The sequence below is a fragment of the Mirounga leonina genome, unplaced genomic scaffold, assembly GCF_011800145.1.
Source record: "Mirounga leonina isolate KUSES-001 unplaced genomic scaffold, KU_Mleo_1.0 Mir_126, whole genome shotgun sequence".
Lineage (NCBI taxonomy): Eukaryota > Metazoa > Chordata > Mammalia > Carnivora > Phocidae > Mirounga > Mirounga leonina.
Window position 1 is genome coordinate 28,457,328 of NW_023270314.1, and position 264,598 is coordinate 28,721,925.

Here is a 264,598-nt window from a genome sequence, read left to right on the forward strand (position 1 = left end):
AAAGAAAGAAAGAAAGAAAGAAAGAAAGAAAGAAAGAAAGAAAGAAAAAAGAAAGAAAGCAAGAAAGCAAGAAAGAAAGGTTAAGAACCCCATTCTCCAGTCCAAACCCTTCACATTACATATAAGAAATGGGCCCAGAGAGGGAAGTGACTTACTCAAACGTCCTAACAGCTTGGTAAGGGCAGAGCAGGGTCCAAAACCCACACCTGCTGAACTTTGGCTCCATTCTCTCTTCAGGTTGCCACGCTGCCTTCTGACCTCACACACACACACACACACACTCACACACATTACTTTTCCCACCACAACTCATAACCATGTGACCTGCAAAATATCTTCAGACACATCTTGAGAATCAGCCATGATGGGGGCTGCTTTGTCTCACAGCTCAGGCTTTCTGCTGTCCTGCCCCGAGATACAGCCACCCAGGGAAGAATCGGTGTTAGCACCAGCTCCCAGAATGTCTATCTCAGAGGAGCTCAGGAATAGCAATCTTGTTAGAAGCCAAAGGAAGCTGTTTGCGTGGCAGGAACAGTTTTCACTTACATCGAATGTTTCTTTGGAGTGGCTGGTAGAGAGGGTGTGTGTGGGGGGAGGCTGGTAGAGAACATGGGGGAGAAAGAGGGCTGAAGCCATTGGGGTTTGGAGTCCAATGGGGGCTGCCATTGGAGGGAACCAAGTTAAGGGTTAGAGGATGTATGGGAACATCATAGAGGCCTCCAGAACTGAGTCCAGATGAGACTTAGGGTGAGGAAGAGGAGGAAAAGGTCAGGCTGAGGGAAAGGACTCCAGGTTGAAGCAGTCTGTGGTCTTACAGCTATTCCTGGAACTCTCCCAAACCTTACTTATGGGCAGTTCAGACCAGCTGTCAGCCTGCTGAAAAAGGACAAGAAGAGGACAAACTCTACAGACAAATATCGTCTGAGAGCTGAGAATGAGGCCTCAGGGATGAAGTGGGGAAAAAACTTCCAGAGAGCCTGGGAGTGGAGGCTATGGTAGCACCTGGATAACTCTTACTACTCTGGAGGTTCCCTTAGGAAGGGGCACCTCAGGAGATGAGTAGAGGACCATGCAACACTTAGTCCCAGAGCCCTCAACCAAGTAATTTGGACTGGATGCCACAGGACTTGATGAGAGGCACACAGACTAGGCTATATTGTCAAAATACCCTCCATTCTCCTGTCTATAGTGAGCACTGGAAAGCTCACTCTTAGAGCCTTTGGGTCTGGGAAAGGTTTTTAAACATCCTTTATTTATTCATTTATTTATTTTTAAAGATTTTATTTATACATTTGAGACAGAGAGAGAGAGAGAGGGCATGAGCAGGGGGGAGAGGCAGAGGGAGAGGGAGAAGCTGACTCCCCGCTGAGCTGGGAGCCCCGATGTGGGGCTCAATCCCTGGACCTGGAGATCATGACCTGAGCCGAAGGCAGATGCTTAACCATCTGAGCTACCCAGGCACCCCTATTTATTTTTTTATTTTAATTTTAATTTTTAAAGATTTTAAAAATGTATTCATTTGAGAGAGAGAGAGACAGAGAGAGCACAAGCAGGGGGAGAGGCAGAGGGAGAGGGAGAAGCTGACTCCCCACTGAGCTGGGAGCCTGATGTGGGGCTCGATCCCAGGACCTGGAGATCATGACCTAAGCCGAAGGCAGATGCTTAACCATCTGAGCCACCCAGATGCCCCTAAACATCCTTTACATCAGGGGAAATATCCCTGGGTGAGACAGCAATGAAGGTAAAGCTCAGACAGAACAAGACCCAGGGCATGCTCCAGAGGTGCTGAGCTTGACAAAGAGAAGGGACCTAAAGATAAACTCTGGGGTGCTCTCATTTTTGCCCAGGATCAGTTTTACTCCAATCCCTGATCCCCAGGAGGCCTTATTTAGACTGTCTTGGTTCCTGAATAATGAGTGGGCTATTCAAGCTGCGTATATCCCACGGTTCTGCCTAGTGGAGAGGCTCCTTAACATGCTCTGAGGGGCAGGGCTGGTAGGCAGTTACGTAGCTCCTCTCAACCTTGGGTTGCCCTCCAGCCTGCTAATCCCAGAGTCCCAGGCCCAGTCTTCCAGTCTGGACTTTAACCAGATGACACACAGAGTGTGTCGGCATTAGTAGGTATCAACCTGGAACTGGACCTGTGCCCGATTCATCCAGGAAGCTGACCCCGGGCGGCAGAACAAACACGCTTACGCAGCTCCTGCCAGGCATGGGGTGAGAAGTGATCTGGCCCAACAGGGACTTTGTTTGCTTTGTTCTCCTCTTTTCTCTCATCCCCAGTTGCCAGACACCCTCATTCTTTTCTCTCTGCCAATCTCTGGGTCAGGAGTTATGTGGGTTTTTTCCAGATGATGCAAAAAGACTTTATCTATCATCTACCTATCTTTCTATCTATCTATCTATCTATCTATCTATCTATCTATCTATCTATCTATCTATCTATCATCTGTCTGTTTAGGTGAAGGCGATTCCAGACGTGGACGTTGAAAGGGGTACAGGAGGAGCTGATAAAAGGGTAGAGCAGGAGTCTCTGGGAGAGGAAGCCAGAAGTGGTTTGGATGGGGATTAGATGGAACAAAGAGGTCAGAGATCTGTGGGGCCACCCTCCCACCCCCCAGCCCGGCTGCCACCTGTCTATAGTTGAGGCAGATCCTGCTTTTCTCTTGGGACAACGCCAGCTTGACCTCATTTTCTGCCTTCATGGCCAGTTTGCTTTTGACACTAATTGATGGACACTCAAGACCATTAATTTTGCTTCACGTCCCCTCCCCCCTTCCTAATACAAATGCAAACAGCGTGGGAATCCCCTTGCAGAGGAAGCAAAGATGCAGCTTTAAGAGAAAGGGAAGGGAGGAAGAGGGCACTGACTCAGATTCTCCTACCATTGGCTGCCGGAGGGGATCCCGCCTCAGGGATTGGCCTCGACAGAGTCCGCCTCCTCTTGTGATTGGCTTGGCCGGGGAGATATAAGGTGGCCGTGCCGGCCTCCTTCTCATTTGGAGGGAGGCGAGGAATCCGGCCGGGTTGTTGTGCTGAGACGCACCTGGCGCAACCCTCTCCTCTCTGCATCTGAGTCCAGGTCCCGCGGAGGCTACAGCCATGAAGGAGAGACGCGCCCCCCAGCCAGTCGTGGCCAGATGTAAGCTCGTTCTGGTGGGGGATGTGCAGTGCGGGAAGACGGCGATGTTACAGGTGTTAGCGAAGGACTGCTATCCCGAGGTGAGCGGCCCGCCCGCTGGCCAGCTTTTCTCCTTGCCTGCCCGCCTTCCCCGGGGCTAGATTCCCACCTGCCCGGGGGAGCCATCTCCCCCCAGCTCACCGCACGCCACCCTGCCCGATCTCAGGCGCCCGGCTGGAGGACCGCCCTGCCTTAGCTTCCCCAGAGACCTGTTCCACTTCTGCCGCCCCGCCGGCTCCTCCTCACCTCTTCACCCATAGGCCCCGATCCAGTGCCCTCCTACCGCCCTTTATCCCGGGGTCTGCTCTCGGGAGAGGGAACTGGAGGCATTTGAGAGTCTGGGGTTTCTTCTTGACGTAATACCTGCCCGTCTCCTCATCCCTCCTCAGAGGTTCCGCGAGCATGTCTCCAGGCGGGCTTCTGCTACCCTGCTGGTCCGAGGGGCTTGTGGGAGAAGATAAAGAGCTAAGCATTTGCTTGTGGCTCTAAAACTGGGAGACATACGAGTCTGGAGATGAGAGGAATCTGTATGTTTGCCTCCCTGGCCATCTAGGATGGGGGTGGGGGGTGGGCAGGAGGGGAGGGGGCTTGTCCCCTGCTGGAAGTCATTCAGATTTCGTTTTTTCCTGGAGCAAAGTGCCTGTGCCTCTACACTCCCCTCCTTCCTGTCCCATGTGGTCCCCCCTGCGCCAAGTATCCCCCTCCCCTCCCCTGCCCCTGATCCCCTGCCACTTTAGTGTCTCACTACGGTAAGTGGCTTCTTATGTAGCCAGAGGGTTATGAGAGTAGGGGCGCCCAGGGTGTGACGAACTCCTTCCTCTCTTTCCACAGACGTATGTGCCCACCGTGTTTGAGAATTACACGGCCTGCTTGGAGACCGAGGAACAAAGGGTGGAGCTCAGTCTCTGGGACACCTCAGGTAAGATTGCTGCCCCAGATGCCCCCTTCGCACCCCCACTGGTCTGCTACAGCTGCTGTGTTTAAGAAATTGTTCCCCTCTTTGATGGGGAGGAGTGTGTATGATGCTGGCCAGGAAACGGACAGAAGGGGACCTGAAGACTCCCTTGGTTGGCAGGTCCAGGGGTGCAGAGTGGATGAGCCCCAGAAGCCACTTCTCTGGGTCTAGCCCCTTCTCTCAGAGAGCTGGGATGGTGAGGTGAATGGACCCATGAATACACCTGGGAGGGGGTAGTCAGGCAGGGCTTCTCCATTAACACTCCCTGCCCTCCCTATGCCCCCACCCCCACCTTTACTGCCCCAGAGCCAAGCCAAATAAGAGGCAGGAGTCCGTGCTGCTGGAGGCAGTGGTGGTTGAGGCCGGAGACCAGCCTGCTTTGGGGAAGTACTGCTCCTGACTCAGTTTTGTCTCCTGCATTCCATCTTGGGCCACTGCTGCCCGCCTGCTGCAGCTCGGTTCCACTTGTCATACCGCTGTGGCTCAGGGATGAAGCGACGCATCATCGATGTTTTGGAGGGTGGGGGAGATGGCTTTAGTGTGGGGCACTCTCTCGTTGTAGACAGTGGCAGGGAGGGGGGTGGCTGTGACAGTCACCCCACCCCCACCGTACTGGGCTGAGGGAGAAGATGCCCGGTCTTTCTGGAATGTAGAAAGCAATATTTTTCCTCTCAACCCTAAACCCTCAGTGCTAGGCTGTCCTTTGCTTTGATTCTCATCCCTTACCATTATCTCTTGCCCCAGTTCTTTTTTAATAGACTGGGCTCAGAGTCATAATTAAGGACTAAAAGCCAGGAATAACAGAAAGAAAATAAAATCCTCCCTCCAAAAATGCACATTCAGGCTGAGTTTAAAGAGGAACTGTGTAAATCACTAGGGGGTTTCCTGTTACCTATAATAAATATGCCATCCTACTCCTCAAAGAGCTGTTGTTCCCATGATCTAATTTTTAAGGTCTGAAAAGATTGGGGGTAGGGGATGAATAAACAGAAAATGAAATTCCCCCCTTGCTTCCCCCCTCCCCCAAACAAAGCAAAACAAAAATTCTTCCACCTGGTATGCCTTCCTCCGTTGCAGTTCCAGGGGTTGGGAGGCAGGATTCTGGTTATCCTGGACTGTGCTATGCTGGCTGGATCCGACTGGAATGCAGCTTGGCTGCATGATGTATGGGATTTGGGTCGCCCTACCCTGCCCACCTCTTGTCTTCCCGGAATCTTACTGCAGCTCATCTCTTTTTACTACCACTGCCCCAAAGTGCCCCCACCCCGCCCCCATGTCAGGTTGCAGCCCTTGAATCCCAGTCCGGATAATGGGAAGTAAGCAAAGTGGTGTCTCTTCCCTGTGTCGCATCCCCACACCCCAATTTTGGAAAGGATGCAGGCTATCAGTCCTCCTCCAACTGCTTCTTGCAAATGAGGTGCCCACAAGGAAGGAAGAAGTGGGAGCGGCGTGCGGGATGGGGTTTCCCAACATCGGGGGCCAGGGGGCCAGGGTCGAACCTGATCCCATTATTCACTTGCTGGTCTGAGGGGAGGGGGATGGCCTGGAGCCAGAATGGAGGCCTCCTCCCCTCCCCTCCCCCTTCCCCAGTGCGGCAGCGCTCTGCCCTCTGCTCAGTGCTGCGGAGCTAAGACCCCACCTCAGACAGGGGGTGGGGGCAGGTTGCTGAAGGGGCAGACAGTTATTGCAACAACTCTATACTCTCTCTCTCTCTCTCTTTTTTTTTTACAACCAACCCCCCACCCCAGCTTGGATTCCCCCCAGTTTCCATGGCGATTGCGGTGTAGGGAGAGGGGCTGCTTGCTATTCTGAGCACGGATTGTCTGGGTTCCAAATCTGCTACTGTTCCTTCCCCAGGGTGGAGGGGGGGCAGGCTGAGCCCCTAGCATTCTCCCATACTGTGTATGACCACCTGGGTCTGCATCGCCTGCTGCTCTCCCTGTGAAGGACCCTTACTCGAGCCTCCAAATCCCTAGCTATGGGTGCTGCTCTCTCTGAAACTGCCTCCTTGAGCTCTTGGGGGACAGGGGCTGCAGCTTTTTGCAGGCAGAAGGAGTAAGGCACTGAATCCATGAGGTTCCTCCTCCCCTGCCAGCCTTCTAGAGTTCTGACCCCATGGCAAAGAAGCAGGGCGGCTAGTTATGTAACAGGCAGGTTTGTTTCTTCGTTGGAGAGACCCTGGAGCAGCAGCATGGAGCAGAGGTTGGGCAGCAGGCCGACGCTGGGAAAGACACCTGACGCAAGCCCTGGTCTCTCTGCAGGGCTGGGGGCATCCTCCTCTGGGACGCAGAAAACCGGCAGACCTGAAATTAAGGGCACTGTAGGAGCCCTAGACAGGGCCAAATTATAGTCTACCCCCCTTTTATTTTCCCGTTCCCTGTTTTCAGGACTAAGGAAGATGATGTTTTTGTACTGCTTTCTGGCAGGTGGTCAGGTCCCAAGCTTCTAGGCTGCAGCATGTTCCCCTGGGAGGTGGGTGGGGCCAATAACCTAAGGGCCAAGAATAGTATTCCCAGGGCCCCGGGCCCGTTGGGCTTAGGCCCGTTGGGAAGGGCAAATGCCACAGTTCACCATCAGCTCTTTCTCCCGCATACCAGGATCTCCCTACTACGACAATGTCCGTCCACTCTGCTACAGCGACTCAGATGCAGTATTACTATGCTTTGATATCAGCCGACCCGAGACAGTGGATAGTGCACTCAAGAAGGTGAGTCTGGATAACTGTGCAATCCCTAGCTCCGCTGGAGAACAAAAAGGAATCTTGGGGACCTTGTTGTCCAATCCCCTCTTCTGTAGCAGGAAGAAACTGAGGCCAGGGAAGGAAGAGATTTGCCTGAGACCGTACCATTAGCTACTGCTCTGGGACTAGCACCCAGATTCCCTCCCCCTTTGCCTCCTGCCCTTGCCGTATCCTGTACTCCTCTGCCAGAGGCCCAGCAAGGGAGGGTGGTGGTGAAGACGCAGGACATGAAGGATCGAGAGTCAGAACCTTTCAGTGATGGAGTTTGAGGGTTGGAGATGGGGTCTTTTGGAGACAGCTCCTGTAGCCCTTGATCCCAGGCCCACCAGGACTGGGCAAGCCAGGCAGGCCAGAGTGGAACACTGGCAGGAAACGCCTGGTCTGGGGGGCAAAGTCTGCCTATCCTGAAGAGTCTCAGGATACCTTGTGGAAGTAGTTTCCCAGAAGACTTTGGGATTATCTCCTTTCCTTGGGAAGAGACTGGTTGGCTTCCTCCCTATTCCTCATGGCTTTCTGGATCCGTGAAGCCCTTCCACTGAGTTGAGGGGGCAGATCCACGCCCCACATGCTTGGCAGAGAGTGGGGGGAGATTTTGTCCCTGTGCTTCCTTTGGTGAACTGGGCCGATGAGTGAGGGGACAGGCTCTCTGGTCAGCGCTCCTGTGGCCCCAAAGTCCTCCCCAGGAGGAAGATGATATAATTAGGGCATTGGTGACTCAGGGAGGGCTGGGCTGGTGAGAAGCTGGATGGCGTGTGTGATGTTGCCGGCTGGGCTTCTCCAGGTATCGTCAGCCACTGACTCTTCTTCCTCCCCCTCCCCTTTTACATGGCTCTTCAGTGGAGGACGGAAATCCTAGATTATTGTCCTAGCACCCGTGTTTTGCTTATTGGCTGTAAGACAGACCTGCGAACAGACCTGAGCACGCTGATGGAGCTGTCCCACCAGAAACAGGCACCTATCTCCTATGAGCAGGTGTGTGTGTGTGCACACGCATGTGTTGAGGGTGGGGTGGGGAAGGCTACAGGCAAAGGACTTGAAATGTGGCCCTTGCTCAAACTCTCACTTTGGCAAGGGAGAATTGGTGTTCTGGGGGGGCCCCCTTTAATCAGCAAACCAGTCATCTTGCTAGAGGCAGGAGGCAACCGTTTACCCCGATTTATGCTGTAGGCTGGCAGGCACGCGCCAGTGTTTCTCAGATTGCTTTTTGTTGCCCACCTGCATTAGAATCACTAGAGGTGCTTGTTAGAATTCCTGACTCTGTACCCATCGAGTCACTCTGGGAGAAAAATACAGAAGTTGCATTTCTCATGAAATTCCTGGGTAATTTCTTTCACACGTGGAGTGTAAGGATCACTTCTTTTAAACCAGTGGTTCACATTAGCATCATCTGGGGAAGCTCTTAAGAATATTAATGCCTAGGGCGCCTGGGTAGCTCAGTTGGTTAGGCGACTGCCTTCGGCTCAGGTCATGATCCTGGAGTCCCTGGATCGAGTCCCGCATCGGGCTTCCTGCTCGGCAGGGAGTCTGCTTCGTCCTCTGACCCTATCCCCTCTCAGGTGTTCTCTCTCTCTCATTCTCTCTCTCTCAAATAAATAAATAAAATCTTAAAAAAAAAAAAAAAGGATATTAATGCCTAGGCGCTACCCACAGAAATTCTGACTTACTCGGTCTGTCATTAGCGTTGTTTTAGAAGTGTTACAGGTGATCGTAAGGTGCACTTAGGCTTCCCCTTCAGAAAATTGTTAGCGGAGGGTGGTGGTGGGAGACTGGAACTTGGGTCCCATCGGGAGGAGCCCCGGGGAGTACCACTAAGCATAGAAGGCAGGGTCCCAGAGCCACGTGGGACAACTGCCTTGACCACCTCACCCCCTCCACAGGGCTGTGCGATAGCCAAGCAGCTGGGTGCGGAAATCTACCTGGAAGGCTCGGCTTTCACCTCAGAAAAGAGTATCCACAGCATCTTCCGGACGGCGTCTGTGGTGTGTCTGAACAAGCCCAGCCCGGTGCCCCCAAAGAGCCCTGTCCGCAGCCTCTCCAAGCGACTGCTTCACCTCCCCAGTCGTTCCGAACTCATCTCTTCTACCTTCAAGAAGGAAAAGGCCAAAAGCTGTTCCATTATGTGAAGTGGGGGTTGGAGAAGGGAGGCAACCTCCCACTTCCTCCCTTGGGTTGCAGAGGCACGGGGAGAGGGAGGATGGGACAATTTAGGACACTGGACGTGCGTTTTGCAGACGGCCACGGTGAGGGCTTGAAAGGAGACAGGAATGGGACGAGGAAAGAGCCAGGCCCGGCTTGAGGACCTGACACTGAGAAAGAACCATCACACCCCAAGCCAGGCACTCGGTTGTGGTGGGGGCGGCTGCCCCAGTGTCACCCCCACGCCCCCGCCCCCACTCCAGAGGAAGGAAAGGTGTGGGGGTGCGGGGGGCATGCTGGCCTCATGGGCTTGGGGGCCTTCAGCATCATGCCTCTTCCACACAGTGCTTCCATGTGGGCCAGGGGACGGGCGGGGTCCCCGAGCCCTTCCCTTCCCCTCTGAGGAAGCCGCACAGGAGTGGAGTGGGGAAGCCAAGAGGCGGCTCCCTTGGGAGCCGAGCCCAGGTGCTTCATGACGGGAATCAGAAGGCCAGGAGCTGGTCAGAGCCAATGAAAAGGAAACCTCATCTTTGCATAGACCCATGCCTCATGGAGAGCTGACATCATACATTCATATGCTTCTCACCTAAGTCCCCAGGGTCCAAGGGAGAAGCCCCAGACCCCCTTCTCTCGCAGTGTGGGGGTGGTGGTGCTGCCGGGGGCAGGGCTGGGTGGGGGTCACCAGACTTTTTCTGCCCTCAGGGCACGACAGCTGGCATTTGTTTTATAGACTCTTGTCTTTGGAACCGGGGGGAGGGGGGAGTGTTTCAATCTGTTCTATGTTCTGTGTTTAAAGAAGAAAAACCTATTTATTAATGAAAAATATAACACATATAAAGAAGTTGGCTCCGCTTTCTTCGTTTCTTTCTCCATTGTCCCGGTTTGGTCTTTGCTAATGAGGAAGAAGCTACCCTGGGGCCCTTACTGTGGGGTGCGGAGTGGCTGCCTCCACTGGTCCCTGGCATCTCCAACAAGGGTCTCCCTTTCCCCCTCCCTGCTACCTCACCCAAACCCTACCCAAGTCCAATAAGCCAATGAAGAGCTCCTTAGCCCCAGGCCAGGGTTTCTCAACCTTGGAATAATGACATTTTAGACTAGGTAATGCTTAGATGCTTGGGCCTGTCTTGTGCATCGGAGGATGTTTAGCAACATCCCTAGCCTCCACCTGCTAGATGTCAGCACCCCGCCTTCCCCCCATACCCTCCCCCGCCAAGTTCTCACAATCAAAATGTCTCCAGATATTGCTAAATGTCCTCTGTGGCAAAATCACTCCTGGTTGAGAACCACTGCCCTAGAGAGTCTAGAGGAGAGAGACCAGGTTTGGTGAAATTATTGGTAGAGGACCCAAACCACTGAGATTCCAACCCCTGCAGAACGTGGGACAGACTGAAGCCACGGTTGTGGGGAGGTTCCTGGGGTTCTGGTTTCCTCCAAGTTCAAGGAGAGGTGATGTCTTCCGCTTTCTTAACCTCCCAGTTCCATTGCCTGTTGATGGCAGCTCAGGGGCCTTAACATCCCTTCCTTTTAGTCACTTACTTGTCTTTTTTCTAAGTTTCATAGTGTGCTGGAAATAGAAAGTTACTGTGTATTGAGCACTTACTATGTGCTCAGCACTGTGCTGAGAGCTTTACCCACATTATCACATTTAACCTTATAAATGACAATAGCTAACATTTGTTAAATGTTTACTATGGGTCAGGGGCACTTATGAGTTCTTTCTATGTTACTTATTCCTGTGATAATCCTATGGGGTACTATCTACCTCCTTTTACAGACAAGGAAACTGAGGTTCAGAGAAGTTAGTTAATGTGCCCAAGGTCACATAGTTAGAAAGTGATAGAACCTGAATACAAATTTGGCAGCTGGACTCCAGAATATGCATTTTCCCTTTTTTTTTTTTTACTGCTATCCTATTCTGTGAGGCAAGAAATATTCCTATTTTATAAATGAGGAAATAGAAAAGTGAGAGATGCTATGTAACTTGCACAAGATCATACTGCTAGTAAGTAATGGAGTCAGGATTCCAGCTGGTCTCCATGTTAACTACACTCCCATGGGCTCCTTATTGTTAGCCATGTTGTACCTAAATAGGAGACTCTACCTATGGGCCTAACTCGAACGTAGTTCCTCTGTCTCCATCTCCAAAGGCACGTCTTTGTGAGAAAACCAGCAGGGTAGGACAAAGCACATGAGTATCCTTTAAGCACAATGTCTTACATGTGTCATGAGAAAGCTGTGCACGAACACTAGGGGAACTCTGCCGCTATAAACTTGAACAAACTTCATCACCTTTCTGGTTTCTCAGTTTACTTATCTGTAAAGAAGAGTAGTAGCCGTGCGGCACCTGGGTGGCTCAGATGGTTGGGTGTCCATCTTCGGCTCGGGTCATGATCCCAGGGTCCCAGGATCGAGCCCAGTATCGGGCTCCCTGCTCAGTGGGGAGTCTGTTTCTCCCTCTACCGCTCTCCCTGCTCATTCTCTCTTTCACTCTCTCTCTCTCAAATAAATAAAATCTTAAAAAAAAAAAGTGTAGTAGCCTGGAAAGAGGAGAAGAGCATGGATTCCGAAGTTAAATGAACCTGGAGTTGAATTCTGGCTTCATTCTTTTAACTATGTTGCCGTTGAAGGCATAATTAGACAGTAAAATGATGATAATACGCATCATACTGTTATCAGAAATAAGTAAAATAAGTAATTTAAGTGTCCAGCACAGAGTTGGCACTTTGAAGATTCTCAGTAAATACTATAGCTGCTGCTTAAGGTCTACACCTTTGGTCTGATTGTTAAAGTTCCATTCTGTGAGTGAAGAGCCCTCCAGTGTTCACTGCATGAGTTACATCTAGTAGATCTCAGACATCCTTTCCCTTCTGATCTTTCTCTAGGGTAAAAGTGGGCAAGTCGAAGGCTTCTATTCTAAGAGCAGAAGCCTATCTCTCCCAGGGTTACTTTGGGCCATTGTGTGTGGTGTTCAGGGTTTTAGGATTATTTGGGTCTATCCTGAGGCTCTGTTTGAAGAGAACTGAACATACATTCAGCCCTACAGCCCCATGGTATTGAAACCAAAAGCTGCTGATGGGAAAATGGGAAGGGAGAGGGCATTAGACACCTCCTGGTATCTATCTAAACTATCCTAGAAGTTTCAAGGTTTGGTCTTTTGGGGGGGTGGAGTGGGGTGGGGTGGGGCGGTGAATTATGAGCCATAAGACCAAAGAGAACCGAAGTAAACATACAATTTGGGGTAAAAGAAAGCTCAGTGGATGACTGAAGAGGGGGGACGAGGGGGAAGAAAGAAGCAAAACTAGGAAGGTCACCCAACAACTGGCCAGGTTCCAAAGGGCAAGAAAATGAGGAAGCCAGGATCCTATTTGGAATGTCGAGAAAACAGGTGTCACAGCCCAGGTGATACCATCCTTCCAGGACTCTATAATCCACTTATGGGTTCATCTGGAGTTGACACAATAACTGGGGTTGTTCCTGCCTCCCCAACGTTGCTAAAACGTCCTCCTAAATCTGGGACAGTCCCACACAATGAATTGTCCCACCCTCATTGTGAAACAGTAGGCTACTCCTGTAAACTAACCTTCAGTTTGTCTACCTGTAAAATGGGGCCAATCTACCTCACAGATTTTTTTTTTTTTTTTTTTTTTGGTAAAAACGCTTTTCCAACAAACGGTACAGTATTTGTTGTTACTGTAGTTGTTAGTGACGATTAAGCGCTGTTGATAGCTAAGGAAGCCCTTAAATTCCTTCGTAGTAAGCCACATGCCACGATAGTCTGGGAACACCAGCATATTCCGAGGAAGACCGCACTGGGAGAGAACCTTAGGCTGGATGCAAACCCATGGGTAACTCGTAACTCCCGCAGACTCAGATGTTTGGAGAACCACATTGCCCAGCAGACCCCTCGGCCCGGGGCCGGCGCTGGCGCGGTGCATTATGGTATTAGTAGTTCTCAGGTCCTCTATGTCAGCCCGCGCCGCCCTGCACCAGGAACTCGACTTCCCAGCTTGCAGCGCGGCTGGGGATGCATTTCGGCGACCAGGAAACGGGAAAGATGGCGACTGCTCGGCGACGTTGAGGCCGCGTTGGGCGGTTCAGACTCAGAGTGGTGAGTCCCGAGCGATGGAGGCTGTCCCCACGAGCTTGCAGAGAGGGCGAGAGTTGGGGCACGGCGGTGGCCCCTGCCTCCGGGACGAGGCGGGGAAGAACGCTTCAGGGTAGAGGCACGAGCCCGGAGAGCCCTGGCGGGCTGGAGCGAAGGGGCGCGGGCCCCAGCGCCGAGTGTTGGCTCCTGGGGACACAGGCCAGGTCCCTGGACGATGTTACGGGCCAGACCTTTGTCCATGAGCACACAGCACCTGTGATACCCTCCATCCGAGCTTATTCCTTCATGTTCGAGTAGCCCTTGCTCCAGCCAATCTGGAACTTGGGCTTTTCTCCCAGAATCAGTAGTGCTTTCCCGCCTCTGTGCTTCCTGTATTATTTCTTTTGCTGGGAATGACTTTTCCGCACCCTCAATTACACATCTTCAAATTCTACTTATACTTAAATGCTCAAGAGCCACTTCCTCCACAGATCTTTCCAAATCCCCTTTTGCAAATGAAAGGAAACTTCTTTGAATTCCTATAGTACTTCATCTGAGTCTTCATCTTGGTAAGTGCTTCATACCCTCTATTGCTCTGTAACCTTCCTTTGGACAGGATCTTCCTGATTTCCTTTTGTAACCCAACACAACATCTAGCACGCTGCCTTGCATATAATAGATGCTTGATAAATACTTAATTGGATGAGAAAAAGAATCTGCCACTACCCTAAAAGAACTGAGGAACTCAAAGACCTGGAGGTTTGCAAGGAAAACTGCTGGGAAGCGATGACCAGGGTAGGCCTGGTTATCAGGCCCATGTGATAAGTATAACCGATAATAAAAGTTGCCCATATTTACTGTTTCCTTATTCTGACTTCTCATTCTCTTCTAAACCCACTCCACTCAGTTTTCTGCTTTCTCCAGGCCATCAAAACAGCTCTTGTCAAGGTCACCAACCATCTCCATTTTTCCAATTGCAGGGGTCGCTCCTCTATCTCCTAGTCTTTATCCACTTGACCACTCCCTCCTTGAAACACTCTTTTGGCTTCTGTGAGGTCATACTTACTTTTTCCCCCCCTTTCTTAATGGCTGTTGCTTCTTTCCAGTCTTTTTCTCTTGCTCCTCCTTTGCCTGACCTCTAAATGTTATAGTGTTCCAGAGCTTAATCCTGGTTCTCTTCTATTTCCTTCTTTAACTATACTGCCTGCTTAGGTAAAATTATTTAGTGTCCCATGGCTTTAAAAGCATCTCTATGTTGATGACTCAAATTTTTGTCTCCAGGTTCTCCTGAGTTCTAGAATTGGATTTTCTAAATGCAACTTGTGATTTCCTCCTAAATCTGTTCCTTCCCCAGTCATTTCTGGTCACTAACGGCACCATGAACCATTAGTTTGGTCAAACCCTATATTTGGAGCTATCATTGTGTCTCCTCTTTCCCTTTCTCCCTTCATCCGTTAAGTCCAGTCAGCTCTGCCTCCAAGTATGTTCTGAAGCTCTCTACTTCTTTCCATCTCCATTTCCACTTTCCCAGAACAAGCTGCTGTCATCTCTTGCCTAGATTACTAAATGGCATTCTCAGTGGTTCTGTTTCTACTCTTGCCTCCCTATTCTGTATTTTCTTGCACGTCACCAAATTCTTTAAAAGTATAAAATTAGATCACATCACTTCCTGTTTAACACTCTTTAAGGTTTCTCTTGCTGTTAGGTTGAAATCCACGTTCTTTTCCCCTGGCCTAAAACACATTGACTGTCTCCCTGAACTCATTTTGAATTGGTCTTTGCCCTGGGTCACTGTCACTCAGCCACACAAGTCTGTTTTTGATTGGCAAGCATGCTGAGCTAGCTTTTGTCCTAGTGCCTTAGTACTTGCTGTGCCTTCTACCCAACAAGATCTTTCCCCTGATTTTTGCAATCTCTCTTTCCCATCGTTCAAGTCTCAGCTTACATGTCATCTAAAAAATTATTTCCTGAGCCATCTCTCATTCCTACCCCTCCCCGTGATATCCACCCTGTTTTATTTTGTTAATTAGTTCTCATTACTATTTGAAATTCTCTTATTCTCCTTGTTATCTGCTTCATTGGAATTTAAGCAATTTGAGATCAGAGACTTTGTTTACTGCCATATCTCCAATAGGTACAACAGTTTCTGGGACCTACCAGGTGCTCAGTGAATATTTGTTGAAAGACTGAGTGATGTTGAGGATGTTTTATAGAGAAGATACCTTTCTTCTGGATTGTTTTCTTAGGGTTCTAAGTAGAAGAAATATAAGTATACTTGCATGATGTACTAATATAGAACATTCAGTCATTTCTCAGACAGTTGTGAGACAAGACGGGTTGTCTTCACCTTTTGAAAGTGCTACATGTTCATTTTTCTTTTCTTTACACATTACCCTTTCTTAAAGATATATGGCAGGAAATTACACGAGGAAAGGAGATTGTAAGCAAAAGCTTAGGGAGCTGATATTCCAACCGAACCATTTGGGGATAAAATAAGTTCTGAGAAATGTATTCTGAGTCTTAGGGATGATGGTGATGGGGTAGAGGTAGATTCAGACTTAGTGTCATTTTAGCTCCTGGCTGAAACAGATTTTGTACTCTGAAGGACAGTTGACAGTGCAACATGGTGTTCAGTATCCCCCAGGCAGGAGGGGCACAGAACAAATTCCTGCTCAAACCTTTCATGGGATGGGGTAGTGGTCAAGGCTGTGAGAATCTAAATCTGAGTAAGGAGTGTAGGTCAGAATGCCTGTGACCTTTAGTTTTTGGTACCTTTCTTTTTTTCTTTCTATTCTGAAATAATTATAGATTCACAGTAAGTTGCAAAAAAAAAAAAATGCATAGAGGTTCTGTGTACCCTCCATGAAGTTTTTCCCATTATGTAATGAAAAGTACATTTCTTTTGATCTGGGTGAAAGTGAGTTTGTTTCTCCATTTAAGTTCAGGTTTTCTGGGACCTGGGTGGCTCAGTCAGTTAGGCGTCTGCCTTCAGCTCAGGTCATGATCCCAGGGTCCTGGGATTGAACCCCACATTGGGCTCCCTGCTCAGTGGGGAGCCTGCTTTTCCCTCTCCCTCAGGCCCTCCTCACCGCTTGTGATTTGTCTCTCTCTCAAATAAAGAAATAAATAAAATCTTTAAAAAAAAATTAAATGTAGGTTTTCTTGAGGTGCTGATTATAATCCCAAATCTCGAAGTTAAACTCTTTTTTTTCCTCTTTTGAACTTTTCTTTATGAGCTCAAGAGAACTTATCTACCTGAGCTTCCATTTCCTCATCTATAAAGTAGGCATTCCAGTATATCTACCTCATAGGGTTGTTTTGAGATTAAGTAGATTATATATAAACAGTTGAGAGCAGTACCTAGGACATAATAAGTATTCCTCTTATCCATGACAGATGGCAGGAGAGCTAGCTGACAAAAAGGACCGGGATGCATCCCCTTCCAAGGAGGAAAGGAAGAGATCTCGGACTCCCGACAGAGAGCGAGATAGAGACCGGGACCGGAAGTCTTCCCCATCTAAAGACAGGAAGCGGCATCGTTCAAGGGATAGGCGTCGGGGAGGCAGCCGTTCTCGCTCTCGTTCCCGTTCCAAGTCCGCAGAAAGGTAAAGTAACTTTGTATGTCTTATCTGGGAAGGGAGAGTACATTTCAGACTTCTTCATTCTTGGTTCCTCTGATGCCTCCAGTATTGGGACATTAGTCTTTCATATATTTCTCCACACCTAGTAACCCAGTAGCTCTTAAAAGTTAAGAGGGAATTTGTAAGATGAAGGTCCAGCTGATCGAGGAGAATTGTTCCTCTCTTCACATAGGCCATGGCCCGTCGTTGCCATTAACGCTTAGTAGTACAACTCTGATCTAGAAGACTTTCTTTTTTTTTTTAAGATTTTATTTACTTATTTGACAGACACAGCGAGAGAGGGAACACAAGCAGGGGGAGTGGGAGCGGGAGAAAGAGGCTTCTTGCTGAGCAGGGAGCCCAATACGGGGCTTGGCCCCAGGACCCTGGGATCATAACCTGAGCCGAAGGCAAGACGCCTAATGAATGAGCCACCCAGGCGCCCCTAGAAGACTTTCTTAGAATTCCCTCATAGCATTCCCTGGACACATATGCCCCGATTTGTAAAATATTACTTTGTGGAGAAAAGAGCATGAGAACCTCTTTAGGGCTGCAGTGAAGCCAGATACTCTGGATACTACATGATTTCTTACATTTGCTGTCTTTAGAGAGCGAAGGCATAAGGAACGAGAACGGGATAAGGAGCGTGACCGGAATAAGAAGGACCGAGACCGGGACAAGGATGGGCACAGACGGGACAAGGACCGTAAGCGATCCAGGTACCTGAGAGAACGGGAGTGGGCTTTAGGAGAATGCTCCCATCTCTTCCTCTCTGCCTCTAAGCTGGCTCAGCGTCATAGGAAAGTAAATTGTTCTTAGTGGCTTCTACTGCTAGTGATTGCAGAGCGTGTATCCGGTTACTGAAGTCACAACCATTTAGGGTCAACTTGTTCTTAAAGGTTAGAAATTCGTTTGAGAGGGTTACCAGTCTGTAAAACATTCCCTTAGCTCCATTGGACCATTCAGATTTCTACCCAAGATGGATAACATGCATTTGTTGGCATAGCTTAATGCCCCAGTATCTTGAGCTCTTTCACCTGGAAGCTTTGTATGCAAGTTTTTATTAGGCTCTGAGTGTGTAGATTAGAATTCAGGGCAAAGGGCATAATTCCATAACAAATACAGGGGGTTGTTTAAGATCACTTGTAGATTGGGCTTGTAGCAGTTGTGGGGAAAGGATCACTGGGACTGCTAGGAAGGGAGCATGGGGGTAGAGAGCAGATACAGAGCAGTGTCTGGGAAGGGTGGATGGGGAGGGACTCTGTAGACTAAATTCATTGTGTATTATAAAGTTAAGGAGGATTTTTTTTTTTTTCAATGTGCACCTGCTATTTGGAAGAGAGATTTTTGCCCTTTGTACTGAGGACCCACTGGTGAGAAGAGATTAATTAGTCTTGGAAAAGGAGATTCAGGTAGAGTGGGGCCAAGACAGGGCCATCATTAGGTTTGAGAGCAGACAGTGACCATGCCTGCAAAGGGAGCTCCAGGGTATGATGGATGGCTATGGGCCAGTCTTGTGGAGTCATGGAAAAACTTCCATCCTCTCCGGGGCTCAGCCTGACCCTCCTCCAGGGGTGGGGGTAAGACAGTGATAAGGACCTTTCTTGTTCCTTTTCCTTAAAGCTTATCTCCTGGCCGAGGAAAAGATTTTAAATCTCGGAAAGACAGAGACTCTAAGAAGGATGAAGAGGATGAACACGGTGATAAGAAGCCTAAGGTAAAGGAGAGGAAAGATTTTTCTCATCTTCCTTTTCAGTTCAAGTTCTCTGTTATTGATCTTCAAAGGGAGAGAGCCTTTATTGACTAAAGTCCTGTGTTTTATCTTCAGGCACAGCCATTATCCCTGGAGGAACTTCTGGCCAAGAAAAAGGCTGAGGAAGAAGCCGAGGCTAAGGTGAGAACGTGGGGATCTCTATTAGTTGGCAGGGCTGCTCTAACAGAACATTGCAGACTGAGGGACAGAAACAACAGAAATTAATTTTCTCACAGTTCTAGAGGCTAGAAGCTGAGATCGAGGTGTCCATAGGGTTGTTTCTTCTGAGGCTTCTCTCCTTGGCTTATAGGTGGATGTCTTCTCTGTTCTCACATGATCTTCCCTCTGTGTGGGCATGCTCCCAGTGTCTCTGTGTGTCCAGATTTTCTCTTACAAGGACACCCGTCAGATTGGTTTAGGGTCCACCCGAAGAGCCTCATTTTACCTTAGACACGTCTTTAAAGGTTCTGTCTCCAAAGACAGTCATATTCAGAGGTCCTGGGGGTTAGGGCTTTGACATACACATTTTGAGGGGGACATAGTTCAGGCCATTGTGGGGTCCTAGACCTATCGGTCTTTTCCTTAACAGGTGTAATGCCTGGGCAAATACTCATTCAAATACCTGCCATTCTCATCAGTGGTGCGATTATACCCTGCTCCTGTGTCCTTTGTTTACAGTTCCAATCTATTTTGTAGCCCAAGTTCCTCTCCAAAGCAGAACGAGAGGCTGAAGCCCTGAAGCGGCGGCAGCAGGAGGTGGAGGAGCGACAGAGAATGCTCGAAGAGGAGCGGAAGAAGAGGAAACAGTTCCAGGATATGGGCAGGAAAATGTTGGGTTCGTTTCCCTCCCCGGTGTAGCCCCTAGAATGGGGTAGGAGAGGGTGGGCTGGGATTGTCGTGTCACTCACTCACTCACGAGGGCCAGAAACCCGGTTTGCTCCGGAGTTTGGCAGAGGGAGGGGTGGGGGAGTTGATGAGAAAACTCTCTGTGTTAGGTCTCCATTTCCCTTGTGTCGTAGAGCTGCCCCTTCTCATTTGGTGTCCGTTGTCTGGACCCTCTCCACACTCTCTCTTTTCCTGCACTGAGCTCTTCTGCAGCTTTGCTTTCCTTGGTCTGCAGAAGACCCTCAGGAGCGGGAACGTCGGGAACGCAGGGAGAGGATGGAGCGGGAGACCAATGGAAACGAGGATGAGGAAGGGCGGCAGAAGATCCGGGAGGAGAAGGATAAGAGCAAGGAACTGCATGCCATTAAGGTGCCGGCCTTGGTTCTGTGTTCACTTCCCCTGCCACCCACACAGCACTGTGGTTTGGCTCTCTGGCCATTCTGACCTCCGCGTGTGAGATCTGGCTGGGCCTCGAGCTTTGCACTCTGTCCCTGGGCAGGAGCGATATCTGGGTGGCATCAAGAAGCGCCGCCGCACGAGGCATCTCAACGACCGCAAGTTTGTCTTTGAGTGGGATGCCTCCGAGGACACATCCATCGACTACAACCCCCTGTGAGTGGCTCTGGGCCTCAGGGCTCAGTCTTTTAAACTGGTCTTTTCAACTGTTCCTGGAGAGACCTGGCGACTACAGAAAGAAAAGTAAGATTCTGGGTCGGGGACATTGGCCGGCACGTATCAGCCAGCTCTTTGGGTGAGGAAAGGCCCTGGCTGGGGAGGCAGACGGATCGGGACATCAGGGTAGCCTGCCCTTCCCTCCTGCTGCTGTCACAGCTTCTGTTTTTCTTCCTCCGCCTCCATCTCAGATACAAGGAGCGGCACCAGGTGCAGTTGTTGGGGCGGGGCTTCATTGCAGGCATTGACCTGAAGCAGCAGAAGCGGGAGCAGTCGCGTTTCTATGGAGACCTAATGGAGAAGAGGCGGACACTGGAAGAAAAGGAGCAGGAGGAGTGAGTGGCGGGGCTGGGGGTGGTTGGCAGAGCCCAGCGCCTGCAAAAAGGAGCTGCAGGGTGCTGATCGCACTTGCTCCTCCCGTCCTGCTCCAGGGCCAGACTCCGCAAGCTCCGAAAGAAGGAGGCCAAGCAGCGCTGGGACGATCGGCACTGGTCCCAGAAGAAGTTAGATGAGATGACGGACAGGGACTGGCGGATCTTCAGAGAGGACTACAGCATCACCACCAAAGGTGGCAAGATCCCCAATCCCATCCGGTCCTGGAAGGACTCTTCTCTGCCCCCGCATATCTTGGAGGTCATCGATAAGTGTGGCTACAAGGTAAGGAGGGCCAGATTGGCCCAGAAGACCTGACATGTTCCTACATGCCAGGGGAAACACGCTTAATTTGGGAACAGAGAGCTTTGTTCCTTTGTTCCTCTGGTGCCTCCTCTCCCAGGGAGCACTCAGGTGACCCTGTCTGTCCCTTTCCAGAGGAAGTATTGGCCTTTGGTGACCATGTTTCCTCACTGTGTACTGGTGTCCCACTCTGTCAGCAGTAGCCCGGGGAGCAGAACTCCCTCTGTACCCATCCTCTCTCTGGGTCCCTGCAGGAACCGACACCTATCCAGCGTCAGGCAATCCCCATTGGGCTGCAGAATCGTGACATCATTGGTGTAGCTGAGACCGGCAGCGGCAAGACGGCAGCCTTCCTCATCCCTTTGCTGGTCTGGATCACCACTCTCCCCAAAATTGACAGGTGGGGTCAGCTGGCACCTATTGGCGTGGGTGGGTTTGGCTGAGTGGGAAAGGTCACGGTGGCAAAGGAGCAGTTGGTTTTCTCGCTTTCTTTTTTTTAATAAGGTTTACGTATGTATGTATTTATTTCTTTGAAGATTTATTTATTTGTGAGAGAGAGCGAGCGCGTGTGTGCACAAGTAGGGAGCAGCAGACAGAGGGAGAAGCGGGCTCCCCGCTAAGAAAGGACCCCGATGTGGGGCTCGATCCCAGGACCCTGGGATCAGGACCTGAGCCAAAGGCAGACGCTTAACCAACAGAGCCACCCAGGCATCCCTGTATTTATTTATTTTTTAAACAATGTTTATTTATTTTAAGTAGGCTCCATGCCTGGCGTGGAGACCAACATGGGGCTTGAACTCACAACCCTGAGATCAAGACCTGAGCTGAGATCAAGAATCAGATGCCTAACCAACCGAGCCACCCAGGCACCCCTATTTTTAAGTAATCTCTACACCCAATGTGGGGCTCAAACTCATGACCCCACAGTCAAGAGTTGCATGCTCTTTGAACTGAGCCAGCCTGGTGCCCCTGTTTGGTTTTCTTTTTAAGTCTGTAATCAGAAGCCCCCTTCTTTAGTCTGGGTCAGATATTAGGGAATAATTGGATCACAGTATCAAAGAAGTATATGATTTGGATGGCCAAGACCACTCCCTGAAGAACTTAGCTGTCCAGGATACTCTGATTTTTTTTTTTTTTTTGGGGTGGGTAGCAAAGCAAAGTTTATTGAGCAATAGTAAAGTGATAGTTCAAAGCTCCCGAAGAGGGAGGGGACCCGAGAGGGTTGCCCTGGAGTCTCTGATTTTTAAGTGAGATCTTTGCATCCTTTTCCCACCACCCTCCCCATCTCCATAGCTACCCTTAAGAGTGACTTTGTCTTGCTCCTGTTTGCTCCTGAGAACCAAAGCTCATGGAACTGTGGGATGCCCCATTTACCACAGGATCGAAGAGTCAGACCAGGGCCCTTACGCCATCATTCTGGCCCCCACTCGTGAGTTGGCCCAGCAGATTGAGGAAGAGACCATCAAGTTTGGGAAGCCACTGGGCATCCGCACTGTGGCCGTCATTGGCGGCATCTCCAGAGAAGACCAGGGCTTCAGGCTGCGCATGGGCTGTGAGGTTCGTTCACCTAGCCGGCAGCCAACCCGCTGTGGGAGGGCGCTCCGTTTGGGGGCTGTGTTTCTAGTTTCTGCCATGGATGTACAGTAAGCTGAAGAAAAGTTCTGGCTTGTATGTATGTGCTATGACTTACTGAGAACTTTTGCACCAGGTATTGTATTGGGCACCTCCTTAATCCTACCAACAACCGTGTGAGAATAGGTAGAGTACCTCCAATGTTCAGGTGAGGCTGGGGCTCAGGTCAGGAACTTCCCCAGAGTCACGGCTGGTGGTGAGCAGAGCTGAGGTTCACGTCCAAAGCCTGTGCTCTTTTTTTTTTTTTTTTAAAGATTTTATTTATTTATTTATTTGAGAGAGAGAGAATGAGAGAGAGCATATGAGAGGGGTTAGGGTCAGAGGGAGAAGCAGACTCTCCGCCAAGCAGGGAGCCCGATGCGGGACTCGATCCAGGGACTCCAGGATCATGACCTGAGCCGAAGGCAGTCGCTTAACCAACTGAGCCACCCAGGCGCCCCAAAGCCTGTGCTCTTAATTACTCTGTCGTAGACCGTGTCCTCTCAGGGTGGGGGAAGAGAGCTTTTTAGAAGAACTCTGATGCAGGAATTGAGTCTTTTGCAGACTTCTTGCCATAATTCCTTTATGTAACCCTCTCCATAGTTGCCCTTTGTCCCTCTTCTGTCTAAGAAAGTTCCTTCTGATTTTGCCTCTTCTGTGTAACTCTTGGACCTTATTCAGAGACCCTATTCATTCCTAAAAAAAAAAAAAAAAAATCCAAGGTGGCAACAAGTGATTTTGTGCCAGTTCTTAGGAACCTTTGCTGCCAGTCCTAACTGGAGGTTGGGGTCCGAGTTCCTTAGCATTGTTGCCCAAGCGGGTGGATAGTTCACAGGAGGGAGAAGAAAGAGGTACATGCTGGGGCTGTGTATGTTTCCACTGTGCCCTCCAGATTGTGATCGCTACCCCAGGACGTCTGATTGATGTGTTGGAGAACCGTTACCTCGTGCTGAGCCGCTGTACCTATGTGGTTCTGGATGAGGCAGATCGGATGATTGACATGGGCTTTGAGCCCGATGTCCAGAAGATCCTGGAGCACATGCCCGTCAGCAACCAGAAGCCGGACACAGATGAGGCTGAGGACCCTGAGAAGATGCTGGCCAACTTCGAGTCGGGAAAACATAAGTACCGTCAAGTAAGGCTGCTTCCCTGGGCTGGGAAATAAATGGGGGCAAGTTGCCAAACGTGCTCTGAGGCCTTTCCTGCCCTGGGTGGGCCCGGAGTACATTGACCAGCATGTCAGTCCTCTTAAAGTCCTCGCAGTGCAGCCGTGGGCTGTGCCCTAGAAAACGATTCCAAGGCCTCATGCTGCTGCCCACCGTGGGTGCCAGCAAATGGTCTCAGCCCTTCCTGTCATCGTAGGATGTAAAGGCTTGGTGAACGGGTACTGAGGAAAGAAGGGGGAAGGCAAAGGACACGATTTCCTACGGTGGTGGTTGTCAGAGCTTACTCCATGGCTCATTGTAGGTTCTTTAGCCCAGGCCCCGCTGCCTGTGGTGATGGGGGATACGTGGTGGTGTCTGCCTGGGCCCAGGGCTGAGCTTCCTGTTTCCGCAGACAGTCATGTTCACGGCCACCATGCCCCCGGCGGTGGAGCGTCTGGCCCGGAGCTATCTCCGGCGACCAGCTGTGGTGTACATCGGCTCTGCGGGCAAGCCCCACGAACGTGTGGAACAGAAGGTCTTCCTCATGTCAGAGTCAGAAAAGAGGTACGGGGGCAGCTGAATCAGGAAGCACATGATGGAGAAGGGGCTTTTTCAGTATGCGGGATGGAGGGTAAATGTTCTGCCGTGTTAAGAGGGCTGCTGTTTTCTTGTTTGGGATGCCATGTGCTTGAAGGTCGTGGAATTGGTGTTGGTAGATCAGGGTGAGCCTCTCACACGGAGGTATGCCTCTCATTTTTCTCCTCTTCCTCCTCTCCCCAGGAAAAAGCTGCTGGCAATCTTGGAACAAGGCTTTGATCCACCCATTATCATTTTTGTCAACCAGAAGAAGGGCTGTGATGTTTTGGCGAAATCCCTGGAGAAGATGGGGGTGTGTCTGGCTGGGGAGAACCAAGTCTGCTCTCTTTGGTGGGGCTTTCTCAAAATAGAGGGCCCCTCTAAGGCTCCTCCTCTCAGTGCTGTCCCATTCTTTAACCTCTTTAATAGTCAAGTCAGGGCCAGAGGGAAGAGGGCGGCTTGATGGGGATAAGGGACGGGTCTGTTGCTGTGATTCCCTGTCCAGACCAGCAGTGTCAGCCAGAGATGCCTTGGGTCTTCCTCCAAGGGGGCTGAGCCAGGGTCAAGTCCTGAGACACACATCCTGGCCAGATCTGAGGCTGTGGAATAGTGGATCAGAGTTCTTTGTGTTAATACGTGTAAGGGGGTGGTGTGGTCAGGAGGGAGATGGGGGTGATCGGCGTCCTTTAGTCCTGCTGCTGGTGTGTCCTCTCCACTCGAACTTCCTTAAGCGTCTTGGTCCCTGCTTACCACCCTCATCTCAGCCTCATTCTCTTTGATGACTTCGCATCTCTCTGGCTCCATATCCCCTGCCCCCCCAGCTGCTTTACCTTTGACCGGACTCTGTCTGCCCCTGCCACACCACACCCTGTTCTCTCCCTTCCCTTTCTCCAGCTTGCTTGTCCTCTTGCTTTCAGTCGCACCATCCTCTCCTTCCTTCGCCTTCTACCCTTCTGCTCTGCAGTTCTCCCTTGGTGTCTTCACCCCCTTAATTTCTGGGTCTCTCCATGACCCTGCTGCTCTTCCTCACCTCACCATTCTTCCAACAGTACAATGCTTGCACGTTGCATGGTGGGAAAGGCCAGGAGCAGCGAGAGTTTGCCCTGTCCAACCTCAAGGCTGGGGCCAAGGACATTTTGGTGGCTACAGATGTGGCAGGTCGTGGTATCGATATCCAAGATGTGTCTATGGTTGTCAACTATGATATGGCCAAAAACATTGAAGGTATGTGCAGGGGAAAGCAGCTTCCATCCAGGTAAAGGGAGGCTACTTGTCGGAGGCTCACTCCTCACAGCTCCGACGCTGGGCTTGCTTGTCCTGCTGAGACGAGCTCTGCTCTTTATCTCCCATGGGTTAGTTGTCGCTGGATGTGCGACAGCTGTGTCTTGGGCTGTGGGGAAGAGTGGCGCTGGGCTGCTCTCAGTCTGGGTGTGGTAGGATGAGCACCGTTGGTGCAGGGGAGAGCACTGTGGATGCCGCAGGGTCAGGCGGCGCGGGCGGTACCGACTGCCCTTGGGAGGTGCGGTGCGGTGGGGGAGACCCGTCGAAGTGAAGCCCGGGATCCTCAGTGGCGTTCCTCCCCCTCCCCAGATTACATCCACCGCATTGGCCGCACGGGACGAGCTGGCAAGAGTGGTGTGGCCATCACCTTCCTCACCAAAGAGGACTCCGCTGTGTTCTATGAGCTGAAGCAAGCCATCCTGGAGAGCCCGGTGTCCTCCTGCCCCCCGGAGCTAGCCAACCACCCAGATGCCCAGCACAAGCCAGGCACCATCCTCACCAAGAAGCGCCGGGAGGAGACGATATTTGCCTGACACAGCACACGTCCCGTCAGTTCAAGGGCATGTTCTGAAGCCTGTTCTTCAGGACCCTCACATCTCTCCAGGTCCTCACTTTTACGGGGCCTTAGGAAACAGACTCCTCGGCCCCTCCCTCAGGTCTGCGGGCCTGAGCGCGGGGCTGCAAAGGGAGAGGACACTGCTGTAGGCGGCAGGGAGAACAAAGTACCCCGGATTCTGGCTCGGCCTTGCCCCTCCGGAGGGCTCCGGGGCTGCACTGGGCCACCAGCTCTTGCCAGTCGTGGGGGTGGCCGGTTGGCATCGCCTCACGCACTGAGCGAAAACCTGGCTGCCTGGCCTCTTTGGCACGGACTTGACTGCGGAAGCGGCAGCTGGGTCGTCGCCCGAGGTGACCCCGGGGGGCCTGGCACGGTGAGGGTTAGGGACCTGGGACTCTGTCATTTTGACAGCCGTTTGCCCTTTTGGATTATAAAACAAGTCGAGAGCCTGGTTTAGAGCTGTGCGCGGCCCCTTTGCCAAGGGGTGCTGTGCACTCTAGGCACCCCTCACCCAGGGAATTTTTTTAGTAGATGTGGGGACAGGGTGAGCTGGCTGTGCCCATCTTGAGGTCACTGAGGGAAGTTTCTGTTTTTTATTCTCTGAGAAGATGAGTTTGTATGTTCTGAGAATAAATACATGAGGATGAAGGCTGTGTCACATTCTCGCTCCCCTCTGTCTCCCGGGTTCTCCCTGCTGCCACAGAAGATAGGAGGACGGCCCTGGGGGGGTTGACTTGGGAGATGAAAGAAAATTACATCCAGAGAAGAGCCGGGGGCCTCAGCTCATAGTCTGAATCGACGGGAGGCCACTCGAGGGGAGATGGAAAAGCCACGGGCAGCAGGGTCAGAAGGCATCTTCCTGCCGGCTCTGGCCTCACTGACTTGGAGCTTGGCCTGCCTGGGCACCCTCTGGGGAGCTTGGCACAAGGGTGGGAACGGAGAGCCGCCGTGAAACCGGCACGGGAGGCGCAGTTGTGGCCTGTCGTAGCGCCCCGGACACCCAGTCTTCAGTACCTTTGCTTGTGGTTCCCTAGTGGCCGAGTCCACTGCTCACGGGAGGTGCGGAGATGGGGACCAGGGGCCGGAGCTAGGGCCCACTGAACTAGGTGGTGGGGAGAGGGCTACAGAGCTGGGCAAGTACACGGAGTTCAAGTTACGACGACTCTTGGGCCTTTCGGACCTGAGGTAGGGACAGTGTAAGGCTGTGACGAAGCCTCTTCCCCACCTCCCAGAACAGGTCCCTTCTGTGCTGCCGAGTGTTTTCCTCCCGGCCCCTGGGTGTGAGGGGGGCCTGGGAGCACCGTGCCTCCTGCAGCTCTGTCCTTGTTCCCTTCCCACTCAGTGGCTCCTTTGCGAGAGCCACTCTCTCCGGACTCGGACTGCGCAGCGATGAACTTGGCCACCTGAGTCGGCAGACACACAACAGGAGCCCGCAAGACTGTGCATGGTGTTTATTAGTGATGACTGTGAGGTGGGGGTCTTGTGGAACATGCTCTGTAGGTCACACGCTAGAGCCATAAGGCAAGGGTAGTTGGGTAGACAGGGCCTCTGGGGGCTGTCCACTGTGTCCTCTCTCTCCCCATCTAACCCTAACTTAACAAGCAGCAGCTATGAATCAGCAAATAAAGTTGGGCCCATATTCCCCAGGAGGCATGAGGGCCAAGAACAGAAATGACAGGATGCAAGAGCAAAAGAATGAGGGAGGCAAGGAGGCCCCCGAAGCTGTTCCATACAGTCTCCGCTGTTCACGCCCTCCCTTCCCAAAGCCCCAATCTGGCTTGGCTCCTGTCTGCTACCCGTCTGGCTTGACCATGCTCCGGTCTCTGGTGCTGTCAGACGTTAGCCTTCCCAGCAGGTGAAGAGAGCCGCTGGGGAGCCTCTGGGCCCAGCCTCGCTGGCCGACTGCTCCAGCCTTGTGTGTGGGTGCCTCGCCCCAGCTGATGGACGGGAGCGTCACCCTGTTGGGCTCTGATTGTCTCATTTCTAACGTGTGGCAGTGAGGTGAGTGGAGGGCCTCGGACCCCAAAGCACAACCCCTGAGTCCCTTGACTGTTAGGACTCGTGCCTGCTCAGGGACCTTGTTTCTTCCTCATGCCATGCTGCCCACACACCCCCACCCTCTTGTCACTTTGAGGGGGCATCCCTTCCCTGAGTCTGGTGGGAAGGCCCTGGCGAAGGGGATCCTGGCCTGAGGGCACTGCCCGGGGGAGGGGGGGTGGCAGCTTCTTGTGCAGGAGAGGAAGGTGCCAGGGTGCAGCACAACGCAGCTAGTACCTGGGATGGGAGCCTAGGGGGGTCACGGTGCCCAGGAGGTAAGGGGGCTCCCTGCTTCTCCAGAACCTTGGGACCACAGGCAGCCCTGGAGCTGGGGCTGGGCAGGGGGTTGTGGGGGCTGAGCCTAGTGCCAGCCTAATGCCAGTCTACCTCCATCCTGCCTGGAGTGGGCACCCCAGCCGGCTGCACCTGCGCCTGCCAGGGGAGGGCAGCAGGAGGCGCTCAGTAGCTATCCTTGGGCCAGGGCCGGTTGCGCTGCCAGTTCCGGTCGTTGTGGTTATGCTCCGAGTCCTGGGCTAGGAGCCGGTCCTGGGGGTCGTGCCCGTTAGCACTAGGGAGCCCCGAGGTGTGTTGGCGGTGGGGCTGGTACAGGTCCTGGTAGGCGTCCGCATAGTCCTCCTCCAGGTGGCGGGAGCTACGCTGCGAGGACCCCGTCCAGGCTTGGCGGGAGCTCTCGCTGGCCTCGTCTGAGGGCATCAAGCTGTCCCGCTCCAGGGGTGAGTGCTCCTCGCCGCGCTCCCCCAGCAGCTGCTGGTTCTGGGGGCAACACAACAGCTCTAAGTAGGTGGGGCAGACCTCGCAGGGCCTCCCTCCCACCTCTAGTGGGGTGGGGGTGGGGGATTCTTCCCCCTCAACTCTCAGTTCCTGGATACAGGAAATGGTGCGAGGAGGGAGAAGCATCTTCCACTTGAGACATGGAAAACGGGAGCTTTGGACTCCTGCAGAATTCAGGCTCTGCCTTCAAGACAGACTAAGTGAAAGAGTGTGTTTCTTCTGAGCTCAGAAAAGTAACCTCAGATTACCCATCTCATTGCTTTCTTCCCTTTCGCATCAGGGAGTTCCTTTGCCCATCTGCCCTAGCTCTGTACAGCAGAGCTGAGTTCTCCAATCCTTTGGCCTTCGAGCTGGAGGCCAAGGACAATCCTCTGGGCCAGGAGGGGACAGTGCTTTGGCTGGCTTAGCCTGAGCATCTGTGCCCAATTGGAAATGGGTACCTGAAGTCCGGGGATGGCACTGGGAGGACCCAGAAGTCCAGGGCCAGGGGCTGGGTGGTGGGTGGCCCTCCAGTAAACCTCTAGGTACTCAGCCAGGTGCTCACAGGCATCCTCCAGCTGGTTCTCATCCAGAATCACATCAAATGACTCCTGGTGGGGAGAGGGAAAGCAGGGAGATGGGCTTCCTCTCAGTAGCGGCCCCCCACCCATCTCCAACACTCCCCCAGCCCTGGAAAAGCAAGAGTGGGCACAGCAGTCTACCTGTGTCGCTGACCCAGGCACTCACCGGTGGGCACTGAACCAGCTTATCATAAGCCATCATCTGTACTGTCAGGTGCTTCATCTGTGACTTGCCCCGGGAGCGGATGAGGCGCTGGAGGACCTGAGGGGGAAGGGCAGGGCTGGGCCTAGAAAGAACTGGGCCTGTCCCCCACTTGTGATACAGCACCAGGAGCAGGTACGGACGATCAGGAGGGGGCAGCAGGGAAAGGGAACCCAGGAGTCCCCAGGCAGGGACCGAGTAGCGTTGTGCCGCATGGTGGGAGGGCAGCCCCATGGACCGCCTCCATCGCCACTGTCGATGTACCTTTGGTGAGGACACTTTGACAAAGACGATGATGGGCGCCAGTGAGGTCTTGGCCAGCTGTGCCGGGTGGTTGATGGTGTCAGCATCCAGCACTACCAGCTGCAGGGATTTGGCCAGCTCGAATATGCGCTCGATCTCACTCTGTACTTCCGCTGTGGAGGGGGCAAGCGAGCCGTGATGCTCACCGTGGGGCTCCACCTGCTTCTTCCTCCAGCGGGGCTGCAGGCTCTCCCGGATGGTAGATGGGAAGGCACCAGAGGGAGAGGGTACTCATCAAGGCCCCCGGGGCAAGCAGAGAAACAGGGAACCGGGGTGACTGGGATGGTTCTCGCCAGTCCTGGGGCAGGTAGAGGAGCTGGGCAGGACTGCAAGGTGCCAGGGAAGAGGAAGGTAGGAGGAAGGGTCTCACTAACGCTCGAGCAGGCCGACAAGCAGGAGACCGGGACTTCTCACCAATGCTGGAGCGGGCGGAGGAGCGCTCAATGATGGTCCTCTTGCCCGGGTTGTTGAGCACAGATCGCTTTGCCAGCGAGAGGTCCGCTGTGACTCGGGTGATGGAGATCCTGGGGTCGGGGTGGAGAATCACAGCCCAGCTCTAAATTTCAAGCCTTAGGCCTCTCCTTACCCAGGTCCCACTAATTGTCTCTTTAGAGAAGACCTGGCTACAGGCACCTGGAAGGAGATAATGATCTTCTCCCAGGTTCTCATGCCACCTGAGGCCAGAGCAGCTTACCTGCCATCAAACCTATGTTTGAGGAAGTCGAAGAGAGCCTTCTGCATCATGTCTGTGACCTGGGTGGGAGGGGTGAGGGGAGAGGCATGCGACTGACTGGGGGGCCTCTCGGGGAGAGGCAGCATCCCTAGGCCTGGCCCTGGAGCCCGCCCCCTCCACATACAGAGCTGATGAGGGGAGAACACCCCCTCCCACCGTCCCTGCGGCCTTCCCATGGCAGGCTGGGTAGGGGCAACTCTTTGGGGTCAGGGACCTTCTCTCACCTCATAACCTTTCAGAGAGGGTCCCACCAACACCACAGGCCGCATGGAGGGCACCACATCATACGGGGGAACGTGTTCTGCCTGCAGGATTGACCTGAGGTCAAGCAGGACCGTGGCCCTGTCGCCTGTCCTATGCCTGACTGCTGCAGGGCAGATTCAGAAGTTCTGGGCTCCCTCCCTTCTCTGTTCTCTTGCCCTTCCAGCAACGACTGCCCAGAAAGCTGTCCCCACAGCTGTAAGCCATGAGCCCCCCCCAGCCCAGATCCCTTTCTTGACTCACCTGCTTTTGCTTCTGCTTGGCTTTTTGGAAAAGGAAATAAAAGATTAAAGTTGGTGAAGGGGGAAAGGCCCCGGGGGCATGGTATTCCCTTCCCCAGGGGAGACACTGGGTTTCTCTGAGCTCTTTTGGTCCCTCCACCAACCCCTTCCCACACAGCTCACCTGGGAACCAGCTCCCTTTTCCCCCTGTGTCTTAGTCACCCACCTACCCAAGACGGGCGGGTTGGGGGGAGGCTACCTAGAGATGGAGGAGGGGAGCGTCGGTTGCCAATGTCACTCAGGCTGGAGGGGTTCCCAGATCTCCTGAGAGCAGAAAGGGAGGTCAGTAAGCTTCTGTGTGCACACAGGTTCTACACATTATTTAATAGTCGCATACATGTCCTTACATCTTGGCTAGTGAGGGAGGGGTGCGTGTGACATCTGTGTATCTGCACGTGTGTCAGCTTCCGGGTACGAGGGGGGGTATGTTTATGGAGTCACAAACCCTGCTCTCACCTGGCCTTCTGCTCCTGCTTGAGCCGGATGCTCTCCAGGCGCTGGGGGCTGGGGATGAAGGCGATGTCCCCACCCTCTTTCACTAGCCTCCCGATCCACCAGTCATTGCTGTACTTCTGGGGGAAGGGGTGGTGAGAGGAGGCACCCAGGCCTCAGTCCTGGCTCTTCAACATGAAGGAGCCAGGGAGGCATTCAGAGTTGGTCTGAGGAAGGCAGCACGAAAGGAGGGGGGCGGGAGAAGGTGCCAGAGGGAAGGGCAACCAGGTTTGAGCCACCCAAGATTTCAGTGTGGCATCACTGATGTCACAGGGGACCCAGAAGGCAGCTCATCTAACTGCTCGCTTTACACATATGGAGACTGAGGCCCAAGCTAGGTCTCAGAAGGATGGAGGCCCTGGGCATTGGGGTTTAGATATGAGGGGCATATGGGTGTGTGTTCTGGGTAAGAGCTGAGGAGTCTGGGGACTTGTTTATAGACTAAGACTGAAGTAAGAGGCATGGGAGCTGGGGCAAGAGCAGGGGAATGAGGTGGCTTCTCTTTGGGGTTGGGGTTGGTCACCTCTTTAATGTGCAGAAAATCTTTGGCCTCAAAGTTGACTCCAGAGCCCTGGACTGGGCACTCCTCATCCAGGACGCCACAGTAGCTGACATTGGTCCTCACAGCAAATGCCACAGGTTTGTGCTAGGGAATTTGGCCATCAGGGCAAGTGAGGGGAGCTTCGCAGCACCCCTTCTAACTTCAGTGCCCCATTAGTAGAGGGCAGAGACCCCAAGAGAACGCCCATGACACACACACACTCACACTCATGAGCATCCCGCCCACTGAGCCCGGGGGACTTAGGACTGAGCACAAGTTTCCACACAGCCTGGCCTGGCCTGCCCACCCAAGTTGATACCTTGGCCCTTTCAAGCTGCTGCTGAGCCTGGCTCTCCACTTCCCGCCGGGCACTCTCCCGGTCCTCCTCCAGGGAGACGTCTGAGTCCAGAGATGGGCGGCTGGTATAGGAGTCGGCTGAACCCTGGCATGGGGGAGAGGCTGTTACCCCTGGGCTCAGGTGTGAGGGGCACCATAGGCATCCTCTAAGCCCCCCTACAGCAGGGCCTCCACTAACCCTAGCCCGCCCATGTCCACTCGGGTAGCTGGGCCCTAGCGGTCCCCCCGTCTCCCTGAGAAGGGCCCAGTGCCTCTGGGGCTGCAGGAAAGCCAGCCCAATCCATATGTGCTAAGATCTGGGCCCCTCCCCCCAAGCCTATTAATACTGCAGCCTTGAATAGAGCTTTCCCTTTCCTCCTTCCTCCCTTTCCTCCCCTCTACCCTGGCCTCTGAGGCAGAGTGAAGGGAGATGTGCTGAAGATGATATATTGGAGATGATCCTGAGTCCAAAAGACCCAGCCTTCTTGCTCACATCAGCCTGCAAAGCAGCCTGGACCTTATCCCTTTAAAATGCGTGGCAGGGGTACAGTCAGCCGGGAACAGTCAAGAGACTCTGGTTGGCATGGCACTGGTCCTGAGTGTCAGGACAGGGCCATCCACCCCCTTAGATCTCATCTCCCCCAGTGCCTAGCCTTCCAGGGAGGAGGACACAGAGCTGCCAACTCCTGGAAGTCACTTCCTCTCTACCCTCGCCGCCCCCACTTTCTTTCCTCTCACACCTGCTGGGGCAACTGGCCAGGTGTGGGCAGCAAACAAGACACGGACTGAGAAGGCAACACAAAGCTGTCTCCCTGGGCCCCAGTGAGGCTCTGCCACACCTACCATCTGGCCCACATCTCCCCAGCCCTTCCCCAAGGGGATATCAGCCCTAGAGGAAGGACCTGTCAGTGCCAGGCAACCCAGCCGAGGACCCTGGGGTGGTAGGGACGGGGTCTTTGGTAACCTGAGCCAGGAGAGTCTTCGAGTCCTGCCCACAGGAAGGGTCTTTGGGCAGGGGCTACATTTGGAGGGTTGCAGAGCTCACCATGAGGGAGGCCCTGAAGGAGACGCACAAATGAGCAAGGGAAGCTGGACCTCAGGACAGGAAGATAGAAGTCAGGATGTCTGGGTTTCCCCCTGAGTCTAGGGGAAAGGGAATCTTTTGTTTTCTGCCTCAGTTTCCCCTCTTTATGATCAGAAGCCTGACGTGCTACTTCCATCAGTTCTGAGGTGCAGGTGGCAGAGATAAGATAGGGGCCTCGATAAGGAGTCCATGTGGGAGTGTGTGTGTGTGTGTGTGTGTGTGTGTGTGTAGGGAAGGGGTTTTTAGAATGTACTCAGACTGAGAAACACTCCTTCAAGCTCACTGTGCGTGACCACTTAGAGAAGGCAGCGGAAGCCAGACTCTCAGTGGGGAAGACAAACTCACATACCGCCATGCCCTCTGCCCCAGCCCCACCATCGGCAAGAGGGCTGGTCCGCTGGCTATCGGTCCGGGGCCTTGAGCCACAGCTAAAGACAACGTCTGTGGTAGACGGAAGGCATGAAGATAGCACAAAGGGGAAAAAGCCTTTCATTTTACAGGAGTAGAGTCTGCCTGCTATTCCCCATCTCTCTTGAGAACAAAATAAGGCTGGCTTGTCAGCAGGATAAAGAGCAGCTGAGGCCGGGAAGAAGCTTCGCACTGTCAGTGGAGTGGGGGGACCTCCTCGTAGGGGTCTTACACATAGGAGATGGCTGTCTAAAGTGAACAGGGGCCAGCGGGAAGAGAGGCAAGAGACGAGGCGGGATGACCACTCACTTTGATGAGTATACATCACATGCCTCCTAGATGTCCAGGCCTGTGCTGGCAGAGGAGTCTGACCTTCACCCTCTGCTCCACAGGCTCTCGGCCTCATTTCGTCACCTTAATGTCCCTGCCTGGGGCATCTGGGTCACCTGGCCTCTCGCCTCAGGATGGGAATGACAGGATCTGCCCGTAAATGTTTAATGAGTTGTGCTCTGGATGGAACCCCCTCTCCATTATTCCCAAGTCCTCGGAGCTCACCCATCTCTCGTGCGCGGGTACCACCTGGGAGGCCGGGGCCACCCTGCCAAGCGTGCTCCGGGCTGTTGCCTCCCTCACCCCCCGTTGTGCCGAAACAGCCAGAGGCTCAGTACTTTTGGAACTGCCAGGAGTTGGCACAGTGCCCTGGTGGTGCCCCCCTTGCCTGGTGAGTGTGTGGGCAGGCTGCAGCTCCACTCTTGCCTGGCACAGGGGAAGGAGAGGAGGGAGATGAGCCTGTGGATTTATTTAGAGCCTGATCTCCCTCCTACTGCTTCAGAGGGGGCCTCAGGGAGAGCAAGGAGCCAGGCAAGAGAAAGGGAAGTGGGGGAGGGTGATCCAGGAACCAGCAAGGGGTGCGGAGCCAGCGAGGGGGCAAGAGACTGCCCCAACACCAGCCACATGTCAGTCTTTACCTTGCAACAGCCTTTGCCGTCTCACCAGGGCTGGGAAAGAACCTCCTAGGGCCCTCCAGCCCCTCAGAGAGGTTCCTTCTCAAGCTCACCTTGGCACCCTGGGCCATGTCAGCTGTCCCTTCAACGGTCAGAAAGAGGTGTCCACCAGAGCCTTGAAAATCATCTGCTCTAGCTGCAGTGTAATTAGCCCCAGAGGCCCAATGGGGAATTGGGCCCAGCAGGAGCCCAGTCCCAGAAAAGGACTGAGAGCTGTCTACTCTGAACCCGAGGACTCCTGTATCCTGGGCTTGGCACCAAAAGATGGAAGAAAACGCAAATACTCCCCTTTTGACTAGAGGGCTCTACCCTCCACACCTATCAGGGACCCCTCCCAAGCCATCTAGTGGTCCTCTCTGAAGGAGGCCTTCATGCAGGAGGTTTGAGGGAAGGAACGGAGAAGCTGCTCCCCATCCTTGCCCCATCTTTCCAGGCACTCTCCCTGTTCCCTGAGCTCCGGGAATCACTGCCTAATGAGCTGATTTGTCTCAGTGGGTCAGGAGATAAAAGCAAAGAGAAGAATTAAATATTTATCAGTTGCCTAGTTCTCTGAGCAAAGAGCTTCCTCTCCATCCCCAGGCCCTCAGCCCCTCTGGCCTCACCTCCAGGCCCTCCATGCTGAGCAGGAGCTCAGGAAGCCCACTGCTCTGAGGATGCCTCAGCAGGAGGCGTGGAACGGATGGGGCTCAGTCAGCTGGCCCACCCATGTGCTGGGTGCCTAGTTTCCAGCCCGGGAGAGAAGCTGGGCTACAGGCAGGGTGAGGAAACAAGGCAATGCTCAGGGATGGCAGCAGAAGGGAATAATGGAGGTCCTCGAGTTTATGATCCTTCTGAGGCTGGTACCTGACTCTCTGATGTTCTCCTAGGCTCTAAATTTGTCCTTTACTCGAAGCACAGGAGGTCTGAATGCTCCTCCTCCCAGAAAGCTCCAGCTTCTCCTGTAGCTGCTGTGTTCAGACCCCGTCAGTCCTCCTTTGGGAGCTCCAGATGCTGCGTGTGCCCTCTTTACAGCCTCCGTGCCCTCAGCCTCCAGCCCTTCCTCCCTCTATCCTTCAGTCCCGGGCTCTGGAGCCACCTGCTTGAGCCTTTCCCCCACACTACCCCCACCTTGCACACACCCTATACCCCTTGGTCTAGGACTGGGGTCCTGGGAAGCCCTGGGCATGAAAATCCATCTCCCCACTTTCCAGGAGCGCCCCCCTGCACGCCCTGCCGCTCCACTGAGGCGTTTTTCGAAGTCCTGCACAGGGGAAGGGTCCAAGGGAGAAGAGAAGTCACCCCAACTTCCCCACCCCCACCCTCACCGTGGGCACTCACCGCCTCCGAGTCCTCAAACCCGGGCACGTAGGAGTCGTCATACATGGGGGAGTCCGGGTGGGGGGGAGCAAGCGGCGCCGGGGGCGGGAGCAGCCGGAGGCAGGGGCGAGGACAGCGGGCCGCGCCCGAGAGATGCCACCGAGCCCCGCAGCCCTGCGGGCGGCGGCGGAGAGCGAGAGAGCGCGAAGGAGAGAGCGAGCCGCGAAGACCAGCTGCTCGGAGCTCAAATCACCGCTCCCCCCACCCCACCCCCGCCCCCCAAACCCTGCCGGTCCCACCCCGAGCGCGGCTGAGGAATCTGGCGCCGGCTCCTACAACAATAGTGCCCGCCCACCTGACCCCCTCCCCGGGAGCAGGCGAGGGCGGCGGCGGGGGGCGCCGGCCACCCGGGGGCCCGCGACCGGCCAGGGAGAGGGTGGCCGGCCGCAGCCGGGGGGAAGGTGGGTCCCCAAGCACCTATGGGGCACAGGGGCGGCGGGGAGGAAGGGGAGGAGAGACTGCGGGCGGGGCGGATCCAGGCTCGGAGGAGGCGGGGCGAGGAGGGATGCGGAGACAGAGACGCTCAGCAACCCAGGAAATACTCCGCCGGGAAACAAAGGGCTGGAGCGGGGGAGGGGAGGGGGCGCGGAGATGGTACCCAAGCCGAGAAAGCGGAGGGTGCAGGTTGCGGGGAGGCAGGAGACAGAGAAAGGAGGCGTTGAGGCAGAGGGAGAAAGGGGGGGAGACAGGAAATTAGGGAGACTGGGGGAGCTCGGAGAGGCGGGGCGGGGGCGGGGGACGGGCGGCCGATGGGGGAGGGGCCCCAGGTGAGAGGGCGGCGTGTCTGGGCCCTAGCGGCCCAGAGACTCGGAAAACAAACCCGCAATGGAGGGGGGGGAATGGGTTTGGCGACCCCAGGCCAATGTCGTGAAAGTAGCCCCTACCCCAACAGGTGCTCGGCCCCCTTAGGGCTGGGACCCTGCAAAGAGCCTTGTCGCTCAACCCGTGCAAAGGGGGAGGTTTTGGGTCCGGCCGCCCCACACCTGTTGCGCCAGCGGATTCCATCCTAGGCTGGCCAGGATGGGGGTTCCCTTCCTCACTTCCTTGCCAAGGACTGAGCTCGGCAGTGCCAAGGCATCCGTGGGAACTGGGGGAGGGAGGGGCTGTTTTAGGTGAGCCTAAAGGGAGGAGGAAAGAAACCGGAGGGTGGAGGTAGCGGGACTGTCGGGGCTGGGACAGAAGGTGGGATCCTGGCCACCCTGGGGTTGGAGCAGGGTGGGGGAGAGGGCAAGACGAGCGAATCACTAGTGTGAGGCCAGATTCCCTCCTGAGAAAAAGGATGGGGGTGGGGTGGCCGGTATCCGGGTTGGAGCCACGGGGCCGCTCTGCACCAGTCAGTCTCCTTCCCAGGGGCACTGAGATGTGAGGTTAGAGACCGAGAAGCAGCCCTCCTCCTGAATAAACTTCCCCAAAGATCCACCCATTTGAGCTCCCTCCTTTCTTCCATCTCCTGAGCAACACTGTTCCTTGGAATTTTGATTACTTACCTGCCGCCCTCCCCCACCACTCGGGGGGTGTGAGATAGAAAGAGGGTTACACTTGGAGGCCCCTGAGCTCAGTCCTTCTCCAGTCCCAGTTTCTCACACCCAGGAGGGTGAATCAGGAATCTGCTCATCGCTTTACCTTCCTGAGCTACAGGGGAGTCAGAAGACGGAAACCGACACGGTGTGATGAGGTCTAGGGGGGAAGCACTGCCCACGGGAGAGAAGACCACCCAACCCAACTGGCTTCCCCATTTATGTAACCTTGTTCATGTTCCATTGCCAAGAAAGAAGGAGAGAAGGGGCCTCATCTTAAGACTATCTTTAGTCTGCCTTTAATCTGTCTACCCCTGTGAGTGGTGCAGCCCAGCTCTGCTTAGCATCTTCCTCCCGCTGGATTTGGCAGACAACTTTGTTGGAGCCCGACGGCCTGGCAAGCACTGTTGCGGGGGGCGGTGGGGGGAGCCGGCTTTCACAGTTCCTTCTCCTGAGTCCAGCACCATTTGGGGGTTGGTTATACATTGGATTCTTTGGTAGTGCCGGCTCCCAGACACTGTTCTTTTCACTTTCGTGCCCTCTTCCAGTTTCTCAGAATTCCTCGGATCCTCCTCTTTTGTTCTCTGCCTCTTCAGTTCCTTCTGTTTTTCCAGAAGGGCAGAAAGGCACGAGGTGTGAAAGAATAGGACCTTCAAGATGCTCTCTCTCCTGGAAGATGATTCCAGTGAAGACAGCTGCTGAGGCACCTGCTTCTCTTCCCATCCCTGAATCTACTCTCCTGGTCTCTCCTTTTGGGACTCTTTCCACCACCAGGGGGTCCTGCGGCCCAGCGGATCTGCCATCAGCTTCACTCCTTCCTCACACATCTTGTTGTCTTCATCCCCATCTGGGACAGTGGTGTCCAAGTCTCCTTCTGAGGCAGGAGTTGCCATGCCAACCACCCCTGGGAGATGGGTTCAGTTTTTCACACCTGGGCCCATCCCTTGGGTCTCACAGGAGCTTCAGAGCTGCTCTCCTTTCCTTATCTGAGTTGCTACTCAATGCCCCCTTCCATTTCTCACCTCACCCACACCTGCCTGCTCCAGTTCTCATGCCAACTTCCTGTCTTGAAACAAGACATGCGCCTGTCAGTATCCGTGTGGCCCCGACCCCTTTTCTTTTCCGTGGCTGAGCATAAGGGGAGAGAGCGAGGGCACAAAAAGGATTCGAGGATTCCTGCTCTCCTTGTTCTAGGAGAGAGCTGTTAGACTGGCAGCTGGCTGGTAGCCAAGGCATGGACGCAGGACGTAGGGGCGACGGGGGGGTGGGGGCGGGGGGGGGGGAACCTGGATAACCAACCAGGTTTGGGAGTTGGAGTTCTTGGGAGTCTCCAGAAGACATTCTAGCTTCTCCTATAAGTGCACCAGGAGGCTGGACAGATCCTAATCCCTCTGCATTGAGTGGGGAAACTGAGCTAGTACCTCTGGGAAGTCCTTCTCCCCAGCAGTCTTTAAGATCTGGACCACGCCAAACCCCCCACATTCTAACTGATAGGCTGCCCTCGGGGAGCCTGGAGAGGGGCACCAGGGGAGCTTGGTGGATCCCTCTTATCTCCTTCTTTCATCTGGCCCCTTTTCTGGCTCCCCAGGCAGTCTTCCCCTCCCATCCCAATCCCAGTGCTTAGAAGCCGCCCGCTCTGGTTGCTCCTTCCTTTCTTGCCCGCCTCTTCCACCCTTAGCCTCACCTCCTCGATCTTCCTCCCTCCCCATCACTGCAGTCTCCCCCAAGTGCGGGCCCTCTTCCTAGCTTGGAGTGGGGGTCTCCTCCCACCCACTGGGGAGGGGGCCCCCGCGTTTACCTCATTCAGCAGGAAGGTTGCACTGGAGTCAGAAAAAGACATAGACCGGGCTAGCGGCCTTTCCCCCTCCCCCGGGCCAGGGGCTCCGAGGCGGGAGCAGGACCCGGCCGCCGCTCTGCACACTGGCTCCCGCCTGCACGCCTGGCCTCGCCCCACGCCCGCCCGGCTCGCCGCGGGCTCGCGTCCCTCTCTCCGGGTTCCCTCCCCCTTTCCTCCTCCTTCCCTCCCTCTCCCTTCCTCTCCCTCCCTTTCTCGCCGCCTCTGTCACTCTCTCTCTCCGACCTTTCAGTCCTGCTCTCTCCATTTCCGTCTCTTCTTCCTCCTCTCTACGGCGCGTGCTCTCTGTTTATCTGCGAGCCTCCCACTGTCCTTCTACCCCCACATCTCGCCTCCCTTCTCCGCCTCCCCCCTCCTCCTCCAGACGGCCCCCAGAAAAGGTAGGAGCTCTGGAGCTCCCACCGCCGCGGGCAGAAGGGCGGCAGTAGCTCCGGGGCCGCCCGGACCCCGGAGCTCTAGGCGGAAGGTTCTGGTCCCTCCCGACCCCCGCTCCGTGCGCCCGCGCTCCACCCCGACCTCAGCAGGGGAAAGGATCGAAGGGAGGAATGCCCGTGTGCGGCTCGCTGGCCCCCGCGGCAAGGCGCCCCCTCCGGGGTCCGGGGAAGCCACGTGCGGCCACCCGTCCCCGACCCAGACCCTGCGTCTCCAGCGCGTCGGGGAGTCTCTCGATCTCCCCTCTCTCCCGGGTCCCGGCGCCGCGGACTCAGCCCGCGAAGGCGCGGGGCGAGGCGAGGCGAGGCGGGGCGGCTCCTCCCCGACCGGCTGCAGCGCCCCCTAGGCTCACTCGCTCGGTGGCCGCACACGCCCTCCAGGTGGCGGCACCCGTCCGGGGGTCCAGTGTGTCGGCCGGCTGGGGGCCAGGCCTGCCAGCAGGAGGCGCTGCCCTGGCCGGAGCGGAGGGGGCGCTGCTCGCAGCCAGACCCCCACCGAAGCCAAGGCCGAACCCCTCTCCTTCTCTTTTCCAAGAACTGCGGTCCCACTGGTCGGACCCCCAGGATGGGACTCCAGGCTGCACTCTGTCTCCACCCCCTGCACCCGCCGTAGGATTCCTTTGAGACCCTTGGCTTCTCTGGGGCCTTCGACAGCTCCTACCTCCATGTTGGTCTCCAGGGGCGCCCCCGCTGAGCCCAGCAGCTTCCCGGCCCCGCCTGGGCAGCTGGGAGTACAGAGTCGCCGGACCGCTGCTCCGGTCAGTACCCCCTCCGCCCCCTTCGGCGGGCACGTCAAACAGGACAAGCCCAAGTTCTGGGGGGGAGCGGGGGGGGGTAGCCCCAGCCGGCTCTCTCCCTGCACCCTTCCAAGCGGATCAGCCTCTCATTGGTCCTTCCACACCCCCAACACCCCTAGGCCGGACTCTTCTGTGTACCCAAGACGGTGACTAAAAGGGAGGGGGCGGCCGAACCCCTCGCGGAGACAGACACGCCCTGATGCTGAGTGACAGGAGTCCCTAACTTCCCCTCACACCACCTAGAACTCTTCCCCTTAAGATCAAGGGCGCTCCATGGGTCCGCCTCAGCCCTTCTTTTATATGCCTTCCCCTGGGGGGGGGGGGTTCCTGGAACCCCCCTCCCCAATCCTCCCATCCCCTGGGGATCTTGCAAGACTTCTCCCCCTCTCTGTTGAGCTGACCCTCCACTTGCCCCCATTCCAGAGGGAGCGAAACTGGGGAGAAGCAGTTCTCTCTCCACCCCTTAACCTGGAAAGTGCTTTGCGAGGGCACCTCCTCCCCTCCCTCTGTGATCTAGTCCAGTGGGTCCAAGGATCTCCTACCACCCACCTACCCCCAAGTTACTCAGCTTCAACTATTCAGAGGAGATAAAGAGATTGTGTGTGTGTGTGTGTGTGTTATTAAAATGTGCATGGAGGTTTTCTAAAGGTTTTGTTTTTTGGCTTTAATAGATGGAGCAGAGCTTTGCTTTTCATTTGGCAATAAGACCTGGAGGGAGAGAGAGGCGCCCCCCCCCCCCCCCCCCCCGCACACACACACCCCTGCTGACCACAGCTAATGGACTGGCTCCTCTGCGCCTTGGGGCAGCTTAAGTTCCATATGGGAAAGGGGGGTGGGGGTGCTGGCCAAGGCAAGCAATTGTCCCTGGCTTCCCTGTTCCTCCCCTCCCTCCCTCCACTCTCCCAGAACCTATTGCCTAGAACACCATCTCTCTCTCCACCCCTTATTTTAAAATAGAAATATCAATGACTTCTCTCTGAGCCTATCAGAGGGCCTCTGAGGTGCTTCGGGACAGCTCAGCACTCTTCACTTTTTCTTATTTTCACTCCAGCTGCTGGACCACACCCTCTCCCTTCTGCCACAGAGAGAAGGTAGGAACCTCAGAACTAGAGCTGGGAGCCCAGCCTGCAGGCCCCCAGAACTGTCCTCTCCCACCCCCTCTGTGAGAGATGACTAGCAGGATTATCTCTCTCGGGCCCTGTGCAGGCCGCAGACCCTCTTGCTCCCCACTCTGCCTGCCTTGGGTCCAACATCTCTGGCTCTGACTTTGAAGTATCTGGCACCTTGCTAAAGGGGGACCCTAGACTGGATGCACTTCTGGGAGCATCCAACTTAGTTGGGCCCTTCAGGTCCTCAGCTCATGCATACAGGCCCTCAGGGCTTCACACACAGCCTTTAGTCCTTCTCTCTGGGGTTTAGTTCACCATATTCTGTGACCTCCCAGACTCCCAGGGCCTTAGGACCTAGGTATATTTGGCTGGGTTTCTGCTAACCTTTTTGGCTAGTTTTTGTGCAGATACATTCTGTGCCAGGGGGTTGCCCTACTAATCTAGAGTTGGATTTCAGTCACCACTTGCCTCCCCAGCAAGGCATAACCTTCACAACTCTACTTGGTGGCCCTGGCATTTGAAAATCTGTGCATATCATGGGGACAGAGAACAAATATCACCATGTCCATCCCTTTATATCTATTCTATTGAGACCAAAAGGGTCTCCTCACTCTTCTGAGAAAGCTCTGTGGAGGTAGCTGCCACAAGGAATCCCCATTTGCCAATTATCCTATTACTCTGGGGAAGTTCCTCCAACATCCAACCTCGATCCGTTCTGCTACAACCTCTCTTCTTTTTCTGGGCTCCACCTCTAGGCCCATGGTGATATTTGATACGTCTAGTCACTTCTAGTCTCCATCCCCTGATGCAGCATTTGCTATAAATATGTCTGAAGGGTTCCTTGCTGACAGTGCCCAGTAAGAGTGCACCTTCCTTGCCACACCAGGCCTCTCTGGGGGGACTGGGCTCTCAGCTTTGGCTTCAAGACCCAACTCTTGCCAGCTCTGGTGCAGGCTGTGTGGCTGCTCTGTGGATATGGGGGTTCCTGCTGGGACCCGGGAGGGAGGGGAGGTGAGAGCACTGAGAAACTTGGCTGTCATTCTCTTGCTGCCCAGAGTCTGGCTCAGCCTGGCACATAGTAGGTGCTTGATACATGTTTATTTTAGTCTTAAATCTCAGTTACCCCTCTGAATCCACTGCATGTGTTGGTGATTCCAGTTCCCCAGGATGAGCTGGAGTGAGGAAGCAGGCTGGGACAGGAGCAGAACTCTAGGGCTGCGGCAGGTGGAGGAAGGGGCATTAGCAGCAGGATCCCTAGGGTAGCCTGGGGAAGGGGGCCTGGCCTAGACTTCACTGGCCTTCTCCCTTCTCTTGCCAAACCCTAAATACTTCAGGACTCTGAATCACAGCACTGCCCAAGGGGCCAGTTCAAGTCCTTCCTTCACTCCCACATGTTTACAAGCTTTGTAAACATCAGAGGTTAGCCAGGGAAGCTGGGGTTGAGAAGAGATGGGTGGGGGTGGGAATCCCTGGGAGGCATTCTGAGATGTTTGACTCAGATTACTGGCTTAAGTGGTCAGAGCTCTTTGGGGGAAGAGTTCCCCAAGCAGGGGCAGCTGAAACATCCCGGGGCTTTCAAAAGTCTGGGACAAAGGGGACTTGGGCATCCTTTAGGAGGGGGGGCTGCTGACAAGAGGCTGAAGGTGGCCTTGAGAAGGCTCAGGAGGGACCCTTCTGCTTACTCTCACTAGCACTCTGCCCCATCCCAGACTCCCACCACTCTCAATTTATGGATCTGAGTGTGGCAGCCATCGCCAACTCAGAATGAGGGCATGGTGCCTGCAGCCTCCCTGGGAATGAATTATTGAAGAGAGCATAATGTTAGCTGCTCCCAGCTGCTGCCCCTTGGGCCCACCATTGCCTCTCTCCGCTTCTCACTGTTCCTTCACCAGCTCCAAGGGGTATGGGGACGGGGGTGTGAGGGAGAGGCAGGAACTGGGTAGAGATGAGGAAGTGTAGACTCAGGCCCTGGGGAGAAGCCTCCTGGGGAGGAGGAGAGATGGCTGGCAAAGAGTTGTGGCCCTTCCTCATGAATCAGGAGAGCAGAGGGAGCCGACAGCCACCCTGGAGCCAGGTTGGGAAGTGAGACTGGAAGACAGTTGACCCCAGTGACTGCCTATGCGCATCTGGGTAACACAGAGCCAGGAGTCTGGATCCTTCTTTGACCTGGAGTCAGCACCAGGAAGGGTATTAGGTCATTCAGGGATGCTCTGTGCAGAGCCCTCCTTCCCTCCCTGGGAAATGACATCCTGCTGAGAATGGAGAGTGCAGGGTTGCTGGGAGCATGTGCCGGGTGCTGGAAGGGCGCAGCTAGGCAGAGTCCTGGGTGGGCTGGCAAAGAACACAGGGCTTGGAGTCTGAAAACCAGAGGGCACGTCCTAATTCTGTCACTTACTAGTTGTTGGCAAGCCACTTATTATCTCAGAAACAGAGTTGGATTTTTTTTTTTTTTTTTACCTTTACAAAAGGGAAAGGACAATGCTTGCTTAGCAAGAGGTTCTGTGAGAATTCAAAGGGACAATTGTATTTCATAAAATGGAAATTGCTACGTAAATGTTAGTTGTTATTCTTGGGTAAGACTGTCATGCGCAGGGAAGCAGAAGCAGTGGACAGACCCATACACAGTCGTGGCCTGGGTTTTAGTCTGTATCCTGTAACCAACTCTTAGTCTTTCCACGTCTGAGGTCAAGTGACTTTCCAAAGGCCACAATCAGTCCAGGGTTGATGGAGATTCAGGCCCAGATCTTTCAGATTCTACCTCCTGGGTTCTTTCCATTACACTGTGTGGGCTGGATACTTAGCTCCACGCTGACCTTCCATGTGCTCGGCCCTGGAGACTTCCCCTGAAAAGTCCCCCACACCCGGATGCCACAGTGATTAGTACTTCATTCCTTTGTAATTTATGTGGCCACACCTCTCTCTCCTTTAGGAATAATGTAGCCAGTACATCTCTTTCCTTCCCCCCCCCCCACCGCCCCGCTGCCCTCCCAGACAGCGTGAATAATATTATCGTGTACTTGGAATGCAGTTTAAAAAATAGCCTTTTATTATTACAGAAGGAGTACTTACGCATTATAGAAAATAAAAAATACAGATAAACAACATGACAAAATAAATCCAAACAGCATTTCCACCACCCAGAAATTAACACCATTAATACTTTTTGTGTAATCCTTCTGGATTTTTTTCTTAAATTCTTTTTTATTTTATTTTATTTTATTTTATTTTATTTTATTTTATTTTATTTTTTTTAAAGATTTTATTTATTTAGTTGACAGAGACACAGCGAGAGAGGGAACACAAGCAGGGGGAGTGGGAGAGGGAGAAGCAGGCTTCCCGCAGAGCAGGGAGCCCGATGCGGGGCTTGATCCCAGGACCCCGGGATCATGACCTGAGCCGAAGGCAGACGCTTAACGACTGAGCCACGCAGGCGCCCTTAAATTCTTTTTTTAAATTGACATATAACAGTTGTGTAAAATGCACAAGTATTAAATGTATAACTCAGTTTTTTTTTTTGCATATGTATCTATATCTGTGTAACCATATTCAAGTCCAGGTTTATCCCCAGCCCAGCGGTTTTTCTCGGGCCCCATCAGCCTCCGGTGGCAATGGCCATTCAGCCCCTTATCACGATTTGCCTGTTCTTGAATTTCATATAAAAAGGATCATACAGGGGCGCCTGGGTGGCTCAGTTGGTTAAGCGACTGCCTTCAGCTCAGGTCATGATCCTGGAGTCCCGGGATCGAGTCCCGCATCGGGCTCCCTGCTTGTCAGGGAGTCTGCTTCTCCCTCTGACCCTCCTCCCTGTCATGCTCTCTGTCTCTCATTCTCTCTCTCTCAAATAAATAAATAAAATCTTAAAAAAAGAAAAAAAGGATCATACAGTGTGTACTCTTTTGTATCTGGCTTCTTTCCCACAACATTATATTCTTGAGATTGTTGCATTTATCAGCAGTTTGCTCTTTTTTCTTGCTGCATAGTATTCCATTGTTAGATTATATCATCATTTATTTATCCATTCTCCTGTTGATGAACATTTAGGATGACTCCAATTTTGTCTACAATGAATAAAATTGCTATGGATATTCTTAAACATGGGTCTTTTGGTTGATATATGAATTCATCACTTTGGACATATATACCTAGAGATGGAATTGCTGGGTGGTAGGGTAGGCTGTATCTTTTTTTATGCACCACACACACACATAAATGTTTGTGTGTGTGTGTATGTGTGTGTGTTTAGCAAAATGAGATCATAATGAACATGATATTTTGTACCTGTTTTTTTTCAGTCAACAGTCTCCACCTTTCCATTTCATTCATTTTCATTTTATCTAATTCCAGTCACTACTCACATCTCCCCAGTTGGCCCCCCAAATGTCTTTTGCGCTGATATTTCCTAATCAGTATCCAGTCAAGGATCATACATTGTATCTCGTTAGTGGCCTCCTGTAAGACCTCACCTTAGGTCCTCGCTGGATGTTAGCTGAATACATCAATTCCTTGTCCCGTGGACCTCTCCATAGGGCGACACACAGCATGGCAGCTTACTGCTGACGAGAGAGATCATTGTCTTTTTGTAACCTGATTTTGGAAGTGACTTTTCATCACTCCTGCTGCATTTTATTCCTTAGAAACAAGCCAGTAGATCCAGCCCACACTTAGGGGTGGGGATTACACGGGAGTTGAATCCCAGAAGACAGGGATCATTGGGAGCCGTTTCAGAGCTGCCTACCAATACATTATCATTATAGATGATGTTCTAGACCTTATCACATGGGAAGATATATAGTAATTTAAAAGGCACTTGCATATATATATATATATGTATATATATATGTTTAAAGCAAAATCCAGTGAGAAGTACAGAGATTTCTCATGTACCCCTGTCCCTACACATGCATAGCCTCTCCCACTGTTGCTACCTCCCACCTGGGGCCCCCGGCTGGCTCAGTCCATACCGCAAGTGACTCTTGATCTCGGGGTCCGTGACTTCAAGCCCCACACTGGGCGTAGAGCTTACTTAACAACAACAACAACAACAACAACAACAACAACAACAACAACAACAGCAGAGGTGCCTGGCTGACGCAGTCGGTGGAGCATGTGACTCTTGTTCTCAGGGTTCTGGGTTCAGGCCCCATGTTGGGTGTAGAAGTTACTTGAAAATAAAATGTTATTTATTTATTTATGAGAGAGAGACAGAGAGACAGAGCAAGGGGAGAAGCAGAGGGAGAGGGACAAGCAGAGTCCACACGGAGCATGGAGCCAGATGCAGGGCTCAATCTCAGGACCCAGAGATCATGACTGGAGCAGGAACCAAGTGTTGGATGCTTAACCAACTGAGCCACCCAGGCGCCCCTTGGGGGAAAAAAAATCCTCTGGGGCCCCGGGTGGCTCAATCAGTTGAGCATCCAACTCTTGATTTCGGCTCAGGTTTTGATCTCAGGGTGGTGGGATCGAGCCCCATGGGCTCCTCGCTCAGCACTTAGTCTGCTTGAGATTCTCTTTCTCCCTCGCCCTCTGCCTTTCCCCCACTCATGGGCTCTCTCTGTTTAGATAAATGAAATCTTAAAAAAAAAAATCCTCCACCAGAGTAGTACATTTATTAAAATTGATGGAGTCTGATCTAGATGCATCATTAGCACCCCAACTGTACAGTCTCCATTAGGGTTCACTCTTGGTGTTGCACATTCTACGGGTTTTGACAAATCTGTAATGACATCGATCCACCCTTATAATATCATACAGACTAGTTTCACTGTCCTAAAATTCTTCTGTGTTCTGCCTACTCATACTTCTCTCCCCCCAACCTTTGGCAACCACTGAGCTGTTTTATAGTCTCCATATTTCTACTTTTTCCAGAATGTCATAGTTAGATTCATATAATACACAGCTAGATTCTGCAATACACTTTTCATGATATAATTGTTTTATTCATTTGTTTTACTCTCTGCTTCCCTCAAGGAGAATGCAAGTGGCTTGAGGGCAGGAACCTTGTCTGTCTTCTTGACTTAACCACTGTCTCCCCAGTACCTATAATTGTGCCCGCTACCTAGTAGGCATTAATGAATATTTGTTGAAAGGAAGAATATGTCTTCAGATTTGTCCATGTCACATTCTAATTGATTGGAATCCACGTCTCCTTCACTTCACAGCCCCAACTGATGAGTTCATTCCACCACACTGGGAAGGAAAAAGGTGGTGGTGGGGTGAGACAGAGAAGAGAAAGGGCAGGAGGAGTGAAGGGAAGAGAGAAGGAGGGTAGGGGCAAATAAATTTTCGACAAAACACATTGGCCAAGGGGGCAGCTCAGGAAGGCTCTCTTTTTCCCCAGGGGGGCATACTCCCCTTGTCCTGGTTCTTCTCAACATGGTTGAGAGAGGCTCACATTTGTTTGAAGCAAACAAAAAACTTTACCTAATATTAAGGAAGAGCAAAAAGGGAATAAACAATGACAATACTTGAACTGTAGAACAGTCCAAAAATTTCCATTTGCATGCAGCTAGCTTTATGCCTGGACTCCCAGACCTGGGCTCTCTGCATATCTTGCTACCCAATTCCAAAGGGCTTTCTACAAATTTTCAGTCCCCTTGAATGCCTGTCTTCCTGGTTTCCCTGCCTTCCAGCTCCCACTCTGTTTGCCTTGGTGGGTGTGTGGGCACATTAAGATGCCCTAAGCAGGAAAAAGATTATGACGATCCTTGTGCAGTGAAAAACAATTCAACAAACCAGTCAACTGTAAAAAAATTTAAGTCTAACAAAATTCTGAAAATTTCCATGACAAATCTCATGTTTAGAGGAAAAGGACAAATATCAAATTCTTTCTTTCTTTCTTTTTTTTTTTTTTTTAAGATTTTATTTATTTGGGAGAGAGGGCACAAGCAGGGGGAGGGGCAGAGGAAGAGGGACAAGCAGACTCCGCTTAGTGGGGAGCTTGACATGGGGGCTCCATATCAGGACCCTGAGATCATGACCTGAGCTGAAGCCAAGAATTGGTGGCTTAACCAACTGAGCCACCCAGGTGCCCCTCAAATTATTTCTAAATAAATAACTTTTCAGTGCATCTGCTGGGCCGGCACCTAGCATTCAATGTGCCTATTGAGTAAATATTCGCTGTTGCACACCCCCTACCCCCACCTCTGTGGGAAACATGAAATTTAGAGGAACCACGGAACAGTGTCACTTTCCTCATTTGGAGTATTTTCCTGCTGGCATTAAAACTCTGAACTGGCATTTCCTCAAATTTTTCTTTTTTTTAAAGTTTATTTATTTACCAATGTAGGGCTCAAACTCACGACCCCAAGATCAAGAGTAGCATGCTCTTCTGACTGAGCCAGCCAGGCGCCCTTCCCCACATTGTTTTTTTTTTTTTTTTTTTTTAAAGATTTTATTTATTTATTTGACAGAGAGTTAGTGAGAGCAGGAACACAAGCAGGAGGAGTGGGAGAGGGAGAAGCAGGCTTCCTGTGGAGCAGGGAGCCCGATGCGGGGCTCGATCCCAGGACCCTGGGACCATGACCTGAGCCGAAGTCAGACGCTTAACGGCTGAGCTACCCAGGCGCCCCCCAACATTGTTATCTTGAAAAATTTTTAACCTTTCTGTAGGTTTAAAGTTGCAGGAGTAATCCAATTTCACCTGGATTCACTGGTTGTTAACAATTCCCCATATTTGTTAGGTGTTTTTGCTGAACCATTTGAGAGTTGACTGCAGACACCATCAACTTCATTCCTAAATACTTCATCATGTGCTTACCAAGAACAGACATTTGTACATAACCACAGAATCTTATCACACTCAGGAAATTGAACATTGTTACAATATTATCTAACGTATAGTCCATTTCAAATTTTCGCAATTGTTCCAACAATGTCCTGATGACTTAAAAAAAAAAAAATCTGGGATCCAGGTTAGTTATGTCTCTCTAGTTTCCTTAAAACTGTTAACAGTTTCCCAGCTAGGTTTTTTCTTCTATAATGCTGATATTTTTGAATCGAACAGGCCAACTGTTTTAGAAATATACCTCAATTTGTTTCCTTGTGGTCAGATTCAGTGTAAACATTTTTGGTAAGACTACTACATTAGGTGACATTATGTCTTTCCCAGTGCATCCCACTGGGGGCATACGATGTCAGTTTGTCCCAATTTTGATGGTGTTAAATTTGATCACTTGGTTAAAGTGATGTTCGCGGCATTTTTCTTAACCAGGGAGGATGTCACCTTAAAGAGGAGGAGAGAAATGAGGGGAACTGAAAGGAGGAAGAGGAGGAGACCAGAGAAGAGACCTAAAAGGGAAACCCCACGGTTGTTCATAATTTTCCCAGGGCCGAGGCTGCATGAAGTGACTAGGTTCTTCCTGCCCCCGCCGCAGAGGTTGTGAGCCATGGATCCAGCCCGAGCCATGCTGAGCATCCTCCTCCCCTCCCTTCTCTTCCCCTGAGGACACGTCCTGAGCTAAGGGCTGAGATCCACTGGGTCAAAACCAAATCAAAAGAGGATACTTGTCCCTAGGGTCTGCCTTCCACATCTGTGTAACGGCACTGACAATGAGAGCAGGGTGATAACTGATTTCTGCACGTTGGTTCTCCACCCTGGGTTTTCTCCAGGATCCTTTCTCTTCCTGATCTGAGAGATTAGGCACAATGCAGAAGGGGACGTTCCATAGGCTGAATACCGCTTTTTTTTTTTTTTTAAGATTTTATTTATTTATTTGAGACAGAGAGAATGAGAGAGACAGAGAGCACACGAGAGGGGGGAGGGTCAGAGGGAGAAGCAGACTCCCTGCCGAGCAGGGAGCCCGATGCGGGACTCGATCCCGGGACTCCAGGATCATGACCTGAGCCGAAGGCAGTCGCTTAACCAACTGAGCCACCCAGGCGCCCTGAATACCGCTTTTTTATTGACGACAATATCTATTAACAATATCAATGACAACCATCTCCACTCTACGTTCTTTTATTCAGGATTGAAAGGAAGAATTCTAGTGAGTTTGTATATATCTGTGAGTGTGTATTCGCAACCATAACATGGGAGCCCTCTGGGGCTTGTGAGATGAGGGAGTGTGATACTTGTTAAATAGCATTTCTTTAAAAGACTGTATTATTAAATATATTCTCACCTCTTACACACATATATAAAGCTGGCTTCCTGGACCATTTCTGGCACAAGCCAAAGCAACTTTTTCCATGGTAACTGCTTAGTCAGGGAGATTGGGAAACAGAGGGAGAATGACCTTCTGACTCTCTCCTTACTACTCTAAATTTTTTTTTTTTAAAGATTTTTTATTTATTTGACACAGAGAGACAAAGTGAAAGGGGGAACACAAGCAGAAGGAGTGGGAGAGGGAGAAGCAGGCTTCCTGTGGAGCAGGGAGCCCGATGCGGGGCTCGATCCCAGGACTCTGGGATCATGACCTGAGCCGAAGGCAGACGCTTAATGACTGAGCCACTCAGGCGCCCCTACTCTAAAATTTTTTAAGGAAAACTGTGGGCATTATGATATTCTATCTCCAAATACTTCAGTAGTCTTTCTCAAAAAGAACATTTTCTTGCAATACCAAATAACATTATCCCTCCTAACACAATTAAAGATAATCCCATCAAATACCTGGTACACCTTCAAGTTTCTCTGTTTGTAAGAGGGGAATTGGAATTAAATTTTGATGGGTTTGAAAAGCCCTTGAGAAGGAAGTGGGATTTTGAACAAGGCCCTGAATGATGACTAACAGCTACCTCATTGTGGCAGGAAAACTCCAAGACGGCCCCCAAATGATCCCCATATTCTGGTATTCATGCCCTTGGGTAATCCCCCCTCTTGTGTATGGGCTGGCCTAGTGATTTGCTCCTAGCTTGTAGAACACAGCAAAAGTGTTGGGATGGCACTTTTGTGATTAGGCTATCAGAGATTATGACTTCCATCTTGCTAGCAGACTCTCTCCTTTGCTGGCTTTGATGAGGCAAGCTGTCACGTCGGAGTGGCCCATGCAGCCCATCCAACAACCTGAAGGAACGGAGTCCTATCGGCCACCACCTGAACTGGAGTTAGATTCTTTCTCATTTGAGCCTCAGATGAGTCTGTGGCCCCAGCTGACACTTTGCATCTTTGTGAGATCCTGAAGTCTAGAGCATACAGCTAAGACATGTCCTGACTCCTGATCTATGGAAACTATGAGATAATAAATGTGTGTGGTTTTAAGATGCCAGATGTGTGATAATTTGCTACGTAGCAATATGTAACTAATACACACACTTAATAAAACAGCCCTGCATATGGAAGTCATTGTTATCATCCCTTTTTACTGAGGAGGAAACCAAGGCTCAGAGAGGATTGTCCAATGTACCAGTCATCTCCTTGGTTGCAAAACCAGAAACAGACTCCAAGTAATGTGAGCAGAAAAGACATTTATTAGAAGGGTAGGGAATAACTTGCTCACAGAATTGATGGAAAGGCCAGAGTCCTAGCCAGGCTTTAAAAACAGGCAGGAACAGAGGGAAATTAGGCAGCAGGAACCATGGAAGGGTCTGGTTTTGGAGGCTCTTGCCACCGTCACTGGATGCACCGCTGCCGAGAGCAGAATAAATTCTCAGCTGCTCTGGCTTCTTCACATCACCAGCTCCAGACTCAGAGTCCTTAGTGGGAGTGCCTGATCTTGGGTCAGCTTTGTACATGTTGGTACTTGGGATCAGCTCACAGTCAGTGCTCAAAAATACTTCATTCAGTTTATAAACAAAAGACAAATCTGGCCCTAGGTGGAAGGCTGGTCCATGCCTCTTCTTAAGTGGTTTCTCCTATAAGGCTCAGAAACTGCTATGACCCTTTGCTTTAATGCAATGACATTCCCAGCCCTTCCCAGGATTTCTGAATTTCCCATACTGCCTCCCAGGGAGCAGGTAGCCAGAGTAGACTGTAGATGGAGTAGTGAAAAGTAACTATGGGTTGCAGTGTCAAAAATCTACCACCAGAGGGCACATGAGACTCAGAAATCTACTAAGGGAGCATGAGGTTATTGGGGCCCCAGAATTGTATGGAATGGTGGAGAAGGCTGAGCAAGTCCGCCTTGACTGGGTCTCTCTGCAGGCTGGGCCCTGGGGTCCCAGAGAAGAAGGAGCAGTGGTGTGGGTGCCAACAGGTTTCTCTTGTCCTTGTGGCCCTGGCTGCACCCTCTCCCTACTGTTGGGGCTTTGGGCTCCCCTGGTCTTTGCTCTGAGATCTTGGGAGAACTTTGGACTCATTTTTATGGCATCAATTCTCCAACCGTAAACACTCCCCCCACCCCATCAACCCCAGCTCAACACTGGAAGAGAGTGCAGGGGTGGGGTGAGAGGTGTGCCTCTGGCCCTGAAAATGGGGCTGGGTTGGGATGGGCAGTAACTTTCTCAGCCTAGAGCTTTCTATGGCAATAGGGCAGGAGGAGGTAGTTTGTCTTCTCCTCTGGACTGTGACTTCCAGTTCCTAGCACCGTGCCTCACATAGAGTAGGTGCTCAATAAATATTTGTTGGTTGTTGATAATTATTTGGCATGAATAAACGTGCAGAGGGAACCAAGGCAGGCTCTGAGGGTACTCTTAACTCCACAAGTTTTCCCAAGTCCTTTCACTTCTCAACAGCCCGCTGTTGCCATCCTTGTCCAAGCCACTGCTCTTTCTCCCTGTACCACTGTGATTGCTTCTTAAGTGGTTTCCCTTGCATCTCTTGATCCCTTGATTTATTCTGTACCCACCAGCCAATGATCTTTTATTTATTTTTATTTTTTTTAAAGATTTTATTTATTTGAGAGAGAGAGAATGAGAGACAGAGAGCATGAGAGGGAGGAGAGTCAGAGGGAGAAGCAGACTCCCTGCTGAGCAGGGAGCCCGATGCGGGACTCGATCCCGGGACTCCAGGATCATGACCTGAGCCGAAGGCAGTCGCTTAACCAACTGAGCCACCCAGGCGCCCCTCACCAGCCAATGATCTTTTAAAACCGTAAATCAGATCATGCCGTTTCTCAGCTTAACATCTTCCAAAGGCTTCTCATTACACTTTGAATGAAATCCAAACTCCTTACCCCGGCCTATGAGCTTCTATACTAGCTAGGGCATGCCTCCCTCTCTGACCTCATCTTGTACTCTCTTTCTCCAACACACTGGCCTTCAGCCTCACTGACTTTCTGCTTCTTGGACACAGAGAGTTTGCTATTGCCTTAGGACTTTTGCTGCCTGGAATGCTCTTCACCCAGATTCTTTGCATGGCTGATTCCTTGTCATTCCGGTCTCTGTGTGAACATCACTTCCTCAGAGAGGCCACGGACGATCCAGCCTAGGTTTCTCCTTCGGTCACTTCATACCCATCCCCATTTAATTGTCATCATGGCACCGATCACCGTCAACTACCTTTTCATCTGTCCCTTGGTTTCTTGACTTCTCCCACTAGAAGGCAACTCCCTGAGGATTGAGAGCCAGTCTGCTTCCTGTATCCCCAGCGTCTACTAATAGAACGGGACCTGGCCATAGTAGGCACTCAGTAAATATTTGTGCAAGGAACATTTGAATGAATGAATGGTGGGGAGCTAAGGAATGGGCAAGCGAAGTCTGTATCCCTCTGGAGTCTACAGGCAATCATTGCGTTTCTGTGGGTGGTTGTGGCTGTGGGACTGGTGGTGGCCAAGGCCTCCTCCAACCCTGAGACCCAGAGGAAGCCAGAGTCTTTGGGGTGCTGGTGGTAGGTGCGGTCAGGCTAGGGGGTGGTGAAGCAGGCAGGGTCTATTTGCTGACTTGAATGAATGTGGGTTTTCTTTACACATCTTTCTTACTTTTGGAAAATGCAATGTGCAGAAATCTGATCTTTAAGCAGAGAAGTCAGGGAACGGTTATTTGCACTATAAAAGGAATCCATGCTTTGTAAAAGGGAGTAGGCAGAGGCTCACTTAGCTCTTTCCCAAATAGCCAGGGGAAGGCTCAGGGGACTCCAGCCTGTCCACTAGTTTTGTTATAGGGTATTTTCAACACTGGGTATTTATAGAGTGTTGTCCAGATACACTTATGGCTATATGAAACTTGCATTTACATGTAATACACTCTGTATTGCAGGAATTTCTTCTTCCTGAAAATGAGAGGTTGCAGCGACATCACAGTGACTGTGGTCTGTATTAGAAAAACCAAGGTCACTGAGACCAAGCTAGACTTGGAGAAATAGACCCAGTCCATGCCTGCTGCCTGCCGCTCATCCCAGGGAAGTCCTTTCTGAATATTTTACTTACTATCTTGGTTCTCAAACTAGGCTCAGCAGGGCTGGTGTTCCGCAAGTTGGGTCAGGGTGTTCTGTCATGATAATTCAGTAATAGCCATCTTGTCCTATTTCGAAGAAAAAAAAATTGGTAGCATTTTCTAACTGTTAAGGTTTTTCCAATTTTTTTCCCCCTCAATCTTTGGTGCCTGTGATTCTAGACTCTGTCAGATCTGGCAGAGCACAAACTGTGTACTTATTTAATATGTTATTATTTTATCATGTGCTGCTAAGGGTATCCTTTCTTCCAGGGGCTGAGAGTAAGTCTGAGAACCACTGTCTTAGAGACTCCATTATTGGACCTCTCTGTGCCTCGGTTTCCCCCATGTCTGAGGTGAGCATGATCATCATAGCATCAAGAAGTTTTATGAGGATTGATGAGTTATTTTACGGTAAGGGCTTTGAAGAAAACCTGGCACATAGTAAAGGCTGTCTAAGTGTTTACTGTTAAAATTACAAAAAGGATAGTAGCTGATTAGATCATCTTTATGACCCCTTCCTGCTCTGATGTCTTATAAGTTTAAAAATTCAAGAATTGGGGCGCCTGGGTGGCTCAGTTGGTTGGGCGACTGCCTTCGGCTCAGGTCATGATCCTGGAGTCCCGGGATCGAGTCCCGCATCGGGCTCCCTGCTCAGCGGGGAGTCTGCTTCTCCCTCTGACCCTCCCCCCTCTCATGCTCTCTCTCTATCTCATTCTCTCTCTCAAATAAATAAATAAAAAATCTTTAAAAAAAAATTCAAGAATTGAGTATTTCCCATGTGCCTAGCACTAGCTCATGTTTCCTACCTATGGAATAAGAGCCTGGAATCATTTTTAAGGACCAGACAGTCTACCTAGCTAGAAGAGATCCTATGTGTAAGGTGCTGATGCTGAGGAGCAGGAAAAAAAAGGCGAGGGGGGGTGGGGTGGCGGCTGATGGTGGCCCTGCCCTCCAGCAATGGGCAGTGGCATTCTGGAGGCTGGAGTAACGCACCAGCCAAACACAAGGGTGGAGGAGGCCTGTGGGACTGAATGTACCCGGAGATGGACCCTTAGCACATTTCTCCAGCTTACTTGGTTGGTGTCCAGGTTTGTTTTCATTCCAAAATAAAACGAGGGACAAAGCCTTCCATTCCAAAATATAGAAATTTATAATGCACATAGATGCATACAAATTTCAAATTTTCTTTTTTAAAAAAGATTTTATTTATTTATTTGAGAGAGAGAGAGAGATTGAGAGAACGAGTGTGAGGAGGGGCAGAGGGAGAAGCAGACTCCCCACGGAGCAGGACTGGATCCCAGGACCCTGGGATCATGACCTGAGTGGAAGGCAGATGCTTAACCGACTGAGCCACTCAGGTGCCCCCCCCCGCCCCGCTTTTTTAAATACAAATTTCAAAATTTCTTTAATTTCTTTTTCTCAATTATTTTTTGTATTTTCACTATATGACCCATGAACATACTATTCTAAGAGGTAAATTGCAGATACTAGCTTCAGGTTGGAGAGGAAATTTTTGTTTTTAAGATTTTATTTACGGGTACCTGGGTGGCTCAGTTGGTTAAGCGACTGCCTTCGGCTCAGGTCATGATCCCGGAGTCCCGGGATCGAGTCCCACATCAGGCTCCCTGCTCAGCAGGGAGTCTGCTTCTCCCTCTGACCCTCCTCCCTCTCATGCTCTCTGTCTCTCATTCTCTCTCTCTCAAATAAATAAAATCTTAAAAAAAAAAGATTTTATTTACTTGAGAGACAGAGAGAGAACTAGAGAGCACGAGCGGGGGGAGAAGGAGAAGCAGGCTCCCCACAGAGCAGGGAGCCCCACGCGGCTCGATCTCAGGGTCCTGGGATCATGACCAGAGCCGAAGGCAGCCAGTTAACCGACTGAGCCACCCAGGCGCCCCAGGAGAGGAAATTTTGATAGTGGTGAGAACATTGGCTACTTAAAGGGAGAAGTCGGGTGAAGAGGCCCCAAAGGTCAAATAATAAGCCAGGCCAGTATAACCGAGAATCATACATGGCAGAATAATCTGTCCCTTTCTCATTTCCCATTTTTGAACATTGTTCTCTCTGAGCCTTAAAATCCTGTAAGAAAGACAAGGCAGATAATTTTATTACTTTTTTATTTTATTTTTTATATTTTCTTTTAATTTTGTTTTAGTAGAGTCTTTTAAAATTCCCATTTTAGGGGCACCTGGCTGGCTCGTGGGTAGGGAGTGCCACTCTTGATCTCAGGGTTGTGGATTCAAGCCCCACTCTGGGTGCAGAGATTACTTAAAAATAAAATCTTTTATTTATTTATTTATTTATTTATTTATGTGACAGAGAGAGAGACAGCAAGAGAGGGAACACAAGCAGGGGGAGTGGGAGAGGGAGAAGCAGGCTTCCCACTGAACAGGAAGCCTGATGCGGGGCTCGATCCCAGGACCCTGGGACCCTGGGACCATGACCTGAGCCGAAGGCAGACGCTTAACAACTGAGCCACCCAGGCTCCCCTTAAAAATAAAATCTTAAAGGGGTGCTACCTAGGTAGTTCAGTGGTTGAGCTGCTGACTTGATTTCAGCTCAGGTCATGATCTCAGGGTCTTGGGATAGAGCCCTGCATGGGCTCCCCACTCAGTGGGGAGTTGGCTTGAGGGTTCTCTCTCCCTCTGCACCCCCCTATTTGGCCTGCCCAGGTGCCCGCGCTCTCTCTCTCAAATAAACAAATATTTTTTAAAAATGGTTTTGTTTTTTATTTTATTTTTTATAAAAGATTTTATTTATTTATTTGACTGAGAGAGACAGACAGTGAGAGAGGGAACACAAGCAGGGGGAGTGGGAGGGAGAAGCAGGCTTCCTGCGGAGCAGGGAGCCCGATGCGGGGCTCGATGCGGGGCTCGATCCCAGGACCCTGGGACCATGACCTGAGCAGAAGGCAGACGCTTAACGACTGAGCCACCCAGATGCCCCAAAAGTTTGTTTTTTACATTTTAATTATTTATTTGAGAGCGTGAGAGAGAAAGAGAGCGCCCACAAGTGGGGGTAGGGGTGGGGGTAGTAGGGGAGGAGCAGAGGGAGAGGGAGAAGCAGATTCCCTGCTGAGCAGGGTGCAGAGGCCGGCTAGATCCAGGGACTCTAAGATCATGACCTGAGCCAAAGGCAGACCCTTAAGGGACTGAGCTGCCCAGGTGCCCCTTAAAAAAAAAAAAAATCTTAAAAAAAAAATTCCCATTTTATAGATGAGGCTCCAAGAGAGTAATGATTTACCCAAGTACATAATTTGTGATTATATATGGCTGATAAGTGATGGAAACCAATTTTCCTAATTCCTCCCCTCTCTTCCTTGCCTCAAGCTCTGTCCTGGCTTTAGGAATCCAAGTGGGGATTTGGTAGGGACAAGAGTTGGGCTTTGAAGGACTAGAATGTAGCAGGCGCTGAGGAGTGAGCTGAAGTGGGACCTCAGGGTGCGGAAGAGGCTGCCAAAGGAAGAAGGAGCTACAGGTGCGGTTGAGGGAACCTCTGGCCAGGCCTCCAAGGGAAGCCAGGCAGGCTGCCCTCTTCCCAGCTCTGGGGCAATGGCACTCATTACAAAGTCAGACTCGCCTACATTCTGGGAATTAACCCTCTTCCCCTTTCTGGCTATCCCACGTTTCAGACCCTTTAAGGGTTAAAGCGGCTTCCACGTGATTTTCCCATCACCCAGGTAACTTGGGTTGCTGCTTTGTGCGAGAAAACATGGGAAATAAATAAAAGTCCCAAACAATTTTTCAGTATGTGCACCTAGCCATGCACCCCCCCTTCACCCCCACCGTCTACAGGGAAGCACAACCCGTTGGGTAAAAGGTGCCCGGGGGAGGGGCTCTGCTCGTTGGCAGGTGCGGGGGAGGGGCTGCCCAGAGAGGGAAGGGGGGGAGAAAGAGAGAGAGAGGGAAGGAGAGGACCCAGGGGGCGGGGGGCGCCCCTTCCTTTAGTTCCCCTCTTGGGCTCTGGGTGCAGCAGGTTCGCGTCTGGCAGGTGCCCCAGAGGGTTGGGGGAGGAGGAAACAAGTGGCGTGTGGGGAAGCAGGCCGCGCACACCTGGCGCCCGGTGGAATGAAATCTTAATTAATTATTAAACTGAGTTCCCGCGGGAGGGAGCGGGGCCGTGGCGGCTGGGCGGGAATGGCAGGGTGGGGGCCGGGGGAGGGAGGAAGGGCGGAGGAGTGAGGAGTGGGCGCAGGTTCAGCCCCGGGCGACCCCGGCGGGAAGGAAGCCGGCCTCCGTGCCCCGGAGAGGGGCTAGTCGCCGAGAGACAGAGTGCGTTTGCCGGCGCGCCCGGGGACCCCGGGGTGAGGGTGGGCGGAGAACGCCGCAGGAGGCAGCAGGGGGGTGGAGGGAAGGGGCGGCGGGCGGGACGGCCCCTCCCTCGGGGTCTTGATCCCAGAACAGAAGCCGCTTGTTTTCCCAGGACTGGGGGAGGGAGCGGCGGGAGAGAGGAGGGGGCGCGCGGAGGGAGGGGCGCTGCTCGGGCTCCCCCACCCCTACCCGCTCCTCGGAAGGGGAGTGGGCCCCTGCGCGGGGCCCGGGAGGGGGAGGGGGAGGGGGCGCCCAGACAATGGGAGCTTGTGCCTTTAAGGCGGGGAGTCCGGGAGCCGGCGGGGAGGGGACTTCTGGATCCGGGGTAGAGGGCGGCTGCGCTGGCCAGCAAGGAGGGGGCGCGGGCCGGGCGGACTGCGGGCGGCGGGAGGGACGGCCGGGACGCGCGGGCACGGAGCAGGAGCGCGGGACGGCCGGCCGGCCGGCCGGAGCCCGCGGGGGCGGCGGGGCGGGGGCGCGGGGGAGGCGCGGAGCCCGGCCGGCAGGTGAGCCCGCGCGGAGAACGGTAGGGGGAGCGGCGGCGCCGGGGCGCTCGGGTCTCGGGGGGCGTGAAGACTCCCGCGCCGCTCCCGAGAGTTTTTGTTATTGTTGGTGCGGGCACGGAATCGCGCGATGGGGAGGCTCGATAGTGTTTGGAGGGGAGCCTGAGGCCGTTGGGGCTGGAGAGAGAAATCAGGGAGGAGACGGGGGGCTCAAGGCTCCCACCCTTCACTCCCTTCCTCCCCCCGAAGCGAGTGCCCAGCTTGCTGGGACCCGGGGGAAAGGCTTGTACTGGGGGAGGGGCTGGCTGAGGTTTTTGCAGCGGGGCTGTGGGGTGAGCCTCCCGAGTTTGGGGTGGAGTGTGATTGTGTTTAGGGGAGGGGGGCAGCCTGGGAGGAGGGATGCCCTCTGCCTGCAAGAGTTCCTCCACTCCCCTAGCCCCAGACCTTGGCAACGAAAAGGGTGGTGTCAGGGCCCGCTGCAGGGGGGAGCAGACTTGATTCTCAGCTGGGCCTGACTGGAAACCTAGACGTGGAAGCAGGCGGTGGGGACTCTCTTCCCATACCCTCCCCTATACCAGAACACCCCTGTGAGGTGGAAAAACCTGGGTGTGTGTGGGGGGGTGTTGTGTGGTTGGGCGTGGAAGTGGGAGCCTTCTGCAGGCTTCAGGGAGACCAAGGATCGGGAAGGGAGGAGAAGGCAGTCCTGGACCTCCAGATACAGGCCCTGGGGGAGGCTTCTCTACATCTGGAAAGGCCTGGAATTGAGGCCCACTTCCCAGCATGGTGGGCGGTGCTGGCACTGAAGGGCCCTGCCTGGGCAGCGCCTTCTACCATGAACTTTCTGAAGTCGTTTTAAATCCCCTGGAGCCTCCTTCTGCCAAGGAGGGCAGGGGCAGGGACAGACCGAGGTGGCCAGGAAGAGGGTTTGGGAGAAGCAGTGGGCAGAGCTATCCTTGGGGCTGGGCCTTGGCCTGCCTCAGACTCTGGGTCTCAGGCTGGAGAATCAGGGTTGGGAGGGACTTGAGATCTGGGAGGCACTGGGCCTCCAACTGCCAAGCTGAATGGATATGGCTCTGGCTGTGGGAGCCAGCGGTGCCTGGAGCAGCAGATCTGTGAGAGAGAGCAAGGGACCGGGACCCAGGGGAGGAGGAGGTCAGAGGCACAGGCTCAGGAGCCTGTCCCTAGGGAAGAGGGAGGTGGTCTGTGGTTTATAGCGATGCGTTGTTTCTGGACAGTGAGGTTTGGGGGACCATATAGGGAAGTTCTGTGGCTTTGAACAGTGCCCTCCCCTGTTCCTTGTCATACCGACCTAGCGTGGGGTGCCAGGAGTGCTGGGAGCCTGGTGAGTTCTCCAAGGTGGGCAATGCCTGGAGTGGAGCTCCAGATGGGATGGTTGCAGTTAGTTGGACAATTACACAGCTCTGAAGCTATCCCCTCTGGGGGGGTCAGAGTGTTCTGGGGACAGTCATGCATTCTCCTGGACAGTGTCTACCCCTTCCTCTGTGGGTATGAGCCAGATACTAGGATGTGCTTCCAGGAGGCTGGGAACACAGCCAGAAACAGGTCCTTTGGGAACAGAGGTCTGGCCCATTTGGGGGGTGCGTGTGGTAAATACAGGGCAGGGGACTGGCGAGTAGGAGGAGGCTGAATGAAGTAAAATGTCATGGTGGGGGTGGTGGGAAACCTGCTCACTCTGGGCTCTGTCTCCAGCAGCTCTGGGGACTGACAGCCGAGGACACAGGGACTGACAGAACCAGGTGTCTGACTGGCTGGGGAGATGTGTGTTCTTGCTTATGACTTGTCTTTCCATTTCTTGGATAGTGGCAGAGTTTTGGGTCCAAAACGGTGTAGGGTGGGGGAGAAGTACTCATTTATCGAGTGTGTACTATGTGACAGATACTGTTGGATCCTTTCCTCACAGCTACTACTACTCCCATTTTACAGATGAAGAAACTGATGCAGGGAGGTAGTAACGTGTTCAGGGCTGTGGGCTAGCACATAATTACTCTCAGGTTTGAAGCCTGGTCTTGCTCCAAAGATCATGCTTCTAATGAAGTATTTTGAGGAGCCAGGCTTCCTTTGGTGCCTTTTTCCAAATGCCGACCTGACCCAAAGTCTTGGATTTCTGATCTGTCCCTCCAGAGGGTGCTGTTGGTGGTGTGAAGGGGTTGAAGGGCATGCTGCTCTGTGGGGTATGGGAGAAGGGATGCTGAGAGAAGTGGGCTGAGGGTGAACTAGGGATGGGGGTTTCCAGCATGCAGAGAGGTCCCCAGTCTGCCTTCTCTTTTGTGGGCCTCTGGGTGTCTGCTTGAAGCTCCACATGTCTGCCACCACCCCCCCCCCCCGCCGTGTCCCCTAGTGAGTACAAATGTCAAGGCTGCTAGCTCTGAAGGTTTAAGTACAAGGAGCCCCAGGGTGCCCTGTGGGCATGGAGGAGGATGACAGTGCTCTCATTGCTAGGAGGCATGCACATGCGGCTCCCTGAGGGTGTTGTCCTAGAGTCCTCCCCATCCTGGCTCAAGGTGCTACCCTCCAGGAGAACTGAGATTTGGGTTTGATTCAGTGGCCTGGGGTCTCTGTAACTTGGACCAGCCACATAAAGCTGCTATGCACCTTGTTTTCCTTTCTTTTTTTTTTCCCCTGTCAAATCTGTGCTCCAGGTGGCCACAGAAGCAGCTACACAGGGTTTTGGTGAAGATCAGATGGAATTAGGCATGTGAGAGGACCTCAAAAAGTTTAAAGCACAGAGAAAGCATTGTCTACCGAGCCCTTCTAGGAACAGTTACTTAGACTCTACTAGGTGTGGCAGATAGGGCGGTGAGCAAAACGGGCCCAAATCCCTGCCTTCATGGAGCTGACATTCCAGTGAGGAGACACAATGAGCAAATAAGGAAAATATATAGAATGGCAGTTGCTGATAAGAGCTATGGAGAAAATTAAAGCATAAAGCTGGGAAGAGAGATAGGGAGCTCCAGGAAAGGGGGTTGCTATTTTAATAGAACGGTCAGAGAAAGACTCACTGATAAGGGGACATTTGAGCTGTGACCTGGAGGAGCTCTTGTAGCGGCAGGGGACACGGCCCCGTGAGCACCACAGGCCCAGGCCGGCCTATGGACGGTGTGTTGGGGAACAGCAAGGAGGCTCATAGGACTGGAGTGCAGGGAGGGAGATGAAGAGTCACAGGATTATCGCTATTTGTTTTTATTTCACATTAGCTGCTCAATGCAAATGCCTTTGAGCTTGCTTTTTTTTTTTTTTGATTTTATTTATTTATTTATTTGAGAGCGAGAGTGCTGGGAGGGGGGAGAGGGGAGGGACAGAGTGGGAGGGAGAGGGAAAGGGAGAGAATCCCAAGCAGACTGTGCACTGAGGGTACAGCTGACGTGGGGCTCGATCTCACCACCCTGAGATCATGACCTGAGCCGAAACCCAGAGTCAGACACTTAACCGACTGAGCCACCCAGACATCCCATCTTGAGCTTTCTGTCTTTTCAACGTATTTCTTTTTTTAAGATTTTATTTATTTATTTGACAGAGAGAGAGATAGCGAGAGCAGTAACACAAGCAGGGGGAGTGGGAGAGGGAGAAGCAGGCTTCCCGCAGAGCGGGGAGCCCGATGCGGGGCTCCATCGCAGAACCCTGAGACCGTGACCTGAGCCGAAGGCAGATGCTCAACGACCGAGCCACCCAGGCGCCCCTCATTATATTTCTTGAGTCCTTACCATGAGCTGGGCTGAGTACTTGGTGCTAGGGATACAGTGCTGAGCAAAATAGTGATAATCCCTACCCTCACAAAGTTTATAGTCAGAGGGGTGGGGACACACATTGAACAAGGGGCAGTTTAGTTATAATTGTGGTAAGTACTATAGAGGAAACACACAGACGGTAAACGGGTCGGAACGTAGTCTGGGTTGGAGAGCCGGGACATCTTCCCTGAGGAAGTTCCTTCTAAGCCGTGACCCAAGGAAGAAGTTGCATTTGGCCTGGTGAAGTGTGCGTGGCGTGAGTGTGATGGGGAATGATGTGGAAAGAGATTCCCTTTTGTATGGAGGTCACCGATTGGCAGCTCACAGGCTGAATTCATTCCATAGACGTGATTTACTTGGCTTGCAGTGTTGAAAAATGTGAATTACTTGCCAACATTTAAAAATCAGGAGCTGTCACATTACAACGTACATTTTTTTCAGCTTCTGTTGAAAATGAGAAGATCAGGCTCTGCCGGGATGCCAGGGGCAGCTAGCTACTAGTGTGGGGTGCTGCGCGCCCCTGCCGTGCTGGGGGGCGGGCACTCCGTAGTTCCTCCCACATCTGAGCCGGGGGAGCCTTTGCTCATTGACACAGGCACTTGAGTTTGTCACCGCCCACGAATCTGCTTTTTAGGGAAGAGGTGAACGTATACGCGTACTGGCAGATCTGGGTTCGAATCTCGGTTCTCACAGCTCTGTGGCTCCTTGGTCTAGGGCCAGTTACCTCTCTCCCTCTGTCTCCTGTTTCCTGGCCTGTTGAAGGGGGACACCATCGTCCTCCTCCGGGATTTTATTTGAGTGAGATGTTGTCTGAAGGGCTTAGCTTGGCCGGGAACGTACTCAGTTTATGCTAGCTACTGGCGGCGGTAGGGAGTGATGGTGGTGTTAACACCGACTCGTTCCTTTCTCCCAGCAGCATGTCGTGGTTTAGTGGCCTCCTGGTCCCCAAAGTGGATGAGCGGAAAACAGCCTGGGGTGAGCGCAATGGGCAGAAGCGTCCCCGCCGTGGGACCCGGACCGGTGGCTTCTGCACGCCCCGCTATATGAGCTGCCTCCGGGACGCACAGCCCCCCAGCCCCACCCCTGCAGCTCCCCCTCGGTGCCCCTGGCAGGACGAGGCCTTCGTCCGGAGGGGTGGCCCAGGCAAGGGCCCGGAGCTGGGGCTGCGCGCGGTGGCCCTGGGCTTTGAGGACACGGAGGCGACGGCCGACGTGGCCCCTGACGTGACAGCCGGGCGTCGGCGGTCCTGCTGGCGGCGCCTGGCCCAGGTGTTCCAGTCCAAGCAGTTCCGCTCGGCCAAGCTGGAGCGCCTGTACCAGAGGTACTTCTTCCAGATGAACCAGAGCAGCCTGACGCTGCTCATGGCCGTGCTGGTGCTGCTGGCCGCCGTGCTGCTCGCCTTCCACGCGGCGCCCGCCCGCCCTCAGCCCGCCTACGTGGCCCTGCTGGCCGGCGCCGCCACCCTCTTCGTGGCGCTCATGGTGGTGTGCAACCGGCACAGCTTCCGCCAGGACTCCATGTGGGTGGTGAGCTACGTGGTGCTGGGCATCCTGGCTGCTGTGCAGGTGGGGGGTGCCCTGGCGGCCACCCCCCGCAGCCCCTCCGTGGGCCTCTGGTGCCCTGTGTTTTTTGTCTACATCACCTACACGCTCCTCCCCATCCGCATGCGCGCAGCGGTCTTCAGTGGCCTGGGCCTCTCCACGCTGCATTTGATCTTGGCCTGGCAGCTCAACCGCGGCGACGCCTTCCTCTGGAAGCAGGTGGGTGGTCGGGGAGGTGGGCCTTGGGGCACCAGGCCAGGAATGAGAAGGGGTCTGGTGACCGGGGGTGGCAGGGGTGTGGGTCGTGGGGGTGGATACTGGGGCCGGGGCTGTGTCCAAGGGGAGGGGCAGGTGACGGGAGGCCAAGTTTCAGGGGTCGGCTGCATCTGGGACCTGGAGCTGAGGGCACTGCTGAGGGGAGGGAGGGCCCCCGGACCCAAGCCTGTGCTCTGCAGGCCCCAGTCTGCAGCTCTTTAGCCTGAGGCCCTTGAAGAAGCGTAGCCCATAGACGTGAGGGAGCACTGGAGCTGTGAAGGTGATGTTCAGCCCCGGGGCCTGGGCAGGGCCGAGAGGGCACTGTTGGCTACGGCAGGCCTTGGCAGTTCTGGCCCCAAGTTGATACCTGAGACTCAGGCCCGGTGCCATCCCTGAAAAGCAGCGCCAGGTGGTGATCTGGAGGGATCACGCAGGGTTTGGAGGGAGTGAGCAAGGGAGGAGTTGCTTCTCTCCTGGACCAAGGCCGTCTCTGAGAGGACAGGGAGGGTGACGAGTGGGATCAGTTTTCTCCGGGGCTGGGCGTGGTTTGAGTGGAGTTGGACTGTAGAAAAGAGGGGCGTCAGGGTCGGATCTCTTCCCCGCCGTCCTCCCACTGAGCACCAGGGCTCCGGCAGCCCTGCCTTGAGGTTCTCTGTCCATGCCAGCTACTGTATCCGGGTTCTGAGTGGTGTGTGGGGTGGGGCTTGACAGCATGATGTTGAGGGAGAAATCACCACGGCTTGGCTGTGGGCAGACCTGCTGGTCCAATGGGCTGAGTTCTTTGTGAGATCTTAGACAACAAACCTCACTTCTCCCAGCCTTAATTTCCCAGTCTGTAAAACTGGGATAAAAATAGTATCTACCTCATGATGTTGCTGTTAGGGCCCCACCCTCTCCCAGAGTGGAGTAGAACCTGGGGGCAGGGAGGTGTGGGAGTGCTGTAGGGGATGGTACCCAGGGAAGGGCCTTCCTGGAAGTCGCTTTCAGAGAGACCAGAGCCTGTGGAGTCTGCCATCTTGGGTCATCCCCCTGACCAGGGAGCAGAGACCAGGACATCTTGCCTAGCTGATCCTTCAGGGCATAGCCCCTAACCAACGTAGCCCATGATCCCTCTCTTGGCACCCTGATTTTGAGGGTGCTGTCCTCTGTCTTGCTCAAGTTTTGAGGGAGTCCCACCTCTGCCTTGCCTAGGGCTTGTGGCCTGTAGCCCACCCTAGCCCCACCCACAAAGAGGAAGTTGCCTGGGGCTCCCAGGGTGAGAAGCTGGGTGCTCTGGCATGATGCCCTTCTCCGCCCAGCTTGTGCTCTGGAACAGAATGTACCTTTTTAAAAGTAACTTTATAGCCCATTTGTTTGTGGAGCATGCACCCACAGGGCAGCCAGACCTCTTAAAGAGCCAGGGTCTTTCTGTCTCTGCTGGCCCCCAACTTCTCACCAGGGTAGCTGTCGCACTGGGCTTTGGAGTTGGACTACCCTCCTGGGGAAGGAGGAGCTTGGGGGTGGTGCCTCTCCAGCCCCCCCCCCGCCCCCGCCTTCTCTCTGGCTGGCCAGGGGTGGGTGGGTGTCTCTTCTCTGCTCTTAGCTGGCATGGTGCCCAGAACCAGGCCCAGGGCCTGACTGGGGAGGCGCAGCCCCATGGAGGCCAGGACTGTGCCAGCCTCCTGCCTCCCCAGGGGCACCCAGCTGCAGCCTGACCCAGTAGGTCTCAGCAGGCACGTTCTTAGGGTGAGCGGGGAAAGTCACCCCTGCCCCTGTGCCCGTCTGCGGAGCCAGGGTCGCCATAACCCTTCTCTGAACTGAGAAGGATTGAGTCCCTGTGTCCAGTTGGCCTATATGAGTCTGGATGGCTTGGGGCCGTGACCTCCTTTCTAGGCTCCTTGCACAGCCCTTTTCCAGATCCAGCCCTGCTCACGCTCACGGGAAGGAGCCTTCCTTCTCCTCTGACCCACTCATTTAGACGCACTGAGCAGTTTCACCCAGCGGCCCCTCCTGGAGTCTCCTAGAGTGCCCTGGCATCCCTTTTTTCTCACAGTCGGATAGGGGTCTCCGTACAGATCTATTTCAGTCTCTCGTCCCCCTTCCCCTTCCCTCCCCCATGACTCACTTTTTCCTCTTGGGCTCCTGGGGCCAGGAAGGGAAGTTGCCTGGTTAAACCCCCCCTCTCCTTCTCCCCTACTGGGGGCTATTCTTAGAAACCCCTAAGGGAGATAGTGTGCCCCCCCTCTTCAGCCCTGCTGCTGGGAGGGGGGCCTTGTGAGCTGGACTGGGAAGGGAAGCTAGGAGGCCGTTCCTAGAGGGTCAGAGCGAGAAATGGCTTGGGGGTTTGCTGAACCTACCCCTCCATTTCACCTAAGAAACATGAAACTGAGGCCCCAGAGATTAAGTGACCTGCCCAAGTTTGCAGGACTCGTTCTGGCTCTGGGCAAAGCCCAGAATTCCTGGCTTCCAGTTAGTGCTCTTTCCCTCCCTTCTCCCCAAACCAGAACCCTGCCCCAGCCAACTCTGGGGTGGAGCCACAGGTGCCAGGTTAACCCCTGAATTTCCAGAAACACTGAGGCCAGTTTTCCCTAGACTTCCTCTCCGGTGAGTGCTACTGATGCGGAGGAGGGCTGACCGTCCTCAGATCGGGGTCCTAGGGCATGCGGCCTGGCTATGCCAAGAATTGGGAGTGCCGGGGCATGGTGGCAACCCTTCCCAGGTGGAAGGGAAGGTCCAACGTTAGTAGAATTGAGGACTCCCAAGCCTGGTCTCTGAGGCTGGGCCTCAAGAGCTTGGGTGAGTGGGGTGTGTAGGCATCTTGGAAGTCTGGAATGTACCGTGCAGTAGGGTTTGGACACAGGCTTTGGAGTCTGACTGTCCTGGATTCAAGTCCCACACCAGCCACTATTAGCTGTGTGATTTGGGACACGTTACTTAGCGTCTCTGTGCTGGAACGTCTTACCTTTAAAATGAGATGCTGTTATCTATTTCATAGAGTTAGGAGAAATCCGTTACTGTATATGAGGTAGCTATAGAAGTCAGGAATATGAAGTAGGCAGCCAACAAATTAGCCAACTAATAATAATAATAATAGTAGTAGTAACTATTATATCAAGTTATGTCAGAGCAGGGAGGGACCTTAGAAATCTTGTTGTTGTCCCTCTCCAGGTTCTAGATGAGCTTACAGAGGCCCAGAGGGATGAGGTGACTTGTCCTGGGCATTCATAGGAGGATATAGAGCTCAAGTCTCCTGGGTGTTGTCCTGTGAGGAGATCCACATGCAGAAGGAGCAGCATTTGTTTTTTGTTTGGGCTGGCTGTGGGGCAGGAAATCGTAGTGTGCTGGGCACAGGCCCCATGACCCACCTTGCCCTGGTTGGCGCTTCTGCTCCCAGGAGTCGTGAAGAGGTCCCATTTCCAGCTGTGGAGTGATCCGGGCAGGGGGCCGGAGTCCTGTGGGAGAAGGGGGAGATATGTTACAGGGGTTGGGACAGCTCGGGGACAGACGGGGCACGGGATCCTGGCTTCCTCCGAGGGAATGCATGCACAGAGAGCCTAGCAAGTTGCACCTGCGCGGGGTGGGGGTGGGGGTGGTCACGCGTCTGCGCTGCCGCCCTCTTGCAGCTGGGTGCCAGCATGTTGCTGTTCGTCTGCACCAATGTCATCGGCATCTGCACGCACTACCCGGCTGAGGTGTCTCAGCGCCAGGCCTTTCAGGAGACCCGTGGTTACATCCAGGCCCGGCTGCACCTGCAGCATGAGAATCGGCAGCAGGTGGGGCTGCTCTCCCTGTCCAAGGCCTTTCCCGTCCTCACCCCCAAAGAACCCGTGGACTGGGTCCGCTGCCTTGTACCACTCCATGGAATCAGTGTGGACGGCGGTCCCCCCGATCGTGCATCACACAGGCTGTGTGACGCTGGGGGTCCTGTCTTGTCCGAGGGTGGGAGAGGGCAGCAGGGAGCACAAGCAAGGGGTTGCACGGGGGTGCTCAGAGCAGGCTGGGGCGTGGATCTGCTGTAGGCTCTCATGGGGGAGGTCCAGAAGGGAAGCTCAGGTCTCCAGAGGGCTCTGGGAGGGCCCTGGGGTGGTGGAGGCATCAGGAGGGATCGCAGCGTGAGGCCGAGAAGGTAGTGGTGCCCCGTTGAAACCGCTGGTCTAGGAACGGCTGCTGCTGTCCGTGTTGCCCCAGCATGTTGCCATGGAGATGAAAGAAGATATCAACACAAAGAAAGAAGACATGATGTTCCACAAGATCTACATCCAGAAGCATGACAATGTCAGGTAGGGGGGAAGGGGGAGGAGCCCGGGAGGGATGGGGAACCCGGGAGTCTTTGAGCGCCACGTGGTCCTTCCATTTTCTGCCATTGTCCACAGCATCCTGTTTGCAGACATTGAAGGCTTTACCAGCCTGGCATCCCAGTGCACTGCGCAGGAGCTGGTCATGACCCTGAACGAGCTCTTTGCCCGGTTTGACAAGCTGGCTGCGGTGAGGGGGCTGGGGCTGGGGGTGGCGAGAGCATAGCCTTACTGGGGCGGCCTGGCACGGTGGGGACAGGTGGTGACTCAGTGAGGGTGCTGGGAGGGCAAGAGAGTGAGAGCGACTCTCCCCAACTCTCCTCTTTAGGAAAATCACTGCCTGAGGATCAAGATCTTAGGGGACTGTTACTACTGTGTGTCGGGGCTGCCGGAGGCCCGGGCAGATCATGCCCACTGCTGTGTGGAGATGGGCGTGGACATGATTGAGGCCATCTCGTAAGCGGTGCCCCTCCCAGGCCTTCTGGAACCAAGGGTGCCCCCACCGACTCCTACCCTTTGACGTGTCCTCAGGACTTTTTCTCAGTTGTGGCTATTTCTCTGTCTTGGAGGCCCATCACCGGGGAGGGGAATGCATATTTCTTGAGCCTGTGCGGCCGAGACCCCAGCCAGCCGGGCAGGGTAGGGGAGCCAGCGTGAGGGCGTTTGGGCTGGTGCGAGTGCTAGCTGAGCTGGCCTGAGGGGAGAACAGGGGCTCCCCCCTTTCTGGCTCAGTTCCACAGGATGCTGCAGGGCCACAGCCGGTGAAAACAGCCCTCAAACATTTGTCCCTGAGACCCTGGCAGCCTTTTGCCCACGTCCAGCCAAGGGCTGTGCTCCCGTGCCCCGCGTCTGGGTCTGTCCCTGTCTGTTTGGCTCCGAGGGGAGTGAAGGGCCTGAGCTCTGGGCTGGGAGTGGGGAGGACCGTGCCAGGAGCTGAACCGGAGCCGCCTCCTCCCAGGCTGGTGCGTGAGGTGACCGGCGTGAACGTGAACATGCGCGTGGGCATCCACAGCGGGCGTGTGCACTGTGGCGTCCTTGGCCTGCGGAAGTGGCAGTTCGACGTGTGGTCCAATGACGTGACGCTGGCCAACCACATGGAGGCGGGGGGCCGGGCCGGGTGAGTGTGGGGTCCAGGTGGTGAGGGACGGGAATGAGGCGGGCAAGCCCAGGCCTCACCCTCCTGGTCCCTCCCAGCCGGATCCATATCACCCGGGCCACGCTGCAGTACCTGAACGGGGACTACGAGGTGGAGCCAGGCCGCGGCGGTGAGCGTAATGCCTACCTCAAGGAGCAGCACATCGAGACCTTCCTCATCCTGGGAGCCAGCCAGAAACGGGTCAGGCCGGGGTGGGGGGTTGTGGCGGGGGAGGCAGGCAGGGAGGAGGGCAAATGTGGGGAGCAGACAGACTTCTTCTCTGGGCCCCTTTTCTGATCCTGCACCCGGCTGCCTGCACAGAAAGAGGAGAAGGCCATGCTGGCCAAGCTGCAGCGGACGCGGGCCAACTCCATGGAAGGGCTGATGCCACGCTGGGTGCCCGACCGTGCCTTCTCCCGGACCAAGGACTCCAAGGCTTTCCGCCAGATGGTGAGGGGCCCGCAGCACTAGTACCTGAGGCCTCATTTTCCTGACACTCTGTGCCCCGCTTCTTTCCTCTTCCTTCCTTGTTGTGGCTCTTGCGTCTCCACGTATGACTTCTGGTATTGGGAGCAGGAGGGATGACTTCATACCAGGGGTCCCGAGCCCCGCAAAGTACATGGGGGGGACCCCTCAGCACGCTGTTGGGGAGGGGGAAGGGATGATGGAGGTGAGGGTGGTCTGCCCTTCACCTCACCGGCACGCTTTGTCCCTTTCTCCAGGGCATTGATGACTCCAGCAAAGACAAGTAAGTCAGGTGATTGAGGAGGGAGGAAGAGGAGGGGAGAAGGCACTTGCACCCTGGGACAGGGCTGCGGGGAGCCGAGGCCCCCTCTTTCCTGGAGCTTAGGTGTGTCATGGGGGAGCAGGGGCCATACCCCCGCTCACTCTATTCTGGGGTGCTGCCCATGCCCTTCCCTTCTCATTGCCTCTCATGTGGCACTGCTCATGCCCCTGGTGAAGCCATGTCCCCTGCCCTCAGCCGGGGTGCCCAAGATGCCCTGAACCCCGAGGACGAGGTAGATGAGTTCCTGGGCCGTGCCATCGATGCCCGCAGCATCGATCAGCTACGGAAGGACCACGTGCGCCGCTTCCTGCTCACCTTCCAGAGAGAGGACCTTGAAAAGAAGGTTTGGGGGATTTGAGGGCAGAGGGACGAGGGCCAGGCGAGGAGGGGAGGTCCAGGCAGGGAAGGCTGAGCACAACTGAGGGAACAGGAGAGGTTATTTTGGGAATGGGGGGAGAGGGGCGACCACAGGGCACAGGGGGGATTCCTATCAACTGGGCCACTGCTTCCCCTCCTTGAGGCCCCTGGGAGTGCCCTGCCTCCCCCAGGGCAGAGCCCAGCACCCAGCTCAGCCTCCTCTCCCTCAGTACTCACGGAAGGTGGACCCCCGCTTCGGAGCCTACGTGGCCTGTGCGCTGTTGGTCTTCTGCTTCATCTGCTTTATCCAGCTCCTCGTCTTCCCACAGTGAGAGCCCTGTCCCTCCTCACTCTGCTTCTCTTCCCTCCACCACTTCCCAGAACCTTCCTAAACACCCATGCAAGCTTACGGTCCCTGGAGCCCGCACCCTGCCCATCTGGAGAGTGGGACAAGGAAGCCCAGCTATTCCAGAGTAACATTTTTCCTGGCCCTCTTCTGCCCCAGTTCAACACTGATGCTTGGGATCTATGCCAGTATTTTCCTGCTGTTGCTGATCACCGTGCTGACCTGTGCCGTGCCCTCCTGCGGCTCTGTACGTCGGGGGTTCTTCCAGGGCTGGTCGGGGAGGGCGGGCTGGGCTGGGCTGGTGAGGCACGTGGGGACAGGGAGGAGAAGGCCAGGCCTCCCCGGCCCCTGCCCCGCCCCCAGGCCCCGGCCCTCGTGGGCCTTACCCCTTGGCTGATGTGGTCTCTAACTCCCGGTCTCTGGCCCGTCCGCAGCTCTTCCCCAAGGCCCTGCGACGTCTTTCCCGCAGCATCGTCCGCTCTCGGGCACACAGCACTGGGGTTGGCATCTTTTCAGTCTTGCTTGTGTTCACCTCTGCCATCGCCAACATGGTAAAGGTCCAGTGGGGATTCTTCTTCCCTTCATCTGTGCCAAGCACTGCTCTGGGCCCTGGGGGTAGGCAGAGGAAGGAGACCCATTTCCTGCCCTCCGAGAGCTCGTTATCCCAAAGGAGGGGATGAGGTTAACTCGAGTCCCCCTTTCTCCTTGCTCTCTGTACCTCCTGTCACCCTCAGTGAGAACTTTGACCTCCAGAGTAGAAGGCACGGGGGCATGGCCCTTGTAAGCGCTCCCCTCCGCGATACCCTGATAGTCTCCCCCAACTTTTGCAGTTCACCTGTAACCACACCCCCATACGGACCTGTGCAGCCCGGATGCTGAATGTAACACCTGCTGACATCACTGCCTGCCACCTGCAGCAGCTCAATTACTCTCTGGGCCTGGATGCTCCCCTCTGTGAGGGCACCGCACCCACTTGCAGCTTCCCTGAGGTGTCCAAGCCGTGCTCAGGCGGGATTGGGGGGGGGGGCGGTCCCGATCAGTACTCGTTGTTGACTCCTCTGCGTCACGCCTGGCGATGGGCACCGGGGTCCAGGTCTCACCAGCGTCCCTGCTGCAGAAGCAGCCAGGGGCCCCAGTGTGCTGGGGGGCGGGGTGCGGAGGCTGAAGGAGCTTTGGGTTTGAGGTTGTGGAGGGGAGTGCTCTTCCTGCATGGGGTCGGGGGTGCCGCGGCTTCATCCAACACCACCTCTGCCATCGCCCCCCAGTACTTCGTTGGGAACATGCTGCTGAGTCTCTTGGCCAGCTCTGTCTTCCTGCACATCAGTAGCATCGGGAAGTTGGCCATGATCTTTGTCCTGGGGCTCATCTATTTGGTGCTGCTTCTGCTGGGCCCCCCAGCCACCATCTTTGACAACTATGACCTGCTGCTTGGTGTCCATGGCTTGTGAGTTTATCCTCAGCCCCTTTCATCCCCTAGGAGCTTCCTGACCCTGCTGGTCACTGTGAGTCTCTCTGGTGCCCAGGCCTCTTGTGCCCTTGGAATGCTACCACTCACCCCTCACCTGTGGCAGAAAAGGAGGCAGGGGAGGAGCTCCCAGCATATGACTTCACAGTCACCCCAAGGAAACCCCAGTCCTGGGAAGTGCCTGTATCTTCAGGCCAGACATTTTAAAAAATTCCCTCTCTCATTTGCATGGTTCCTTCGTACACATTCTCTTAACCACCTGTAGGTCACACAGCTGCTTTGTGGCAGAGCCCTGGCTGGGAACCAAGACGTCTGACTCCTGCTTAGGGGCTTTGGCAGGGTTACCACACTGGCTTTTCCTCTGCAAACCCCACCCCTTGTGATATGGGGCCATAGCTTGGTGTGGTGGTAGGAAAAGCCTCTTGGGTTTTGAAGGACTCCCTCTTGGGGGCCCACTTGGGTTTGAATCCCGCTCTGCTGCTCATTAGCTGTGTGACCTTGGGCGGGTGAGTTCACGTCTCTGAGCCTCAGTTTCCTCATCTGTAAAATGGCGGTGGCACCTGTGTCATAGGTGATTGTAAAGACTCTGGTAACTGACATTTGTCGAAGCCTTCCTGCCCACCGGGCGCCGCGCTAGGCCTCTTGTGCGTGTTACTTAGATCTCGTCCCTCTTTTACTGATGAGGAAACAGGCCTAGACTTAAGCAACTTGTACCGGGTCCCAGGACAGGTAAGTCGAGGAGCCACGAGTGGAAGCTTCTCTTAACCTCTGCTCTTAACGAGTTCGTGTAAGCAAAGGCCCTGGCCCTGTGCCTGATTTTGTGCTCTGTGCTCAGGAAATGCAGTTTCTGCCTCCCCTTCCCTGTGCCCCCACCCAGCAACCCAAGAAGAGCCGATGACTTTGTTTCTTGTATCTTCTTGCCAGGGCTTCTTCCAATGAGACTTTCGATGGGCTGGACTGGTGAGTGAGGGCTCTGGGGCGGGGCAGGGTAGGGCTGCCCGGTGCCTCTTCCAGACACTGAGCTTGCCTCTGCTTCCCCTCAGCCCAGCTGCGGGGCGGGTGGCGCTCAAGTACATGACCCCAGTGATTCTGCTGGTGTTCGCCCTGGCGCTGTATCTGCATGCCCAGCAGGTGGAATCGACGGCGCGTCTGGACTTCCTCTGGAAGCTGCAGGTGACCGAGCACGGGCCTCTGGGGCAGGGGGAGGGCCCTGGGGACGGAACCTGGGCCAAGCCAGAAGTGCATCTTGTTACAAGCTGGCCGAGGCTCGGGCCGCCCAAGCCCACTCGGGCTCCAGGCCTTCTCTGCGCCCACCCCCTAACCCCTGCTTCATCCTGTCCGTGCCCTTCACCCCTTTGCTTGTTCTTTAGGTCTCACCCGGCCATGCCTTTCTCCTTCCCTGTGATTCCCTCTGATGCCTGTCTCCAGGCATCGGCCGCTCTACCCACCCCTTGTGACTGTTGGGCAATGGGTGATGGCTGTGGTGTCCACAGGCAACAGGGGAGAAGGAGGAGATGGAGGAGCTGCAGGCCTACAACCGAAGGCTGCTGCACAACATCCTGCCCAAGGACGTGGCCGCCCACTTCCTGGCCCGCGAGCGCCGCAACGACGAGCTCTACTACCAGTCGTGCGAGTGCGTGGCTGTCATGTTCGCGTCCATCGCCAACTTCTCCGAGTTCTACGTGGAGCTGGAGGCCAACAATGAGGGTGTTGAGTGCCTGCGGCTGCTCAACGAGATCATCGCCGACTTCGATGAGGTGCTTGTCTGGCCGCTGTTGCTGGCCGAGCAGCTGGCGGGGCTAGGGGAGCGGGGAGAACTTCGGATGGGATGGCCGGGGTTGGAGGGGTAGCTGGATTGGGGCGGGGAGGGAGGGTTGATGGGACCCAGAGACGTCGGGGTAGGAGTAAGGGTAGGTACAGCAGAGGCAAGGACAAGGACCCACCAGGGTGTCCAAGGCAGCAAGGAGCTCGGCCTCAGTGGGGCAGGGTTGTCACTGCTGGGGAGCAAAGGACATGAGGCTCTGTGGAGGGGACAGGATAGGTACCAGGTGGATGTTACTGAATAAGAAAGCAGTGGTCTGTGGACAGAACCCCATGTGAGCCCAAGGAAGCAAGATGGGCCCCTGAATAGAGAAAATGGAAACAAGCATGAGGAAGTATCCTGAACGTCCAGGTCGGGAATGGGCCATTTACTGTTTTGGAGCCAAGGCACTTCTTCGCTCTGGCACTCAGTTTCCCGAAAAGTGACAGTTAGGATAACTGGTGGCTAATATCCCTTCTGTGGTTCCGGATTCTGCGAGGGAGCTTTTGAAGCGGAGCTGAAGCTGTACGCGTTAAGTCCTGGCCTGGGGTTCTGCTGACTGCCTGGCGAAGGAGGCCTGTGTTCTGGCTCCTCGGTCCCGCCTTGAGAACAGCAGCTGGAAGCGGGGGCACGCTCACTCGAGGGAGGGGAGCTGTTGAAACAGGGAAGGGGGAAGAGGCCGAGGCAGGGCAGGAGTGAGCATCGGGCAGGGTGCGTGCGTTTGGCCTCTCTGCCTTGACGGTCAGGTCTCCCCGTGCTGGCCAGATCATCAGCGAGGAGCGCTTCCGGCAGCTGGAGAAGATCAAGACGATTGGTAGCACCTACATGGCGGCCTCAGGCCTGAACGCCAGCACCTATGATCAGGCGGGCCGCTCCCACATCACCGCCCTGGCCGACTATGCCATGCGGCTCATGGAGCAGATGAAACACATCAATGAGCACTCCTTCAACAATTTCCAGATGAAGATTGGTGAGACGGCCTGGTTGCCTGGGAGCTTTTCCCAGGGCTGTTCCTGGGTGAGGCCAAGGAAGCAGGCTAGGGACGGCGTCACAGATGCCCCATCAGGAATCCTTTGGGATGTCCTTTTCTCCCACCTCCTGTCTTGTCTCACATTTAGAACAGAGATCATTTATTGGGGGCCTACTGTGTGCCAGGCCCTGTCCTAGGCATTTTAGTCTTCACGTTGTCATCCCCTTTTACAGATAGAGACTGACTCTCAGATTAAAATAACTTGGCCATGGCCAAACAGCTAGTAGATGGCTGCACTGGGGTTCAAAACCAGGTTTATTTACACTCCAGTCCCCGTGTCCAGTCTAAGAGGCACCTCTGAGATGAGCTGGGAGCTGGTGGGCGGGAGGAGCGGTTAACAGCGTGGGTTCTGGAGTCACTCTGGTTTGAACTCTGGCTGTGCCACTTACTGGCTTATTTAGCACGTTGCCCAACTCCCCTCAGCTCCCCAAGGCTATCTGTAAAATGGGCATGATACCTACCGTTGCAGGCTGTTGGGGGATGAAGTAATGGAATGCAAAATGCTTCCCGGAGGGCTTGGCGCGGAGCGAGCTTTCGGTGGATTTAGCTACTGTTATGGCAGTGGCTGTCTTAACTCAGGGGAGCGCCTCAGGACATGCCCAGATCCGCCATTTTTTACAACCAGGACACTTGTCCCTTTGTCACTCTCTTCTCTGGGTCCTTCTAAAGGTTCCGGGAGGCGGGATGACTCCCTGGGCTGACCCTGGAATGTCCATTAGTCTCAGTTTTTTGCTGCTGTTCCCACCTCAGGGCTGAACATGGGCCCAGTCGTGGCAGGCGTCATTGGGGCTCGGAAGCCGCAGTATGACATCTGGGGGAACACAGTGAATGTCTCTAGCCGTATGGACAGCACGGGGGTCCCTGACCGAATCCAGGTGAGGGGGACGTGGGCAGAGGCTGGGAAGGGTATGGGTCCAGAGGGCTTCTGCAGGTCCCTCTCTGAGGTCAGCTAGGACAGGGGTAGGGTGGCAGCGTTCTGTGGTTGGGGGTGGGTGCGGTTTGGGGTGGGGTTAGCATGATTAGAGAACCCCTGGACCCCTACAAATGCAGCAGGAAGGATCCCAGGCTAAATGGGTTCCCTTCCCATCCCCCAGGTGACCACGGACTTGTACCAGGTTCTAGCTGCCAAAGGCTACCAGCTGGAGTGTCGAGGGGTGGTCAAGGTGAAGGGCAAGGGGGAGATGACCACCTACTTCCTCAACGGGGGCCCCCCCAGTTAACAGGGCCCAGCTACAAATTCAGCTGTCAGGACCAAGGTGGGCATCTGAGTGGACTCTGAGCTCGCTCAGTGGAGCCGTGGCAGGGGGCACGAAGCCTCCAGACCCTGCTGATCACAGAAGGGAGCACACCAGCAGGCTGTGCTTGGACCATGCTCGTCTGCTCTCAGGCTGGTGAACAAGGGATACCAAGAGGATTATGCAAGTGACTTCTACTTTTCTAACTGGGATAGGGCTGTTGCCTCTTTGTTCCAGCTTTTGGGAGCTGGGGGGGCCGGCGGGGGGAGGGGGGCATCAGCAGAGGCGGAAGGAGCCCTCCTGTCTGAGGGATTAAAATGGCAGCTTGCCATGCCTACCCTTTCCCTGTCTGTCTGGGCAACGGACTCAGGGCTGGGCCCTTCCTTTCCCTCTTTTTTCCTGGGAATATTTTGTACAAAGACTGGGGCAGGCCTGAGGAGTGCCTATTCCGTGCTTGCCTCTGCAGTGCCTGCGTCCCCAGCACTGGCCTTGGGTATACCCCACCCCGGTCAGGTCTCCCTCCTAGGCACAGGGCAGAGGAGGGGGATGCCCTGGGGACCCAGCTCTGTCCATGTTTCAGGGGAATGTTTCCATTTGCCAAATCCTAGTCCCATGATCTGTCCCCAAAGGGGAACAAAGGGACTTTTGACAGCTCAGATTTAGCCCCAGTTCCTGCACAGCTCCAGGGAAAGGGGCATCTGGCCTCATTGGTACTGTGAAAATGCCCAGCCAGAGAGCAAGCGTGTGTGTGCGGATGTCAGACCAGGAGTTGAAAGTCCACGGGCAGGTGCCAAAGAGAGCAGGCCAGCCAGGGAGCGGGGTGGTACCAGACTCGATCTGAGGGCCCCACTGGGGTCATGATCAGGTAACTCTGCCCCCCCCCCCCCCCCCCCCCCCCGTGCTCTGTCTGTCTGTCTGCTGGCAAGGGGACACAGAGCATCTCTACCCATTCTGTTGCCAAATAGAAAAGGGTCAGGGCATGGAGGAGGATGACCCTGATCTCAAACCTGTCCTCCCAAGTCTTTGGCCCTGGGGAGGGCCTGTGTGTCTGTGTAATGTGTGTGCATGTCGGCCTTTGTGTGTGTAGCTGTTTCCCAGGTCTGTGTGTGTCCTTGTGCTCCTCCTCAGCTCTCTACCCGGGGTTGCCTCTCTCCTGTGGGCCTCTGTCTTCTGGGAATAAGGAAGTGTTTCTGATTTCAAGGGGTGGAGAGAGATGCCTAGGTTGCACAGGAGTGGCATGGGGTGTGGTAGCAAGAAGAAGGTGGCCCTGGGGAGAGGAGTCCTTTTTGTGCCAAATCCCTAAGTGCCATTTGGGGGCCACGTGTGCACCATGACTGTCTCCCTGCCAGGGGCAGGGACCCAAGCACCTGCTTGAGCCTCAGTGCTCCATGCACTTGACCTGTCTGGGGTTTGGTGGGCAGAGGCTCAGGGATTTCCTGGGTTCCCCAGCTGGTGGTATACTTTGGGACCGAGGTAGCATGGGATCTCTCTGAGGACCCAGATTCTGGTACTAGGGAATGAGGCAAGGGAACCTGAAACTTGGTGTTCCGCAGCCTTCAGTCTCAGTCTAGCCCATGAAGCCTGCAAGGGCTAGAAAGGAGGGTTGGAAGGTTGGACTCTAGATTCCCTTCCTATCTCTGCCTTCCTTTTACTCCTTTCCTTGCAACCTCCTTGCCTCAGGCCTGAATTAGTTGGTGCCTTGGTTTCTCTGTCTGTACCTATTTAAGCCAGAGGCATTAGCCTGAATTTTGCTTGAACATCATTTTGTCTTGGAGGTGATGAGAGAGACAGAGGAGGGTCCCAGAGTTGCTGGGTTTGGGGAATGGAAGGGATAGGTGGTACTCTTGCCCTTCCTCGTGCCCTTTCTGACTCAAGCTCCTTGCAGAGGCCTGGTTTTTGGCTCATATTGCCTCCCCTGGGGGATCTTCATGCATCAACCAAATGGGCCATCGGGCACTTCATTAGCCATGGCAGGAGGAGGGGAAAAGACTAGTTGGTCCAGACAGAAAATCAACTTCCTTTCCCCAGCCATATCCCTGGATAGGAAGGGACTGCTTGGAGCCCTGGGTTGGGGGTGAGGGTGTAAGGAGACCAGAGTGGGAAGACCTCAGTCTTCGGTGACTTGACTTTGCTTCTTGCCAAGTGGGAGGGGCCTGTCCACACCAACTCCCCATACCACAGTGCCAGCCATGCCCTTCTCCTGGGCTACCATCGCCCCCTTTCTCACCAGGTGATGGGGGAGTCAGCGGATGGGAGGCCCATGGACTTTGGTTTTATAATGTAACCACTGTGGGGGGGGGGGAGGGTTGTGTATCATGTATTTCAGTGAAATATTTAATATATTTAAATATCAATAAAATCAAATTGTTTGTAAAATTCCTAGCTCTCTGAAGATGTTCTGGGCCCTGGGTTGGGTCAGAAGTGGCAGAGCTGGGTATAGGAGGCAGCCTCCTGCTGGAGGGCTCTGAGCCTCTTTCCTCTGTGGTTAGAGGGCTTCTTCTGGTTTTCTCGCTGCCAAGGTGAAGCTGCAGTCTTCAGAGAGCATGACTACTCTAGACCCTTCAGCATCATGAGAACCAGTGTGTGTCTTCCCAGACTTGTTACTCTGACACCTGCCATTCATGAGGTCAAGACCCCCTTGGTGGTCTTTTCTGTACCCTGGCCCCTTCCCAAACCAAACACCAAATTCTGGCCCCCATACATCTGGTTTCACAGGAATTTGGGCTTTGGAATAATTTCCCTCTGCTTCACTTCCAGCACACACAAGTGACTTCTAGTCCAATCTGTTTACTCTGCTTTTGCGATCCCCTCCTCTTATTAGTCAGTTAGTGGAACCAGGACACCTTCTCCCACTTTCTCTTTCTTTGCCCTGTTTCCATGGTCCATCTTGCTCTTCTGCAAACACATCCTGCTCAATACAGACTGAAGTTTCTGTCACTGAGAACAGAGTGATCCATGAACCTGGAAAAGAGAGAGAGGGTCTCAGATTCGGCCAGGCCAGGCCAGGCTGGTGTATATGTGGTGGTGTCCTTAAACATCTCCCAAGACTGCCTCAGGGCAGAGAGGGCAGGGGCAGTAATGAGGAAGTATGGCTACTGCCAGTGAATAGTGGTTGGAGGGTGGGCGGCAGCAATGAAGGGAGCAGAAACATCCCTGGACTCCCCTAGGAAAGCTATAGACACTTGTCTTGTGCTTGCCCCAGAAGTCATAGCCACAAGGCGAAACACAAAATAGAAACAAAGCTTTAACTCCTTGGAATGCCAGATTCTGGGGCCAGCTATCCCTGGTAAGACCCCAACTTTGTCTTCTATTCCCTAACTCAGAAGAGATGAAACAGTCTCTAAGGATTTAAGTGGAGGGAGTTCTTCCCTTATTCTCCTCACCCTCACCCATCCCAGCCTAACCTGGTCATTGGGCTTCTGATGAGGCAGTGGCGGGGGCTTCGGATCCATGGCATGGTTTCCTCTGGGCGCACTCCTGGATCATGGGACCGCCAGAAGCTGAAGTTCTGAGCATCAGTCAAGGGGACTCTGAAGACCTGATTGGGGACTTGAATGGTTGGGGAGGGCAGGTTATCCAGTATCTTCAAGTTCTTTCTCCCTTTTGTGCCTCACGGCAGCACAAACCCAACCTAGCAACTGGGCCCGACTGTGTACTGAGAAGTCCTGGGAATCTGGCCACCACACCCAGCTTTACTTCCGGATTCCAGCATCTCACACCCTTCATGGTCAGTTGAATCAGTCATGGTTCTTCCTGCTGCTACTAAGCCCATTTCCAAGAGAGCTTTCCCCAAGTGCTAAGATGGTGGAAAAACAGGTGGTCAACCCACTCGGGAAATGTGCAAGCCCCCATCCCCCAGGCTTAATCATTCTCTTTCCCTTCTCCCTTCTCTGAAAAAATTCCTTCTTTTTCTCATTTCAGGTAATTCTCTGAAACTAAGCAATGATACCACCTCATATTTAGATACTGCTAATAGATTCATTTATCAAGTGCCTATCACGTTCTAAATGTATTAGGTGTTCTTAAGATTTTGAAATAGTATCAGACTTACCTAGTTTTTTTGGTGTTTTTATTCTTGATGTGGATAAATCTAATTAAACCATTGTATAAAATTTGTATATTCTTTAAACTTAGATTTATAGCCTAATATTCTGGCTATATAGTCTTTATAATCATTATTTTTAAAAATCTGTAATATACCATTGAGTAGATGGTACATTTTTGACTTAGCTGTTTCCCTATTGATTGATTACAAGCTCTTAAAAAGAATTTGCTATTAGGAATAACTCTTAGATACTCTATCCATGTCTTTTTAAATTTCTGAAAGTACCTTAGTTTTTTTTTTTTTCTTTTTAAAGATTTTATTTAGGGGCGCCTGGGTGGCTCAGTCATTGGGCGTCTGCCTTCAGCTCAGGTCATGATCCCGGGGTCCTGGGATCGAGCCCCACATTGGGTTCCCTGCTCGCCGGGAGGCCTGCTTCTCCCTCTCCCACTCCCCCTGCCTGTATTCCCTCTCTCGCTGTGTCTCTCTCTGTCAAATAAATAAAATCTTTAAAAAAAAAAAAGATTTTATTTATTTGAGAGAGAGAATGAGAGAGAGAGAGAGCATGAGAGGGGGGAGGGTCAGAGGGAGAAGCAGACTCCCTGCCGAGCAGGGAGCCCCATGTGGGACTCGATCCCAGGACTCCAGGATCATGACCTGAGCTGAAGGCAGTCGCTTAACCAACTGAGCCACCCAGGCGCCCTACCTTAGTTTTTTAAATTAAACTTTAATTTTGAGATAATTATGGATTCACACATAGTTGTAAGAAATGATTCACATAGATCCTGTGTACGCTTTACCCAATTTCCCCCAATAGGGAAAGGGAGCTGCCCCCCCATTTTTAGAAGATTTTATTTATTTATTTGACAGAGCACAGGTAAGGGGAGCGGCAGGCAGGGGGAGAGGGAGAAGCAAGGCTTCCCACTGATTGGGGAGCCCGATGCGGGACTCCATCCCAGGACTCCGGGATAGGGACCTGAGCAGAAAGCAGACGCTTAACGCACTGAGCCCCCCAGGCGCCCCAGGAGTTGCCCTTTTATAGCCATGCCCTCCTAGCCCCTCATGGTGTTCATTTCTATAATTTTGTCATTTAAGAATGTTATATAAATGGCATCATACAGTATGTGATCTTTTGGGGACTGGCTTTCTTTGCATAGCATAACTCCCTGAAGATTCCTAGAAGTTCTCGCATGTATCAGTAGTGATGCTTTTTTAAATGTACATTTTCTCTAACTTTCACAACAATGTTAGAGTATGATTCCCATTTTCAGGTGGTTCAGAGAGGTTGAGTGGTTAAAGGAACTTGCCCAAGGTCACACAATTTGTTTGGAGTTTAAACTCAGTTCAAATTCCAAAGCCAGTGTTTGGTCTACCACTCCTCACAGGCATAGCACCTAATATACAAAGTACTGTCCTAAATTGTCTCATTTTGTTGTGATCCTCACAATTCTGTAAGGTTGGTAGAGCAGGCATTTTCTTTTCTTTTTCTTAATGAGAAAGCAGATTAATAGAAGATATGTGGCTACCCAAAGTAAGACACTTAAAAGAGGCAGAACTAGGACTCCAATACGGAGCTTCTGCTTCCAAGTCTGATTCAATTTGTTTTATCTTGCTCACTCCACCATTCAAGTCTACTTTCACCCTCCTTTTCTCAGTTTCCCTTCTTGGCTGTTTTTTTCCCCCTGCCCTATAACCATGCCCCATCACAGCCCAACCATTCTTTACAAACTCAGGCATATCTATTCTGTCTCTAGCATGGTGCCCACCCCAGGATACTTTCATGTCTTTTTTTTTTTTTTTTTAAAGATTTTATTTATTTGAGAGAGACTGAGAGAGAGAGCACAAGCAGGGGGAATAGCAGAGGGAGAGGGAGAAGCAGGCTTCCCACTGAGCTGGGAGCCAGACCGGGGCTTGATCCCAGGAGCCCCAGATCATGACCTGAGCCAAAGGCAGAAGCTTAACTGACTGAGCCACCCAGACTCAATACTTACATGTCTTTAACAACACCTTCTTTACAGCTTCGTGGTACCTTTTGTGGCTATTCTGGTGCACAGAATAATTCCCATCTTCTGGGATAATAGGGGGAAGCCTAGTGGGCACCAGTTCCTTCTGGTCTGAAACAAGAGCAGACTTGTTATGAGTACTTAGCAAATAGGGCTATTTGACTTTCTGAGTCTCTAGTCTCCATGCCAACCAGGCACACGGCAGGGATCTCTCCTTGCCACTCAAATCTGATCTTAGGATCTCAGATGTCAAATTACAATGCCTGTGTCAGGAGGGAGGGAGGGAGAACCCAGTGATCATGAGACCTCCCTCACCATTCTCTTGCTCCTCTCTGACTCCTGGGATTTGAGTGGCCTCCTACTGGAATCAGGATATTGACAGATACTTAGGGTTAGTGCAGGTGAAAAAGGTCCTTTATCTGGATGGACACTCATTTCCTGGAATTGGCATATTTGCAGAACTTTAATTGGTCTAATAGGGAAGTTAAGTTTGAGCTAAGTCTTGGAGGATGAGGAGGAGTCCATGGGACATAGTGGTATCAGGAAGAGCATTTCAGGCAGCAGGATAGCAAGTGTGTAGAAGATAGCAGCAGTAGAGAGGTTTCAGCTTGCTATTGATTTGGAGCCTGATTAGTGCAAAGTAAAGTAGAGAGGGGCAGGGAAGCGGCTGGAAAAGTAGTGTAGAGTAAGGTAAGGTTAGGTAGGGTAGAGTAGGTCTGTTTAGACCTAGCATTCTTTTTTCTTTTTTTTAAGATTTTATTTATTTGAGAGAGAGAGAATGGTTGGGGCAAGGGGCAGAGGGAAAGGAAGAAGCAGACTCTCCACCCAGTAGGGAGCCCAGTGTGGGGCTCGATCCCAGGACCGAGGGATCATGACCTGAGCTGAAGGCAGATGCTTAACTGACTGAGTCACCCAGGTGCCCATAGACCTAGCATTCTTATGGGGGTTTGGGAATCCTCTCCAAAGCAAAACTGGAATCTCACTATGGAGGCTCAAAAGACCAGAGCTTCCTTACCCAGGTCTGAATGTTTGTGTTCCCTCTAAATTCGTATGTTGAAAACCCAGTTCCCAAGGTGATAGTATTTGGAGGTGGGGCCTTTAGGGGGTGATTAGGTCATAAGGGTAGAGCCCTTATGAATGGAATTCGTGTCCTAAGAGGCCTCAGAGAGCTCCCTCGCCCCTTCCACCACATGAGGGCACAATGAGAAGTCTGCAACCTTCGGGCCCTCACCGGACCACGCTGACTCACTGATGTCAGACTTCCAGCCTCCAGAACTGTGAGAAGTAAATTTCTGTTGTTTATAAGCCCCCCAGTCTATGGCATTCTGTGACAGCCGTCCAAATGGACCAAGATGCCAGGCTCTCTTGCAGCTAGGGCATGGGCAAAGAGTTTTGGCTAGGCCAGACACCTGCTTCAGATTCTGAACCAAAGAGGAAGGTTGCAGAGAAGCAGGGGCTATGTAGTCTTCTTCTAATGGGAAGTGGCAGCAGCGAAGCTGCATCTTATTTCTAGCAGCACATTCGGAGCCTGGGGTCCTTGGTGGCAACAGCACCTGCCACAGTACTGAACACAGCGTCTGTGCCCAACCAGGCCTGCAGCGTGATTCGGTTACTGTCCACCAAACTTGCTTCTCTGTTCCTTTTACAGCTTTTATGTACTTCCCAATATTTTTTTTTTTTAAAGACGACTTTATTGTAAAATTGGCATACAAGTAGTTGTACGTATTTAATATGTACGACTTAATGAGTTTGGAGGTAAGTATACACCTGTGAAACCATCACCACAATCTAGGTCATAAACATCCATCCCCTCCAAAAATTTCCTCCCAGCCTCTTTATTGTTACTATTTATTTTGTGGTAAGAACATTTAACAGAAGATCTATGCTCTTAGGAAAATTTTAAGTATATAATACAGTATTAACTATAGGTTCTATAATGTACAGTAGATCTCTAGGATTTGTTCATCTTATATAACTGTGACTTTGTACTCTTTGACTACTGCCCCTCCATTTCTTCCCATGCCCCGCCCCCCGCCCCCGAGCCTCTGGCGACCACCAGTCTACTGCTTCTACAAGTTTGATTACTTTAGATTCTTCATATAAATGGTGATACAGTATTTGTCTTTCTTTGTCTGGCTTATTTCACCTAGCATGTCTTCCAGGTTCACCATGTTGTTGCAAATGGCAGGACTTCCTTCTTGATTTTAAGGCTGAATAATATTCCATTGTGTGTGTGTATATATACGACACTTCTTTATCCATTTATGCATTGATGGACATTTATGTTGCTTCCATGTCTTGGCTACCGTGAATTATGCTGTAGTGAACATGGAAGTGCAGATATCTCTTTGAGATCATAATTTCAATTCCTTTGGATACATACCCAGAAATAGGATTTACTTTTACTTTTTTTTTTTCGAAGATTTTATTTATTTATTTGACAGAGAGAGACACAGTGAGAGCAGGATCACAAGCAGGGGGAGAGGGAGAGGGAGAAACAGGCTTCCCGCGGAACAGGGAGCCTGATGCGGGGCTTGATTCCGGGACCCTGGGATCATGACCTGAGCCAAAGGCAGCCGCTTAACGACTGAGCCACCCAGGCGCCCCTCTTTTTACTTTTTTGAGGAACTGCCATACTGTTTTCCATAATGGCTGCACCAGTGTGTGTTCCTATCAATGGTACACAAAGGTTCCCCCTTTTCACCACATTCTTACCAACATGTTGTCTTTTCTTTTCTTTTTTTTTTTTGATAGCAGCCATTTTTTGCAGGTGTGAGGTGGTATCTCATTGTGGTTTTAATTTCCCTGAAGATTAGTGATGTTGAACATCTTTTAATATACCTGTTGGCCATACGTGTGTCTTCTTTGGAGAAATGTCTACTCAGACCTTACGCCAATTTTTAATCATTTTTTTTTCTTTTGAATTATAGGAGTTTCTCATGTATTTTGGATATTAGTCCTTTATCAAATATATGGTTTGCAACTATTTTCTACATTCTGTAGACTGCCTTTTCATTTTGTTGATTGTTTCCTTTGCTGTGCAGAGTTATTTAGTTTGATGTTAACCCACCAATATTCTTTTTATAAATTCATGTTCTGCTTAAATAGGCTAGATTTGGGGCGCCTGGGTGGCTCAGATGGTTAAGCGTCTGCCTTTGGCTCAGGTCATGATCCCAGAGTCCTGGGATCGAGTCCCTCATTGGGCTCTCTGCTCCTTGGGAGCCTGCTTCTCCCTCTGCCTCTCTCTGTCTCTCATGAATAAATAAGTAAAATCTTAAAAAAAAAAAAATAGGCTAGATTTGACTTGCATCTCAGAATCCTGAGCTTGTCAGGAACTGGATCAAAGTCTGCCATTCTCCGGAAATTGTTGCGATCACAGACTCACCTCTAGTGGAGAACGGGGATGCCACTTCTCTTTTGGAGTATTTCCCCAGCTCCTGCTTTTCCCCTTCATTCTGGCTTGACCCCACTCATTCATTTCTGTCCCTCCTTCCCCACTTTTGCACTCCAGTGGAACTCCTTTCACATTCTTTGAGAATGATCCTGCCAGAGAGGAGCACTGTTTGAAACCCTTCCTTTGATAGTTGAAGATTTGGACAGGTGACAGAATATAGAGTTCTGGAAACCTGAACTGAATCAGGGGGCTGATTTGTACTTCATCACAGGTTATAGCAATGAGGGGCCAGTTCCTGGAAGCAGTGTCATTTGACTTTGGGCAAGGTGGGGGTGCCAGAATATCTGTGGCCAAGTAGATACGTTCTGGGGAGAAAGAGTAAGAGCATATTCCTAAGTGGGCAATGGGACCTTGACTGCAAGTAATTACTGGTCTGGGTGCAGGTAATTGCACGAGCTTTTTGTCTGGTTCTGAGGCCTCAGACTGATTGTCTGTAAGGGTACATCCAGGTGATGTTCTCTGTTATCTCAGTTTCTAAGTAGTAGGCTCCCAGCTTCCCATATAAATGGTTACTGTGTACTTGGAGATGTGCTGGACAGTATCATTTGGATGCCTTCCTCCTGAATCAAGCACCAGTTGGCATACTCTTTGGATTGATTTTTGGCAAGCTAGAAGATACTTTTGGTAACCCATAATTTCCCCCAGCTGCCAAGTTTTAGAAGCCACTTGGAGTGAAGAGTGGTGAGCTGTAGGTAAAAATCATGCCACGGCTACTGTGAATGGGCATGTCCCGCGTAGAGGGAGGCAATGAGCTCTTTATAAGCAAACTACACTGTGGCGAGGTAGATAAACTCACCATTTTGTGGGTAGATAGTGTAACAGAGGTTCTTCATCCACCCAGTTAATACTATGCTCCATATAGTTTTTGGTAGTAAATAGATACAAAGGGCCCTGACCATTTCTTCTAGAACTGGGCCATAAATTGGGAGTTGCCATAAGACTACATCTAATACTTTGCATATTCTATGAAGGACATTGGAGTGGTGCAAAAGTACTTGGGTGGATCTTCCACTTACTCAAATTAATGTTGCAGATTTTTCAATACTACCGGCTTCCTAGGACCATTGGAGTAGTCCACAGTCTTCCTTATCCACTACTGTGCCTATTGCCTCTGGTTAGTTGTAAGTGGGACTGACAGGCCACAATGTTTTCAGGTTGAAGAATTTTTAGAATGGGTCTACCTCAATGGCTCCCAGAGTTCTGACTTCTAGGTTAGGATACTTGCCTGACTGTTCCAAATGCTTAGTACACAATGGTGATAATATCTAACACACATTACTTGCAAGTTGGTGTTGCTGCAAGCAGAGTAATACCACCCTGACTAGAAATTCACACAAGATCAGTTTGAGAGAAAATGTGGTATTGTACATAAAAAATGACTCCTATCTAGGATTTCCTATTAGATGCTGGGCATTAATCCCTTGAAGTTGGCTGGAGCAATAACATAGAGTGAAATTAGCTGAAGTGTGTTTGGAAGGCTATCTTGCATTTATTGTCTTCTCTGGCACAAGGAAATTGTCAGTGCATTGGGAAGAAGTGGACAGGAGCATGAGCCCAGGGAACTAGGGCACATTTTACATATGGGGGCAGTTCCTTTGCCTCTGTGTCCAAAAATATCTTCCTCAAAGTGGTGCACTTGTTCAGTATTCTGAACACATGGGAAGTAGATGGGATATGGGATAACAGAGAACTTAGTGTTGACTGCAGACTGCTGATGTAAAAGGGGCTACATGGATCTTCTAGAGATGGTAACGATAAACCAAGCTAATACTTAGTGAATGCACTCAGCACAACTATAAAAGGTAGGCACTATTATTATCGTGTTTTACAAATAGGGAAACAGAGTCCTGGAGAAGTTTATAATTTGCCCAAGTTCACTAAACTAGCATATGACAGAGGCATGAATTTAACTCAGGCAGTTTGGCTCCAGAGCCCATGGTCTTAACTACCACACTAACCTGTTCTTGAAATCATCTAATCATGGCTTCCAGGCAAGACAAAGGACTATGGGAAAACATAAACTGATAGAACTAGCCTCTTGCTGGAATCCCTTGTGTGCAGCTCAATGGGAGTCCTGTCAAAGGTGTCTGCTCACCCTGGAAGCAGCCTGGAGTTTGGTGGGGCATATGATATCCATTACCTTGTTCCAAGGCAGATCCCTGCCTCCTTGAACTCCACTGAAATGTGGAGTATCATTTCCTATGTCCAGCACTGGGGCAACAGAAAGGACTGAACCTGGTGGGCCACTCTGCTGTAGATTGGACCACTCCCAGTGGGGAAAACTAGTGGGGAGAGGCTGAGACTCCATAGAAAAAGTGGCCTATTTGCTGCTCTACAGACGTAGGCACTCATCTTGCAGGTGCCTACTCCTTAGACTTTGGCAGACTGAAGCTACAAGTAGCTTGAGTATCTTTTCTCCTCTAATTTCAGGTGGATAGGGGATGATGGTCTATAGCAGCTAAAGATATACGGGTTGTTTCCAAGATACATTTCCTTTCCTTTTTTTTTTTTTTTTTTTTTTTTTTAAGATTTTATGTATTTATTTGACAGAGAGAGAGCACAAGCAGGGGGAGCAGGAGAGGGAGAAGCAGGGAGCCTGGTGCGGGGCTCCATCCCAGGACCCCGGGATCATGACCTGAGCCAAAGGCAGACGCTTAACCGACTGAGGTACCCAGGTGCCTCAAGATACATTTCTATAACTTCAGTAGGTTTATCCATTTGGAAAGGCGGAGGGGCTTAAAGGCTTTGGCCAGTTCATTCTTGGCTGAATTGGGCCATTCATGCTCCTGTTTGAAAAGCCAGAACTATAGTGCCCTCTGCTGGAGCCTAAGAATGGCATCCCCAGCTGTTTCCTAACAGGTGGGTCACCAAACAGGCAGTTCAGAGAGATCAGAAGATCTAGAAGATTGAGCAAAGAACATTCCAGCAGGGTGGGGAAAACCATCTATTATATCTTCTGACAGGATCCAGAAAATGAGAACGCAGGTGAGACATGCTCAACTTTTACCACACTACCATACACTTGAGATTTAGTCTTTCTTTGAAGAGATTCATTTAGAACTGGAAGAACAACTCTGAGGACTCTGTAACTTTCTCTTGGGAAGAGGAATGATAAAAGCAGCAGTGGAGGAAGATGTGTGGAGCTTGGACGTCATTGTGTCTGTGGCTAGAGGGCAGTTGCTAAAGAGTCTGGCAGGGAAACGTCATTTGTCTCAAGACAAAAACAAGCATAATCTTTTCCTACCACCACCCCCATCAACTTGCCTCTGAGACTCTTATCAGTGGGAAATGTCCTGAGTGTATATTTGTGTTATGACGAGGTTTAGCCTCACCTAGGGTTTTCATATAACAGGGCAAGGGAATTGTCTCGGCAAAGGGCCAAATAAGAGTTAATTTGTCGGAAATCAAGACCACGACAATCTGGACTAAGAGGACTGTCTAGGTACGAAGCTTAGACAGGAAAGCAGAGTTCAAAGCAGGTGGTGAGATAGAGTCTGCAAAGGAAAGGACAGATATAGGGCCAAGTTCCCCAGGAGAGGACAGAGAAGAGAAAGCTTAGACATTCAAGAGACCAGGGCATAAGGTGAAAAAACTCTGGAAACTGGACTGAACCTGCAGGGGCCATCAGTATTACAAACAGGAAAGGTGAGTCTGGGAGGGCAGGACTCTATGATTGGTGGACATGCAAGTTCTGGTCACTGGTGAGGGGTGCTCTTCTGTGGATAGCTGTAACTGGATGAAAAATCCTTTGAAGTCAGCCAGTATTTTCTGCTTCTCAAGGAAACTTAATAGTTAAAAATATTGCTTTCCAGGTATCCTATCCTGGCAAGTATGTCTTGAGAAGTGAGTAACGATATTTCAGTCGTAGGAAAGGTATATATTCCACATGTATATAGTAACTTATATATTATGATTTATAACTTTTCCTGCAATTATCTATTGTACAATTTTATGTGCTAGGTCTTAGGTGCATTACATACGTAATTTCATTTAATCTCCACAACAAATCTATAAAGCATTATCATCTCTATTTACAGGCAAGGAAACTGAGGCACTCTGAATTTGCTTATTGTGAATTAGCCCCCTGAATTCTGAACAACTTTGGGTACCTGAGAAGACTGAGTTTATGAAGTCAAGGACAGACCAAAGTATGCTCTCCACACCCTGTTTTCCTCTTTGGTTTTTCTATTTTGGTTCTTTATCAGAAGGAAAAGAAAGGAAGGAGGCAGAGACTTGCAGAATATTTGGCTACATGTGTTGACTCACCTCTATGACTTTTCATTATGATGATAAGGAAAGCTTGAGTGGGCCCCTTTGAGTAGAATGTTAATATACTCACACCTACTAGGAGGGAAAAAACCCTATCTTTCTTCAAAGAAAAATTGTGAATGATTTGAAAATATCATTATAGTAAGAGTGTTAAGAATGAAAAAGTGTTAGTATTAATAGGTTCATTTTTATGGTTGCTGTTAAAGCCCTTGCTGAAGGGCAAGGTTAAGATTGTGGCTAATTTGAGCAGGGAAAACAGGCTGAAGTGCCTTGAAGCCACTTGAGTGAATGTGTTGAAAGGTGAAATCAGCCAGAGAATCATTCTAAAGACAAGTGTGGATTCCAGGTCGGAGTCCTGCAAGATCCTTTGGATTGTGCAGCTAAGGGTGAGCAGAGTCATGAACTGTGGGTTCCTTGAATTAGTGGATGTAGCAACTGGGATTAGGAAGACAAGCAAAGTGGATGTGGGCTTGCTAGGAGCCAAACAGAATGCTGTATTTTACTCATACTCTTCCTGGCCCCTCCTTGTTAATTTCCCAAACCAGTTCTACACTTGATCTTAGCCAAAAGGCCAACAAGCGATTCCCAAACCAGTTCTAAAATAGAAATGTATGAGGCAAGTTCCCCATTATGGTGGTTCACAAGCCCAAACCTCTCCTAGCTAATCACACATTGCAAGCAACCTCAGCAGTAGCAGGAGTCAGAACAATCTGAGCTCTGTTGTACTTTTCTGTTGATCTGCTGAAAAGATGAGAACTAAGAGCTTAGCGACATGGTAAGTGGATATGAGCATTGGTGACTAGATATAAGTAGTTTCAGTGGAGTGATTGGGGCAAGAGCCTGACTGGCATGAGTTCTGGCAAGAGACTGGGAGGAGAAGAAATGGAGACAACAACCTTGTCTTTTGAAGAATTTTTCTGTATAGGGGGCAGGGAAATAGGAAATGTAGGGCTTTAAGATGAAAGAAATTGTAGCATGCATGTATGCAAATAGGAATGGTCAGAGATGGAAAAATTGATGCAGTAGAGTATAAATAATATTGTAGTGTCCTTGAATAGGCAAAAAGATAGGAGCTGATGCACAGGTGTATGTGTTGGTCTTAATAGGTTGTGGACCATTCATTCATTTAATAAGACACGTGGGCACTGATACAGATAGATGGATAGACGTGGTTTGTGAGAGGTTATAGAAATAATCTTCTAAATACTTTTGTTTTCACAATGAAAACTATGAAGTAGAAAGCAAGTTGGGGCGCCTGGGTGGCTCAGTTAGTTAAGTGTCTGCTTTGGGCTCAGGTCATGATCCCAGAGTCCGGGGATGGAGCCCTGTGTGGCCTGGGGCCCCCTGCTCAGCGAAGAGTGTGCTTCTCCCACTCCCTTTGCCCCTCCCGGTGGTGCTCTCTCTCTGGCTCACTCTCTCAAATAAATAAAATCTTAAAAAAAAAAAACCCCAAAAAAGCAAGTCATTACCTGGAAGTGAGGATTGAGGACGTTGGAGGTCTAAGGAAAGAGAAGGTATGATGAGGCCTCCAGGAGAGTGAAAGAGTGCATGGAACAAGGAAATGTCTGACTTCTGGGCAGCCATAAGGCCCACCTGAGTTTAATGATCATTAGTGAGGCCTATCAGCATGGTTGTTTTTCTCTACTTGATGAGCGCAAACTCCTCCTTCTAGAAGTTGTGGTATAATTGGGGTGGGAAGGGGGGGGGAATGGAGAAAGAAATGGGAACAATAGTTTGAAGGTCAAGGGGGTGGGCCTTCCTTCCTTCCTTTTTCCCCCCAGATAGAAAAGGTTGCAGCACATTTGTATAGTGATGGAAGTGATTTAGGAGGAGGAAAAACTGAGGGAGAAGGGTATAATTTCAGGGGCAGAATCCTTGAGTAGGTGGGAAGGGGGCAGCTCCAGTGCACAAACGGTCATTTGACTCACTGTGCCAGAGGGAAGTTCTACATGCAGTGGAATGTTAGATGTGATGATGGGAAGCCTCTTCTGATTGCTTCTATTTTCTTAGTGAAATAAGGAGCAAGGAAGTTATTAGCTCAGAGTGAGGACGGGAGAGAGGTTTTAGAGAATCAAGGAGAGATGTGAAATAATTGTCGTGAGGAGTAGGAGAGTGACATAATAGGCTTGTCAGGCAGTCCTGAGTGCCCACCTGAGATTTGTGGTGATGGTACTAATTATTCTCAGAAGACTAAATGTCCTAGGTGGAGAGCCAAATATATGCATCTTTGTCTTGATAGGTTTCTCTGGAGCTCAACACTCCCAACTTCCTGCTCCTAGAGTCAGTCTATGTGCCCCAGACCTTGGCCATGTGGGCCTAGACTTCAGCTCTGGGGCAGCTCAAAAGGCTTCAAGGAAATACTAGAAATAGAATATAATTACTATTGAATGGACTTTGAGGTAGAAGTCTGAATGACATGGTTGAAGCAAACTTGGCAGAGGGCAACCACATTGTCCAAATGTCTTTGTGGAAAGGGTAGTAGTACCAGAAATATTGTTCTAAGTTTCCTTTTGTTATGAGGTCATGAACAATGAGCAGAGTGCATAGATACTTCAGGGTGTACATGATTAAAATGGCTTTTCAGAAGTGGAAGATGGCTTGCAGGCTTCTGGCTGGGATGGAGTGAAAGCAGTCTCTGATCAAAGTGGGGGTTGCAGGTGCTTTGCTAGTTTTGGCCTTGAATTGCATCTCGATTTTAAAATTTGCTATGAAGATAAAGCTCTAGCCTCAGCTCTATGCATGGCTGGGTCATTCTCATTCTTTAGGGTGTAGCTCAAACATTACCTCCTGGATTACTCTGTTTTAAGTGGGCCTTTCCTAGTTACTCTCTATTTTGGGATCTGCAAACTCAGTTGCCTGTAAGAGCCAGGCAGATAATGTTTATGAGTAAAGCAAACAGTAAGAAACCTGTCCCATCTAAAGGGGCAGCTGCTATTTTGCTGTTTGTGATTATGTGGGAATTTAGGGCCAGTGTAACCAGTTCTAACTTTTTTAAGAGGTCAGGCATGTGGGTTTTACATAAAATCTCCTAATTTTTAAATATTGGTCCAAATTTTTAAGAAAAGAACACTGCAGGCTGAGTCTGGCCCTTTGGTCAACAGTTTACAACTTCTGATCTATTGCATTACCCTCCCCTTATTTCCTTCCCAGCACTTGTTATAATCTGTGAATCTTATTTACTTATTTATTGTCCGTTAGTCACTGTTGTATTTCCAGTGCTTAACACAGTACTTGGCATAGTCAGTTCCTTTTTTTTTTTTTTTTTAAGATTTTATTATTTATTTGACAGAGAGAGAGATAGCGAGAGCAGGAACACAAGCAGGGGGAGTGGGAGAGGGAGAAGCAGGCTTCCCGCTGATCAGGGAGCCCGATGCGGGGCTCGATCCCAGGACCCTGGGACCATGACCTGAGCTGAAGGCAGACACTTAACGACTGAGCCACCCAGGCGCCGCTACCTTTCTAGTTTCTAGTGAGATAGTTATATATTATCTTTTAATTTGACGTAGGTATTACGTATTAATCCCTTCCAATATTAAGTCATTGTATTCCTAGAATAAGTCCTACTTGATGGTAGATGATTATCTTTAATATATTCTTGGATTTGTCTGATAGTGGGATTTGTCCATTTATACTTACATTGGTCTATGGGTTCCTCTTTTGTACTGTATTCTATAGTATGTTTTATGTTATTTTATCAGTTTTGTGTTAGTATTACAGAATTATTTTCACTGTTTTTTGTGCTTTTAAAAATGGAATTATGTCTTAACATTATGTCTCAAAATTTTGAAAAAACTCCCTATGAAAATTGCACACACTGGGCAGCTGGGTGGCTGCTCAGTTGGTTGAGCGACTGCCTTCAGCTCAGGTCACGATCCTGGAGTCCTGGGATTGAGTCCCGCATCGGGCTCTCTGCTCGGCAGGAGGCCTGCTTCTCCCTCTCCCATTCCCCCTGCTTGTATTCCCTCTTTCCCTCTCTCTGTCAAATAAATAAATAAAATCTTAAAAAAAAAAAAAAAAGGAAACTGCACACACAGCCTTTTTTCCAAGCAACTATTTAGTTTTTCTCTTGTGATCAGTGATTTAACATGGGCTTATACTTTATTTTTTTTAAAGATTTATTTTAGAGAGTGGGAGAGAAGGAAGGAGAGAGAGAGAATCTCAAACAGACTCCCTGCTGAGTGCAGAGCCCAATGTGGGGCTTGAGGTGGGGCTTGATCTCATGACTCTGAGATCATGATCTGAGACAAAATTAATAGTCAGGAGCTTAACTGACTGAGCCACCTAGGCGCCCCATACTTATTTATTTTAAATGTCTTGTAATCCAAACATTTACCAAAAAAAAAAAAAACCCAAAACAAAACCCCACAAACTTTTCACTTTCTTGACAGTGTCCTTTGAAGCACAAAGTTTGTAATTTTGATGAAATCCAATTTATCTTTCTGTCACTTAGGCTTTTGGTGTCGTATCTTAGAAACCACTGCCTAATCTAAGGTCATGAAGATTTTTCTTGTAACAGTTTTAAAGTTTTAGCTCTTACATTTATGTCTATGATCCATTTCAAGTTAACTTTTATACATGGTGTGACGTGGGGTCCAATTTCATTCTTTTGCATGTGAATTTCCAGTTTTTGTAGCACCATTTGTTGAAAAAACAATTCTTTTTCTATTAAATTGTCTTGGCATTCTTTTTCTTTTTAAATTTATTTATTTGTCGGAGAGAGAGCACAAGCAGGGGGAATGGCAGGAAGAGGGAGAGGGAGAAGCAGGCTCCCCACTGAGCAGGGAGCACAATGCAGGACTCGATCCCAGGACCCTGGGATCATGATCTGAGCCGAAGGCAGATGCTTAACTGACTGAGCCCCCTCCCGGTGTTCCTGTCTTGGCATTCTTGTTGAAAGTCTATTGACCATAAGTGTAAGGGTTTATTTCTAGACTCTCAATTCTATTCCATTGATCTATCTATATATGTCAATTCTTATGCTAGTACCACACTGTCTTGATTACTGTAGCTTTGTAGAAGATTTGAAATTGGGAAGTGTGTCCTCCAACACTGTTATTTTTCAAGATTGCTTTGATTATTCCAGGTCCTGTGCATTTCCTGAAATTCAGGAAATCTTGTCAATTTTTGCCAGGAACCATTACCTTTGGATGATATGTCAGCACAAAGAATTCTAAGAATCTAAATTGCATCCGGAAAGGGATCTCAAATTTATCCCTTTCCTACATCCTAACTCACATATTGAATTTGGCAAACATTTAGGCATCTCTAACTTGGTCCAGGACAAGGTTATCTAAGTTTCTATTAGTAAGTAATTCTTTAAGATGCTTTAATTTCTTGATGTATTTTAGAACATTAAATGTGAATAGCTCACTATTATAAATAGTAGAAGCTCCACTGAATAGGCTTGCTAGGTTAGTTAATGTTCTTCATTTCCTCTGAAAAACATTAAAAGATGCCTGCAACATTCCAGTTGCAGCTGAGAGCTACTCTTCAGCATATCTGCATACTTCTGCTCTCACAAATTAAACTCATGGTTACCAAGAGTTGGTAGTGTCGTGTTTTTTTCCCCAAACGATTTATGCTAGGTTACTTTGTGATTACAATTTTGCAATTTAAATATTAAACTATTAGATTATGTGTTAAAAGAGCAGTGATGTGTATAAAAACTAAAGTTGAATGTTTTAGAAAAACTCAAAATGTAACAAATTACAGTAAACCTTGAGTTAAAATAGATTTGAGTTAGAAAATTACCATTTTGCAGCTATCACAGAAATAATATTACTCAGAACCATCAACAGATACTAAAACTAGTGGGTAAAAATTTGATGAAGAATAGGGTATTTACATTTTTTCAAGTAACTTCCTGGAAGTGATTACAAATTACAAAACAAAAATAATAACTTGACAAATTACAACACAAAAATAGTAACTTGACAGTGGAGAAAACTCGCAAACCTACCACCTTAATCAAAAGGCCAATGTCAACATCACCAGTAATGGGACAAGATGACATTATGAGCCTCCTGATGTGACCTACTGAAGATATACTGCTGCTTATTCCTGCCAAAAATATTTATACCCAAACTAATTATGAGAAACATCAGACAAACCCATATTAAAGAAAATTCTATAAAATGTCTTGTATGTACTATTAAAAAAAAGTCCATGTCATAAAACACAAAGGAACAGTGTTATTTTTCCAGATTAAAGGAGACTAAAGAGGCATGACAACTAAATGCAATGCTCATCCTTAATCAGATCCTGGAAGGAAAAGTTTTGCTCTAAAGGACATTAATGGGACAACTGGCAAAATTGTAATGTAGACTATAGATAATTAGATAATAGTATTATTTCACTATTAAAATTTGCTGAGTTTAATACCTATATTGTGGGTTGTTTTCTAAGAAAATGTTCTTATTCTAAAGAAATACAAATTTAAATATTTGGGGGTATAGAGATATAATATGAGCAATTTATTGTCAACTAGCTGAGAAATATATCTATATCTTGATATTTTATATATATATATATATATATATATATATATATATAAAAATAATATATTTGGAGAGAGAATGAAAGGGAGAGGGAAAGAAAATGTGGCCAAATACAATTGGCTAATTTAGGTAAAACAGTGTAGGGAGTTTCTTTGTACTAATCTTACAACTTTTCTATAACTTTGAAATTATATCACCAAATAAAGTTTTTTTTTTTAAAGATTTATTATTTATTTGACAGAGAGAGACACAGTGAGAGAGGGAACACAAGCAGGGGGAGTGGGAGAGGGAGAAGTAGGCTTCCTGCGGAGCAGAGAGCCCGACGTGGGGCTCGATCCCAGGACCCTGGGATCATAACCTGAGCTGAAGGCAGACGCTTAATGACTGAGCCACCCAGGCGCCCCACCAAATAAAGTTTTTAAAAAATAATTGACCATATAAATTTCCTTCCTCTCCCAAATTTGCCAAATGCCAAAATAACAACAATGGCATTAACCTTCAAGGGCAAAGAGAGACAGAGAAAGGATACAAGAGCAGATGATGCATTTCAGGAGAAATATCTTTTAGAAAATAGAAAGTGGACAGACGGGTAGTAACTAACCTTTCAGAATGCAAAAAGTTCTAACTTAAGTTTCTGCAGTAGAGGATAGAACTAGAATTGGGCTAATTCATCTGAGAGGTAAAAACCTTAGAATGTAACAGGTACCATAGAAGGCAGGAGTAAAGAATATGTCTGAGAACAGGAAGGTGTATACTGAAACTCTGTCTACAGAACATGTAGCACAAGCAGACAAACCATTGCCCCAACAAAGATATAAAAGATTTCTCTGTCTAGCAATCCTGCTTCTGGGTATATATCCAAAGGAAATGAAAACAGGATCTTGAAGAGTTATCTTCACTCTCATTTCCACTCCAGCATTATTCACAATAGCCAAGATGTAGAAACTTAAGTGTCTGTCAATGGATTAATGAATAAAGAAGATGTGGTATATACACAGTGAAATATTAGCCACAAGAAAGAAGGAAATCCTGCCATTTGCAACAACACAGATGGATCCTGAAGGTATTACGCTGTCAGGTAAGTTGGACAAAGAAAGACAAATACTGTATGATCTCATATGTGGAATCTAAAAAAGCTGAACTCCTAGGAACAGAGAGTAGAATGGTGGTTACCAAGGACTGTGGGGTGAGGGAAATGAAGAAATGTTGGTCAAAAAGTACCAATTTCCAGTTTAAGATGAATCAGTTCTGGGGATCTAATGTACAGCATAGTGATTATAGTTAATAATACTGTTTTATATATTTGAAAGGTGTTAAGAGAGTAGATCTTAAATGTTCTTACCACAAAAAAGAAAAGGTAATTATGTGATGAGTTGGAGGTGTTAACTAGCACTATGGTGATGATCATTTTGCAATACATAAGTATATCAAATCAACATGTTGTACACCTTAAATTTACATGTTATATGTCAATTACATCTCAATAAAACTGGAAAAAAGTATTTCTTTGGAGAAACTGAAACTAACAGGCACTGCACTCCTAGCAAGGATTCACTGTGAGGGATGGCATATGGTGCAGGACTAAAAATCTGATGATTAAGTGAAAATCGAGATCCTCAAAAGTGTGACTCTCAATACCTCCTTCTCCTGTCCTGGTCCTACTATGCTAGCAGACAAGCATCTAACCAATCCCCAGGGAAACAATTACAGGATCCTTCCCTGGAAAAATTGTAGATATCCAGAGGAAAGCTCCCACTGAAGCCCACAATGGACTCCTGCACATAGGCTTTTAGTTCCTCACTCTTATAGTGGAGAGCCAAGGATCACCAGTTGTTTGACAACAGTCATCGTGAGAAAGAGACCAAAATAAACTCATAGGAAAAAGAGCACAGAGGAGACAGAACTAATGCAAGGAACAGAACTTCAAATAAAGTATAATATCCATGAAGAAAAGAGAGAAGATATGGACAAGAAAAGCCAGAGGACCAAAAATAGCCCTTGGAACTTAAAGTAACCAAAATAAAATGTTCTGATACAAAGGTGTGGTGTTTTTCATATATATCTACAACTTCTTAGATATTTCTTGAAGAAGTAGAGCTTACTTCCCCCTCCCCTTGAATGTAGGCTGCATTTAGTGACTCTCTTAACATACAGATAAGGTGGAAGTGACAGTCACTTCTGAGACTAGGTCATAAAAAGGCATTGCGGCTTCCTTCTCTCTTGGACCATCTGCTCTTAAGTTAGCTGACATGTGAGAACACTGAAGCAGCTTATGGAGAGGCCCATGTGATGTGAAACTGAGGTGTCTTGTCAACAGCCAGAGAGGCCTCCAGCCATCAGATGACTGAAGTGCTGCTAACATCCGGTTTTCAACCACATGAGAAACCCTGAGCCAGAACTACCTAGCTAAGTTGTTCCTTGGATTCCTGATTCACAGAAACTGTGAGGTAATAAATGTTTGTTAAGCCTTTGTGTTAAGATACTTTGTTACACAGCAATAGATAATTAACACAGAAAATATGAAGATAAAGTTGGGCAACCTCCCAAAGAATGCATTTTTAAAAACCCAAAGAAAATAAAGAGAAATATTAGTAAGTTAGAGGATCATCTCAGGTTTTATAGCTGACAAAACAGAAGTTTTTGGGTTTTTTAAAAAAGACTTTATTATTTGCCAGAGAGAGATAGCAACAGAGAGCTCACAAGCAGGGGGAGCGGCAGGCAAAGGGAGAAGCAGGCTACCTGCTGAGGAAGGAGCCTGATGTGGGACTTGATCCCAGGACCCTGGGATCGTGACCTGAGCAGAAGGCAGAGGCTTAACTGACTGAGCCACCCAGGTATCCCTAAAACAGAAGCTCCAAAAAGAGAGGAGAGAAAATAGAGAATAAATTAATACATATTAAAGGAAATTTCTCAGAAATGAAGGGCACAAATTTCCAGATTGAAAAAGTTCATGCAGTATCTACTGCAATGAATGAAAAAAGACCTACAGCAAATTCCATCATTATGAAATTTCAGAACACCAAGGAACAATAACAAAAAATTAGAAGCTTCCAGAGAGAAATAAGTCACATACAAAAGAATCCAACTGGAAGCTAGAGGACAATAAAGACATACCTTCAAAATTCTCAGAAAATGAGAATTTTCAACCTAGAATTTCACATCTGGAAAAACTGACAATCAAGTGTGAGCGTAGAATAAAACCATTTTGGCTTCAAAAATATACCTCCTACACATTCTTAGAAAGCTATTCAAGGATATATTCCAGGAAAGGGAGGGAGTAAACCAAGAAAGAAACATGGGATCCAGGAAATAGGGAATAAAACCTTGGAAAGAGGCAAAAGCAAATTCTATAGACAAGAGCTATGCACCAGGCTTAGACAGTGAACAGTCCAGACGGAGTAGGAGAGAGGCAGTTACGAAAAAAATAGAATGGATTTATTGTTTTGGGTGATTGAAAAAAAATATATTGGGCATTTGACAGAGCTGTTGAAATATTTGGGGAGGGCGCCTGGGTGGCTCAGTTGGTTAAGCGACTGCCTTCGGCTCAGGTCATGATCCTGGAGTCCCGGGATCGAGTCCCGCATCGGGCTCCCTGCTCGGCGGGGAGCCTGCTTCTGCCTCTGACCCTCCCCCCTCTCATGTGCTCTCTCTCTCTCATTCTCTCTGTCTCAAATAAATAAATAAAATCTTAAAAAAAAAAAAAAGATGTGAGTTTAAAAAAAAAAAAGAAAGAAATATTTGGGGAAAAAAGTAATAATAGTTAGCAATTCTTAACTCTAGGGGTAAGGAAAGGTTGAACAAAAGTTATCATTGTGACATTATTTGGTCTAGCAGTGAAGAATTTTTTTGAAGATTTTATTTATTTTAGAGAGAGAGGCAGAGAATCTCAAGCAGACTCCACACTGAACGTGGAACCTGATGCAGGGCTTGATCTCATGACCCTGAGATCATGACCTGAGCTGAAACCAAGAGTCAGAAACTTTCCTGACTGAGCTACCCAGGTGCCCCATCAGGTAACAATTTTTACATATTTTTAAGACTACAACACTTGACTTAAACTTTTATGTTTTATTGCTGCATCACAAACTTAGTGGCTTAAAACATCATTCTTTTATTACCTCACAGTTCTGTAAGTCAGAATTCTGGGCAGGCTTGACTGGGTCCTCTGCTTAATCTCATATGGCTGAAACTAAGGTGTTGTCTGGGTTGGGGTCTTATGTGGAGGCTCTAAAGAAGAATCCATTTTCAGGCTTATTCAGGTTGTTGGCAGAATTCAGTTTCCTGCAGTCATAGGGCTGAGCCCTTGCTGGCTGTCAGCCAGGCCACTCTCAGCTCCTAAATGCCACCCACATTCTTTGGCATGTGGCCCCCTCCATCTTCAAAGCCAGCAATGATGTGTCAAATTCCGCTCTTGCTTCCAATCTCTGAATTCCTCTTTTGCTGCTGGCTGGAGAAAATACTCTGCTTTTAAAGGGCTTGTGTGATTAGATTAGGCCCACTCAGATAATCTCCCTTTCTCCATATAAAGTAACAATCAAGGAGTGTTATCCATAATATTCAGAGGTTCCACCCACACTCAATAGGGAGGGGATTATACAGGGGCAAAGTTCATTGTGGGTCATTCTTAGAATTTTGCCTACCACAAACCTAAAACTGTGATATAACTATACTGGAAAAATCAGGGTGGGAGAGGAGCAGCACAGGGTGTGGCATAAGAACGCTAAATTCTCAACTGTCAAAAGAGGAAGGCAATATATAATAGCCAAAAATGGATAAATCAATACATATCATATGAGCATTTTCTTTAGAAGTAGGAGGTGAGAGGATTGGGGTAGGGGACTCGTTTTTCATTTTAAGCTTTTTAGCACTATTACATTTAATATTATTTTGAAAAAGAATTGCAAAGATTACTCTTTATTAAAGATTTTATTTGTTTATTTTAGAGAGAGAGAAAAAGCATGTGCACATGTCCGGGGAAGAGGCAGAGGGGGAGCGAAAGGGACAAGCAGATTCTGGGCTGAGCGCAAAGCCCAATGTGGGGCTTGATCCCATGACCCTGAGATGACCACCTCAGCCAAAACCAAGAGTCAGACACTTAACCAACTGACCCACCCAGGTGCCCCAAGAATTATAAATAACTTTTAAATACTTCTGATTAGACATGAAGAAGATAACTGAAAGTTTTGAAAAATACAAAAATCATAAAAAAATAAGTTTGCTTTGCAAATGCTTGACTCCACTTTAAATAGACAAACGGAAATGATACATGATGCACTGTGGGGGCAAAGAGGCCATGGTACTCATTAACAGACACATTTTCAAAGAAATGGAATTGGCACCATATAAAAAAAAACTGGTGAATCTACAGTTACACATATTAAGTGAAACTAAAATGTATAAGGTATGTATCTTTCTTGATTTCCCAATTTACAATGTAATCTTTGACCAACTATCTAAGAGTCTACTGTACAACAGTCTACTGTACAACAGAGAGATAGAGAGAGAGAGGGAGAAGCAGGCTCCCTGCTGAGTAAGGAGCCCAATGCGGGACTCAATCCCAGGACCCTGGGATCATGACCTGAGCTGAAGGCAGACACTTAACTGACTGAGCCCCCCAGACGTTCCTACATGGAGTTTTTTGATAAATACACTACAACAAAAGAAAATTAAATATTGTAAATGTAATTTCTCTTATGATTTTTTAAAAAAGATTTTATTTGAGAGAGAGAGAGAGAGAGATTGAATGGGGGGAGGGGCAGAGGGAGAAGGAGAAGCAGGCTCCCTGCTGAGTAAGGAGCCCAATGCGGGACTCGATCCCAGGACCCTGAGATCATGACCTGAGCTGAAGTCAGATGCTTAACTGACTGAGCCACCCAGGTGCCCCCTCTTAATGATTTTCTTAGTAACATGTTCTTTTCTCTACCTTTACTGTAAGAACATATAAAAAATATACAAAATACGTGTTAACTGGACAATTTATGTTCTCGGTAAAACTTCTGGTCAACAGTAGGTTACTAGTAGTTAAGTTCTGGGGAGTCAAAAGTTATATGCAGATTTTTGACTAGGTGGGGGGTCAGTGCCCCTAACCCCTGTGTTGTTCAAGTGTCAACTGTAATTATATTCAATTTGCATGATATAGTACTTATTAACTGATCTGAACTTGCTAGCTTGATATTAGCAGGTTTATACCAGGGATCCATAGTTGGTGGTCAGCAGTTTATGGGTGTTGATTACGTTAGCCACACTCCAGGGACAGATGCCTCCTGGAAAGATGGAATCAGTGAAGTAATTGCCTTGTCAAATGGTGGTTTCACTAAATTCTTGTCCCAGAAGTGAAACTTCCTAATTTTCTATGGAGCAGTAAGATGTGGATAAACTTCTAGCACTGGGTTTCACCAGTAACTCCAGCAAAGTTTGAGTTTTAAGCACAGAAAACGTCAAACTATTGTTTTGATATCTGCATATAATAGACCACATAATGACGACTCTGTGATGTGTGTGCATGAGAGAGACAAAAAGAGAGGAGGAACCCACCCAGTTACTTTTTCCCATGCTTGCAGGACACCACTCTGAGGCTGGAGAATTTTAACTTTGTTGGGAAGTTGTCCAGGGGCTATGAGAGAAGGTTACAAGACACTGACTCCATGGAAGAGTTCCCAAGTCAACAATTCTCCCCATTATCTAAGCAAAAAGTTACCATTCAGTTTCAGTGAATGGTGGGCTCTTGGGAATCTTGAGAACCACCTGTTAGGGAATAGTGAACCCACCTGACATTCAAATTCAGGGTTTAGGAGTTAACAGATTTTCCTAGAAAGGCTGATCATCAATCACTTGTATAGTGGCCTGCTCACAGCAAAAGACCTGTGTCATTTGTCCCCATTACTGTTTTTTTTTTTTTTTTTTAAGATTTTATTTATTTGACAGAGAGAGAGATAGCGAGAGCAGGAATACAAGCAGGGGGAGTGGGAGAAGGAGAAGCGGGCTTCCCGCCGAGCAGGGAGCCGATGTGGGGCTAGATCCCAGAACCCTGGGATCATGACCTGAGCTGAAGACAGACGCTTAACAACTGAGCCACCCAGGCGCCCCCCATTACTGTTTAAATGTGAGCACAGGCAGTAATGTGGAGTCAAATTCTGGCTCTATCACTGACCTTGTGTTAACCTGTTTGAGCCTTTTATTGGTAAAAAGGGACTAGTAATACCTACCTCACAGGCATGTTGAGAGGATTAAATGGAATCATGCATGTGGAATGCTCAGCACAATGCCTGGCATATAGTACATACTAAATAGATAGCTTCATATTATTAAGTGCTTAAACCAACAAAATTAGGGATTTTAAATAGAAGTCAGCAAGTAGACCTCCTCTGTCCAAATCTTGAAGTAAGCAGAGGGTATAATTGAGGGGGTAGGGGGAACAGTTTGTAGGGGTGACAAATTTGATGTCCAGTCTTCCTTCTAACCTTACATTTTAGGCCAACAGTTTGGCCAAACCTCCAGCCTCTGATAGTCTGCCACTGGAATGAAAAAAACTGGGCAAGCAGATGATATCAGGATACTTCCCTATTACCCCCATAGTTTTATTATTTTTTATTAAAGATTTTATTTATTTTGAAGAGAGAGAACAGAGAGAGAGCATGCGCAAGTGAGGGTAAGGGGCAGAGGGAGAGGCAGAGAATCTCAAGCAGACTCTTTGCTGAGCACAGAGCCCGATATGAGGCTTGATCTCACGACCCTGAGATCATGACCTGAGCCGAAATCAAGAGTTGGGCACTCAACTTACTAAGCCACCCAAGTGCCCCTACCCCATACTTTAATAAAGTGAAGTCTTTCTTTCTGCCTAGCCTACAATGAAATTAATTAGAAATGAGACTCAGACCTCTTTGGATTGGTACCAAGTCTTGTTTACTACAGTTTAAGTAGCTAACTGGGTACGAAAACCCCAGGCTTGGTGCTCAGTTCTCTCATAGTGAGAAGTTCCATCTAGTTGGGGGCAGGCAGGGCCAGAGCAGCCAGGAGAGGCCTATTCTTGAAACAAGGAAAATTTATGGAGTAGGTCAAGTGTGTTTCTCTGAGAGAGGGTGAAGAGCTTCTTATTTGGAGACAATAGCAGCCCCATGGCATAATGCTGGGACAGGTGGGGGCCAACGGGGGAGGTCTGGTGTGGGGCTATTAAGGGATTTCTAGGGTCCACCAGTGGGACCCTTTATACAAACCTTACCTGAAAGCTGGGTATGTAAAACAGAGCTTCTTTGTTGTCATTAGAAAAAGGATAGAAAGTGCCTAATAGAGTCCTATACAATATTACTCTCTCTCAATCTTAACTTTGTGTTTTATACTTACCAGTTACCCCCTACCTTCACCCCAATAAAACTTTGCTTTAGTACCTGCCTACACTTTATTTCCTTCACATATGTTCTCCATTCTGTCTGAAATACCCTTTCTCCTCTATTTCTGTGCTTTCAAACAATTTATCTTTTAAAACCTTAACCAACTGTCACATCTCCTCCAAAGCCTCCTCTAACTTCCTGTTTTAGTCATTCAAATATCATTTATTAATTTTTTACCTACAAGTATTTATTAAATCTCTATGTATTAGAGCATTAGAGCATTATGTATTAGGCACTGCTAGGCATTGTGGGTATAATACAATCAGATATTTACTCACTGCCTATTAAAAATCCTTCAGTGGCTCCCTATAAAATTAAAATGCTTAGCATGCCTAACAGCATCCTCAATTTTCTGGCCCCTGCCAAGTTTACAAAGCTTACTTCCCAGCACCTGTCTTCTTTACACTTTATCTGTACCCAAGGACTTAGAGTTCAATGAATATGGCCCTCTCTCAACTCTCTGTTCCTTAGTCTGTGCAATATTCCCTTTTTGTCTACTTGGTGAACTCCCATCATCCTGGCAGCATTGTGTGAAGTCTTTTCTAAAGGATTCTCCTGTGGGCGCCTGGGTGGCTCAGATGGTTAAGTGTCTGCCTTCGGCTCAGGTCATGATCCCAGGGTCCTGGGATCGAGTCCCGCATCGGGCTCCCTGCTCGGCAGGGAGCCTGCTTCTCCCTCTGCCTCTCTCTCTCTCTCTCTCATGAATAAATAAATAAAATCTTAAAAAAATAAAAATAAAAAAAAAATAAAGGATTCTTCTGTGCTCATTCAAATCCAATAGTATCAGGTACTTCCTCTTTTGTGGTCCCACAGTATTCCATATTTAACTTATTCATAGACTATATTGCAAATTTTTTGTTTGCGTATTTATCTTTATCCAATAGCCACTTTATGGCAGAGATCTTATCCCATCCATCCCCAGTCACCAAGAGAAAGCCTGGCACAAAACTGTACTTAGTAAATGTTAACTAAATGAGCAAATGAGTAATAATGAACATTTATTCAGTTGAACAGATTGAATGTCTTAATAAGGATATTAAATGACAGAAGAGGGAAACCTAATGGATAATCTCCCTACTCCATAATTTTTACTGGTGACCAGTGTAATTGTTAATTATGGGCGATAAAGCTCTAACTCAAGGTAGAAAAGGAAATGGCCAAGAAGCTCTTCTAATCCTCTACCCTATATTCCCCTTACTTGTTTCTTCAGTTGTGTCCCTTTTCTTGTTCCGAAAGGAATTTTGATATCCCAACAGGTATAAGTTGAAGAAGGCCATCTCAGCTCCTCCCTGTCCTCTTCTGGAACATTCAGGCTGGAGCACTGGACTCTGTGTTTGGTAACCATGGTAATGCCCTGAAGAATTACTATGACTAACACTCCCTTTGTCTAAGGAGACACAGGATTTATGGGTTCACAGTAGAGCTAAAGTGGGAGTGGGCTAAATAACTTCAGAAAAATGGAGGCATCAAGTGCCAGTTACCCTTTTTCTTGCCCCAGTCTAAACTATAAGTTTCAGAAGGCAGTGAATAGAAAGAGCACTGACCTGGGCTCAAATATTAGTTTTGCCATATTCTCAGTATCTGAGTTTGAATAGGTTAAGCCTGTTTATTTTAAAAAATGGCAATGGTATCTATTTCAGAGTTATAAGAATTAAATGAGATAATGTACGCAAATTTCCTTAGCATAGTGTTCAGCATATAATGGAAACATAAACAGTATTTAAATGTGAATATGGTACTTCCAATGGGTTTTTATTTCAAGCAGTGGTGTGCTGAATCAGTTCATACTGATTTTTTAGCTGCCTCTTAAATTTTCAGGAATTTTGCAAGCTGGTTGTTAAGCCATTATTTAAAATGATCTAAACTTACAATTGAATAAATATGAAAAGTAAAAGTAGTAAATACTAAAAACTCATCTCTTCCTAATTATTTTACTACATTTTACTATTATCTATGCTCATGAAGTTATATCTATTGTATGTGTATATTCTGCTGTTTTTATTCTTTTTTCTCTTTGCTTTTCAGTTTGGGAAGTTTCTATTGATGTATCTTCAAACTCACTGATTCTTTCCTTGGTTGTGTCCAGTGTGTTGATAAGCCCATCAAAGGCATTCATTTCCTTCAAAGTGGGTTTTGTTGTTTTTTTTTTTAAAGTAAGCTCTAGGCCCAACCTGAGGCTTGAACTCACGACTCCAAGATCGAGTCGCATGTTCTACTGACTGAGGCAGCCAGGCACCCGTTACAGGTTTTTTATTTCTAACATTTCCTTTTGATTCTTAGTTTTCATCTCCCTGCTTCGTTACTCATCTATTCTTGCATGTTGCCCACTTTTCCCATTAGAGTCCTTAGCATATTAATCAGTTAAATTCCCAGTTTGACAATTCAAAAATTTCTGCCATATTATGACTCTGGTTCTGATACTTGCTTTGTCTCTTGAGACTCTATTTTTTGCCTTTTAGCATGCCTTATAATTTTTTTTTGCAGGAAGCTAGACATGATATATTGGGTAAAAGGAATGGATGTTTTACGTTTATCTGTTTGGGAGTTTGGTTGCTATTTCCTGTTTGCTATGGCTGTAGGTATCAGAGGCTAAAATCTCCTCTGACGTCTTTGTCTCCCCTGTTGTCTTTGGGTTTCCTTACACACTCCTTCTTAAATGGGTCTGAGTTTGTAGTTCTTTCTGTTGTAATCCCCTGTTATTATATAGGAGATCTACTGATGTGTTGGTAAGGGGGGCAGGTGAGGAAAGTGCTTTATAATCATATCAGGTCTGTTTTTTAGTGAGCTTGTGTCCCCTCCAGACTGTGGCCCTCACAAATGCTGGAGTTGGTTATTTTCCTTTTCCTACATTGGTTAGGCTCTGTTAAGTAGCTTCCATTGAGGACAGGCTTTTGTTAAGGACAACTGAATGCTCTGGGTCTAAGTAGCTCTTTTTTCCCTTTCCCTCCCAGAAGGACAAGGGGATTTTTCTCCAATCTTTATAGTTAAGACCTATGGGGCTCCTGGAAGTAAAACTCATGAAAGTGTGGGGGCCCTCAAAAGGTTTGTTTGTTTTTAGTCTCTCAATCTAGGCCAAGTTCAGTCTCCAGCAATTAGTCAATTGCCCTTTATGTATTCCTATTAGTTGCTGGTTTCAATAGTAGTTTTTGCTCTCAGTAAGCCACGGGTCTCTGTTCTGCCTCTTCTGATTCTGCCTGTCTCTCCAGTTTTTGTGGTAGAGGTTTGCCCTGTCCCCTTAATTCTCTGCTCGATCTAACAAGGGTTGATGATTTTCAGTTTATTCAGGGTTTTTTTTTTTTTTTTTTTTTTGTTATAAGAACAGGAGCAATGACTTCCAAGCTCTTTACATATCAGACTGGAAACCAGAAGCCCCTGTCTATTGTATCTATATGGAGGAAATACTACGTGATGGTGTGTTCATCTCTTCCCAAGTCCATGCTAGGTGATGTCACGTTGGTAGCTTGAAACTGGCCATAATGGGAGAATTTAGACTACAGAAATGGTAAATGCTGCAAACAAAAGCTTGATTTATTTATTTTGTTGACTAGACTTAAGAAAGTGGTAGTATGTAAATAATGTAGATTAAGTTTAAAAGTATGCCATGTCTATGCCCATTACATTGTCAAGAGCACAAAAAATTGAAAGGTTCTTTCGGTTTTCAAAAACTATTATCCCATCCCAGCAAAGATGTTGCTCAAGTCACTGACAAATAAGTGAAGTTCCAACATAAGTCTCATTGTTTCACTTTTTTTTGGAGGGGGGAGGGGCAGAGGGAGAGGGAGAGACAGAATCTTAAGCAGGCTCCATGCTTGGCCCCTTATTGTTTCACTTTTATCTTACTGATTAATGCAAATGAAAATGTCAACCAACAGTCAAAACTATTCTCATTTGCTGGGGTGCCTGGGTAGCTCAGTCTGTTAAGCATCTGACTCTTGATTTCGGCTCAGGTCATGTATGATCTCAGGGTCTTGAGATCGAGCTCTGCATGGGGCTCCGTGCTCAGTAGGGAGTCTGCTTGGGATTCTCTCCCTCTTTCTCTCCCTCTGCTCCTCCTTTGTATGCTCCTCCTTTGTACGTTCTCCCTCTCTCAAATAAATAAATAAATCTTTGAAAAAAAAAAAACTATTCTCATTTGTCAAATGCAATCACAGGTTGGTTATTGAATCAAGAAGTTGGCAAAACTGAGCAAAAGCATTCTATGAGAATCAAGTGGCTATAAGAAATTTATAATAAAGATTGTATATTTTTTATAAATATGTGCTACACATCCTTTATATCAATAAGTTCATGTTTGAAATTATGTATGTATAAATACACATACAATGATTTTCTGGATAGCTAGTTGTTAATAATTTACCAGTACACCCACACCATGGCCAATTTCAAGCTATTAGTATGACATCAACTGAATGTGGAATTGGGAATAGTTACAAATGGCACACCATCTTTTCATGCTTTAATTTGGAGACTATATAAATATTGGAAAGAAATTATTTTTACAGTAGTAGATGGTAATGTTCGACATGGCTGAAATATGACATTCATGCACAATGCAAAATAAGATCAAATCATGAAATATGGTATAATCCTGTATCCAGAACAAGATTAGTCCCGTGAATAGGAAAAGTAGCCTGATAGGTTTCTTTTATAGGAAAGAGAGTCCTATTTAAATTAAAAAAAGAAGAGAAAAAAAGGAAAATTCCTCTAGTTTAAGGTTTTGTCAATTGTTCTTTAAGGGCAATTTATCTGAAGGTTAACATTATTTTGACAATAAACATGTACTGAACACCTACTGTGTGCCAGATGGTTTCCCATCAGGATCCAGAGATGACATTTAAGATCACACAGCTAAGGGCAGCTGGGTGGCTCAGTCAGTTAAGCGTCTGCCTTCAGCTTGGGTCGTGATCTTGGGGTCCTAAAATCGAGCCCCACGTCTGGCTTCCTGCTCAGCGGAGAGTCTGCTTCTGCCGTTCCCTCTCTACCCGAAGGTGCTCTCTCTCTCTCAAATAAATAAATAAATAAATAAAATATTTAAAAAAAAATCACACAGCTAGTTAAAAGAAGAGCTGGGAATTTTAAGGACATTATACTAAGTGAAATAAGGCAGTCACAAACACTGTATGATTCTACTTACATAAGATATCTAAAGCAGTCAAACTCATAGCAACACAAAGTAGATTGGGAGGTGTCAGGGCTGGGAGAGGGGGAAATGAAGCATATGGACATAAAGTTTCAGATCTGCAAAATGAAAAAGTTGTGGAGACCTGTTACATAACAATGTGAATATAGCTGACACTATGGAACTGTACACATAAGGATCGTTGAGGGTTTAAAAAAATAAAAAAGAAGAGCTGGGATGAGTCCAGGCCTGATCCAAAACTCTTGTTTAGCAATTGTTATTACTGCCTCCTACTTTCAAATATTTATCCTCTCAGTCAAAGAATATTTCCTTTCTCTGAGTTACACAGGTCCCGGTCTTCTGTATGGCAGGACAGCAAGCCATTGATTACCACCTGCATTGCCTAGAGCTGAACAGATACCAGAATTTTTTCTTGGAAAATTGGTATACTCAGCCAGGAGAGCAAATTCAAAATGGAGCCATCAATCCAAGAGTTTAAGTGGAGGACCAAGGGCGTCTGGGTGGCTTAGTTGGTTAGGCGTCTGTCTTTGGCTCAGGTCATGATCCCAGGGTCCTGGGATTGAGCCCCCAGGTCAGGCTTCCCGCTCAGCAGGGAGTCTGCTTCTTCCCCTCCCCCCAGCTCGTTCTCTCTTTCAAACAAATAAATAAATCTTTTTAAAAAATATAATGACTACATAATTGGAAAAAAAAATGCTTATTCTATTAAAAGAAACAAGTCTGTGATGTTAGAAGTTTGAAATCATAAATTTTTTACCTGAAATAAGTCATTTAAATCTTCCTGAACCTCAATTTTTCTGGAGTAAAATGTAGCTAATGCTAATTATAGGTAGCATATGGCAAAGGAGGGCCTGAAATGGAAGGAAATACTTCTGAGAATTAGAATCAAACTGAGTGGGAGCAGCCACGTCTAAAATGAAAAAACTCAAAATATTATAAAAGACAAAGGATTCTAATACTACCCCAAAGACAAAGGATTCTAATACTACCCCAATTAGTCAAGGTAAATTGTTTCAGGAAAGCAGGAATACAGTTTGCTAGAATGGAAAGAACAATGGAATTAGACTTGATTTAAAAATCAACACTTAACAGTGTAGTGTAGGGCAAACTACTTAACTTCCCCAAGCCCTGGTTTCTTTATTGTAGGGTGTTGTGAGCATTTATTTGACATTTATCGACTACTAGGGCCAGGACTGTATTAGGTAGGTGCTATGCATACAACTCAAATTTTAATATAACAGAATAAATACTATGATAACATCTACTGAATGTTTTCTATGTTCCTATGTGCTAGGTACTATTATAAAGGCTTTTAATTAATTATATCTTATTTAATCCTCACAACCTAAAACGTAGGTACTGTTGTTATCATTTACATTTATACAAGAGGCACAGAGAGGTTAGGTATCTTGCCCAGGCTCAAACAGGCATCAGGCGTCCAGCTGGGGTACTTCTTGGTGGAGGACAGCAACTTACAAATTCTTATGTGTGCAAGGTGGAGGTGGAAGCTTTCCACAACGAAGGAGCGGTTTTAGTTCGCTCGTCCACAGAACGGGAATTGAAACGTTATTACCTCTTGGGGTTCTGCCTTTTAAATGAAATAGTGTATTTGAGTCAACAATGTGCCTGGAACGTGGTAATCACTAAATTAACACTATTAATTAAACTTCATTCCCTTACGTTGAATCACTGTGGCGAAGCGTAAGAATTCTTTCAAGGCTTTAGATAAACGCTGTAAAGCGGCTTTGCAAAAGGGTAGTTTACACCGCTACCAACAACGTAAGAGCTTTCTAGTTGCTTTATATTACGATATACGATAGGGCCACTCTCTTTGATTACTTTTTTCAGTTTCTGACAGTCTCACCTGTTCTGTCAAGTTCGCTATCTCCCCCATTTTATATCGCCACCTCCGCCACAAACGAAGTTCTCCGAGAAACCGCCGAGGGGCGCGTGGGCGGGCGCCCTACCCCGCCACAACAGTTGCCTCGCCACCTCGTCCACCACGCGAAAGCTAAACCCAGCTCTCGCGGGAGGACGCGTGGTTTCGAACGAGAACTTCTACCCCCCCCTCCCAAGGGTCACATGACTGGCGCCTGCGTCCTAGACTCAAGGTCTTTCCTGGTCGCCTACTGGCTGTTAACTCGGCTACAGGTTGTTGCGAGGTCCATTCCGGAAGTAGACTCTAACTATCCCTTCTTTGCGGAAGCCTGTCACAATCTAGCCCTCCACCTTTTAGCGGAAGTTCGTCACGTCGCAGTTGCCCCCGCATAGCGGATGTGTGTCGCCGTTTAGGTGACGCTGGGAAGTGCTTGCAGCCTCCGCCGCTGCCTTCTGGTTGAAGCACTATGGAGGGAGAGAGGAAGAACAACAACAAACGGTGGTATTTTACTCGAGAACAGCTGGAAAATAGCCCATCCCGTCGTTTTGGCCTGGACCCAGATAAAGAACTTTCTCATCGCCAGCAGGCGGCCAATCTGCTCCAGGACATGGGACAACGTCTTAACGTGTATCCTTTCGGCCTAGGCCTCCGGCCTTGGAGTCAGACCCGCCATGCTCGGGCTTCCAGGCCTCAGGCTCTGTCGGGGACGGAAGAGGGAAGCGGGTGGGCAGGGGCTGAATGTCTAGGTGGGAGAGACTCCGATGGGGCGGGCTGAAATTCAGTGTTTGCGCCGCGGAAGCGAGGCGGAGTTAATTTCCCGCTCGCCTGCCAGTGCCACCAGCTTTGCTGGGAATTCGTATCCTTCGCAGCTTGTGTTTTAACCAGCCCTTCCTAGTCCCCTTTCGTTGTGTTCTGGTCTCCAGATCCGGTGACTTAGAAATTCTACTTTTCCGCTATTCCCTGGGGGTTTGGTGGAGGTTTCACTGTTGATGGCTGTCTCTTGAACTTAGCGTGTAAAGAGTTTTGAGAAATTCAAGACCTGTAGGTCTTACTTATGAAGAGAGGGTGGCCTAGAATTAATGCCCCAGCTATGGTTCAAAATCCGTTCCTTCAACTTACTAGCTATTTAAGAAATCTGTCAAATTCTTGGTTTTCTAGTCTGTAAAATGGAGTGATAAGCCATGCACGTAACTTCTATGCCTAAGAAAATGCCTGGCACTCATGTTCAAATGGTAGCTACTGTTAAAACTTTATAGAATTTCAGAGGAAGGAAGCATGTCAGTTTCTGTTGGTAAGGATATAGACCCAGGGATCTAAAGTTTTAAAAAACCATTTACAAACTGTGGATTTTTAAATTTACTCAGAGTTCTAATGTGTATTTGTTTTCTTTACATTTCAAAGATCAGATAATTTAGTGATTTTTTTTTCCCCTTCAAGTATTTTTGTCAGAAAATATACTCATGTTGCAGCAGAGAAAGCTTATATAGTTTTAAAGTTCTTTCCACTCTGGCAGTGAAAAATTATTTCTGGGTGCAGCTCCTATTTAAGTGTGTGGCTGGCTGTAATGTTTGTTGTATCTTAAAGTTGTGCTCACCTCAAAAGAGGTGTCCTCTTTATTGCGGATATCCAATTTGTTTCCTAAGCATTGGGTCAGTACTAAATTAAGCTTTTTGTTTGAAATTCTGTTTTAGTACATGTAGCCCTTTTTAATGTGTGTATTGTTATTAAGGTTGTTGACATCTTGGGACCCAACCTCTTCCCTGAATAACCCACATTGTCTTCTGAGGGCTTTAGAAGTAAAGCATTTAAAATTTTGTCAGTGAGTGACTGTCACATCATTCCACAATGTTTCTGCTCCCAGGGATCACCATATGAGAAGGCTTAGTTGCCACAGACGAGTGGGACTGAAAAGTTAATTTCTGGAGCTTAGAAAGTGAGGAGATAGTAGAGTCATACCTGGGGGCCAGATCAGGAAGGGTGTTGTAAGTCGTGTGAAGAGATATCCTGAGCTACTGGATCTCCACTGCAGGATTTTCAGGAGGCAAGTGACAGGTTTAGGTTCCTCGATCCACACGTGCTAAGAAGCTTGTTTATCAGTTCAGCAAATTTACACATAGAATAGCAGTTGTGTGTAAGGCATTATGTTACGTGTCAATTGGTGGTTAATAATTTGGTGAAAGAAAACAGATTTGCTCTTTCTTTAATTTGGAAAATTAAGTATGATTTTCATTTAGAAGCATGTACTGTGCTTGGCTGCATGGTCCTTTTGGGAGGATATACAGGTTGTATTTTTTTTTTTTAAGATTTTATTTATTTATTTGAGAGAGAATGAGAGAGCGAGCATGAGAGGGGGGAGGGTCAGAGGGAGAAGCAGACTCCCTGCTCAGCAGGGAGCCCAGTGTGGGACTCGATCCCGGGACTCCAGGATCATGACCTGAGCCGAAGGCAGTCGCTTAACCAACTGAGCCACCCAGGCACCCTACAGGTTGTATTTTTGGGAATTGTTCTGCCTGCCTGTTTTGGGGCCTTAACTTTAACATTTTAGTTCACAATTGACTATCAACACTGCGATAGTATACATGCATCGATTCTACATGATTCAGTCCTTTACACAGTTCCATCGAAGCGTAAGTATATATATATCTATCTATCTATCTTTGGTATGGTATATTCATTTGGTGATCAGTTCCAACAGCTTCCTCTGTGTGTGTGGGGTGAGGAGGTTGATCTTTGTTGCTGAACTGGGATTTGAAGTTTAGAAAATAGGATTGATCACTTTCATTATGTGTCACACTGAATCCAGTCTTCCAGTTTTCTGGTAAACTGGGTAGTTATTTGGTAGGTTTAGTGCATCCTTAGAATAGGTGGATTCTCTAATAAAGAAATAGATTATTGAACACTTAAATTTTTGGGTTGGGAGAGGAGCATTAAAGGGGAGATGATGCTTAATTTAAGTGTAATTTTTGAAGCGGTAATAATGTAGCCACAGGAGAACAAGTGAATGTAAGTGATGTAGATTTTCTAAAAGGCTTTGATATAATTGCAATCACTGACTGGTTGGAGAGGGAAGGCACGTTATGTGATGATGGGGGTGACTTTTAAGACAGGAAAAATAAAATAATAGTAATAAAGGGATTTTTTTTTTCTGGACAGAATTGTAAATAGTGCTATTTTCAGTTTTGATACCTGAAATGGTCCTATTTAACATTATTATAAATGACTTGGAAGCGAGTGCGTAGTGATATCCCAGTTGCAGGTAAGACTGTATTTGTTTAATAAAATCACAAAAATAATAGGGCTAAACCTGATGAATACTTCGTATGGGTTTGTGAGTCAAATATTTCTTCTTCTTTGTCTTCTTTGTCTTCTTTTTTTTTTTTTTAAGAAAGGTTATGTTTTGAAGAAAAGTGTTTAAGACTTACCCTTAGGATGATAAACTCTGAGCTCTTTTTTTTTAATGCCATGGAATGAGAAGCTAGGGAGCTAGACACTGCTCTTGTAATGTAAGATATTGGCATACTCAGTATTGGCAGTAACTACACTGGAAACCCTTTGGATCTGTGGATTTTTTTTTTTTTAAGATTTTATTTATTTGAGAGAGCGAGAATGAGAGCGAGAGAGCACATGAGAGGGGGGAGGGTCAGAGGGAGAAGCAGACTCCTTGCTGAGCAAGGAGCCCGATGCTGGACTCGATCCCGGGACTCCAGGATCATGACCTGAGCTGAAGGCAGTCGCTTAACCAACTGAGCCACCCAGGTGCCCGGGATCTGTGGATTCAGTATTCCCAATTTTTACTGATTATCCAGTCAGCTTGGCTTTCTCCTACCAGTAGACCTCTTACCTCCAGCCATGCCCTACCTTTGATTGCAAGAAGCAATTAAGACAGAGAAAAAGCATTTAATGAGGATATCTGTCTGATAGCTCTAGAATAGAAGGTAGTGGATAAAGAATGAAATTTGAAGAGGAAGTCCATAGCTGTCTTGCCAATTCTGAACGTTTTCTTCATGTCTTCCCTTTTATTATGGTAAAGATTTGAAATCCAGGATAAAATACATCTCAAATCAATTTGTCCACTTTAGGCACATATATATTATATACTTCTCCTACTTATATCTTTTAAATTATATTTTTTCTTATTTGCTATGTATTAAGCTTAGCAAGGACAGAGACTCACTTTTCTGTGTATCCTCCAAAGCACCTTCGGTAAACTTGAATGGATGAATTATCTGGTACTTATCCAATAAATATAGAGAGATTCCAGTGGATGATATGACCTTTTCCAAAATCCAGTGACTTTTAAAATTTGGGATTGTTGATCCTCTCTACAGAATTGATTTTAGGCACATTCTGGAATTAACAGATCAAAAATACCACCCTTTAATATCTTAGTTTTAAGACTTGTGATAAATCCAAGTTCAAATTTGAGAGGACTTAATACATTGTTGTGGCATTGATATTGGTCCTGTCAAGCTCTGCATTTTTCATGTTATTTTTTTCTCATAAAGGTAACGCATGTTTACGGTAAAAATTAATACGGAAACGTGTAATGTAGAAAGCTTCACTCCTCTGTAATCCCACCCTCCAGAGGTAACCATTGATAATGTTTTGTCATATAGTGTCTTGGACATTTTTGTGTACACATACCTAGTAAATATGTATTTCTATTAAAAAATAACTTCTTACTATACTACTCTTATGTGAGTTGCCTCTATCAGTTAACAGTATATATTGGATATCTTTTCATAGTGGTTTTTCATTACAGTTGACCTTTGAACAGTGTGGGGGTTAGGGGTACCTACCTCTACACAGTTGAAAATCTACATATAACTCTTGACTCCCCAGAAGGTGAACTACCAGAAGCCTTACCAATAATATAATTAACACATATTTTGTATGTTATATGTATCATATACTGTATCCTTTCAAAAAAGTATGCTGGAGAAAAGAAAATGTTAAGAAAATCATAAGAGAAAATGCAGTTACAGTACTGTACTGTTTTTATAGAAAAAAAATCTGCATATAGGTGGACCAACACAGTTCAAACCAGTGTTGTTCAAGGGTCAGCTGTATTTTAAATGGCCACATAGTATTTCTTCGTGTAGTTCCATAATTTATTTCACCTCCCTATTGGTGGATATTTGGGTTGTTTCTAGTTTAGTAATTATAAATAATGTTATATAAAATTGGTACATATAGTATATGACTCACATGACTGTTCTGATATAAATTCCTATAGGTAAAATTACTGTGTCCACAGGGCTGCATTTAAAAAATTTTTGTTGTGTCAGTTTGCCCTACTCAAAGATTATATCAGTATACATTGTTTTGTTGTGTCAGTTTGCCCTACTGAAATATTTTATCAGTATACGTTGTGTCAATTTGCCTTACTGAAAGATTATATCAGTATACATTGTTTCCAGCACTGTAAGAGAAGGTCCTTTTCTCTGCATCCTCACAAATATTTATTACATCAGGAAATACTAAGGTTTTTTTTTTTTAGGTTTTATTTATTTATTTGACAGAGACAGAGATAGCAAGAGCAGGAACACAAGCAGGGGGAGTGGGAGAGGGAGAAGCAGGCTCCCAGCTGAGCAGGAGCCCGATGAGGGGGCTTGATCCCAGGACCCTGGGATCATGACCCAAGCTGAAGGCAGACGCTTAACAACTGACCCACCCAGGCACCCCAGGAAATACTAAGTTTTAACTACTTGTTGAGCACTTGGGATACAATGGTGAACAAGATAGAGGGCATCCTAAATTATTTTCTTAATTTACATTTTTTTCAGTTAATGAAGTTGAGCTTCTTATATCTACCTATTAGGTCATTGTTCTCATGAAATTGAAGAATTGACTTAAAAATTGACTCTTGATTCTCTTTGCTCCTCTTTTATTCTGATTTTCTTATTTATACGAGCTCTCATGTATTAGAGCTGTATTTCATGTATTGTGAATACTTTTCTCATTTTGTTCTATTTCTTTGTTCATAGTGTTTTGGAGCTAGAACGCTTGCCTTTAAAAAAAATTTTTTTTTTAATTTTTATTGAGGTTTAACAGTAAAGCACAAAAATCTGAAGTGTGCAACTTGATTACTTTTTGCATTATTATTATTATTGTATGTATATGTAACCACCACTCAGATCAAGATAAAGTATATTTCCAACACCCTGGAAGATAGAGAACTTGTCTTTCAATGGAAATTTTATTTCTTTAGTGGACATGATTAAATGATTAATTTTCATTTAATTTTTGGCATTGTATTACTCTTTTTGAGAAGAAATTTAACCTAATGAATTGCATTTCTAAATATTCTGTCTTAAATATTTTCAAATGAGGAAGTGTAAAATTAATGGTGAGCAATTTGGTGTGTTTATGTAATATTTCATATATTACAAAATTGGGTGTTATATTGTAGTCCTAACAGATTTGTTTTGGGTGTATTCTGGTTAGCTTATCCTTAAGGGGTCAAGCTTAGTGGTTAAGAGAATGGGCTTTGGAGTCAGATATGTTTAGGTTTGGATTTTTTGCACTTACTAGTTATATAGCTTGGGGTAAGTTACCATAGGCGTCAGTTTTCTCATCTCTTTGGAGTCAGTAATAGTGCCTATCTCCTAGAATAGTTAATAAGATTTATTTATTTATTTATTTATTTATTAGAGTATGAGCAGGGGAGGGGCAGAGGGAGAGGGAGAGAGAATCTCAAGCAGATTCCCCATTGAGTGCGGAGCCCAGGAGCCCAGCTCGGGGCTTGATCCCATGATCCTGAGATGACCTGAGCTGAAATCAAGAGTTGGACACTTAATCAGCTGAGCCACCCAGGCGCCCCAGTAGTTAATATTTAAATTAATTAATTTACAAAGTGCCTGTACATAACAAATAAATACCGGTGGCATTTTTATTCATTCATTCATTCATTCATTCATTTATTTATTTTTAAGGATTTATTTATTTATTTATTTGACAGAGAGACAGAGAGAGTGGGAGCAGGAACACAAGCAGGGGGAGTGGGAGAGGGAGAAACAGGCTTCCTGCCGAGCAGGGAGCCCGATGCGGGGCTCGATCCCAGGATCCCAGGATCATGACCCGAGCTGAAGGCAGATGCCTAACGACTGAGCCACCCAGGCGCCCCATTTTTATTCTTTTAAAATGGAGAAAATCTTATATTCTTATCTGGTGTAAGAATTCCTCTTAGAAATTGCCTTTGATAGGAAAATGCTTTGGTAAACTGGCTTGGTAAGTGATTCCATGAAGAGCAATGAGTATTTACATGGTTGACTGTGCAAAAATGAGACTGAAATTTATCTCTTCCAGTCTTTCACTTAATGAGTTATTATCTTGCCTTCTTAGCCATTGTTTGTATACCATATTTTAGTTTGTGCCTTTTTTTTTTTTTTTTAAAGATTTTGTTTACCTATTAGAGAGAGACAGATAGTGACCGAGCTAGCGCGCGAGAGAAGCCGGGAGGAGAGGGAGAAGCAGGTTCCCGCCGAGCAGGGAGCCTGACACAGGGCCCGACCCCAGGACCCCGGGACCACCACCCGAGCTGAAGGCAGATGCCCAACCGACTGAGCCACCCAGGCGTCCCTTAGTTTGTGCCTTTTGAATATATTTTTAGCTCCTTGAAGGCAAAGTTGTAGGCTAAAAATCTTAGTTGTGTCTTTAAGTAGTTCTTTTCCTTCCTGCTTTTTCCAATCAGTTATGAAGTCCTGTTAATTTTTAGTGTTAACTGTTTTTTCTGTATGTAGTCATCATAAAATTAAAAGAAGACAGAGAGGGGCGCCTGGATGGCCTCAGTTGGTTAAGCATCTGCCTTTGGCTCAGGTCATGATCTCAGGGTGCTGGGATCGAGCCCCGTGTCGGGCTCCCTGCTTAGTGGGAAGCCTGCTTCTCCCTCTCCCACTCGCCCTGCTTGTGTCCCTGCTCTTGCTATCTCTTTCTCTGTCAAATAAATAAAATCTTTTTTTTAAATAAACAGAATAAAGGAGGAAATGATGATATTCGTGTAGCTAACTGCTCAGCGATAATCCTGTTGACATTTTAGAATTGTTTTTTCTCTGTACGCAAATACATACACATAGATTTAGTGAAGCCCTATTAATTTTCTAAAATCATGCCTGTGGTTTTTCCCCATTTTTCTACTGCTAATGCCTACTCTTATCTTTATTTCTTAATGCCTGGATTGCGAATTTTTTTTCTTTTTTAAAGTTAACTTCTAATGCATTTCATTCTTTCCTCCTTTTAGTCCTTCCTAGGACCAGATATATCTTGTCTGTCCTTCCTTCCTTCCTTCCAGATTTTATTTGAGAGAGAGAGCAAGCGAGTGTGTGTGCGAGAGCAGAGTGGGGGGAGGGGCAGAGGGAATAGCAGACTCCCCGCCAAGAGGAGAGTCCCGTGGGGCTTGATGGGGACTCCAGGACAATGCTCAACCGACTGAGCCACCCAGGCGCCCCCGGATATGTCTTTCTAAATGTTTCTTAAATTACGTACTTTTCTCTAAAATCTTTAGTGTCAATCTCTTGCTAAAGATCTTTTGTGTTCCATATCCCATTCTCTATGTCACCTACTCAATTTAGTGTGCTTCTTACTCTGATTCCTCACATTTTGTTCATACCCATCTTCCTCTGGTTCTGCTTTGCTTATCCTAAGGTCTAGGCATATATATGGAGTTTGCTGCATACAGCTGCAACAAATACGAAGGAAGAGAATTGTTACTATGAATTGGATTTGTGGATAAAAATCTCTTCCAGCAAAATAGCATATAGCAGCAGGGATATGAATAAGTATTAGAATGCTTGTTTGTTCTACTCAGTAAAGTGAAATAGGTATTTCAATTATATAAAATTATTTATTATATTTCTTTGACTTCTGGTTCTTGCCATTGCCATGTTTGATTCATTGAAATATTCTTAAGATTCAATAGAAGTTCTTCCTGGGATTTCCCAGATCATTACCAGGCTACATTTATGTCATATTGCTCTAATCTCTTATATTGTTTAGTGACTGAATTTGTTGTGTACTTGTGTGTTGGCTTGAGTTTTTTTTCCCCTGGGTGCCTTTGTATAACGTCTTGAATATAATACTATTTTTTGAATTCCCTTTTCTAAGATTTGTGCTCCCCCCATATATAAGTATATTTGAGATAATTCACATACAATAAAATTTATCCTTTTAAAGTGTGCAGTACACTGGGTTTTTGTTGTTTTTAGAGATTTTATTTATTTTAGAGAGAGAGAGTGCACTTGAGCAGGGGGAGGAGCAGAGGGGGAGAGAGAGGCAGGGGGAAAGAATATCAAGCCAACTCCTTGCTGAGCATGGAGGCGGACATGGGGCTCGATCCCATGACCCTGAGATCATGACCTGAGCCAAAACCAAGAGTCGGACTCTTAACTGACTGAGCCATCTAGGTGCCCCAATTCACTGGTTTTTAATATATTCATAAAGTTCTGCAACCATCACCATGATCTGATTCCACAAAATTTATATTGCCCTAGAAAGAAACTTCTAATACATTAGTGGTCACTCCCATTTTCCTCTTCTAGCCCCTGGCAACCACTAATCTACTTTCAATTTGCTCCTTTAAAAAAAAGTATATAGAGGGGCACCTGGGTGGCTCAGTCGTTAAGTGTCTGCCTTCAGCTCAGGTCATGATCCCAGCGTCTTAGGATTTAAAAAAAAAAAAGTATACAGAGGGTTATGATATAAACTTAAGAAAGAACCTCATTTTATTTTTTTATTTTAAAGATTTTATTTATTTGACAGAGATGCAGTGAGAGAGGGAACACAAGCAGGGGGAGTGGGAGAGGGAGAAGCAGTTCCCGCTGAGCAGAGAGCCCGTTGCAGGACTCCATCCTAGGATGCTGGGATCATGACCTGAGCCGAAGGCAGACGCTTAACGACTGAGCCACCCAGGGGCTCCAAGAACCTCATTTTAAATAGAAAGCCAACTATTTACATCTAGTAGTTTCTCACACAGATAGCTTTTAATGAGAGTTTTTAAGGGATTGGTTTTTGGGAGCGGATGTAGATTAACGGATAGGAGAGGGGAAGACATTTTAAGGAGAAGAAAAGGCATTAACGAGAAGTGATGAAGTTGAGGCAAGCAGGGAATTTGGTTTGAGACTTAGTTCTTTTTTAGATCTACCTTGATCTAGGAATAAATAATAAATGTGATTTATTTTCTCTCCATCCAGTCTGTGGCTCCAGCGGCATTATTTCTAGCGGCTAAAGTAGAGGAGCAACCAAAAAAATTGGAACATGTCATCAAGGTAGCACACGCTTGTCTCCATCCGCAGGAATCACTTCCTGATACTAGGAGTGAGGTAGGGGATTAATTACATATATCTGTTTTTATTTATTTTGATGATAGCTTAGTTTTGTAATTTTGATTTACTGAAGTCTGAATGGGGGCTGTTAAATTTTTAGTTTTTGTTTTTCCTTTACAAAAACATTAGAAACTTTATGGCAAAACTTAACTGTATTCATTATAGTAAAATTGGAAAATACAGAAAAACTAAGAAGAAAATGTATTACCTAGATATAATTTGGACCACGGGTATGTAAGTGAATCATTATTTCTAGCTTCTTTTCTATGAATAGCTACACATGTATGTATTTTGTATGACTTTTCTACTTATTATATTGCAAATACATTCCCGTTTTATTCTCCATTTTCTTTTCTTTTTTTTAAGATTTTATTTATTTGAAAAAGAGAGCCCACAAGCTGGGGTGGGGCAGAGGAACAAGCAGACTCACCTCGATCCCAGGACCCTGAGATCATGACCTGAGCTGAAGTTAGATGCTTAACTGACTGAGCCACTCAGGCGCTCCATGAATAATATTCTTACCAATAAAGTTTTGTTACGGACTCTTTAAAAAAAAAATGAGTCCTGTCGTTTTTTTTTTTAACTTTTTTTTTTTTTTTTTTTTAAGATTTTATTTATTTATTTGAGAGAGAGAGCATGAGAGGGGGGAGGGTCAGAGGGAGAAGCAGACTCCCTGCAGAGCAGGGAGCCCGATGCGGGACTCGATCCTGGGACTCCAGGATCATGACCTGAGCCGAAGGCAGTCGCTTAACCAACTGAGCCACCCAGGTGCCCCTTTTTTTTTAACTTTTAAAGAAATTACAAAAGTTATATATGCTTGCTATAGAAGAACCCAAACATTTAAGAATCATTTGAAGTAAAAGTTAAAGCTCATCTCCCCTTCCTTCTAGCAGGATACTGCTGATTATAATTTCAGTATATATTCTGTCAGACCTCTATCTTATGCATGTACATACAGCTTTTTTTCCTTCCATCCTTCCTTGACTTTCTTAAAGAAGGGAAGCTCTGTCCTGGCTTTAGAAGTCGGTTGTTGGGGAGTGATGAGTTGTGAGAAATTTTGAAGTCTGACATTTTTAAGTGTTTAAACTCTGGATTTCTGTTACTAGATTATTTAAGTCTCTTACGATGGATGCATGAGTCATCCTTTATCAGATAGGTAAATAAATTTGCATGTTTTCATTATATTGGAGAAAGTGTTTCTTTTAGGGGGTTGTTTTTATTTTATTTGTTTGCTTGTTTGTTTATAGATTCATTTATTTGAGAAGAGAGAGGGTGCAGGGAGGGGCAGGAGAGAAACTCAAGCAGACTCCCTGTGAAATGTGGATTCCCACAACCCTGAGATCATGACCTGAGCTAATATCACAAGTCAGACACTTAACTGACTGAGCCACGCAGGCACCCCTTTATTTTGATAATAGTTCTAATTATGTGAGTTGTTTTACATAATAGTGTCTTGACTTCCCTTTGTTTTCTCTTACAGCAGTAGCTCTTGTTGAAAGAGTTATTATTGCCCTGGATTTTTATTTAGGTTTTAGACTAGTAAATGTCATTGGTCTGTAGAACTGACCAAATGAAACAAAATTTTGTTTTAACAAAGTAAAACAAAAAATAATTCTCACTTTTTTTCTCTAAAGTATATTTATATAATTTCTTACCCGAGTTTCTATCCCTCATGAGATGGGGAATCTTAGAGGAAAATATTTTATTCACTATATGGAAAGGAGTACTAGCACAGTTTAAGTCCTTATTGGACTTAGTTCAAGATCGTAAAGTTAGGTGGAAAGTTCACTACAATATAGATCTAACTCCTGTCCCAAGTCTCATTCTCCTAAAGTTCTAGACCAGTGCTGTCCAATAGAAATATAGAGGGAGTCATGTATAAATAAAACACTTTAACTTTTCATTGAACTTCATTTAAAATCTTCATTAGAAATAAAATCTTCATTTAAAAGAAGGTGAAATTGGGGCCCCTGGGTGGCTCAGTCCATTAAGTGTCTGCCTTCAGCTCAGGTTGTGATCCTGGGGTCCTGGTCCTGGAATGGAGCCCCACATCGGGCTCCCTGCTCAGTGGGGAGCCTGCTTCTCCCTCTCTCTTTGCCCCTCCCCCCGCTCGTGCTCACTCTCTTGTGCTCTCTGTCTCTCTCAAATAAATAAATAAAATCTTTAAAAAAACAAAAAAAAAGGTGAAATTAATTGTAATATTTTATATTATTGTTAATATCTTTTATTTAATCCCAAATATTGTCATTTCAATGTAAAATCAATATTAAAACATTATTAATGAGGTCATTTACATTATTATTTTTAAATTAAGTCTTCAAAATTTGGCATATATTCTTTTTTTTTTTTTTTTTTAAGATTTTATTTATGGGGCGCCTGGGTGGCTCAGTCATTAAGCATCTGTCTTCGGCTCAGGTCATGGTCGCGGGGTCCTGGGATCGAGCCCCATGTCGGGTTCCCTGCTCTATGGGAGGCCTGCTTTTCCCTCTCCACTCCCCCTGCTTGTGTTCCCTCTCTCACTATGTCTCTGTCAGATAAATAAATAAAATCTTTAAAAAAAAAAAGATTTTATTAGAGTGCGTGTGCGCGTGTGAGTACGAGTGGGGGAAGGGCAAAGGGAGAGGGAGAAGCAGACTCCACTGATAAGGGGCTTGATCCTAGGACTCTGGGATCACGGCCTGAGCCAAAGGCAGACGCTTAACCAACTGAGCCACCCAGGCCCCCCAATTTGGCGTATATTCTATTGCACATCTCAGTTTAGTCTAGCTACATTTCAGGTGCTCAGTAGCCATGTAGGGGTAGTGGCTACAGTATTGGCTGGTACAAATCTGAGAGAAATTTTTGTTGTTTATTCCCTTTTCCTTTGAACTCTTCTAATTCTTAGACATCTAGCATTACCTCAGATGGGACGGTTGTCAGGAGTCAGATGTTTGAGATTGCCTGCAGTACTGTAGGGTCTACAAATGTATTTTGATGATGTTGAAAAAAGATGTATGTATTTTTAATTATTTTGTGTCTACATCACATTTTAGAACCTAAAATGTTAGTCTTGAAAATGAACCAAATCCCTGGTGCCTTTTTGGTAGCTAATTATGAATAAAGTATGATTTCTCAATATGTCACTTTTTTCTTCTTTTAAGAGGAAAATTTATGCTTAATAGAGAAGGATTATATTTCAGTTCCTAGGCTACCTCTTAACTTCATCCCTGCCTTTTGTTGCTTTGGTTTTCTTGGAAGGAGTTAGAATTGTTTACACTTTATATATTGTGCCTTTTTTGGGGAATAATTTATCTGTCTTCTCACCTGTAGGCTTACCTGCAACAAGTTCAAGATCTGGTGATATTAGAAAGCATAATTCTGCAGACTTTAGGTAAATTTATTTTTCTTTAAAATATTAAGAAATGTATGCAATATAAAATTTTAAAATTTGCAAAATAGGAAGGCAGAAGAAAATCTCTAGTGAAGGTTTTTGCTAATTATAGAAGTTGTGGAATGCGGTTTAACCCTGACCTACACCATAGAGAGAAGTCAGGTATAGCCGTCCTTTGGAATAGTAGTTAGCAGGGTTTTTTTAATTCTACATTCATGATTTGCTTTGGAAGTTTGTCATTTATTAACTTCATGATAAATAATGGCAGAAACTAAAGAACTTTTTTCCTTTCATGGATTTTTATGATCTGTTTGTCATTATATTTATATAACAGGATCAATTTTTAACAATTTAACAATTTGGTAATAGTTTATTTTTTTTTAAAGAAGTCATGTAGTTTTTTTTTTAGATTTATTTAAAAGATTTTGTTTGAGAAAGAGAGCGAAAAAGCACGAGCAGGGTGAGAGGCAGAGGTAGGAGCAGACTCCCCGCTGAGCAGGCAGCCAGATGTGGGACTCCAGGATCCATAACCTGAGCTGAATAGCATACGCCTAATGGACTGAGCCACTCAGGCGCCCCTAGATTTATTTATTTGAGAGAGAGAACAAGCGCGCACATGTGTGCAGCTGTGTGGAGGGAGGCGCAGAGGGAGCGAATCTTCAAACACACTCCCTACCCCGGGGCTCCGTTGGGCTCTATCTCACAACCTGTGAGATCATGACCTGAACCGAAACCAAGAGCTGGATGCTCAATGGACTGAGCACCCAGGCACACCTCTAATCAGTGTTTAGAACAGCAGAGTTTTGGTGGAGAAATTTCAGCCCTAGCGGTTGATGGGCAACCCTGATGATGATGATTATTTTTATCAGAGATACTACCTTTTAAAAGCTTAGCAAATTTGGAAAATAAAGATTTTTTTCTTGGGCTGTTTTTCTCTTCTCTGGGTATGAGTTGTGTTGGTACACCTGTATTTTATTTCATGTCTGTACACACAATTCTTCAAGGCTTATCTTTTTTTTTTTTTTAGCATATATGCTGCCAAAGTGAGCACTCAAAGCTTATCTCTGAAGTTAATTTCTGTTAATTAGCTTTTTACTTTAAATTATCTTCAGAGTAACTGTATTTTAGGGGAAAATGATATCTTTCTGGTGGAATAAATTTTAATATTTTAATGTGGAAGCCAATAAGATCTAATTTGCATGAGTCATTTGTCCATTGAGAATAATTTTCTGTTTAGAGATTATTGGTTCCTCAGGGGTCTTGAGACTGCATTAGCTTTATCATTTAGTGCAAAATATGATTGTCTTTGAAGATAATACGTCTTAGAGAAGAGTGTGCTATATGTGTTGTGTGACCCTCTTAGCCTCTGAACAGTAATTTTGGGAGAGGAAAATGAGGGAGGCCTTTAATGATGACTCAGATAAAAGAAGGATAAAATGACTCCAGTATCTTTAGCTTTTTAACTAAAGTACTTTTTTTTTTTAGGCTTTGAACTAACAATTGATCACCCACATACACATGTGGTAAAGTGCACTCAACTGGTTCGAGGTAAGGAATCCCAACTTGAAATGGCTGTCTTAAATTGTTTTACCATTTAATGGCTATGCTTTATTTATGGTGGACAAATATATAACATAGCTGCTTTGGCTAGAAGTTAAATTGAAAGGATTATACCTGGCTTAAATCAAAATGAGTGTTTCTAACTTGGGATTTTTCTGCTGGGTTCTTAAAGTTTTTAGGTGATCTTCAGTTAGAATTAGCCTCTTGACAATGTTTGTCAGAGCCTGGAGCAGATTTCATAAAGTCAAGTGACAGGTATCTAATAGCAGTTTAAGGATATAGTTAGAAAGCATTAGAAGGTTTACATTGAGCAAGGATAAGGTTAAACAAAGGTGGATATATGCTGGTATTGAAAAGACTGAGTTTTAAGGAAAATTAAAATTTACTTTATTACCCAGAGCAGTTTTTTGGGGAAGGGGAGATTTTTTTTTTTCCTTCATTGTGGTATATCAAGTAATTTATGTTATTTGATGATTTGGGGTCTGAATCACAGGCTACTCCATTAAAAAAAATTTTTTTAAGCACAGATCACTTTTCCCAAATATACAAAGGTATTCTGGGTTCTGATCTTGCCTCCAAATTAGTTCATCTTCTAGTTCAGTATTTTTCAGTGAACCCTTGCATCAGAATTTCTAGGTTACCTGTTAAAAATGCATGTGTCCTTCTCCAAACATACTGAGTCACACTCTAGGAAGGTTGTCCAGGAATTGCATTTTAAACAAGTATTTCAAATACTTGGTGTGCAATGTAAAGCTTGAGTTCCTTGGTCTGGAAGCAGCATAATTATTATAATTAAAAGTTGCTGATTTGTCTTCTTTTGTAGAATGTTAAACATCAGGTGGTCAGGGACCAAGTCTGCCTTATTTGTTATTATGTTCTCTACTTGGAAATATTAAATGCTCACTAAATAATGGAGAATGAATGGAACTAATAACTTTTTTCCCTCTCCCTCCCCTCCCTTTTCTTTTTTAGCAAGCAAGGACTTAGCACAGACTTCTTACTTCATGGCAACTAACAGGTTTATATTTTAATATTTTTCTCTTCTATTTTTGGGATAGGGCTTTACTTGGGTTGGAATTGTCACTTTTTGGGGGGTATATGGAAAGATATCAGGTCTAGCACTTAGTAAACTAGAACCCAAAGACCCAGGTTGGATTGTTGATACAGTGTATTATAGACAATTCTCTGGAACTGTTGATTTTTCTGTACAGTTTTCATATTTTACCTTAAGTTTCCATGGTGCTTTTTAATTTGCTAAGATGATGTAATTATGTACTACTGATGGTTTGAAAGCATACTTGATTCTGCATGTCTTCCTTGGCTTTAAAATATCCAAGAGCAGGGGTGCCTGGCTGCTCAGTTGGGAGAGATTGTAACTCTTGATCTCAGGGTGCTGAGTTCAAGCCCCACGTTGGGTGTAGAGATTACTTAAAGATAAAATCTAAAAAAAATAATTAAAAAAATAATCCAAGAGCATAGTTCTGTAAGTTTAGGTAAACTTCAGGTTGATATTAGAGAGAGAGTGTGCATGTGTGTGACTGAGCGCGCATGAGCCGGGGGAGGGGCGGAGGGAGAGGGACAAACAGATTCCCTGCTGAGTGGGGAAGCCTGACACCGGGCTCCATCCTGGGACTCTGAGATCATGACCTGAGCCGAAGTCAGATATGCTTAATCAACCAAGCCACCCAGGTGTCCCAATAATTATGGTATTTAAAAGACTTATTTTTCTTCCCCCATTGTCAGATAAATGTGCATGTATATGTGTAAAGAGTTATAATGTTTTTGTCTTTCTTCTTCTCTTTTTAAAATAAAAATTAATACATAATTTGTATTACCAAATTACTTGATCAGTCTCATCTCCAGTTGATTGTTCATGGAAATCAAAGATACTCCTATTGACTGTCGTTTCATTTTTATAGCCTGATAGGAGAAATTTTTGAAGTAAACCATCAGTTAAGCATATTCACAATTGAGAGAGTGATTGTCTATTCATTATTTTAGTTTAGTATATTTTTATTTTTTTAATTTAAATTTAACTTAGTTAACATATATTATAATATTAGTTTCAGGGGTAGAGTTTGGTGCTTATCAGTTGCATACAACACACAGTGCTCATTACATCAAGTGCCCTCCTAAATGTCCATCACCCAATCACCCCTCTATTCATTATTTTAAATAGACCAGACCTGTGATTGGCAAGAGATAAGATAATTTTAAGAGGGTTTTAAGTATTTGATTTAGGGATTACACATAACTAAAAATCTTATAATTTTCCTTGAGTTCTAAGCTGCTCTCAGGATAATAGATCCTTATTTTAAAAAACTGAGTACCCTATCTCTTTGGTTTTGGTCCTGGTCTTTTGTCAGTGTGTGGGATTGAATGATGTATAGCCAAAAAATTCAAAAATGTTACCTGAGCAGGTGGGTTAATGGAAAATCATGTTGAGTGCTGGATCAGAGCACTGGATATTTCTTACCCTTCTTACTCTCCAGTGTTTTTAAATTTTTTTTTCTTTTTAAATAATGGAGAGTTTTAACTTTGGGTTCAGAATTGAGAGCTCATGACACTCTCTTGTTTCCTTCCCTCTGATGTCAGCTTGCATTTGACCACATTTAGTCTGCAGTACACACCTCCTGTGGTGGCCTGTGTCTGCATTCATCTGGCTTGCAAGTGGTCCAACTGGGAGATCCCAGTCTCAACTGATGGGAAGCACTGGTGGGAGTATGTTGACGCCACTGTGACCTTGGAACTTTTAGATGGTAAGTTTTAGAGTAAGGGACCTTGAAAAGCACTTGCTCTTGATCTGTCACATATCTGGCCCAAAGTGACTTGATTCAGATGAAAATAGTTAGTTGAGGTTATTCTTGTTTTTTTACTTCTGCTTCTCTGAGTTTTTCTTAAATGTTCTATTTCATTTGTAGAACTGACACATGAATTTCTACAGATTCTGGAGAAAACCCCTAACAGGCTCAAACGAATTCGGAATTGGAGGGTAAGAATTATTGCTGTCAGCTTGTGGTACAAAACCAGTTTTTTTTCTTTTGACTGCACAGTGAATATACCAGAATTGGTTATGTACCCCAGGTTTGGAATTACCCTTTTCTTAGTTACGTAATAATCATGACTTCAACTTCATAACTTAGATACTGGCCCAGAAGTCAGTCGTGATAGGTGATAGCAGGATTTGTTTTGTGTTGTGCAACTCTTGTGATATAGTCAGTCGGCAACATTGATTGAGTGTTTTCTGTGTGGAGACTGTTAGGGAAAAAATGTGGCTACTCTGAGTCATAAAGTGTTGGGTTCTGGTAGAGGAAAGATAGAGTTACAAGGTTAGAGCTGGTATTATTCTGCGTTGACATTATTTGCTTTTTAAATGGATTTTAAATTTTGTTTTTATGTAGATTGCAGGCTAAAGTTTTATTTCTTTTTTTTTTTAGATTTTAGTTATTTGACAGAGAGACTCAGCGAGAGAAGGAACACAAGCAGGGGGAGTAGGAGGGGGAGAAGCAGGCTTCCCGTGGAGCAGGGAGCCCAATGCAGGGCTCGATCCCAGGAGCCTGGGATCATGACCTGAGCCGAAGGCAGATGCTTAACGACTAAGCCACCCAGGCGCCCCCTAAAGATGTATTTCAGATATTTTTCAAAGTCTTATTTATATAATGGAATCATTCTTTTTTCCCTTGGCATTAGATAGAAAGTTCATTTAAACACGTTCCTTGCAGGGGTGCCTGGGTGGCTCAGTCGGTTAAGCATCTGCCTTTGGCTCAGGTCATGATCCCAGGGTCCTGGTATCGAGCTCCCTGCTCAGCGGGGAGCCTACTTCTCCCTCTTCCTTGTGCTCTCTCTCACTATCTCTCTTTCTCTCAAATAAATTTTTTTTTTTTTTAAGATTTTTATTTATTTGACAGAGAGAGACACGGCGAGAGAGGGAACACAAGCAGGGGGAGTGGGAGAGGGAGAAGCAGTCTTTCCTGCCGAACAGGGAGACCGATGAGGGACTCGATCCCAGGACCCTGAGATCATGACCTGAGCTGAAGGCAGACGCTTAAGGACTGAGCCACCCAGGTGCCCCTAAATAAATAAAATCTTAAAAAAAATAAAAATGTTCCCTGCATTCTCAGAAATCCAGATTGATAAAATTAATTTCATTCTCCTGAGTTTAGTGAATTGTAGAAAATGAGTTTGCCTAGGATTCACAGGAGGCTTGAGAGCACATAGGTGATCACTGTGATCATATGACACCTCACCAAAATTTCTGGAATTTGCTTTTGGAGTAACTGCTGTCATAAGCAGTCATAAGGCATAGACGTTAATGAATGAATTTTAGATATGCACAAATTAATTTTTTTAATTGGCTTGTAGCATTGGTATAGATTGCTGTAACTTTTTGGGGGATGTGATAGAACACTTAATGTAAGATTACCCTTTTAGCAAATTTTTGAGTATACAGTTACTTACAGGTATTATGTTGTACAGTAGGTTTCTAGGACTTGTCTTATATAACTGACTTTGTACCTTTTGACTAATACATTCTTGTTTCCCCCTACCCCCAGGCCACTATTTTACTCTGTCTATATGAGTTTAAATCTTAGATTCCTCACATAAGTGAGATCATATTTTGTCTTTCTGTGTCTGGCTTATTTCACAGCAAAAGGCCTTCCAGGTTCATTCATGTGGCAAATGGCAGGATTTCCTTTTTTTTTTTTTTTTTTTTAATTGTGGTAAAATGCGTATAGCATAAAAGTTACCATCTTAACCATTTTTAAATGTACGGTTCAGGAGTATTAAGTATATTCAGATTGTTGTGCAACCATCATTACCATTCGTCTCCATAATTCATTTCATTTTTTGAAACTGAAACTTTATACTCATTAAATAATTCCCCATTCTCCCTTCCCCCCAGCCCCTGGCAGTCACAATTATGCTTTCTGTCTTTGTGATGTGGCCACTCTTAAGTACTTTATATAAATGGAATAATACAGTATTTGTCTTTTTGTGGTTTATTTCACTTAGCATAATGTTCTCAAGCTTCATCCATGTTGTAGCATATTGTAGAATTTTTTAAAGGCTGAGTGATATTCCCTTGTATGTATCCACCACAGTTTGCTTATCCATTCATCTGTTGATGGATGCTTAAGTTGCTTCCATATTTTAGCTACTGTGAATAATGCTGCCATGAACATGGGTGTACAAGTATGTCTTCAAGATCTTGATTTTTATTCTTTTGGTTATATACCCAGAATTGGAATTGCTGGATTATATGGTAATTCTGTTTTTAATTTTAATTTTTTTGAAGTTGTTTTTAAATTTTTTAATTAGAAAAATAAAAAAATTTTGAAGTCTAAATGTTCCTTTTTTTTTTTTGTTACCTGTGCCATTGATGTCATATCCAGGAAATTGCCAAATCCACTGTTGTGAAGCCTTTGTCCTGTTTTCTTCTAAGAGTTTTATTGCTTTGAGTCCTTTATCCAATTTTGAGCTAATTTTGTATGTGGTATTAGGTAAGGGTCCAACTTCATTCTTTTGAATGTGGATATCCAGTTTTCCCAGCACCATTTAATTTTTATTTTTTTATTTTTTAAGATTTTATTTATTTATTTGACAGAGAGAGAGACAGCGAGAGAGGGAACACAAGCAGGGGGAGTGGGAGAGGGAGAAGCAGGCTTCCCTTGGAACAGGGAGCCCGATGCGGGGCTCGATCCCAGGACTCTGGGATCATGACCTGAGCCGAAGGCAGATGTTTAACTGACTGAGCCACCCATGCGCCCCTCCCAGCACCATTTATTAAAAAGACTATCCTTTCCCCGTCTTGGTCTTGGCATCTTTGGCAAAAATCATTTGACCATATATGCAAGGGTTTATTTTTGGGCTTTCTCTTCTGTTTCATTCATCTGTATGTCTCTTGATGCCAGTATCACACTATATTACTGTACAGTGATTACTGTAGCTTTATAGTAAGTTTTGAAATCAGGAGGTGTGAATTCTCCAGTTTTGTTCTTCATTTCCAGATTATTTTAGCTATTTGGGGGTCACTTGAGATCTCATATAAGTTTTAGGGTGGCCTTTTCTATTTCTGCAAAAAATACTGGGATTTTGATAGGGATTGCATTGAATTTTCAGGTTGCTTAGGGTCATAATGTTCACATTTTAACAATATGAAGCCTTTGAATCCAGAACATGGAATGAGTTTTCCATTTAGTCTTAATTTCTTTTTTTTTTTTTTAAAGATTTTATTTATTTGTGAGAGAGAGAATGAGAGAGAGCACATGAGAGGGGGGAGGGTCAGAGGGAGAAGCAGACTCCCTGCCGAGCAGAGAGCCCGATGCGGGACTCGATCCAGGGACTCCGGGATCATGACCTGAGCCGAAGGCAGTCGCTTAACCAACTGAGCCACCCAGGCGCCCCCCATTTAGTCTTAATTTCTTTTAGCAGTGTTTTCCAGTTTTAATCGTACAAGTCTTTCACCTCCCTGGTTAAGTTAATTCATAAGGTTTTTGTTTTGTTTTGTTTTGATACTATTGTAAATAGGATTGTTTTCATAATTTCCTTTACAGATTGTTCATGTATAGAAATGCAACTGAAATTTATGTGTTGACTTTGTATCCTGCTACTTTGCTGAATTTATTAATAATAATTTTTATGTATGTGGAGTTTTCTATGTAAGATTATATCATCTGCCTTAGGGTTAAACGTCTGCCTTCGGCTCAGGTGTCATGATCCCAGGGTCCTGGGATCGAGTCCCTCATCGGTCTCCCTGCTCGGTAGGGAGTCTGCTTCTCCCTCTGCCTGACCCTCCCCCTGCTCGTGCTATCTCTCTCTCTGTCAAATCAATAAAGTCTTTTTTAAAAAAATTATATCCTCTGCAAACAGATAATTTTACTTTTTTGCCAATTTGAATGTTCTTTCTTTTTTTTTTTTGAGAGAGAGAACGTCAGTGGGGAGGGGCAGAGGGAGAGAGCGAATCTTAGGCAGACTCCATGCTCAGCACTGAGCCTGACATGGGGCTCCATTTCACAACCCTGAGATCATAACCTGAGCCAAAATCAAGAGTCAGACGCTTAACTGACTGAGCCACCCAGGTGTCTCTGAATGCTTTCTTTTGCCTACTTGTTCTGATGAGAACTTCTAATACTTTGTTGAATAAAATTGAAAGGGGCATCCTTGCCTTGTTCTAGATCATAGCAGAGCACTTTCAGTTTTTCACTGTTGAATGTGATGTTTGCTTTGAGTGTTTCATATATGGCTTTTATTATGTTGAGGTAGTTTCCTTCTATTAGTTTGTTGGGTGTTTTTATCAAGAGAGGGTGTTGAATTTTGTCAAATGCTTTTTCTGTATCTGGAAGATGATGTGTTTTTTTTCCTTTATTGTGTTTACGTGGCATGTCACATGGATGACTTTTGTATGTTGAACCATTCTTGCGTTCTAGGAGTAAGTCTTACTTGGTCATAGTGTGTAATTCTTTTAATATGCTGCTAAATTCAGTTTGTTAGTATCTTTTTTTTTAAGATTTTATTTATTTATTTGTCAGAGAGAGAGCGAGCACAGGGAGGGGGAGAGGTAGGCAGAGGGAGAAGCAAACTCAAGTCCGTCCCCCGCTCCCCCGCCCTGATGTGGGACTCTATCCCAGGACCCTGGGATCATGACCTGAGCCAAAGCAGACAGATGCTTAACCGACTGAGCTACCCAGGCGTCCCAGTTTGTTTAGTATTTTGTTGAGAATTTTTACATGAGTGTCTTTGTCTGGCTTTGATATCAGGGTAATGCTGGCCTCATAGAATGAGTTGAGAGGTGTTGCCTCCTCTTCAAATTTCTGGAAAAGTTTTAAAAAGATTCACCAGTGAAGCCATCAGGTCCAGGGCTGTTCTTTGTTGGGAAATTATTTTATTACTGATTCAGTCTCCTTCCTAGTTACTGTTCAGATTTTCTATTTCTTTATGGTTTATTCTCGGTAGGTTTTGTGTTTCTAGGAATTAGTCCATTTCATCTAGATTATCTAATTTATTGGCATACAGTTGTTCAGAGTACTCTTTTTTAAAATTTTTTTTAAGTCAGGTTTATTAAGGTACAATTTACATAGAGTAAAATTCACTTTTTCCCCCCTCTTTAATGTCCATCACCCAGTTCCTCCATCCCTCCAACCCTTTCCCCTCCAGCAACCCTGAGTTTTTTTCCTATGATTAAGAGTCTCTTACAGTTTGTCTCCCTCTCTGATTTTGTCTTGTTTTATTTTTCCTCTCTTCCCCTATGATCCTCTGTTTTATTTTTTAAATTGCACGTAAGAGTGAGATCATATGGTAATTGTCTTTCTCTGATTGACTTATTTCACTTAGCATAATACCCTCTAGTTCCATCCATGTCATTGCAAATGGCAAGACTTCAGATTTTTTGATGGCTGAGCAGTATTCCATTGTGTGTGCATGTGTGTGTTTGTGTGTGTGTATTATATATATATAATATGTCATCACATCTTCTTTATTCATCTGTCAATGGACATCTGGGCTCTTTCCATAATAGGGCTATTGTGGACATTGCTGCTATAAACATTGGGGTACAGGTGCCCCTTCGGATCACTATGTTTCTATCTTTGGAGTAAATACCTAGTAGTATAATTGCTGGGTCGTACAGTAGCTCTATTTTCAGCTTTCTGAGGAACCTCCAGCTGTTTTCCAGAGTGGCTGCACCAGCTTGCATTCCCACCAACAGTGTAAGAGGGTTCCCCTTTCTCTGCATCCTCATCAACATCTGTCGTTTCCTGACTTGTTAATTTTAGCCATTCTGACCAGTGTGAGGTCATATCTCTTTATGGCTTTGATTTGTATTTCCCTGATGCCGAGTGATGTGGAGAATTTTTTCATGTGTCTGTTGGCCATTTGGATGTCTTCTTTGGAGGAATGTCTGTTCATGTCTTCTGCCCATTTCTTGATTGGATTATTTGCTTTTTGGGGGTGTTGAGTTTGATAAGTTCTTTATAGATTTTGGATACTAGCCCTTTATCTGATAAGACATTTGCAAATACCTTCTCCCACTCTGTCGGTTGTCTTTTGGTTTTATCGACTGTTTTCTTTGCTGTGCAAAAGCTTTTTATCTTGTTGAAGCCCCAGTAGTTCATTTTTGCCTTTGTTTCCCTTGCCCTTGAAGATGTGTCTAGCAAGAAGTTGCTGCAACCAAGGTTGTAGAGTTTTCTGCCTGTGTTTTCCTTAGAGTTTTGATGGACTCCTGTCTCACATTTAGGTCTTTCATCCATTTTGAGTCTATTTTTGTGTGTGGTGTAAGGAAATGGTCCAATTTCATTCTTCTGTATGTGGCTATCCAATTTTCCTAACACCACTTGTTGAAGAGACTGTCTTTTTTCCATTGGATATTCTTTCCTGCTTTGTCGAATATTAGTTGACAATACAGTTGAGGGTCTATTTCTGGGTTCTGTGTTCTGCTGTGTGTCTGTTTTTGTGCCAGTACCGTACTCTCTTGATGATTATATTGTAATAGAGCTTGAAGTCTGGGATTCTGATGGCACCAGCTTTGGTTTTCTTTTTCAACCTTCCTCTGGCTGTTCAGGGTCTGGTTCCAAAGAAATTTTAGGATTGTTTGTTCCAGCTCGGTGAGAAAAGTTGGTTTTTTTAATAGGGATTGCATTGAATCTGTAGATTGCTCTAGGTAGCATAGACATTGTAACATATTTGTTCTTCCAATCCATGAGTATGAAAGGTTTTTCCATTTCTTTGTGTCTTCCTCAGTTTCTTTCATGAGTGTTCTATAATTTTCTGAGTATGGATCCTTTGTCGTTTGTTTAGGTTTATTCCTAGGTATCTTGTGGTTTTGGGGTGCAGTTGTAAATGGGATTGACTCCTTAATTTTTCTTTCTTCTGTCTCATTGTTAGTGTATAGAAACACAACTGATTTCTGTGCATTGATTTTATATCCTGCCACTTTGCTGAATTCTTGTATAAGTTCTAGCAATTTTGGGGTAGAGTCTTTTGGGTTCTCCACATAGAGTATCATGTCATCTGCAAAGAGTGAGAGTTTGACTTCTTTTTTGGTTATTTGAATGCCTTTTATTTCTTTTTGTTGTCTGCTGAGGCTAGGACTGCTAGTACCATGTTGAACAATAGTGATGATAGTGGACATCCCTGCCATGTTCCTGACCTAAAAAGCTCTCAGTTTTTCCCCATTGAAGAATGATATTTTCTGTGGGCTTTTCATGTATGGCTTTTATGATATTGAAGTATGTTCCCTCTATCCCTACACTCTGAAGAGTTTTAATCAAGAAAGGATGCTGTACTTTGTCAAATGCTTTTTCTACATCTATTGAGAGGATCATATGGTTTTTGTCCTTTCTTTTATTAATGTAGTGTATTGATTGATTTGTGGATGTTGAACCACCCTTGCAGCCCAGGAATAAATCCCATTTGGTTGTGGTGAATAATTCTTTTAATATACTGTTGGATCCTGTTGGCTAGTATCTTGGTGAGAATTTTGGCATCCATGTTCATCAGGGATATTGGTCTGTAATTCTTTTTAGTGGGGTGTTTGGTTTTAGGATCAAAGTAATACTGGCCTCATAGAGTTTGGAAAATTTCCTTCCATTTCTATTTTTTGAAACAGCTTCAGAAGAATAGGTATTAGTTCTTCTTTAAATGTTTGGTAGAATTCCCCTGGGAAGCCATCCGGCTCTGGACTCTTGTTTGTTGGGAGATTTTTGATTACTGCTTCAATTTCCTTGCTGGTTATGGGTCTGTTCAGGTTTTCTGTTTCTTCTTGTTTTAGTTTTGGTAGTTTATTCGTCTCTAGGAATGCATCCATTTCTTCCAGATTGCCTTAAGGTCAGAGTACCCTTAAAATCCTTTTTATTTCTGTAGAATTGATAGCAATGTCTCCTCTTTCATTTCAGATTTTAGTGGTTTGAATCTTTTGTTTTTTTCCTAGACCATCTAGTTAAAGGTTTAATTTTTTTGATCTTCTCAAAGAACCACCTGCTAGTTTTATTAATTTTTCTCTATTCTGTTTTCTATTTTGTTTATCTGTGCTGTAATCTTTGTTATATTCCTTCCATTTGCTTTGGCTTTAGTTTGTTCTTCTTCTAGTTCCTCACATTATAACTTTAGTTTGTTAAGTTGAGCTCTTTATTTTTAATGTGAGTGTTCATAGCTATAAATTTTTCCCTTAGTGCTGCTTTTGCTGCATCCCATAAGTTTTGATATGTTGTCTTTTTGTTTTCATTCATCCTTATGTATTTTCCAGTTTCCCTTTTGATTTCTTCTTTGATCCATTAGTTGTTTAAAAGTGTTAGTTTCCACGATTTTGTGAATTTAAGTTCTCTGTTTCCTTATCTTTTGTGGTGGTTCTGTCCCTTTTGCGTGGATATTAAAGTCTCCAAGTGAAGTCTTCTGTCAGTTTTGATTGTCTTTTATTAGGAGTGCAAATGTTTATAATTGTTAAGGCTAAATTGAGCCTTTTATTAATATATAATGTCCTTTCGTGTCTCTTGAAGCCTTTTCTGTTTTAAAATGTATGTTGTCTCATATTAGTGTAGCCACCCTTGCTCTCTCTTGGTTACTGTTTGCATGATACATGTTTTTCCCTCCTTCCATTTTCAACCTTCTTGGGTCTTAGGATCTTAGTTGCCTGTAGACAGCATATAGCTGGATCATGTATTTTTATGCATTTTGACAATGTCTGTCTTTATTGGAGAGTTTAATCTGTTTTCATGTAAAGTAATTATAGATAATGTCACTATGCTTACGCTGTTTGTTTTCTACCTGCCTTGTAGTTTTTTGTCCCTTGTTTCCTGCATTACTGTCTTTTAGTTGACTTTTCCATAGTGAAAATTTTAACTTCCTTTCTCATTTCCTTTGTGTATATTCTATGTCTGTTTTCTTTGTGGTTACCATGAGGATTATGTTTAACATCATAAAGTTACAATAATTTGAATTTATACTGATTTAACTTCAGTAACATAAAACTTCTCTTCTTTATAGCTGGGTCCCCATATCTTTTAGTTGTTGATGTCACAAAGTTGTCTCTTTATACATTGCATGCCCCAGAACTTAAACTAATAATCCTTTTTTTTTTTTTAATTTTTTAAAAGATTGTATTTGTCAGAGAGAGAGAGAGACAGAGCACGTGAGCACAAGCAGGAGGAGTGTCAGGCAGAGGGAGAAGTAGGCTCCCCACTGCGCAAGGAGCCAGATGTGGGACTCAACCCTAGGACCACAGGATCATGACCCGAGCCGAAGGCAGACACTCAACCAACTAAGCTACCTAGGCATCCCTAATAATCCTTTTAAATGTGTTAGGGTCCTAAATTAAATAGAAAATAAGACTTGAGTTACAAACCAAAGTTACAGTAATACTGGCTTTTACACAAATAATTGTTTTTTTTTCCTTAAAATGTATTAGTCTCTTAAATCATGTAGAAAACAGGAAGCACAGTTATAGACCATTGTTAAAGCAATAGTCGCTTTTGGGGTATGTGGCTGGCTCAGTTGGTAGAGCATGGGACTCTTGTTCTCAGAGTTGTGGATTCTAGCCTCATGTTTGGGGGTAGAGATTACTTAAAAAAAAAAAAAGTAGCTTTTGTAATTGTCCATGTATTTACTGAAGATCTTTATTTCTCCATATGGCTTTGATTTACTGTATAGTCTCCTTTCATTTCACCTTGCAGGACTTCTTTGAGCACTTCTTGGACGACTGACTGGTCTAGTAGTCATGAACTTCGTCAGCTTTTACCTATTTGGAAATGTCTTAAATTTCTTGCTCACTTTTGAAGGACATTTTTGCTGGATGTGGGTTTCTTGGTTGACAGGTTTTTTTCTTTTAGCACTTGGAATGTATTGGTTCACTGTCTTCTGGCCTCCAATGTTTTGGATGAGATAACCTGCTCGTGATCTTATCGAGGATCCCTTGTACCTGTTGACTCACTTCTCTTGTTGCTTTCAAGATTCTCTGTCTTTGGCTTTTGAAATTTGATATGTCTCATGTGAGTCTCATTGAGTTCATCTTACTTGGAATTTGTTGAGCTTTTGTTTCTATTCTTGTCTTTATCAAAGTTGGGAAGTTTGCAGCCATTATTTTTTCATATATTCTCTCTGCCCCTTTCTTTTCTTCTTCTGGCATTTTCATGTTGCATGTGTTGGTCCAGTTGTTGGTGTCCGATAGGTCTCTGTTCACTTGCTTCAATCTTTTTTCATTATGTTCCTTAGACTCAATGATTTTCATTGTCCTATCTTAAAGTTTGCTGATTGATTCTTCTACTTGTTCAAATCTGTGTTTGAATCCCTTTGGTGGATTTTTCTTTGCAGTTATTGTACTACTCAGCTCCAGAATTTCTTTTTGGTTTCCTTTTAGATTTTTTATCTCTTTATTGATATTTATTGGTATTTCCATTTTGTTCATATATTGTTTTCTTTTTTTTTTTTAAGATTTTATTTATTTATTTGACAGAGACATAGCGAGAGAGGGAACACAAGCAGGGGGAGTGGGAGAGGGAGAAGCAGGCTTCCTGTGGAGCAGGGAGCCCGATGCGGGGCTCAGTCCCAGGACCCCGGGATCATGACCTGAGCCAAAGGCAGACACTTAACGACTGAGCCACCCAGGCGCCCCCATATATTGTTTTCTTAACCTTCTCCATAACTTCCTTTAAGTTATTTGAGTATCTTTAAGGGAGTTATTTTAAAATCTTCATGTGGGGGCGCCTGGGTGGCTCAGATGGTTAAGCGTCTGCCTTCGGCTCAGGTCATGATCCCGGGGTCCTGGGATCGAGTCCCGCATCGGGCTCCTGGCTGAGCCAGGAGCCTGCTTCTCCCTCTGCCTCTGCCTCTCCCCCTGCCCATGCTATCTCTGTGTCTTAACTGAATAAATAAAATCTTTAAAAATAATAATAATAATAATAAAATCTTCGTGTGGTAGTTCTGCCATCAGGTCCTTTTCAGGGGAAGCTTCTGTTGATTTATTTTTTTCCTTTGAATGGGCCATACTTTCCTGTTTCTTAAAATGCTTTGTGATTTTTGGTTGAACACTGGACCTTTGAATCTAAATCAGATTCCCAGGCTTTTCTGGGTTTTGTTACTATTTTTGGATGGGGGGGCTGGATTTGATTTTGGATGGTGTCTCTGCTGAGGATCAGCCTGATGTATAAACCCAAGGTGTTCTCACTTCTTTTCTGATTCTTTCCCTGGGAATGTGTGGTCAAAATATTCTAATTTTCTCTATTTGCAGTTTTTGTTTGTTTGTTTTGTTTTGTTTTAAATATCCTGCTCTTTAATGTCTGGCTCCCAAAAGGGGCAAAAAGCAAAAAATGAAGGGGAGAAAGGATGCCGGTCCTTTAAGTCCCTGGAAGTCACGTTAGCCAGAGGGTGGAGGAGCTTGCAACAGTAGAGGGAGGCGCAGTAACAATGGCTGCCTGCCTCTTAGTCTGTACCTCTTTGGTCAGAAACTATAATCAGGGATCAGAGCACAGAGCCTGATATTTGCAGGAGAGAGTCCTTTTCGCTGGTACTGGCTCCCCCAGAGTGTGTAAGCTACTCCAGCAACAGGTGCACAGCCACCTCCATTGTGTCTCGGGTAGGAGATGGGTAGTTGCTAATGTGCTGAAAGGTGAAATTGATGTAAATTAACCCCAATTTACTGTCCAGGGTTTACCCCAAAAGTTAATAAGCCTTTAACAGACTCCAGAGTTCCAAAACAGTTACATCAGACAAATTCTGCCAGCTCAGTTGTCTGAGGGGGAGAGATTCCTGGTGCTTCCTACTTTGACATTTTCCCAGAATCCTCCTCTTCCTTTTTTAAGGCTAAGTGTAATTTCATTGTACTTATATACCACATTTTGCATATCCATTATCCATTAATGGACATTTGAGTTTCTTCCACATCTTGGCCATTGTGAATAATGCTGCAGTGAATGTGGGAGTGCAGAGATCTCCTTGAGATCTTGTTTGTATGACTTTTGACTGAAGGTTTTTAAAATCTTAACTTTTAGTGGTTATAATTAATGATCTTAGAGTAGCCTGCCGATGGGCTATCCAGAACTTCCAGTGTTGCAGTGTCCCCTCATTCCAGTTTTTTTTTTTCCTTTTTATATAAATTACCTGAAGTGATGTCATTTGTTTCATTCTAGGCATGCCAGGCTGCCAAGAAAACAAAAGCAGATGATCGAGGAACAGATGAAAACACTTCGGAGCAGACAATTCTCAATATGATTTCCCAGAGCTCTTCAGACACAACTATTGCAGGTTTAATGAGCATGTCAACTTCTTCTGCAAGTGCAGTGCCTTCCCTTCCAGCCACTGAAGAGTCATCCAGCAACGTAAGCAATGTGGAGATGTTGCAGGGCGAGCGTTGGCTGTCCTCCCAACCTCCTTTTAAACTGGAACCTGCTCAGGGTCATCGGACTAGTGAGAATTTAGCACTTATGGGAGTTGATCATCCTTTGCAACAGGATGGTTCGAATGCATTTATTTCCCAGAAGCAGAATAGTAAGAGTGTGCCATCAGCTAAAGTGTCACTGAAGGAATACCGTGCAAAACATGCAGAAGAGTTGGCTGCCCAGAAGAGGCAATTGGAGAACATGGAGGCCAATGTGAAGTCACAATATGCATATGCGGCCCAGAATCTCCTGTCTCACCATGATAGCCATTCTTCGGTCATTCTGAAAATGCCCATAGAGGGCTCAGAAAACCCTGAGCGGCCTTTTCTGGAAAAGGCTGACAAAGCAGCTCTCAAAATGAGGATCCCAGTGGCCAGTGGAGATAAAGCTGCCTCTTCAAAACCAGAGGAGATAAAAATGCGCATTAAAGTCCATGCTGCAGCTGACAAGCACAATTCTGTAGAGGACAGTGTCACAAAGAGCCGAGAGCACAAAGAAAAGCACAAGACTCACCCATCTAATCATCATCATCATCATAATCACCACTCACACAAGCACTCTCACTCTCAGCTTCCAGCTGGTATTGGGAACAAACGTCCAGGTGATCCAAAACATAGTAGCCAGGCAAGCACCTTAGCACACAAAACCTATAGCTTGTCTAGTTCTTTCTCCTCTTCCAGTTCTACTCGTAAAAGGGGTCCCCCTGAAGAGACTGGAGGGGCAGTGTTTGATCATCCAGCCAAGATTGCCAAGAGTACTAAATCCTCTTCCATAAATTTCTCCTTCCCTCCTCTTCCTTCAATGGCCCAGTTGCCTGGGCATAGCTCAGACACAAGTGGCCTGCCTTTTTCACAGCCCAGCTGTAAAACTCGAGTTCCTCATATGAAACTGGATAAAGGGCCCACTGGGGCCAATGGTCACAATGCAACTCAGACAATAGACTATCAGGATACTGTGAATATGCTTCACTCCCTTCTCAGTGCCCAGGGTGTTCAGCCCACTCAGCCCCCTGCATTTGATTTTGTTCATTCTTATGGTGAATATCTGAATCCACGGGCTGGTGGAATGTCCTCCAGATCTGGCAATACAGACAAACCCCGGCTACCACCTCTACCATCAGAACCTCCTCCACCACTTCCACCCCTTCCTAAGTAAAAAAGAAAAAGAAGAGGAGAAAAAAAAACTTCCTTAAAAACAACTTTTTTTTTTTTAACTACTGATTGTGGACTAAGAGAATACTTCCCTTATGAACTATGTCACCCTTCTTGGACTAGGGAATAATTAATATTGACATGCAGGTGGGAGGGTGGTAGAGGGGCTTGGTTATTATATCTACTGCCTCAGAAATTTAACTATTTTATTATAGTTTTTACTGGTATTAGAGAGGTGAGAATGTGTTGAAGCTGTGAAGGATTAAGAATACTTTCTCTGTTCTTGGCCTCTCCACCTCCTAATTAGGTTGATTAGAGTTGATGTCTTCCCTCTTCTTGCCAGGACTGAAATATGGAGGGTTTGTTTTATCAAACAATTGTGGATCCTTTTGGTGTTTAATATATCAGAAGAGAGGAAGTATTTAAACGTCAAAATCTTTTAAGAGACTTTTAAAAAATAATTTAAAGAAAGTAAGTTATCTGTTTAGTTTTTTTTATATCATCGGGGAGGGGATGGGGATTTTGCTGTGTGTATGAGATACATAGCAATGACTCCTGGGGGGTGGGATTGGAGGGTGGGAGGGTGTGTAGCGGGGATGGGAGGGTAGGCTTTTGGCCTTGAGTTCTGTCTGATAGGCTCTGGCCACTTGAAGTGTTGAGACCTTTAAGTGTGTACGTAAGTGTGGGTATGTGTGGTTTTAAGTGTGTGTTTAAAAATCATGTTTTATCTTTCCCTCCCTGTCCCTCACCATTTTCACTTCCCAACAGTCTACTAGAGAGAACACAGTGTGGCCTTTAGAACATAAAGGAAGGAAGAGGCATGTGTTAGCATGGTATTTTCCTATTTCTTTATGTTGTAATTGAGTGGTAGCCTTCTAAATTCTAGTTGGGGCAAGTGCAGCCAATGGCCTGATTCTGGATTCCATTATAAAAACTTCCGTTTTACCCCCTTTTCCCTTTTGATGCAGAACAAAGGTGGGGTTGAGGAAGAAGGATTGGAGAGCAAGGCTGGCTTCTGCCCTACAGAATTGGGTGTGTCTTTTTTTCAAGTTGGGCTTTGGGAAAGTGTTCAAGTGAGAGCAATCTCAGGGTCTCTGAGGGGAAGGGGGATGTGTGCTGTATATCCTGCCTCTGAAAGCCCAGACCATATATGAGAATAGTTCTGGGAGAAGCCATGGACCTAGAGGATACTGAAAACAATGAAATTGTGATTGGGTATTTTTAGGATATTGTATTTTAAATTGCATTATGAATGTAAGACTTGCTTTTTATCTGTATATCTGAAGGGAAACAGCTGCATCCTTAATTTTTGCAACCTATGTGACTTCAGAGATTGGAGCTTGTGAATTTAACAGTACTGGTGTCATGAGGGTGAGCAACCCTAGCCCACAGATGCAGATTGTCCATCTTTGGTGGCTTTAATTTCTAGGCCGAGGTTTTTCAGAAGATTTCTAAGAGTTCCTTAAAAAAAAAAAAAAAAAGATCAGGAGTCCTATTACGGGTTTTTGATTATCCCAGATTTCAGGATAATTGGTGTTCAAGATCCTGACACTCAAAACTCAACACTTTAGTTGAGGAAAGAAACCTGTCAAGGGACTAGAAAGAATCCTAAGCCAGGTTGTCTAACTGAAAATGCCACTAAGCCACAGATCATTTGATGTGATATTCTTTGGTCTTCATGGTATTTTTTGCTATGGAAAAGATGATGCAATTTGAATGTCTTGTTGTTTTTAATGCAGCTTCCTTTACACCAAATCTTCTGTATAGAAAAGTTGAATATTTTTCATTGGAAGTCATAGGGAGACAGGAGTTGTACATGTGCTGCTGCTTGCCAGGAACAGGTTGGGGAGAAAACTGAGGCAGTTGGAATTGTTGATGCACTGGCCTAATATAGGAAGGAATTTGTACAGTAAACCTTAAGGTGAATTAATGTCCTGCATCTCTGCATATTTGAACTGTCTAGAGTGCCTGCCATTGCTGTGTAAAATGAGCTCTCTGCCGACCTATAAACCTGTAATACATAGAATGTTACTTCATTTTCACTGATGGCATTTTCCTCTAGCTCCCTGATATTTTCTCTGTTATGCTAGGTAATTGGTAGATGTGTGATGTGTTTACTAAATCTAGGCTTTCTATTTGTTTAGATTTTGTTTGGTGGCGTCTGCTTTCCTTCCTGACCTTCCCGAAAGTTTATTTAGTTTGGATCTGTATCTTTGTGGAATTGATCACTGATTTGATTATGAAAATGTCTTTTCCAGCGTTCAGTTTTTCTCATGAAATGTCACATATTTTCTAATCATATGCACTCCTTCACCACAGAGGCAGACATACCCACTTGGCCTCAGAGCTGTTCCCCATGGCATCTGTACTTAGTTGCTTGGACCTTTTGTCAGGAGTGAACTAGAAAAAGTGCTTACTAGAGCCTAAGAGCTGCTTTATGCTGTGCAGTGTGGCCTTTGTACCGGTTTCATTGCTGATGTAGGTCAATTTAAAGACTTCTATATTAATGCCTCCTGATGCTGTTTTAAGGTATCTACAGTGTCCACAGCTTTTGGATCTGTGTATATGTCATGAATGTCCTGTGTGCTCTGCATGAAGCTGCTGCATTTGGGTTCGCAGATACGCCTGTTGACTAGCATGCCTATTGTGCAAATTACATAAACTTAGGCTTCAAAGGGTTTTGTGGTGTCTGAACTCTGTGTTTTCTCTATGCTCACACCTTCACAGGGTGAGAAATGGGATTTATCCATCCAGAGTTAGTCTAGTTAAACTTGGCTTTTTTTCTTTTAACCTAGACTATTGAGGATAAGTGGTGGTAAGCAGGCGTGGAGCCTCAAGTTCTTATAAATTCATTCCTAAAACCTTGCGTGACTCTTCTGTTGGCAAAAACAAACACCTGTGGAATGTCCTTACGGCTTTTAATCAGATACCTGTGTTGCTGTTGGCTGAACTCTAGTGAAGCATTAATTTAAAGCTAAATTGGTCTTTTGCAATATCAGTTATGCTTTTTGGGTTTAGAAAATATGTAGGAATTAGTCTAAGCTGCTCACTCGTGAATCAGTGTGTTTCCATATCTGAGACTCTCAGCTTCCTCTTTTTCTTTTTTTTTTTTTTTTTTTATGATTTTGTGTTTTGATTCAGTGTATCGTTTTTCATAGTTCTATATTATTGGCTTCACCAGTGTTGATAGAAAAAAAAATTAAATCTCCAGTTGGAAACAGCAATGGATTAGGATATAGAAATAAAATCATGGTAACATCAGTGCTGGATTTACTTAAGCTTCTACTACCTAATTCCCCATGTTAAAAATGCATACCCCTCATACTTTGCTTCTGGACAAAGGCAATTAGAGGGGTCTTAGCCCAGTATGGTAGGATTTTAAAGATCTTTGTTTCCCCACAGAAACACAGGAATTGTGGGAACTTGGGAACAGGTTGGTTTTTTAAAAGGATTATTCTTTTGTAAAGGAGTTATTTTGATACTAATGCTAGGAAGAGGATATTCTAGAACATCTTGAAGTTGGAATACAAATATTCTCTTGGGTTTGGGAGAATTTAAGCAGTCTATGCAACCCTTCACATGGCAAGAAATAAGCCCTTAGCAGTCCCAACTAAGCTTTCAGTGACTTTAGTACCTCCCCAGATTTCCCATGTTGCTGCTTGTTAACACCCAGCTTTTAACTGAGTGTTTGCTCCTGATGGTTTAAGAAGTGTTCGTGTTGTATCACACTATCAAGTTTTATTTTGTCTTTTTATCCCTCTGAGGGTGTGAGTTTGAAACAAGCATGGTACTGTAATCCTACCTGATAGAGTGGTCTGGAATGAGAATTATTTTCTAAGTGGGAGACCCTTCCATTTTAATGTTCCTAAAGTTTTTAATATGAACTTGGCATTGGTAAAGGGAGGGAAAGAAAATGTTTACTAAAAAGCAGTGTCTGCTCTTCCCCTTTTTGAGTGCATATTTATGGTTGAGTGAAAAGAAGAGAAAGACTCTTGGGTTTTCCGTTGCCATATTAAGCATGGAGAGGGATGCTTGACAGCATGCTAATTGAAGCCAGAGCAAGTATGTCTCCATCAGGTTATCAGGAACTCTTCAGTTGAACGCTGAGGACCTAACTGGTTAGTGGTAGATCACATTGAAATTGGTTACAAGATGGAAGTGCTGTCTGGGTTAAGCACCCAAAGAAAAGAATGCAGCAGCCTGACTTAGTGTTAACCTAGGTTTCTGGATTTGAAACCGACCTTTCCCTCACCCTACTCCACACTCCTGAAACTGTCCGTTTTCTTATCAGACCAAAGAGCAAAGAAGAAAAAAAAAGTAAAATACTTTACCAATCTATGTCACTCAGGTACAATTTTGTGGTAATATTTTTGTCTGTTTTCTTGTATTGCTCTTAAGAGTCCTTTCTCAGCATACTGTTCTGCTGTTGCCTCTGTCCTACTTGGGGCACCTCAGTTCTGGATGCTACCCCTGGGATCTCTACTGCTGTTAATGTGATTGATAGGATGTAAGTGACCATTACAGTAAAGGGCTCTTTGTAAAAAATTCAAAAACATTTTTAAAAAATTTAAAAAAGGATGTTGTATACATTTTATAGTCTGGCTATCAGTTTGATATCTTGCTGTCAAGTATGTTTCTCAATCTGTATTTATCCATCCCATCAATAAATGTTAATGATAAAACACTCATCTGATTGTTGTTTATGTGTCCTAAGTCTTCAAATTAGTCTTTAACTGTCATTTTACTGTTACGATTACAGTTTTTAGTTTTGGTAGTAGTATGTACTTTCTGACTACACAAGATCCTGTGGGAATTGAGTCCATTGGAAAGACCTAAGATTTGGTTGTCATAGTGAACCTGGTAGTATAAAGTATGATGTAGTCAGAGGGGAGAAGAAACCCCTCACTCAATATAGCATTCTTGGTGGTGCCTGGAAAAATTGATAGTGAATACTCAACTCTTTTCCTGGAACATACAAAACCACACACAGCAGGTAAATCAAGGGAAAGAATTCTTATGCTAAAATACTCCAAACTTAGGGCGCCTGGGTGGCTCAGATGGTTGAGCGTCTGCCTTCGGCTCAGGTCATGATCCCAGGGTTCTGGGATCGAGTCCCGCATCAGGCTCTCTGCTCCTTGGGAGCCTGCTTCTCCCTCTGCCTCTCTCTCTGTGTCTCTCATGAATAAATAAATAAAAAAATAAAATAAAATAAAATACTCCAAACTTACAAAGTTAGCAGAAGCTATAGTTTAAAAGGAAAAAAAGATCAGTTTGACAGAATGATGAATGATGTACACTTCTGAAAAAAAAAAAAGCACTTGAGTTTTGGTCATCCTTCCATTTTCTAAAATAAGACAACTTAAGATTTTTGATTGCTGTACTTCTGAAACTTTTGTGGAAGTTGCTAACATTTTAGGAATTCTGGTCTGGTTTGAATGGAAGAGAAGTAAATGAAGAATGGAGGAATGGATGATATTACAAAATCCTAAGTTCAATGTTTTGCCTTTGTTAAGAGAGTTACTATCAACTGTGTCATCCTTGGCAATAGATGAGGTATAAATCAATATAAAGGTGGTGTGCAACTGGATTCCCATTAATAGGGCTTGTTAAACTAACTGATACAGAGTTAGGTTTCATCTTATGGTCAATGCTTACATGATCCTGGTCTCTGGCACTTGATAGTGGATTAAGATAGGCTTGATCTCTATCATTCAGTGATCTGAGGAAAGTTTGAAGCCCTTTCTATGTCTTCTGTTGATTGTATTTACTGTATAAGAGGCATGTGTTTACTGTAATCTGTAGCTCTGGGGCCTGTTTCTGAACTGATTTGGTTTATGTCACATGTCTTACTTGTGCTGCCTTTTTTTGTACTGTGGTATATCAGCTTCTTCATTTCACATAACAAACAGGTAACCGAAAAACCACAGTGATAAAAACAAGTTACAATTGAATACTAGGTAAGACCTTTTCTGAAGAGTTGTTTCAGGTACTTTTCCTGCCTTAAATCTATTCATTCATTAGAAAATAGTACCTATCAAGTGCTATGTACTGTTTACGGATGGGAATATACGGATGGGAATATGGCAGTAAACATGTCAAACATAGAACATGCCCTCATAGAATTTACACATTCTAGTTGTAGGGAAGACAAGTAAGTAAAACTTAGTATGTTAGATAATAAGTACTTTGGAGAATGTAAAGCGGAGAAGGGGGGGTAGAGATGTTTTGTGTGTGTGTGTAGCTAAGTAGGGCTCTTGAAATTGGAAATAAGATGGCTAGGAAGGAAGGCCTCATGAAATTACAGTTCAGCAAAAATCTGAAAGAGGTGAGAGAGCAAGCCATGAGAATAGCTGGGGTAAGAACATTACGGGCTCATTCCAGGAAACAAGCGCAAGGTTCTGAGGTGAAAACATGCTGGTATGTTTGAGAAATTGCAAGGACGGCAGTGTAGCTAATATGGACACGACGAGAGAATAATAGGGTATGTGGTTAGAGAGGCAATGGAAGGCTAGATACTGTGGGGCCTTGTAAGCCACTATGAAGATAGTGAAATGCACCATTGAAAAGCTTTGAGCAGAAAAGTGACGTGATCTGGCTTAGGTTTTAAAGTGTTCATTTGGCCTGCTGTGTTTGTTTATTTTCTTTTAAAGATTGATTTGAGAGAGAGTGAGCAAGCAAGAGAACACAAGGGGGGGGTGGGGGGGTGGGGGTATGGAGGGAGAGGAAGAAGCAGGCTCCCCATCGAGCAGGGAGCCCGATGGGGAGCTGGATCCCAGGACTCCAGGATCATGACCTGAGCTGAAGGCTTCTTATCAGACCAAAGCCAGGCGCCCTGGCTTGCTGTTTAAGATGGTTTTCATGGTAATTAAGGTAAGAGATGAAAGTGGCTTGGACCAGGTAATGAGAAGTTACATATCTTGAAGTTGGAGCCAGTAGGATATGCTGTAAGGTTGGAAGAGAAGGCACGGATGATTTCCAGTGTTTGGCCTAACCAACTGGAAAGATGGAGTTTTCATACTGAGATGAGGATGACTTACAGAAAGCAGGAGTTTGGCCTTCATTCATATTCATTCTCTCTTTCTGTCATGTGTGCAGACACACAAACCCCTTTCTCTAGGCTTGGCCCCCAAAACCCCAAATTCTCAAAATTCTCCTTCCTTCAAGAATTCATCTTTGTCAAATTCTATTTACAAACAGCCTCAGGTACACTTTAACCCATTCAGTAGCTAACAGAGTGTTCAGGGGATTAAAAACAACCATCTACTTTTGTTAAACAGCACAAAGAATTTGCCAACATCTTAACCCTTTAATAATATTTTCCCCACTTAGAAAGAAGTGGTTCTAAACAGCAATTTTTTGCCCAAGACAGTGGGCACTTACAGTAGACACTCTAATTAAACAATGAAAGTCTGTTGCATCCCTATCTAGTTCCTAATGCCTCTTCATTGTTCACTATAGTAGTTTTAGTATTCCTTTTTGATAGTACCACATTTGGTTGCAGATTCCTTTTTTAAAAGATTTTATTTATTTTTTATTTTTGAAAGATTTTATTTGACAGAGACAGACAGCAGGAGAGGGAACACAAGCAAGGGGAATGGGAGAGGGAGAAGCAGGCTTCCTGCCAAGCAGGGAGCCCAATGCGGGGCTTGATCCCAGGACCCGGGGATCATGACCTGTGCTGAAGGCAGACGCTTAATGACTGAGCGCCCCTTCTAAGATTTTATTTTTAAGTAATCTCTACACTCATCATGGGGCTCGAATTTAGGACGCCAAGATCAAGAGTTGTATGCTCTAGCAACTGAGCCAGCCAGGTGCCCCTGGTTGCAAATTCTGATTCCCATATTTTCTGTAATGTGATTGCCTCCAGCTAGTTTTGAGTTGTAGAGAGTTTATAACAAATGTCTTCTTTGTACCCCTTCTGAGGGTTGGAGTCTTTGCTTATGAGTATAAATCACAGTTGCTATTGATACTATGTTTGTATTGCATCCACAATCCCAAACTGCTCTAGAATGTTTACTCCAAAAGAGCAGGGTTATCTTTCTTGTTCTCTCTGTATCCGCAGTGCCTGGCACTTAGGTGCTCAATAAATATTTGTTAAATGAATGAATTTCAGGAAAGGGCCTTCTAGGGATGCCCTAATCTGGAAGTGGCGTCCCTTCCAACTGACCCCCCCCCCCCATTTTTGTTTTAATCACTTCTTGTGTCTGAACTGCTGTTGTTGAGCATTGTAGATTTCTGTGTTCACCTGCAGTGTGAATCATACCTGCTCACTGGTGCTGGAGAAACCTAAACTGACACCAGATAAAGAAGCGTTGGAAGGATGGGATGCAGAAAAGATCCAGAAGGGTTAGAGGGAGAAATTGTTGGTTCCTTTCTATAAGAGGTGTAGTGGAGATGAAAAAAGATGCTTTTAACTAAAAATCGTTAAAGTATGATAAAATTGGGATTGTGTCTGCCATTTCTATATACCCGCATTATTTATAATGGAATTGTAGAGGATTTTAGAGAAACCGGGCCTAAACCAGAACTCATATTTCCCTATTCTCAGTCTAATGGCCTATACTATATGAGAGGCAATAAGGGATAAAGAATGAGGGCTGGGTTCAAATTCACCTCTTTCTCCCATTTACTAGATATAGGCCCATTCTGTTCCTCGGTTATCTTATCTGTAAAAATGGAGATAACAGCCTCTATTATTTCAGGGTTACTCTGAAAAATCAAGTGTTTATATATGTAATTCCCCAGGCTCTGTAAATACTCAATGTTTCAAGAATGAACTGCTCACAAAAGAAAACTACAGCCTTTTCCTGCATAAACAGTAAGAGTCTACAGTGATCTTCTGGCCTCTGTATGTCTGGTTTTTTCCCCGCTGTGTCGGGTTGGTGAGGTAGTCGCAGCCAGGACTACACAGCGGCCAAGAGCAGCCCGAAAACCAGCCATGCAGTGAACTGGAAAAACAGCCCTGCCGCGTGAGCGAGTCCGGGAGCCAGCGTACGGTCAACCTCCCTCTTCCCGGGGCGTAGTTGCTGACTGACGGACACGTTGTCTTAGCCACCCAAGCCGCCCTTTTTCTCAGCGCCCCGCCCCCCAGGTATGATAGGTAGCTGGCCTCAGCCAATGGTGACACAGAGCCGTGGGCACAGTAGCCAATCATGGGTCGGTGAGCCTGGAAAGGAGCGGGGCCGAGTTAGAAGCGGGTGGCGCGGCCAGAGAGCTAGCGGCGCGGCGCGGCGCGGCGCGGCGGCAGAGGTAAGATGGCGCCGGTGGTTAACCTCGCTTCCGCAGTTGGGCTGCTGCCTCGCTCCTCCTGCCCTCTCCGAGCTGCTGCTTTGTTTCGGTCAGCGTCGAGGTTGCTCTCCTCCTGTAGGCTTCCAGAAGCCGGATTCTCCGGTGCCCGGAGCCGGAGGACAAAATGGCGCTTGTACGGGCGGCCGAGGACAGGCAGGGCCCAGCCGTAGGCTCTGAGGCGGGCCGGGACAAAGGCGGCGTGCAGGGAGGCGGAGGCTGGGCGCGGCGCTGCGGCCTTGCTGCCGCCGCGTGGGCCGTGCGCTCCCTCTTCGTGCGTGGCCGTGCGAGCCCGAGATTCTTACGACGCGCTGGTGGTCCGGGTGGGGGCGGGCATGGGGGACAAGTTGAAGTGAGACGAATCGACTAATGGCCTGGGGAGACGTGGGCGGAGGGGAGTTACGGAGCGTGACTCGTGCCGGTCTTTCACCCGCGGTCGGCCCGGATGGGGAGCAGGAATTTTCGGGAAGGGTAAGGGCTTTTTGATCTTTTGTGTGAGCCTGCAGGTTTTGGTATGAACAGGATTCGGATCCACGTCTTGCCGACCAGTCGGGGGAGGATCACCCCAGTGCCCAGGTCCCAGGAACCCCTGTCCTGTGCATTCACTCATCGCCCATGCTCGCAACCTCGTCTGGAGGGGCAGGAGTTTTGCATTAAGCATATCCTTGAAGACAAGAATGCACCCTTCAAGCAGTGTAGTTATATATCGACGAAGAATGGAAAAAGATGTCCCAGTGCTGCTCCAAAGCCTGAGAAGAAAGATGGGTATATATGTATAGATAATCTGTATCGTTTGTACTTTTAGTTTTAAAACGAGAGGGGCATGTGGTATATGTGGGCTTGTGAATAGCTGGAGTTTTTGTTAAAATTGGGGTGATGGGTATATCCTTGAGAAAAAAATAAAAACCGTTGAAAACTGCAAAGAGGCAGGCCGCTTCCAGTTGGGCCACTCACTTAATTTCTTTAGATCTTCTCCCTTGTCTATAAAATAAGGAGATATTCTAGGTTATTCTTAACCCTGGGGTTCCTGGCCCTTTGGGTCATCCCTGAACTTTGTTAAGTTGTGTATATGTGTATTCTTCTGGGAAAGGCTTCATAGCTTTCGTCATATAAGCAAAAGTATTCATGCAGAAACATAACTTGGCTAGTTAATTCTGCATGTATATTTTGGTTTTAAAACTGTGCCCAACATCTTATTACCTACAGTGGATTGATACTGAAGTAAAATGTAAAGTTGCCAGAACCAGTTTTGAGAGATGAAAGTGGATCTCTTTGATTTGTTCTAAGATGATGTCAGCATTTTTATAATTGGGATGTTTTGTTTGATGAATGAAGCACCAGATTATGCTACCTTCATTTCCCCTTAGTAATACCAAATGAGTTGACCTTGGGCCAGTTAAATTACTCTGTCTCACTGGCCTTTTTTATTTATAAATGAGGGTAATAGTTATTTTAATTTCCTAAAAATGATCTAAAGACTAGTGACTATGAAAATGGTTGAACTCTTTCAAGAAGGGACCTGAGTATAAAATGTTAATATTTTGTCTCCTTAGGGTATCTTTCTGTGCTGAACATGCCCGTAGGAATGCCCTGGCACTTCATGCTCAAATGAAGAAGACCAATCCAGGGCCTATGGGTGAAACACTCTTGTGCCAGCTGAGCTCTTACGCTAAGACAGAGCTGGGGTCGCAGACTCCAGAAAGTAGCCGCAGTGAAGCCAGCCGAATTCTGGGTAAGGATCTTCTCTCCTAGAATGAAAAAGGAAAAAGTAAGAACTTATTTTGGTTTAGCACAGTGCCTTGGACATACATGGCACGTGATAATACAGTAATATTGTAATTCATTGACAATTTGGTGAGAATTCCAGGATTGCTATGTTCACCAGTTCTTTTCGGTTTAAAGTAGTGTGTGCTTGGGTTTACTTTCTTGAGTTTATGACTGTTTCCATCATTGCTGTTTTTATGCTTGTCTTTGTTAGGCAGGGTAATTTCAGGAAGCAAGAATAATTTTGAGTTGACCTTTCTCTCCTTTTGAGGGCACGGTTATCTTATTTATGTTTTAAGTAACCTTACTTGGGTTGTATTTTTTCAAGCCGATTTTATTTGCCAGTGCCTTTGTACTAAGTTGTTGGGGTTTTTTGTTTGTTTTGTTTTCTTAAATGTTATGGTTTCGGTTGATGTGTTAAGTAATCTAGTTTTGTGTGGTGGAGTTACAGAGGTGGGAAGTCTTAATGGCTGCTCTCCCTTCCTTGCCTCAGATGAAGACAGCTGGAGTGATGGGGAGCAGGAACCCATTACTGTGGATCAGACATGGAGAGGTGACCCTGACAGTGAAGCTGATAGCATAGACAGTGATCAAGAAGATCCCCTAAAGTAAGTTGTAACTCCACATAAGGCTTTAAAATTTTTTTTGTAGTTAGAATGTGGACTATAGTAATGCATGCTATTAATAGATAAATAACCTAGGTGGGGTGAAGAGACTTTAGCTATTTGTGAGCAGTAATAGCTTCTGTATTTTAAAGTGTCCTGGTTCATCACTATCTTGCTACAGGGCAAGATTTTATTCTTTTTTGGAAGCTGTGTAATTTGGAAAAATTCTGGATATCAAATTCTACACATGAAAAAGTATAGGGGAGGAAAATAGGAAATTTCTTGGACATAATGGGAGGTTGGTTGAGAAATGCTTAGATAGAGAAGTGGAAATTGATGTAAATGGATTCCTGGTTTAAACCTCAGGAACAATAATGTGATTGTATTTGAATAACTACCTTTTTTTTTTTGCAAAGTTACATTTTATGAGTTTTTTTTTTTTTTTTCCTAGTGGAAAAATAAAATGATGTTCAAGAGTTTCCTTTGGTTTCATGCCTAAGAAAGAGAAACTGATTTAGAAACCTAGAAGTGAGTAATCAGTCTAGTTATATCTTAAGTAAGGTTCTGCTCTTCACTTAGCCCATGATCACCTTAGGAGTTGTAGAAACAAAAACATTGCCACTCACAGTCTCATATTTCTGTCTCATGGTTTGGGTTTAGTTTAATCTTTTTTTGTTCTCTTCATCTTTTCTGACTATTGTCTCTTAACACTTCCATTTTGCATAGAAGTATTGTAAATAGTATGAGGGATAATGAATTTCTACTCCAAAAGTCATTTAGGTTTACATTTTCTGAGTACAATAATTTCATCTATTTTTCTTGAGTAATGTCAGTATAGTCAGCTCTTCAGGAAGTACTTGTTTGGAAGGTCTCATCTAAGTAGTTTGAAAAGGAATGTTCATTATCTGGCAGGATTCTCTTATAGTAGTAACTTTGTACCATACATTCTTTTTTTTTTTTTTCCCATTGTGCTTCTGGAAATGCCAGACTTGATGCTTTGAAGAGGTATATTCTCTGTAGGGTCACAAAGTGACTGTCCTTTGGCGCGGTAAATACTCAGCTTTGAAGGTCCAGAAACTTGATTTTGTCAGTAGTAATCTAGAGTGGATCAGTCTCTAGGGGACATGTTTATGCTAGTGTAACTTAAAATATGAGATGTATAAATGTTAAAAGGACCAGGTACTTGATGTCAGTTCTCCTAAAAGGAACATTCAAAGGGGAAAATGAAGTAGGCAATTAAATATAAGGCTTCCCTTAATTCCCCTATGAGATTATCCAAAAAAAATTTTGGCCTCCTAAAATATTTCCATTTTTGGGGATGTCAGTAGAGTTGTTAAATGTCTTATACTAAGTTTGTTAATATGGTTACATATTGCTGTCCTAAATTTAACAGGTCTTTTTATTTAATGAAATTATTTTAGTTTCATCTCTGGTGTCAGTGTTTTGTTGTCACTAGGACCATTTTTTGATCATTAACAACTTAACAGCAAATATCTTCTTCACTTTCTCAGAACGGTACTTTTTGTATTGCTTATGATGATGTCATTAGAGATTTTATCCTACATAGAATTAATATTGGTATAGTTTCTTTCCCCTCTTGTAGGTATTTCTATGTGATTGTCCTCAAAGTAACCATTTACTTAATTGCTTTGTAAAAAGGATCTGAAGAGTTCATTTACAACAACATCCTGCACTGGTGAAGTTTTAGCTTAAGATTAATTGTTAAATCTTTCCTTTTTAAAAAGTAATTTTTACCATATGACGTCTGCTGGCATTCAGAACTAGTGTAAAGGTTATTTCAGGTTATTGAGTCTTCATCATTGTTATTAAAATAAATTTGGGGGAATACTCTTTCGTAAGAGACATTGTTTAATGGAATATAAGGTGGCTCCCTCTTTTTTGAAGATGAATTCAGATAATAAAACCCTGACTTAAATTTGTGAATATCAGAGTAAGGGAAGTTGGTACATGATTTTAGTTAAACTAGCTGTGAATGTCTGGAACATCCATCTTTAAATAAATGACTCACTCCTCCACTCCCCCCAATGATTTGTAGTAAATTCTAATTGTAGTGGCTTTCCATTTATACATTCTAGTCCCTATGCTATTGGTTAAATTCTCTTCTGACGGGGTACAATGAAATTAATTTCATTTTAACAAAATTGATATTAGGTTAAGGCCTCAGTATCTTAAGTTTGCAGACATACTAATGCAGCAAACCCATTTTCCTAAAGATGCACACTAGTCATCTTATTTAGACTTCAGATATTTTTAAAACCTTTTCACAATTTTTTGATAGTCTTAGATTTTATTCATCATGATTTGGTTCTTAATTTGTTATTTTTACTTCAGAGTACTTTGTAATTGTACTTATGCACAGGTAGTATTGACTTCCATTTGTATTCGAGAAAAATTTTGGGCAGAGATTACTTTCAGCCCTGAAGTTAATAATTGTATTTATTCTGTGTGTTTTAATGGCTTAACAGCTAATTTTTTTTTTTTTTTTTATTCATTTGAGACACAGAGAGAGAGAGAGCATGAGCAGGGAGAGAGGCAGAGGGAGAGGGAGAAGCAGGCTCCCCACTGAGCAGGAAGCCCGATGCGGGGCTCGATCCCAGGACGCTGGGATCATGACCTGAGCCGAAGGCAGACGCTTAACCATCTGAGCCACCCAGGCGCCCCTTAACAGCTAATTTTTTAAAAAGGTGTAATTTTTGGATTTAAAATTAGTTTGAGTATGTAATTTGTATGTATTGTTTTTTTAAATGAAATAATTTTGACTCGTCAAAATATGAAAATAGGAAGTCAGGTATATATCTGATTTCCTCTTCCTGGTTGGTTATATAATGATCATACAAGGCTAATGGAACCAAAAACTTTTAAATTTGCAGCTAATCTTTTCATTTAGACTTAAGTCAGAATAAGGAAAGTCTCCAATTAAATTGCTATTTAACTCAGTTGCTTATGTGACCTCATCATAATCACTAGAATAACTTTTTAAAAAATTCTATTAATTTATAATTGGTGGCAAAGCTTAGTAAAGTTGATGTGGATCTAGATCTTTGGCAATTAAGGGCTAACCCAGGGAACTGTATTTTGAGAAATTTGTCAAGAAAATGAGCTGGGGACCGTGAATAACCACTGTGGACCAGTGTTTTGAGGCCTCATGTAAGTTCCAATATAGGAATGTATTTTAAATTAGAAATTGAAATTATTATTTTTTATACTTCAATTAAAGTTTTTAAGATATTAATGCTACTAAATTGAATACTTTTAAGCTGTCCTGACTGGTAAGTGACTAAATTAGGAAATGGAATAAGATTGTAGATTAATAAAAATTGTGAATGTTCCATATCTTCACTTCTTAACTGCAGATAACTGGGAAAAATAATGAAACCTCTTCCCTTCCTCATATTGCGAAATCATACATTAGTATCCATGCTTGGGGATTTTCTTTATTATTTCTTTTTTAATAACTTGAATGCTGTCTGTGAAAACATTCATATTTAATAAGGTGATGGTCTCAGTGCTGACTTCCTGTTAAGTAACGAACTTAAGTCTCCTCTCTACCCTTTTCTCCTTTTAAGCTTGGATTTAATATTGTGTTTTCTTATTCTTTGCTGAATTCTCTTTTATTCCAGACATGCTGGTGTGTACACAGCAGAAGAAGTTGCCCTGATAATGCGTGAGAAGCTAATTCGTTTGCAGTCTTTGTACATTGATCAGTTTAAACGACTTCAGCATCTGCTCAAAGAGAAGAAGCGACGTTATTTACATAATCGCAAAGTGGAACATGAAGCTCTAGGCAAGTTTTATGCTAGTCCTAACCAGCTGTTTGTGGGTTCAAAATGTGAATTTGGTAGTAGTTAGATTTATTTCTGTCTTGGTACCTGGAGTGAGGAGAATTTGCTTTTCATAGTGGCTGTCTTATGGCCAGAGTTTACCCTGCTTATTTCTTGTTAATGTGGAGCAGCCATCCTTTATTGCTTGCTTAGCACATAAGGTCTTGACTTTTGTGACTTACCAGGTAGTAGTCTCTTGACTGGCCCGGAGGGACTTTTGGCCAAAGAACGAGAGAACTTAAAGCGTCTAAAATGTCTTCGGCGGTATCGTCAGCGCTATGGCGTGGAAGCCTTATTACATAGGCAGCTGAAGGAACGCAGAATGCTGGCCACAGATGGTGCTGCCCAACAGGTAATTCGTGTTTATACCTCTAAAGGGGGGGTATGTGTTTGCTTTGTTTACAAAGTTAGGGTAATAGTCAAAACATTGTACAGTCTTGGCTCTGAAATCTAACTTAATTGGATGTGGGGTAAATTGAAAAGAGCACTTTGAGTCCAGAGACTCTTGATCTTGAAGTTGTCAAATGTTGAGTTTTTTAGCCTTTAAGGATGTACCTTTCTTAAATGTTATAAGTAAGTATTCTCATAGATAATTGGTTGTATTTTTCTTGCCCTTTTTTTTGTAGTATTTATTTTATTTTATTTTATTTTTTAAATTTTATTTATTTATTTGACAGAGAGAGACACACAGCAAGAGCAGGAACACAAGCAGGGGGAGTGGGAGAGGGAGAAGCAGGCCTCCCGCTGAGCCGGGAGCCCGATGCGGGACTCGATCCCAGGACCCTGGGATCATGACCTGAGCTGAAGGCAGTCGCTTAACCAACTGAGCCACCCAGGCGCCCTTGTAGTATTTATTTTAGACAGAGTGCTTGTGAATGGGGTGGGGGCAGAGGGAGAAGAATCTTTTTTTTTTAAAAGATTTTATTTATTTGTCAGAGACAGCGAGGGAACACAAGTAGAGGGAGTGGGAGAGGGAGAAGCAGGCCTCCCGCTGAGCAGGGAGCCCGATGCGGGGCTCAATCCGAGGACCCTGGGACCGTGATCTGAGCCAAAGGCACGCTTAACGACTGAGCCACCTAGGCGCCCCAGGAGAAGAATCTTTAAGCAGACTGCCCTCTGAGCAGGGAGCCCAACACGGGCTTGATCTTTCAACCCATGAAATCATGACCAGAGCTGAAACAAAGAGTCGGATGCTTAACCAACTGAGCCACCCAGATGCCCCAGTTGGTTGTATTTTCTTTTGATGGTTTGTTTGTGTGATTTATCTATTTTCTCCATTTTAGGCTCATACGACTCGGTCCAGTCAGAGGTGCTTGGCCTTTGTGGATGATGTTCGTTGTTCCAATCAGTCTCTTCCAATGACCAGACACTGCCTTACCCGTATCTTTTTTATTTGGTTCAGTTTGCTAGCTAGACTAAAGGCTGGTGGGAATCTCTGATAGTTTGCTTGATTAAAAGTCTTTGTTTTCCTTTGGCCCTGAATCAAGACCAGCAGTTTGCTGAAACTGTTGGTTTCAAGCAGGAGCCTAAAGAAATGTCTTTCTATGGTCTGTTGGCCATTTCAGAACTTTGGAAATGTAATGGTCAATTCATTAGAAAGAAATACCTAAGTCATTGGAGATAGGGATGGGCTAATATTTATTTGTAATAGATTAATACTGGGATTCCAAAATACAGAGATCCCTGATAGAACTTTTTCATTGGAAATATAGTGTTAAATCCAGTTATCACACACACAAAAAATTACTATGGGTTTTCCACCAAAAAACAGTGGGTTCTGAACTATGACCTTTCTTTGAGAATTATCCTTTTGTATGGTCAGGGCCCTAATTTGTATATTTTAGATTTCATTCAAATTGGAAACTTGCTATTTCCAAAAATAGAATGATTCCACTCCCCACCTTCCCAGTTAGTTTTCCTTTGGACCGTCATAACATCTCTTGATTTGCTATGAAACCATATTTACTATCAGGTTGTAAGACTTTTTGAGTTTATTGGATTGTGAAAGTGCATCTTTATTATGGGTATCAAGAAAGTTACTTTCACAGTAAAAGCACTTGTTAGTATGATGATCTTTATTATCTGAAAGGCTTAAATCTTGCTGGATTTCATTTGCCTGGCAAGAGATATAAAGTATTTGGAAATGAAGTGTATCTTCTTTAATAGGAAAAGAAGGAGAACCTTCTCTTGGTCTTCTGAGAGGAAAAATTTTTTCTGTTTATTGAGTATTTTACCAGTTTTTTAATGATAATAAATATCTGATAAAGGATTGCTGTCCTTAATATACAAAATACTTGTGCAAGGGAATTAAAAACTAAAGATATATGCTCAAAACATAATTGGGCAAAGGTGGACAGATTTAAAAGTAGAAGTGGCTCAATGTTGAAAAGTGTTTATCTTTCACATAAGTGAAGTAGGTAATAAGGAAATTTTTATCTATGAATTTGATACTTATATATATATATTTAATGAATTAGTGAATTTCAAGTTGGTGGTGAATGAATTCTAAATACTGCCAGTGGGAAGATCAAGTGGTACAAGCTTTTTAGAAAGCAGCTTGGCAATATTCATATTTGATACGATAATGTTACCTTGGAATTTATTTTAAGGAGATAATCAAATACAGACTGATATTTTTACATAAAATTCCTTCAACTGGAGACGGCCTTAAAATTTTCAGAAATGGGGTATAGAGAAGAAAATATGATACAACATATGGAATATGTTTAGGCAATAAACGTTAGATTTAACAAAATTTATGAATGACAGGAAAATGTGACAAAAATAGGATATGGAATTACATATAATCAAATACTGGGAGGGGAATTAACAGAAATTGACTTTTCGATGGTGGGGTTGTAAATGCCCATTATTCCTCTGCCTTGTACTTCTCAGGTTTTCTTCACTGAGCTTCAATTACTTTATAAGTCAGAAAAACTCAATTTATAGATATTAAGGAATATTTTAGAATTACAGTATTATACTCAAATAGTTTGTTAGGATATTAATATTTTAAAAAGCAAAGTTGAAAATGAAATGTATTTGAAAAGAGAAGGGAAGTATGATTTCTTTTGTTTTATGTTTTTTTCCTTTCCGCTCCATAGTTGCTTAAGTCGCTTACCCTTCCTTAAGTCCTTATCCCAGAGAAAGATGCGACTGCCATTGGTGACCTGTTAACTCTTTACTCTGGTCTAATGGAGACAGCACTGGACTGAAAGTGAAGGACCCAGACTCTAGTTGTAGGTCAACCATTCCCTTCTTTCTCTCTCTTGTCCCCATTGGAAAGGAAAGGGGGTGGAGGAGGATGGGGGGAGGGTTTTTCCAGGATATTGTATTAAATAAGAGACTTGTGAAAGTTCTTTGAATTCCATGAAAAAAGTTCTGATTAAAACATTTTTAATGGATTGATTTTAAGTATTAATTTAGTAAGATTGGACTTTTTAAGCACATCATAGACTTTAGATTTTCTTAAGCACATAGAGAATGCAAATCTGGTTCCTGTTAGAGTCATGTGTTTGTTTGTTCATTTGATTGTTCATATAAATACTGTTTACTTTGTACTATTTACTGTTCCTTTAGAGTGGTAGTTCTCAACTGGGGACCATTTTATCCCCATTTGGCAATGTGTGGAGACAGTTTTGCTTGTTATAATTTAGGGATGAGAGTGCTACTGACTTCTAGTGGGTGGAGGCCAGGAATGCTGCTAAGCATCCTACAATGCACAGGATTGGCAGGGTTTTACAGTTGTGAAACCCTGCCTTAAGAGTTTAGCAGTTTCCAAGAATTGATTGAAACAAATGGCTTTATTCAAGAAGTTTTATTTGGTTTAAAAATAAAATGTATGCTATACTTTTTAATTTGTAGAAATACCTTAAAATTTGGAGGAAAGTTTACCCGTAATTCTGTAATCCCGGGTACAATTAGTTTATAGAAGGTTGTACTTTCTGGTTTAAAAATAAGCCCACATTTGAAATAAGAGTTGTCTGTTAATCTAGGGGAAAAACCATGTAGTTAAGATTTCAAGAAATGGTTATCACTTGAATAAAACATTTCAGAGTTAACTTGAACTAAATTTTGTTGTTTTATCTAATCAATTTAATTTTAATTCATCCTACAGAGCTGTTTTGCCAACTTGGAAACTGGCCCTTTTCTGTTTTACCCTTAATAGAAGTTATTAGTGCTCCTGGAGTGTTCCTGGAGTACTTCCTTTCCATGGGACCTCATAAGCAAAATTAACTTCTTTCTTTTCTCTTTGGGACCATGACAGAACTCCCCTGCACTGGCACCCCCATCCCCCAAAACAAGGGGGCATGGAAATTTATTTTTATTTTTTGTCTATTCCTAGAGCTTCTATTTTCCTCCGTTCTCTGCTGCTTTAAACATACCATGTAAACATTTTGGAAACAAGATTCAAAAAGTTTTTGCAATTTTTTTGCCAGTGTGCTTAACAGAGCGGAAACACTGTATCTCTTGACTCTAGGGAGGGCTTGGTAGTGCTTCTGCAAACTGCCTTTGCCATAGCATGTTTCTTCTGAATAGGTACAGATTCCTAGGATTGTTATTGCTGTTTGCTTAGCAGTGTTTTCAGATGTTTTGTGTTTGACTCTCCTAAGTGAGAACAAGATTAGTGTCTCTAGTTTAAATGACTGGGATCCTGATATGTAGGTTGGGGACTAGATTTAAATTACTGGTAGAGCTAGAACTAGATGTTAGTGAATGACACTTATTTTGAGAACTTTAAAAATTGCTAACTGTGTTTGGTTCTGTTTCAAATGTAACCATTTGTCTTCTGTAGTGCAGACCTTGAATTTTACATGGCAGACAACACTTGTATTTTGTGCCTCCAATAGATCCATTTTATTTCCCTTGACCATTTTTCTACAGATATTTGTCAGGACACGAATCAGGTTCTCTTCAAATGCTGCCAGGGGTCTGAAGAGGTACCCTGCAACAAACCAGTTCCTGTAAGCCTCTCTGAGGATCCCTGCTGCCCACTGCATTTCCAGTTGCCTCCTCAGATGTATAAGCCCGAGCAGGTACTGTCTGTGCCAGACGATCTGGAAGCCGGCCCCATGGATCTGTACTTGAGTGCTGCCGAGCTTCAGCCCACTGAGAGTTTACCTCTGGAGTTCAGTGATGTAAGTTAGAGAAGCTCTGCTCTGGTTGGTCCTTGAGGCAAGGCCTTATTTATTAATGGTGAGACTAGGTTAGTCTTTTGTGGCCAGGAGACTTGATCAAGTTTTTGAAATGATACATGTATGGTTGTATTTGTATGTTAGTATATTGATTTAGAGACAGTTAAATTGGCAGGAGTTTTTCTGAGGGAATAAGGGAATTGTAAACTATGGGAAGTTGGAAAGTCAAGATTATGGTTGGATTTGGTATAGCCAGGAAACTTGGTACCCATCACAGGTGAGTGATTCACTAGAATCTTAATAATGCAAATGAATTCTCATATCTACTCTTGACAGTTGTAAGCTTGTGTTTTTGCTCTCTAGTCGTAAAGGTTTCATTTTCAGGTTAATTTGCGCCCCCAAGAAATGACTCTAAACTTAGCTCTGGCTGCTGGCTTTTATTTTTGTTATGTTATTGTAGATTCCGTTGTGAATGGACTAGAACAACAGTGATACCTTTTTAAGTATTTGCAGCCTTCGAAGTATGTACACTACTTTTTTAATTGGTCCCAGCCCATAAACGCATCTCTGATTTTATTTGTTCCCTAGTTAGCACTACCCTACTGTCTGACTCAGGGATCAGTTGTCATACCATCTCTGTCTTAGCACTTTACCTAATATTTAGCGTTCTGGATAAAGGTCTTCATTATTTATTCTGAAGATGAATTTGAGTTTCGTAATAAAGGTGTGTTGTATATAACCATGACATGTTTAATGTAACAGATCTAAAGGGAAAACTGAATGTAGGTTACGGGGTTATTTGCTAAGGGTAGAAGCAAAGTTTGGGTGGCTTCAGGGGTCTTGCTTGCTAAAAAGGATATACCAGGGTAGGGTAATATCTGAAAGAGAAAAGTGGTATTAAGAATAAACGGATTCTAATTTTTTTTCATACCCCCCCTTGGTTACATATGATCTACAGGCTTATTTAACTTTGTCGTTATTCCATTTATAATAAAATTATAATTTTTATTATAATCCTGATTATAATTACTTTTTAAAAAATCTCTTTCACACAGATTTCATAGAATATGAAAACTAGAAAGGGACCTTATTGTATACTTCAATGCTTCCCAAGTTTTTCCAATGAGATTATGTTGAAGGAGGGTAAATGAACAGATAGCCCTTTGTTGATAAGGACAGAGTTTTGTCTGCTTCCCTTCATTTCAAATGTGAAGAAAATGCAGAGAGGTGCTATCTTCTTTTTTTTTTTTTTTTTTAACTTAGTAAAATGAGCAACTCTGTAAGGTCTGAAAATTAACCTAATAAGCACTATCATCACCACATTCCTTTCAGATAATAATGTACATATGTAGAAACTAGCACATGTATTTTATGTAGATGTATTAGGTTAGTAACTTTTATTTCACCTGATAATTTCTCAGAGCCATTTCTGTTTGACCTTTTTGCTTTTCCCCTTTCACCTGTTTTTGCCATATTAGTATTGCTCTTTGGAGAATTTTTACACAAAATATTAGAGATTATAAGATTCGTGATTATATGTGAAACTGACATTTAAGGAATCTCAATTTTAAAAATACTTAGGGGCGCCTGGTGGCTCACTCAGTTAAGGGTACGACTCTTAATTTCGGCTCAGGTCATGATCTCAGGGTCTTGGGATCCAGCCCGGCATCAGGGGAATCTGTGCTCAGCGGGGAGTCTCTTTGGCCCTCCTCTCTCTGCCTCTCCTGCTTGTGCGCTCTCTCTCAAATAAATAAATAAAATTTTTAAAAATACTTAAAAACATACTGTCAAATCTGTTAATTTTTATTGCTTGGGTTTTTTTTTTTCTTCTCTTCAAAAAAATGTGTGAGAAGTAACCTTATTTTTGGGATTCCAGTGGGTTTTTAAGATGGACCTTTGATGTTAGAGTTTTAAAAATGATAAACAATCATTTGTGCTTGATCATCTCTTATGTTCATAATAATATGCTTTTGATAAATCATATTGGGGGCATCTGGGTGGCTCAGTCGTTAAGCGTCTGCCTTCGGCTCAGGTCATGATCCCGGGGTCCTGGGATCGAGCCCCGCATCGGGCTCCCTGCTCAGCGGGAAGCCTGCTTCTCCCTCTCCCACTCCCCCTGCTTGTGTTCCCTCTCTCGCTGTCTCTCTCTCTGTCAAATAAATAAAATCTTTAAAAAAAAAAAAAAAAGATAAATCATACTGGTCATTGTAAGTATAGTTTTAATCTTTGGAGGTAAAAATTCTTCAGAAGATGTTGAAACAAAATCCAGTTTTAGGAAAGAAATTTTGTCCTATAAATTCTGGATATATTTATTAGTGTACAGTTTTGCTGGGGAAAAAATGATTTCTTAATTGTGTGAATTTCACCAAGCAAGCTTAGCTTGTAACCTACATTCTGCCTTAGATATCATTTCTATAACTTGTTAATAACATCTGGTAATTTTACCCATGGGAGGACCAGGTGTTAGATATTAATCTCGGTTAAAATTCAGTGTTTCGGGCGCCTGGGTGGCTCAGTTGGTTAAGCGACTGCCTTCGGCTCAGGTCATGATCCTGGAGTCCCGGGATCGAGTCCCACATCGGGTTCCCTGCTCGGCGGGGGGTCTGCTTCTCCCTCTGACCCTCTCCCCTCTCGTGCTCTCTGTGTCTCATTCTCTCTCTCAAATAAATAAATAAAATCTAAAATAAATAAATAAATAAAATTCAGTGTTTCATTCTGGATATTACACTTGCCTGTTTTCTCTGCTTTGATCCAAGGATGTTTGGCAAGTAACAACCTAATACCATAATCCTATTACTTTTTTGAGATCAGAACAAAATGTCGATTCTGTCTTTATGTCCTGATGGACTTATGTTTCTAAATATTCCTGTTGTGATAGGCATTTCTGCTGATCCTCTCTTCTTGTTTTAGGTTCCTTTCCCCAATTTTAATTCTTGTAACAGACAACACAAATACGTGAGAAAAGCCTTTTTATTATCTATTTTTTTAGAAAATATTTCCGTACCATTGTCATCTTGAGACTTGAAAATTTTATGCCTCACTTAAATGGGTTCTTTTATTTTCATTTATTTATTTTAAAGGTTTTACTGTTTATTTGTCAGAGAGAGCGAGAGCGCATGCACAAGCAGGGGGAGCGGCAGGCAGAGAGAGAAGCAGGCTCCCTGCTGAGCAAGGAGTCTGATGCAGGACTGGATCCCAGGACCCTGGGATCATGACCTGAGCTGAAGGCAGATGCTTAACCGACTGAGCCACCCAGGTGTCCCTAAATGGGTTCTTTTAAATTCCAAGTTAATTATTTGTACAATAATTGTGCATAGTAAAAGAATTGGAGAAAACCGTTCACAGGCTTAACCACGTAGGAATACTGGTTTCTGTGGATAATACAGAAGTTTCTAGGGGCACCTGGGTGGCTCAGTCAGTTTAGTGTGGGACTTTGGGTTTTGGCTCAGGTCATGATCTCATGGGTTGTGAGGTCCAACCCTATGTCCAGCTATGTGCTCAGTGGGGAGTCTGCTTGAAGATTCTCTCCCCCCACTCGCACACTCTCTAAAATAAATAAATTAATTAATTGTTTCTAACACATGTGAAATCGATGTTAGGTAGCTGACCATATCCTTTTCTGAATTTCTGCTTAAATTGAGCAGGTATAATGTCGTACATTTCTTTAATTAATATTCTTTAATTATTGTGAAGTGTGATACTTAATTAGATGATTAGCACACCAGAGAAGTGGAACGGGTTTCAAACTCTTAGACTTAATTTAAAAGCATAGAACTAAGTCTGTTGTAAAGCTAGATTACTGGAAACAGAGCCTCTATAAAGTAGACTGGGCATAGGGGAATAGAAGCCCTTTGTAGTTTTCACTCTTGGGAAGGGAGTTTTGCAGTAGACTCTTGGTACCCTGAAAGTCAGTTTGACACATTGTCTGTGGCTTTGCAATGCTTTTGGCCCTGAAATCAAGACCAGTGGTTTGCTGTAGCTGTTGGTTTCAAACAGGAGCCAAGAGTAATTTTTTTTTTTTTTTTAAGATTTTATTTATTTATTTGACAGAAACACAGCAAGAGAGGGAACACAAGCAAGAGGGAGTGAGAGAGAGAGAGAGAAGCAGGCTCCCTGCTGAGCAGGGAGCCCAATGTGGGGCTAGATCCCAGGACCCTGGGATCATGACCTGAGCTGAAGGCAGACACTTAACGACTGAGCCACCCAGGCTCCCTGAGTAATGTGTTTCTGTGGTCTGTTAGCCATTCAGCATCCCAGTGGGAATGGCTCGTTCAGTTGGAAGAACATAGTTTTTTTGAAATATGACTTTCTTTTTTTTTGAAAGGTTTTATTTACTTATTTTATATAGAGAGAGGCAACACAAGCAGGGAGAGTGGGAGAGGGAGAAGCAGGCTTCCTGCTGAGCAGGGAACCCAACGCGGGGCTCAATCCCAGGACACTGGGATCATGACCTGAGCCAAAGGCAGACGTTTAACGACTGAGCCAACTAGGTGCCCCTCTTTCTTTTTTTTAAATTTTCTTTTAATTTTTTAAAAAGGTTTTATTTGAGAGAGTGGGAGGGAGAGGGGAGAGCAGGAGTGCGGGGGGAGGGGCAGAGGCAGAGGGAGAAGCAGACTGCCCACTGAAAAGAGAGCCCGACATGGGGCTCCATCCCAGGACCCTGAGATCATGACCTGAGCCAAAGGCAGACGGTTAACCCAACTGAGCCACCCAGGTGCCCCCCCCCCCCTGCCTTTTTAAAGAGCAATTGAAGTATGTTTTGTTTAAGAATTAGGGATTTCTGGGTGGGGATAGGGACTTAATCATAGTATTTCCTAGCTCACTGTGACTGTTAAGACATTAATCAAGCAATCTCATATTGTCCAGTCTTTTTTTTTTAGTAAGCTCTTTGCTCATCATGGGGCTTGAACTTACAACCCTGAGATCCAAGAGTCGCATGCTCTACTGACTGAGCCAGCCAGGCACCTTGCATATTGTCCAGTCTTTTAAAGTAATATTTTATTTTAGTTTGTGATTATCCTGATTGTCCATATTAGATTCACCACTGGTGAACTTAGATGGTGACTACCGTTAGTCTTAGAAGGAATACACTTTTTTTAAATAAAATTTTTTGGTAAAATATTCGTAAAACGTGAAATTTACTATTTTAACCATTTTTACGTGTACAATTCAGTGGTATTAAGTACAATCACAGTATCGCACAGCTGTCACCGTTGTCCATCTCTAGAACTTTCTGTCAGTCCTGAAACTGTGTGTGCCCATTGAACTATAATTCCTGCTTCCTCTCTCCCTCCAGCCCCTGGTAGCTACTATTCTACTTTTTGTCTCTGAATTTTTCTCTTTGAAAATACTTTTTTTTTTAATTAAAGCTAGTATAGTGGTCTGTGCTTTATACTCAGCAGCGAGCAAAAGTTCTTAGTGCTTTTGGATCTTATCCCATTTGTTGGACATTCTGGGAAAATCTTTTTTTGATTAAAGGTAGGAAGGGGGTGAGGGAAATATGGGAAAATTGCTTTGAGGTTTGTTGAAAAATATGCCAGCTTCAGTTTATTGGTTCCCTTGATTTTGCTGATGGGATTTTCTCTTTCTTTTCCTAGGACTTGGATGTTGTGGGTGATGGTATGCAGTGCCCTCCTTCACCCTTACTTTTTGATCCTTCACTAACCCTTGAAGATCATTCAGTCAAAGAAATTGCTGAAGGCCCAGTGGATATTCTGGCAAGTGAAGGACAACCCCATCCAGGCACAGGTCTCCCTGCTGGCTATGGCTAGCATGTACTCCCAGTGAGTGGGGTTGTCATCATGAGTAGACTGTAGGGGTGCTCCAGATGGCAGTTCTCCAGTTGGGCCCTTAGAGAGAACACCACTAGGCTCAGAATCTCAGAGAGCAGGACACATGTTTCTTTAGTTAACTAGAAGAGGTTAAGACAAGGAATCTACATAAATGGTTCATTTTAAAGGGAGAGTTCAGCATGGGAATTGTTTTCATCATAGAGTAAGGACAGGTAATGTGATTTGGCTTCTTTGAGCCCTGGGTGGGGTACTGGTGGCCCTGACTGAAGACTAGCAGTTGTACTGTAGCTGCTGGTTTCAAGCAGAGGCCCAAAGGACTGTCTTCCTGTGATCTGGCTGTTCTTGGAACCTCAGCAGAGAATGGCTGTTTCATCGGAAGAAACAACCCACAGTTCTCCCTCTTGTTGGGAGGGCCTTAGGAATGCTACATGTCATGACTGCTGACTCCAAGGGTCAGGGATAGTTAAGTATGGGGAAGAGTAACGTCTCAGAGTTAACTGTATGTCTCCTGTCTTGATCTTGGTAAGTCAGATTCCTGTTTCAGACCATAATGAATGGATTTGTAACCAAAGTGACTTCTCTTTTAACAGGGCCAGATGCAGATGGCTGGAGATGGGTACAGATCACAGGGGTCTCGAAATTCTGAGAAAGCCTCTGCACCACTGCCTCAGAGCGGAGTGGCTACTGCAAATGGGAAGCCAGAATCCTCTTCTATCAGTTGATAATTTGTTTGGGGAACCATTTGACTTTGGCGGATTTGAATTTTCCATTCTTTAAACAAGTATTTATGACTGTCTCTCACTGAAGGACAACTCAGACTACGACGTTTTTCCTCTGGGTTGAGTGCTCTAGTCAAACATAAACCAAATTTGTGGGGGAGGGACCAATAGTGTCTTCCCACACTGCGCAAGGAAGAGAGAGAGGTGATTCCTGTCAGAGCTGCTGGGATTGAGAGAGTATTTGGGGTGGGCCTAAGGGGAGAGAGATCTTTGTAATGGGAATTCCCAAGTCCAGGCACAAATAAACATATGTGTTTAGGTAGGAGATGTGTTCCCTTGGGATATTAATGGAACCCAGTTTCCGATTATCTCTTTCTAATGGCCTGTGTTTTAGCCTTTCTTCACCTCTCACCTGATTGGTAATCTGAACCCCTTCTTCCACTAAACTCCGACCTATAACCTCTGAGAATAGCCCACAGGACTGGGCCCTCCTTACCCATCCATCTTGCTTCTAACCTATGTAAATTTCTGTAGTGGCTATCTTATGTAAGATACAATAAAAAATTGTATATAGTTTCTATTAAATGTTAAAATGTTACGAAAATGTAAAACAATCACTTGAATGCATGTTTTCTTTATATTTGAATGTGTATATATATTTTTTGGGTTCCTGGGAGTTGTCTCTGATGGGGAAGGGGAAAACAGGAGAGGTAAATTTCCATCCCAAATATTAAATACATTTTCAGTAACTTGGTTTGGTTTGGAGGATAAGATAAAAACCTGTAAGAAGTAAGTGGAAAGGGGTGGAACTTCCTTATTAAAGCCTACCAGTTCCAAAAATCTTCCTTCTATTCATCCTGCTCTCTGTGCCCTCGTACTCCCACTTGGATTTCTTTCTCCCAGTTGATGTCTGATTATCATCTCAAAATTCTCTAGAGCTAGGAATGTATGTATGTAAAACTTCCATTGAAGTTGAGCCTGATGCTAGATCACAGAGATAGGCATAAACTGTCAAGATAATTTTGATGATGAATCTAAAGATAGGATTAAAATAGAAGTTCACTTAGGATTGCGTTACCTATGCTAGAAGTTGTCTGTTATAGGCATACCTTGGAGATATTGTAGGTTAGGTTCCAGACCACTGTAGTAAAAACAAATACCTTGATAAGGCAAGTCAGGTGAATTTTCTGGTTTCCCATTGCATATAAAAGTTATGTTTATACTGTAATCTATTAAGTGTGTAATAACATGTCTTTAAAAAGTGCATAACTTAGTTAAAAAATACTTTATTACCCAAAAAATGCTAACCATCATCTAAGCTTTCAGCAAGTCATAATCACTGATCATAGATTACCATAACATATATAATAATGAAATCTTGGAAGATGTACAAATGTGATACAGACACAAAGTGAGCAAATGCTTTTGGGAAAATGGTGCCAATACATTTGCTCGATGCAGGGTTGCCACAAACCTTCAATTTGTAAAAAAAATGCAATATCTGCGAGGTGCAATAAAGTGAAGCACAGTAAAATGAGGTATGCCTGTAATTGTCCCTTGACCTTTGTTACAAGTGCTGCCCACCTGACTTACATTATTTAGTAGCCCTATGATCTTCGTGGCTATTACCATGTTCAGTCCTGGCCTGCAGAGAGGCACTGGCATATTCTCCCTGTACCTTTTGATTCCTTTGCCAGGGCAACTCCAGCATTTTCACTTTGCTGAGTGTTTGCCATTTTTTCCCCCTGGTTTCTGAAAGGCACTCGTGCAGCTAGTTTACCCACATTCCCTAGGCTCCTGGCCAAGGTGTTAAATCCTGAGTACTGAGAACATGCTTCTAAGTCAATGACTTCTGAACCCAATTTTATGTTCTGGTCCCCTTGATTAAGCACTCTCAAGATCCAATTCCAGGGATATTCCCCTGCCTTCTACCAACATCTGCTAGCTAGTTCTTAGAGTTCTTTGAGGTACAATTTCTTTACTCCCTTATTAGGCCCAGTGCATTTCCAGCTGGGTTATGCTGGGATTGAACCCTAGTTACTGGCCTGGCAGAAAAAAAATGAGGTGGAGGCATCTCTGTACCAGGAAGAGGACATGTTTTGTGAGGATGGCCCTCTTTAAGAGAGTCTTCTGCATGGGGGAAGTGCTAGCTCTTGATAGGGAGTGATGGGCCACCTCTGTAAACAGGGTTCATGGACGTCTGCAGGGCCAGTATCCTTGGGAGCTTCCACCCAGATGTCTTAATACCATACTTTAGGGTTCCAAGTTTTTCTAATCAGGCTCCTGACCTTAGCATAACAGTACCACTTTGAGCATTTAAGCTTCTCTGGAATTCAACTCATTAAATCCTCAGCCTGCTACTCAGCTGTGAGTGCTTCTGTGCTGCAGGTGAAGGAGGCCTCCTTTTAAGAAACCCCTTTGGCTCTCTTACTTCCCATTTAGGTTGTTAACTTTTTTTTCAGCCTGTAATTACTTTTCCAGAATGTATTCATCATGTAACTGGAAGTTTTTACCTTTGACCGCCATCACCCATTTCCCCTACCCCCACCCCCTGTCTATGGCAGTCACCAATCTGCTCTCTCTTTCTTTGGTTTTTTTAGATTCCATGTGTAGGTGGATTATACAGTATTTGTCTTTGGCTTATTTTACTTACCATAATGTCTTCAAGGTACATGTATATTGTCCCAAATGGCAGAATTTCCTTTCTCCAGGAAGTCTTGTGACCAGTATGTGGTTGGGATAAAGATAGGTTAATGCCTTCAGATTCCAGCAACCATGGATGGTGTGTAATGGGTAAGAGGTCATAGTCTCAATCTTTGAAATCTAGCTTCCTCTAAGTGGAGAGGGTATTTTCTGGATTCCCTGTTACTTCATTTTCCTAACACTTTGAGGTCCCCAACTGGCTCAGCTGCCCAGATCTCACAGCCTGCAATGATTGGTCACTTTGGTTGTAACCCTAGGTCACCAGGACTGTTCCCATCCTGGCATCATCAGATAATACCACCGACCTCACTGTTAGCCCCCCGTGGATGGTTCCATTTGATGGGTATATCTACCCAACTTTTCTCAGACTTAGTCTGCTTAGTTTCAGATGTCACTTTGATTTTTCCTGTTTTCATCACTTGCCCAGGTATCACTGATGCAGCTGAGCTGAAGATGTAGCAGTGGGAGTGTTGGTGGGTAAATAACCCAGGCAAACAGCTTGAAAATGACTTCTGTCTTTCCAGTCTTAACATTCCTTCTGCTGATTAACTATAGCTATCTACCTGTGTTTCATGGTTTAGTGAATGGCATACCACCCACCCAGTGACCAAACTGGAAATCTGGAAGTCATCCATTGTTACCTGTCTCTTCTGCCCACACCCAACTGATCACTATCACAATTCTTCCCTTCATAATATCCTTTGAGTTTTTTTTTTTTTTTTTAAGATTTTATTTATTTATTTGACAGACACAGCGAGAGAGGGAACACAAGCAGGGGGAGAGGGAGAAGCAGGCTTCCCCGCTGAGCAGGGAGCCCAATGCGGGCCTCAATCCCAGGACCCTGGGATCATGACCTGAGCCGAAGGCAGACGCTTAACGACTGAGCCACCCAGGCACCCCTTTGAGTTTGTTTTCTTTCTTCATCTCTACTGACATTACCTTATTTTGAGCCACAGGTTGCAAGCTGATGACTTTTATACCAGATTTGGCCCATATTTGGTTTGTGTGTGTGTGTGGTTTTTTTTTTGTTTTTGCACAATTTTGAAGATGAGAAAGTTCCATTAAAATTTTCTTGACTGTTTGGAAGGTCTAGCAATACTGGGCAATATTCTTGCATGAAAACAATTGACTGGAGCTGAATAGTGGTTTTTTTTTAGTGACATGCTTTTCATTTTCTACAGTTCTCACCTCTCCCTGTTGTCTTGGAACTGGCCCACTTCATTCATGTTATGTCTGGCTCCTACAGGCACTGGAACTTGCGACCCCTTGTTCTCTCTCTTGAAAACTTATCTCCCAGCTTGAAGTCTTACCCTTTTTAAATCTATACTGCAGCCAGAATGATTCTCTGAAAGAAGCTTTATTTGATCATTCTACTGTTTATGTTAACCTCTTACCTTCAGTGGCATCTCACTGTTTTCAGGAAAACAACCAACCTCTTTAGCATGGCATTTAAGACCCTTCTTGATCTGACCTTAATTATCTAATGACTTGTCTCAAAGAATGTTCTTTCTCTCATGTGCTACTGTCCAGCCATAGTCAACTTCTTGGGTTTATTTGAAAATGAAGCATTAAAACGTGGCCAAATAAATGGGGTTTGTTTGGATTCAGAAGGAACTGGATTTTAAAAATTTGGGGCACCTGGCTGGCTCAGTTGGTAGAGTGTGCAACTCTCCATCTTGGGGTTGTAAATTCCAGCCCCATGGTGGGTGTAGAGATTACTTAAAAAATAATCTTAAAAAAAAAAAAAAAAATTTGTGGAACATTTATTTTGTAGCTAGTACCAGATTAATGAATTTCCTTTCTATGTCTGGTTTGCTAAGTGAAAAAAAAAAAAAATCACATTGATACTGAGTTTTATTAGAAAAATTCTACCATCTATTGAGATGATTATGACTTTTCTTTAATCTCTAATATGTTGAAACACATAGATTTATTTCTAATTTTAAACACATTGTATTCCTTGTATAAACCTAAATGGTCATAATTTATTACTCTTTTCTAGATTCCTAGATTTAATTTTCATATGTATTGGGATTTTTGCATCTGGGTTTATAAGTGAAATTGGCCAGTAATTTTCGTTTCTTATTTTACTGTCATGGTTTTATTGCCATCATAAAATGAGTTGGGCTTCTATTACCTCTTTCCATTCTTTGGAATAATTTGTGTAAGTTTAGAATTATTTCTTTCTTGAATATTTAGCAGATCTTGGCTATGGAGACATGGGGCTACAGGGATTTTTTTCATTGTTGTTGCTGTTGCTTTTTGTGGAAGATACTTATTTTCTGATTCAATTTATTTAATGGTAAATGTTAAATTTACTGTTTTTTCTTGTGTCAGTTTTGGTAAGTTACACTTTTTTTTAAGTATTTGCCCATTTCATAAAATCTTCAAATTTATTGCAAAGTTGTTTGTAATATAATCTTAGATATTTGAAGACAATCATATTTAGTGATTCTCTTTTTCCTGTTCCTGTTATTTATCAGTGCATTCTTCATTTTTGTCTTAGTCTCCCCCAGATGTTTATCAATTTCCTTTGTCTTTCTTAAGAACCAACTTTGGGTTAAGTTGTTATTATTATTTTTTTTTGATTTTTTTTCTATTTTATTAATTGTGATTTTATGTTGATTATTTCTTCCTACTTTCTTTCTGCCTCAAAAATCTATTATTTTTATGTCTAATAATGCTTTGCCTTAAAGTATATTTTACCTGAATATTAATATATATATGGTGACTTCTTTCAATTAATGTTTGCATGTATCTTTTTGTCATTTTATTTTTAATTGCAGTATAACTGACATACAATATCCTATTAATTTCAGATGTACATCATAGTGACTTGATATTTTTATATATTATGAAATGATCCCCATGATAAGCTTAGGGTCCATACCATCATTTTATTTTATTTTTTTATTTTTTTTAATTTTTATTTATTTATTTTTTTAAGATTTTATTTATTTGCGAGAGAGAGAATGAGAGACAGAGAGCATGAGAGGGGGGAGGGTCAGAGGGAGAAGCAGACTCCCTGCTGAGCAGGGAGCCCGATGCGGGACTCGATCCCGGGACTCCAGGATCATGACCTGAGCCGAAGGCAGTCGCTTAACCAACTGAGCCACCCAGGCGCCCCCATACCATCATTTTAGATCAAACTTTTCTGTATTTTCATTTTCAGTGTTAGTATTATAAACAGCATATAGTTGGGTTTTATTTTTTTAACTATTAATAATTATCTTTTTCTTAAATAGTTGTCTTTTTTTTTTTTAAGATTTTATTTATTTATTTGACAGAGAGAGAGACAGCGAGAGAGGGAACACAAGTAGGGGGAGTGGGAGAGGGAGAAGCAGGCTTCCCGGCAAACAGGGAGCCTGATGCGGGGCTTGATCCCAGGACCCTGGGATCATGACCCGAGGTGAAGGCAGACGCTTAACGACTGAGCCACCCAGGTGCCCCTTAAATAGTTGTCTTTTAACTGAAACATTTAGACCATTTCCATCTTGGGGTGAATTTTTCTTTATTTTGACTTTATTCTTGAAGGAAATTTTGTATAGGATTCTAGTCTTGCTAATTGTTTTGTTTCCAGACTATCTTCTGGCTTCTATTGCTGTTATTCCTTCAGAGGTTATCAGTTTATCTCCACCTTCCCCACTGGGGCTGCTTATAAGGTTTAAGATGTCTGTCCTCTGAGATTCTCTGGGCTCTTGTGTGTGTGTGTGTGTGTGTGTGTGTGTTTATAGGGTGATTATTTAAATCGGAATCCATATAAAGTGTATGTGTTATGATTAGTTGATATGTCTTATAAACTTCTTTTACTCCATAGGTTACTCCTTTTTTTCTTCTCCCAATTTTATTGTTGTTGTGAAAGAAAATAGGTTTTCTCTCTTGTAGAGATTTCACAGTCTGGATTTAGTTGATTGCATCTCCATAGTGCAGTTTAACATGTTATTCTGTCATCTGTATTTCCTGCAAATTGGCAGTTGAGTCCAGAGGCTTAATCAGATTTCAGTTCATTATTTTGGGAAGTCTGCTTCAGAGACTGTGTTGAGTTCTTCCACCAGGAGGCACATAATGTCTGGGTGTCTCTCTTTTTTGTGATTATAGTAGCTATTTTATGCTCAATGCTTAGATCTATTGATTCATTAGGAGTTATAAAATGACGATATTCTACCTTTGTTTCTCCTTCATATATTATCTGGGAAACTTCTACAAAGAGAAATTTCTCCTTATCTACTATTTGTTTAGCCAGTGGTACAGTTTGCATAGGAAAGGCAGGATAAATGTTTACTTCTTTTTCTCCATTTACTGTTTTTAAAAATAATGAGTTTGTTCATTAGCAGCCTCTAAAAGAAATCAAGTAGGGTTTTTAAAAATTTTTTAAAGATTTTATTTATTTATTTGACAGAGAGAGAGCAGGAGAGCACAAGTAGGGGGAGTGGCAGAGGGAGAGGGAGAAGCAGGCTCCCCGCTGAGCAGGGAGAGCCCCATGTGGGGCTCAATCCCAGGACCCTCGGATCATAACCTGAGCTGAAGACAGTTGCTTAACCAACTGAACCACCCAGGTGCCCCTCAAGTGGGGTTTTAAAAATTATTGTTACAAACTTAAGGATTTAAGCATCTTCGATATGTTTTAGTCCATTACAGTTAAAATCCTTATTAATAATACTGATGTTGTCTTTGCCCAGAAGGATGTTCTTTAAATTGACTTTTGAGTCCTTTTGATGTGACCTCAGTAGTCTTTGATAGTTTCTTTGCTGTTTACATGCCAAGATGTTTTAGGCGTATCTCATTTATTTCCATCTCCAAACCTAGAATCACCCATTTCTGCCGGGAGCCTGGTTCTTTTTTTAACAGGACATGGTGTTTCACAATCTGAGCGCCAGGGATGCCCATTGATACTAGACTGGTCATTGTTTCTAGACAGAATTAGGAAATAACTCTTTTCCTCTGTTTTCAAAAAGTTACAATGCTCATGGTTTCATAATGACACTTCTAATTCAAATTCAGGATTAAACAGTTTTAACTTAACCTCTTCTATCTTACATTTGTACATTGTTTTCCCTAATATTGCCCATCTCTGTTCTCAAGGGCACCAAGGATGATAGAGTTAGAATATGACCTAACTGCACATTTGCTTTATTATACCTTGTAAACATAAAAATTTCAGAATAACAATATCAACACTATCACTAGAATATGATCAGTGAAAATAGTGAAGACATTTTTGCAGATCTTTTGCTCTTAGGGTAGGTCCTGCTAGGGATATTCAGTAAAATTACAGTATTTTAAAGTCACTTTGGAATAGTTCCTTCTTGGATGATTATTTTGCCAGGTGGATAAACACTTCAGTGCCTTTATATTTTTAGGGCTTGTTTAAAAATTAGTTATTTTATAATTATATAAAATGTTATATGATTCCATAGTCAAAATTATAAAACAGCATATATATTTTTAAAGATTTTATTTATTTATTTGTCAGAGAGAGAGAGAGAGCACAAGCAGGGGGAGCGGCAGAGAGCCCGATGTGAGACTCAATCCCAGGACACAGAGATCATGACCTGAGCCGAAGGCAGACGCAAAACATATTTTTTAAAAAGCATATACCTTGGGGCGCCTGGGTGGCTCAGTCGTTAAGCGTCTGCCTTCCGCTCAGGTCGTGATCCCAGGGTCCTGGGATCGAGCCCCGCATCGGGCTCCCTGCTCGGCGGGAAGCCTGCTTCTCCCTCTCCCACTCCCCCTGCTTGTGCTCTCTCTCTCGCTGTGTCTCTCTCTGTCAAATAAATAAATAAAATCTTTAAAAAAAAAAAAAAGCAAAAAAGCATATACCTTGCCTTTCTTGTCTATCTCCTCTTCACCTTATACGTAATCACTTATATAAATTTTATAGTTTATTATTCCATTTAAAAAATGTAAGTGTATATATTTGCATTATCTCTTTTTTTTTTTTTTAAGATTTATTTATTTAAGAGTGAGAGAATGAGAGAGAGAGCATGAGAGGGGGGAGGGCCAGAGGGAGAAGCAGACTCCCCACCGAGCAGGGAGCCCGATGCGGGACTCGATCCCGTGACTCCAGGATCACGACCTGAGCCGAAGGCAGTCGCTTAACCAACTGAGCCACCCAGGCGCCCTATTTGCATTATCTCTTAAAGATTGGACCCAGTGACAGCCTGTATTTCTTTGTTTTAGAACACTCACCCCTTCACCTTTCCCTCATTCATGGCTCAGCTTTATGGTATTCTTTTGTTGATGATGGGCCTGGAGGGAATTTTGACACCAAGACGTGGAGCAGAAGGTCTTCAGATGCCCAGAGATTGTAAGAAATAGGGAAGAACTTTGCCAAGAGACTCTGAATGAGGTGTGAAGGTTGCAGTGTCAGGCTTTGTCCCATGAATGTCATGGTGACAGGACAAGGGTTGGAATGATGTAATGAGAATGGGATTTTATGCAACTAATGTGTGTTGAAAATGGGCACTTAAATTTTTTTAAGATTTTATTTATTTATTTGAGAGAGAGAATGAGATAGAGAGAGCATGAGAGGAGGGAGGGTCAGAGGGAGAAGCAGACTCCCCGCCGAGCAGGGAGCCCGATGCGGGACTCGATCCCGGGACCCCAGGATCATGACCTGAGCCGAAGGCAGTCGCTTAACCAACTGAGCCACCCAGGCACCCGAAAATGGGCACTTTAGACCATGTACTATTTTCCATGGTGTCCAGCAGCAATATAATATCCTAATATTTTGCATGCTATATGGTCTCTTATCTGCATTACCCCTGGACTCCAAAGGTCATGCTAAGGCTGTCAAAAACAAACAAAATGTTAAGATCTTCAATAAATGTTTGTCAACCTTGCCTGGGCCATTCTGTATTTTTATGGTACCTTTACATGTGTCTTCTGTGGTCCATTATGGATCCGTTATTTATTTATTTATTTTTGGTTAAATTCTTTAGGGTCAGTCATACCCCCACGTACAGGTCTTGGTGGGAGTACCTCATTTTGCTTCCAGTACTACCTAAAGCCTCTATATGTCCTATTCATGACTTTATTTTCTTCCCTTCACACTTTTACCCTACCACCTGCTTCTCACTTGCTTTGTATCTGAGCATTAATTGATAAGTAAATGGACCTAGAACCTAGGACCTTTACTGAGCACCTACTAATGGTGCGGGTATTGTGCTAGGCTCTCAGCTAGCTAGATCGTTCCTGCGCTTTCTGTGCTCGTCCTGTAGTATGAGAGGGAATTGGTTCCCATCTCATCTCACACCCTCATTCCAGAGCACTGAGTCTTAAAACTCCAAGCAATCCTTTTTTCCATCGGTTCCCCTTGATGGCAGCTTCTCCTCACCTGAGATCTGCTACTCGGTGTCAGGGATCCCCTTGAAGGCAAGTGCTAAAATCGCCAGCACAAACTCTGTAGTTTAGTGCTCTCAGCTACGCCTTTCTCCTCCCTGCCACACCATGTTCACACCAAGTCAGGATTCGCACAGCTTGCTCCTGCCAGTGGCTGAGCGTGGCAGAGGCACAGAGGCAGGCCTATCTCTGTGAGGTGAGGATGGAGATACAACCGCGCCGGGCACATAGAGGCGCTAAGGAGTTAGGCCGGGGGAAGCGGGACCAATGGCAGCAGTAGTAATTCTGACCGTAGTGTATAACCAATCCCAATGAACACTGACAAAGGAGGGATATCCTGTAATTTAGGGGCAAGGACAGAGTAAGGAGTGGAACAAGCAGAAAGATGTCCTAAATAGCTGTGGCAAAGGGTCAGATGCAGGCAGAAGGGCATTCTTAAAGCAATAGGTTCTCTCACCTCCCCCGCTAATGCAGGGGCAGAAATTTATTCTCTCAGTTCTGGAAGCCAGAAGTCTGAAATCAAGGTGTTGGCAGGACCACGCTCCCTCTGAAACCTGTCAGGGAAAACTTTCCTTGCCTCTTCCTAGCTTCCGGTGGTTTGCCAGCGATTTTTGACATTCTTTGGCTTGCAGCTTCATAACTCCAATCTGTCTTCATCACAAGTCATTTCCCCTCTATTTCTCTGTCTTCACATGGCTGTCATCTTATAAGGACACCAGTCATATTGGGTTAGGGACCTGCCCTACTCTAGTATGACTGGGTCTTAACTAATTACAACTGCAATGACCCTGTTTCCAATAAGTTCACATTCCAAGGTACTGGCAATTAGGACTTTTATGTATCTTTCTTGGGGGCCACAATTCAACCCATAACATCAAGTAATTAGTGTCAGAGTTGGTGTAAGAATCTAGAGACACTCATGAGTAAGATCGCTTCACAGGGTGCCCTATACAAGTCTGTATTCTTGTAATGAATTATCCCAGTTGTGTAGGATATTAACTCTGAAGTTTTAGTTCAACCTCTTTCCTTTTAGGTAGAGTGCAGTTTTGAGATTTATATCTTATTGTCTTGCCTCTGGTTGACCCTTTCCAGTTTTATTTTTTTAAACAGCTTTATTTTATTCTTTTTTAAAGATTTTATTTATTTATTTGAGAGAGAGAGAGCACAAGCAGGGGGAGGGGGAGAGGGAGAAGCAGACTACCCGCTAAGCAGGGAGCCTGACGTGGGGATCGATCCCAGGACCCTGAGATCATGATGTGAGCCAAAGGCAGACACTTAACTGACTGAACTACCCAGGTGCCCCTAAACAGCTTAATTGAGGCATAATTGATATAGAATAAACTGCACATATTCAAAGTATACAGTTTGCTAGATTTTGACATATGTATGAAACTATCACAATAAAGATAGAAAACATATCCATTCCTCTGAAAACTTTTCTGTCTTTGTGTAGTGTCTCCCTCCAATTCCTTCTATCCCTGTTCCAAAGCAACCACTGATCTGCTTTCTGTCGCTATAGATTGGTTTTTGCATTTTCTAGAGTTTTATATAAATGGAATTATATACTCTTTTTTGGTCTGGCTTCTTTCATTTAGCATAATTATTTTGAGCTTCAATTATATTGTGTGTATCAAGTTTCTTTTTATTGCTGGGTAGCATCCCCTTACATGGATATATTACAATTTGTTTATCCACTTATATGTTGATGGACATTTGGCTTATTTCCAGGTTTTGCTTCTGCAAATCAAACTTTTGTGAACACTTGTGTACATGCATTTGTATGCACACATATATCCTTTATTCTTGGATGAACGCATAAGTGGAATGTCTGGATCAAACTAGAATGTTGTTTGCCAAAATGGTTTTACCGCTTCACATTCTCACTAGCAGTGTATGAGAGTTCATTTTTCCACATCCTTGTCAACACTGTCAACACTTCAGATGGTCAGTCTTTTTAATTTTAGCAGTTCTAATGGGGATGTAGTGGTATCTTACTGTCATTTTAATCAGGTTTTCCCTAGTGATTAATGATGTGGGTCATCTTTTCATCAGAGGCTTATTTGCCGTCAGTATATCTTCTTTGGTAAAGCGTCTGTTCAAAAGTTCCTCTACTCTTGGCCATACTTGTCAGAGAGGGGTTTGTAACCCTGATGTCCGGAATTTCTTTCCCTCCCTTTGAGCTGAAGGTCAATATTGGTCAAACAAGGATTTCTAAAAATGCGAACAACAAACCCAGTCTCCTTTTTCTAGAGAAAAGGAAGCTTATTGGTTTTGAATAAAATAATACCGTACAAGATCAAAGCATTAATTGTGTGTGGCATGAGTTTTTCCCATCCAGAGAAGAACTCTGCTGGCTGTTCTCTACCCTGGGGTCTCCTCTGCTGCGGGGCGAAATGATTGCTTGCCTTTCTTTGTAGTGCGGCTTCCTTTGGTGTAGCAAAGAAAAAAAAAAAGACGGGTTTTTAGGACAGATGTTTTGTTTGATTCTGCCGCTCTGAGGCAAACTACTTCAAAGTCCCGTTTATATCTGGATTTTGGGATGATGAAAAAAGTCTACTATTACCTCTTCTGTTGCTTTCTGTTACACGTTTATTTATTAAATGAGCGGAAAAGTTCACAGCTGGTTAGAATCATAGATGTGCATCTGTTCCTGTTCTTCTAATGCTACAGAGAGCTCTGAGATGAGTGAAAGATAACAAGACCAGCAGTGGATTGAGCACCATTTATTAGAAATGTTATCCTTTCGGGCGCCTGGGTGGCTCAGTTGGTTAAGCGACTGCCTTCGGCTCAGGTCATGATCCCGGAGTCCCGGGACTGAGTCCCGCATCGGGCTCCCTGCTCAGTGGGGGGTCTGCTTCTCCCTCTGACCCTCCCCCTTCTCATGCTCTATCTCATTCTCTCTCTCAAATAAATAAATAAAATCTTTAAAAAAAAAAAAGAAATGTTATCCTTTCTCCACTGCAATATGGTGCTACCTTTGTCTTATCAGTTGTCCAGGTTTGTGAGAGTCACCCTTCTGCTCCACCCTATTTGCCTATCTTTGCCCCAATACCAAGCTATCATAATTACTATAGTTTTGTAATAGTTCTTGATATATCTGGTAGTGTGAGTCTTCTGGTTTTGTTTTTCCTTTTTTTTTTTTTTTAAGATTTTATTTATTTATTTGAGGGAGAGCACAAGCAGGGGGAGCAGCAGAGGGAGAGGGACAAGCAGACTCTGAGCAGGGAGCCCAACACCGGGCTCGATCCCAGGACCCTGAGATCATGACCTGATGCTTAACTGACTGAGCCACCCAGGTGCCTCTCTGGTTTTGTTTTTCTTTACATTGCCTCAACTGTTCTTTAGTTGATTGTTATAGAATTAAAAAGAATAATGTTGCATTTTCAGGGGTGAATAAAAATATCCTGCACCCAAAGCTCTAAGAAGTGCTGTCCCCCAAATCTTTTGTTTCATAAATACCTAAACAACATTTATGAAAACTATGTATACATCCCCTTCATTGGTTTATGTAGGGAGAGGAAAGGAGCTATATTAGATTTTGATTAAGGGACCATTTATATTAGTTACTGGTTGGATTATTCCAGGGACTTTAGAGTCTCTCCCTGGGTTTGTAATATGATAAAGGGCAAGGCCCTCATATAAATCCCTTTTCAGAGCAATTAACCACTAAGTAAAGGCTCAGTAAACACATTTAAACTAAATGTAATGCAAATCCATCAAAGGAGGTACAGAATCTGCATCCTCACAGTGAAGAGTCCTGCCAGTGGGGATAAGAATCCAAGTGGGGATAGGATTTGCGGTGGTCATGTAAGGGGGACAACTCTGAGAAGACACAGGGATGGGGAAGAGTATTAGTTTTTTTTCTTTTTCTTTTTTTTAAATATTTTATTGATTTATTTGAGAGAGAGTGAGAGCGAGAGAGATCACAGAGGGAGAGGGAGAAGCAGGCTCCCCGCTGAGCGGGGAGCCCAACGCGGGGATCCCCAAGATCACGATCAGAGCCAAAGGCAGATGCTTAAAGGACCAAGCCACCCAGGCTTCCCAGTTTTTTTTTTCTTGTGTCATAAACCACCCCAAAACTCATTGGCTTTTAACAGTATTTTCTTTCCTGCTCCTGGGTCTGGTGGGTTTTTGGTCGAGTGGAGGGGGGAAGGAACTCTACTTTAGGAGCCAGCATTTGGACTGGGTTCAAGTGTGTTCCACATGTTTCATTCTGAGGCCCAGGTTGGGGGGAGGGGGTTGGGGACGGCGAGTACCTGAGGCGTGCTCTTGCCTGGCAATCATGGGAGCACAGGAGGCCAAATGAAACCATGCAGTCACATTTTTAATTTCCTATTTGTGTCACATCTGTTGGCAAAGCAAACCACACGTCCAAGTTCAACATCCACGTGTAGTGCTCAACATTCGTTTCATTGTAGTGCTCTGAAGATCACGTGACGGAGGGAGGGGTAAGGAGTAGGGAATAATAACTCACTCTAGCATGGGAAGGGACAGGGTTTTGGGATGGTTGTGAGAACCCACCTTGCTGCCTCCTGGAATGTGGAGATACAGGGAACTTCCTCCAGAAAAACTGGGGGAGAATTAGCCCTGATAAAGAGCTGTGTGATCCTCGTACCAGAGTACAAGCTGGCCTCTCTTTATTTCCTTGTCACTACACCACCTGTCCCTCCACTGCTTTCTTCTCCTACCTGGGAACCTTCAGCTGGAGCTAAGCCATGGGGACGGCAACCAGCCAAGGAGAGGGATCCGGGCAGCTGCCAGAACAGCAAGACAGGATTGTGGCTATCAGCGTCCTTCTATAACACACACAGTGTGCTCAGAGCAGATCTGGTCTCCGAAGGGACGCTGTCCACTGTTCAAAGGTGCTGTATCAGAAGGTTCAAGGGGAAGCTTTTTTGGCTTAGGTTCAGCTGAGGCTTCAAAACAACAGAGATCACATTTCAAAATGAAATGTAAGACCACAAGTATTAGGAAAGGAAATTGTGGGGAATATGTGTTGCATCTTTAGTTGATCTTTCGCCCTCAGTCTATAAAAGATGTTGGAGATGCCAAGAAAAGAGCTGGAGAGAGAGGGGAGAATTCCCAGGACAGAGTTGGTGTGCTCTCATTACCTGAGGGTGACCAGAAAAGTCATGGTACTCGCCTGAGTTTTTAATACAGAGGCAGGAGAAGAACCTACCCCACAGAATAAGTTTAAAGGGATGGTGGGGCACAAAAATACTGTTATCTGGAAACATTTACACCATAGGAATGTGATTATGATTTAATTTACTAAATGAAGTATTCATTACTGTGGCAGAAACTACTAGTTGTCCATCCAAATTCATTTGCCCCTTTTCCCGTAATACTAGCGTTGTACCAGGACCCAGGGTGCCCAGCTGGTACCGTATCTCCCAGGCCCCCTTGCAGCTGGGAATGGCTTGTGATTAAATTCTGTCTCTGGAGTAGAAATGGAAGTGGTATGTGCCTCTTCCAGGCCTGGACCTTAAAACATTGCATGTGTGTTTCTCCAAACTTACTCCCCTTCCTGCAATTAATTAATTAATTAATTTTTAAAGATTTTATTTATTTCCTTGAGAGAGAGAGAGAAATCACAAGCAGAGGGAGGGGCAGAGGGAGAAGCAGGCTCCCTGCTGAGCAGGGAACCCGACTCGGGGCTCGACCCCAGGACCCTGGGATCGTGACCTGAGCCGAAGGCAGACGCTTAACCGACTGAGCCACCCAGGCGCCTTCCATTCCTGCAATTTAGAGCAGGGAGTGCCTCCAATCTAGCATTGTCCATGTAGGACAATGCCCTAGTGCAGTGCTTCTCTATTTCTTTTTTAATGCATGAGAATCACCTGGAGAGCCCATTAAAACAGAGATTAAAACAAGGATTCAGTAGGTCTGCAGTGGGCCCAAGAATTTGCATTTCTAACAAGTATCCAGATGTTGCTGGTGCTGCCTGTCTGTGGACCACACTCTGAGTAGCACGGCTTTGGGGGATGGTGGAGATGCACGATGGAAAGAATCTGAATTTCTGAATGTCTGTGTGGGACAAAGGAGCCTGTCTACCCACCATGGACTGCTTTGTGAGAACACCATATTTTGGGGACTCTGTTATAGCAGCTTAGTCATTTACCCCAGCCAACATAATCATCCTGATATTCGGCCAGTCCTTCTCTACGTCTAAACCAAAACTCTCCCACAATTTTCTTCTTCTTTTTCATCTTGAACTCTCCTTCCTGGTGATGGAGAATACTATTAGTCACCTCTATAAATGAATTTCATAAGAGCTCACATCTAGAATGCTGTATTCAACTGTCAATTTTAGCCTCAAGCAGTTCTCAGTAAAGGATTTTCCTTAACTATCTTTCCAGAGGAGATAGGGGGAACTTCAGCCATGAGCTTGGAGAGAACAGGACCTCCAGCTGTCTACAGCGGGTATCACGTCTCCGTTATAACCCAGCCCTTAAACATGATACTTGAGACAGTTGAAAGTGAGTAACTTTTATTTTGGAGGCAGTGAGCAGGGGAATTTCAGAGCTTCCAAGAACCTTGAAGAATTACCCTGCCTTCTGGGCCACCTTCTCCAGGAGCCATACTCAATGACCGTCTCACAGGTTACAGTCAGCCAGGTATTTGGACAAATCCCTGCCCTTGCAGTGTTTTATCCAGGCCCGCCTATGAATAGAGAAACACAGCATAAATCAGAGGCAGAGGCAGGAGTCTATAGGGGCTCAGCTGAGAGGGAACGCAGGGTCTGCAGGCTGGAGTCAGTTTATGCTGTGGGAGAGTCTCAGATAGGGACGGTTGGCCCGTCTGAGAACCCGTGAGACGGTGTTGCAGGCATGCCCCGGGTGAGCGCATTACAGTGTTACTCTGCCTCTGTTCATGTCGGGAGAACAGTCTCCACTCCGTACAAAGCCCAGGGAGAATCCTACAGCAGAGATGCTGCTGATTCTATCAGCATCCCAAATACTGTCAGGGTCCATGCCCGGCAGAATGGCTGGTCTCTGCCCTTCATGCTCTGCTTACCAGGCGAACATCCTCTTAGGATCTCTCGCAACCCTCTCGGCACACCTGATGTCATCATCGATGTTGTCATCCAGAAACTCTGAAAGGAAAAGGGGCTGAGGGGGGAGGGAAAAATCCCTTTTCCTGTTTCATTGATCAATACTTTTTTGAGGGGAATTTCCAGAGGAAACTAAGCCTGAATCAGAAACCCTCTCTCTCTGGAGCCCTTTTGTGGGTTTGCCTTCCATTTGCCTGGATTTTCCTGCCTAGCTTTGAATCCGCCTCTGAGCATTGTTCTCCCCGGAGGGCATCCAGGACCGGAGGGACCAGGGAGAGCCTTTGTCTTCAGGAGACAAAGGTGCTGCGTGGGGGTGTGTGGGCTGGTGATGCGGCTGTGTGTGGACGAGGAGAGGGATAACATGGCTTGAGGGATGGGGACCCATGAAGGCGAGGCTTAGTCAGGGGTCGGTGTATCTTGCTTCCTCCGATTTTGGATGTGAGGACTGTCTGGGGCCCCTTGATCCCCCGTCCTGGGCTTCACCAGCACAGGCCGAGGGCCAGGTGTCAGGGAGTGCCTGTTTTATGTGCCCCACCTGCCCCAGCCCGCAGAGGGGACCGAGTCCTTACTGCTGCACGTTGTGCTGCAGGCGTTTGCTGAGGGCTGGTGGCTGATTGGCACCACCACTGGCTGTTCAGCTGGAAGAGCCCATAGGCAATATTGCCATCGGCGTTTTTCCTATTAATGGCCTGGGTGTTGAAGTGACTCTCATACTGAGCCATGCAGACCCCTGTGTCAGAGAGAGCAAAAGGTGTGGGTCAAAAGGGGGGATTGTTTCACGACGAGACCAAACTCCTGCTACACCAGAACCACCAGAAAGTCCCTTGAGACTGAAACGAGAAGACTATGAGATCCTCAGTGTTAGGTTTGTATTTATAATCCATTGTGTGTTCCTAGTCCCAAGCAATAATCAGCCCATGGTAAGTATGTAATCACAATTTGTTAAATAAATGCGTTTGGAAAGGCCAATAATCCATCAATTGCCGTCTGTCTCCCAGTCTACCTTCCCAGCCTCATCTCCCAGCCGAATAGCCAACTCTTGCCTTGTATATTCACGTTGGCTTATATCCCAAAGTATATGGAAGAGAAGAGGTGGAGAAATAATCGAGGAGGATCTTAGAAAGGAAGCCCTACAAAGCCATCCTTGGGGGTGGGGGTGACAAGAAAGAGTATATTTGGCGTGAAGAAAAATGAAGATATTCAAGGGAAATTGAAATAGCTTCATGTATTCTTACTAATGAGGCGGGTGACAGATTCTCAGTCCTTCTTGCACCTTGTCACTCACTGCCTCCCCTTCTGTTCTCACAGTCCCCATCCAACTCCCTTGTGACATGGATAGAACAAACTTTAGACAAATGCAGCAGATGTAGGTTGTTTTTTGGTGGACAGAAGGGCAGGGGAGAGGGTGGGAGGCAACACCACCTGTGCTGCAAAGACTAAAAAGGATGCAGATGAAAGCAAAGGTGATGGGAGCAAGATGGAGAGATGTTGGGTGAGTCTCGGGGTGTTTCCGAGGAAGTATTCCAGGCCACTGGGTGGGAAGGTGATTTGGGGGAACAGCAGGAGAAAATTTATTATAGATAAAATATTCCCTGGTGGAAAGAGAGAAAAGGAGATCCTGATAGGAATATAAGGCAGTGGAGGCAGAGATAAGAAGAGCAGTCGGGGAGTGGAAGAGAACCCTGACAAATGAGTAAATCAGCAAGTGAAAAGGGAGAGATTGCTTGGCTGGGGAAGAAGGTCTGTTTGGGCAGAGACAGAAAGAACGTTCACGCTCACAGTTTGCCAGGCTGTAGCCATGCTAGCTGTCCAGTCCCTTGGTCTTCAGTTTGTGGGCCAGCTCACACTTGGAGAAGATTTTGGCCTCATATGCTGCACGGAAGCAGCTGAGGAGGGTGATGATCAGAATAGACCTCATTTCTGTAGCTGGTGGGACCCGAGTCTGCTATGTCCAGGTGCTGTTTTCTCTTATACCCTCCGGCACAAAGGTATCTCTGATTGGGCAATCATGCTGGCATCTATGCCAGGAAGGACATGGCTGTCCAAGGCTAGTTCCCCAAACTGGTCCAGTCAGTTCCCCTTCAGGGAAGGGAATGTAACCAAGAATAATACCAGGAATAAAGTCTCATTTTGGTGGGGGTGGGTTCTGGATTTGGGCAAATGCGCGGAGGAGGGGAATGGGGGAGAGAAGGGAGTTGGTAAGAGAGAGAAGCATGATTTTCAAACTTTGTACTTTTGTTGGAATGTCTCCAGCGGGGTTGTCCCTGTGTGCTTTGCTGAACTTTGGCTTATTATCTGTGCTTGGCTGAAGGTATTTTACTACTCGGTCTAGTGGGGGACCCATGATGAGCATCACTGAGTTTGGAGAAATTGAGGATCTTCGGGCATCTGCAATCAGTAAACCATTGGTTGAATAGGAGACCACTAGAGCCTAAGTTCATAATATCTCTGTGTCTGCAAGAAGTCATCAGATCTAAAACCCCAATTATACTGAATTCTCTCTAATATCTGTGTGATCAGTGATCATCAAGCATCTTGAATTAGTCAGGGTTCTCCAGAGAAACAGAACTAACAGGGGATATATATGGTTAGAAAAAGTTGGTAATTATTAGAGCACAAGGTCTTGATTTCAGTTTGGTGGATAGGCACTGTGAAGGAAGAGTTATCACTAGATCAATACTTTCTAAGAAGACACACAAGAGTAATAATAGAGGTAGTGCTAGAAGGGGGTTTCTGTAGGTCTTAAAGTAACCGGCAAGCCTTTGCTGTTAAAGGGCATTATATGATGTTGACTTGGAGACATAAAGGAATGGATACTAGGCATAACTTATTTATAATATTCACTCAGGGTAGCTAATTGGTCTGGCTATCCATCTACTCAGGCTTTCACTGATTAGATTAATTCCATGTCTATGTTCAGAGGTATTCAGGAGCCAAGTCATGTTAAGGGGGTTGATCTTTAAAGACACCTATGAGAATATGCATTTGGGTTAGTTTTGTTTTTTGGTTTTTTTTCCAGGCAAGTGGACAGAAAGATACTAAGGTAAGATAATGGGGGTGCCTGGGTGGCTCAGTTGGTTGGGCGACTGCCTTCGGCTCAGGTCATGATCCTGGAGTCCCAGGATCGAGTCCCGCATCGGGCTCCCTGCTCGGCAGGGAGTCTGCTTCTCCCTCTGACCCTCCTCCCTCTCATGCTCTCTGTCTCTCATTCTCTCTCTCTCAAATAAATAAATAAAAAATCTTTAAAAAAAAAAAGGTAAGATAATGGAAGATTTTGGCAAAAGTGGTGTAGATTTTGGACTATGGAGTCTTATCTGGGTAAGGAAGGAAAGGAAGATAGAAGGAGATTATTACATAGAGATATAGTAGAAGTGGCTGTCAGTGGACTGAATGTTTCATTGGAATCCAAATAAGAGTACTGGGAGCAAGTGAACAAGTGATCTGAAAGAATAAGAGGTTGGTGAGAGAAGTGCATACCTGAGTTTGTGGTTTTAGAGGTGAAGCAGTTCTGGGTGATGGCAAGATCCAGGATGGGCCCGTAAGGATGGGTAACTGATGCGGGATCAGAGGAGATGCTTCTTGGGTTGGGGAGGCGAGGCATTGGACAGGACACTCATATGGATGTCTGAATCACTCAGAATAGGAGATCTTGAGATGGAGAGAAATTCTATGAAATGTCAGTGTTCTCAAGGAATGGGGGAGAATAACCCAAGGGAGGTGGTGGGTGTATGGCCAGAATACATAAGCCTCAAAGAAATAGGAGACTTTAAAGAAGGAGGGGTTCGTGATGGTCTCAAAGTGCCAGGAGTGAGATTGGTTACTTCTAGATTCAGATACACCTGGGTTGGGGAGAATAAATAGCCTCTACTTAAAGCGATTATTAGAGAGGTGGTGAGGATTCTGAATTTGTGGGTATTATTTCTATTTGGTTTTCATCTATGTAGGTTTTCATGTCTTCATTACACATGTATGCACCAACAAACAATAGATGTATTGTTTTGTGTGGTTTTAAACTTCAAACAAATGGCTTAATAATGTGCATATTTTTCTGCACCTTGCATTTTTCATTCAACTTGTTTTCGAGGTTTATTCATGCTGATACTTGCTGTTGTTGTTATTCACATTAGCTACTCTACAGTATTTCATTGTATTGCCACTCTTTTGTAGTGATTCTTCTGTTGATGAATATTTAGACTGTTTCCAATTTTTGTTATTCGAAAATGCTGAATGTAATTGTATGTACCTTCTTCTTTATCTATAATATCCTGCAGTTTCACTTTGGTGTGTCCAAGTGTGGATTTGTATTTTCTTTATTTTGTTTGGTATTTTAAATATATTCTAATGAGAATTTATATCTCTTTTCAATTCTGGAAAATTCTCACCATCTGTTCAAGTTACTCTTCCCCTCAGTTTCTCCATTCTGTTTTTCCTGGAACTCCTATCAGCAAATGTTGGAGCTTCTCCATTTAAACTCTAGACCTTTGTACTATCTTTGGTATTTTTATCTCTTTGCCTCTCTGTGCTATACTCTGGGTGAAATATTCAACATTATCTTGCAGTTCACGAATTCTCTCTTCACCTCTGTTAAGTCTAGAGTTTATTCCATTTATTGAGTCTTCAAATATTTCAATGACTATATTTTTCATTTCCAATTTTCCAATTTATTCTTTTACATATCTATCTGTGCTTTTTTTTTTTTAAGATTTTTTTTCCCAAGATTTTATTTATTTATTTGACAGAGAGAGACACAGTGAGAGAGGGAACACAAGCAGGGGGAGTGGGAGAGGGAGAAGCAGGCTTCCTGCCGAGCAGGAACCCGATGCGGGGCTCGATCCCAGGACCCTGGGATCATGACCTGAGCTGAAGGCAGGTGCTTAACGACTGAGCTACCCAGGCGCCCCTTTTTTTTTTTAAGATTTTATTTATTTGTGAGAGAGAGCGAGTGAGCATGAGCAGGGGGAGGGGCAGAGGGAGAGAGAGAAGCAGACTCCTCACTGAGCAGGGTGCCTGATATGGGGCTCGATATGGGGCTCCATCCCAGGACTCTAGGATCATGACCTCAGCTGAAGGCAGATGCTTAGCTGACTGAGCCACCCGGGTGCCCCTATCTGTGCTTGTTTTAATTCTGCCCAGATGTTCCACGATTTTCTCTTCTGTATTAAATATTAATGTATTTTTTAAAGCTTGAACTACAGCTGACACACATTGTTACATTAGTTTCAGGTGTACAACATAGTGATTCTACAAGTCCATACATTATGTGGTTCTCACCCCAAGTGTGGCTGCCATCTGTCACCAGGCAACATTATTACAACACCATTGACTGTATTCACTCATATGTGGAATTTAAGAAGCAAAGCAGATGAACATAGGGGGGCAAAAAGAGAGGCAAACCAAAAATCAGACTCTTAACTATTACGAACAAACAGGGTTGCTGGAGGGGAGGTAGGGGGGTTGTTCAATATATGATGGGGGATTAAGGAGGGCACTTGTGATGAGCACCGGTTGTCATATGTAAGTGATGAATCACTAAATTCTACTCCTGAAACCAATATTACACTGTATGTTAACTTACTGGAATTTAAATAAAAACTTGGAGAAAAAACAAAAGCAAGAGGAACAACAAAAACCCACAGCATTGACTATATTCCTTATGCTGTGTCTTTCATCCCCCTGAAGTATTCATTCCATAACTGGAAGCCTGTATTTCCCCCTCCCCTTCATCCACGTTGCCCATCCCCCCATTCCTCTCCCCTCTGGTAACCATCAGTTTGTTCTCTGTATTTATGGCTTGGTTTTGGCTTTTTTTGTTTGCTCATTTGCTTTGTTTTTTAGATTCCACATATAAGTGAAATCATATGGTGTTTGTCTTTCTCTCAGACTCTTGATATTTTAATATTCTCTAGTGTAAATTTATCTTCCAACTGGTGATTTTTTGGGCTACCTTTTGTAGAGTTAGTTTTTTCCCAAGTATTTTATAATGTTGGATCTCAGCCTCATTTTGAGTGGGAGGCCACACGTGTGCCCTCTCAATTCCTGGTCACGAAGCTCTGTGCTCTCCTGCCTCCTTACATGTATGTGCTCTGGATAAGCTTTTCTCAGATGGTAGCAGGCAGCAGTTTTTTTTTTCATTTCTCTTTAATGAAAAGAGACCCTGTTCTCAGCCCTTCCCTTCTAGAGTACCTTTGGCTCTAGTTCCTGCTTCAGGTGGAGAACTTCTAGTCTCTGTGACCCTGCAGCAGCTGAACTCAGAACTGCCTCTCCTTTTGTTTCAGCCTGGAATCGAGCAGGCCTTTGGCTTCAGACCTGTTCACAGCTTTTATGATTCGTTTCCTTACATTTGTGGCCCATGGAGATATTTATATTGTTTTTGAGCTATTCTATGCCTTTTACATTTTTCCCTTTTGCATTTTTTTCAATTATTCCTGTGTACTTGTTGTAGGTAGGGTATCTCAAAGCATGGACTTACCGTGCAATATTGAGCTGAAGTCCGATTAATAACTGAAACTTTTTTTTTTAAAGATGGTATTTATTTATTTGAGAGAGAGAGAGAGAGAGCATGAGCAGGGGGAGGAGCAGACGAAGGAGGAGCAGAGGGCGAGAGAGAATATCTCCAGCAGACCACACTGAGCAGAGCCCGCTGCTGGGCTTGATCCCACAACCTTGAGATCATGGCCTGAGCCGAAACCAAGAATCAGATGCTCAACCATCTGAGCCATCCAGGCACCCTTAACTGACACATTTTAATACAATCCATTAAAAAACCAATCTACTTCCTTTTATTAGGAACATAAACATGTGGTCCCAGTGGAGGAATCTGGGAAAGGTTTCTGGAACCCTTCCTTTCTCCTTTGCTTCTCCTTCTTTCCTTTTTTTTTAAGATTTTATTTATTCATTTGAGAGAGAGAGAGAGAGAGAGCACCAGTTTGGGGGAGGGACAAGCAGACTCCCCGCTGAGCAAGGATTATGACTCTGGGATCATGACCTGAGTGGAAGGCAGCCGCTTAACCGACTGAGCCACCCAGGTGCCCCTTTCTTCCCTGTCTTACCTCTTCCACTTGCAGCTTTTACTTTCCCTTTCATTATCCCTCTGCTTCCCCTGTCTTGTCATTTCCCTGTTCCCTGTCCCCCTCCCCTTTCCCTCCTCTTCTTCTTTTCTACTTTCCTTCTCTAACTCTCTCCCCTGGGGTTTCTCCTCTATTTAGGTCCAGTTTTCCTATGACCTGCCATCCTCCCAGTGTTGTCTCAGTCCTTTCATGCCAGGGGTCGAGAAGGAGAAGCTGTGGCTCATGTTTATATGCAGCGAGTTTCCACTCAGGGGAAGGGCTGACCCTCAGCGATAGGACTGAAGGGAGAGGGTGTCTCCTGACTTTCTTGAGGAAAAGGAGGGTGAGGGAGGATGTTAATGTTTGTTAAAATGTGTCATAGACCAATCAAAGCACAGAGATAGAGGACTTTATTATATATACTTCATTTAATTTTCTTAAGATTTATTTATTCATCTATTTATTTATTTGAGCAAGAGAGAGAGAGAGAATGAGCAGGGGAAGGGGCGGAGGGAGAGGGAGACAGTAAACCAAGCAGACTTCTGCTGAGTGCGGAGCCCCACAGGCGGCTTGATCTCAGGACTGAGATCATGACCTGAGCTGAAACCAAGCCACTGAGGCACTCCCAGACAGGGAAGTTTTCTATTTGTTTTTTCTTGCTCTATATTTCTACCCTACCCAGACAGGGCCAGCTAACCCAGGTTTTCTACTTTCCTTCAGATCTTCTCTGGCCCTTTCTGTATATCTGTCTATCTGATTTCCATCACTCAGGGTTACATCTCTTTACATCCATGAGGAACTGTGTCTCCCCCCAACCTTTTTTTGGTCAATTTTCCTATTATCTTTGTCACCCCTGGTAGCCATGCCCTCTCGCTACACTGAGAATCATCTGTGACATATGTTACATGTAGATCCCTGGGCCCCATTTTTAGAGGTTCTGATTTTGTAGGTCTGATGAAGAGCCTAGAAATCCTCATTTGTAAACAGTTACTCTAGATCTTTCTGGTACAGGCAACCTTGAGACATGTTGACATATTTCCAATAAAAAAAATTTGAAATGTTTTTGTGTCATTTTTAAAAGACTTCAGGGGTGCCTAGGTGGCTCAGTCAGTTGGGCATCGACTCTTGGTTTTGGCTCAGGTCATGATCTCAGGATCCTGAGATCAAGCTCCTGGTTGGGCTCCGTGCTCAGTGCAGAGTCTTCTTGGGATTCTCTCCCTCACCCCTTTGCCCCTCCCCCTGCTTGTGCTCTCTCTCTCTCAAATAAATAAAATCTTACAAAAAAGAAAAAGATTTAAAAGATTTTCTGTTAGAGGCCAAATTTCAGAATTCTCTCATTGGGTTTAATTTATTTCCTTCTCATTTAATCTCTTACCTTTCCCCTACTTCCTACTTGTCTGACATCAACAACAGGAGGACTAATGGGAACTCCCAGAGCAGTGGTCCAATTGGCCTCCTGGGCTACAAGGCATGAATGGCTGACCCTTCCTCTCCCAAGTGGCTCTTGTGCCATCACCACCTACATCATGACTCTACATACTTTATGTCCAAGTCTGTCTCTGTGTTTCTGAGATTTCATTTGAAGCATGTCATGAGATCTTATCTTAATTCTGGTCCTTATTACCATCTCCCTACCCCTCCTTTCTCTATCTGCCAACCTTAATCTTGTCATCTTAGATTAATAATCTGCAAATGTTCCCCCCTTGAGTTGTGCTCTCCTTCTTCTGGCATTCTTTTCCGTATTCATTCATTCATTCATCCATCCATTTTTCTCAACTAATATTTGTGGAGTGTCTATAATATTTAGGCCCTGTACCAGGCATAAGATTTTGAACCCTACCCCATTCCAGCTGGAAAAATGAAGTTGCCTCATTTTGTCAGACAGCTGTTTTCAATCCCACAGTATTTATCTTTTCATCACAGTGGTCTCTAGTCCTCTAGACTTTGAGGAAGGGGTTAAGCTGGAATCCAGGAACAAGTCAATAGCTGCCCTATCCCTCTCAGTGGAGTATGTCTTGGGGTAAGCTGTCCCCAGAGCCTATGAAGGGCCCCCTTTACCTCTTGGTTCTTGAGGCTGTAGATGATGGGGTTGACCATAGGGGTGAATACAGTGGAGAGGACAGAGAAGGCCTTTCGGAGCAAGGGGGCCATGTGGTCTGTTGGGGCTACATAGACCACAATGAGGGTGCCATAAAACATCCCGACCACACTGAGGTGGGGGGAACAGGTGGAGAAGGCTTTCTGCCGCCCATGGCTTGAAGGTATTTGCAGCACCGTCCTCAAGAGGGAGGCATAGGATGCCACACTCAACAGGAAGGGGGCCAGCATCAGAAAGCCTGAGATGCTCGCTCTGGCTCCCCACATGACCCCCACATCTCCACAGAACAGTCCTACAACTGGAGCAAATTCACAGAAGTAGTGGTCTATCTCCCTGCGGCCAGGGCAGAGGGGCAGAGGGGCTGCCAGGGCCAGAGTGAAGGCAGAGAAGGAAAAGCCGCTGATCCAGGCTCCAGCAGCCAGGCAGCCACACAACCAGGTGCTCATCAGGGCAGGGTAGTGAAGGGGGAGGCAGATGGCCAGATAAGGGTCATAGGACATAGCAGATAGTAGGAGGCAGCTAGTGAGGCAAATGTGTAGAACTGGACCAGACAGCTGACCAGTGCGAAGGTTCCCCTCCCTTCCAGGAAGCTCCACAGCAGCTGAGGCATGATGTTGGAGGTATAGCCAATCTCCAGCAAGGAGGGGTGGCAGAGGAAGAAATACATGGGTGTGTGGAGTGCCCGACTGGCGGCCACAGCCAGCATGATGAGGGTGTTGCCCCCAACTGTTACCATATAAATGGCCAAAAAGAAGGTGAAGGGGAGAAAGCCCAGGTGTTGCAACTGCCCAAAGCTGACCAGGATCAGCCAGGTGGTCTGGTTTTTGCTGTTACCACTGGACTGCTTCCTCATCTAGATCAGGGCCCAAGAGAAGAGAGGAAGGTAACTTTAGCCAAGATCCTATTAGGACTGCACACTATGCTTGGCGTATTCACTTATTCATCACAGCAAGCATTAAAGTTAGGCCTTATTGTCTCCTGTATACAGAGGAAAAACAGACCCGGTGAGATTAAGTCAGTTATTCAAGGCGATTATGATGGAGTCATGCTGTGAACCCACATTTGCTTGACTCCAAAGCTCCTGCAATAGTCTACTCTCTTACAGTGCTTTTCCAAATCCTTCCTGAGTGACAGAGATATCGGTGTCAGAGAGCAGCACAGGACTCTTCCAATCATCAGTGAGCAATTTACTGACAATCTTGGCTGAATATCAACAGCAGAACCACACCTGGTGAGCTCCTCTGGGGGGTGGTGGGAGGACTGCCCATCCCCATCCCTTAGTGGGCGGTGGTCCGACTCTGAGGTCATGCACATTCCTGAAGCAGCCACTCACCTCACGCTATTTTCTCTTTCTTTTTTTTTTTTTTTAAAGATTTTATTTATTTATTTGAGAGAGAGAGAATGAGAGACAGAGAGCATGAGAGGGAGGAGGGTCAGAGGGAGAAGCAGACTCCCCGCTGAGCAGGGAGCCCGATGCGGGACTCGATCCCGGGACTCCAGGATCATGACCTGAGCCGAAGGCAGTCGCCCAACCAACTGAGCCACCCAGGCGCCCCTATTTTCTCTTTCTAAGAAAATGAGGGTTGGACATTTTGATGAGCAATCTATATCATTTATTCCACAAGAAGTACAATATAGAAAGATCTGAATTAACTCAGATACCACTTCTCTAGGAATCCATTCCTCTTCCTTGGACAAGTGGCCTGGTGACCATTGGTAAAACCATTTTTAAACTATGCTCAGTCTCTAATCAGTTTGTTGGAAGCTGAGAATACTTTCTTTTTCTTGGTTCTCCTGCCCTATATTCTCTATGCTGGTCATTTTATCTCACCTAATATGGATTATTTAGACATTTTTACCCTGTTACAGGATTCTTTCTCTGAATCATTACAATACTATGCTAACACCAAACACAAAGGAAGACCTTGATAAGTACTTGTGGAATGAATTAATAAATGAGTGAATTAGTTACAATAATTGTCCAATGGGAAATTGCCACAGAAAAATTGCAGCATCTGACAATTAATGCTTGGGCGAGGGAAAGAGGCATTGAAATGATTGCTAACATGGAGAAGGAATCTCTGAGTCTTCCTCTAACTGAGGGAATATTGGAATTCTGTCACTCAGTTTGAGATGGAATTCTGTCACTCATGATTAAGGTTGGAAATGGAAGTCAAGTACCTGTGTGTGTGTGTGTATGTATGGTAGGGGGAATAAAACAGAAAGTCCAGCATGATAGAGAGTTTTCTCATCTTTGAAGTTAAGAAAGATGACATTCTGCATTAGCAAATTGTAGCGAGAACACAGGGTTATTGTGTTCCTTCCCTGGTCCTACATTTTCCTCTGATTTTGGGCTTCCATCATGCAGACACCATTTGGTCACATGCGGGATACAGACATAGAGGGAACAGAATACTTTCATATGTATTTGATATATATTTTATCTTTTTGTATACTAGTGACTTTTTTTTTTTTTTTTAGAGAGCGAGAGATGGGGGGAGAGACAGCGGGAGAGGGAGAGAGAGAATCTTTTTTTTTTTTTTTTAAGATTTTTATTTATTTATTTGAGACAGAGAGAATGAGAGAGAGAGAGCACATGAGAGGGGGGAGGGTCAGAGGGAGAAGCAGGCTCCCTGCCGAGCAGAGAGCCCGATGCGGGACTCGATCCAGGGACTCCAGGATCATGACCTGAGCCGAAGGCAGTCGCTTAACCAACTGAGCCACCCAGGCGCCCCGGGAGAGAGAGAATCTTAAGCAGACTTCCTACTGTATGCGGAGCCCGACCTGGGCTTGATCTCAAGACCCTGAGATCATGACCTGAGCTGAAATCAAGAGTTGGACGCTTAACACACTGAGCCACCCGGGTGCCCTTACTAGTGACTTCTTAAAGAGCCAGAAAGAGGGTGCTTGGGTGGCTCAGTTGGTTAAGCGACTGCCTTCGGCTCGGGTCATGATCCTGGAGTCCCGGGATCGAGTCCCGCATCGGGCTCCCTGCTCAGCGGGGAGTCTGCTTCTCCCTCTGACCCTCCCCCCTCTCATGTGCTCTCTCTCATTCTCTCTCTCTCAAATAAATAAATAAAATCTTTAAAAAAAAAAAGAGCCAGAAAGAGACTTGATTTGAGAATGGAATAGACTCCAGGTTTAGCAGAAAGATGGAACAAGGGAAGAAGCTAGTAAAACTAACCAAACCAACCACCCAACCAACCAGACAACTGACCCAAAGCTTCTTAAGTCCTCTCAAGTCTCTGAGTCAATGCTTATGATAGGAAAATTACTGTTGCCCTTGTTAACCAGTGAATTTGACCTTGATCCCTGGTAAAATTCTTAAATAGATGCTTTATAAGAACATGTGGAAGTCTCATAAGGAAATATCACCAGGAGCTATATAATGCTAATTATAATGTCAAACCTCACATAATGGCCCTTATTGGTAGTATTAATAATTTAGTAGATCAGGAGAAAGGAGTAGAAAAAGGACATAATTTTGATAAAGCTTCATAGAAAAGATGATGACTGTGAGCTTAAAGATAACACTTTTAGTTTGGCTACTATAGACCAAAATTATTCATTAATGATTCTGAAAATCTGGAGAAACATGTCTAGTGAAAAGGAGAAGGCTTTGTCTTCTTGTCTTCTTCACCTGTTTTGGCAGTGAGCTCGATAAAGAGTAAATATGCATGGCTCTCATCAAACTTCAGATGATATGAAACAAAGAGAGGAAATCAATATTATAAGTGATAGAATTATAATCCAAAATAATCTTTTCTTTGGAATGCTAGACTAAAAACAAGATGAAATGTAACAGGGGCACCTGTAAAATCTGCTTGTAGGCTTTAACTATCAGTTGAAAAGTAGCCATCTATGTGAACATGATTTGAGATTTTTATTGACTATTATGAGTTAAGACTTTGGAACTGTGAAGTATGAGGAACATATGAAGAATGTGGACATGTTTACTCTGGAAATGACAAAACAATGGGAGACTATGATAGCTATTTTCAAGTATTGGAAGGATTCTTCCTGCCCTCCCCCCCAGGACTTATTTATTTTTATAGCTGGAAGTTTGTACCTTTTGACCACCTTCATCCAATTCCTTCCTCCCTCCCCCTACCTCCCCTCACCCCACCCAGAAGGATTCTTATGAAGAGACTATAGTTAGCCCATAGGTGATCAGAGGGCACAACATGGACCAAGTGGTGGTGGTGGTGGTGGAAAACCCATACGCACCTACCTGTGCTGGTTTCAAAGAGGTGATTTTTATGGGGCTGACTATTGTTATTTATAGCATGATTTTTGGGTATTAAAATAAAATAAGGCTCACTGGACAAGGTCAGAGGGGAGGAAATGAACTTTCTTCCTAGAGGCCCCAGAAGTTGGCAAATAATGGGTCCCTTCTTTGAAACCTACTGGAACAAACATTAGACATTTTAAAAATATCACAAGCTCTCTTCCAAATTTGTTTAGGCTGGGTCAGAGGTGGTTCTCTCCATTGGCAGAAAGTAGTGTTGAGCCAGATGAACCCTAGATACTCAGATTCAGTGGAAAGGGAGCCTGATCTGCTGTGGGCTTTGAGTCAACTCCTTCTTTCCTGGTTGTCTTACCTCCAGACTAAATTCTTCTACCGGCTGCCAGCTCTGTGGATTTTCTGCTTTTCTCTTATGGAGGCTCCATGTTATTGGCTTCTCCTTACTCCAGGGTGCTCACAGAAGACTGTTGTCCTTATCCTCTATGTGCTTCTATAGACACTACTGCCTTTTCTGAGAGCAGGGCAGCCTCCTTCCCTTATGGGGGTTGAAGAAGAGCTTCCTTGGGGAGGAGATGTAGCTTGGGGCCACCTGCAGCAGCTGCATCTAGGTTTTGGTTCCAGGGGAATGTTCTGGTCCACCAGGGACCACATCCAGGTGTTTCACTCAAATCTAATGACCTCTTTCTTATGAGATAGGAAAAGACTGGAAAGACATAAGGATAGCCACAATTAAGAACATTTATCTAATATTTTATAACTCACAAAGCAAATATTAACTTATTTAGTGAGTATCTGATGCTCAGAATGAACCCCAAGGTGAAATGTGAGTATGCTGTGATTTGTTCCTGTACCATTGGGATGGATTATCTAGAATTTGACTTCTAATGGCTAGATTAGCAGTCTTTCTATTGTGGCATGATTTAGGACCTGGGGTCCTGCTTTAATCTCTTAGCAGGGAAGAGGCAGGAGGAAACTGCTATATAATTCTGTAGATAATTTGTTCTGTTAGTTTGATAATTTAGCATCACTGATTAATATAAAACCAGGTCAGGTGCCATCAAGGTAGGAGTGCCAGATACTAAATGCAGCTGAATGACAAATGTGAAGAAGGAACCCTGTTGCAGAAATACAGCACCGAATTCCTTCCACATGAGGCCAGGAAAAGAACAGCACAGGGTCATGGCAGGAGCTGGGTCTTTCCAGTAACAGTCTAGGATGGCCCTTCCTGGAAGAAACTGGACCAGTGTCTTACCTGACAGGTGAAAGGCAGAGTGGAAAAACTCGGATGAGGAAAAGGTGACCTGCAAGGAATTAATTAGTATATTCTCTTTGAGGGAGTAGTTGAGAATAAAATATGTCTGCCCATGGGTTGTGTAAAGAGCCTGAGGGATATGTCAGGTGAGAAAGAGAAGAATAAGAGCCTTTCTACCTAGAAATAAACCTAGTGTTTATTGACTTAGAATTTATGATAATTGTAATAAAAATATCCAACGTGTACTTAAAATTTATTTTAATTTCAGCTCTTTTTCTGAAGTGTTATCTGTGAATTTAAAGTGGAAATAAAGGATCTATATGCTGTTTTCTAGGTATCAGATTAAGATTTTGTATAAAAATGTGTCATAACATTAATTCAAGAAATAATTACCGAGTATTTATGACCCGTCAGGCACTGTTCTAGACTCTGGTATACAGCAATGAACAACAACAACAAAATTGGTTTGTAGAGTTATCTATTTACTACTTTCAGTTACCCATGCCTTGATGATGAGTTCATATTACCTGATAAGACAGCCCCTTCACCCAGAGCCAGCTCTCTGGAATGCAGAAATCCTGCCTGGTGAAAAATTCACCTTCATAGGACAAGATACTTTTTTTTTTTTAAGTTTGTTTGTTTGTTTGTTTATTTATTTATGTAATCTCTATACCCAACATGGGGCTTGAACTCACGACCCCGAATTGGCTCCACAAACTGAGACAGCCATGTACCCCTAGGACAAGATTCTTGTATCTTTCATCCCAACTCACTGATATAAACATCAATTATGAATGGAAAGGATATAGGGAAGAGGATGTGGTAAAACCAGATAGCAAAATAACTCTACTGAAAGAGACTATTCATTGAATAGTCTGTATGTGCTAGGCACTCTGATCAGAGTTTTACAAAACTATCTCCCTGAAGCCTCATAAGAATCATGGGAGGTAATTATTATCATTATCTACAGTTTATATGTATCAGGCAACCACAACCCAGAGAGGTCATGTACGCTGTGCAGGATCATGAAGTTAGTAAGTGGGAGAGCCAGAATTCAATGCTGACATTTCATAGTGTTGCCTTTGGATAACTGAAGAGATGGGTAAATATAAGAAAAAGAAGAAAACCGTGATGGGTTGGCCTGGAAATATGATTAAGCTAGTCCATAAAAGCTATCTTCAGATGCTTGCTATCTCCTGATTGGAAGTATTGTGGAACAGACACACAGTCTGTACACAGATGTACAGACATACATAAAATGTACCTAATTTGGATCCTGTTGATTGCCCAAATTTCATCCTGGAAAAAATGTAAAATGAGTATTATCAAACAATGGCCTCAGTCATTAACAAACAAAGTCTCAATAAAGCACTCTTAAAATACCTCACTGTGAGCAGTGAGACCTCCTGGTGAACCCTGCAGGATAAACTTGTTGCACAATGTGTTTGCAGATAATTACATGAACTAGTATTCTCAGTAAGGCTGTTAGTTAATCCAATAAAATGTTGGAGGATATTTAATAAAGATAAAGTTTGGTTTTGGAATAACTGATCATCCTGCATCATACTTCCTGAAGGTAAGTAGATAGGCCAGTTGTCTTTCAAGACAGTTGGATCATGGCATTAAAAACATGAGAAGAACACACACACATTAAAATAACTCCATTATTTAAAAATATATTTCCTTCTAGTTTTTATGTGTTTTCCTTCCTAGGTTTATGCTTTTTTTTTACATAGTTGTAACTATGATCACATATATAACTTTAATCCTAATATTTCACCTAACACTTTATTGTAATCATTGAATATATCCCTTTTTAAAAATATTCATGTAGGGGCACCTGGGTGGCTCAGTTGGTTAAGCATCTGACTTTTTTTTAAAAATATATATTTAATACTTATAATATTATTCACAGAGTTCTTGGCTGAATGAAGCATTTTGAGGTTTCTATTGTTGAGAAATTTGAGGTTCATGTTGTCTCTTTTTCAGCCCCAAAAGCTCCCTTTTGAGTTCTCCAGGCTTTGGTGGAATTTCAGGTATTGTCAGGTCCGGCTGGTAGTACCCGCGCACAGCTTCGGCCCCGGCGCACGTGGTCAGGAGGCTGGCAGCGAACGTTTTCAGGGAGGTGGCCCAGGACACGCCCGCGGGCACGGTTGGGGGGCGCAGAATGCACCTGCGTTCCGCCGGGTGTCAGAGGGCGAGCCGCATCTGACTCTTGATTATGGCTCACGGCATAATCTCCGGATTGTGAAATCGAGCCCCGTGTTGGGCTCTGCAGTGGGCATGGAGCCTGCTTGGGATTCTCTTTCTCTCCCTCTGCCCCTGCCCCTCGCTTGCACACACACTCTCTCTCTCTCTCAAAAAAATAAAATAAAATAAAATAAAATAAAAAATAAAATAAAATCATGTAATATTCATTATATAGACGGGGCACAATTTGCCTCTAACCATTTTTTCATTGAAGCTTTGAGTTGGGAGGGACCCTAAACCATATATATTCCAACATTTCGCTAAGAAGGAGGGATATTTATCCTCTTTTTATATATTTCCACTGATAAGAAAACAATATATTTTGGGTATCTCATTTATTCAACAAATATATATTTTGAACCCCATAATGTGTTAGGCATTACTGGATGGTCAAGAAGAGGATCCTTCCTCCTGTAGGGAATTATGGTACAATGAGGATGTGATAACTGCCACAAAAGAGCTATGGAGTTTATTGAACTTGCAGAGAAAGGAGTAAAGGAAGTTAATGGAGTGAGGGGGAATGTGAACTAGCATTTAGAGGGTAGCAAAGAGTTTAGAAAGTTAAAAAGAAGGGTAAGAGTTTTCAGCTTCCACCTATTAAGGAGTGACTGCTACCGGCCTACCTCTCCTCATGCAAACAATTATGTAATGGACAAAACATGAAATATCTGTTTTCAGTTATTGGAAAACATACAGCACAAAATTATAATCTCTGAGAGAAGAGAAACAATTGAAGTGAGCCCTACCATTACCTTAGCTTTCTGCCTTTACACACTTTTGAGATCTGAGATCTAGGAAGGCAGAGCATGATTATATTGCTGAGTTGAAGCGACAAAAATTAGAGTTTGGGGACGCAAAGATTGAATTGTGTGGTAGAAGAGGAGGGAGGTATGCAGAGAAAGAATTCTAGAAACCTGTATAAGGATCTGCACAAGACTTGAGCTGAATATTGCTAGGAGCTGTACATTGAGTAACTACTGACATTGGTCCAGAGAGCAGACATTTGAGTTCTGATCAGCCAGAGCGGAGGAATCTCACTGAAAACTGGGAGCATTCCTTAGATATGTCAGAAAGGCCACCTTTTAGGAATAGGGTCGAACTAGCCCAAGAATAAAAGCTAATCTAGACCTGCTATAACAAAGTTTAAAAACTGGGTTTGTAAAGATTAAACTGAGCCTTAAGTATCTTTCTTTTTAAAAATTGTAATATAGTTGACTCACACTGTTACATTAGTTTCAGGTGTATAACATAGCGATTGGAGGGGCGCCTGGCTGGCTCAGTCAGCAGAGCATCTGACTCTTGATCTCAGGGTTGTGAGTTCGAGCCCCACACTGGGTGTAGAGATCACTTAAATAAATAAAAACTTAAAAACAACAACAAAAAACCCATAGTGATTCAACAAGTCTATACATTATGCCAAGCTCACCACAAGTGTACCTACCATCTGTCACCCTATAATGCTATTACAATACCATTGACTATATTCCCTATGCTGTACCTTTTATCCTGTGACTTATTCATTCCATAACTGGAAGCCTGCCTCTCTCCCTGCCCTTCATCCACTTTGTCCATTCCCCCACCCCTCTGGCAGCCACCAGTTTGTTCTCTGTATTTATGAGTCTGTTTCTGCTTTTTGTTTATTTGTTTGTTTTTGAATCTCAAATATCTTAACTGTCTACCAATACCAAGCCAAAACTCTTTTTTCAAAAGATTTATTTTATGTACTTATCTTAGAGAAAGAGAAGAAGAGAGAGAGAGAGACAGAGAGAGAGAGAGATGGAGAGAGAGAAGGAGCATGAGCAGGGGGAAAGGCAGAGGGAGAAGATCTCAGGCAGACTCTGTGCTGAATGTGGAACCCAATATGGGGCATGATCCCATGACCCTAAGATCATAACCTGAGCCAAAATCAAGATTAAAACGCCTAATCAACTGGGCCACCCAGATGCTTCCCAAGCCAAACTCTTTAAAGAAAGACAACAAAATTGAGACCCTCAACAACATAACATCCATAATATCCAGCATCCAGTAGAACAATTAGTGGAAATTCAAAGAAGCAGGGAAATGTGAGCACTAGGCAAAGAAAAATGAGGCAATAAAAGATACCAGCAATACTGCAGAAAAGGAAACCCAGACCCTCCTTCCCCCATGGAGACAAGGATTTAACAACAATATAGGAACCAATTGTCTTTGTGAGAAATCCAGAAACCAGGTAAGAGACGCCTGGATGGGCACCTTCCTGTTAGGAGTTCCGTTTCTCTCTTCTGCTTCAGCTACTAAATGGTTGCCTTCTCCACCACTCAACAAAATGACAAATCTGAAACAACATAAACAGGGGAAGTCTAGTGCTTTACTTCATTAGAACATGGCAGACCCAATGGGATGGGAGACCCTGCTACTTCCAGGTTCAGTGAGTATGTAAAATATCCTGCTTCGGGCCTGGGTGGCTCAGTCGGTTAAACGTCTGCCTTAGGCTCAGGTCGTGATACCAGGGTCCTGGGATCGCGTCCCATGTCGGGCTCCCTGCTCAGCGGGGAGCCTGCTTCTCCCTCTCCCTCTGCCCCTTCCCCCCTGCTTGTGCGTTCTCTGTGTCAAGTAAATAAATAAAATAAAAAAAAATATTCTGCTTCAACTCTCCTGCTGGTGACTCCATGAGACTAGCTTGCAGCTTCTATTCTAGCCGGAGACAGAGCTGCCTTGAGTCTGGGTACAATGACATCAACCTGCTTTCCTAGTGGCTATGAAGAAATATATCTTCGACTAACTGATTTCTTATATTTGAGGAAGAATGGTGGATGTCCGTAGGGATCAACATTTGTTGTTTTGTGAAATTTGAAAGTTTGTGTTATTCCAGTGTATTCCTGAAAGTGGGCATGAACTGTTAATGTCCAATCTTTTGAGACGAGTGGACCCCAAACATGGGTCAACAAGAAATAAATACATTTTTGGTTTGAGTGGCAAAGGCTATTCTCTGTAAAAAAAAAAGGGGGGGGGGTTTCAGGAGAGAGAGAATAGATAATAGAGAGAGGTTCTTACATCCCAGCCAAACACAATGAAGCCCCAGCAGGAAAACTCTTGGCATTCTCTCACTAGAACTCTTCTCAGCATGGCATGGCATGGCTGGTCTGATTGGGAGGAAACCCTCAATTCCTGACTCCTTCCTTGGGAAACAAAGGAGTGGAATGTACATCCAATGTGGTGATTTTTTGGGGCTCTGCTAAGGGACTGATTTCTGGCTTGCCTTAATCTAAGCACTGATAGGAGTAGGATGTCAGGTTGGGGGCCTTTGAAAACAAAGGCATTCAACATGGCTTGGTCAGGCACCAGAGTTTGCAGTACCATAGAAAGACACTAGGTGGAACTCCAGTACCGCAACTTTCTATACCCCCAGCAAGGCTGGCTATTGCAGACAGACACAAGCAGATCTTGAGTAGTTAACTCAAATGTCTACCAGCAAGTAAATAAATAAATATATTGTGGTATAGTCATACAATGGAAAACTACTAAGTAATAAAAAAGAATGAATCATGTTTCCACACAGTAGCATTGATGAATATAAAAGATACTATACTGGGTGAAGGAAGTCAGGCACAAAACATGATTTCATTAGCGTGAATTTCTAGAACAGGCAAAACTTGTTTATAGTTACAGAAATAGGATCAAAGCTTACCTGGTACCAAGGAGGAGGCACTGACTGCTCAGGGATATGGGGAAAGCTTTTGTAGTGATGGAAATGTTCTGAATCGTGTATATATTTATCAAACCTTAGCAAACTGTACACTTAAAATACGTGCATTTAATTATATGTAAATTTTCCCTCAACAAAGGCATGTAAAAATCTAAGTTAAATTCAACCTGAGTAGAGGAAAGGTTGAATTGTCAGAGCTCCCACTGTTGTCAACTCAGAAGTGGTAAGAGTTTCTTTAAGAATAAAAATCATGTTACTGTTTCCACAGGCTCCCTAATCCAGCCTTGCTGAAGGGTGAATGCCACAGGATTCCTGACCTTTCTGTGTCTGCCCTGTTTCCAACTGCCTGAATACCAGCCTGTTACTACATTCTGCTCATCTTTTGAAATCTCTTTTGGGTTTTGATGTCTCCTTCTTACCTATCTACTTCTCACCCGATTTGGACATCCTGGTACAGATTTCCCAATGCCTGTCACATACCCTGGAGGTTGCTCTTGTTTTCAGACTGGCCTGGTATCTCTTCTATCATTCTGATTCTGACATACATTCAGCACAGTTTGGTTCTTTGTAATAAAAACATTCACCTGTATACTCCATCCACCCTCAAGGGACAGTTTCTTCTTCTTCTTCTTCTTCTTTTTTTTTTTGTTTTAAAGATTTTATTTATTTATTTGACAGAGAGAGACACAGTGAGAGAGGGAATACAAATAGGGGGAGTGGGAGAGGGAGAAGCAGGCTTCCCGCTGAGCAGGGAGCCCGACGTGGGGTTCGATCCCAGGACGCTGGGATCATGACCTGAGCCGAAGGCAGACGCTTAATGACTGAGCCACCCAGGCGCCCCAAGGGTTAGTTTCTTCTTGAATAGAGTTGGAAAGTGGGAGTTTTATCTTACGTTCCTCTAGGGCTGTGTTTTTGGGAGTTATTTCTCAGCTGAAAGTGCTGATTTCTACTATTTCCACCTTTTAAAAAAATTTTGTTTATTTATTTGAGAGAGACAGAGAGAATGACAAAGATAGCGAGAGAGAGAGCAGGAGAGGGGAGGAGAGGGAGAAGCAGGCTCCCCGCTGAGCAGGGAGCCTGATGCAGGACTTGATCCCAGGACCCCAGGATCATGACCTGAGCTGAAGGCAGACACTTAACCGACTGAGCCACCCAGGTGCCCTACTATTTCCATCTTGATAGATCCTGACTGAGTTCTCTGATGACCCTGGCCAGGAATTTCCAGGCTACTTCTCTTATTTGGGCTCTGCCCCCTTTCCATGGGCATCAGTGTGAAGGCTGACATAAATGAGGAAATTACATATTAGTGTTCAGTTTTTACTTTTCAGAGCACTGCCATGCAAGATTGGATGGGTATTTCCAACATTCTTTTTAAAAGGCTAGGGTATCAAAGGAAACTTAGATTACTGATTTGATACTTTTCTTCCTTTCTAATAGAAATATTTAATGCTATAAATTTCCTTTATGCACTGCTTTAGCTGCATCCCACACCACAATTTTAAATATTTCTTAATTTCCCTTAAGATTTCCTCTTTGACCAGTTGATTATTTAGAAGTGTGTTCTTTAATCTCAAAATCTTTGGGGAGTTTTCCATGTATCTTTCAGTTTCTGTTTTTTAGTTTAATTTTGTTATGATATTTTAGTTCTATTTTTTGCTTATATGTTATTTTCTTATTCTATCTTATTCCTGTGTGGGTTTGGAATTTGTATATTATATTTATATTCTTTTACAAGTTGACCTGAAAATTCTACCAATATATTTTCAATAAAGTTAACTAATAGCTTAACCATTATCTTATACAAGACCTTAGGAAACTTTTACTTTGAATATTGCCTGACTTACATTATTTTCAATAATTTTAGTTATGAATATCTAGCCCCACAAACTAGATGTTATTATTCTTATTATCTTTGTTACACATCATGTTCCCTAGGAAACAGATTGTGAGAGGGTACTATAGTCAACAAATCTTTGACAAAGAAGTCAATATTCAACAAGGAAAAGATAGTTTCTTCAATAAGTGGTGCTGGGAAATCTAAATATAATTGTGCCAAAGAATGTGAATTGGACTTTTATTTTATTACCACTCATGAGTATTAACTCAAAATGTATTAAGGCTTAAATGTAAGACCTGAAATGATGAAACTCAGAAGAAAAAATAGGGAAAAATCTCCTTGACTTTGGCCTTGGCAATGATTTTCTTTCTTTTTTTTTTAAAGATTTTATTTATTTATTTATTTGACAGAGAGAGAGAGACAGTGAGAGAGGGAACACAAGCAGGGGAAGTGGGAGAGGGAGAAGCAGGCTTCCCGCTGAGCAGAGAGTCCAATGCGGGGCTCGATCCCAGGACCCTGGGATCATGACCTGAGCCGAAGGCAGACGCTTAATGACTGTGCCACCCAGGCACCCGGCAATGATTTTCTGATATGACACCAAAAGCACAAGCAACAAAAATAAAAAATAGGGGTGCCTGGGTGGCTCAGATGGTTAAGCGTCTGCCTTCGGCTCAGGTCATGATCCCAGGATCCTGGGCTCAAGCCCCACATCAGGCTCTTGGCTCAGCAGGGAGCCTGCTTCTCCTTCTTCCTCTGCTTCTCCCACTGCTCATGCTCTTTCTCTGTATCTCCGTGTCTCAAATGAATAAATAAGATCTTTAAAAAAAAGGGTACCTGGGTGACTCAGTCGTTAAGCGTCTGCCTTCGGCTCAGGTCATGATCTCAGGGTCCTGGGATTGAGCCCCACATCGGGTTTCCTGCTCGGCGGGAAGCCTGCTTCTCCCTCTCCCACTCCCCCTGCTTGTGTTCCCTCTCTTGCTGTGCCTCTCTCTGTCAAGTAAATAAATAAAATCTTAAAAAAAAAAAAAAAAATCTTTAAAAAAAACCAAAGAAACAAAAAATAAACAAAAAATTGTCTCTTTGTTTCTCTCTCTCAAATGAATAAATAAAATCTTTAAAAAAATAAAAAAGTAAAAAAAATTGGACAGATATATGGTAGACTGTTAATATGAGTTATGGGACAATGTGTGGCAGGAAAGAAGTGAGGACAGGGAAAGGGAAACCAATCCAAAAAGGAAAGGAAAAAAAGTACCACAATAACAAAAAACAGGATGTAATTTTTAATTGGAAGTGTTGATGTAAAATTATATAAATATGTTTATTTTTCTATTTTCTGTTTTTTTTTTTAAGTTTTTATTTAAGTCATCTTTATAACAAATGTGGGGCTCAAACTCATGGCCCTGAGATCAAGAGTTACACGTTCTTCTGACTGAGCCAGCCAGGTGCCCATGTGTTTGTTTAAAAATAGACATTTTATAAATTAAAAATGAGGGCACCTGGGTGGCTCAGTTGGTTATGTGCCCGATTTTGGCTCAGGTCTTGAGATCAAGCTCTGTGCTCAGTGGAGAGTCTGCTTCTCTCCTTTTTCCTCTCCCTCCCCTCTGTCCCTCCCACTTGTGCACTCCTTCTCTCTCAATAAATAAATAAATAAATAAATAAATAAATAAATAAATAAAATCTTTTGGAAAATTGGTTAAGATTTGCATAGAAATTTCATTACATTTTTGGTAATTACAGGCATATGAACTTGTTTTAGCTAATATTTGATTAAAAAGGTAAAATTTATTTTAGTTAGTATATTTTAAAATAATTTGTGAGTTATGATTTACATTTGCATATTTGCATTTTTTGTTGATACTTTTCTCAGTTCACAAAAATGAATTGTTGGTCAGGACTTTCCAAGATGGTGGAGGAGTAGGGGACCTTAGTTTTTTTCTGGTCCCAGGAGTTCAGCTAGATAGCTATCAAATCATTCTAACACCAGTGAACTCAAACAGAGGTCTAAGAAAAGATTTGTGGCAAATTTTCTATTTGCTGCATTTTTTATTCTACAAATAAAAAAGAGACTACTTTCTGCAAGAACAACAAGATGGAAAACTCACTTCAAAAAAGAGAACAAGAGGCAATACTGCCAGGGACCTAATCAGTATGGATATAAGACATTGGAACTAGAGCTCAGAACAACAATTATAGAGATATTAGCTGGGCTTGAAAAAAGCATAGAAGACACTAGAGAATCCCTTTCTGGAGAAATAAAAGAACTAAAATCTAACCAAGTCAAAATAAAAAAGGCTATTAATGAAATGCAATAAAAATGGAGGCTCTAAGAGAATTAGTGATATAGAATACCAAATAATGGAGAATAAAGAAGCTGAGAAAAAGGGAGATAAACAACTATTGGATCACAAGGGGAGAATTCAAGAGATAAGTGATACCATAAAGCAAAAACAATATTAGATTAATTGGGATCCCAGAAGAAGAGGAAAGAGAAAGAGAGAGAAAGAAGGTATACTGGAGCAAATTATAGCAAAGAACTTCCCTAACCTGGAGAAGGAAACAGGCATTCAAGTCCAGGAGTCACAGAGAACACCCCTCAAAATCAATAAAAATATGTCAACACCCTCACGTATAATAGCAAACTTACAGATCTCAGAGACAAAGAGAAAATCCTGAAACCAGCTCGGGACAAGAGGTCAGTAACCTACAAGGGTGGGAGCATTAGACTGGCAGCAGCCCTATCTACAGAGACCTGGCAGGCCAGAAAGGACTGGAATGATATATTCAGGGTGCTAAATGAGAAAAATATGCAGCCAAGAATACTTTATCCAGGGGCGCCTGGGTGGCTCGGTCATTAAATGTCTGCCTTCGGCTCAGATCATGATCCCAGGGTCCTGGGACGGAGCCCCACATCAGGCTCCCTGCTCTGTGGGAAGCCTGCTTCTCCCTCTCCCACTCCCCCTGCTTGTTTTCCCTCTCTTGCTGTGTCTCTCTGTCAAATAAATAAATATAATCTTAAAAAAAATGTAAAAAACCTTTTCTTTAAAAAAAAAAAAAAAAGAATACTTTATCCAGCTAGGATGTCATTCAAAATAGGAGTGATAAAAAGCTTGCAGGACAAACAGAAGCTAAAAGAATTTGTGATCACCAAACGAGCCCAATAAGAAATATTAAAAGGGATCCTCTAAGCAAAGAAAGAGCCCCAAAGTAACATAGACCAGAAAGGAACAGACACAATATAAAGTAATAGTCACTTTACAGATAATACAATGGCATTAAATTCATATCTTTTTATAGTTCCTCTGAGTGTAAATGGGCTAAATGCCCAAATCAAAAGACACAGGGTATCAGATTGGATAAAAAAACAAGACCCATCAATATGCTGTCTGCAAGGAACTCATTGTAGACCCGAAGACACCTCCAGATTTAAAGAGAGGGGATGGAAAGCCACTTATCATGCTAATGGACATCAGAAGAAAGTTGGGGTAGCAATCCTTATATCAGACAAATTAGATTTTAAACAAAAGACTGTAATAAGAGATGACGAAGGACACTATATCATAATTAAAGGGTCTATCCAAAAAGAAGATCTAACAATTTTAAATATCTATGTCCCTAACATGGGAGCAGTCAATTATATAAGCCAATTCATAACAAAATTAAAGAAACACATCAATGATAATGCAATAATAGTAGGGGACTTTAACATCCCCCTCACAGCAATGGACAGATAATCTAAGCAGAAGATCAACAAGGAAACAGGGCTTTGAATGACCCACTGGACCAGATGGACTCCACAGGTATATTCAGAGCATTCCATCCTAAAGCAACAGAATACACATTCTTCTTGAAAGCACATGGAACATTCTCCAGAATAGATCACATCCTGGGTCACAAATCAAGTCTCCAATGGTACGAAAAGACTGGGATCATTCCCTGCATATTTTCAGACCACAGTACTTTGAAACTGGAAATCAATCACAAGAGGAAATCTGGAAAGAACTCCAATACATGGAGGCTAATGATTATCCTACTAAAGAATGAATGGGTCAACCAGGAAATTAAAGAAGAATTTAAAAAATTCATGGGAACAAATGAAAATGAAAACACAACTGTTCAAAACCTTTGGGATGCAGCAAAGGTGGTCCTAAGAGGGAAATATATAGTAATACAAGCCTTTCTTAAGAAACAAGAAAGGTCTCAAATTACACAGGCTAACCTTACACCTAAAGGAGCTGGAGAAAGAACAGCAAATAAAGCCTAAACCCCACAGGAGAAGAGAAATAATAATGATTAGAGCAGAAATCAATGAGATAGAAACCAAAAGAACAGTAGAACAGATCAACAAAACTAGGAGCTGATTCTTTGAAAGAATTAATAAGATTAATAAGATTGATAAATCCCTGGGCAGACTTCTCAAAAAGAAAAGAGAAATGACCCAAATAAATAAACTCATGAGTGAAAGAGGAGAGATCACAACCAACACCGAAGAAATACAAACAATTATAAGAACATATGAGTCACGATATGCCAACAAATTAGGCAATAGGGAGGAAATGGATGCATTCCTAGAGATGAATGAACTACCAAGACTGAAACAGGAAGAAATAGAAAACCTGAACAGACCCATAACCAGCAAGGAAATTGAAGCAATAATCAAAAATCTCCCCAAAAACAAGAGCCCAAGGCCGGATTGCTTCCCAGGAGAATTCTACCACACATTTAAAGAAGAATTAATACCTATGCTTCTGAAGCTGTTTCAAAGAATAGAAATGGAAGGAAAACTTAAACTCATTCTATGAGGCCATCATTACCTTGATCCCAAAACCAGACAAAGACCCCACCAACAAGGAGAATTACAGACCAATATCCCTGATGAATATATATTCAAAATTCAAAAATTCTCACCAAGATACTAGTCAATAGGACCCAACACTACATTATTCACCACAACCAAGTGGGATATATTCCTGGGCTGCAAGGGTGGTTCAACATCCACAAATCAATCAATGTGATACACTACATAAGTAAAAGAAAGGACAAAAACCATATGATCCTCTCAATAGATACAGAAAAAGCATTTGACAAAGTACAGCATCCTTTCTTGATTAAAACTCTTCAGAGTGTAGGGGTAGAGGGAACATACTTCAATATCATAAAAGCCATATATGAAAAGCCCACAGCGAATATCATTTTCAATGGGGAAAATCTGAGAGCTTTCCCTCTAAGGTCAGGAACACGGCAGGGATGTCCACTATCACCACTGCAATTCAACATAGTACTAGAAGTCCTAGCCACAGCAATCAGACAACAAAAAGAAATAAAAGGCATCTGAAAAGGCAAAGAAGAAGTCAAACTCTCACTCTTTGCAGATTACATGATACTCTCTGTGGAGAACCCAAAAGACTCCACCCCAAAATTTCTAGAACTCATACAAGAATTCAACAAAGTATCAGGATATAAAATCAATGCACAGAAATCAATTGCATTTCTATACACTAACAATGAGACAGAAGAAAGAGAAATTAAGGAGTCAATCCCATTTACAATTGCACCAAAAACCATAAGATACCTAGGAATAAACTTAACCAAAGAGGTAAAGGATCTGTACAGAAAGGATCTATACTCAGAGTGTATAGAACACTCATGAAAGAAATTGAGGAAGTCACAAAGAAATGGATAAACATTCCATGCTCATGGATTGGAAGAACAAATATTGTTATAATGTCTATGCTACCTAGAGCAATCTCTACATTCAATGCAATTCCTATCAAAATGCCATCAACTTTTTTCACAGAGCTGGAACAAACAATCCTAAAATTTGTATGGAACCAGAAAAGACCCTGAATAGCCAAAGGAATGTTGAAAAAGAAAACCAAAGCTGATGGCATCCCAATTCCGGACTTTAAGCTCTATTACAAAGCTGTAATCATCAAGACAGCATGGTACTGGCACAAAAAGACACATAGATCAATGGAACAGAATAGAGAAATCAGAAATGACCCTCAACTCTATGGTCAACTAATCTTCAACAAAGCAGGAAAGAATATTCAACGGAAAAAAGACAGTCTCTTCAATAAATAGTGCTGGGGAAATTGGACAGCCACTTGCAGAAGAATGAGACTGGACCACTCCTTTATACCACACACAAAAATAGACTCAAAATGGATGAAATGCCTAAATGTGAGATAGGAATCCATCAAAATCCTAGAGAAGAACACAGGAAGCAACCTCTGTGACCTCGGTCATAACAACTTCTTCCTAAACAAGTCCCCAAAGGCAAGGGAAACAAAGGCAAAAATGAAATATTGGGACTTCATCAATATAAAAAGCTTTTGCAGAGCAAAGGAAACAGTTGACAAAACCAAAAGACAACCAACAGAATGGGAGAAGATATTTGCAAATGACATATCAGATAAAGGGCTAGTATCCAGAATCTATAGAGAACTTACCAAACTCAACACCCAAAGAACAAATAATCCAATCAAGAAATAGGCAGAAGACATGAACAGACATTTCTCCAAAGAAGACATACAAATGGCAGACATGTGAAAAAATGCTCAAAAACACTCGGCATCAGGGAAATCCAAATCAAAACCACAACGAGATACTACCTTACACTGGTCAGAATGGCTAAAATTAACAAGTCAGGAAATGACAAAAGCTGGTGAGGATGCACAAAAAGGAGAACCCTCTTACCCTGTTGGTGGGAATGAAAGCTGGTGCAGCCACTCTGGAGTACAGTATGGAGGTTCCTCAGAAAGTTGAAAACAGAGCTACCTTATGACCCAGCAATTGTACTACTAGGTATTTACCTCAAAGATACAAAAGTAGTGATCCAAAAGGGCATCAGTGTCCACAATAGCCAAGCTATGAAAGAGCTCAGATGTCCATTGAGAGATGAATGGATAAAGAAGAGGTGGTATATTGGGTGCCTGGGTGGCTCAGTCAGTTAAGCATCTGCCTTCAGCTCAGGTCATGATCCCAGGGTCCTGGGATTGAGTCCCATATTGGGCTCCCTGCTCAGCGGGGAGTCTGCTTCTTCCTCTGCCACCCCCACCCCCTGCTCATGTTCTCTCTTTCTCTCTCACAAAAATAAATAAAATCTTTTTTAAAAAAGAAGTGGTATATATATACAATGGAATACTACTTAGCCATAAAAAAATCTTGCCATTTGCAATGATGTGGATGGAACTAGAGGGTATTATGCTAAAGAAATAAGTCAATCAGAGAAAGACAATTATCATATGATCCCACTCATATGTAGAATTTAAGAAACAAAACAGAGGATCATAAGGGAAGGGAGGGACAACTAAAACAAGACAAAAACAGAGAGGGAGACAAACCATTAGAGAGACTTAATCATAGGAAACAAACTGAGGGTTGCTGGAGGAGACAGGGGTGGATGGATGGGGTAACTGCGTGATGGAGATTAAGGAGGGCATGTGATGTAATGAGCACCTCGTATTATATAAGACTGATGAATCACTGAACTCTATCTCTGAAGCTAATAATATACTATATATTAATAGAATTTAAATAAAAAATGAATTGGTTCTTTTAAACCAAGAGCAGTTATAGAAATAGTAATACAAATACAACAATTCAAAACAATGCTATGTAAATTGAGAGCAGGCCTTCGGTCCAGAAACAGAATGTGAATCCATAGTGCTATGTGACTTTACAAAGATTTTTGCACAAGCAACCCCAAAAGAAAAGCACCAGTAGAAATCACTCCCTTTCCAAATTTTATTTGCTTTAAATAACTCTCTAATTCAATTAAGAATTTGTCTGAAATTTGTGTGTCAAGGGCAAGATCTAGCCTCATTGTCCACCTAATGATATTTTACCTGGATTATGGGAGGAAGTAGAAGAAGGTGAGTATATTAACCCGAAGAAGTAATGATCAATATTATTGTAGATCAAGGGTGTGGAGGGTGTTCCCCCAAAAGGTAGTCCTGCACTCATCTGCAAACTACAGTTTTGGATGGCAACTGCCAAATGTGTTTTGAAGCAGATGCTTTTGATTTCTTAATCTCTAGAAGTCCTCCAAATAAGACTGGTTTGAGAAACCTGATTTTTACCATAGCATCTGAGAGAATGCACATAGCTTCCTAGCATATTTCTGAAAAATCCATGTGTTGTAAATGCCTCCTCACTGTCTTGATTCAGATCTCAGCCTGCACACAGAGCACCCTACCTGTCTGGAAAGGGAGATCTTGACTGGAGCTTTCCTCCATTAGCTGTGCTGATGTCTTTCCATATGCTTCTTCTTTCAGTACTGTGGTCATTGTTTGTTGTTCTTCTTTGGTCTATCACCAAGAATCTACATCTTTGTCTGAATGTTTGTAATTGTTTCCATTAGACATCTTCCATCTTCTTCTTCAGATGACCCCCAGATATGCTTTTTTACAAACATTTCTAGGGAAATAATGGTTCCTCTTGCCCGAGGCACATTTACTTTCTGTGCTTACTTGTGCAGATCCGGATACTGCTTTTTATTTCTTCAGGGAAGGGCAGAGATACAACCAAATTATAGGCAAGCAGGCTGTTGCCAGAAGTCTTGACTTGGCTGGAAGCATGGTAAGTCCCTGTGATTCTGATATTTTGGCCCACCATTTTAGTTTATCACAGATACTTAGTCCACAGTCTATCACAGGAGGCATTTTACACCAGACTCCACTACTGGAAAGACTAATCCTCAGGACTAGCTTTCTTTATCTGTCCCTCTTTCATATGGTTCAAGGTCCTCCTCTACTCACAGCCATATTCTCAACCATACTTAGTGTGTGATAGAATTCCTATTCTTGTCCTTCATGCACCCCTCCAATGCCTCTGGGTAGAATCAAGGAGAAATGCATTAGCAACATTTCTCTGTGTTTCTGAACATGTATCTCTTTGTTATCAGGACTTTCTGCTCATCTTTCTTGGCACCAAGATCCTCTACATTCTTTTCACTCATGCTACTTCATATACTGATTATCCATGATATAGAAGACCAGATAAAACTGGGAGGAGTTTGGAACACCTGGGTGGCTCAGTCGGTTAAGCATCTGCTTTCAGCTCAGGTCATGATCCCAGGGTCCTGGGATTAAGCCCCACATCAGGCTCCCTGCTCAGTGGGGAGTCTCCTTCTCTCTGCCCTTCTCTCCCTCTCCCCACTCATGTGCTCACTCTCTCAAATAAATAAATAAAATCTTAACAAACAAACAAACAAACAGAGGAGTTTGCCCTGATTCTGAAGAGTTGTAGGATATAACAGTTTGGAATACCTTCAGTTTGGAGGTCTTAACTAGTTGGATACCCACTGCGATATAAGAAATCAGGTTTAGAGATTGAAATAAAGAGAGTGAACCCTACCATGAAGGAGGCTTACAGCCATTGGCACCATGACATGAAGCTTGATGTCAGCAAGGTGGAGTAATTATTCAGAACTAGTACCCTTAACTCTATTTGCTTAGGGGCACTGATCTTGAAAAGCTCACATCCAGAATCTTGTTTTATAGGTTCTAGATATATCCTAGTCCAACCTTAAAGTGTTCAAAGTCCTATCTTTCCACTGGCTTGGGTTACTCTCTTTTTAACCTTCTGTGATCAACTCTGAGGCTGTCTATAAATTTCTATACCCATGAACAAATCTACAAATTAATTTTGGATTTACATAATGTCTTAATTAACATCAATGTAGTATCTAGCTATTTAGTGGTAGTGGTGGTTGGGGGTGGAGAGCCTGATAATAGCTCATAGGATAGCTAGATACTGTCATACATACTTTTCAAATTCTCTGTTTCCCTGAAGTATGAAGTCTCTGGATCCAAGTTATATCTGATTCTTATAGTCTGTGTTGCTATAGTCTATCCCTATGACTGAGCCCCCAGTCATGAACCACCATATCAAGGGACTCTTCCTGGGCTTTGTTCCATGCCTGGGTTGACTGCACAAGTGCCAACTCTGATCTTGGGACTATGGCATATAATGACATACACTCTTTTTCCATATTCTGTATGTCTGTAGGGGAAGGGGGTTTTGGCCATGGACTCTTATTTTATTTTCTGATTGCCTCACTCATATTATCCCTGAAGCCTCCTCTGTTCCTGAAGTAGGCTGGGCACATCCTGCTTCCTAGAAACAAATCTACAAGAAACAAAAGTACAAAAAAGCCAAATGGGAAGAGATTCATGTTTGGAAACTCTGGGCAGAAAACAATACTTGTATGGACTAGAGATTAGGGGAGGAGTAGGAAAAACAGGGTCAAAGTATGGAAGGAAGTTTGGCAGGCTTAGTGTTTCTGTGTTGGCATGACCAGTCTCTCTTCATCTTCTTCCTGGATGTAGGGCTTGGTGCCAGGGCCCCTGAGGCTTTCTCCACATATAAAAGGAGGTGAAACTGTGTGGTGCCCCCATTTCAGGTTCTTGGGGGCAGCCAAAATGATGTCCTTTGTCTCTCTACTCCTGGTTGGCATCATGTTTCCTGCCATTCAGGCAAAGCAATTTACAAAATGTGAGCTGTCCCAGGTGCTGAAAGACATGGATGGCTTTGGAGGCATTGCTTTGCCTGAGTGTGAGTTCCTTGCTGCCTTGCTTCATCTGCCTCTCTCTTCCACTCTCCTTTTCCTCTCCACTTTTATTCAATTATCTAATAATCCTCTTATGTGCTAATCTGTTTACTCTTTTATTACATTTATTCATGTATCTTCCCTTTCTCTTATTGTCTGATCCTTTTTGGAGCTCTTCATCTCGTCAAGATACTTTGTGCTTTGCCATATTTGGAGATTGGCTAGAGAGCCTTTCTACATCTGGTAAAACAGGTCCTCATTTATGCTATAAATGTCATGCCTGGACACCTCTGTCATCCTCTTTTTCATCTTTTCCTCAGGGATCTGTACTATATTTCATACCAGTGGTTATGATACACAAACCATAGTCAGTAACAATGGCAGCACAGAATATGGACTCTTCCAGATCAACAATAAATGTTGGTGCAGGGACAACCAGATCCTTCAGTCAAGGAACATCTGTGACATCTCCTGTGACAGTGAGTAGCCTCTTTTACTCTGTTCCTCTGTTTTTCCAGAGCCTACCCCTTGGGTAATCTCATTTTTGGTATCAAGCACACCTCTGGCTTCACTGCCTTCAACTGTGGGGCTTGAGTTGACAGTACTGAGTAAAAGGCTGTTAGAATTTTCATGTTCACCAGAGCCCCAGGCAGTTCCCTGAAGTAGATGATCTTAGCTGTCTGAAAATCTTGAAGTCTGATACCTACATTTTCAGAGTTGATGAAGTTGATAATTCTTCTGAAGACACCCAAGAGAAGTGAAGAGAGCCCTTATCTGGGGTGGGGGGCATTACTGTATTGGCTTTCTCATATAGAAAGGCAACAAGCATAAGTCTCCAGTTCATAGAAGGACCAGACTTACTAGATCCAGGGAAGAGGGAACTCATTATCTTTCTGGGTAATACTTAGTTCTCACATTCCTGTCCCTGTAACTCCTGCCAGAGTTCCTGGATGATGACCTTACTGATGACATGATTTGTGCCAAGAAGATTCTGGATAAGGAAGGAATTGACTACTGGTGAATCCCAATTCTATTTTCTACTTTTCCCTTCCCCTTCTTTTTCTCACTCCTTTAGTCTAGCACCACTGCCCTCTCTATCTCTTGGCCATTTAATCTAGAATGTAGTTTCCAAAACAAAACTCATTAAGCAGACTCAGGTTTCCAATTTTCCAACCCTCCCTCATGACACTCCTATTTAGCTAAATTCCTAATAAGCATAGGGAATAGAGGGCTGAGACCCAGGGCTCCTTTCACTTGGACATGGACATCTATTTCTGCTCTTTTAGTCCTAGACCCTGAAATAAGCCCTTGATACCATTTGCGTCTTTACCAGCCCTACAATTTTCTTGAAGTTTTAAAAGTGGGCCCTACCCCACTAGGTGGCTCAGTGTCCCTTGCCATCTGGCTAGGAAATCTTTCTCTAATTTTCATCCACACTTTACCACCTTGGCCCTCCTGGGGGTAAAGCTAGATGGAAGTCCGAGTTAAGATCCAGTCAGCCAACTTGTCCTGTCTCCTTTTCCATTATCAGGTTGGCCCATAAACCACTCTGCTCTGAGAAGCTGGAACAGTGGCACTGTGAGAAGTTGTGAGTGCCTGCTGTCATTGCTGCTTCTGCCCTCTGTATATTCCTGGAATGCCTCTTCCCTAAGGCTACCTCAGTTTGCTTCTTTCTTCCCCCTTGAAGCTGATTTGTCTCTGAGTCCTGAGCCGTGTAGTGACACCATTGGACACTTGAGAACTATTCTCCAGCGATGCATGACTGGTACACTGGACTTTTGACCCTTGCTCAGTGCCCTCCGATAGCACTTTCACTACAATAATGGATTCCACCTTTGTCTTGAATAAAGGGCCTGATTTTGAGTGGCTGGCTGTATTTTCTTCCCAGAGGGAGGAGGAGGAAATAGCATGAGTGGGTGGACACTGAAGCTGTAGGTCATAGTTACCTCCCATTTCTACTGAAGAGGATATAGGATGAACTTAGAAAGATGGAGTTTACCTTCTGTACCAATTCAATTCAACAAACTTATTGATCATCTAGCATATTCAAGGAACTATAGAGGGAGTAAAAAATTGGCAAAAGGGTCTCTTCTCTCAGGGACTAGTAGGAAAGATAAGATAAACATTGATAAATAATTATAATACAAGGAATAATGCATCATGAGAGAGGTTAAAAATGTTCTTCAAGCATTCATAAGAGAAAGGATACTTTATATTGGGGGGGGAGTGCTGTGGGAAAAAGAGATCAAGGAAGGATTCACAAAAGGAGTGGCAGTTAAGCTGGTTTTGAAGTATGGGTTGTATTTTGACTGGTGGAGATGTGGGGTGGGAGAAGGACAGCAAGGACAGGGGTGCCAAGAATCTGAAATGGGTGATTTGAATGGATTGAGGGATTTCCTTACTCTTGAGATAAGGAAATATCCTTCACAAAGTGCTGTGAGAGGATCACAGGACCCTTACAGTCAGCTCAGCAATTGAAGAATCTGGACACCTGGACATTTTGGTTTGAACCCTGTACTCAATTACTCCTTCTTGCTACTTTGACTTTTTTTCTTTTAAAATTTTACTTCTAAGTAATCTCTACACCTAACGTGGGGCTGGAACTCACAACCTGGAGATCAACAGTCACATGCTCTACTGACTGAGTCAACTAGGTGCCCCTGCTTTGCTTATTTTTAAAGGAAATTTATCCTAATGATTATGAGAAATGTGAAAGGAGAAGAATCAGGAGATTTAAGTCCTAAAGTCTGTTTTTGCTACTCATTGATGGTGCAAACCTGGGCATGTCATCTCTGTCCTTTGTACTTCAATTTCTTTGTCTTAAAAGGAGGGTTTTTAGTCTAGGTGGTTTTTTTGATATCCCTTCCTGCTTTGACAATCCAGCATTCCAAAACTCCAATTTAAAGTATCACATTTCTGGGTGCCTGAGTGGCTCAGTTGGTTAAGAGTCTGCCTTTGGCTCAGGTCATGATCACAGGGTCCTGGGATTGAGCCCCCATCAGGCTCCCTGCTCAGTGGGGAGCCTGCTTTTCCCTCTCCCTTTGCTCCTTTCCCCTCCCTCACTTGTGCTCTCTCTCTCTCTCTCTCTCTCTCTCACTCTCTCAAATAAATAAAATCTTTAAAGAAAAAAATAAAATACCACATTTCTGTACAGATGGCTAACAGAGACATGAAAAGATGCTCAACATCACTCATCATTAGGGAAATGCAAATCAAAACTCTGATGAGATATCACCTCACACCTGTCAGAATGGCTAAAATTAACAACACAGGAAACAACAGGTGTTGGTGAGGATGCAGAGAAAGGGGACCCCTCTTACACTGTTGGTAGGAATGCAAATTGGTGCAGCCACTCTGGAAAACAGTATGGAATTTCCTCAAAAATTAAAAATAGAACCACCCTACGATCCAGCAATTGCACTATTAGTATTTACCCAAAGGATACAAAAATACTAATTCAAAGGGTTACATGCACCCCTATGTTTATAGCAGCATTATCAACAATAGCCAAATTATGGAAAGAGTCCCAATGTCCATCTACTGATGAATGGATAAAGAAGATGTGATACACACACACACACACACACACAATGGAATATTACTCAGCCACAAAAAAGAATGAAATCTTACCATTTGCAATGATGTGGATGGAGCTAGAGAGTATTATGCTGAGTGAAATAAGTAAGTCAGAGAAAGACAAATACCACATGATTTCTTTCATATATGGAATTTAAGAAACAAAACAGATGAACATATGGGGGAAAAAAGAGAGAGGCTAACCAGGAAACAGACTCTTAACTATAGCAAACAAACTGAGGGTTATAGGAGGGGAGGTGGATGGGGGGATGGGGGATGGGTTAAGGAGGGCATTTGTGATGAGCACTGGGTGTTATATGTAAGTGATGAATCACTAAATTCTACACCTGAAACTAATGTTACACTGTATGTTAACTAATGGGAATTTAAATAAAAACTTGAAGAAAAAATAAATTACTACATTTTTGAATAAGGTGAGTTATCTTCTACTTCCTGTCTTCTTCCTGCCTTCCTTAGATGTCTAGTATAGCTGAGTACACTCCTCCTACCCCTATACCTGCTGGGGCTTTAGGCAGTCAGACCATACTTCTCTTGTCTCAGAGACAGCAGTTCCCAAATGAAGTCCCTATGGCCTGTTTAGGGACCTATAGGGCCACGATAGGGGTGGGAGGCCATCCTTCCCCTATACTTAATGAAAAGAAACTCTGAGGAAATAACTTGGTATTCATGACATGATTTTAGTGTGAATTTAAAGACAATGTGATGATGCAAGTCCCAGGAGTATACATACTTTCCTTCCTAATTATGGGCCAAAAGGACTTACCCAATTCTACAGGTTTTAAGAGTGACCCCTTTGTATGGGTATGTGTGGGAGGGCAGGGTGAGATGGCCAGTCCTCCCACTGAGCTCACATATCTACTTTTTACTTATTACTCTGCCTTAGTTACCCCTCAGGAAGGCAAATGCTCTGGAAATATAAGGGACCTGCTTCAACAAGTGGCGAGAGCAGAAATGCAAGTAAGGTTGGGACTTGTGCTCAGTCTCATTGCTCCAGTCTACATTCTGCAGAGAAGACCAGGAAATGTCACCTGTGGGTGTACCATATATGAGGATGTAATCAGAAGAGGACTTTGCTAGGGGAAACTGACAACAAATTCATTTTCAGAGAGTATTTTAGCCTGAAGATCAGAGGATCAAGAAAAGAGAGAAGCCAGGGAGCTGGCATGGAAGTAGTCTTGACTGATGCAGACCTCTTGGCCTTTGGTAGAAGCAGGACAGGAAAGTGTTGTTCTCTTATTGGGAACATGTGTGGGAGCTGAAAGTGAGTTGGGATGGCAACTGAGAATTTGTTCTGCTTTCTCCAACTCCTTCTCCTTCCGTAGGCCTGGAACAAGACTTGAACCAGGCAGGAATCTGAAGCTGTCCAGGCTCAGGTGAGTGGTGGGGAGGTTCAGGAAGGGCCATCAGAATGCACCCCTTTCATGGCACTCTGTGTGAAGAAGACTCAGAATGGTGCCCAACAATATGGACTCTCTTTCTCCCTTTCCATCCCAATTTCTCCTCCATGCTACTTTCCTCTGACATCTAGATATAATTTCCTTTGGATAAGTACCCAGAAGTGGGATTACTGGATCATATGGTAGTTCTGTTTTTAGTTTTTTGGGGATCCTCCAAACTGCTTTTGTGAGAATTTTCTTGGGCCCCCCTGTGGATAGGTGTCATATGTTCCATGGGGGTTTTCCCATCTCAGTTCATTGGGGGAGGACACTGGGGTCAGAGGAACTAATGCTTCTCTGTTGGAAAAGGAGGAACGTTGAGATAGCTGGTGATAGCTCTTCCTGCCTTCTCTTCTGTTGCACAACTGTTTCTCCTGTTACGAGGATGCAGTGGAGTTGGGTTAGAAGGTAAGCTTGGGCTTCCTGGCCAGCACCTTCCTGAGAGCTGCCTTCACTTCCTGGTTCTTCAGACTGTAGATGAGGGGGTTTAGCAGCGGGTCACCACACTGTACTGCACAGAGAGTACTTGCTCCAGGGCTGAGCCAGATGCTGGGGTCATGTACCTTGAAGGGAACGGCACAAAGGAGTAAACTGAGCTCAGAACAGTGGCCACAATACTGTTGGCAACCACGGTCCATCCCATACCAGAGACTTTGCAAAGAGAGTCCTTAGAGCTGAATCAACTAACAGCGGTAGCAGCATCTGTGTGAACAGTGAGAAGTCAGTCATTTCTACCTTCAAATGTCTCCAAACATGATTTATCTTACAAGAGCTGCCCTGAGAAAAAAGAAAGTTCTGTAGCACATCAAGTGCTGCAGGTTAGAATAAAACTAATAATACTTTCATGCATTTCTCTAGTACTTCATACTCTTCAAAACATCTTTTCTTGATAGTTATGATAAAGATGGAAGGATTTTTTTTTCTCCTTTTCCCTGTATATACAACTGTATGTTTGCATTTGTGAGGATTTTTTCTTGCCAAAGTGTATGCTTACTCTAATAATGCTCTCATTGTTCCCAACATTTATGGTTCTGGGAATTACCTTCAGTCATGGCATGTTATTTTATATAATGCTAATGGAACAAACATTTGTCCTTTTATGTACATTTTTCTTGGCTTAGAAAAGAAGACAAGCTTGATAAATGGAAGTGGAAGATAAACGTAGTTAAGCACAAGATTTGATTCCAAAATAATAAGGTTAATTTTGGGGTACATTTTGTTGTGTCTCATGGGAGTATTTCCTAAAGAAGCATTATTATTATTATTATTATTATTTTGCAACAGGGCCATCATCAGTGGAATGTTCTTTGTGGGTTCTGGTGTGCTCAATTTAAAAAGATATTCATTTTACTGTCATTTTTCTTCATCTAATTTATCCCTCCTAACATTTCTGTGAAGTAGGTAAGAGCAATCTTATCGTCTCCTTTTGGTATATGAGGAAAATGAGACAGAGAGAGATAAAGAGCTTTGTCCACAGCCTCACGTGGGCGCTTCTGGATTATTCCTTATCATTCTTTTCCACCCTTGCCTTCCCTTCAAGTAACAAGCAGGTGAGAGAAGTACAGAGCAATTTGTATAAATCCATTTCCAGTTCACTAGTAGACACCATGGGCCATTAATTATTCTGCTCCTAGTAAGTGGGGACTTGTCAGCTAGAGCTGTTTATGTTTGAAAGACGTATGGTAAGAAAGAGCTTGATGTTTTAAGTCAGTGAGACTTGATTTATACTATGGCTCCATTACTAACTTGTTCTGGGAACTTTGAGAAATTACCTGGTTACTCTTGAAACTTAAGGTCCTTACCTGAAAGTGGGGTTAATAATATTTCTCTTGTAGTATGCTACATACTAAAATTGAGCCTGAGCATGTAAAAGCAGCTGGTGTACAGTAGGTGCCCAATAAATAGTTATAGCACAAGTAAGCTTTGGAGACATCATCTTCCAGTAGGAAAAAAAGATGTCATCTGTTTCAAGAATGATATGTTTTATTGTTTTGTCTAGCACTGAATAAAAATCTACCAAGGGCTCTCTGATTTCCTTTTGAGAGCTATTAATCATAAATTAATGAAAGTAGGAAATCTCTAGTCCTTGTATATGCTCATCTTTCAGAGTTAGACAATTGAGACCTGAGAAAGAAAATGGATTTTTTATAGCTCACACAGCCAGTCCACAGGAGAGCCAAAACTAGAACCCAGGCCTTCTGAATTCCAGTACAGTCATTTTCCTACTACTTTGCAAGACCAAGGCTAATTTAGGGCAAGGGATATCCTACATTTACATTTAGGAGGTTATAGTATGACATACCTGAAAACTCCTGAACCATAAAAGATGGTGACCACAAGAAAATGAGAAGAGCAGGTGGAAAAGATCTTGCTCTGACCCATGGCAGAGTTGATTCCCAGGGCTGTCATGATGATACGAGTGTAGGAGCCCAGCAATAAGACAAGTGTACCAAGGCCGGGGACAGCCATGGTGGTCAGGATGGAGGCAACACTAACATAGGGGTCCGAACAGGTCAGCAGGAGCACTGGGGGAAGCTCGCAGGCAAAACTGCGGACAAGATTGGGGCCACAGAAGTGCTGCTGAGCCAGAAGGATGCGTTAACCAGGCCAGTCCCCATTCCTATGGTCCACGATGCTCCCACCAGGCCAGTAAATACCTTCTTGTTCATAGCCACCACATACAACAGTGGGTGGCACACAGCCTGGAACCAGTCATAAGCCATGACTGAAAGGAGGCAAGCTTCAGCGGCCCCGGAAAATATGACCAAGGAGATCTGGGTGAAACACTCAAGGGGGGATATAGTCTTCCACTTGGAAAGAAGGTTCTCTAGCAGTTTAGGCACAATGACTGAGGAATAGAAAGCATCCAGGAAGGAGAGGTGACTCAGGAAGAAGTACATGGGCGTGTGGAGGTGAGAATCAGCTCTGATCACCAGCAGCATTGTCAGGTTCCCCATCAGGGTCAGGAGGTAAATCCCCAGGAAGAGCACAAAGAGCACAGCCTGGATCTGAGAGTTGTTGAATAGTCCTAGGAGGACAAATGTGGTGACTGTGGTTATGTTGCCAATTTCCACAGAGCATTTAAGTTCTCCTTTCAGAGGGACAAGAATGGAAAAGAATGATCACATGGGTTATCAGTCTCAGAGCATGCCTGGGGATGAGGGATTGGGAGTAAAGCTTCACTGTTGATCCAGGACAGATTGTGTAGCAGCCACACCCCTTCCATGTCAGACCTCCTTAGTCCTTCTCGGCTCAGGGCAAGAAGCTATTGGCCAAGGTGGAGAAGGTGGGAAAGAAGAATGTAGACAATCTGACCTAGAAAGGACAGAGAAGAGAACAGAGATTATCCAGACTGGAGAAGGAAAGGAAAGCATTTGGGAGTAGACTCCAGAGCACTGAGAAGTGCTGTTCTCTAGTTCCAAAAGGAACTGAGCTCAAACCACAGGAGGGCTGACTGGCACAGTGAATAAGTGATGAACATTTTGGCTGACTATCTGGCTGACAGACCATGATGAATGAATGATTGATAGGGGTATTGTGATACCTAATGATGGTGCAAGACTTTTCTCTGCCACAGTAAGTTCAAGAGTAAGTCACTTGAGTTTCTCATTAAAAAAATCCGGGAAGACTAAATGGTTCCGAAGTCCATTCCAGTTTAGAAATTCTAAAGATTAAAAAAAAAAAGAAGAAATTCTAAAGATTAAGGGACAATCTTCTTTGGTTACCACTGGTACTAAATAGAAATCCTTTCTCCACTTCTGTGTCAACCCAAGAAGAAATGGTATATGAGTGTGCTGATTTCATGGAAGCCAGGTGGGAGGAAGCCCTCAAAATGGAGTTGAGGTTTGTGTACATTAGCCACTCCAAGGTCTTCCCATTCCAGAGTTTCTGTGAATCTACATTGTCCACTGTTTTTTCTGTAAACTCAGTACTTTACATCAAAGTCCATGGAGACTGTGCTATTCTCTGAGTTGGTACTTGGGGACTTGGATAAAACCAAGTCAAACTTGAACCATCTTCTGTGCATCACAGGGATGGTAAAAATAGAGAGAGAGAGAGAGAGAGAGAGAGAGAGAGAGAGATAAGAGAGATAAAAGAACACCAAGAACACCTGGTAAAATGTACAGTTATAGGGTTTGGTCTAGACCAGAACAAGTAAAATTGTCACCTTTGTCTTTGATGAGCAACTCAGGAAGGAGATAAGTGAGGATCTGATCTCTATTCATGGCTTGTACACTCACGGGTTCCCTGAGTGGGTAGTTTTAGGAGAAGATGGATATGAATGAGGAGATTTGTCTTCACCTGGGCACCCTAGGCCAACAAGAGGTGCTCTCAGTGGATGATAACCAAATGACATCTTTTCCAACACTGGAACAAAAACCCCAGATGTGGCTAGGGCTTCTGTGGGCTATCCTCAACTTTGTCTTTCCTTTAGAAGATTCAGGGGTGGAAGTTCTTAGCAAAGAGATATCCCTATAGTCTTTCTGTCTAAGGGGAAGACTTCTTGACTCTGCCTCCCATATAACAACGGCCAGAGGGACTTGATCTCAGCTCTAGACCTTGGAGAATGAGGGAGCTCCCTGGAGAGGCCCTTAAGCAGGAAGCCTGTTCTGAATGTGAGTAAGGTCTCCAAGGGCCAACTATTCCTTCCCTGAATCACTCTTGTTTCAGTGGGTTGCATCATACAAGAGGGGACCCAGGGTGGCCAATGATGTCTAAAGATAAAAATACAGAGTTCTGAGGATTCCTGGTACAAAAACCTGGAATTTCCTTCCTCCTTCCCTCCCTTCATCCTTCTTCCTTCTCATTTCCCTTCCTTCTCATTTTGTTATGTTTTAAATCATATTTATGATTATACAAATAATAGAATGATAAAAGATAGAAAATGAAAAAGATAATGAAGATACTTTAAAAATGAAAAAAGATACTGGGGTGCCTGGGTGGCTCAGTTGGTTAAGCATCTGACTCTTGATTTCTGCTCAGGTCATGATCTCAGTTTCATCAGATTGAGCCCTGCATCAGGCTCTGCACTCAGTGTGGAGCCTGCTTAAAATTCTCTCTCTCCCTCTCCTTCTGCCCATCCCCTCCCCCCCCACCCCATGGCTCACTCTCTCTCTAAAAAAAAAAAAAAGTTAAGAAAAGAAAAAAGATATTAAAGATATTTTAATTATAAAAGAAGAAAATAAAAATTTATCATGTCATCCAAAATTATTTTATTATTTTATTTATTGCAATTCAAATAAAATCCAAATTGATTAAAAACTTCAAAACAAATTTTTAATTGTGGCAAAAACTTTTTATTGTGAACATGTTTAAACATATACAGCAGTAGAGATAATAGTGTATTGACCCTTCTGTATCCATCATCCAGATTCAACAATTATCAGCTCCTTGACTGCTAACCAGCTTTGAGGACATGGAGCTGGAAAACGTGGTCCCTGCATTCCATGAGCAGGCATGTGTCTAAGACACAGAAAAGTTCTATTACTGAAAGATAGAAGGGAAGGGCAGTACTGAGGAGGGATGATCAGTCTTTTTTTTAAGAAAATATTTTATTTATTTATTTTTAGATAGAGAGTGCTTGCCCCCACAAGTGTGAGGTGGGGGAGGGGCAGAAAGAGAGGGCGAGAATCTCAAGCAGACTCTGGGCTGAGCACAGAGCCCCATGCAGGGCTTGATCTCACAACCCTGAGGTCATGACCTGAGCTGAAACCAAGAGTTGGGCGCTTAACTGACTGAGCCGCCCAGGTGTCCCAGATGATTGACCTTTGCCATGGATGAGGATTGAATGGTGACTTATTACCTAGGAGATAACAAAGCAACACTATAGAAGGAACTTGGGCCTTTCACTTGGGACTACCCATACATCTCTGGACTTAAGAGAAGAGTAATCTTCTATTTTATTTGAGGCACTGTATTTTGGGATCTCTTCTATAACAGCTTAACCTTTATCTTCCTAAAATGGATTTCCTAACCAACCCATATTGTCTCCAATGTCCCACCATCAAAAATAAGGTTGCAATAACCCCCTTTTCTTTCTATGCCTTCAGGAGCATATTTATTGTGTTTGAGAGACTATATCAGGTGCTCTCTGAGCTCCACAGGGTAAAGGGAAGTTTTCTCATTACAAACTGACAAAGGTAAGAGGTAAAACATTTTCCACAACAGCCATTTGAAGATCTAGTTCCACATACTCAGAAATAGGTCTGGGCTTAATATAATAACAGAATTCCTATTCATCCAAGGGTACTTTTATAACTTAATACAGATAATAAATTAGGCAAAAATGCACTGTAATATTTGGTAGAGTTCAGGACCTTTAGTACATCACAAAATATATTTTGATACACCAAAGAAGCAAGACTTGCAAGCAGACGTCTTAGACATAACTAATCTACAGCTATAAAGCTCTACTCTTGAGAGCATTTACATCTTTGGGAGTCTCTCAGTCTCTAGAGGATAAACGCAGGGAGTGGAGTCAGCGTAGCATGCACCCAAAGTCTGTGCTGTATATAGAGATGCATGGCCCAGGGAGAGGATGTCCCCTGCTCCTTCACACCACGTACAAATTATGTGAATTACGTTGCATAGCACTGGGTCCATGGTCTGAATATCCTGTCATGTTCTGCCCTGTTGGTCAAATACCGAATGGCCATGCTTCCAGGCAGAGGATCTGCAGGGTTGCAGTCTGTGAATAAAGAACAAAATGACAGCAAAATCTTTGAAATAGACAAGCAGATATTCCAGTTGTCTTTAATTAGATGGTTTCCTGACTGTTGATATCCCAGAGATAGATTCTGGTGTGGAAGTTAACCTTTGGTGGTTTAAATGGATCATCAGATGAAAATGTGATATCCAGAGAAAATAGACCACCATTGTATACAGAACACGGTGGACCGTTCATAAATGTTGTCTCCCTTGGGCCCAGCACTGCAGTTAGGAAGAGGATGGAGGTTACCTACCACTCTACCAGCAAGAGCCAAGCAGACACAGCTCATTACATACATGTTCTCATGATAAACAGTAACTAGTCTTTAAGTAAGAGAACTCGACACCACCATTTGTTTTGTCACACTTAGGCTCATTCTAGACTCACTGGGTAATTGAGGTGGTTGTTTGGGTTTGCTAATTGGCGTTATCCAAAGAAAAACAAACGTATCACATAATTATAACAGGAGGTAGTTTTACAAGTTGGAGTGAAGCCCCTCTGAGGTTAGGCTCGGACCCTTTCCCAGAAACTGGGAGACAGGGGCGCTGTCTTCTCTGATAATTACATTTTGAAGAGTTGGTTCGTAGGTCCTTGAGAAAGACATTACCGAGTAATAAAGCTGGCAAGGGACTTTTTAACTTTTAGAAAGATTTACATTTGTTTCAAAGAGACAGCGAAAGAACTTACAAGTTTTCTAAAGTAAATGCTCTAAGAAAAGGGAAGAGGGAGAGAAGTCTCTTTATTTTTAGTGGGGGAGTTAGCCTTTTATTTTTAATTTGCACTTGCTCTGCCACCCCTGGTTGAAAAGGCTCTCATTTCTCCACTGAGTTTCCTTTGTGCCTTTTAAAAGTCAGCCCACTCATTTGTGTGGATCTGTATCTGGATTCTCTGGTTTTATTGCTCTACATGTCTATTCCTTTGCTAGTCTTTTGCAGATACAACACTGTATTACATACTGTAACTTTATAGTAAGTCCTGAAATCAGATGATGGGAGTCGTCCAATTTTGTTCTTTCTCAGAATTGTTTTGGCAATTTTAGTACCCTTGCCTTTCCAGCTTCACCAGTTTCCACAGGCTAAGTAAGGTTTGAACCCTTTTCTGTGGCTGGAAGAGGGCTGCACCAGCACCCTCAGGTGAGGACTGATGAATTTCCTGCTTTGGGATGAACATTTTGTTCTACAAGGGAGCTAGGGGAGCTGGGCCTGGGGGGGATTTGATGGTGGTTGCGGTTCCCTGACCCCAGCCCGCCCAGGAGGACAGCTTTCTTTAGCGCCCCCCATCCCCACCCCATCCTCCCTCTGAGAGCCAGGTGGGGTTCCTGAGGGAACAGACTGCAAGAAGGTGGGAGCTTCCCTATGACTTCCCTTCTGGAGCTTCAGGGCCTCACACAGCACACATTCGGCCTCCAGCAATCTGTCACCATTTCTAGTTCAATCTTCCTCCTAGGTTAGATTGCACCAGCAGCTTCTGTCCTGAGTAAGCAAATGCTCAGGCCTTGAGTCTACCTGCAGGCACACTCTTTTCTCCAGATTTCTGTATGGCCATCTGCCCAAGACAGTTCTCTGATGGCTAAGGTAAGTGGTTGACTTTCAGTTTGTCCAGCTTTTTTCTTACTGTAAGAGCAGGAGTGATAGCTTGCCAGGCCTCTGCATCTCTGAGCCAAAACCAGAAGTCTGAGCTTTTAAATAAGAAAATTATAGCTCTTGTTTTCAGGATGTCTTTTATTTTACCGTATTTGAATCTCTTTAAATGCCCTCCATGTGTTTTCCTCTGTGGGCATTGTTTCCGTCCGTCTGTCTCCTTGCACATTTTTTATGGGGTTGTTCTGATTAGCTGGCTGATGTTTATCTCTCTCTGTGTACTGTTTTGTTTGCTCATTGCGGCCGAAGTCTGACTGGTTGAGTTGTGTAAGTGGCGATAGTCTTCTGACAGAAAGCAGTCTGTGCACCCCCTCCCAGCTACTATTGGGGCTACTCTTCCCAACAACATCCCCGTTCAGCTCCTGGAGAGAGAGGCATGCACACTGCTCCTGACAGCACTCCCCTGGGGGCCTGAGCCCCATGGCCCAGCTTCCGGAAGGCTGCAGCAGTGTAAGCTCAGCTCAGGAGAACCGGAAGTTTGAATTTGGGATTAGGGTTCCATGGGACATGTTCAAGATGCCGACTCTGTACATTTTTGCATACAACAACACATTGAATATATTAATGGTCAACTATGCCATATCTTCATTTTGCATATCACTGGCCTAATCCATTAAGTGTCACCGCTTAATGTTCAGAGAGAAATCTATTGCTTTCTGCTTCCAATTTCCTATGGGAACCTCAAGTTCTTGAGTACTTATAACGCATTCTTCCTCCAGATAAAATTTCCCCAGACCTTCTAATTTTCCTCTTTCTCAAAATCCTCAGTGGTCTCTTTGGTTATGGGTTTAGGGCAAATAATCCTAGCTCATTCAGACTTCACTGCAGAGGTCTATATGACCAACCCTATGGCTCATGAGAAACCTTCCCTGCCAGTCATGCCAGCCTGCCTGCTGACCCTATACTTCCTGTTCAGCTCTTACTAAACTGCAAGAGGGCAAGAGGATTTTTTTTTTGTACTAATGGCAAGAGTCAGACATATTTCCACTGATAAAGAAGACTCCAAGGATCCAAAATGACAAATCTTACAAATCTATGATTTGCAGGAAAAGGATACAATATGACAGCAGCATTAAAATAAGGATATGTGTCACAGCAAAAGGCTGCCTCATAGCAAGGGAAGAGGACTGGAGGGAGCTCACTTGTCTTCTCTCCACAGAGCCACACAGCACATGCTTTCTCTCTTGGTTAGAAACCACCAACATGTGTGTGAAACATACCAGAACCAGGAGCTCAGACTGGGTATGTGTGACACATGGCTTCCTTGATCTACCTGGTAAATTAGCCACTGCTGCACGAACCATCTCCACAAAGGTAGCAGCCATTTGAAGATGCAAGGTGAGCCCAAACATTCCCTCAGGAGTGAACAAACATTCTCTCCACTTAGTGGTGTTCAAGGATGGGGACTTGGCCCCTTGGTCTAAAATTCTCAATAGCCATTTCAACAAGGACTCATCAGGGAGCTTGCTTTTAACACACTGAAAAGTCAAAAGGATTTTCACTCAACAATCCCTTCTTTTTATGTTTCTTGTCCGCCATTGTTGATTTGTCCCACCTGCATCACCTTTTTAATAGTAATTGGTCTCACAGATGTAGCTCATTTATCGGGTATGTCTGCCCAGGTTCCTTTGGTTGAAGCACCACCTCCTGGCCAGAGAGGGTAAAGCTCAACCAAAGGAGATGCTGAGCTTTTTATTTATTTTTTTAAAAAAGATTTTATTTATTTACTTGACAGAGAGAGAGAGAGACAGAGAGAGAGAGAGGGCACAAGCAGGGGGAGCTGCTGAAGCAGATTCCCCGCTGAGCAGGGAGCCCAGTGCAGGACCCTGGGATCATGACCTGAATGGTAGGCAGCCCCTTAACTGACAGAGCCACCCAGGTACCCCTCTGAGCTTTTATTTTTGCTAATGCTGAATGCAGCAACCATGGAACCGAATTTTTGAGACCCTGATGTCAGTTTGAAGTTTCCTGCTAATCCATTTTGTTAGATCCTGAGGCTTAGGTTTTATCATGTTCAGATTCCCCTGGAAAGTTTATGTCAGTAACTGCTTTCAAAGCATGTGCTACTTCAAACCAAGGGTGACTTGGCAACCATCTGGCATTAATGATTCATTTCCACCCCCTTTAGCAGAATCATAGTTTTTCTATCTAAATAATGCCTTAGCCATATTTTTAGTTAAAAACGAGTCAGGGAGTGGACGTTTAATCCCCTTTCTCATACCAGCTGAACTAATGGCAGCAGTTAATGTTTGCTAAAGGACACTCACAGGACCCCAAATAGCAATGCTTACAAATCTATGGTTATTGCAGAGAAGGATACAGCATAGCAACAACATCAAGGAAGGATAACCTCACAGCCAAAGGCTACCCACAGCAAGACATCCAGAGACACCTGGCAGAGACTCCCATTGTCCTCGTTCTGCAATCCCATAGCAGGACCTACTTCTTAGATCAAGAATCACTGATGGGTGCATGGAACACTCTGGAACCAGGGAGCCCAAAAGGATTCTAGAACTATCTTGTACCCTGTTGATCACACAGATATATTCTTGCTATGTAACCTCAAGGGCAGAGGTCTCTGTGAGGTCTCGCTGAGACCAGATACAAGCAATCTCATTGTTATCAATAAATAATGCTGGCACACTGGGATAAGCCACCTCAAAACTCACCTTGAATCTATGGATAGATACAAAGCAAAATATTAATCAGTACATTTCATACATTGACCAGGGATCAGTGCCATGCAGATATGTCTCTTATTTCAGTAAAAAAGTTCAGGCCAATTCCATGTCTGCTGGAATTAATCCTCACAGCACAGCACACTTTCCTTCTTCAGTATTAAATCCCTGTCAAAAAGCACAATACTCCATGCATTCTCGATGCTAACAGGAAGCTTGATGGGTGAATCAGTGAATGAAGAAACACAATTGCAATCCCAGGCTTTGGCTGACTGATTCCCTTTCTTTTCTTTTCCTTTAGCACGTGTTTTCCATATTAAAGACATTGGGACAGTTAATCACTCACTGTTTTTAAGTTAAATGTTTCAGTTCTTTCACCATAGTTAGATCATAAACTCCTGGAAGGCTGATTTTTTTTTTATTTTTCATCCCTACCTCTCCTTTCTAATGATTCCAGTCTTCCAGCTGGGTTCTCTGCAATGGTATCTATGTCTTATTCATGCGACAATGTCATGCGACATTCATTCTCTACCACATGGGCATGCCAAAGTGTGGTCATTGGCAAAACGTGTACTTAATATTTTCTGGATCCACAATACATTCTTGGTGAATATCTACTAAAAGTAAATTAATCTCAGTCTATCTATATGTTTGGATTATATATAGTTCTAGGGATAATAGATAATGCTTTGTGTCTACATAATATCACTGAGTCCTTACAAAATCAACAGGAGATATATATGATTATACTTATTTTAGAGACAAAAGAAACTCACAGAAATTAAATAACTTATTTGAGGTCACACAGATGTTTTACGTGTTTGAGCAAGGATTTGAAATAGGGTCTGCTTAAGATAAAATTTTGGCTCATTCACATCACTACCACAGTGTCCCAAGATATTTCAGAAAGCAGCGTGGGTCACATGCTCCGGCCATAAAAGGGAGGGATTCTTCTTTTCTTTAGTTTTCCTGTTGACAGCTTAGAAATTTCCATCATGTTGCTTCCTGGTCAACCCATTCCTCATTTTTTTTTAAAGGTTTTATTTATTTATCTGAGAGAGAGAATGGGAGAGAGAGAGCATGAGAGGGGGAGGATCAGAGGGAGAAGCAGACTCCCCGCCGAGCAGGGAGCCCGATGTGGGACTCGATCCTGGGACTCCAGGATCATGACCTGAGCCGAAGGCAGTTGCTTAACCAACTGAGCCACCCAGGCGCCCCAATCCATTCCTCATTTTATTCAGCCTTGACATTCTAAAGTTTTATAATGCAGGGTAGATATATTCTTATTAGAAGATTGTTGTTAATTATATTATCCTTGTTTTCCTTGCCATTACTTCTGTTTTGACTATTTAATTTGTTAAGAGCACTAAAATCTTTTTTTTAAAAATATTTTATTTATTTATTTGACAGAGAGAGACACAGCGAGAGAAGGAACACAAGCAGGGGGAGTGGGAGAGGGAGAAGCAGGATCCCCACTGGGCAGGGAGCCCTGCGGGGCTCAATCCCAGGACCCTGGGATCATGACCTGAGCCAAAGGCAGACACTTAAGGACTGAGCCACCCAGGCACCCCAAGAACTCTAAAATCTGTATAGAAGTCTTCCACAATATTACTCAGGCATCAAAAAGAATGAAATCTTTCTATTTGCAACCATGTAGATGGAACTAGAGGGTATTATGCTAAGTGAAATAAGTCAGTCAGAGAAAGACAAATACCATATGATTTCACTCATATGTGGAATTTAAGAAACAAAACAGATGAACATAGGGGAAGGGAAGGAAAAATAAAATAAGATGAAAACATCGATGGAGGCAAACCATAAGAGAGGCTGAACTCTAGGAAACAAACTGAGGGTTGCTGGAGGAAAAGTAGGTGGGGAATGGGGTAAATGGGTGATGGGCATTAAGGAGGGCATGTGATGTAATGAGCACTGGGTGTTATATGCAAGTTATGAATGATTACCCCTGAAACTAACAATAGAGTATATGTTACCTAAATTGAATTTAAGTAAAAGATTAAAAACAAAATTATTTCATCTTATTGATGATGCATAATAATGTCTCAAATAGGTAGTATGTCTCTGAAAATGTTCATCCTGGAGACCATTATTTAATAATTTGTGTTGGTTTAAGACTATTGGATACAGCAGAAATATTCACCCAAAGCATTTAATTTTTCTTTTTCTTTCATGAAAGTGTTAGCATGTCCATTTGATCCTCATTGATTTGATTAAAAGTACCCAAAAATACATTGAAAAAAAAAGTCTTCCATAATTATTATACATTTGTTAATTTCCCTTATTTTCTACAGTATTCTACACTCTGTGACTTGAGCAGTTAATGTTCACAGTCATTTTATCATCTTTGTGACTTATAGATATCATTGTGGTTGTACTCATCTAAATTTGAGAGTAGTATTCATTCAGTCAGCACATATTTATTGGGCATTTACTACATGCTTGACTACTGTGCTAGATTCTTTTTTTAAAAATTTAAAAAAAAATTTTTTTAATTCTTATGTTAATCCCCATACATTACATCATTAGTTTTAGATGTAGTGTTCCATGATTCATTGTTTGTGCATAACACCCAGTGCTCCATGCAGAATGTGCCCTCCTCAATACCCATCACCAGGCTAACCCATCCTTCCACCCCTCTCCCCTCTAGAACCTTCAGTTTGTTTTTCAGAGTCCATCGTCTCTCATGGTTCGTCTCCCCCTCTGATTTCCCCCCCTTCATTCTTCCCCTCCTGCTACCTTCTTCTTCTTTTTTTTCTTAACATATATTGCATTATTTGTTTCAGAGGTACAGATCTGAGATTCAACAGTCTTGCACAATTCACAGCGCTTACCAGAGCACATACCCTCCCCAGTGTCTATCACCCAGTCACCCCATCCCTCCCACCCCACCCCCCACTCCAGCAACCCTCAGTTTGTTTCCTGCGATTAAGAATTCCTCATATCAGTGAGGTCATATGATACATGTCTTTCTCTGTTTGACTTATTTCGCTCAACATAACACCCTCCAGTTCCATCCATGTCGTTGCAAATGGCAAGATCTCATTCCTTTTGATGGCTGCATAATATTCCATTGTATATATATATACCACATCTTCTTTATCCATTTATCTGTCGATGGACATCTTGGCTCTTTCCACAGTTTGGCTATTGTGGACATTGCTGCTATAAACATCGGGGTGCACGTACCCTTTCGGATCCCTACTTTTGTATCTTTGGGGTAAATACCCAGTAGTGCAATTGCTGGGTTGTATGGTAGCTCTATTTTCAACTTTTTGAGGAACCTCCATACTGTTTTCCAGAGTGGCTGCACCAGCTTGCATTCCCACCAACAGTGTAGGAGGGTTCCTCTTTCTCCGCATCCCCGCCAACATCTGTCATTTCCTGACTTGTTAATTTTAGCCATTCTGACTGGTGTGAGGTGGTATCTCACTGAGGTTTTGATTTGGATTTCCCTGATGCTGAGCGATATTGAGCACTTTTTCATGTGTCTGTTGGCCATTTGGATGTCTTCTTTGGAAAAATGTCTGTTCATGTCTTCTGCCCATTTCTTGATTGGATTCTTTGTTCTTTGGGTGTTGAGTTTGATGAGTTCTTTATAGATTTTGGATACTAGCCCTTTATCTGATATGTCATTTGCAAATATCTTCTCCCATTCTGTTGGTTGTCTTTTGGTTTTGTTGACTGTTTCCTTTGCTTTGCAAAAGCTTTTTATCTTGATGAAGTCCCAATAGTTCATTTTTGCCCTTGCTTCCCTTGCCTTTGGCGATGTTTCTAGGAAGAAGTTGCTGCCTGTGTTCTTCTTTAGGATTTTGATGGACTCCTGTCTCACATTGAGGTCTTTCAACCATTTGGAGTCTATTTTTGTGTGTGGTGTAAGGAAATGGTCCAGTTTCATTCTTCTGCATGTGGCTGTCCAATTTTCCCAACACCATTTGTTGAAGAGACTGTCTTTTTTCCATTGGACATTCTTTCCTGCTTTGTCGAAGATTAGTTGACCATAGAGTTGAGGGTCCATTTCTGGGCTCTCTATTCTGTTCCATTGATCTATGTGCCTGTTTTTGTGCCAGTACCATACTGTCTTGATGATGACAGTTTTGTAATAGAGCTGGAAGTACGGAATTGTGATGCTGCCAGCTTTTCTTTTCTTTTCTTTTTTTATTCATGAGAGACAGAGCGAGAGAGAAAGGCAGAGGGAGAAGCAGGCTCCCAAGGAGCAGGGAGCCTGATGCGGGACTCGATCCCAGGACCCTGAGATCATGACCTGAGCTAAAGGCAGACGCTTAACCAGGCGCCCTGCTTTTCTTTTTCAACATTCCTCTGGCTATGCGGGGACTTTTCTGGTTCCATACAAATTTTAGGATTATTTGTTCCATTTCTTTGAAAAAAGTGGATGGTATTTTGATGGGGATTGCATTGAATGTGTAGATTGCTCTAGGTAGCATTGACATCTTCACAATATTTGTTTTTCCAATCCATGAGCATGGAACGTTTTTCCATTTCTTTGTGTCTTCCTCAATTTCTTTCATGAGTATTTTATAGTTTTCTGAGTACAGATCCTTTGCCTCTTTGGTTAGATTTATGCCTAGGTATCTTATGGTTTTGGGTGCAGTTGTAAATGGGATCGACTCCTTAATTTCTCTTTGCATTGATTTTATATCCTGCCACTTTACTGAATTCCTGTATGAGTTCTAGCAGTTTGGGGGTGGAGTCTTTGGGGTTTTCCACATAAAGTATCATATCATCTGCAAAGAGTGAGAGTTTGACTTCTTCTTTGCCGATTTGGATGCCTTTTATTTCTTTTTGTTGTCTGATTGCTGTGGCTAGGACTTCCAATACTATGTTGAATAGCAGTGGTGATAGTGGATATCCCTGCCGCGTTCCTGACCTTAGGGGGAAAGCTCTGTTTTTCCCCATTGAGAATGATATTCGCTGTAGGTTTTTCATAGATGGCTTTTATGATATTGAGATATGAACCCTCTATGCCTATACTCTGAAGAGTTTTGATCAAGAAAGGATACTGTACTTTGTCAAATGCTTTTTCTGCATCTATTGAGAGGATCATATGATTCTTGTTCTTTCTTTTGTTAATGTACTGTATTGCGTTGATTGATTTGCAGATGTTGAACCAACCTTGCAGCCCAGGGATAAATCCCACTTGGTCGTGGTGAATAATCCTTTTAATGTACTGTTGGATCCTATTGGCTAGTATTTTGGTGAGAATTTTTGCATCCATGTTCATCAGGGATATTGGTCTGTAATTCTCCTTTTTGATGGGGTCTTTGTCTGGTTTTGGGATCAAGGTAATGCTGGCCTCATAAAATGAGTTTGGAAGTTTTCCTTCCATTTCTATTTTTTGGAACAGTTTCAGAAGAATAGGTATTAATTCTTCTTTAAATGTTTGGTAGAATTCCCCTGGGAAGCCATCTGGCCCTGGGCTTTTGTTTTTTGGGAGATTTTTGATGACTGCTTCAATTTCCTTAGTGGTTATAGGTCTATTCAGGTTTTCTATTTCTTCCTGGTTCAGTTTTGGTAGTTGATACATCTCTAGGAATGCATCCATTTCTTCCAGGTTATCTAATTTGCTGGCATAGAGTTGCTCATAATATGTTCTTATAATTGTTTGTATTTCTTTGGTGTTGGTTGTGATCTCTCCTCTTTCATTCATGATTTTGTTGATTTGGGTCATTTCTCTTTTCTTTCTTTTTTTTTTTTTAAGATTTTTATTTATTTATTGAGAGAGATAGTGATAGAGAGAGAGCATGAGAGGGGGAGAGTCAGAGGGAGAGGCAGACTCCCTGCCGAGCAGGGAGCCCGATGCGGGACTCGATCCCAGGACTCCAGGATCATGACCCGAGCCGAAGGCAGTCGCTTAACCGACTGAGCCACCCAGGCGCCCCACTCTCTTTTCTTTTTGATAAGTCTGGCCAGGGGTTTATCAATCTTGTTAATTCTTTCAAAGAACCAGCTCCTAGTTTCGTTGATCTGTTCTACTGTTCTTTTAGTTTCTATTTCATTGATTTCTGCTCTGATCTTTATTATTTCTCTTCTCCTGCTGGGTTTAGGCTTTATTTGCTGTTCTTTCTCCAGCTCCTTTAGGTGTAGGGTTAGGTTGTGTACTTGAGACCTTTCTTGTTTCTTGAGAAAGACTTGTATTGCTATATACTTTCCTCTTAGGACTGCCTTTGCTGCATCCCAAAGATTTTGAATAGTTGTGTTTTCATTTTTATTGGTTTCCATGAATTTTTTAAATTCTTTAAAAAAATTATTTTTTATTTTTTATTTATTTGCGAGAGAGAGAATGAGAGAGAGAGCACGAGAGGGAGGAGAGTCAGAAGGAGAAGCAGACTCCCCGCTGAGCAGGGAGTCCAATGCGGGACTCAATCCCGGGACTCCAGGATCATGACCTGAGCTGAAGGCAGTCACTCAACCGACTGAGCCACCCAGGTGCCCGAATTTTTTAAATTCTTCTTTAATTTCCTGGTTGACCCATTCATTCTTCAGTAGGATGCTCTTTAGCCTCCATGTATTTGAGTTCTTTCTGACTTTCCTCTTGTGATTGAGTTCTAGTTTCAAAGCATTGTGGTCTGAAAATAGGCAGGGAATGATCCCAATCTTTTGGTACCGGTTGAGACCTGATTTATGACCTAGGATGTGATCTATTCTGGAGAATGTTCCATGGGCACTAGAGAAGAATGTGTATTCCGTTGCTTTGGGATGGAATGCTCTGAATATGTCTGTGAAGTCCATTTGGTCCAGTGTGTCATTTAAAGTTTTTATTTCCTTGTTGATCTTTTGCTTAGATGATCTGTCCATTTCAGTGAGGGGGGTGTTAAAGTACCCCACTATTATTGTATTGTTGTTGATGTGTTTCTTTGCTTTTGTTATTAATTGGTTTATATAATTGGCTGCTCCCATGTTAGGGGCATAGATATTTATACTTGTTAGATCTTCTTGTTGGATAGACCCTTTAAGTAGGATATAGTGTCCTTCCTCATCTCTTATTACAGTCTTTGGTTTAAAATCTAATTTGTCTGATATAAGGATTGCCACCCCAGCTTTCTTTTGGTGTCCATTAGCATGGTAAATGGTTTTCCACCCCCTCACTTTCAATCTGGGGGTGTCTTTGGTTCTAAAATGAGTCTCTTGCAGACAGCATATCGATGGGTCTTGTTTTTTAATCCAATCTGATAGCCTGTGTCTTTTGATTGGGGCATTTAGCCCATTTACATTCAAGGTAACTATTGAAAGATAGGAATTTAGTGCCATTGTATTGCCTGTAAGGTGACTGTTACTGTATATTGTCTGTGTTCCTTTCAGGGTCTCTCTTTGCTTAGAGGACCCCTTTCAAGATTTCTTGTAGGGCTGGTTTTGTGTTTGCAAATTCCTTTAGTTTTTGTTTGTCCTGGAAGCTTTTTATCTCTCCTTCAATTTTCAATGACAGCCTAGCTGGATATAGTATTTTTGGCTGCATATTTTTCTCATTTAGTGCTCTGAATATATCCTGCCAGTCCTTTCTGGCCTGCCAGGTCTCTGTGGATAGGTCTGTTGCCAATCTAATGTTTCTACCATTGTAGGTTACATATCTCTTCTCCCGAGCTGCTTTCAGGATTTTCTCTTTGTCTATGAGACTCGTAAGTTTTACTATTAGATGTCAGGGTGTTGACCTATTTTTATTGATTTTGAGAGGGGTTCTCTGTGCTTCCTGGATTTTGATGCCTGTTTCCTTCCCCCAATTAGGGAAGTTCTCTGCTATAATTTGCTCCATTATACTTTCTGCCCCTCTCTCTCTTTCTTCTTCTTCTGGGATCCCAATTATTCTAATGTTGTTTCGTCTTATGGTATCGCTTATCTCTCGAATTCTGCCCTCGTGATCCAGTAGTTGTTTATCTCTTTTTTTCTCAGCTTCTTTATTTTCCATCATTTGGTCTTCTATATCACTGATTCTCTCTTCTGCCTCATTTATCCTAGCAGTTAGTGCCCCCATATTTGATTGCACCTCATTAATAGCCTTTTTGATTTCAACTTGGTTAGATTTTAGTTCTTTTACTTCTCCAGAAAGGGTTTCTCTAATAACTTCCATGCTTTTCTCAAGCCCAGCTAGTATCTTTAAAGTGATGATTCTGAACTCTAGATCTGACATCGTACTAATGTCCGTATTGAGTAGGTCCCTGGCAGTCGGTACTACCTCTTGTTCTTTTTGTTGAGGTGATTTTTTCCATCTTGTCATTTTGTGCAGAGGAGAATAGATTAATGAGAGAACAAAATGCTAGCAGAGTAACAACATCCCCAGAAAATATACTCTAAACAAATCAGAAAAGACCTGAAGCAGTGGGAAAAGAAAGGGAAAGAGAAAAAAGAAAAAGAAAAAAAGAAAAAGGAAAAGATAAAGATAAAAACAAACAAAAACAGAACAAAACAAAACAACAACAACAAAAAACCACAATGTGATCAAATATGATCAGGCTGGTATATAGATCAGTGCCACAAACTAGATTTTGGGTGTATTTTGGTCTGTTAGATGAAAGTGCCTCCCAAAATTTTAAAGAAAGAAAAACTTATATATGTACAAAAATAAGGGTTGATATGATGAAGGGATGTAATATGACTGTAAAGATGGAAATTACAAAAAATTTTATGAAAGGAATTGATAAGAAGTTGTTTGAAAAAAGAAATAAGAGGATTTAAAAAAAGAAAAAAGAAAAAAAAAAGGGAGAAATTGTGATCAGGCAGGGGAGTAGAAAAAAACCATATACTAGAGATTTAGGGTATATTTTGATCTGTTAGAAGAAACTATCTCAAAATTTTAAAGAGAGAACAACTTATATATATATGCCAAAAATACGGGTAACTACTATGAAGGGATAGAATATGACTCTAAAAATGAAAAATAAAAATGTTTTTTAAAAAAGGGATTGATAAGATGTTGGTTGAAAAAGGGAAAAAGAAAAATTCAAAAAAAAAAAAAGAAAAAAAGACAGTTTAAAAAAAAATTAACTTTGAAAGACTAAAGAATCATGGTAAAAAAGCCATGAATTCTATGTGTAGTATTCCCCTAGCGCTGGAGTTCTGCCGTTCTCATTGATCGGTAAACTTGGTCTTGGCTGGCTGTTCTTGCTGATCTTCTGGGGGAGGGGCCTGTTGTCGTGGTTTTCAAATGTCTTTGCTGGAGGCAGAATTGCCCCGCCCTCGCCCGGTCCGGGCTAAGTAATCTGCTCGGGTTGCTCTCTGGAACTTCTGTTCCCTGTGAGCTTTCCGTACAGCTTTGGAGGCAGAGAGTGAAAATGGCGGCCTCCCAATCTCCGCCCTGGAGGAGCTGAGAACTTGGGTCCACGCTCCTCAGTGTGCCCCCAGAGAAAAGCAGTCAATCACTTCCATCTCCCCAGTCTCTGGCCGCACTCCGTGCTCACCCGGCCTGTGACCGAGCGTTTCTATCTCTGGCACCTGACCCCGTGTGGAGTCTCCAAACCCAGCAGATCCCTGCGGTGCGCTCCTGTGCCGCTCCTCCCGGGGGAAGAAGGTGAGTCTCCCCGGATCTGCTCCCCCTGCTGGAGGAGCAGTGGCCCAACTGTGCCGCAGATCATGGTTTATGGCAACCCCGAGCTGAGAGCCCGGGCCTCGGCTCCGTCTCTGCAGCCGGCTTCCCTGCTCCATTACCTGGGAGCTCTGCCACACTCAGGCACTCCCGGTCTTTCTGTGACCCCGAGGGTCCTGAGACCACACTGTCCCACGAGGGTTCCATCCCCCGCTTAACCACTGGAGTGATGTCCCTCAGCGGAGCAGACTTTTAAAAGTTCCGATTTTGTGCTCTGCGGCTCTATCACTTGCCAGAAGCAGCCGATGGAGGCCCCTCCCCGCCGTCTATCCTCCCAAATATCACCTCGGATTCACTTCTCCGCACATCCTACCTTCTAGAAAGTGGTCGCTTCTCTGTTCAGAGAGTTGTTGCTTTTCCTTTCTTCGATCTCCTGTTAAGTTTGTAGGTGTTCAGAATGGTTTGATCCCTATCCAGCTGAATTCCTGAGAGGAGACGGAATCCAGGTCTCCTACTCCTCCGCCATCTTGCTCCGCACCCCCACCCCCGTGCTAGATTCTTCAACTAATTTTTTTTTTTTGCTTCAAATTCAATTTTGACTGACAAGGAAACCTTGACAACTGTTTTCTTATATGCATTTTCTACTTAAGATCTTTGAACAATTAAAAAAAATTTTCCACCTTCGTGTCACTTGCAAGTCTTGTTTTTGAGATGATAATTTCTTTAAAAGATTTTATTTGTTTATTTTTAAAGAGAGAAAGAGAGAGAGAGAGGGTTAGAGGGAGAGGGAGAGAGAATCTTAAGCAGACTCCCTGCTGTATGCAGAGCCTGACCCGGGGCTCAATCTGATGACCCTGAGATCATGACCTAAGCTGAAATCAAGAGTTGGACGCTCAACCAACTGAGCCACCCAAGCACCTTGAGATTATAATATTTATTGTTTAAGATAATGGATTTCTTTAGTTTTGTTGACACACAATGTTTACATTAGTACAGCATAGTGATTTCACAAGTTTATCCTTTACAAAGTCTTTATTTTTGAAGTATTTATTTTGTATATGACATAGCTTTCATAACCCAATCTTAAAGTCTTTTCCTTTTAATTTGATGAGTTTGTATTTCCATTATTGTTGTAATACATGCTTATTGAAATTTTCTGCAATGTTATTTAAAAAAAAATTTTTTTTTACCATTTTTTCTGTTCTGTTGGTGCTATTTTGCTTTCTATCTTTTGTTTGTCCTTAGAACATTAGATAGCAAATGACAGTGTATAGTATGTACAGAAGAAAAAAGAAGAGGGGACCCCAAAATTCTGTAACAAGGCAAATTTTCATTCATATGTAGAGTCAAAATAAAGAGACTTTCTTATTTTTTTTAAGAGAGAGTATGGAGTGAGGGGCAGAGGGAGAGGGAGAGAGAGAATCCCAAGCAGGCTCCATGCTGAGTGTGGAGACTGACATGGGGCTCAATTTCATGACCCTGAGATCATGACCCAAGCCAAAACCATGACCTAAGCTGGACACTTAACTGACTGAGCCACCCAGGCACCCTTAAAATAAAGAGATTTTCAGATATGCAAGGTCTTGGAATACTTTGCAATACCCTTTCTTAAAAAAAACTAGACAAGTGCATATTACAACAAAATCAAAGCAGAATGAAATGAAGAACTCATGAATAATGATCAGGAACACTCAGATGGTGGCTGTTAGTGTTCTAGTGCTCGATCTCCCATTTCATTAATTCTCATGCTAACTATATGATGTAGATACTATTGTTATCCCAATTTTATATATAGGAAACTGAGGTGCAGAATAGGTAACCAATTTGTCAGGAAGATAAAGCTTATATGGGCAAAGCCAGGATATGAACACAAGCAACTAGGCTCCTAAAACTATGCACCTAACCATTATGCTCTGTGGTGCAAAAAGGAAGTAGGATGGGAGAATGTGCTATGAAAGGGATGCCAGTGAATAGTAAATAAATTTAATCATAGAATGAAGCCTAAAGAAATATTATGATTGAAATCCAGAATTTAACTGATTCAACAGCAACTAATGTAAAGACAATAATACATTGATAATATCCAGGGACAAAAATCCCAGAATGCAAAAACAAACAACAAACAAACATAAAAAACCCCCAAACAATGGGTGAAGGAGGTTGAAGTGGCAGAGGGAGGAGGGATTGTTAAAGTAAAATAAATTTATAATATTTGATGGGAGGTTTCAACATATTTTGTTTTTAAAGTTGAACTTCAAAAATACAGACTTAAGACTAGTTTAGAATGATAAAGAAGTAAAAATTGTCTAAATATTATGAAGGACTATAAAATGCATAAAATCTTTAACAAAGTAGATCAACAAGACAAAATTAATAAGGATGACAAGATAAAGTACATTACTGATTAATTCAGGAGATACAACATGTAACTATGAGCTCTATGAAGGAAGTGGTGCTGATGGTGTGAAGGGGCAGGAGAAAAAAATAGACCTTTATATCTAAAGAGCTAAATAAGATATAATTTTATGTATTTTACTTTTTGTTGGCAGTATAGCCAGGGAGAGGATGGTATAGGGCTCCCTTCTACTTACTCGTCCAGAATTCTACCTTAAAGTCAAGCAGTTGGCAAAGCAAACTCATCTGTCACACTGTGTCCTTGTTCACTACCTAAAATAGTGCAGGATTTTGGCCAGTGTCCTCACAGCTGCCTTCACCTCTTGGTTCTTTAGGCTGTAGATGAGGGGATTCAGCAAGGGCGTGACTGCACTGTACTGCAAGGAGGAGAGCATACCCAGGGAGGAACCAGACGTGGGCATAAGGTAGCGAATCAACCCTGAGCCAAAGAACAGGGTCACTGCAATGAGGTGGGAGGAGCAGGTGGAGAAGGCCTTGCTTCTGCCTGAGGTGGAGCTGATGCTCAGGATGGTGGAGACAATACGGGTATAGGAGAAAAAGATTGGGAGGAAGGTTCCAAGCCCATGCAGTAAGATGGAGCAGATCAAGATGTCGATATTGATGGAAATATCAGAGCAAGATAGAGGGAAGAGGGAGGGCAAGTCACAAGTGTAGTTGTGTATGGTTTGGGCCATAAAGAAGTCCAGGTTAAGAGCCAAGAGCAAAATCACAACTGAATTGAAAGAGGCCAGGCCCCATGAGATCAAAACCAGCCTCACACAGAACTGGCTGCTCATCACCTGGCCATAGAGCAGTGGGTGGCAGATGGCAGCATAGTGGTCACAGGTCATCACTGAGAGCAGACAGGCTTCAGTCCCTGCAGTGATAAACACAAAGAACACCTGAGTCAGGCAGCCCTCTACTGAGATGGTTTTCTTCTTAGACAGAAGGTCCTTCAGTAGCTTGGGCTCAGTGACTGAAGAGAAGCAGAGGTCTAGAAACGACAGGTGACTCAGGAAGAAGTACATGGGTGTGTGGAGGCGGTAATCAGTCCTGATTACTAGCAGCATCATCAGATTCCCCATCATGGTCAGGAGGTAAATCCCCAGGAAGAGCACAAAGACCAGAACCTCGATGTGGGGGTTGTCGGACAGCCCAATGAGAATAAACTCAGTGATGGTGCTGTGGTTCATCCAGGCCATTTGTGGAGGGGATTTCCCTGGATAAAATAGAAAAAAGGATGAGATCTGTCTCCTTGGGTCATCACCCCTCTTACTATACATCCCTCCCTGCTCTGCCTCCACTCTGCTCAGACATCTCAAAGCTGCCCTCAGTGTATATCAGGAAGAGTTGTTATCCTGTTTGGTTATCATTGATCCTGGGTCACAGTTTTTGCATACTTCAGAGAATCTTCTTCCTCTTTCATAGGGATTTAACTGGAAAAATGAATCTCCCTGGTTCACCTACACATTCATTGCATTTAGATTCTATTGCATTCTTCCTAGAGTTTAGAAATCCTAAAAATTCTAGCATATATCTGCAGGGGTCTTCTAAACCTTCTCTTTTCAATTTCTCAATCATAATTTTTTGTTCAAAATCATCCAATGCCTCCTTATCGGTCTTGATATCCATTAGGCACAGTAGGTACTGTTCTTACCTTGCTGATGAAATAATTTAAATTTCTTTTAAGATCAGAAGGAAAAAATGAATATAATGCAGCCTGGATTATATTCATCTTATAAACTGCAATCATAATGCATAAATTTTAATATGCTTTTATGGAAAAGGGGCTTATGAAGGCAAAAGTCATCATATGTCCCTGATCTTTACTTCATACAGAGCATTTAATTTTAGTAAGAGTTTCTAAAATACAGAGCACTTTCTTAAGCATTATCTAAATTGTTTTATGGCAGTTCTGTAAGATTGGATAGGGAATTATTAGCCCCGGGGTAAGGAATTTTATCCAATTTTACCTGTGAGAAGTCTGATATTAAGGGATATTTTGTAATGTCATGTTGACAACGAGTAGAAGAAACAGGAAATAAATGCCATTATTTTTTCTAATTACAGCCCAATGTCTAGGCTTAGTCCACAGTGATGAGGAACACTTTTCTTACTTGGACCTTTAAATTCTTCATCTGCCTTTAAAGTTTCAGCAGTTTTCATTGCTTTTGATACCAGAAAGATTTGTTTGCTTCTGTGTCTCTGTGCACCTTCTTCTCTGTATGTTCTCCTCTTAATTCCACTGATCCAGGGTATCAGGGGCCTTTCAATGTCATCTATAACCTTGCCTTTTTCCTTATACCCTGTCCCAGCTGCTGCCTCCTTGAACTCACAGCCCTCTGTTCAAATCACTGGGCCACTTGCTCTCAGGTGCCTTATGTCATAGTCTGACTTCTGTGTATGTCTTGTTTGAGAAATCTATCTCAATTTTCCCCTCCAGATTGTGAGCTCCCTGAGAACATGGACCACAACTTGACAACGACAATCACAAATCAGTGTTTCTCTGGCTCTGTCCCACCCATTAACTTCTGATTACCTCTCATATTTCTGTCTGATTATTTTAGGAGGCTCTCTGTGGCATCTTCTGTGTGCCTCAGAGAAGGCCTCTTGACTACCCTCAGCACAGTCTCATCCCTTACTCCATGGGCCCCCACAGCACTGGCACCTGTGGGGAGCACTGTTGACGTTGCTGTCCACCACTGCGGCCAGCCCGCCCACTCACACTGCATGGAGGGCCCTGCTGCTGAATTTCAAGGATGTTATGGTCTACACAGAACACGCCATCTCATGCCGCTGCGCATCCTCTGTCTTGTGCTCTTATATTGGTAGAATCCACAAGCACTGTGACCACGATTGCAAGAAGCTGTTTGTGTTCTTTTTGTGGATGTGTTATCCTTTTATTGCCCAGTGAGGGTAGGAGCAAAGAGTCTTACAATTTTCTTTTAGACAACATTTTTCATCCTCTTGATCTAGGTGTCAGCTGTGGAATCAGGAGGACCAGATGGTGAGCCATTTAGGTTAATGATGATACTAAGAATCATTTTGACCCCTAACTTCTCGGACTATGTAGTGATTCACTGCCCTATGTGAAGATTCCTTCCTCACTTGGACGTTTGAGGTTAATTTACCAGGATTTTGTTTTTGTCTGTCAGTCCACAGTCTGATCCCATGGTAGGCTTCTGTCTTCACAGAAATATTTAATCTTACTGATCCAGAGAGCCCTGCCTTTGACCCTTCAAGCTTTGCCAGCAATCTATGACCAGACACTAACTTATATCCTGAAATGCTTCAATTCTGATCCCATCAACAAATCCATCAGCCCCACCTCAGTCCATCTCAGACCTGAGTCTGGCTTACCTGTGTGCCAGGACAGATAGGGCAATGTTCACTGTTATGTGCCTGAGGACATTAGCTTTGATCCAATGATGGTGAAGCATCACTGGCTGGAGAAGTTACTTCTGAGGATCCTGCATGGATAAAATTGCAGATACCATTGACAGCAAACACTGTATCTGAATCTATACAAGCCAAGCAAAATGATAAATGTAAGCCATTCTTCCCAAAGATTCATGTATTTCAAAATATGTATGGATGTTGTTATCCTGAAAATCGCCTCCATTCTTCCACTGTCACTCAAAAGGGGCACCTGGCTACAGTGTCCACAGGGGCTTCAAGCTGTCATCTGAAAAACACTGTAGCATTTGTGGAGAATCCTTTTCTGTCTTGTCCTACATCCACATTTTGCATAAATGAAGGCAACAGCTACTTCTCTCTTGTGATTTTCAAGTTGTCACAAAGAAAGGCATCTCCCTCCCCCTCACCACTCACCATTCTTTTTCTTCTTTTTTTTAAAAAAGATTTTATTTATTTGACAGAGAGAGAGACACAGCGAGAAAAGGAACACAAGCAGGGAGAATGGGAGAGGGAGAAGCAGGCTTCCCGTGGAGCAGGGAGCCTGATGCGGGGCTCGATCCCAGGACCCTGGGATCATGACCTGAGCTGAAGGCAGACACTTAAAAACTGGGACACCCAGATACCCCACCACACCATTCTTAAATAATACCTCAAATTGATGCCTGAGTTTTCTTTCATGACTAGGGATAATTCTTTCCATTTAAATCCTAGATCAATTAAGCATAAAAATAAAGCACACTTGCAGTCACTCGTCTGAAGGGAGGATATTGGCTTCATTTAATCCTGAACTGTAGTAGACTGGAGCCAGATGTAGAATATGGACTGTGAAGAGGAGAGGACTAAAGGGAAAGACAGGGAGACTGGCATAGAGGGGAGGGAGCTATCAAAGGAGAGGATTTCATCAGTGTCTTAGATGAACACCTGTGTCAGCATTTTGCCAACACAGACACTTCATATCCATCAGACACCTGGTCATGTGATGAATATCTCTTACAAAGAGATGCAGCAGGATATTGGGTATGTTTATGATTTTGTGGCTCTCAGGAGGTTAACAAAAATCAACATCTTCTCCAATTCAGCTGTTAATATAGCAAATCACAGATTTATTTTGGGGACTTAAGGATCAAGCCCAAAGTTGAGAACAACTCTGTTGGAGCTATGATCTTAATTACCTGATCTTGCCCAAAGAGGAATCTATTTGACAACAGGTTTCCACTAAATGAGAGAGTCTTTAGTGTGTGGACAAGTGCTTGCACACTGGCTACTTAAAGCCATCTATGAAATGAAGAAATGATTGAATGGTGTGTGCAGAAGGTCTGACTAGACAAGGAGTCTCCAGGAATCCTGTGAGCTGGGCTGTGGCATTCAGATCCTAGGTGCATGGGGAGGAATCTGCATGGGGGAGAAGGGTGTCAGCACTGGAAGCAGGATGGACCTAAGACAATCTTCATCCATTTGAAGTGATTCTCAGAGCTCCTTCACACTATTCACAGTGTCTCGAGGTGACTAGTTCTCAGGTGACTTCAATAACAAGGACAACAAGTCTACTGTTCTTCTAATGGTTTTACTGAGCAAGCAGGAAAATAGGTGGCTCCAACAGTGTAATCCCTCTCTCTGATGCTCTTGTTTCATTGCAGGTGTCAGCTTTTTGCAATCCTTTGGGATCTGGAAGCATGAGAGGATTGTTGCCTAGACTTTAAAGTGTCACTGTCCTCAGTGTGAAGCAGGGAGGGAGAGAGTGTCCAAGGCAGCTGGAACAAATGCACCACTCAGACAAACAGAGATAGAGAATCCCATCCAGGGAGATGGTCTGCCAAGGAGTGGGATGTTCCCACCTCTAGCTTAGGGACAAGGAAATGGTGCAGCAGGAACCTCAGGTTTTAGGACAAAGGGAAAGGATCACGAGGTGGAGATGGGGGAGAGGATAAACAGCAGAAGTGAAACATACAGAGAATGTCTCAGGCAGAACAATAGGGGACCACCAGAAACCCATGATATTACCATTTTCCTGGCTTTTCTTGGAGGAGGCAACTCCACATGTTTTGTGCTCCCCATCAGAAGCAGACACTTGATAGGTAAATCTCGGTAAGAGAACCCCTGTCACAAGCATTTCTTTAGAGAATACCTAGCTTATTCTCTTTGCTGTCAGTGAGTGAAAGAAATTAGAAGAGTTCAAGCTCTCAAAGCACTGGATCTGTAACAGCATCAGGATTATTCTCCAGCACACCTTACAGGAGAGTGGTGTCATTCTGCAATGGAGGCCACTGTAAGGAAGGACAAGGACAAGTTGTCTAAAGAAGCTCCTATTCTGAACAACAGGCACCCGTTTCATGAATCCCTTCTCACATGATCTCAGGTGCAGGAGTGAGCCTGGTCTTCCTTCATTCCATCTGTGATTCTGAATCCTCTTCTAAGAGCATCACTGAAAGAGAGAAGACTCCATCAGAATCAATCGGAAGGCCCTCTGGACTTAGGCAGCTGTGGGCTGGGTCGAGGCCCCCAGGGGAAGATGGGTCACTGCTCTGTATTCCCTGAAGTCCCGGCCTGAAGCTGAGCTCTGGACTCACTAACTACAGTTTGCACTTAACTAGAAAGGTAAATTTAGTTAGAGGCACAGGGGTTCTCTCCAGGGCGGTAGTATAAGTTTCTGAATTAAGGCAATTATTTAAGCCTGGAAGAGACTATTATTAGGCTTGGGGTGGAGGTGGGGGTGCTGAAAAATGAGAGAATAAGAAAGAGATTTAAAGGAAAACGGCTGGGAGATGGACATTTTCCTGATGGCATCGTAGGCCTGAGAATGCATGAGAAATCATCAAGGGAGCTGAGCTGCGACATGTTAGTGACCGAAGTCCAGCTCATTTCAAGTGGACATTTGAGTTTTCCTTATTTCTCCAACAGGACTTGCCATTATAATCATGAAAGGACAGGAGATAACTCCACCCTGGAATATTATTCACCCTTAGGTTTCTAGAGTTTCTACATTAAGCATATAATGAATTTTATTTTTTATTTTTTCAATTAAGTTCAATAAGCCAACATATAGTAAGTACATCATCAGTTTTTGATGTAGTGTTCAATGACTCATTAGTTGCATATAACACCCAGTGCTCATCAGTTCACATGTCCATCTTAATGCCTATCACCCAGTTACCCCATCCCCCCAACCTTCTTCCTTCTGTAACCCTCAGTTTGTTTCCTGGAGTCCAGAGTCTTTCATGGTTTGTCTCCCTCTCTCATTTCTTCCCATTCAGTTTCCCTCCCTTCCCTTCCTATGGTCCTCCGTGCTATTCCTTATATTCTACCTATTAGTGAAACCATATGATAATTGTCTTTCTCTGCTTGGCTTATTTCACTTAGCATAATACCCTCCAATTCCATCCATGTCGATGCAAAAGGTAGGTGTTCATTTTTTCTGATGGTTGAGTAATATTCCATTGAATATATGAACCACATCTTCTTTATTCATTCATCTGTTGAAGAGCATCTCGGCTCCTTCCACATTTGGCTATCGTGGACATTGCTGCTATGAACATTGGGGTGCATGTGCCCCTTATTTTCATTACCATCTGTATCTTTGGAGTAAATACCCAGTAGTGCAATTGCTGGATTGTAAGGTAGCTCTATTTTTAATGTCTTGAGGAACCTCCATACTGTTTTCCAGAGTGGCTGTACCAGCTTGCATTCCCACCAACAGTGCAAGAGGGTTCCACTTTCTCCACATCCTTGCCAACATTTGTTGTTTCCTGTCTTGTTAATTTTAGCCATTCTAACTGGTGTAAGGTGGTATCTTATTGAGGTTTTGATATGTATTTCCCTGATGGCTAGTGATGTTGAAGACTTTTTCATGTGTCTGTTAGCCATTCATATGTCTTCTTTGGAGAAGTGTCTGTTCATGTCTTCTGCCCATAAATATCATTGACATTTTTTCATAGAGCTGGAACAAACAATCCTAAAATTTGTATGGAACCAGAAAAGACCCTGAATCACCAGGGGAATGTTGAAAAAGAATACCTAAGCTGGTGGCATCACAATTCTAGATTTCAAGCTATATTACAAAGTTGTGATCATCAAGACAGCATGGTACTGGCACAAAAACAGACACACAGATCAATGGAACAGAATAGAGAGCCCAGAAATGGACCCTCAACTCTATGGTCACCTAATCTTTGACAAAGCAGGAAAAAATATGGAAAAAAGACAGTCTCTTCAGTAAATGGTGCTGGGAAAATTGGACAGCCACATGCAGAAGAATGTAACTGGACCATTCTCTTACACCATACAAAATGATAAACTCAAAATAGATGAAAGACCTAAATGTGAGACAATAATCCATCCAAATCCTAGAGGAGAACATAGGCAGTAACCTCTTTGACCTTGGCTACAGCAACCTCTTCCAAGACACGTCTCTAAAGGCAAAGGAAACAAAAGCAAAAATGAACTATTGGGACTTCATCAAGATAAAAGGCTTCTGCACAGCAAAGGAAACAGTCAACAAAACGAAAAGATAACCTACGGAATGGGAGAAAATATTTGAAATTGACATAACAGATAAAGGGCTGGTATCCAAGATCTATAAAGAACTTCTCAAACTGAACACCCAAAAAACAATAATCCAGTCAAGAAATGGGCAGAAGACATGAACATATAATGAATTTTAAAGAGTTTACTAAAGAGTGTAATTGAAGTATGTAATAAACTGTTTTTAGTAAGTCATACAGAGGGTTTATAAATGAATAAAGTCAAAATTTTATTTCTTTTTTAAGGTAGAGAAGAGTCATCAACATTTTAATGGGGTTTTCATACAAGTAACAAATATGGAACCTTTAAGTTAACTGAAGTAATGGAAACATCAATAAAACATGCATTCATCCTTTCTTCAATAAAAAGTTAGTTGCAGGCAGGGCAGAGATATGAGATCCCAGAATGAATTAGGTGGTTCTTGCTCATCCATCTAAGTATCCTATGTGGGAATAGGCATTATCTTTATTTTTTTAAGCTTAATTTAATTTTATTATGTTATGTTAGTCACCATACAGTACATCATTAGATTTTGATGTAGTGTTCCATGATTCATTGTTTGTGTATAACACCCAGTGCTCCATGAATGGGCAGGAATGCTCTCCTTTGGGTTCCCATCTTTGTGGTTACTGTTTTTTTTAAACTGTCTAACCACATCTTCCAATACCTGCTTATAGCCAAATTTTGAGGGGATCAGGGAAGGCTTCCTGGAGAAGGAGACATCTGTGCCAGGGCCTCTGAGTAGTGGGAGTCTGGGCCGCCCTGTTGCAGGGGTGGTGGAGCCCTGTTGGGCTGGAGTGGGCCGAGGTATGGATAACTATTCCAGTTGGTGTGCCTGGGTGGTCAGTAGGATGGCTGGAGGCCAGCACCCATTTGCCCATCTGCCTGTAGCCCTTTGTGTCTCTTGGGCTCTGTAAATGTCATCCTTTGAGCAAGGTTAAATCCAGACCTCACTTACTGCTTACTATCTGACAGCACCTCAGCAAATTATCTCAATTCTAGGAAGTGAACAGTACTCCATGTAATAAAGGCCAATTTAGTGTGATTTTTGTGGTGTTGGAAAGCGTTGATCCTTGACTGGCATTGCATCTGTAAAATGAATGTAAAATAAGGTAAGAGGCAGTTTAGGACTTGATATGACTGGGTGAGCAGTGGAACAGCTGGTGGAACCCTAGCAATTTGGCTCAGCCTTGAGGGAGACAAGGAAAAGGGGGCATAAGTGAGTGAGGCTACACATTCTCAAGCCCCCAGGCAATCCAGAGGAAGTCTTCTTAATCACATTTATGTGTGTATGTATGTATGTATGTATGTATGTATGTATGTATGTATGTATTGAGAAGGATCATGCTTTTTTGGGAAGACCTGACCAACAGATGAAGGCAGCCCAGTGGGCATCCTACACAACATTCTTTTGCTAAGAGAGATCAACTGGAACACAGATTCCTCTGGGCAACTTCCCAGCCTCATCCCTAGAGGGGTGTGGATACTTCCAACCAGTTCCTTGAAGGCATCTGTAGTCTGCTAGAGATAGAGCCCCTCAGGGGTGCCTTCTTGCTTTTCACAAAGAACATTTCTTTAGATTTTTTGAAGTCTTCACTTTGTTACTTTCATTCTACATTCTTTCAAGGCCATCAGAGCAACTTCTGTACAGATTGCCTTGATGTCACACCAGAGAGGTCATTTTTAGCCTTGCTCAAGTCATCCAGGGTTACATCATCAGCCAAGGTCTTCCTGCTTGTGTGGATCTGAAAGATGTGCTTCTTAGTCTTTTCGTCAGGCAGGGGATCTCAATTTTCCTGTCAATGAGGTCTGGTCTGACAAGAGCTGGATCCAAAGTTTGTTTGGTTTGTGGCCATGATAACTTTCAGGTCACCCTTTGAATCAAATCCATCCAACTAGTTCAACAGTTCCAACATTGTTCATTGAATTTCTCTCACCACCGACATATAAGTTATATCTTTTTGTTCCAATGGCATCAATTTCATCAGTAAACACAATGGATCGTGCATGTTCTTTCCCAACTGGAAACAATTCCTGAATGGTTTGGGCTTGTTCCCTAGGTACTTCTCAATAAGTTCAGAGCCAGCCACTCTCAAGAAAGTGGCTGAGGTTTGGTTTGCTACTGCTTTGGCTAATAAGGTTTTACCTCTGTGGCAGATTATAGAGAATGACCCACTTTTTGTGCTTTATACCCATCTCTTTATAATATTCAGGATGAGTGAGAGGAAGCTCTTCAGATTCCTTAATTCCTGGATTGGCTGTCCAACTCCCCAGTATCAGCATAGGTTTCCTGGGGGTCCTTTTCTACCTTTATCACTGTGACCAAGGGATCCATGCCATCCATGAGCACCCCTATGACAGCATGCATCTTGTGGTTGAGCAGGACTGAGCAGCCTGGTTCCAGCATATCCTTGTCTACAAAGGAAAGAAAGTTGATGTAGTGTTCTGATGTAGCCATGATGGTGTGATTGTCATTAAGGATCTCTTCCAAGGTTTCTACCAATACTGGGGTCCTCCTCAGATCATCCACCTTTGATCAGTCCTCCTCTTGCTTTTCTCTTTCTAAAGATTTATTTGTTATTTTATTTTATTTTTTAAACATTTTTTTATTTAAACTCGATTAATTAACATATAATGTTATTATTGGTTTCAGAGGTACAGGCCTGTGATTCATCAGTCTTATATAATACCCAGTGTTCATTATATCACATGCTTTCCTTAATGTCCATCACCCTGTTACCCCATCCTTCTACCCCCCTTCCCCACCAGTAACCCTCAGTTTGTTTCCTATGATTAATAGTCTGTTATGGTTTGTCTCTCTCTCTCTGGTTTCATCTTGTTTTATTTTTTCCTCTCTTCCCCTATGGTCTTCTGTTTTGTTTATTAAATTCCACATATGAGTGAGATCATATGATAATTATCTTTCTCTGATTGACTTATTTCACTTAGCATAATATACCCTCTAGGTCCATCCCTGTCATTGCAAATGGCAAGATTTCATTTTTTTATGGCTGGATAACATTCCATTGCATGCATGTATACCTATATCTATATCTCTATGTATCTGTATATATATACATCTATATGTATCACATCTTCTTTATCCATTCATCTGTTGATGGACATCTGGGCTCTTTCCATAGTTTGGCTATTGTGGACATTACTGCTATAAACATTGGGGTGCAGGTGCCCCTTCAGATCACTACATTTGTATCTTTGGGGTAAATACCCAGTAGTGCAATTGCTGGGTCATAGGGTAGCTCTATTTTCAACTTTTTGAGGAACCTCCATAGTGTTTTCCAGAATAGATACACCAGCTTGCATTCCCACCAACAGTGTAAGAGGGTTTCCCTTTCTCCACATCCTCGCCAACATTTGTTGTTTCCTGACTTGTTAATTTTAGCCATTCTGACTGGTGTGAGGTGGTATCTCATTGAGGTTTTGATTTGTATTTTCCTGATGCCAAGTGATGTGGAGCATTTTTTCATGTGTCTGTTGGCCATTTGTACGTCTTCTTGGAGAAATATCTGTTCATGTCTTCTGCCCATTTCTTGATTGGATTATTTGATTTTTGGGGTGTTGGGTTTGCTAAGTTCTTTATAGATTTTGGATACTAGCCCTTTATCTGATAAGACATTTGCAAATATCTCCTTCCATTCTGTCTGTTGTCTTTTGGTTTTGTTGATTGTTTCTTTTGCTGTGCAGAAGATTTTTATATTGATGAAGTCTAAATTGTTCATTTTTGCCTTTGTTTCCCTTGTCTTTGGGGACATGTCTAGCAAGAAGTTGCTGTGGCAAGGTCACAGATTTTGCTGCCTGTGTTCTCTAGGATTTTGATGGATTCTTGTCTCACATTTAGGTCTTTCATCCATTTTGAGTCTATTTTTGTGTATGGTGCCAGGAAATGGTCCAATTTCATTTTTCTGTATGTGGCTCTCCAATCTTCCCAACACCATTTGTTGAAGAGACTGTCTTTTCCATTGGATATTCTTTCCTGCTTTGTTGAAGATTAGTTGACCTTAGAGTTGAGGGTCCATTTCTGGGTTCTCTATTCTGTTCTATTGATATAGGTGTCTGTTTCTGTGCCAGTGCATACTGTCTAGATGATAACAGCTCTGTAATATAGCTTGAAGTCAGGCATTGTGATGCCACCAGCTTTGGTTTTCTTTTTCAACATTCCTTTGGCTATTCGGGGTCTTTTCTGGTTCCATACAAATTTTAGGATTGTTTGTTCCAGTTCTGTGAAAAATGTTGATGGTATTTTGATAAAGATTGCATTGAATGTAAAAAAAAAAAAAGATTGCATTGAATGTATAGGTTGCTCTAAGTAGCATAGGCATTTTAATGATTTTGTCCTTCCAATCCATGAGCAAGGAATGTTTTTCCATTTCTTTGTGTCTTCCTCATTTCTTTCATGAGTGTTCTATAGTTTTCTGAGTACAGATCCTTTGCCTCTTTGGTTAGGTTTATTCCTAGGTATCTGATGGTTTTGGGTGCAGTTGTAAATGGGATTGACTCCTTAATTTCTCTTTCTTCTGTCTCATTGATAGTGTATAGAAATGCAACTAATTTCTGTGCATTGATTTTATATCTTGATACTTTGCTGAATTCCTGTATGAGTTCTAGAAATTTTTTGGTGGAGTCTTTCAGGTTCTCCACACAGAGTATCATGTCATCTGCAAAGAGTGAGAGTTTGACTTCTTTTTTGATTATTTGGATGCCTTTTATTTCTTTTTGTTGTCTGATTGCTGAGGCTAGGAATTCCAGTACTATGTTGAACAGCAGTGGTGATAGTGAGCATCCCTGCCATGTTCCTGACCTTAGAGGAAAAGCTCTCAGATTTTCCCCATTGAGAATGATATTTGCTATGGGCTTTTTGTATATGGCTCTTATGTAATTGAAGTATGTTTCCTCTATCTCTATACTGTGAAGAGTTTTAATCAAGAAAGGATGCTGTACTTTGTCAAATATTTTTTCTGCATCTATTGAGAGGATTGTATGGTTCTTGTTGTTTCTTTTATTAATGTGGTATATCACATTGATTGATTTGTGGATGTTGAACCACTCTTGCAGCCCAGGAGTAAATCCTACTTGATCGTGGTGAATGATCCTTTTAATGTACTGTTGGATCCTATTGGCTAGTATTTTGGCAAGAATTTTGGCATCCATGTTTATCAGGAATATTGGTCTGTAATTCTCCTTTTTGGTAGGGTCTTTGTTTGGTTTTGGGATCAGGGTAATTCTGGTCTCATAAAATGAGTTTGGAAGCTTTCTTTCCATTTCCATTCTTTGAAACAGCTTCAGAAGCATAGGTATTAATTCTTCTTTAAATGTTTGGAAGAATTCTCCTGGGAAGCCATCCGGCCCTGGGCTCTTGTTTGTTGGGAGATTTTGGATTATTGCTTCAATTTCCTTGCTGGTTATGGATCTGTTCAGGCTTTCTATTTCTTCCTGTTTCAGTTTTGGCAGTTTATAAATTTCTAGGAATCCATCCATTTCTTCCCTATTACCTAATTTGTTGGCATATTGTTGTTCATAATATGTTCTTATAATTGTTTGTATTTCTTCAGTGTTGGTTGTGATCTCTCCTCTTTCATTCATGATTTTATTTATTTGGGTCCTCTCTCTTTTTTTTTTGAGAAGTCTGGCCAGGGGTTTATCAATCTTATTAATTATTTCGAAGAAGAAGCTCCTAGTTTTGTTGATTTGTTCTACTGTTATTTTGGTTTCTATTTCACTGATTTCTGCTTTAATCATTATTATTTCTCTTCTCCTGTGGGGTTTAGGCTTTATTTGCTGTTCTTTCTCCAGTTCCTTCAGGTGTAAGGTTAGCCTGTGTAATTTGAGACCTTTCTTTTTTCTTGAGAAAGGCTTGTATTACTATATATTTCCCTCTTAGGACCACCTTTGCTGCATCCCAAAGGTTTTGAACAGTTGTGTTTTCATTTTCATTTGTTCCCATGAATTTTTTAAATTCTTCTTTCTTTCTTTCTTTCTTTCTTTCTTTCTTTCTTTCTTTCTTTC

The 264,598-nt window shown here is 44.6% G+C and overlaps 10 protein-coding genes, 3 non-coding genes and 3 pseudogenes across 25 annotated transcripts; 9 read left to right on the forward strand and 7 right to left on the reverse strand.

The window, feature by feature from the left end:
• Positions 1-3,002: 3,002 nt before the first annotated feature.
• On the forward strand, positions 3,003-9,733 carry RND1 (Rho family GTPase 1). The gene is made up of 5 exons (XM_035002040.1): positions 3,003-3,222; positions 4,013-4,100; positions 6,734-6,843; positions 7,714-7,848; positions 8,754-9,733. Exons 1-5 carry the CDS (start codon positions 3,103-3,105, stop codon positions 8,997-8,999), a joined length of 699 nt encoding a protein of 232 aa, XP_034857931.1. The 5' UTR covers positions 3,003-3,102; the 3' UTR covers positions 9,000-9,733.
• Positions 9,734-12,981: 3,248 nt separating this feature from the next.
• Positions 12,982-26,518, forward strand: DDX23 (DEAD-box helicase 23). Its single transcript, XM_035002759.1, has 17 exons — positions 12,982-13,120; positions 16,493-16,701; positions 17,325-17,435; positions 18,340-18,433; positions 18,545-18,610; positions 19,166-19,304; positions 19,590-19,723; positions 19,854-19,966; positions 20,218-20,361; positions 20,458-20,683; positions 20,956-21,101; positions 22,081-22,258; positions 23,205-23,447; positions 23,870-24,021; positions 24,238-24,346; positions 25,083-25,257; positions 25,624-26,518. The coding sequence occupies exons 2-17, from the start codon at positions 16,493-16,495 to the stop codon at positions 25,845-25,847; spliced, it is 2,463 nt and encodes an 820-aa protein (XP_034858650.1). The 5' UTR covers positions 12,982-13,120; the 3' UTR covers positions 25,848-26,518.
• Positions 26,519-27,306: 788 nt separating this feature from the next.
• On the reverse strand, positions 27,307-40,809 carry CACNB3 (calcium voltage-gated channel auxiliary subunit beta 3). Of its 3 annotated transcripts, none has more exons than XM_035002762.1 (13): positions 40,725-40,809; positions 32,392-32,514; positions 32,055-32,177; positions 31,496-31,611; positions 31,239-31,303; positions 31,002-31,021; positions 30,722-30,802; positions 30,459-30,517; positions 30,179-30,288; positions 29,726-29,877; positions 29,426-29,521; positions 29,140-29,289; positions 27,307-28,681 (listed from the first exon to the last, which is right to left on the reverse strand). In XM_035002762.1, exons 1-13 carry the CDS (start codon positions 40,728-40,730, stop codon positions 28,367-28,369), a joined length of 1,416 nt encoding a protein of 471 aa, XP_034858653.1. In that variant the 5' UTR covers positions 40,731-40,809; the 3' UTR covers positions 27,307-28,366. The 3 variants fall into 3 exon arrangements, with proteins under 3 accessions (XP_034858653.1, XP_034858652.1, XP_034858651.1); XM_035002761.1 differs by lacking the exon at positions 40,725-40,809 and adding an exon at positions 39,576-39,695; XM_035002760.1 differs by lacking the exon at positions 40,725-40,809 and adding an exon at positions 36,222-36,712.
• A 19,085-nt stretch (positions 40,810-59,894) lies between these two features.
• On the forward strand, positions 59,895-80,000 carry ADCY6 (adenylate cyclase 6). Of its 4 annotated transcripts, none has more exons than XM_035002764.1 (22): positions 59,895-60,030; positions 64,690-65,533; positions 69,172-69,321; positions 69,707-69,828; positions 69,922-70,033; positions 70,172-70,299; positions 70,802-70,960; positions 71,038-71,179; positions 71,300-71,428; positions 71,701-71,726; positions 71,961-72,108; positions 72,353-72,450; positions 72,628-72,715; positions 72,903-73,019; positions 73,299-73,457; positions 73,734-73,912; positions 74,858-74,893; positions 74,977-75,106; positions 75,427-75,690; positions 76,500-76,704; positions 77,515-77,639; positions 77,859-80,000. In XM_035002764.1, the coding sequence occupies exons 2-22, from the start codon at positions 64,691-64,693 to the stop codon at positions 77,982-77,984; spliced, it is 3,486 nt and encodes a 1,161-aa protein (XP_034858655.1). In that variant the 5' UTR covers positions 59,895-60,030; position 64,690; the 3' UTR covers positions 77,985-80,000. The 4 variants fall into 4 exon arrangements, with proteins under 4 accessions (XP_034858655.1, XP_034858656.1, XP_034858657.1 ...); XM_035002765.1 differs by having other exon boundaries at positions 60,014-60,030; positions 64,687-65,533; XM_035002766.1 differs by having other exon boundaries at positions 60,030-60,050.
• An 877-nt stretch (positions 80,001-80,877) lies between these two features.
• Positions 80,878-107,928, reverse strand: TEX49 (testis expressed 49). The gene is made up of 4 exons (XM_035002904.1): positions 107,850-107,928; positions 84,033-84,155; positions 81,404-81,548; positions 80,878-80,960 (listed from the first exon to the last, which is right to left on the reverse strand). Exons 1-4 carry the CDS (start codon positions 107,926-107,928, stop codon positions 80,912-80,914), a joined length of 396 nt encoding a protein of 131 aa, XP_034858795.1. The 3' UTR covers positions 80,878-80,911.
• A 5,897-nt stretch (positions 107,929-113,825) lies between these two features.
• Positions 113,826-150,117, forward strand: CCNT1 (cyclin T1). Of its 2 annotated transcripts, XM_035002767.1 has the most exons (9): positions 113,834-114,294; positions 116,213-116,294; positions 123,855-123,983; positions 127,296-127,356; positions 128,842-128,904; positions 129,889-129,934; positions 131,512-131,675; positions 131,838-131,908; positions 144,030-150,117. In XM_035002767.1, exons 1-9 carry the CDS (start codon positions 114,134-114,136, stop codon positions 145,431-145,433), a joined length of 2,181 nt encoding a protein of 726 aa, XP_034858658.1. In that variant the 5' UTR covers positions 113,834-114,133; the 3' UTR covers positions 145,434-150,117. The 2 variants fall into 2 exon arrangements, 1 of the variants encoding a protein (XP_034858658.1); XR_004678762.1 differs by lacking the exon at positions 131,512-131,675 and having other exon boundaries at positions 113,826-114,294; positions 144,030-144,111.
• A 4,499-nt stretch (positions 150,118-154,616) lies between these two features.
• Positions 154,617-173,185, forward strand: KANSL2 (KAT8 regulatory NSL complex subunit 2). Of its 5 annotated transcripts, none has more exons than XM_035002769.1 (10): positions 154,617-154,678; positions 155,221-155,479; positions 156,268-156,446; positions 156,972-157,086; positions 160,725-160,888; positions 161,111-161,277; positions 162,209-162,305; positions 165,810-166,063; positions 171,658-171,777; positions 172,443-173,185. In XM_035002769.1, exons 2-10 carry the CDS (start codon positions 155,229-155,231, stop codon positions 172,572-172,574), a joined length of 1,479 nt encoding a protein of 492 aa, XP_034858660.1. In that variant the 5' UTR covers positions 154,617-154,678; positions 155,221-155,228; the 3' UTR covers positions 172,575-173,185. The 5 variants fall into 5 exon arrangements, with proteins under 5 accessions (XP_034858660.1, XP_034858662.1, XP_034858664.1 ...); XM_035002768.1 differs by lacking the exon at positions 154,617-154,678 and adding an exon at positions 154,690-154,766; XM_035002771.1 differs by lacking the exon at positions 154,617-154,678 and having other exon boundaries at positions 154,685-155,479; positions 171,658-171,808.
• Positions 162,397-162,533, forward strand: LOC118009082. The gene has a single exon (XR_004678811.1). It is a non-coding gene; the product is annotated as a small nucleolar RNA SNORA2/SNORA34 family (small nucleolar RNA).
• On the forward strand, positions 170,005-170,118 carry LOC118009085. The gene has a single exon (XR_004678813.1). It is a non-coding gene; the product is annotated as a small nucleolar RNA SNORA2/SNORA34 family (small nucleolar RNA).
• Positions 172,106-172,239, forward strand: LOC118009083. The gene has a single exon (XR_004678812.1). It is a non-coding gene; the product is annotated as a small nucleolar RNA SNORA2/SNORA34 family (small nucleolar RNA).
• Positions 173,186-189,211: 16,026 nt separating the features above from the next.
• LOC118008498 lies at positions 189,212-191,587 on the reverse strand (annotated as a pseudogene).
• A 14,671-nt stretch (positions 191,588-206,258) lies between these two features.
• On the reverse strand, positions 206,259-206,546 carry LOC118009020 (uncharacterized protein C12orf73-like). The gene is made up of 2 exons (XM_035002905.1): positions 206,542-206,546; positions 206,259-206,484 (listed from the first exon to the last, which is right to left on the reverse strand). The coding sequence occupies exons 1-2, from the start codon at positions 206,544-206,546 to the stop codon at positions 206,259-206,261; spliced, it is 231 nt and encodes a 76-aa protein (XP_034858796.1).
• Positions 206,547-222,088: 15,542 nt separating this feature from the next.
• Positions 222,089-224,727, forward strand: LALBA (lactalbumin alpha). Of its 3 annotated transcripts, none has more exons than XM_035002043.1 (4): positions 222,089-222,640; positions 222,956-223,114; positions 223,577-223,652; positions 224,323-224,727. In XM_035002043.1, the coding sequence occupies exons 1-4, from the start codon at positions 222,508-222,510 to the stop codon at positions 224,324-224,326; spliced, it is 372 nt and encodes a 123-aa protein (XP_034857934.1). In that variant the 5' UTR covers positions 222,089-222,507; the 3' UTR covers positions 224,327-224,727. The 3 variants fall into 3 exon arrangements, with proteins under 3 accessions (XP_034857934.1, XP_034857935.1, XP_034857933.1); XM_035002044.1 differs by having other exon boundaries at positions 222,089-222,580; positions 224,167-224,727; XM_035002042.1 differs by having other exon boundaries at positions 224,167-224,498.
• A 3,011-nt stretch (positions 224,728-227,738) lies between these two features.
• On the reverse strand, positions 227,739-231,894 carry LOC118009021 (annotated as a pseudogene).
• An 18,733-nt stretch (positions 231,895-250,627) lies between these two features.
• On the reverse strand, positions 250,628-252,114 carry LOC118008500 (olfactory receptor 8S1-like). Its single transcript, XM_035002045.1, has one exon. The coding sequence runs from the start codon at positions 251,920-251,922 to the stop codon at positions 250,909-250,911; it is 1,014 nt and encodes a 337-aa protein (XP_034857936.1). The 5' UTR covers positions 251,923-252,114; the 3' UTR covers positions 250,628-250,908.
• An 8,053-nt stretch (positions 252,115-260,167) lies between these two features.
• The window catches only part of LOC118009022, an 8,234-nt pseudogene continuing 3,803 nt past the window's right edge, over positions 260,168-264,598 (reverse strand).

Bases quoted from the DNA above. Each gene is read 5' to 3' on its own strand.
- LALBA (XM_035002042.1), top strand. From the start codon at position 222,508: ATGATGTCCTTTGTCTCTCTACTCCTGGTTGGCATCATGTTTCCTGCC. The intron at 223,115-223,576 runs GTGAGTAGCCTC...AACTCCTGCCAG, and splicing joins CTGTGACATCTCCTGTGACA to AGTTCCTGGATGATGACCTT. The intron at 223,653-224,166 runs GTGAATCCCAAT...TTCCATTATCAG, and splicing joins AAGGAAGGAATTGACTACTG to GTTGGCCCATAAACCACTCT.
- KANSL2 (XM_035002769.1), top strand. From the start codon at position 155,229: ATGAACAGGATTCGGATCCACGTCTTGCCGACCAGTCGGGGGAGGATC. The intron at 160,889-161,110 runs GCAAGTTTTATG...GTGACTTACCAG, and splicing joins AGTGGAACATGAAGCTCTAG to GTAGTAGTCTCTTGACTGGC. The intron at 166,064-171,657 runs GTAAGTTAGAGA...TTCTTTTCCTAG, and splicing joins TACCTCTGGAGTTCAGTGAT to GACTTGGATGTTGTGGGTGA.
- DDX23 (XM_035002759.1), top strand. From the start codon at position 16,493: ATGGCAGGAGAGCTAGCTGACAAAAAGGACCGGGATGCATCCCCTTCC. The intron at 17,436-18,339 runs GTACCTGAGAGA...TTTTCCTTAAAG, and splicing joins AAGGACCGTAAGCGATCCAG to CTTATCTCCTGGCCGAGGAA. The intron at 24,022-24,237 runs GTACGGGGGCAG...TCCTCTCCCCAG, and splicing joins ATGTCAGAGTCAGAAAAGAG to GAAAAAGCTGCTGGCAATCT.
- LOC118008500 (XM_035002045.1), bottom strand. From the start codon at position 251,922: ATGTATAGTAAGAGGGGTGATGACCCAAGGAGACAGATCTCATCCTTT.
- TEX49 (XM_035002904.1), bottom strand. From the start codon at position 107,928: ATGGCCTTCTTCAACTTATACCTGTTGGGATATCAAAATTCCTTTCGG. The intron at 81,549-84,032 runs GTAAGTATTGAG...CAACCATTCAAG, and splicing joins GAAGGTGTTGTTAAAGACAT to TCCCCAATCAGGTCTTCAGA. The intron at 80,961-81,403 runs GTTAGGCTGGGA...TCTCTTTTCCAG, and splicing joins ATCAGAAGCCCAATGACCAG to GTTCATGGATCACTCTGTTC.
- CACNB3 (XM_035002760.1), bottom strand. From the start codon at position 36,266: ATGTATGACGACTCCTACGTGCCCGGGTTTGAGGACTCGGAGGCG. The intron at 31,612-32,054 runs GTGACCAACCCC...CCCTTCCCCCAG, and splicing joins ATTTTCTGCACATTAAAGAG to AAGTACAGCAATGACTGGTG. The intron at 31,022-31,238 runs GTAGCCTCCCCC...TTTTCCAAAAAG, and splicing joins CTCCCCTCCTCCATCTCTAG to CCAAGCAGAAGCAAAAGCAG.
- CCNT1 (XM_035002767.1), top strand. From the start codon at position 114,134: ATGGAGGGAGAGAGGAAGAACAACAACAAACGGTGGTATTTTACTCGA. The intron at 114,295-116,212 runs GTATCCTTTCGG...TTAACATTTTAG, and splicing joins ATGGGACAACGTCTTAACGT to TTCACAATTGACTATCAACA. The intron at 131,676-131,837 runs GTAAGTTTTAGA...TTTCATTTGTAG, and splicing joins GACCTTGGAACTTTTAGATG to AACTGACACATGAATTTCTA.
- RND1 (XM_035002040.1), top strand. From the start codon at position 3,103: ATGAAGGAGAGACGCGCCCCCCAGCCAGTCGTGGCCAGATGTAAGCTC. The intron at 3,223-4,012 runs GTGAGCGGCCCG...CTCTTTCCACAG, and splicing joins CGAAGGACTGCTATCCCGAG to ACGTATGTGCCCACCGTGTT. The intron at 6,844-7,713 runs GTGAGTCTGGAT...ATGGCTCTTCAG, and splicing joins TGGATAGTGCACTCAAGAAG to TGGAGGACGGAAATCCTAGA.
- ADCY6 (XM_035002764.1), top strand. From the start codon at position 64,691: ATGTCGTGGTTTAGTGGCCTCCTGGTCCCCAAAGTGGATGAGCGGAAA. The intron at 69,322-69,706 runs GTGGGGCTGCTC...CCGCTGGTCTAG, and splicing joins AGCATGAGAATCGGCAGCAG to GAACGGCTGCTGCTGTCCGT. The intron at 72,109-72,352 runs GTTTGGGGGATT...CCTCTCCCTCAG, and splicing joins GAGAGGACCTTGAAAAGAAG to TACTCACGGAAGGTGGACCC.